Here is a 267,296-nt window from a genome sequence, read left to right on the forward strand (position 1 = left end):
AAATTAATAAGAATCTATTTTCTCTCCATCCTATTCTCTCCCAAATTGAAAAAAGGAAAAAAATAAAGACGTATTCCTTGCTACAAGTTTGCTTAATCAAGCAAAACAAAATCCATCATTGGCTGTATATAAAAAATATGTATGTCTCATTCTGACCCTAAATCCATCACCCGTCTTATTGATGGTCAATGGATTGATCATAGTTCTTACAGCTTTCAAAGTTATCTCACAGTGTAATTGCTATCAAATTATTTTCCTGGTTCCATTAATTTCATTCTTCATCAGTTTGTAAAAATTCTCAAAATTATCATTTTTATAATATTTATGTAACAGTATTCATTTTTGGTTCTGTTTATTTTCCTCTGCATCATTTCATATAAGTCTTTTTAACGTCTCTTTGAAATCAGCTATTTCCTCATTTCTTATAGCACAAAGTAGAGCATTTTTTTTCATGGGGCCATAGGAAGTCTGGGTTTTTTCCATTGAGAACTTCCTGTTCATATCTTTAGACCATTTATCAATTGGGGAATGGCGCATATTCTTATAAATTTGAGTAGTGCCTTATATAACTTGAAAATGAGAAACTTGCTGCAAAGATTTTTTCCCAGTTAATTGTTTCCCTCTTCATCATAGCTTCAGTGGATTTGTTTATTTGAAAACCTTTTAGTTTTATGTAATCAAATGACACACTTTACCTTTAGTAATTCTCTCTATCCTTTGTTTTCATCATGAACTTTTCTCCTAGCCATAGATCTGATAGGTAATTTTGTTCCCCATGTTTCTCTAATTTGTTTATAATATAACCTTTATATCTAGCTTATGTATCCATTTGGAGCTTATCTTGATATAAGACATGAGGTGTTGATGTAAATCTAATTTCTTTCATACTGTTATCCAATTTTCCAAATGATTTTTGTCATATGGTGAATCCTTATCCCAGTCTCTGGGGTAGGGCATTAGCTACATTTGCTTCATTGCATGTATCTGATCTGTTCCAGATCAGATGTGTGTATATGTATATATGTACATATATATGTTGCATATGTCATTTGTTGTGTGTCATGATCTATTTTTATAACCAGTATCAAGTTGTTTTGAGAATTGTTGCTTTGCAGTATAATTTGGGGACGGACACTTCCAGGCTCACTTTATGCCCACTTTTTTCATTATTTCCCTTGAGATTCTTGACCTTTTTTTGTCTTCATATGAATTTCATTATTATTCTTTCCTAATTCTGTAAAGTAACCTTTAACAGTTTGGTTGGTATGGTATTGAATATGTCAATTAACTTAAGTAGCACTGGCATTTTTTTTTAATGTTGGCTTGTCCTACCTATGGACAATTAATGTTTTCCACTCATTTAGGTCTGTATTTCTATAAGTGATTACTAGTTTTTGCATTTATATAGTTTTATGTGTGTGTGCGTGTGTGTGTGTGTGTGTGTGTGTCTTGGTAGGCATTCTCCCTAGTATTCTCAAGTTATTTTAAAGGGGATTTCTCTTTCTGTCTCTTCTTACAGAGTTTTATTTGGTATACAGAAGTGCTGATGATTTCTGTGGATCTATTTTGTATCCTGCAAGTTTGGTGAAGTTATTGTTTTAGTTAATATTTAGGTGACTTTTTAGGGTTCTTTACTACATCTTATCGTTTGCCAATAGTGTTAATTTTCTTTCTTTCTTTCTTTTTTTAGTGATGCTTATTCCCTTAACTTTTTCTTCTCATCTTATTGCTATAGCCAGCATTGTTACTGCTATGTTCAATAGAAGTAGAGACAAAGATTTCAGCACTGATTTTAATGGAAAGTATTCTAGTTTATCTCCGTTACAAATACTGGTAGCTCTTGGTTTTATATACATGTTATTTATAATTTTAAGGAAAGATGCACTTATTCCTATGTTTTCTAGTGTTTTTAACCAAAATAAGTGTTATATTTTGTAAAAAGCTTTTTTTGGGGCATCTATTGACATCATGATTTTTGTTGATTTTATTATGGATATCATTAAGTTTATAGTTTTTCTAATATAAATCAATTCCTGATATAAATCCAACCTAGCCATGATGTATAATCTTTGTGATATATTGTTTTCTCCCCTTTCTAATATTTTGTTTATATTTCTTTGCATTAGTGTTCATTAAGGTTATTGGTCTATATTCTTCTTTTTCTGCTTTGATTCCCCCTGGTTTTTATGTATCAAGACTGTGCCACTGAAGGGCTTTGGTGAGATCCTTTCTTATGCTATTTTTGCAAACAATGTAGATAATGTTGGAATTAATTTTTCTTTGAATGTTTGATACAGTTTACTTGTGAATCTATCTGGTCATATGTTTCCCCCCCCCCGGAAGTTCATTTATAGATTGTTCAGTTTCTACCTCAGAATTTGGGCTGTTTAAATTCTCTATTTCTTGTTCTGTTAATTTGCTCATTTTGTATTTTTGTAAATATTCATTAATTTTACCAAAACTGTAAGTTTTATTGGGATAGAGTTGGACAAAATGGTTTCTAATACTATCCTTTATTTCTTTATTTGTTTTGAATTCTCCTTTTTTGTTTTTAATAGTGGTAATTTGATTTTCTTCTTTCTTCCCTTTATTCAAATTACCTAAAGGCTGTAGTATTTTATTATTTTTTAAAGCTTTTAATTTTATTTGTTAATTCAGTTTTTTGCTTTCAACTTTGTTAATCCTTTCTTTAATTTTCAGGATTTAAACTTTGGTGTTTAATTGGGGTTTTAAAATGTATTTGTTTCTAGTATTTTTTACTTCATTCCGAATTCATTGATCTGTTCTTTCTCCTTTTTGTTAATGAAAGTGGTAGGAGATACAAGTTTTCCCCTAAGGACTGCTTTCATTGCATTCAAAAAGTATTAGTATCTTGTGTCATTGTTGTCAGTATCTTTAATGAAATTGCCTCTTCTTTCTGTGGTTGTTCTTTGAACTACTAATATTTAGAATTAAGTTCTTTAGTTTCCAGTTGTTTTAAATACCTTTTAAAACCATCCTTTATTTATTATACTTTTATTGTATTAAAGGATATGTAAAAGGTATTTTTACTTTCCTACATTTGTTTGTTAGATTTTTGTGTCCTTGAGACATGATGTTTTTGGAAAAGTGCCATACATAGCTAGAAATATCTATGTTCTTTTCTATTAACATTCAGTAATCACCAGGTCTATAATATCTTATTTTTCTAAATTCTATTCAGGTTATTCACTTCCTTCTTTTTTATTTTTGGTTAGATTTGTTTGGGCTAAATTTCTCCTTGTAATTAATTTAGTGTTTCCTTTAAGTATTTGGAAGCTATGGCATTCAGTACATATATTGTAGGTATTGAAGTCAATTCATTTTCCGTTTAACCTTTTAGCAAACTGTGGTTTTCCATTATATCTCTTTTAAGTTGGTCTGTTTTTGCTGTTGCCTCGTCTGAAATCATAATTTCGGTCCCCATTTTTTTTATGTTCAGCTTCTGCATGATAGATTTTGCTCCTATTTTTGATTTTAACTCCATGTCTTTATGTTTCAGATGTGTTTCCTCTGAACAACAATAGTTAATCAACCATCATTTATTCAGCATCTCTATGTACTAGGCACTCTGCTTAGTGCTGGATTTTCTCCCTACTTGATTCTGCTATCCTCTTTCATTTTATAGGTGAGTTCATTCCATTCACATGTACAATTATAATAATTAATTGTTTATTTCCCTCCATCTTATTCACATGCATTTTCTTCTCTATACTCCTCTTTTCCTTTTTTCAAGTTGTTTTCCTTTTAATTTTTCCTCTTTTAATCTTCCCTTCACTATGACCTCCCTGAATCTCTCCTCCCTCTTATATTTTCTTTACCCCTTACCCTGTTCATGTCTGTATTTCTGTTTATTTGAATGTATTCCCATGTGAAATTCTTTATGTGTTCTGCCTTCTTTTGACTAGTTTAGATGAAAGTGAAGTTCAAGTAATGCCTGCCTCTTCCCAATCTTTCCTTGTTCATAAATAGTTCCACTTGCACAACCTGACTATGTGTTAACAGGTTCCCCCATATTTCCTTCCATTATTCCTTTATGTAGCCTGCTTAGGTATGGATTAGATGACCTTTGAGGCCCTTTCCAGTGCCAAGATTCTGTGAAATATGTGATCACCACTCTCCTTGGACACCATAGAGTACTTTTTGTAGCCCTGTTATGCATTATTTTATACCAGTTGGGCATGTGACATTTCTTCAACTAGACCCACAAGGGTAGGTGCCATATCTCATTTAATCTTTGTATCACCAGGGCCCATCACATATAAACAAAATAAATGTTTTTAGTTTTTGAAGTCATAGGCATCTTCTTGGACAATGTCTCAGTTTCCTCATTCAGCAAATAAGGACAGCAGTACCTGTGCTGAATCCCTTAAAGAGTTTATGACCTTTGCAGTCATAAAGTGCTATCTAAATGTTTGCTGTTACTACTGAGACCTGGAAACTTAGAAATGAATATTCTCAGGTCATCTGGGAGAAAATGTAAACTATTGAGAAGATAACCTACTGGTACAGAAAATTAGTTTACCTTCAATAGCCCAGGACTTCCTCATGATTAAGCACTTGGTGCTAAGAGGTCATTATCCTGGGTTCTGTTCCCACTGAGGCTAGTTTAGATTGTTTTATTGCAGTGATCCCAAGTTGCCACACTTTCCTCACTGCCTCCTACCTTCCAAGTAGTCCTAGTCAGCCATCTTGCAAGTGTGTGGTCTTGGTCATAAAGTGGGTCAGCTGAGGGATATGACAGATGATATTTAGGGGTTAAGACTCTTGTTCATTTTGGTATAACTCCATACAGTTACTAAAAGCTTTATGTTTTGCTCTAAAGAAGGATTAGAGAATTTATCTCCCTCCCTTCTTTGCATATGCTTCAGGATTTGGTTGAAGTATTGGAAGAGATTTATGGAACTGATTTCTTTTCTCTTTTTTTATTCTTTGTTACAAGAGTGGACAAGGAGAGAGATATGTTGAGAAATGAAAGTGATGTAAAAACTAGGTAGCAAAGCTATATATTAACTATTTTTATTTTGCAAATCAAATCATATCTTTTTAAAAATCTTGCTATTTAAAGGACTAGTAGCTTGGATCATTTTAATGTCTTTTCAACATCTTCCGTGCTTCTCTATTGTAGAAATCTAAATTTTTACAGACATCACATGAAACACATTTAAAATCTGTGGAACTATCTTCTTTCTTTGGCTGATAATGTCATATTCTATTATTTAAAAAAATAAAAATGGCTTCTTCCATGGGTGTAGGCAGTAAGATAGGATAGCGCAGTCTAATTGATGAACCCCACTGTTAGCACAGTGTGACTCTTCTTTGAGTTTTGCATTCTGTCTTCATGCACATCTGTAGAATTAGAAATAGCTAAACACAGAGGGAAAAAGTGAACCTTTAGACCAGATCAATGTAACATTGATATTTAACGTGGAGAGTGGCTTTCTATTGGGTGTGTCAAGTTATGTTTCCCACACTTTTAAGAATGTCATTTCTAGGTTCATGATTGCATAGCTATGAGTATAACTGTGGGACGATATAGCTAGAGCAAGGGCTCAGGTACTTTGCATCAGTTTTTATGGGTTTTACAGTAGTAGGAGGAGACCAGTTAACAGATTTCTTTTGGTGTTTTTTTTTTCCCTAATGAAGATGTCACTGGAGAACTAGATTTCACTGAAAGAATGATAGACAAATCACTGGAAGAGTGATAGATAAATTGACAGCATTTCCCTAGATGCTAGAAGACTTTTAAAGCACTTTTTCCTTTTCCTTTCTTTGTCTTTAGTTTTTAAAGAGTGATGCTAAATTATAAATATAGGCATCTCTACATTATAGTTTTCTACAAAAAGAGTCTTTCATGTTTCATTCTTTCCTGAAAATAAACCTTTATCTTAATGAGTGTTTTTTGCTTTATACTGGGAATAGAGTTGTTGACTTAGTTTCTAAAATTCTTAACCACCACAGTCTTTTTATTCCCTAAATTCTTCTGCTGTGGAAAAAGAAATCCTGATTCTAAACAACTCTAATGACTACGTCCTTTAGCAAATGTTCTAAGTGCCTAATTTCGAACAACACCTTGTCCTGGGAATTTGGCTATTAACCTTTCACCCTTTACCCTGCCATGTGGGAGTGATCCTCTTAAAACTCTCCCTTTACAAGGCCCACAATATATGACATTCAAGTCTGTTTAACCTGGGGATTTGGGAAGGTGGCTTTTTCACATCCCATTGTCCATTGCTCTAATTTGTTTTCCATAGTTTCTGCTAATTAGTAAGCAGAGTTTTGAAGACCCATATTTTTAAATCCTAGCAAACTTTTATTATAATTTAATGGAGAGAAACAAAATCAGGCTAATAGCTTACACACAATTTGATCTTAATCTTTTATTCGGATGCATTCTATTAAGAAGAGAAGTGTTCTGGACTAATTTACACAGCCATGGAAAAAAATTATGTATTTATTGTAGAGAAAGATAGCTTATAGTCCTTTGCCTTTTTTCTTATCCCCAAAATATTCATATTGAGTTAGAAGGCAGCAACTTTACAACTGCTCAAACAAGATTCTTTTTTAATATATATGCTTGTTTAATTAAGTCATGGAATTCACTATAGACGCATGTTCTCGAGTGAATCAGGAACGTTCCATCTCCCAGGAGGATTCAGGATCAGTCCATCCCAATTCCCATAATAGTATCATGAAAGAACGGTAGGTGACCAACTCCTAAGTTTCAGTAGAGACAGTGATCATTGACAGGAAGAAAACCAGAATGAATGCTTTTTTTAAAGTATTTTTTTCTTTAAAATTTTTAAATAGTTTTATATCACCTCGTGAATATATCCTTTCTTCCCTCTCTCCTACCCAGAATGCCATGCTTGGTAACAGAGTCAAAATGAGGAGAAAAAGTAGTTCTGAAAAACCAATTCACGCATCAAGAGTCTGATAGTCTGTGAAATGTTCCATACCCATGGTCTCTGCAAAGAAGAGGAAAAGGTATATTTTTTTAATATGTATTTCAAGCTTTGGAGATAATAGATCAGATGTGACCTATATATGAAAAATACTTTGAAACTTTAAAGTTAACTATCATGGATTAGAATTGCATGCATTCAGTTTCTATTTTTTTATATTCCATTTACATTGTTATAACAGTTGTGTATATTGTTTTCCTGGTTATGCTTCCTTAACTGCATCAGTTCACAGCAATTTTCCCATGCTTCTCTGAATTCTTTAAATTCATTGATTCTTATGGGGCATCAGCATTCTGGTATATAAATGTACTACCGTTTGTTTAGCCATTCCCCCGTGGATGGACAATCAATCAAGCAACAGACATTAATTAAGCCCCTACTATGTGCCAGGAACTGTGCTAAGTGCTGGGGATACAGGTATGAAAAATGAAAGACTGCCAGTGCCCTCAAGGAGCTTACAATCTAATGGGGGAAGACAGCACACTGAAAAAGGAGAGAGGAGGGAAAAGAGGAGGAGAAAGTGCCTGATGTAAGGGCATGGTGGAAAAGCCTATCAGAGAAGTCCCAAAGTAGTACAGCAAGGTGAGAAATGAAGAGATGTGTGAGCTGAGCTCTCTCTTTAAACGGAGGTTTCATGGCCCCACCTTCCAATCAGAGAGGCATATGGTAGTAATGAGGTGGATTACCAAGGTAGATGAGATCTTACAGGATGAGTTTATCTCTGATAATGGGCTTCCTGGAACACGAGGGAGAAGTCCCAAAGTGGTGAGTACAACCAGGTGAGAAATAAAGAGATGTCTGAGATGAGTTCTCTTCATAAATGGAGATTGGGAGTACATGGCTCCACTCTCCAATCAAAGCGTCAAAATGTTCTTTTATGTAATTGCATGGTGGGGTTCAATGTTTCCTTCCAGAGTACAAGCCTTATCCACTGGAGTAGATAGACTAGATTCTTAAGGGTATGAAGAAGTTGTTCCTTTGTATCCAATGAAATTCTAAGAATCAAAATATCACAGATGGGAGGTGCTTTAAAGATCACGTAATCCAACCTTCTCACTGCATGGCCTAGTGGATAGAAGACTGGACTTTGAATAATGACCTGTGTTGTCTATCACTTACATGACCATGGCTAAGTCATTTCATCTTTCTGTGCCTCAGTGTCCTCCATTATAAAGTGGACATAATAATATTTGTAGTAACTGCCTTATAGAGTGGCTATGTAATTTAAATGAAATAATGTATATAAAGTGATATGCAAATTTTAAAGTATCATTTAAATGAGAAGCAGGGTAGTATAATGGATACAGGGCCAACCTTGGAGTCAGGAAGACTTGGGTTCAAGTCTTACCATCAACACATATTAGCCGTGTGTACCAACCCATTTACCTCTCAGTGCCCTAAGACAATCTTCTAAGTGTGTGAGTCACAAAACACTTGCCAGCCTACATCAGTAGTTTTCTTTACTGAGAATTCCCTACATGGGTGAAACCATAGGTAGGGCTGCAGGGGGGAAAAAAGGCAGTTTTAAATTTATAGATGAGGACACTAAGATCTAGAAAAGTGACCTGTCCAAGGTAATGCAGTCCATTAGTGTCAGAACCAAGCCTAGAAACCAGGTCAGTGAATGTGAAAGAGCATCGTGATATCATTCCATTAAGTCACTTTCTGTGCCTGAACAAGTAACATATTTACATTGGGATTTGCATTTTCCTGAGAGAAAGAGCAGCTTTTAATCCTCAGCACAGCAGAAAGATTTCTCTGGGGGTTCAGGGATTCAGCCTTTGTGTGGTGGTAAAATCATTGAATGCGATGAAAAATGCAGTTTTCTATGAATATGTTGGCTTCCAAGAACCAGATTAGTGGCAACGGATCCTGTTTAACAGCCACCAGCTGGATATAGGTCCTGACATGGGAAGCTTTCATTAAAAAAAAAAAAATCCCTTTAAGAAACATGCTCTGACTCATGAAAAATCTATGTGCCTTTAGCTCCACGGATTCCCTTTCCTTTCCTTCGACTTTGTGCTTTGTAGGGTCTTTGCTGTTAGTTTGTTTGGATTTTGGTTTTTGGTTTAGAAAAATTAACAACATCAATAATACATATGTATAAACAGTTTTGCCAGTTTACAAACATCTTTGAATACATTCTCATTAATCCTCACAGTGTTCCTAGGAGGGCAGCCAGCATACTCTCTTTTCCAACAGAAACAACTCATGTTAGTCAATGAATTTCTTTTGTTTCCCTCCAGGCCGCAAGCCAAACCTCAAGGGCATATAAAGTCAAGATATTTTGGAAATGTAAGCATGAGGACAATTTTTTTTTGTAGGAATTATATCTATCATCTACGTAGAGTATCTGTATATATATTATATATAGATACATAGATATTCTGAAAAGATAGATATGGGGAAAAAGAAAGAAAAGAGGGAGAAATATTTCTCAGTGGCCAATAGAAATTAGACTGTTTTCCAAATGCATTCCTCTTGTATCATGAACTTCTGAGTAATTGTTAATCAGTTTTTCAGTCCTATAACTACTGCTCTAGGTGCTGGCCTTACAAAAACCAAGAAAGAAACCATCCTTACTCACTGTCAAGGAGCTTACATTCTAATGGAAGAGACAACAAGTATATACACACACACACATATATGTAGGTGTGTGTGTATATATATGTATACACACACACATACACACATACACACACATATATGTAGATATATTTATATATACACACATATATGTAGGTGTATATACACACATACATACATACACACATATATGTAGGTACATATATATAATATATGTGTGTATGTATATGTATGTTGTTGTTCAGTTGTTTCAGACTCTTCGTGACCCCATATGGGTTTTTCCTGGCAAAGATACTGGAGAGGTTTGCCATTTCCTTCTCCAGCTCATTTTACAGTTGAGGAAATTGAGGTAAAGAGGGGTAAGTGACTTGTCCTGGGTCAATAATGAGTGTCTGAGGCTGTATTTGAACTGAGGTGCTCTGACTCTAGGCCCAGCACTGCACCACCTAGCTGCCCCATATAAGTAAGTACAGGTTGTAAAGAGAATAAATACAGAGAAGTTAATTACAAGATAATTTGGGAAGGAGGGCAAACCCTGAGAAGTGTGGGAATGCCCCTCATAGCACATTTCATAAATCTTGTGCTAACATCAGTTCTAATCAACTTATGTGATGTTTTTTTAAAAAATGCAGTCTGCAAATTGTTCAAGTATAGGTGAAATTTTCTTCAAAACAAAATAAAATCAAAACTCTCAGACAGTGAATTAAATTGGTTCGTTTTGGCAAAAGACATCATTTTCAAATTCTCCAGAAGCATTTTTCTCTGCCCTGACCACACTGGTACCTAATGATAATGATGACTCACATGTAAATGGTGCTTTGAAATTCTCATGCAACTTTTCCTGGGGAGCTTCAGTGTAGACCAAAGATAAGGGGATAGTATCCTATTATGCAATGGCATGTTCTCCAGCTTAGAGAATATTTTGAAAACGGTTTGGAAATGCTTACTTAAAATATGTTCAACATGCCAGTGGCTTCAAGCTTTACATTGCTGAGAAAAGCATGTGGTGTCACAGAAGTTTTAAAAGTGTTTTCTTTGAATTTTGAGACGCTTGAAACCACGTGAGAGTATCCAGTACTTACAGATTGCTTCTCATTTGAACACTTTGACAATCTTTCGAGATAACTTGGGTGGAGAGAAAGTTTAAAAAAAATCTGAAGCCTTGTTCTGCCATCCCAAAAACAACAACAATAACAACCCACAAAGAGGTGTTTTCATTCATGTGGTTTTCATCCATATGGTTTGAAATCAATGGGGAAATTGCCTGAGCTATCAAAAAATGGTTTTTCCAGGTTGTTTGGAGCTTGAAACAAGCAAAGGGACCCCTGAGTTTTGCTTTGTTTTGTTTTGTTTTTGCATTAAGGCCATTTTGAATCCACTTTTATATTTTTTTTTGCAGATTTCATTTGATCTCCAGATAAGGTGTTTTGCTGCCATATTCTTCAATTTCTCTAGCTATTCATTTCCCATTACTGGTTAAAATTAATAAACTTCAAATTGCGCAGCATCCCTTGAGTCTTTCTAGAGCACCATCAGCAGGATGAGAAAAGAAAATGGTGTCCTTGATCCTGGATGGTGAGATGTGATGGAGCCATCGTGAGTCAGTATTCTGTAGGAACTATATGTTTTGTTCCACAAAGTGGAGATTCCTGCTGAACCCCAACACCATTAATTATTATCCATGAAAAACATCGAAGCCATGCTTTTGTCAGCCTGGACTTTCACTCCTGCCTTTCTGTCTGTCCAGACCAGAAGATATGGAGAGATTGGCGTGGGGAGTCTTCTGTTTGTCAGCTCAAAGCTGCCACCTGCCCTCTTGTCCTGTCACTACAAAGATTAAAGGGGAACAAAGAATTGGAATGGAACTTGCAAGAGGTGAGAAAAGGGCAAGAAGAGGGAGCATAGTAGGGCCATATAGTAGTGTGTATGTGATAAGGTTATCACCAAACTCAGGCAGTCCCTTTCTGGCTCCTGACTTCCCGGCTGCAGAAAGGCAAAGTGATCAAATGGAAAACATGATGGATTTGGACGAAGAGGATCTAGGGCTTGAGTCCTGAAACTCCTTAAGGTGTCAGCCAGTTGGTAGAGGATGACTCTGTTGACATTGGTGGCGGTAAGCTGGTGGTTTTGCTCATTTTCTTAGATATCTTCTCTGCTCTCTACCTTAGGGGCCATTAAGACATCAAGGAGTTTATAATCTAGGTGGAAGATTTTAGGATCACAGATGTATATCTGGAAAGAGATCCTGAAATACAACTTTGTCATCTTATAGATAAGAAGAAAACCAAGGCCAAGGGAGGTCACAGAGGAAAAGCTAAATTTTGAACTCGGCTTCTCTAATTCTAAGCTCTGTGTGTTTTATTTGTTGAGCTTGTGAAAAATGGGCCAAATTTTCTTCTTTGTTTCTAATGCCAATTGTTATTGGTGGATTCTTTTGAAGAAGAGAGTGCTGAAGGGTGGGCAGTAACATCTCTTTTAAGGTCGTTTGGAAATGATCTTTGTAGATCCAAGACAATTCTGAAGGACCTATGATGAACAATGCTGTCCATCTCCAGAGACAGACCTGACGAACTCGGAATGTAGATTTAAGTATACTTTTATTGCTTTCTTTACTTTTCTTGCTTTTATTTTGCAACATGACTAATTTGGAAATGACTTCACATGTATAACGGGTATCATATTGCTTGCCTTCTCAGTGGATAGGGGAGGGGCTGGGGGAGGGAGAGAATTTAGAACTCAAAATATTTTTAAATATTAAAATTAAATAGTTATAAGAAAGGGAAATGATCATTATAACAACCACTGTGATACCTTTTCGCACTTGTCTTTTCTCCCTGAAATATTTCTCCCCTCTCCTTTTTTCCTGTCTAGTTTTGATGAGGAAAGATAGGATTTTCTCTCCCATAATTTACCCTCATTAGCCTGCAGTTCTCATCAGTAATAGCAATCCTAAACCTAGGAAGCCTTCAAAACAGCAATTAAAGAGTGCAGTTATTTTGCAGAAAATAAAATGGAAACATCAATCATTGTCCAAACCTTTTCATCTTCTCTGGTCAAGCCCTCAGAGGCTCCATTCTGAAGCCCACCAGAGGGGAAATGAAATCTAAGTTGAACCAGCAAGTATTTATTAATCACCCACTGCATGCCAGGCTCTGTGCTAAGCAATGGGCTTGAATGGATAGAACTCTACGCTCTCACGCTGCCACGATTTGCCTAGCATACCTAGCAAAGATGTCACATTCATTCTCAAATGGCTGCACTCGTTTTACATTTTTGGTCATTTCTATCATGCATATATGTGTGTGTAAGTATAATTTATGTATATACATATTTGCAGACCCACAAATACACACAACATATATATGTATACACACACACATGTACACACACCTTACATGGCACCCATGACAGGATCCTATACATGGTATGGCTTTGTTAAATATTAGCTGGTTAGATGCATAGTCTAGGACAAAAACAATTAACAAGCATTTATTAAGTACTAGCCAGGCACTCTGCTAGGCACTGATAATACAAAAAAGCAAATGACAGTGCCTGTCCTTAAAGATCTCACATTGTAATAGAGGAAACACCACGCAAACAACTGTGTACATAGGATATGATATGCGTACGGTGTTAATAGAACACAATAAGAAGACTTCCCAATATAGTTTCCTTTTCCTTCCTTTCTATCCAAAATCAACAATCTCAACTCAGGTCTAGAACTAACATGGTCTCCCTGTACCCCGACCCCAAACTGTTCCTGGCCCTTCTCCCTGTGTTTGATTGTCTTCTGGGATGACAGCCCAGTGACCCACAAAGGCTCAGGTAGCAATTAGCCACTATTCTTGATTAATAAAGAGCATGATAATGACAAATAAAAAGATTGAGTCTTTGGATGTGAGCATCACTTTAATTAATTTAATCCTGGCTGAAAGATCAGCTGTGCACGGGCCTGCTCACCAGCCGGGCCCATTTATCCCAGTCTGCCCTGCCACCTAAAGCTGGTGAGTGAGCTCAGTAGCCAGCACTTAGGGGACAATAAGAAACAGATTGTACTGTCAGGCTTCATTAAAGATCATCATTAGTATTCCAATTTGGAAATAGTCAGTCTATCCCAACCTTTTACCAATTCTTCCCTGGTGCTTTGTGAAGTTTGGTTCAGCTGCTCAATGTAAAAATTCTCTCCAGGCTCCCTGGCGGTGGAAGACGGGCATCATTTGGTGCCTGTCGCTCCACAGCTTAAGGAGAAAGCCCAAGGGGAATAAATGTCATGCGACTCCATTTGAAAATAATGTCATGTGCAGCTGCTGATGATTCGGACATTTGAAGGGAAGGGGACTTTCCGGGACATGCCCATAACAAATAGAGACAGGGAATGGTTTTGTAGGCTCTCCTCTGGAAACAGGTTGAATGATTTTTTTTTCCAGTCCTGAAAGCTGGAGAACGTTTCTTACTGGGGCAGATGCTAATAAAGAAGGAATTGCTGCCAACCCTGAAGATTGCTTTGGGTAAATGCCCCAAACAGGTGTACCAAACTACAGGTAAAGAGCCAATAGTCATTGACTGGTGGTCCCTGTGAGCCCTAATAACCAATTTTGTTGTTTTTTGTTGTTGTTTATTCTGACTTTTCATGACCTCATTTGGGGTTTTCTTGGCAGAGATACTGCAGTGGTTTGCCATTTTCTTCTCTAGCTCATTTTACAGATGACGAAACTGAGGCAGACAGGATGAAGTGACTTGCCCAGGGTCACACAAGCAGTAAGTGTCTAAGGCTGGATTTGAACTCACAAAGATGAATTTTCTTGACTCCAGGCCTGGCACTCTATCCATTGCACCACCTATTTAGCTTATTGTTTAATGAATTGACTCAGTGTTTTAGAGTTATATTCAATCAGCCTCTCCATCACCATTTCTCTGTCTCTATCCCTTTCTGTGTATCTCTCTCTCTCTCTCTCTCTCTCTCTCTCTCTCTCTCTCTCTCTCTCTCTCTCTCAGTATCAGTACCACCACTTGAGAACACAGCTCTGGTTGCAGAGTTCTTGATCTTTTTTATTTTATATTTTAGGCAGTTCAGACTAAGTGACTTGCCCAGGGTCACACAGCTAGTAAGTGTCAAGTGTTTGGTCTGAGGCTGGATTTGAACTCAGATCCTCCTGACTTCAGGGCTGCTGCTGTATCCACTGCGCCACCTAGCTGCCGCAAGAGTTCTTAATCTTGTGGTGTGTATCCCTTTGGCAGTCTGATGAAGCCTATGGACCCCTTCTCAAACTAATGTTTTCAAATGTGTGAAATAAAATACATCAGATTACAAAGGAAGCCAATTATATTGAAATACAGTTATAAAAATATTTTTTAAAAAAACAAACAAATCTATGGACACCAGGTTAAGGACTCTTGGTAGAGAAAAATATTTCAACCTTTATCATTATCTGCTCTGTCTTCATCATAAAATTATACAGTTGATGCTTTTACTTAGAAAAAGAGCTAACACTCCTCTTTTCCTTCCCCCAGTAGTGTGAGTTTATGTAGTCTCCTTATTTTTAGAGAAACCAACAATATCTCTGTTGGCACAACATAAGAAATTTCTTTTTCATCAGGCAAGATCCTGTCTGTATATGTGTTCCCCTAAGCTGATTTTCCTGATCTGGGCTACTTTTAGGTGTTTCCGCCTGCTGATGAAAACTTCGGTACCTTGCTGATACCAGTGGTGCCATTGTCATTTCCATTCAACAAGTCTTTATTAAGTGTCTACTGTGTGCAAGCTACTGTGCTAGGCTTTCAGAATACAAAGTCTAAACTGTGCTACGGCCCCTGCTGTCAAATGTTCTGTGACTATGGCTGTGTGATGCTGAATGCCAGAGGAGTTGGATTGTACACGCATTTGAACTGTCGATCCTCAGGAAGCCAGGCAAGGGACTGTTTTCTGAATTAGGTCATCTGTACTCAGTGGTACTGCTCTAGCTTTTTCTTTGTTCTTTCTTTTTCTTGCATTGTACCGCACTGGTTTGGGTCATTCTTCTTTTGACTCTTTAACAAGTTTGTATCACATCCCGTTTGGTGTCAGATTTTGCTATTCTTTTTGAGATCTGGTGTCTCTTTTCCTTCAGGCCCTAAACTCCAAATAAATGTGTCCCTTGAATCTCTCTCTCTGTCTGTCTTTCCTTCTCTGTCTCTCTGTCTCTCTCTCCTTCTCTCTCTCTCTCTGTCTCTCTCACCCTCCCTTCTTCCCTCCCTCCCCCCCATCTCTTTCCTTCCTTCTTTCTCTCTCTCTCCCTGGCTTTTAAATTATTGTTTGGAATGTAGGGTCATTCCTATGAATGGTCATTAAGACTGAATGAAATAGTGTATAACGTCTGTAAGACATACTTGTTGTAGAGTTCCAGATGAAAAGCTCTGAATGAGGCTGTTTTAACAAAATAGGAAAAAATACTTTTAACTGTTATTATGACTTAGCCAAATTAGTCCTAAATCTACTTTATTTTTTCCATCTTTTGAGTGTTCTATATTTTATAGGGAGGGTGAAGTTTCAGTAAAGCATGAAGAGAATCAGTGTGCCATGGTGGAAAGAGAACTGATTTTGAAGAAAGAGGACCTGGGTTTGAATTCCATGTCTGTGGTTCACTACCAGTATGACCTTGGGTAAGTCATTTAATCTCCATGGACCTCCAAAGTTTGCTCATCTGTAAAATTACAGGGTTGAACTATATGGCCTCGGAGGTCCCCTCCAATTCTTGCTCTATGATTCTTCGAGAATTGAATTCTGGCACTACTATGTTCTAAGGAAAGAAACTGAACCTCATCTCTAAAATGAGGGCTATGGCCTCACTGACCTGTAAGGTCCTTCTAACTCTGAGTCTTGTGAAGCTAAGGAGTAAGAAGTTCTTTGGGTTGGGGATTGGGAGGTCCAGACTTGAACCCCAACTCTACCAGTAACTCACTGTGTCTTCTTGAACAAGCCACTTGAGTTCATTTGGGCCCCAGTCTCTTTATCTGTAGAACAAGGGATCTGCATTCAGTCTCCAATAGTTTGAGAGCCTGTAAGAAAGTATGTAGCTATATTTCCCAGATGGAGGAAGTTGCAGAGGGGCAAGGCAAGTGTTGATGATTCCTTAGTGTGGATTTGATTAAAGGACTTGTGGGATTATATTGTCCAGGACACATGGCCCTGTGTGTATTTTACATGAAAAAGACACTTGCAGGTATGTAATGACATTTGGGGTGATGCTTGCTCCCCTGCTACTGCTATGTTGGCATTCAATACGTGATAGGTGATGACATATTATGTCAGCAGTGGTGGGCTGGTAAATGTTGAACAGCTGCCTTTCTAGGGGGAAAATGTATGGATGGCACACTTTTACGTTTAATATGTATTATTAGCATTTTCTCCATCACTTTCTTAAGTCTAGACAATCAGCAAAGCAGTAAATGAAGCCCTGATTGGTAATGTTTGTCAATTTTTAAGGTGTAAATGCTCACACTGAAAATTTAACAGTTGGATCCAGCACAATGCTAGATGTTGGCCTCTGGGAGCCCCTGAGCTATGCCCCCACACTGGTTACCAGTCTGTCGAGAGGTGTCTTCCTGAGATTCCACATAAATGGTGAAGTTTGCCAGATGTTCTCAATTAGGTATGTTCCTGTGCTGATTTCATGAAGTCCCATGATACCGCAGATACTCCCTAATGAGATCCCCAGCAACTTAAAAAGTCATTGTTCTAGTAATACATATAGCAAAAACCTAATGGATGAAGAATGCTTATTAGATTATAACGTTGAGTTAGTTGGACAGGCAACCTGTTGAGTTAGTTGTAGCTATAGGGTACTGCAGAAGGACGATGGACTCACCCCAGCATTAAATAGGAGGAAGATTATCAATCATGAAGATTATATATGCCCAGGAAGGGGCATGTGTTTGTACATCCAGTCAGGGCGAGATAGGGAAAGCTTGTCTTAAAAAGAAAAAAAAAAGAGTGGAAAAGAAACTGAATAAAAAGAATTCAGAGAAGCATGGGAAGACCTATATGAGTTGATAGAGTACAAAGAAAGCGGAAACATGGAAACAGTATACATGATGTCTACCATGGTGGTTTCCTTCATTCTTGAAGAAGACCAGAATCACATCACTATGTTGAAATCAAGGTACAGTGTGTCCAGACCAGTGTGAGCTCAGAAGGCTCTACCACAGGTCGGGCACAAATAGTCCATCCATATGAACATTTAGAGTGGAGATTTCTCTAACTTCGGATATCTCATGTTTCTTTTGAGTTACTGCAATTCTGCGTAGCTCATAGAGAATGGTGCCCTCTTTGACATGGGCACACGATGCTAGGCAGTCTTGTGCCAATGTCTCCCATGTCTCACGATCGATTCCAAAGTTCTTCAGAGAGACCTTGAGAGTGTCCTTGTATCACTTCTTCTGACCTCCATGTGAGTGCTTACCTTATGTGAGTTCTCCTTAAAATAATCTTTTCGGCAAACTTACATTTGGCGTTCAAACAACGTGGCGGGCCCATTGGAGTTGCGCTCTCTGCAGTAGAATTTGAATGCTTGGCAGTTCAATACCTACAATAATGTAAATGGGAAGGCAGCAACAACAAGAAATCCTAAACTGAACAACATGTTATCATAATGAGTAAGCATGGCTCCAGAAAAGAGATGAGAAGATGCCCCTACCTCCATTTTTTTTTTTGAGAAGTAAGGTTTGGAACTAGGGGTATGGAACATTGCACATAGTGCCAGAATGTTCATTTGTTGCTTATTTTTGCTTCCATGCTTTTTCTCTTTGTCACAAGGGAGGGCCTGCTGAATAGGGTGGGAGAAGGAATATATTTGGAAATGAAGATGATACTATAAGCAATTGATCAATAAAATTTTTTAAAAGATTAATATTTTTAATGTTGTTTTTCATCAAGGAACACCTTGGGATCCTTGAAAGTGCTTTGCAATTTCTCCAAAGTGACCATTCCCTACTCTAGTCTTTCTCTTAAAATTATAGGCCCAACTTATTGTTCATGTGCATCAAAATATATATGCTAATGGACAGACTGTCCAACCAGCTGCTTATCATGGTGATATGTTACTTTTTGGTGTTCATCTATATGGATTTTTGGGCCAAATTCTTTTTTATTGATTGTAGACCAATGTCATTTGGGAGACTAGTGTTTAGTGGCCTGATTGCTGATACGAATGGGCCCAAAACTATGATATCCTGTTTGCTTTTCTTGAATAATCCTTTGTTGGGAGTATGTTGCATCCTACTCACATTTGTCATGAATCTCTCCACCTTGCTTTGGGTAATCCTCAACTTTTGTTCTTCAGAAACTGTGATGCTACCTAATTCTCAACCATATAGCATTACCAGAAGAATACTGTTATTGACATGTGGGTTTTTCCTCTTGTGGAGCATGAATTCAATAGAATATTTTCATTCCATAAGACACAATGAATAGCCGACCTTGGTGGTACATGCTTGTAATCCTAGCTCCCTGGGAGGCTGAGATTGGCAGATCACTTAAATTCAGGAGTTCTGAGCTGCAGTCAGCTAAGCCTGCTTCAATTCATGTCAAACAAGAACTTGTAGAATACTGTATTACATACAGGGAATCCCTCTTCCATTAGATTCTTCAATGAATATCCTTCATGGTAGTGGTAAATACCTTTAGCCAACATACATCTCTCTATTTTATGCTTTGCTTGTTAATGGTTATCAAAGAATAATCACACCAAATTATTTCTTTTCTTGTATCTATCAAGAAATCCCCAAAAGATCTTAGCATAAGCATGGGATGCACCTTGTTAAGGGCAAACCGTTAAGGCTGTATTTTGTTCTACCAGAGGAAATTTTTTTCCTAATTAAAAAAAAAATCCAATGAGATCTGTTGTACCGTTCAGCCAATTATGTGACTGTGAAGCTGTTGGTATTTGTAGAATACTGTTTGTGAAAATTTGCCCAAATCTGACATGTTTTTTTTTTAAATCAAGAATGCCCTTGACATATATGTAGATGATTCTCATAAAGATTTCATAGAGAGGAGAAAGAAGGTATATGGATCAGTAGTTGTATCGATATGGGGGAGAATGAGATCTGTATCTTAAAAAAATAAAATTGCCTAGCAATATACTCAGGAAAAACCAAGAGTATAAAGAGTGTTTATTTCCCAGTTGATGCCATACTGTTTGGTAGGCAGCCTATTTGGTCCATCAAAATAAAGATATAAATGTAGTTATAGATGGAGTTATAGCTATAGCTATGGCAGATATAGCAGCTAGGTTTGGAAATGGCTGGAAAGTGATGTGGAGGCCTGGTTCCAAGCAAAGTTAAGACTCACCTATCAGAACCCAGGGTCTAATTTTTTAAGCCAATAACAAAACATTTTCTGTATGGTGTCATCTGTTTTCATCTAATGACTCAAGTACTTCAGTCTTCCCAAATTGATGAATGACTTGTTTATACCCTTGATCAATTGATATAAAACCCCATCCTTAGAAAAGAACTATGATACCAGTTGGGGTTAGAACTTTATCTGACCATGAAGAAGATTACTTTGGCAATGGACTAAAGAGACCTAGAGGACAGTTAAGAGTCTATTATAGTAGTGAATACCAGACAAAATGAGGGCCAGAATTAAGATGGTGGCAGTTTAAGTGGAATAGAGAGGCCCAATTTGAGAGATCTTTTAGAGGAACAAATGATAGGGTTTGACAAGGGATTGGAGAGCAAAACAGAGGAAAGAGTCAAGGGACGCTCTGAGGTTATAACCTTGGGTGGCTAGAAGAATGAAAGTGCTATCAATAGAAATAGGTAAGTTTGGGAACAGTCATTTATCCCTCCTTAAAACTGATGCCACCATGTTATGCCATTCCTATATGCTTAATAACATTCTGCCTTGTATTGCTATTATTTATATATTGTGTAGCTCACTCGGCTACAGTATTGTAAACTCCCCGAGGGCAGGGGCTGTGTATATTGTTCATCTTGTATCTCCGGTGCCTAACACAATGCTGTGCACATTTTTTTTATTGGACTTCTGATTTCATCAGTGTAGAGAGTTCAATAAGGAAATTACTGTTCCAGTGCGATTGGCACCTTCTCTGCAATTTACAATCTTAGTCCTTTATGGAACTTAGAAATAAAATGGCTTGTCCTGGGTCAGATAGCCATTAGGTAGCAGGGTAGGAGTAAAGCTCAGGGTTTCCTGATTCTGAGGCCAGCTCTCTATCTCTCTACGACTCGGTGTTGTGGACTTGTCCAATTAAAAAAAATTCCAGAATGATTTTTAGCAATTTGTTTTCTCTCGGTGGATCTCAATTTCCTCCTCTGTAAAATAAAGAGGCTGGATTAAATCACCATCAAGGCTCCTGCCCGCTTAAAAATCCATGATTCCAACAATATACACATGTAGTGGAACCAAACGCCACTAGAAGAGACCTTTAGGCGGTGGAGTGTATAGAGCTCAGGGCCTGGAGTCGGGGGACCTGAGTTCAAATTTGACTCCAGTTACTAGTTGTGTGAGCTTGGGCAAATTGTTAACCTCTGTTTGCCTCAGTTTCCTCAGTTGTAAAATGCGTACTTATCTGTGTGGATGTTATCCTCCCCTACCTCCAATACTCCTTAAAGGCAAGAATTATTTAATTTTACCTCTGCATTCCCCAGTACCTAATAGCGCCTGGAACAAAGTAGGTGCTTAATACCTTTTTTTTTTTTTACAATACTTAGATAGGTGTTGAATTGAATTATTTAAATGACCATTCCTGAAGGCAACATTTAATCAAGTTTTCCCATAAATAATCTAATTGTTTGATATAATCTTAATGTACATTTCTCACAACTCAGAGATAGATATAAGTTCTGGGTAATCATCCTTCTTCTGTCCTATGGGGCAAACATAAGAATCACCCTTCACTGAGACAACCCTTCAGATATCTGAAGAGCACTAGCACATCTCCTCTAAATTTTCTTCTTACTAAATCTTCTCTCTTCTCACTGACTGTTCCAATTCCCCATGTGATGTAGTTTTTAATCTCATGCTGATCACTCTTCTGTAGACATGCCCCAGTATGTCAGTGTTCTTTCTAAACAGCTTTCTAATAACCATGTTTCCCTTATCTAGAACTTGAGTACTTGATTCTTTTTTTAACCAAAAGGCAGAATCTTATTTTTGTTGTTGTTGTTCAGTTGTTTTCAGTTGTATCCAATTCTTTGTGGCCCCATTTGGGGTTTTCTTGGCTAAGATACTGCGGTGGTTTGCTATTTCCTTCTCCAGCTCATTTTACAGATGAGGAAACTGAGGCTTGCCCAGGGTCACACAGCTAGTAAGTGTCTGAGGTCGGATTTTAACTCAGGAAGATGAGTTTTCTGACTCTAGGCCTGAGGCTCTATCCATTTTGCTACCCAGCTACCCAATTTTATTTTTATTCCTATTAAATTTCAGCTCACTAGCTTCAGTCCACTATTCCTGCCTTTGGAGACTTCTTTGGGTCCTCATTCTTTTACCCAATATATTTGGGTAATTCTCTTCCCAGCTCTGTGTTGCTGACAGACTTGATAAGCATGCCATCAATGTTCTTTAAAGTCATTGATAAGAATATTGAACAGAATGGGTCAAAACTCAGTAGCAACCCTACTGCTACCTCCCCTTCAGGGTAATTCTAATATATCACTAGTTTAACAATTCATTTCAATTCAGCAGGTACCTATCTAGTATCTGCTTTGTGTCGGGCACTATGCTAGGCACTGAGGATATAAAAACAAAAAACGTCAGCTCCCCAGCCCTCAAGAAGCTTATATTCTACTGAGGAAAAACAATATGTACATAGAACATGTGCATATGTTCCATATGTATGTACGTATACATATATGTGTGTGTGTGTGTTCTATATATAAACAATGTGTACATAGAACACTGGACTTGGAGTCAGGAAGACCTGTGTTTGAATCTTATCTCGGGCATTTACCGTGTGACCCTGGCAAATTTACTCGAACTTAGTTCCCTCATCTATAAAATGGGTATGATAATAGCTTCTAAGAGGGTTGCTGTGAAGATCAAATGAGATACCATATGTAAAGCGCTTTTCATATCTTAAAGCTCTATAAATACTATTACTGTTATATGAAATATAAGCAAATACATAGTAATTTCAGGGTGGAGTGGGGCTAAAAACTGGAATGATCAGCAAAGGTCTCTTACTTTAATTTAGAAAGGCCAATGTCATCTACTGCATCCTGGGCTATCGCCAGTCCTCTTGACTTACGTCTTGCCACTGGACTTTGATGACTGTGGAGGAGAGAGTGAGGCTGATAGCTTTTTCCAACCTGCCTCACTTAAATCCAGTTCATGCACAAGTCAAGACATCATTCTTGTGATGTCATTGGTCCTCTTGGGAAATGAAGGATGGAACAATAATTTTTGTAGGAGGTGGTACCTCAGGTGTGCTTTGTTGAGATGGGGTACCTTATCTATATTGTCCCTCAGTCTATATCTCTGTCTTGGTCTCATAAATATTGTGAGATTTGGGATATCACAAGAAACTTAAAAACTGACTTACTAAGTGATGAATCTAGGAATGACTGTCAATCCACTGTTGTAACTTACTTTACATAATCATTAGGTATTTCATCAATGGCTTGTTCTTTGCCCTGAAATCAACTTGAGTTGATATTGTGAAGGGATGATTGCCTAATGCCCAGGTCATAGTCAGTTCTCCAAAATTAAAGATAGACCTTAGTTCTGCTGAAGTTTGAGATTATTAATAAGAAAATGAGCTAGAAAGAACCTAGTCATCTAAATAAAACTTTCCTGTTGGGTTTACTTAAATATATTGTCTCAGCTATAGAAATTATTGTCCTTAATCTATAAATGTTTGCTTAATAATATCTTTGAGTTTCTCAGCTGGACAAACTGATATCTTGACAAGTTGAAACATTTATTCTATGTAAAACTATTTCTTATGTTTATTTTTACAGAAACAAACGTTTAAACAAATGTTAACAAAACAAACAATCTTATTTTAATTTTTAAATCCAACTTAAAATTAATTTTGTTTTTAAACAACCCACCCTGATTGGTTAAACATCAATACTACCATTTAGTGAAAGTCACCAGAGTTCTTATGGGCTCTCAGTTTAGAGTTAAGTTCTGTACTGCCCTCTTGTGGTTTTGATCTCAAAATTCAGAGTCAAACAGAATCCTTTAAAAAACTGTTGCTTTCCCTCTGGGTCAAAAGCACAGCTTGTAGGTTTAAGAGTTGTAAAGGACCTTAGATAACATTCTAGTCCAACCCCTTTATTTTCTATATGGGAAAACTATGGCTCAGAAATATAAAGTAGTTCGATTCTACCTTCCTTTTAAAAAATAAAGTATAAATGGAGGTTTTAGGGGCCTTTTCACAAATGATATTTTTGTTTTGTTTTGTTCAAATGATGCTCCTGAGTCATTCCTGAGTTTCTTCATTTGTAGGTGTGAATGGAAGCCTCTGATTTAGTCTTAATAGAAGGTATTATAGCAAGAGAGAAACTGCAGGTACCTCCAGATTTGAAAGGGAATACTTTCAATATTTATATTTCAAAGGGGCCTTACCTTCTGAGAAGCTGACCATATCCTAGTAATTCTTTTCCACAATTATTCATAACTTCCTAATTATAATTCTATGATGCCATGAGGACTTGACATTATTTGTATGGTGGGGGTGGGGTGGAGATATGGGTTCAGACCTGTAATTTCACTGATTTAGGAACTCTTGGTAAGGAAACTCCCTCCACTAATGCTGATTGACAACTGTGTGATAAATTACAGCCCTTACAGAGTTGGCTGAGAGGGGCCCCAAAAGGTAAGTGACTTACCCAGGGTCACACAGCTAGTATTTATCAAAGGCAGGACTTGAACTCAGCTCTTCTTGACTCTGAATCTCTTGACTCTCAATCTATTCCAGGTTTCCTTATTATGAATAATTAATCCATACAAATTTGTTCTCCCGTTGTTCTTAAGAAAACCACTGAAACTGTTTGATCAATGGGAAGATCTGCTGTGATTGGACATACATAGTTAGTCAATATAAATAAGTTAATAAATATCAAGCTAGATTTGAAGCCCCCTGGATCTCTCCAGAGCATTCCTAAATTTTCAAATGCCTACTGGACAGATAGGGCAGCTAGGTGGCACCATGGTGCATAAAATGCCAGGCCTGGCATTAGGAAAACTCATCTTCCTGAGTTCAAATAAGGCCTCAGATGCTTATTAACTGTGTGAGCCTGGACAAGTCACTTAACCCTGTTTGCCTCAGTTTCCTCATCTGTAAAATGATTTGGAGAAGGAAATGGCAAACCACTCCAGTATCTTTGCCAAGAAAACCCCAAATGGGGTCACAAGAGTCTGAAGAGTCAGACATGACTGAAAAAAACTAGAGGACCACAACAAACTGAACAGACCTACTTGGATGAAACCCTTATTCCTCAAAGTCAGCATACCTAAAACTGAACTTATCTCTGCTAAAACCTAACCACTGCCCTAGCTTTCCCACTTCTATGGATGGTACCAAAATTTTTCCAGCTACCAAGCCTCAAAACTTTATAACTCAGTGTGGTTTAGTGGATTGAATATAGCACATGGAGCCAAAATGTCATGGGTTCTCATCTGGCCTCTGACACTTACTATGACCTTGAGCAAATCTCTGAACTTCCCTAGGCCTAAGTTTCACCATTTGTCACATGAGAGAATTTGACTTCCTGATCTCTCGGTTCTAAATCTGTGATCCCATAACCTCCCCTTTCCCCCACATTCCAGTGGTTGTTAAGTCCTATCAGTCCCGCCTCTGTTTCCTCAGAAGGAAGAGCTTCCATCCTCTTCCCACCACCATCATTGCAGTTCAGGCCTTTATTATGTGCATCATCTCCTCTGAGGCTGCTTGACTAACTACCAGTCACACTGGCAGGGTGAGTTAACAGTGGGCAGCTAACTGCTATTCCCTGAAAGGTCCTAGGGGTAACCCTGAAGGGCTGGGGGTTTCTGGTACAATTCCTCACAAGCCCGGGCCAGTATTGCTCCCTATTGATTGCTAACTTCAATTAATATAATGGTATAAAACATTCCCTTCCCCCCCAGCACAATAAGATCCCTGGAGAAAGTAGACCCAACCTTTAAATATAAATTTAAAGTCCGTGAGACACACTTCTAGGGAACACACATGAAGTACTTTCCTCCCTTCACAAAGTTCTCATAAAGTTCTTAAATGTAGCTCTCTGTTGGGCTCTGGAGTTCGGTGCTGTGCAAGAGGTCCTGTTCGCTGAAGCTGATTCCTCCTTGGGATGGCTGCCTTCCTGAAATTCATGTGTCTGTCTTGTCGTTAGGGCAGCCTCCTCTACTCCCAGTTTGAGGCAGAATCTCCTCCTGGCTGCTTCTTTCTGATGACGTGGTCAAAGGAAGGGATAGGGGAGAAGCGAGAATGAATGTCTCTCCTCCTTCCAAGAGCAGGACCCTGTGAGAGGCTTAGCTCAAACAGGAATCCTCAGCTCCAGAACTGGTATCTTCCACCACTGGGCTATCATGGACTGGGATTATTGAACTTCTGTTAATTCTCCCCGATTTGGTTAGCTTGTTTAGTTAACCAATCATGCTTTTTCCCTTCTGAACCCAATAAGGGAAGCTCACACCTTAATGTTTAGATACTCTTATTTTTAATTTTGTAACCTAATCAAAGACCCTTTCCTGCCTGATAAAGGTATCATGGCATAGAACATATTGCTAATTGAGGGTTAGGGAAGGAGTAGAACTCCACACTTTACATGTGTCTCACCAAAGCTCTTGTAATAACCTCCTAACTGGCCTTCTTGCCTTCAGTCTCTCCCTCTATCAGTCCATCACATCACATAGCAAGTTTGGTTTGGTTTTTTTTAAACTCTTGTTGAGTTGAGTCAAGGTCAATGGATTTCCTCAATTTAGAGGAAATTCTTCCAAAGGTATGGGGTGAACTTGATAATTTCTGAGGTCCCTTTTAAATCTAAGATTCTAGGATCTGAGGGGTGGGGGCTAGGGGTGAGAGTTGTTAGTGGATTGCAAGCTTAATATGAGTCAAAGTTAATGTAATTGTAGCTTATGTTCACAGGCATATCATGTCCAGAACCGGGAAAATGTTATTCCCATGGTACTTTGCCTTGGTCAGGCCACATTTGGAATACTGTGCTCAATTCTGGATGTTACACTTTAGGAAAGACTTTGTCTTAAACCATTGTATAACTGATATAAAGGAATCTTGAAGAGAAACAGGATATCTAGCATGTAATTATGTTAACACATGCAGCCCCCCCATAAAGGAGAAGGGTTGACTTAGACAGTCAGCTTGTAGATGCTTTTTTGTATCCTGCCTGTCAATCCTTCTCTGACCTCCTCAAATTGTCGTACCTGGCTTCTTACTTATTTCAGTCTTTCAGCAGTCAAGGTCAGAGGTGTCAAACTTGCACATCGCAAAGCTTTGGAGTGAGGCTGCAACCAGACTAAAATGTAATTGAGAAATAAAGAATTATAAAATTATTATAATTTTATATTTATTATAATAGATTATATATTGAATTTCTAAATAAATATTATAACAAAATAACAAATAAATAATAAATCAAAATTGGGGAAAAATAAACAAAAATAGAAAGGGATTCATTTCTATCTGAGTTTGACACCACTGTTCTACACAAACCTAGTGCCCCAACCAGGACTGGCCTCTTTGCCTAGGAAGGGTTTCCCCTCTCTGATTCCTATGATTCCTATTCCCCTTTGCCCCCAATTGCTAGCATGTATTAGTGATATCCAGAACGAGACAGACAAGGTAGAGAGGGTCCTCAAGACCCATGTGAAGATCATTGGAAGGACTGGTATGTTTCACCTGATGAAAGGGATTTAAGGGAGGCACATTTGCCTTCATATATCTAAAGGATTAAAGAAGAATTAATCATGTTTTGACTGATCCTAAAGGACAAAATAGAGGTTAGAAGCAGTTTTTAAATCACTAGAAGGAAGGAACTTTCTATTGATTAGAGCTGCCAAAAAGTAAAATGTTCTGTCTCATCAGGTGGTGAGTTCCCTGTTGTCGGAGATATTCAAATAGAGGTTGAAAGACCTCTTATTTAGGATGTTATAGAGGGGTTTATATTTCAGGTATAGTTTGGGCTGAGATATCTCCCAGCTCTGAGGTTCTATGATTTATGCTTCTAAAACTCAGTAAAATATAGCTAAGGGGTGATGCTTCCCAGGTAATTAAAATGAATCTCATCATTATCTGTGCTCAGAATTAGAAAGAAAATTTCTCCTGCTTGAGCGCCCTCTGCTGCTTCATGGCTGCCAGGGAGTGAAGAATTCACGGAGATTGTGTTGGTGAAAGACGTGGAGGTGGGCTTTGTGTGGAATGGCTCAGTGTAGCTGTCTAAAACCAAAGGACAAAACTCAAAGTCAAGAATTGTGTTTTCTCTTTCTTCTATTCCAAGCCCCCTTCTCTCCTCAGATACTGCCATGACCCCCATGTAGCCCTTGTCACTTCATGTCTGGACTATTTAGGTAGCCTGCTGATTGGTCTTCGGGCCAAAAGGCTTTTCCCACTTCAGTCTATTCAAATTACTTTTTATTTTATTTTTCTTTTAATTCATGAAATAATACAAACATATCTATAATGTAGAATTTTAAAATGACGATTACACATGAAACTGCAAATCTATTATGTATAATTTGCTCTTCCTTTTAAATATGTAATGAATTCATCATGTAACTTTCTATCTTTTATTCCTTTTTTCCCCTTCCCTTCTCCTCTCCCCACTCCAGCCATGTAGATGGTTCCATTCAAATTGATCTTACTAAAGCCCCAGGCTACCCATGTCACCCTCCCCACCCTGATCCTGGATCAAATATAAAACCCTCTGGGGTTCAGAGACCTTCATAACTTAGCTGACTTTTCCAGTCTTCTTAAACCTTACCCCGAGCACTGGGAGATCCAGTGACCCTGGCTTCCCTGAAGTTTCTTACCTGTGACATTCCATCTTCCAGTTCCTGGTATTTTCCCTGGCTGTCCCCCAGCCCTGGGGCTCCCCCCTCCTCATTTTGGCCTCTCAGCTTCCCTGGCTTTCTTTAAGTCTCAGCTGAAGCCCCACTTTCTGGAAGAAACCTTTCTTGATTCTATTTAACATGAGTGCCGTCCCTTTCTGGGATCACCTCCAGTTTATCCTGTAGATAGCTTGTTTATACACGGATGGTTCCCCCATAAAGCTGTGAACTCCTTGAGAGCAGACTGTCTTTGGCCTTTCTTGACACTACCGGTGCTTAGCACCACATATTGTTGTGGATCAGTCATTTTTCAGTTGTGTCTGACTCTTCATGACCCCATTTGGGGTTTTCTTGACAGAGATACTGCAGCGGTTTGCCATTTCCTTCTCCAGCTCATTTTACAGATGAGGAGACTGAGGCAAACAGGGTTAAGTGACTTGGCCAGGGTCACACAACCAGTAAGTGTCTGAGGCTGGATTTGAACTCTTGAAGATGAGTCTTCCTGACTCCAGACCCAGCACTCTATCCAATATGCCACCTAGCTGCCTATCACAGCACATAGTAGGTGCTTAATAAATGCTGATTGACTTGAATTGCTGAAAAGTGTTTGTGTCAAAGATTATAAACTGCTTTCACCTTGTTGTGGCAGATATAACTAACATATGTAAAAATGAAATCATGCAAGATTATTCACAAAATTCACCAAATACTAATTTTTGTGAAACATACTGTGTGATACAGGACTTCAGAGAAGGAAGATATTGGTCAAAGTTAAAGTAGTCAAAAAAGGCTTTGTAGTGGAGGTAGGCCTTAAGCTGGATCTTGAGGGTGGGAGGGGAGGCAGCTCAGTGGATAGAGCTCTGGTCCTCCTAGAGTCAGGAGGACCTGAGTTCAAATCCAGCCTCAGACACTTACTAGCTCTGTGAACCTGGACAAGTCACTTAATCCCAATTGCCTCAAAAAAACACCATGAAGGGTAGTAAGAACAAAATTTCAGCAGAGTATTCCAGACAGAGAGGACAACCCAAGTAAAAAGAATGGATCTGGGAAGAAGTGTGACATTTTCAAGAGACCATGAGAAGACCATACCATCGTGACTAGACCTATAGGTAGAAGAAGGTAAGGTTAACTGGGTAGTTGTTAATTTTGTGATCTCAGTGGGGTAATGTCTCGGAACAAACTCCGTATTACATATGTGGCTGGAGTTGTTTCTAAAAATATTTCCCATCACAGACTTGGTTCCTACTGGAACATTGACATCTTGCCACAATTGGAATTGGCCTTAAACTATCACCAAACACCAGACACCTGGGAAAAGTCACTTACGCAAACACACCGTCCCCTCGCTGCCTCCTTGAAAGTAAATACACCAGGCAAGAGACCAAACAACATTCATGTCAGGGAAACTTCATGGGAAGGACAGAAAACATCACAGCCTCATTCTCCAGGCCTAACTAGATTGGTACTCTTTCTAGTCTGGGACCGTTGATTCTATTTCTTTTCTATTCCCCTTGATGCCTAGCACATTGCTGGAAAGATAATAGTAATTGCTGTAGATAAATATTTTCTGGCTGATTGATTTCATTTGTATAGTGTAAAAAGCCATTTTTGAACTTTCTTTTCAATATCTGCCAATTAGATTTTATCCCTTGTTTTGTACAAAGTAATGAACTGTTGGTTTCTTATTGAATAAGGGCAGAGGGCCATGTCTTATTCATCTTTGTGGCTTTCTGCACTCTAGCATTGGGCCTTGGACAAAGCAGATGCACAATATTTCTCTGCTGAAAGAATGAATAAATGAGGGTAGCTAGGTGGTGCAGTGGATAGAGCACGGGTGCTGAAGTCAGGGAGACCTGAGTTCGAATCCAGCCTTAGACCAAACACTTGACACTTACTAGCTGTGTGACCCTGGGCAAGTCACTTAACCCCAATTGCCTAAAAAAAATTTTTAAAGAAAATGAATGAATGACATAATATAAATTATTCTAGTTTTTGTTGGATAAATTTTGCAAGATTAGGTAAACCAGCCTGGGAGGGGCAGAACAGAAAACAAAAATGCTAAATAAAAATAGAGGAAGTAGTAGATATAGTTTTATAGAATGAGACTCCATAAAGGAACATGACTGGAGAGATAGAAAGTCCTTAAAAATAAAATTAATAGATGGAGGTAATGTTGGGTTCCCAAAGGCTGTATCCACAGAATACAAGCTCTGGCTGCTTCTACCATGATGGAAAGGCTTCATCTCTATGAAGTTAGCTACTTGGTGATAAAGTCAGTATCTGTGGCATCCCATGAAACAAAACAGCAAAACAGCCCTAAGCCCTGTGCCATCCCTTCCACATCTATACTGTTGGTGGTGTGATGTGGAAAAGGGAGAAGAAGGTCCTGAGAATTGCTTAGTTTCTAACTTATTTATGGAAGCCCATGAATAAGAACTACATAAGAGGAAAGGTCAGAATGGGTTGATATGTACTATTGGAAGAAATACCACAATAAGGAGACCATAAGATCCATTTAAGTCAGGAGTTCTTAACCTCGGGTCCACGAAGTTGTTTTACAGATATTTTGATAAATCTATTTAAGTTGGTTTCCTCTGCAAACTTTTGTATTTTACATTATGCAGTAAAAACATTTTTCTGAGAAGGGGTACCTAGGCTTTACTAGATTACCATTAGAGTCCACCACACACACACAGACACACACACAAAGATTAGAAACCTGTGATCTAAATTAAAAGCAGAATTAAGGGGGGTGGGATAGGATTAAGGGAAATATACTTAGTTTTTTACAACATGACTACTATGGAAGTGTTTTGCATGACCACACATGTTAACCTGTAACCAGTTGCTTGCCTTCTCAATGAGGGTGGGTGGGGAGGGAGAATGGGAGAAAATTTGGAACTCAAAGTTTTAAAAACAAATGTTAAAAAAGTTATTTTCACATGCAACTGAGAAATAAGATATACAGGAAATGGGGTATAGAAATCTATCCTGCCCTACAGGGAAATTGAAGGGGAAAGGGATTAGAGAAGGGCGGGGGAAGAGATAGAAGGAAGGGCAGATTAGGGGAAGGGGTATTCAGAATACATGCCATCTTGGGGTAGGGGTAGGGGATGAGATGGGGAGAAAATTTGGAACTCAAAATCTTGTGGAAGTGAATGTTGAAAACTAAAAATAAATAAATTAATTTTTAAAAAAGCAGAATTAACTACAAATGACAGCTAAGAGGAAAAACATCTGAGAAGGCTGAGATGGCTCCATTAAGAACTCTTCTAACGAACTCAGATTTTAAAAGTAAATGTAGAAAAGATAGACACTGAGGAAGAATACCAAAGAGTAGCAAAGATTTGTAAGGAAAGTGTCTATAGGTGCCATTTAACTACCAGATAACCTGGTCTGTTCATTAAAAAGGATTAGAGGGCAGCTAGATGGCCTAGTGGATAGAGCACTGGCCCTGAAGTCAGGAGGACCTGAGTTCAAATGTGCCTCAGACACATGATACTCACTAGCTGTGCGACCCTGAGCAAGTCACTTAACCTCGACTGCTTTGTGCAAAAAAAAAAAAAAAGATTAAGCACTGGGAAAGTCCTGCTCTCACCTTGGCTGTTATGGACTCCATCCATTGCTTGGTCTCAGGAGCAAGATCTATAACCAATGAATGGAAGTGACAAAGAGGCCATTTGACCCTATGTAAAGAAAAGCTTCCCAACAATTAAAGATAATAAAACTAATAATAGTTAATGTATAGAGAATGCTATAAGGTTTGCATAATCCTGTAATCCTTTCAACAACCCTTCGAAGGGCGGCTGGGCTCGGCAGAATTAGGAAGATTCATCTTCCCGTGTTCAAATCTGGCCTCAGACACTTACTAGATGTGTGACCCTGGACAAGTCACTTGACCCTGTTGGCCTCAGTTTCCTCATCTGTGAAATGAGCTAGAGAAGGATGACAAACCACTCCAGTATCTTTGCCAAGAAAACCCCAGATGGAGTCACAAAAAGTCAGACACAACTGAAATGAATGAACAACAATATGAGGTAAATTATCTCTATTTTGCCAAAAAGGAAACTGAGGATCAGACCTTCATTGAGGTCCTGAATTCCTTCGTTTCTACTGAAAAGCCTTTCTTTCTACTCTTAGGATAACCCAGTTCTTCCTGTCAGGCCCAGTTCAACACCCATCTCTTCAATAATGCTTTTCTTGATTGTTCTAATATATGCAAGAATGTGCTGATAAACATTTAACAACCAGCTCTTAAAAAATGTAGGCAGGACACATTTTAAAGTTTAGGCTGTATTATTAATATTTTCTCCTTCACTTAAGTGTAGATAAGAAACAAAACAAGAATTCAAGCCTTGATATGTAGCTCCTAGCACACCCTGAATATGTCACCTGCTCTGAACTCCCACACTTACCATTTGTCCTACAGAATTGAGCACTGGGTTACATACTGTTTTGCATAATGTGCCCATTTTACCCCATTGTGTTAGTTTGGGGACATAATACCATATGCTGCATTTTTCATTCCTATTGTTTTTATACCATTATCACCTCACTAAGTGCCAGGCAAATTGTGAACCCATGATCTTAAGAACAATAAAACTTAAATAATAATGCTTTAAATAAAATGCTTTAAGGTCTACAGGGTAGTTTCCTGGCAAGCACCCTGTGAGTCAGATAGTGCAAATATTACCCTCTCCATTTCCTCTGTGAAGATGGTCATCTCTCTCTGGCTTTGCCCTCATTTTCTTTTTTCTTTTTTTTGGGGTAGGCAATGGGGTTAAGTGACTTGCCCAGGGTCACACAGCTAGTAAGTGTCATGTGTCTGAGGCAGCATTTGAACTCAGGTCCTCCTGAATCCAGGGCTGGTCCTCTATCCACTGCACCACCTAGCTGCCCCGCCCTCATTTTCCAAAGCTGCTCCCCCTATTCATAAACTAGGTTTTTTTAACTTAAATTAAATTTATTTTAAGTTCCAAGCACTCTATTCCTTCTCTCTCTCCCTCCCTCCCTCCTTCTACCACTGCCTCTCCTTCTTTTCCCCTCCTACTCTCCCCCCCCACTTTTCTCCCTCTCCCTCCTCTTCCCCTTCGCCTTCCTCCTTTCTCTCTTTCCCTCTATCTCTCCCCCCTCCCCCACCTCTCTTATGTAAAACCATACTATGAATACTTCTATTAATCAGTCCTTTCTCTGGAGGTGAATTGCATTTTCCTTCATACTTTTCCTGAACTTTGGCATGGAAACAGCAAAGCCCAAGGCTGGCACAGCTGAAGGGAGTTAATCATTGACCCTCTACGCCCTGATTTTGGAGTCCAAGGATTTGGAATTCAAATCCCACTTCTGGAGCTTTCTACTTATGTGACCTTTAGCAAGTTAGTTAACTCTCCTGGGCCTCAGTTTCCTCATCTGTAAGAGGAAGAAGTTGGACAAGCTGGACTCTGGAGGGCCCTTCCAACTCTTGAGCTAGCATTCTGTGGCTCAAGGCTGTACTGCACAGCATAGAATGCTGGATTTAGAATTTGGAGGAACTGAGGTCAAATCCTGTCTCAGACACTGACTCCAGATTGTGTGACAGTGCGAATCACTTCACCACTCCCAGACTCAGTTGCGAATCACTTCACTACTCCCAGACTCAGTTTCTTGTTCTTTACAATGCGGATAATTACAGCATCTACCTCACTCAGTTGTTATAAAGGATTAAATGGAATGGAGCACGTATGAAGAGCAGTATTGCTGCATTGCGTCTGTGAACTCGGGGATTTTCAAGGAAACTGGCCAGAATGGGTACTCCTTTCTCTCCTGGAGATGTGGTCACCTTGGGGTGGTGGTGCCTGACTTGTCCCTGCTCAGGCCCCGAAAGCCCTGCCACCCGGGACAGAGGCCGCGTAGTCCCTTTCCCGGGAACTTGTAACTGACACCACTGGTAAGCCCCGGGTGCATCTCTGGTCCAGATGCCGCAGAGTCCCGCCCACCTCTGGACTGACGCTAGCCGGGGGAGGCGGTGACTTGAGTCATCTACCCGGAAGATTCGGAGGCCTGCAAGAGCCCTGGTCTCAGGTTGGGGAACAGACTGGGGGGCGGCCGAGCAGGGGGCCGCGGGGAGGGCCGAGGGGGATGCCTCAGGGCACGGGGCTGGGGGTGGGCGCGGCCGTGCTGCTGCTGCTCTCCGCGCTGCTTCTGCCGAACCTGAACCTGGAAGGCCCGGAGGAGGAGCCGCCCGGCTCCAGGTAGCGCCCCCCTGCTCTGCCCACGAGCAGGGAGCTGTCTGCTCCCCACTGTCGCCCCCACGGGCTGGGCAGAAGGGCGGCTGTGCCTCCCGCTGCTGGCCACGGGAGCCCTTCCCTGCGGCCGCCTCGCCTGCCTTCCTCTTGGGTTGTTTGTACTTTACTCGAGATTGGGAGTGGTTCCTACTTCTGTAGGAGAGAGAAGAGCCCCCACGGAGGCCCTTGCCCGGGTGCCCTTTGGGGTGGGACATTCAGACTCCCTGTATTCCTTATTCTAGATTCCAGGTTTGTATTTTTGGAGAATAAGTAGAGGAAGGCTCCTTTCCGGGGGCTCAGGTGAGCATGGATTCCCATGCTACCTGACTCATCGGTTTCTCCACCCTTCCTTCCTCCATCCCTCCATTATGGATAAGACAAAAAGATGAGAAAACACCTCTTGTCTTCTCACCAATCCCAGATTCTCCCTGTAAACAGCCCCCCACCTCCACCCCACCAAAAACAAGATTTAGAGCAAAATCCAGAGTCCAAGATGAGGTCAGGCAGGACAGCTAGGTGGCTCGGTGGGTAGAGTGCTGTGCCTAGAATCAGGAAAACTTGAGTTCAACTCTGGCCTCAGACCTTACTAGCTCTGTGACCCTGTGCAAGTCACTTAACTTCTCCCTTAATCTGCTGGAGAAGGAAATGGCAAGCCATTCCAGTATCTTATCCATAGACAATATAGTCCACAGGGTTATGAAGAGTCAGACTGCATAACAATAACAGGACAAGCTTGAAAATAATAAGATGTGGGCTTTTTACCAGCTCACTGGGCCTTTCACCAGACTACTGTAAGTGAGGATACCTATGTTCAAGTCCTTGCTTTGGGTTCCATTCTCTTAGGAACATAGACTTAAAGCGGGAGGGACCTAGGAGGTCATTTAATCCAGTGGCATCATCTTGCAGATGTGGTAACCAAAGTACAGTGGCCCATGGGACTTGCCCAAGGTTCCACAGGTAGCTAAGTGTTAGAGCTGAGACTTTAACCTAGACTCTCTGGCTCCTGATCTTTTCCTATGATTCTTCTACTTCTCATCCTTGGGCTAGTGATCTAATCCCTTCTCTGAGCCTCAGTTCTTGATCAGCAAAATGCATTATAAGGGGAATTTTAAAAAACAACCTTACAAATTCTTGCAAGCCTCCAACATTTGATATGTCTCTTGCACACAGCATGGTGGATACAGAAACCCTGCCAAAGTGTCGGGAAGACTTCAGGATGCAGAATAAATCAGTGTTCATTCTGGGGGCCTCAGGAGAAACTGGCCAAGTGCTTCTCAGAGAAATCCTGAAAGAGAACCTGTTTTCTAATGTCACCCTCATTGGGCGAAGGAAAATAGAGTTTGAAGAGGAAGCTTATAAACATGTGGTAACGTATAGGGTGTTGTGGGTTGGCAGCGATTGCAGAACACTCAGAATTTACCCCATAGGAACTTTTTATGATTAGTATATTTGAGAACTACAGCACCATCTTGGCCCCAGGGTTGGCTTCCAGAATTTGGTAAAGGTTGGCCTTTCTGGTTATTTCCTTTTTACTCTGGGCCTTCTTTATGCATCTCACTTGATTGGAGAGGTTGTGTGTGTGTGTGTGTGTGTGTGTGTGAATTCATCATGTGTAAAGCACCATAAACCCAAGATTTAGGGGATTGCACATAGGAGTCAAGCACGCCCAGTCCCAATTAGTGTTGGAGGCATGGAGGTGTTTGTGGAAGGAAACTCAGCAAATCACTCAGCCTTTTTGTGTCTTGGTTTCCTTACCTCTAAAATGGGCGCAATCTTATTTTGCCCATAAACTTTATAGGATTGTTGGGAGGATCAAATGCTAGGAATGTATGTTAAAATGGTTTGAAAAGCTTAGAGAGTTAGAAAAATGCAGAGTGTTAGGCCCTGGGGATACAAATTGATCAGAAGCAAACATTTGTTAAGTGCCTACTGTGTGTCAGGCATTGTGCTAGGCTGGAGGTTCAAAAATAGTTCCTACCCTCAAGGAGCTTAAAATTTAACTCTTGGGGGAGATGCAAAGATACAAACCCTGTATGGGTTGATCGTCTTGTCCATTTGAGGCTGTTTGCTGGATGCTCTTCTGACAAAAACTCCTTCATTGCACATCAGAGTACCTAGACATTGATGTTGTGATATCCGTTAAAGCTGTGGAAGTACAATTATTCTGGTAGCTTAGCACTAGGCAAAATTTTCACTTCTGCAGTTGGGGAGAATAGGGTCAAGTCAACAAGCATTTATTAAGTACCTACTGCATGTCAAGCACTGAGCTAAGCCCTGGGGTAGGCAATAATAACTGAATGAGCAAAATATTTACATTTTCATCGTTGTAGGGATCTCTTTCTACCAGATCCGCAGCCCACCTGTGACTTAATACATAAGTCTTTGGGGAGCTGCATAGAAATTTTCATTTTGGCAGGGATGTTAACTGATGAATTATTTTATACTTCTCCTTTGTGTCCCTTAGGGATGTTAAGATTTAGTTTTCAGCCCTTCAGAGAGAACATGCTTCATGTGCGGGAGAATTTGTAGATGTAGATGTTTGATAGACAGACTCTTGCAGTGTCTTCCATTTCATTCTTTAAAGCTGTCTAACAACACGAAGTAATTTTTATCTGTGTGCTTATTACTTAGCGTCAAGAAGTGGTGGATTTTGAAAAGCTTGATGAATATTCCTCAGCTTTCCAAGGCCATGATGTTGGATTTTGTTGTCTGGGGACTACCAGAAGCAAAGCTGGTGCGGTAAGAAAGGAGAAAACCCTCTGGACCTTCATGTTAGAGGGAAATCTCCAAGATCTCTTTTCTTCTCATCCTTTCTTCTTCCATTCCACCTACTCAAGTACTGTTGGCCACGCTGAGAAAGACTTTGTGTGATCTCCCAAGAGAGAATCATCATTCAGGATTCTATGCTACTCCATTCTATGTTGTATTCTGGAACGTACGGAATAGTCATCCTTGGTTTTTCCCCTCCTAATTTATGTTCCTTTCTCTTTCTTCCTTTCTTCTTCACTCTTTTCCTCTCTCCCTTTCTTCCTTCCTTCCTTCTTTCTTTCCTTCCTCCCTCTGTTTGTTCATTCACTTATTCATTTGTTCATTTATTCATTCATTCATATCAATTAAGAAAAAACTCAACAAAGACCAGTTGACAATAGACAATATAACCGTGCCTCATAATATATGCAGTATTTGACATGCATTTTCTCCCAACCTGTCTCTTGAGAGGAGGAAGATAGGTTTCCTCTTTTCACTGGTAATTTCAATTAACTTGAGCTTGACAGCATTTTAGGGTTGTTTTCATGAACATTGTCTCATTGTATATAGTATTTTCCATGCTGTCTGTCAGTTCATACAAGTCTCCTATTTTTCTGAATTCTTTATGTTAATTCACATGGAGCAATAATAATATTCCATTATATGTATTGTAATAAGTGAGTACCAGACTTAGCCAAATATTTGAGAAGTTGCTAGATATTTCCTTGATACTCCTATTTATAAATTGTGCTGAAGTCAGAACCTTGAGGACAGACAAGGTTGCCTGGGGACAGCTGCCAGGACTGGCCTGCCGCTGGGCCTGCTGCCTGCAGCTTTAGTGTAAGGAGCTGCCCAAGAGGATGAGAAAACCTACCGTCCATAGTCACATATCAGATATTGGGAAGTTCAGTCATTCAGTCAAGGAACATTTAATTAAGCTCTTATTATGTGTAAGACATTGTACTAAGTGCTGGGGAGACAAAGAAAGACAAAAACTTGGTCCCTTCAAGGAGTTCACATTGTAATAGAGAAAGCAACATGCAAACAACTCTGTACAAATACATAGTCAAAATGCAGATATATGTGCAAAAATATGTACAGGAGAAATGGGAGGTAAGTGCAGAGGGAGGGCACTGGTAGTGGGGGACATGGGAAGGCCTCCTCCAGAAGGTGAGATTAGAGCTGAGTCTTCTAGAAAGCCTGGAAAACCAAGAGGTGGAAGGAATGAGAGGAAGTATTCCGGGTGTGGGGGAGAGCCAGTGAAAAGAAATGAAGTTGGGAAATGAATTTTCATATGTGGCAACGGCAAGAAAGACCAGTGTGGCTGGGTTTGTAGAATCTCTACAGGGGTGTGGGGTTTGGAAGTGTCAGATGACTGGAAAGGTAGGAAGGGGCCGGGTGCCAAAGCCCATTAAAAGCCAGACAGAGACTTTGACATTTGATCTTGCAGATCAGAGGTATCAAACTTGCATCTTTCAGCCCACAAACAGAACTCTGAGTGTAGCCTGAACCGGATTTTTAACAAAATAAACAAAAGTGCAGCACAACATAGAGCCTATTAATTTGTGGTTTCTAAGGTGATATGCAGCTGGCAAGAGTCTTTTTCTATGAGTTTGACGCCAGTGCTGTAGGGAGTAGAGAGCCACTGAAGTCTATTGAGTAGGTGAGTGACCTGGTCAGATGTGCACGTTAGGAAGGTTTTGCCAGCAACTGAGTGGAGGATGGGGCAAGACCTACCAGTAGGCTATAGTCCTATTGTAAAGTGATGAGCGCCTGCCCCAGGGTGGCAGGTATGTGAGCAGAGAGAAGAGGACTTATAAGAGTGATGGAAAAATGACAGGGCTTTGGCAACAGATCGGATATAGGTGTAGGGGTGAGTTGAAGCAGTGAGTCAAAAAATTGGGTCATAGAGTAGTGGAGACAGGGTGAATTGACTAAGCGTAGGATCCAAAAGCCAGATGAGTCAGAGGCCAATGGGGTTGGTAAATGTGGATGAACATCTTCCTAGCCACACAGGGAATTACTTACTGATGGGGAGACCTTGCCATAGCCCTTTGGCATGCTCATGGAGCCCTGCCACCATGTTCCCTATAAGGTTCTTTTTTTTTTTTTGGTGAGGCAATTGAGGTTAAGTGACTTGCCCAGGGTCACCCAGCTAGTAAGTGTTATGTGTCCGAAGCCAGATTTGAACTCAGGTCCTCCTGACTCCAGGGCTGGTGCTTTATCCACTTCGCCACCTAGCTGCCCCCACAACCCATGACCCTCGGACCTGACAGTGGTGCTCTCTCCTTGTCATTGTGAGTCATTAGGTCTGATTAATTGTAACTGGCCATTGTTTTTGTCAGTTAATTCTATACCTGTCTCCCTCCTCCTTCCCCTTCAGCCTCTTTTCATGCTAGACTTTACACATCAGTGATAAAGCATCAGAACATCTAGACACGACTTAGCCCCTAGTGATAACTGAGCCTTCATTAATGATTCAGCCTCAGATGATGATTCAGAGTTGTTTAGCATGATTTCTACTTTTCCATCTTCTCATTACTAATACCTTAGCTCAGCTCTTGTTCGGAAAGATACTCTCTTACGTTTTCGCTGCAGTCTGAGAGGCCTGTTTGTTTGTTGACATGAGGGCATCATGTGGCACACTGCAGTAGAAAGGTGCTTTGGGGTCCCTGTCTCTTCTGCAGGAGTTAATTTACTGCCTCTAATTTCTATCCGGAGCATTGTTTGTTTCCCTTGGCAAAATTTATTTGCTGAGGATAAAGAGCATGTGTAATGAGTAAGAAAAATGTGATTCCTTCCCTTAAGGCTTATTGTCAAATATAGGTAAAGGAGGCTCACGTAAAATACACTCACATAGTCTTCCTCACCAATTGTGGGTGATCCCAGGTCACTGGCAACTAGTGCATAAAGCTGAGATGCCGGTATATATCTTCCGATTTTCAAAATAGACACCATTTGGAAAGTTAGACTTTAAACTCGGTCTTGGAAAGAAGGAAGAGGTGATTAGGCCTGAGAGAGAAATGTGCAGTGGAGAGCACTCATGGACATCCATTACTACCTGTGTGACTTTGGGCCAGTCACTTTACCTCTCTGGGCCTAATTTGCCTTATCTGTGAAATGGAACTTGGTCTAAATGACTTCTCACATCCATGAGCTCATGAGGATAAGTAAAAGCAGGCAGCGATCAAGAAAATATTTTTGTGTTTCAGTCTTTTAAATGTTGCTTTAGTTTCTGGAGTAGGGAGTGGCACATCCTTAAAGGAAGCATTTGATTGATTGATTCATCTAAACTACATTTATGTGGAATTTTCCACTGTTCCACATGGGACCTTGCTGATTTTCATGATGGTTCACTAAAATCCAAGACTGTTTTTAAGCCCAGAACCATCTGTTTTCATGCTAGAAAACAAATCTTTCTACAGGTAACTGTAAAGCACTGTCTGGTAGACTTTGTTGTATTCAGATTTTGTAGAACTATGTGGTCCATCAGTAGGAAGCAGGCTTCTTTTTTTCTACTTCTAGCAGCTTTTTTTGTTTTTGTTTTTGTTTGGAATTTGATCTAGTCTTTTATCTATTGAAATGAGATTTTTTTTCTTGCCCACCCAGACATTATTTGTTCTGGCTGTCCTATTTCAAAAACATGACATGAAGGTGGAAATTTTTAGTAAGTTTAAAGGTGAAAGAGAATCACATTTTGTTCAGTTGTTTTGCAGTCCTGTCTGACTGTTCCTGACCCCATTTGGAGTTTTCGTGGCAAAGATACTGGAGTCGTTTACTATTTCCTTCTCTGGTTCATTTTACAGATGAGGAAACTGAAAAAAGCAGGGTTAAGTGACTTGTCCAGGGTTACACAGCTAGTAAGTGTCTGAGGCCAGATTTGAACTCACGAAGATGAGGCCCACCTAGCTGCCCTAGAATCACATTACTTCTGTTCTTTAGAGGAAAATGGTATGTGCAGTTGAATGTGCCCTAAATTTGGGGCACTTTGCAAGTGACTTAGAAGTATGGCCTTGGGCAAAACCTTTACTTATTAGACCCTCAGTTTCCTCATCTGTAAAATGGAGATACTTCCTGCCTCTTTATCTCTTGAAGTTGATGTGATTACCATTGTGACCTTGAGAATGTTGCTTTGATTTTCTGTGGGTTTCCATATCTGCAAAATGACATGAGGTTTTGAAATGGCCCTTCTGGCTCCAGATCCTATGAAGTCTGCATATGAAATAATGTATGTCATGATTTTTAACCATACATAAAAGATTTTAGTAGTAATACCATCTAATGAATATTAAGTGTTTGCTGTGTGCAGGGGCAGATGCCATGTTTAGATAAGACAAGACACCTGTCCTCAAGGAGCTTATAGCCAGCTAGGGGCATATGGAGTATACTCTTTTTTTTTTTACTTTAATGGGCATTTGTGCAGAGCTTTGATGAAAACTAGGGACTTTGAAACTTGGAGGTAAGGAGTAAGTTCCTTCTGTACATGGGGGACAGCTTATGCAAAGGTACAGAGAAGGCAGATGAGCAGATGTATGGGAAGAACAGCAAACAGGCCAAGTTGACCAGTTACGTGAAGGTTAGTAATATATCCTAAGGCTGGAGAGGTAGGTCAGAACCGGATTGAGATGGGCATTAAATCCTAAACAGAAGAGTTTGTATTTGATCACAGAAAAGAGGTAAGGCTCACATCATTCCTCTTTTATGCTTCATGTTAATTTCCATTAGATCGGGCCTGGCACATAGTAGGCATTTACTGAATGCTATTGTATCTTTACACAAGTAAAGGACAAACTAGAACAAACTCCCTTCTCAACTCCACCTTTAAGAATCCTAGGGGGCCTCTAGGTGGCGCAGTGGATAGGGCACCGGCCCTGAAGTCAGGAGGACCTGAGTTCAAATGTGGCCTCAGATCAAACACTTGACACTTACTAGCTGTGTGACCCTGGGCAAATCACTTAACCCCAATTACTTAACTAAAAAAAAAAGATCCTAGTTCCTTTAAAGGCTCAACTCAGGTGACATTTCTTCTGTGAAATCTTTCCTGAACTTTCCAGATGCTAGCAATTCTACCTTCCTGTCATTACTTTTCCATTACTTATCTGTGTATGTGTTTTACCAGGACTAAGGAGAACGTGAGTTTCAATGGGGCAACAAAGGAGTAGGGAGCGCCATCTTTTTGTGTCTTTATATCCCTAGTGTCTATAGTTGTACAGTGACCTTGCGTATGGTAAGTGGTTAATAAATGTGTGTTGAATTGGAAAAAGAAAATGATAGGGGGTCAGTGGAGTTTATTGATCAAGAGAGTAACGTGGTTGTTCACCCCTGTACTTTTGGATTAAAAATGTGGAGGCTTTGTGAAGGATAGATTGGAGAGTCAGTGAATTGGTTAGTAAAAAAAAAAAAATTGAGCACCTACTGTGTGCTAGGCATGGTGCTAAGCACTGTAGTTACAAAGAAGGGCAAAAGACTGTCCCTATTTGAAAGAAGCACGCGCAGTCTAATGGGGGAGACAGTACGCAAAAGTGCATACAAACAAGCTTTATGTAAGATAAATTGGAAATAATCAATAAGGGGGGGGACTAGAATTTAAAAGGACTGGCGCTTAGCAGTCGAGGGAGGTGCTATTGAGATGAAATATTTGTGCCAGGTTGTCGCTTTTAGTTACCTAGCTTAGAAGCTGGCTGTTGATTTAATACTTTAGAACATAGGGATCAGAGCCGGGAGGGATTTTAGAAATAGTTAGTGGGGAAACGGAGGCAGATTCCTCAGCTACTAAGTGGTAGAACTGGGATTGAATTCCCAATCCAGGGCACTTTTTACTATCCCAGCCAATCAGTCAACAAGAATGCATTCAGTGCGTACCATCTGCCAACACTGTGTTCCTTGTTAGGAACACAAAGATAAAAAATGAAATAATCCCTCTACAACAGCAGCTCGCGTTCTGTCATATCCTATTCGAGAGGCAGGTGGCAGTGCGTGGAGTTAGGGAGACCTGAGTTTTGAATCAGATCTCAGAGGCTTACTAGCTGGGTGTGACCCTGGCCAAATCACATCAGTTTCCTCATCTGTGAAGTGGGGATAATAATAGCTTTTACTTCACTGGGCTGTTGTAAAGAACCAAATGTGATAATATTTGTAAAGCTCGGTGCCTGGCTCACAGTAAGCACTTAATAAATGATCCGTTTCCATTCTTCTTTTCTGTTGATGAAGATGATGCCTCTTAAGAAACTCTGTTACTTCTAGAAGATGTAGAAAAAATGTTGGGACAGTTAGGTGGTACAGTAAATAGAGTGCCTGGAGTCAAGAAGTCTCATCAAATGTGGCCTCAGACACTTACTAGCTGGATGACCCTGGGCAAGTCATTTAACTTTGCCTCAGTTTCCTCATCTGTAAAATGAGCTGGAGAAGGAAATGGCACACCACTCCAGTATCTTTGCCAAGAAGATCCCAAATGGGGTCATGAAGAGTTGGACACGACTGAAATGACTGAACAAAAATAAAGAAAGAAAGAAAAAGAAAAAAATTGTCAAGGGAGGTAATGTAGACAAGCCCTAGATTGGAAGCCAGAAGATTGTAGATTTGAATATTGGCTTTTCCATTTGTCTTGTGAATGAGCTAAGGGAAGCCGTTCAGCTTTGTTTTCCTCATCTGTAAAATGAGGAGATCAGATTATATGATCACCAGAATACCTTCCAACTCTAAAATCCTATATGTAGTATCCCTGGTGCCATAGAAATAGAGTGCCTTTGTTAGGATTTTTCCTTTTAAGAGGGTTTTCATTTGAGGAAAGAAAGAGGAATAGTGGCTGGACTTTGGGTGATGTTAAATCCTTTGCCAAATGTGTCCCTGCTTCACTTATTATGGCTTAGAAACTGCTCTCTCCCATATCGAATAGTTTGTGTTCTTTATTTCAAACAAACAAACAAAATGGAGTTTAAGGCCTTAATTTTTTACAGAAGTGTCTTGGAGTGTGGCCTATTAAATTAAAATTTGAGGGTTTGTGTCTTTTATGTATGTGTTATTGTTGGTCATTGGGAGGGCATAGATGTTTAGTAAGGTCCTTTCAAGTCAGCTGCCTTTCTTTGAACAAATAGAATCTTCCGCCTTCCAAAGGGTTGTGGGAGTTAGGCTGAAGCTTGCACACAAAGGCACCTGTGAGGCGTCTCATGGCTCACATTTAAGTGTGAGTTCTGTCTTTGGGAGCTGGCCACATTAAAGAACCCTTGCCCGATTTGGCTTTGAGATTTGTTCTCCAGCTAAAAGGCCATGCGTCAGGGTGAGGGAAATGAAATTCAAAAATTGAGTGGGCATAGTGGGGGAAGAAACCCAGCGGTGTTTCTAATCTGCTTGGGAGCTCAGTGGATTTGTAGAATTGTGGATTATCAGGCCATTGATTGCTAATAAAACAATATTTAGCTTTGTCCCCAGGACCAGCAATGGAGAAAGGTATGGGCACCTTGTCAAACAGGCCCCATTGAGCGGGGATGATGGGTTAAGTGTGGGGCTCCAAGTGGCAGCGTGGGTGCTCGTCCCCCTAGGAACGGTTGTCAGTTGTTAGCGAGGCGGGTGAAAGGAAGGACGCCAGCGTCTGATGGCTGGGGTAGCATTGATGTGAGGTAGCGGACTAACCAGATTGAAAGAGTCCCATGGTATTTATGTCACTTTAATTTTCCTCCAACAATCGGAGACGACAGCACTCTATTAACAAGAGGCTGATCCAGAACTAAAGCTAAATAAATTAGGGTCTCCGTTTAATCAAAGTGTCCCTTTACTGGCCTTGGATTAACAGAGACAGCGTCGGTTTAGGGGCTTTTGATTGGCTGAGCCCTTCCCTTTTTGAGAAGTGGATAAAAGACAGGGAGTCTTACCACAGACACTGACAATAATCCTTCCAAATAGTGCTCCTTAAAAAAAAAAAGTAGGAATTAATATTTCACCCACCAATTTTGGCAGTTTGGTGCATAAAGTATCTGATTCTGAAAATTAGAATTCTGCTAGTGGGAGAGAGAGTGGGTAAAGAAGAAAAGCAGAAACAAAATGAATCTTCGTGTTACCAAGCAAAAACTAATGGGAAAAACTTTTAAATTGAAGAAACCCTTTTAACTGAGCTTGTAACTTAGGTCCCTGCCTAGGGAAGCCACTTTCCTGACAAGGGCTGTTTGGATCTCAGGCTGGTTTACACAACACTGATTCCAAAAAGAATTGGAGTCCATCTAAGGCAGGCCGGGAAGTGTTTAAGATATAAATAGTTTAACCTTCCTGAAAGCAAAGGATATACTGTAAGTACAAAGTGCACATGGATTGAACTGAGGCTTGGAACATCTGAATGCCAGTCCTGGCTCTCATTTAATCTTGGGGGAAGTTCTATCCCTAAATCTGGGAATCAGTTTCCTTATCTGCAAATTTAGAGGGATGAGCTAGATCATAATATCTTAGATTTGGTGCTGGAAAGGACTTCAGAGGTCACATGTATCATTCTTTGAATTTGTCCCTACTGCCCCCAATGGTTCCTTTTTTGGACTAGACTTATGATTTCATTGGCAAGGGTTCTCAAAAGTGTGGTCCACTCACCCATAGGGTTCCCTGAGACCCTTTCAGGAGGTCCACAAATCAAAACGATTTTCATGATAATACAAGATATTATTTGCCTAAAATCTTCTCCTCTCTTTTCCGTATGAAGCAGAATTTTCTTCATGTATTTCAACTAAAACTACACATCACCACAGATTGAATGCAGAAGCAGATATGAGAATCCAGCCATCTTCTATTAACCTAGATACTTAGAGAATTTTCAGAAATCTGTAAAATAATGCCATTTTTAATCACTAATTTTTTTTGGTTTGTTTTGGAAAATATAGTTACTTTTCACCAAACAAATTACTATATAATGGGTTTATTATCATAAATGAAGTAATTAATATTTTTTAAATGTACCCATTTTCATTTCTAATATGGTAAATATAGATAGATATTACTCACATAAACAGAAGATTTGGGGAGTCCTCAATAATTTTCGAAAGTGTAACTTAGTCCTGGGACCAAAGACTTTTAAGAACTGCTAATGTAGGGAACTCTTGGGTCAGAAAATTCTTTCCTCCAAGGCAAATCAGCACCTTCTGTGCAACTTAGAGAGCTGCCTCAGTCAGCAAGCAGTTAAGTGTCGTGCCCAGAGTCCTGTAGCCAGTATAGGTCAGAGAATGGACTTAAATCCGTCCTAGGGAGGAAGACCTAATTAGTCTTCTTGTTTCCTCCTGCTGTATAACAGGTCCATGATAGACACCGAATAAATGTTTGTTATTGAGTTAGTCTAATCCAGCTCATTCACTTTACAGATGAGGAAAATGAGACCCAGATTGTCTAAATGACCTTCCCAAGGTCAAAGGCGATAAATGGTAAAGTCTAAGATTTGAACCCAGGCCCTTTGACTCCAAAGGGCACAAACACCTAAACTTAATTTTTGGTCATAAGTATTATCTATGTAGAAACAAAGAGGTTGACTTTCAAAATAGTATAGTAGTAACTTGTCCAGCATTTAAAAATATTATTTAATATTAATAATAGTAAATTAAGTAATATTAATTAATTAATAATATTAATTAGTTAGAATCAGAATTGACATCTCCCAGCTGTAAGGATTCAAAGCCATCATAATAAACGGGGTTGGCTAATTTAAGAAGGTACATGAAAATTGACATTTGAGCTTTATTTTTATCTATCTCTTATTTATGGGATATTGTTTGTGGGATACCAGGCTATTGTGATAACAATGCTCATTCTAAAGAACCAAGGGCCATCCAGTTACTTTTCTGGCTAATTTTTTTTTTCAATTGTCCTTTCTTTGCTTGGCATCTTGGCAATGAAGTTGTATTCGATTGGTGGGTTATTTTATTTGTTGCCACATGAGACTTAGAGGGTTGAACTAGGTGATCCTAAGATTCCTTCCAGCCCTAAATCTATGGTTCTTTGATCTTCCTTCCCCGTTGGCACTTGGCTAGTTTGCTTTCTCAGTCTGCTTCAGACTTTTTTTTTTTCCCTACAATGGTGGTCTTCCATGTGTATCAAGATCATGCCATTCTGGTTACTTTGCCCTGGGTAATGTCAGAGGCTTCCAGGTAGCTGAAGATAGCTGTCTTTCCTAAATCTTCTGTCTGGACTATACTTACCCAGTTCTTTTCAACTGTTTCCCACAGGTTATGGTTTGTAGAACCCTCCTCATTCTAGTTTCCTGCCTCTGGGCAAGTTCTCTTTGTTAATGTCCTTCTTTAAAATGTGGTGCCCTTGCTAGCACAGGGTAGGATTATTTGAGAAGATGGTCTTGGTTCATCAAGTCAGTCAAATTGTTATTAAGCATTTATTAAGTGCCTACTACATGCCAGGCACTATGCTAAGCAGTAGGGATACAAAGAAAGGGACACATACACACACACACACACACACACACACACACACACACTTGTACACACACACACACACACAGTCCCTGTGCTCATGGAGCTCAAAGTCTAAAGAAGGAGAAAATATGTAACCGTACAAAATAAGATATGTTCAGGGTAAATTGGACATGATCTCTGAGGGAAGGCAGTGACATTAAGGATGAGGAAAGGTGTCTTGTAGAAAGTAGAACTTTAGCAGTCTTGAAAGACGCTAGGAGCAGAGGGGAGGAGAGAGACAGCTCCAGTTATGGAGGACAACCATTAAACATTGATTTGAGTCAGGAGATGGGGTGCTGTTTGTGGGGAACCGAAAAGAGGATCATATCCCTAGTTCTCAGAGTTTGGGGATAAGAGTGTAAGGTATAAGAAGACTGTGAAAAGCTTATCATTTAACACACACAGTAAGCTTAGAGAGGTCAACAAAATACAAGAGAGATGGAGGTGGTAGAAAAAAAATGATCAAGACGAAAGAAGTGGCAAGTGTCCTAACCTTCAGTTCCTTTTCCTGGGCCTCTTGTGTTTGTCTCTGTCATCTTTCTTTGTTTTTCCCCTTGCAGCTGTTCTTTTTCTTCTTTCTGCTTGTCTATACTTGGATCCTTTCTTCTTTTGAATTTCAGCACTGCCTTTGGATGTAGCTTGGGTGCAAGCCAGAAACAAAGACTAATCTTTAAAATGAACCGAGAGACACGATCCCAACTCACAGCCACTTGGAAATCACCGTTACATCTTTTATTCCTCCTGCAGGATGGATTTGTTCGTGTTGACCGGGATTACGTGTTGAAGTCTGCAGAGCTGGCAAAAGCTGGAGGTTGCAAACATTTCAACTTACTTTCATCTAAAGGAGCCGATAAGTCGAGCAGTTTTTTATATTTACAAATTAAGGTTTGTGTATGTTCCTATTTTTATAAACTGTTAAGAGACTTGGCTGTTCTAAATGATGACTTGATGAGCACATCTGGTCAGTGTGAATTATGATGACCTTGAATTTTTACACTTATGAAGAGTATTTTACTGAGGGAAAGGGGCGTCTTCAGCTTTGGAAATAATTTTAGGTTACCTTACATTAGAAAATATCTCTCCATACTGATCTCTAGTGTTTATTTAGATTAGTCATTGAGAATTCTCATTTATCAAGTGCAGCAGCTTAAAATTGCATTAACTTTTCTAATAATTTCATCACACCGTTGGCATATGGTGAGCTTGTGATCAACTAAGTCCTCTTATTTTCAATAACTCCTCCTGTCTTCCTCATCCTGTACATATGTAATTGACTTATTAGACCTAAATCCAGTTCAGGTCAGTAAAAGATCATCTGACCAAGAGGTTTTTACTAAAGATTCCACTCAGCCCAGCCCTATTAGGTAGTTGGTAGCATTCAGGAAGGGGCAGCTAGGTGACTCAGTGGATAGAGCACTGGGTCTGGAGTCAGGCAGATCTGAGTTCAAATCCAGTCTCAGACACTTACTAGCTGTGTGATCCTGGGCAAGTCAGTTATTCCCTGTTTGCCTCATTTCCTTATCTGTAAAAAGGGAACGTACTAGAGAAAGGAATGGCAAACCACTCCAGTGTCTTTGCCAAGAAGATCTCATGGACTTTGGACATGGGGTCACGTAGAGTTGGACACAACTGAACAACAAAGCATTCAGGAGCCATGGTCCTTCACCCTGGAAGAGCTGCATGGTATTGTTTCTTTAATTGACATCTGTCCTATTGTCAATGAAAAGTTTAAGATAAAATTTTAAATCCAAAGCTGAGTGCATTCTCAAAAGGAAAACTATACAGTCCAAATAATTTATAGGTATGAATTCTAAGAAGCAAACAGATTATTTTTTTTATTGTTGGCATAAAACAATTCAATGGATAATTTAGGGGGAAAAAAGGAAAAAAAACATTCAGAGCTAAATGCATTAAGATGAAAAGAATTCTGTATTTTCTCAAGTTTATGTAGTGTTGCTTCCTTGGTACCATTCACAGATTTAAACATTCATAGAATTTCTTGTCTTGGAACGAAAGTGGCTATAATCAGTGGTGCCTGAAGCAACATCTTTTCTGCTAGATTGTTTTGATTGAAAAATTTTTTTCCTGAAGAATCTTATAAATCACTTTGCCTAACATAGAGAACTGGAGTTTCATAGTTTCATAAAATTCAGCTCTCGAAAGGACCTTAAGGATCATGTAGGCTCCCACCTAAATTTTATGGATGGGGATGTTAAGGTTCTTCAAGGTGAATGGGTAGAGTCAAGGTCATACAGCAAGTCAAATGACAGAGCCTGAGTTAAGACCTGTGTCTACTGACCCCCAGGGAGACAAAAACCTCAAGGGCAATCCCCTCAAAAGATGGCACATTGGAACAAATAAAGCAGCAGATGAGGAGTCATTACTAGCTGTATAACCCTAGACAGGTCGCTAACAGCTTAACATCTCTGGGCCAAAGTTTCTTCTTCTGTAAAATGGGAATAATAATATGCTTCCCCCGGGTCAGGTTTGTTGAGGAATGGTATGATGAATATGTGGGTGGAGGAATGGACCTACTGAAGTGGTTCATCGGCGGAAACCCTGTGAGAGCCACTGGTCTGGAATATTAGTTTAAGACTAAAGAGACATTTTTATTTGTGTTATCCTGCACTTTTCTTCTTGTTTTTGCACAATCTCTGTGATTTCCTCAATGCTGGGAGCTCCCATTTAAGAACTTTCTATCCCAATGCAGATCAGAACTCTCTCTGTAACTTATAGTCTTACACCCTTGCCTAGGGCTATACTTACCTTAGCTCATACATGGCCCAGAGGTTATCACAGTAAGAACTTGAACCTAGGTCTTCCTAACTTTGAAGTCAACTATAAGTCCACTACATCACACTGCTTCAATGTGATATTAGCCTCCAACTACTGACCCCTTGGCTTCCTTTAAGTCCCAGCTGAAATCCCACCTTCTACAGCAGCTTTCCCCAACCTTTTTTTTTTTTTGGTGAGGCAATGGGTGTTAAGTGACTTGCCCAGGGTCGCTCAACTAGTAAGTATCTGAGGCCAGATTTGAACTCAGGCTCAAATGACTGCAAGGCCAGAGCTCTATCTACTACTGTGCCACTTAGCTGGCCCTGCACAGCACCCTCCCTCTCCAACTTTTCTCAATGCCAGCGCCTTCCTCAGTAAATTCTTTCCTATTTATCCTGGATATAGCTTACTTTGTATGTGTTTCCATATTGTCTCCTCCATTAGATTATAAGCCCCTTGAGGGCAAGCATGGTTTTTTTGTGTTTTTTAAATATCACCAGTGCTTAGCACAGAGCCTGACATAGGTTAATAAATGTTTATTGATTGATCAGAAATTTATCAGAGAATTTAAGAACTGGAAGGGGCCCTCAAAGAAAACTTTGTCCGACTCTTTAGAATTGAACTTTTAGGAGGTTAGTTAATCTCTTTGAGCTTCCATTTTACTATTAGGGATTTGGATGTGGTAGTCTTTTCCAGATTTAAAATTCTCTAATTTTATAATATTCATGAATCTGATCAAAGTCCTGTTTGTACCAGTGCTCCATCACGACACGGAGGAGACCCTGGGTTCTTACACATAATACTGGTGGGACCAAAGATTGGGTAGGACCTCTCCATCTGATTTGCCAGGATGACTTTGTTTTGAATCTAAACTTTAAAACTACTGGTTTTTGAGTCATCTTTGCTGTAGACTTTGCTTCTTGTCCAAGAACTAGCTTGACTAAATGAGGAGCAGGTGATGAATTTCTCAGGTCACTTACTAGGGCACAGAGAGGCTGTAATCTGTGTTTGTGGGTGGTGTGCCCACAGTGCTGTAGTCATGAATCCTTGGAATATTGAAGGAAATGAATCATAGGGATAACTCAGACTTTTGGAGCTTGGCTACTCTGCAGAGGGTGAAGTCACTCTATCTTGAGCTCATCAGAGTAGAGCAGGGAGCAGTGAGTTGGCTTTGAGTAAATACTGATGATTTATATTTTTAGGGTGAAGTAGAAGCCAAAATTGAAGAATTCAACTTTGATCGGTACACAATTTTTAGGCCTGCGTAAGTATTACAGTGCTCCATAGACTTGCCTTCAGGAGTAAATTAGGCTTTGGGGGAAGCTGATACTAGCTCACGTATTTTAAGGTCCACTAAAAAGCAGGTAGCTAATCTTACATTTTGGGAATGTCATATTTTCTTGTACTGTATAATGCGAAGCTAAGGAACATCCTCAAGTCCTAGATAAAGCCAGGGATAGGTCATTTTGATAGTGTCAGGAACTTTGGGCTTGTACATTACACTTGACTTAAAAGATTATGGTTTTCAATCCTTGTCCCTTCAGGCATTCCCCTGGCTTTTATTCTGACCTGTCTGTCTGGTCCAGAAATGGACAACAAGCTGGCCAAGACAGTTTATTCCTTCAACCCCCTACAGCAAGGGTTCTCTGTGTGTGTGTGTGTGTGTGTGTGTGTGTGTGTGTGTGTGTGTGTGTGTGTGTGTGTATGTGTGTGTGTCTTGGACTCTTTTGGTAGTCTGGTAAAGTCTATGGACTCCTTTGAATAATGCTTTTAAATGCATACAATAAAATACATAGGGTTACAAAGGAAACCAATGAAATTGTTATACAGTTATCACTATTTTTTTAAAAAAAGAATTCACAGCCCTCAGGTTAAAAACCCCTCATTTAAAGAAAGCAGGGTTAAGGAGAACTATTCCTTCCTTTCTGTCTTTGGGCAGGGTGGTGTGAGTTTGTCTTGCTGATGTCCCCTCCCTTTGCTCTTGGGAGAAATTGGCATAAAGATGCTTTTAGAGTAGTTAGGAAATACTTATTGGGCATTATTAATTGTCTCCTTAATTTTTTTTTTCTGAAGCATCAGGTGAAATCTTATACTCAAATTCTCTCTAATTATGCATTTTATCCTAATATCTTTGTTTTTCGCCTTGTATATTTTAGAGTCCTATTATGTGACAGAAAAGAATCTCGCCCAGGTGAGTGGTTGGCCAGAAAATTCCTTGGTTCACTACCAACCTCTTGGGCCAAAGGTCATTCTGTACCTGTTACAACTGTTGTTAGAGCAATGCTTAATAACCTAATAATGCCAAGTGAGAAGAAGATGGAGTTGCTGGACAACCAGGCTATCCATAACCTTGGGAAAGCAGAAGACCTTAACAAGCTATGACTACACTGGGAAAAATGCCTTTGACTCTCATGTCATAACCAGATTGATGTTGTAGAGCTATATTGTTTACATATAATATAATGTAATGATTTGAGGCCTCTTGGTGGAACAGTTGATAGAATACTGAATTTGGAGGCCAGAAACTTGGGTTCAAATCCTGCTCTAGACACTAGCTATGTCACCCTGGGCAAATCACTTAAATATCTCTCAGCCCTAGATTCTTCATCTGTAAATGATTATTATAAATAATAACACCTACCTAACAGGGTTGTTGTAAAAATCAAATGAAATAATGTATGTAAAGCTCTTTGCAAATCTGAAAACACTAGCTATATTATTTATCTGAAAATAGTAATTCTCAACCTTTTGTTTTTTTTGAGGCAATTTCACTTAAGTGACTTGTCCAGGGTCACATAGTGAGTAAGTTCCAAGTGTCTGAGGTTGAATTTGAACTCAGATCCTCCTGACTCCAGGGCTGGTGCTCTATCTACTGCACTACCTAATTTGTACCCCCTCCCCACTCCTTTCTTGGAGGAAATCGGGGTTACCCAACTTCTTTAAATGTCAGATTTCATGGATCTGACCCACATATCATACTTGTGGTATCAGCTATTGAGAAAATATCCAATCAAAAAATCTGCTATGGGACAGCTAGGTAGCAAAGTGGATAAGTTCTGGCCTTGGAGTCATCAGGACCCGAGTTCAACTTCAGCTTCCGACACTTGACACTTACTAGCTGTGTGACCCTGAGCAAGTCACCTAACCCCAATTGCCTCACCAAAAAGCAAAAATAAAAAATCTACTATGAATTCAGTGATACTTTAAAATGATTTAATATTTTTATTAATAACAACATCTTTATATTTTTTTAAAAATAGCAATTTATATGCCTATAAAACATTTGATCTATGGAAGGTAGGTTTATTTATTTACAATTTTGCCTGTTAATTCCTTTATCCTTTGCAATGAGCCTGTGGTCCTCTGGAGGCCTGCAGTTGAGAATCAGTGGTCTAGTCAAAACTTTGTGGTCTTTTCCTCAATCCATTAGAACCCCAAATAGTTCTATTGCATGTTAGTTCTGGTCCATTTTCCTAATAAATTGTAAATCCTGCTTGTCCTATACAAAGTTCTCCTTCATTAATTACAAAATTGTTTTAGAAAAAGGAGATAACTTTGGGGGCTTTTTTCTCAAAAAATGGAAGCATGGTTATAGTGATCCAATTGTTACAAATTATAGAGGTTATGCCATACTCTATGGACATGGTGGTTTAAATGAGTCCTGTGCCTTTACTAATTATTTGTAATGTACAATAAAAGGAATTTCTCTAATAATATTGTGGTTCTTGAATTAAGCAGAAAAGCAACAAAGCTTACATAGAACCTTTGTTAACTTTTTTTGTGTCCTGGACCCCTTTGGAAGGCCTAGCGAAGCCTATGGATCCCTTCTCAGAATAATATTTTAAAATTCGTTAAATAAAATACAGAGGAATACAGAGGAAACCAGTTATTTTGGAATGTAATAATCAGAATGACTACAAAGCAGGTTCATGTACTCCATGTTAAGCACTCCAGAGGAAGGCAGTGCCTTGGCTCTAGGTACCAGTGCTAGAAGAAGACCCAAAAGTTACTAGCTGGGGGCTTCCTGCTGTTCTGTTAGTGCGGGAGGGTGGAGCACAGCACCTGACACAAAGTAGGTGCTTAATAAAAGCTGGTTGACTTGACTGTCCACTGGAATTTACCCAGAACTCCTTAGTGGTTAGTGGGCTATCTCATTCAGATTCATGACAGCTGAAGTTAAGGTCTTTGATCTTTCACGTGGCTGGGTGGCTGGGCTCAGAGCTGAACCAGGAGAGATTAGGGAATCTCTGCAAATCTCTGACATTACACCCAAGGCCCTGACCAGCTCTGATTCCCCACTCTAACATCCAGCCTCTGCTTGGGCACCAGTGGTGGCAATCTATTCCAAACTAAGTCCTCGGGCATTTATTAAGCACTTACTGTATGCCAGGCACGATGCTAAGCACTGGGAATATAAAATACAAGCCCTCAGGTAGCTAACATTCTAATGAAAGAGATGATGCTGTTGTTTTGTCCTTGGAAGAGGACCAATGACATCATGAGGGTGATGGATTGACTTCCCAGTGAATTGGATGTGAGCTTTGTGTAGATGTCAGCCTCACTCTCCTTCAGTGAAAGAAGACAACCCATGAAAGGCAGCAGAAATGGGCAGAGGAGAAGATACCCACACTGGGGCTTGGGAATGAAGCCTGGAGGGAGCAGAGCCAGGAGAAGAGTGGTGAATTGCTGGGTGGAACAGTGCCTCAAAATGGAGGGAGTTACAGGGGCAGAAGGATCATCCAGGGTGAGAAGGGAGCTGGGACAAGGTAGAGAATTTTGGAAGTGAAGCTGGGAGAGGAGTCAAGATGCTTTATTGTAATCTAATTCCTACCTTTTTCAGTTCTCCCCTCCAGAGACTGAATATTCATTCTCCATTTCATAAGATAAACAACTTTTCAAATATTTGAAGACAGCTGTCATTTTCCTTCTCTTATACCCCCAACTTGTTCTCTATTCTAGGCTAACCACTTCCAGTTTTTCAATTGATTTTCATGTAACGGCCCCTACACAATCTTGACTCTTTTTTTTTTAAAACATGCTCTAGTTTATCAGTGTGCCTCCTAAAATGTGGTACCTACTACTGAAGACAGCCTAAGTAACAGTACAAATAGATTTTTATTTTGTGTGTATCTGTGATTTCAGGGCAGCTAGGTGGCACAGTGGCTAGATGGAGGACCTGTTGTCAGGAATATCTGAGTTCAAATCCAGTTCCAGACACTTACTGGCTATGTGACCCTGGGCTTAAGCCATTTAACTCTATTTGCCTCAGTTTCTTCATCTGTAAAATGAGCTGGGGAAGGAAACGGCAAACCACTCCAGTAGCCCTCCCAAGAAAACCCCAAATGAAGTCAGAAATGGCTAACCGAAACAAAGCTGTGATTTTGTTGGTATATCTAACTCCTGGTAAGGAAAATCCTCCTACCACGTTAATTATTTTTCAACGTACAGCACAGAGATTAAGAGCTTCGCTGATGGTCACACAGCTAGTATGTGAGAAGTGGGAACTCTAGATAATATTTGTGCTGCTTAAGATCACATTAACCTTTGGGGCAGCCCACATTCCACTGATACTGAGCTTCCATTTCAGTATTAAAGGGCTGAGACAGGATCTCATCTAAGTTTTGTATTAATTTCCAGTGCCTTAGTACACTGCTTATTAAACTATAATTACTTAATAAGTATTGGTTGAATGAATGAATGAATTCAACTAATATTTAAGTGATAGTATGTACAAGATAGTTCATGAGAAACACAGAAGGACATGAAGAAATGTAAAGTATTGTTCCTGCTTTCCAAGAGTCTAACAAGTAATCTAATTGAATTGGGGCTTGGGGTGGCATGGGAAACGGAATTCAGTTTCAGTACCATCGACTGTGGGATCAGTAGGTGATTGTGGATTGAGTAAATGAGCAGCCAGCCAGCTGTTAACTCCTTGACTGATGTCCTCCTTAACTTCAGAAAAAGGGTAATAGTCACACAGTGAAAGTCATAGTCACTTTTAGTTGAAATATACTTGGACCCAGAAAATCCAAATGTCACCATCCTTGAACCTTATACAGCATGATTCTATTTCTATATATATATATATTTTGGTATCAGACTTGTGATTTCATCCCTACAGGGAATTCCCTGAACTACTTCAAACAGTAGTTATTTTACAATTTATAGTCTGGGGTTATCAGGAGGACCTGAAAGGTCAATTAGCTTCTCTAAGGTTACTCAGCTAGTATGAGGCAAAGGTGGGGCATAAATTCAGGTCTTCCTGGTTGAGGGCAGCTTTCTATTCCAGGAAGCCACTGATGCTTCTCATGTCCACATTATGAAAATTAATAGTTAAAAATTAAAACTTTTTTAAAAAAATTGGTTACTAAAGACAATTCAATCCCCTAATAGGACTGCAAAGCCATATAACCTTGCAGCTAAGATTAGCGTTAAGCACCCATTTGGGTGATTTGGACAGTGGTGCAATAGATATCCTGAGAAAGGGGATATCAGTGTGATCTGGGTTTTTAAAACTGGAAAGAACCTTGTGGCTCATTTAACGCAATTCCCTCATTGTACAGGTAAGGAAACTGGCCCTCACTAACTGTGACTTAACTGAGGTCATATAGGGAAATCGGAGATAGAGCTCAGATTTAAACTCAAAACCAGGATGCTTTTTCATCACACTGCAAATCTCTCTGATTTAAGATACGGATAGGAGGGGAAAGACATTCTAGCTTTAAAATTAGCGTGGCTTGTCTCCATGGTAAAGGCTCGGAGAATGCGGCATCTGCATAGACCTGGGTGTCTGCAGTGCACGTGGGCAGGGTTTTTTTTTTTTTAAGAGGACATCCTCTGTGCCCTGGCCCATTGCAGATCCTCTTCCCCCTCCTCCATCGGAGGGCTCTCAGTCTGCTTGCAGCGCTGCAGCATCTGGGAGGGGGGGATGCAGAGGGGAAGCCATGTAGCTTTGTTTCCCTTCCTCCAAGCATGGGGGGAAAGGGGGAAGGAAGCTGCAGATAGGATCTCAGAGGCCGCTTAGTCCACACCCCTCCTTTTGCAGGGGAGGAAATTTACGCCCAGGGAGGCTGAGTCACCTTCCCAAGGTCATAGAGAGTAAGCTCCGTAAGCGGGATTTGAACCCCGATGCTTCAGCTGCCGAGCCAGGGATCTGGCAATTGAACCAAAGAGAGAAGCGACGGCAAAGCCCCCCCCTCTTTGGAAAGGAACAGCCGTGCGGGGAGGGGGGGGAGGGGGGGAGGAGGAGGAGGAGGAGGAGGAGTCGTGACCACGTGATACCCTTTCCCCAGCTGCCGGCATGCGGAGCCGGAAGCAGGAGCGCCAGCTCGCGCGCGCGCAGACCGTCCTTCCCTTCCCCCACCCCCTTCCTGCCCTTCTCTCTTGCCCCGGCGCCCCTCGCTCGAGACCGCGTGCGTCCTCGCGCGCGTGCGTGCGTGCGTGAGTGCGTGCCGGCTGTCCCCAGGCCCTGGCCCAGGGGCTCCCACGCGCCAGCCCACCCCCCACGTCTCCCCTCCGTCTTCCCCTTCAGGGATCGCGCTCCTCCCCGCTTGCAGGCGGCCGCCATGTGCTCCCTAGTAACGGGCGTCATTGGTGGGTATCCCCTTCCCCTTAGCAACTGGGGCCAGCAGCGGCCTAGGCCTGGCCGGTGGGGCTTGGGTTCGAGGCCTCAGACCTTGTCTTGTGCTTGTGTCAGGCGCCAGGCGCCGGCTACAGGAGGCTGAGGAGGAGGAGGAGGCGGCGCCCGCGTCGTCGGACAGCGGAGATGAGGCCTGGGAGGAGGACGAGGAGGAGGAGGAGGCGGACCCCCGCCGCGAGAAGCAGCAGACCCCCTGCCTGTTCTGTGACAGGTTCGTTGGCTGGCTCCGCAGGAGGGGCCGGGTGAGGGCCCCGGGCTTCCAGGCCTCGCCGGTGCAAGGCCGAGCCTCAGTTTCCTCACCTGTAAAATCCTCGTGTGGAATCGTAGCACCTGCCTCCCAGCTCGTGGTGAGGCTTTGTAGCCTCAGAGCCCTGCAAGACCTGGGTTCAAATCCCATGTCAGAGACTAGGATGTGACCCGAGCAAGCCTCACTTAACTCATCTGTAAGATGAGGGGGTTGGACTCCACGTGTATTATCTACTTGATCTCTGTCCTTTCTCCCTTGAGCCCCGTAAGTTCCAAGTCGAGTCATCAAGAACAAGCACCTACTATGTGCTATAGACCTGGGGATACAAAGAAACGAAAAAGACTGCCCCTGCTGTCCAGGAGCTCCCAGCCTAACGAGGGAGACAACCTCTAAACAACTATGTACAAACACCCTATCAACAGGATAAACTAGGGATACTCTGAGGAACAGGAAGCACTGAAGTTAGGGAGCACCAAGAAAGGCTTTGTGCGGAAAGTGGGGCTTAAGCTGAGACTTTGAAGGAAGCCAAGAGGCAGAGATGAGGAGGAGGAGAGCCCCAGGGCTGGGGGACAGTCAGGGAAAATACCTGGAAGATGGAATGGCACATGTAAGAAACATCAGGGAAGCCAGGGTCACTGGATCTCCTAGTGCTTGGGGTAAGGTTTAGGAAGACAGGAAAAGTCAGAGCGAGCTAGGATTATAAAGGGCTTTGAACCTTAGAGGATTTTATGTTTGATCCTGGAGGTAATAGGTAGCCACTAGAGTTTCTTGAATGGAGAGTGAGGGGAGGTTACAAGGTTACACCTGTGCCTTATGAGATCTAGATCCAAGTGGGGAGAGAGGCTTGTGGCAGGCAGACTAACCAGGTTTAGCTATAGACAGGAGTAAGGAGATCAGGCCCTGTACCAAGGCCGGGTTATGAAGGGCTTTAAAAGAAAGGATTTTAGATTTAGATTACCTGAGGGTAATAGGGACACAATGCAGTTTATTGCATGGGAGATAGGATACATCAGACCTGTGCTGTAGGACCATCATGTGGATAGCTGAAATGGGGGGAGACTTGTGTTCCCTTCCAGCTCTAATATTGCCCTGCCGTCTAAATGCTAACCGTAGGTGTCTGCTGAGAGGTCTTTCTGTGATCAGCATTGGTCTCAGGAGACAATTGTGTGACCTCAAGTAAGTCATGTAGCTTATCTCAAGGGAGGCAACTTGGTGTAGTGGAAAGACTGCTAGATTTGAAGAGGACCTGGCTTCCAGTATTAGCTCTGCCACTTATTAGTTATGTGACTTTGTGCTTAATAAATGTTTTCTCCCTATTTAAATATTTTGGGCTAGTCAATTTATCTCTCTAGGGCTGTTTCCTTAATTGTAAATGAGGAGGTGAGCCAGATGACCTCAGAAGTTCCTTCTAGTTCTGATCCTAAGTCACTCTGCCTCTTTGGGCCTCAGTTTCCTACACTGTTAAATGGAGAGGTTGGATAGATAATCTTTAAGACTCTGTCTAGCCCTAAAAATGTCATATTTGAGTTCTGAAGATCGAATTGAGAGATAGTAAGTAATGATATCTTAATTCTGAGAGTTAGACTTGTCCTAAATAAGTTGTTATGTCTATTGGTGCTTTAGTGTTGTCATGTTCTTTGTGCAAGAGGACACCTTTGTATCATTGTGTTATACTTTCCTCTAAAGCGTTTTCTGAAGTAGGTATACAGCTCAGTAGTCAGATCCTCCATTTCACAGATGAAGAAACAGATTGAAGGAGTTCTAGTCAGTGTTTTTACCAGTGACTTGGGTGGAGACATAAAGAGCATGTTCCTCGAGTCTGAAGATGGGCGATAAAATTGAGATTTTAAAAGTTTTTGGCTGGCTAGAGTGAAGGCTTGAATCAAATCAGATGAAATTTAATTGGGTTAATATAAATTTCTGCAGTAGGGTTCAGAAATTAAGATAGTACAAGTATTGATTAGGAAATGTGTAGTTCCATAATGTGAATTCTGCCCTAGTTAACACTTTTGTAGTATTTTGTTCAGTTCTGGTTGCCTCATTTTTAGGAATGATGTTGACAGAATGGACTGACTGTGTTGAAGCTAGGACAATTAGGACGATGAAGTTACTTGAAACTACCCTAGAAGAATCATTTGAAAGAACAAGTTATGTTTAACCTGGAAAAGAGAAGACTTGGGAACATACGTTTTCAAATATTTGGAGTGTTATCATGTAGCAAAGAGACTGGACTTGTTTTTGCTGGGTCCCAGGGAATAGAGCTAGGAGCAGCGGGTAGAAGTTGCACAGAGACAGGGTTTAGATTGATATGTGAAGAAAGAGCTGTCCAAGGTGAGAGGTCATGTCTCTGAAGGTGGTATCTCACCATCCCTGGAGGCTTTCAAGTAGGTACTGGTTGACTGCTTTTAGGGACATTGTAGAGGGAGTTCTGTTTCAGGTATGAGGAGCCTTCATTGGCTGGGAATTATGGCAATTAGAAATTCTAAGAGAAAATTCCTCCTGGAATAAAAAAAATGGGGCCTAAGCCATGATTTCAATGAGAAAAGAAGCCAGGTCATATCAGAAATTGGAATTTTCCAGAAAAATCCAGCCATTGAGCTGAAAGACTTAAGGGTAGGAGATAAGGGGGGGAGGGGAAGGAGAGGGGAATAAGCATTTATATCATGCCTACTACATACAAAGCACTATGCTAAAGAACTTTACAAATATCTCCTTTGGTTCTCACAGCAACCCTGTGAGGTAGGTGCTGTTATCCCAATTTTACATTTGAGGAAACTGAGGCAAATGAGTTTTTTTTTAAGTGATTTGCCTAATGTCGCATAGCTAAGTAGGTGTCTTAAGGATTTGAACTCAGGTCTTCCAACTCTAGGCCCACCCCTCCGTCTATTCCTGTGCCCCCATAAGGGTATGGATACACACACACACACACACACACACACACACACACACACACACACACGCACTCTCGAGTGTGCACGCCGTGCATGCAAAAATGTGTATATGTGTTTCTTTTATATATATATATGTATATATTAGCTATCAGGGAATATTGGCAAAACAGAATTATTCTTTTGATAGTGTACATCCCCTCCTTGCCCTGTTATGTAATGCTATGGGGATGAATACCTTCCATCACTAAGATTCTGTGATTTTGTGACTTGTCCAAGTTTACACGACTTGTAAATGTCCGTGCTCCTGCTCAAAATGTGGTCTTTTGGTTCCCATTCTGGTGCTTTTTTGTTTTCCTTATGCAGCCCCTCTGTGAATAGTGCTGCCTTGTTACTCATTAGGATAATAGGACTCAGAACTCAAAGTGGTCTTCAAAGTTATCAAGCACCTCATAGAAGTCAAATGATTTCTCAAGGTCACACAGTATATTGAAAAGCCAGTGTCAAACATGTATCCTCTGACTCCCAGTCCTGTGTGCTTTGCACTATATCACACTCGGATGCACAGATACTGCTTTGGGGTAGGTCTAATGAGTGCGACAAATCCTTAATTGGTGAAAAACTTTACCCAAACTGTGATTGATGCACATGTACTAAGCGTATATGAGACATTTAATCAGTTGTTCTCAGTAATGCTGTTCAGCATAGTTTACTTTCTGCAACGTCCTAGTTTTTGTGTCCTTCACTTTTGCAAATCACATAGTAAAGAACTTTGGACCTCACGATGTCTACGTACGTTTGGAATGCCAAGTAGGTTTGGAACACTGTAAGATCATTTTGGAAGCATTAAAGCCCTGTGGGAATGTGCCAGATTAATAAATTGTGCTTTATACTTTTTTTCTCTAAAAGCATTTTGTGCCAGCTCAGAGCCTTTAAAAGTACAATTTGCACTTTGAAGAGAAGGGAAGAATTTCAAGTAGAAAATATTTTTGAGCACTGGTACTAGAGAGAGAGAGGAAAAAAAGCTTTATGTGTCCAAGATATTTTGTAACAAACAACCTTATGAAATACAAATTATTATCATTTTGAAGACAAATGAACTTTGGTAGTAAAAGGGCAAATATTTATATGAGTACCAAATAAAACTCACAACCTGGTAATACGGTGTAGTGAATGATAAGAATCCTGGACCATGATTCAAGAGTCCTGGATTCTTATGTAGGTTGTGCTGCTAACTAGCTTGAGTGATGGTGGGCAAGTTGCAACTAAAATTGTGTGTTACCTTACCTCTAGATTAGATGATCTCTAAAGTTCCAGCTCTTAAATTTTGTGATTCTAAGGACTAATTTTGAGTTGTAGTAAATTAAGATACTTCTACAAAAGTCCTACTTTGATGCCTTGTGTATTGGAGGTGACCCTGTGTTCTTGAAGCCAGTGCAAGTGAAAAGCAAGCCCTGGCAGGTTCCAGCTAAACTGAAAAGGCTTCAAATATTATTCCAGCTATAGATTATTTTTGTTGTCTGAGAACCAGGCTAAACGTGGAGATGTTAATCACTAGAAAGTTAGAGAACTTTTGGCAGCAGTAACCTATGAAAGAAAAAAAGCAGCAAAAAATTCCTCTCTGTCAGATGCCAACTCCTTTCCAGTGATAGTGGCATGACAGAAAAGGGGATAGAGAGGTACTTAAGAATGGCATGGTTCTTAAGATTGTTTGTAAACATTAATGTAACTGCTTGTATTGTAAATGAATGATCTTTGTCCAACAACCAAGAATTGGTTACTTTACAGTAGGAACTGAATTTCATCCCTGTTATCAGAACAAAGTTGCAGCTAGATGGAAGGAAAGGTCAAGATCATCCTAAATTAAAAAAAAAAACAAGCAAATTAAATTAACTAATAAATTTAAAAAGTTGGCAGACTTGGTTTGTATGGTGATACACTCAAAGGCCACAGTAAGCACCATCCTTTGATGGGATGCTTGGTCATCTTGTTTTTTCCTGCCCACAGGGAACACAACCTCCTGGTTGGCACTGATTCCCCTTGTCCCCCATCCCTCCTGGTGGAGGGAACCTGGTTTCCCTTCTCCATTCGGTTACTTAGATTCACTGCCGTAGGTGGTAGGCCTCTTCTTTTTGGTAGACATGTATACTACAAACTCTTGGGCTTTGCCATCGATCCTGCACCCTCGGGGCCTTTGGGGTTTCCGTCCACTCCGAAGCTGAACTCCTCTATTGTATAAGTTGGCTTTCCTGATTATAATGTTAGGTCCTTGAGATCAGGGACTTTTTCTACTTTATGTCCTCAATACCTGGCACATAGTAAAGTTTTTTTTTAATTTATTCAGAGACTGAACAAAGTGAGAATTCTGTTTAGTATACACTTGATGTGTATCCTCCCCATTAAGTAAATTTCTAGAGGTCAGGGCTATTTTGTTTTGGTCTGTGTTCCAAGTGCATAGCACGTAGTACACTTTTTTTTTTTATGAGGCAGTGGGGTGAAATGACTTGCCCAGGGTTACACCCCTAGTAAGTGTCAGTTGTCTGAGGGCAGATTTGAACTCAGGTCTTTCTGAATCCAGGGCCAGTGCTCTATCCACTGCACCATCTAGCTGCCCCCCTCACATAGTACACTCTTAATCAGGCCTGCACAACCTGCCGAGGCCGCACAGCAAAGGATTTTGGGCAGCCCTCGAAAATGTAGAGGATACATTTAAATGGATAATTATGGGTCTATACATATGGATACAATTTAAATAGATACATTCTCAGCATCTTTCTAGGGCCCTCCACCCCACCCCAAATCCTTTGGCCTGCCAGAGGGCTGTAAGTGGCCACTGCAGCTTGTGCAGGCCTGCTCTTACTAAGTGTTTGTTGCATTGAAGAGCCTGCAAACTAATTGAACGTTTACTTTGATACTTGATGACTTCCACACAATTGGGGAAGAAGGTGGAAATTTAACTAAATTTGTGATCTTTTCAGCCAGGAAAGGAAAATGTGTTTTGAGATAAAGAAATACAAGTTCCCTTAAGCTTATAGAAGAATCAGAATCCTTACATCATATTTAACAAACTTTCTTCGAGTACCAAAAGGAAATTAATTGTATTTTGATAACATTGAAACAATTGGTTATAGATGTGAGAGTCATTCCACAATCAGCTGACTGGAAGATAAAATGGATTGGTCAAAACAGAAGTCAAAACCAGAACCAAATGAGAAGACAGGGTAAAGATTTAAATAAAACAATGGCATGCCACACTCTCCGACGAATTACAATTCCAGGTGACTTCAAAAACAGTAACAGTCATGTGAATATAAGCAGGAAGCTATTAGCAATGGTGCTTTGCAGGTGACAAAAGATACCAGTAAGAATATTTAGAGTAAGAAATAGCAGATGCTCAGCCTGATTGTTGCACTGATATATATATTAAAATGTTAAAAGAACTACAGTATGGCCTTTAGCACAGGAGATGGATCCTTTGTGGAATATTAATGGAAAGACAGGGACAATAATTGCACAATATGGGAGGGATTCTTGACGATTGTAAACTTCTTGTCGGTGGAGGTGGTACCTATTTTGAAGATTCATTGAAATATAAGATGATTTAATATTTAGAGCAATCAGGTGACTCAGTGAGTAGAGTGTTGGATTTAGAGTCAGGAAGACCTGAATTCAAATCCAGCCTTAAAGACATATACTGTCTGTGACTCTGAGCAAGTCACTTCACCTCTTCCTCTCTTTCCTTATCTGTAAAATGGGAATAATAATAGCACCTGCATCCTAAGGTGTTTGAGAGGATTAAATGAGATAATATTTGTGGGAGTTTTGGAAACAAAATGCTGTATATAAATACTTGTTGTTGTTATTCCTTGGGCTGTATCCCCTTGAAGACTCTGCTTGCATTTCAGGTTATTCACTTCCGCTGAAGAAACATTTTCTCACTGTAAGACTGAACATCAATTTGATATTGATAACATGGTCCATAAACATGGTAAGTGTGTTTTTTTAGAAAGATTTATTTTTGTTTTGAGATTGAGGTTAAACATCGATTTTTTCACCTCTTTATAGAATTTCTCCGAAGTGAAACTTTAAGAGTGACCACCTGTTGTTTCATAGAATTAAAGTATTTTTGACAGTTGGACAGAGATTATAGATTGATAATAGTTTATGGTCTAAAATCCATACTGGAAGTCAGTTCACCTTTTAGTCAGTTATACAGGTGTTCTTCCAGAAAAATGGGTCTTTCATATGTTTCAGTGCTTATTTTTTGTGTTACTGTTTAATAAAAAAGAAAATTGTAAAGATAGATTTTATCATGTGTGAATTAGGGTATGAAAGAGCATGGGCAACAGTGAGGATTGGGATTTTTGAAGTATGAGCTAGTCTTTAGAATGAAAACCTTGGGAACTAATTCGAAGCATAGATTACATTGATATTCAGGTCATGATTTGAACTTTGAGAAATATTTTGTTTTCTGCATTGAAATGATCACCAAGGGACTAAGGAATACACAGTAGACATATGTGAAGAGAAGTCAGTAGAGAAATAAAGTAATTGCTGGAAAGTAGGGAAAGTAAAGTGTTTTACATACACAGACACATGCACGCGCGCGCATGTGTGTGTATGTATGCATGCATGCATACATATATATATATACACATACATACATGTGTATATACACACATATAGGATTACATAATTTTGAAAAGGATATTTGTAGTTCGTGTATTTAGAGCATGCCAAAGGGCCAGCCTCACCACTTGCGCTCATGATTCTACTTCTCTCCTGGGAACTCACTTCCTCATTTATTCCCTTTCTTTCTCATATCTTCCAGCTCTCCCTATCAGCTGGCTCTTTTCCTGTTGCCTACAAACATGTCCACATGTCTGACATGCTTTAAAAACTCTTACTTGACCCTGCCATCCCTTCATGCTGTCATTGTATATCTTTTTTTCTTAAATTAATTTGTTATCTTTTATATTTACATCACCTTATTTTACTCCTTTATCCTTCCCCCTTCTCCCTTCCAGAGAACCATTCTTTGTTACCAGGAGTGTTTTCTGAAAAAAAAAAAAGGGAAGAGGAAAAGAAATCAGATTCTGCTAATACATTGGAAAAAAAATCTGACAGTATATCCAGTTTTTCACACCTGTGAACTGTCTGCCTCTGTAAAAGTGTGGGGAGAGTGGTCTTATATCTCTTCTTTCATTTTTGTATTCTTGCAACATTCATTTTCATCGTTTTGTGGTCATCGTTCTTCCCATTTGCATCTTTGTAGTCATCACATTTCATACATGTATCATACATCTTGGCTTTCTTTACGTTTCTTTATATCAGTTCATTTAAGTTTTTCCTTGCATCTCTATATTCATCGTTTCTTACCATGTAGTAGTATTCCATTGCATTCATATACCACAGTTCATTTAACCATCCCCAGTGGATGGAACATCTACTTAGATTCCTAGTTCTTTTCTACCACAAAAAGTGCTGATATCAGTATTTGGCTGTATGTATATGGAGCCTTTGTTGTTTTCATTTTTTCATTCTGGACTTAAACATTGAAAAATGAACTTTTCTGTATACAAAGTAAAACATGAAAAGATTACTTATAAATCCTCTAATCTCTATTACATACAGCTTGCTTTAAAAATATGCATACACACATATGTGTATGTGTGTGTGGCTGTACATGTATGTGTGTGTGTATGTATATATATATATGTGTGTGTATGTATATATATATATATATATATATATATATATATGTGTATGTATATATATGCACATAAAATAAATTCAACATCTTTCAAAGCTGTCCTGCTCATCTGGCTCCCCCTCCCCTTTTAAAAAAAATTAATTGTTTTCAATTAACAAACTTTTATTTCTCTCCCATCCCTACCACAACTGAAAGCAAACTCTTCTAACCTTTCTACCTACTGGCCCCTTTTCATGTTAGTGGCTTACTGCCAGGGCATCCATTTTGGGAAGGATCATAGGTTAGTCAACTTTCATTCTTTTCCTTACTCTCTAACTTTCTGACCTTCAACCATCCCCACCCTCCCTTTTTTTGTCTTCCTTTTATGTGTTGTCTTTTGGGCCAGGCCTCTCCCCGGTGTCTCAGACCTTTTAAGTTTTCTTGGGCTTGAAAAATTTCTCGCACTCAACGTTTTGTTGGCCGAGCTTGAATTTTATGAATTTTATATATAAGCTAATAAATTTCATTAGACTTAAAGTAAGTGAATGACCTAATTAATTTATAAATTCCTGGGCGGAAGTGTGAGGGTGTGGCCAATACACATATAAAGATAAGGAAACCTTTTATATTTCATATTCCTCATATTGGGGAAATCACAGCCATTGGGGAAGTGGTTATCCTAAGGATCAATGTAATATGAAGTATTTTGCAAGTACCTTAATACCAACAACATTCCTTTGAAAAAAATTGGCATTATTTGCAAGAGGAGTATAATACTAGATCTTTTTATTTACTTTATTGGAGCTGGGAAAACATGACTTACCAAATTACTGCTCCAAAATTAGATTTGAGGTATTATTTAAAGTTGTTTGGAGGGGAATATTGAGAGAGCCTATCTGTAGTATTTTTTCTATTCCACCATTTTGGCTGAAACCCTGGATATCAGAGATATTTAAAGCGAAGATTTTTTGTCCCAGTTGCCTGGTTTATCTGTTAGCCTAGCTGGTTTGACTTTGTAAAAAAAAAAAAGTGATTCATTTTCATGTAATCATAAGTTCCTATTTAATCTATTATAATTGTTTCTGTCCCTTATTTGGTCAAGAACCCCCCCCCCCCCCCAGCTATGAAAGCTACTAGATGTAGTCTCTTCTGATTTTTTTCTGCTTTTACCATCTGCTTTTTTTCTCAGTCTTGTCTAATCTGACTTCTAATCCTACCTACCTCTGGACTGAAACTGCTCTCTCCAAGGTTCCAACAGTCTCTTTATTGCTAATTCCAATGGTCTTTCCTTGCTCTTCATTCTGTTACATATCCCTGCTGCTTTTGATACTGTTAACCACTTCTCTTCCTGGCTACTCCTTCTTTGGGTTTCATAACTTTTTTCATAACTCTCCTCTTGGCCATTCCTTCTTAGCCATATTTACTGGATCTTCAACTTCTTGCCCTTTGTTTGGGTATTCTCACAGTTCTGAACTTTTTCTCTTCTTACTTAAGGGAACCACTAAAGCTCATAACCTTGAAATATCCTTGACATTTTTCTCTTTACCTTCTGTCTCTTCTCCCCAGCCCCCCACCTCACCATCAGTTGCCAAGTCTTATTGCTTCTACCTTCATAATATCACATTTATCTGCCCCCTTTCTTCCATTTGTATAGCCTCACCCCCAGTTCAGGGTCTCATTATCTGATTTCATTGCTTCCTATCTCTTCCATCCAAACATCAAGCTAAGAATAATAACAAAACACAGATCTGACCATGTGCTCCAATTCGTCCCCCCCCCCAAAAAAAATCTTCAGTGGTAGATTGTATAAGGCCTTAAATTCCAGGTCAAGAAGTTTGTTTTATCCTGAGACAACTTACGTATTCTAGTTAAGCTGGAATACAGTTAAGGTGCAATGAGGGTTGGAAAATTAGTATCACTTCTAATGTCAAATGACTGAATTTTATGTAGATCATGTGTGTTTTAATAAATAAGCAGAATGTTAGAACATCAAGGATCTATGATATCCCTGGAATTCAAACATCCTTCACCAAGTCAAATTGGAGATGTCTTTGATTTCAGTTGATAAGTCTTAGTTGACTGAGGACCAGAGGTTAAGTAACTTATTTAAAGTGAAGCATCAGAAGTGGAATTTGAACCTAAGTCTTCTGATTCCAAGCCCAGACATCTATCTTCTTTGCCATAGTCTTCTCAAGTGAACAATAGCATTCTAAAATTGTTTTACTCTAATATTATATTTATGATACTCACATTTTTTTAGATCTTGCAACTTGTAGATTTTACTAAGTATTAAAATTACTATTTCCTATTTTTTAAATTTAAAATAATTTGAATGGCAGAAATATGTGAGTATAGAAATAGTATTGATTAATGTTACAAATCTCTACAGAAGAACAGTTCATTTAAATAAGGCATTATGGTAATCTGTATTTTCTGTATTGTAAGATTTAGTGTTATCATTAGTTTGTTTTTTTCTGCAGGACTTGAATTTTATGGATACATTAAGCTAATAAATTTCATTAGACTTAAGGTAAGTGTATGACCTAATTTGCAATATTTATAAACTCCTTAGCAGAAGTGTGAGGCAGATAAAGAGCAAACAAAAGAACAAAACCTTTTAGATTTTCTGTTCCTTATATTGGGGAAATCACAGCCTTTGAAGAAGTGCTTATACCAAGGATCAATGTATGTATGAAATATTTTCTAAGTATCTTTAAATATCTTAACATTTCTTTGAAAAAAAATTGGTATTTGCAAAAGGAATGTAATATTAGATCTTTTTATTTACTTTGTTTGAGCTGTGGAAACAGATGTCTTATCAAATTCAGAATGTGAGACCAGGATTATAGTGACTTTTAGGAACCTGTTAAGCTTGATGAATTTTAAGTAAAAATTCATTTGTTCAAATGACTTGTATTAAGTCTTTTCTATGTGTACTGTGCCTGGTGGTAGGGCTGTTACATAATGCATAAGATAAGGTCCTCAAGTAGAGCTAAACCAGAAATTAATTTCATTAGTAGTTTAGGGATTTTGGTTACAATTTCTTTATTGCATGTAGATGATACCAGGTTTACACTGGTATCTCTTTTGGTCCCCACTCCTACAGGGAAGAAAATTAAACATTGGTTGTTTATTAGATAGCAGGAAAGTATCATCTGCCGTTCAGAAGGTAGTTATCCTTACAGCTTTCAGAAGTGGGAAATAGTAATTTTGAACTCACTACTGTACTGAAAGACAATATAGGTTTCTTTTTCTTAACATTTTGGTTTTTTAAGTAGGATTTCATGATTAAAAGCATTTTAAAATAACATATAATTGTTTTTCTCTCTAGAATCCAACTTCAGAGTATTTGAATTCCTTATGCAACCCAGTGCCTTGGGAGAAAGAGGAGTATTTGAAACCAGTGTTAGAAGATGACCTTTTACTTCAGTTTGGTAAGATTATGGAATTTAATGACACAAATTTATATGGCATCATTCATCCTTACTTTTCTATTTGTTGTAGCAGTAATTACAATTTTGTGTGTGAGAAATTTGAACAAAGCATACTGAGAAAATATATCACAGAGTGTGGGGCCCCAGTGGTTAACGTAGTTGATTGCTAATTTGTGCTCTGAATGGATTCACATAGGTAAATCACTTGTGATTTTAGGGTACCAGTGTAATAGAGTGGAAAAAGTACAAAAGTCAGAGTCAAAAGACCTGACTTCAAGTCCTATTTACCATTTGCTAACTCTGTAACTTTGGGCATTATACCCTCTTGAGTCTCAGTTTTGCCTTTACCTTATTAACCTTTAATATGTGTGACCAGGGACAAGTCACTTAATTACCTTAGAGTCTCTTGTAGCTCTTGATCTAGGATCTTGCAAAGATCCTCACATTTGCAGCTGACACAAAACTAGGAGGAATAGCTAGCTAACACATTGGACAACAGAGTCAGGACCCCAGAAGACCTGCGTGCACTAAAATGGTGGTCCGAATAAAGTTGGATGAAATTAATAGAGAAATATGAAGTTCATTATTTGGGTTAAAAAGTTCAAAATTGGAGAATTGTGGCTAGACAACCTTTCCTGAGGCTAGACAACCTTTCCTGTGGAAAAAGATCTGGGACTAGTCTATAGTAGACTGCAGTTGCTCTCAAGGTATGAATAAACAATGTTAGATAACTAAAAAAGCTATTACTTTCTCAAGCTACATTAAGAAAGGCATAATCTACAGCACATGGGAGGTCAGTATCCCAGTGTACTTTGCCCCAGTTAGAACACATTTGCATTATTGTCCTCAGTGCTGGATCTTGAATTTTAGGATGGACATTGAATAGCGTAGCTAGAGAGTTCCCCAGAAGAGTGGCTGGGGGAGGGGCCGTGAGACCAGGCCATGCAATGAACAGTGAAAGGAATTGGACATTTTATCTTGGAGCAGAGATGACTTAAGGAAGACATATTAATTGTCTTCAAATATTTGAAAGGCTCTCAGATGGAAGAGGAATTAGACTTACTTGTTGTGCTTGACTGAAAAGGTTAGAACTTGGAGGAATGGGAAGAAGTTGCAGAGAAGGACATTGAGGGTTAAAGTAAAGACATATGTGTGTGTATGTGTGTGTGTGTGTGTGTATGTGTGTAAAAATATGCATAAATACATACACACACATAAGTAAACAATTAGTGCTGTCCAAAAATGTCAGGTGCTGCTTGGAATGGCAGTGAGTATCCCTTCACTCGTGTCTTCTGTCAAAGGCTGGATGACCCTTTGTTGGAGAATGTTCTGCAGAGGCTTCTTGGTTAGTTACAGTTTGGACTTTTTGACCTCTGGTGTCTGTTTAAATTGCCCCTGTTGATAAGCTGGATTGCCCACTCCCAATCCTATTGCCATTGCCATTTTTCCTTTTCCCCTCCTGTGCAAACACTGACCCTGTATCCACACCCATGCCAGAAAGAAGCAGATTCCTTCTGTACTCCAACACTTAGTTCCACTCCACCCTTCCCAGGGACGGTGGGCCTCACCTTTGTAGGGGAGTCATATTCTAAACATTCCTAGTCTTTGCCAACCACCCTGCAGATGCATTTCCCTGCAAGTGTTGTCTTCTTCCATTATGGTGTGAGCTCCTTGAGAACAGAAGCTATCTTTTCTTTTTGTATCCTTAGTACTTAGCACAGTTTTTAGTATGTAGTAAGTGCTTGTTAGATGTTTTCATTCATTCAAATAACTGATAGTATCACCAAAAATAGTTATTCACTGTACATAAAGGGCAGTATAGATATAGAGTGGTATAAGATGTGGCCTTTGCCCTCAAAGGATCTTAACTGTGTAGCTGGGGAGTCCTTTCCATACATGAAAAATATAGGGGCAGCTAGGTGACACTTACTAGCTGTGTGACCCTAGGCAGGTCACTTAACCCCAATTGCCTCAGCAAAAGAGAAAAAAAAGGCATTATAAAATATGTATATATGTAAAACAAAGTAATATGTGCTATGTGCCATAAGAGTCAGGACCCATTGGCTCATACATTAGTGCCTATGACCTAGGCACACCTTGAGAGACTAGGGAAAGAGGCAGAAGATGTGTGGGGTGTGACTTTTGCTGAACTTGTATATAAGCAGTCATCACTGCTTGACCCTTTGCTTGAGAATTTGGTCAGAGAGCATACTTTGTGATAGCATATTCCAGGACACAAGGAACTCTAGAGAGGTAATCAGTCTTCTCAGAACCAAACTGCCCTGCCACAAAGAGTTATCACTCTGTTCCCTTACTCATCTTCTTTCTGTAGCACACAGCTCAACTCCCACAATGTAGCCACCCACTGAAACATTCAGTTATATCTGTTTTCATGCTGTCATGGTGTGTGTTAGGGAAATTGGTATCCTGCTTAGAAATATTGGCAATATTATTGTCATTCTACTCTCCAGTTAAACTGTCCTGTCTTTCTAATTATATTAACAAAATAGATATTTAAGTATTAAGAGGAGTTAAGATGAGGGAATGATCACTCAAGGCTGGGGTGATGAGGAGGAAGGCCTTACAGGTGATTAAGAACTTGAGTTGTATCTTGAGTGGAAGACCATTTAACATAGCAGAGTAGGGGTGAAAAAAGTAATTCTAGTAATAGAAGATAAGCGAGTCTGGAGAGGTAGGCAAAAGTCAGATTGTTTAATATCTTCAATACTAGTGAATTTAGATGTGATTTTTCTGAGTGCAGTGGCCAGGCCAACATAAAAATGCTGAATTTGTAGTGATGGTAGGACCCTCTTATATGATACTAAAAATAGTCATTCTTTAATATGTAGGATACTGTTGTTCTTTGACTCTTCTTTAAAGATACATCTTGTTAGGGTATGCTTTGGTGCTGAAGCTTTCGTTCTTCTAACTCTGCTAGCTATATCCTGGTCATTGGTGAGACTAACAGAACCTGATTTTTCTTTTTTTTTTTAGGTTGTAAGGTGGTCCTTTTGGCCCTACCACCTGGGCATTGGGACAGATAGGCCACTTATTGCTTAGCTGCCCTAGTTAAGACCTTGGGCATGGTGAAACAGGGAGCTGAGGTTCTTACTCTCTTCCATTGCTTCTCTGAAATCTGACATAAGGTTTTCACTATCATCAAATTGATAGTTTCAGGGAACAAAGAATGTCTACAAGCCTGGGTCTTTAGGTGAAAGTTCATTGTTAAATTTTCTTTGTTAAATTTTAAAATCTGAATTTTCTTATGTTATTTCTGTCACTAATATTGCCGTTACTTAAGTGTAATTATCTTAATTGTAGCTTGAAGTTTTTGTTTAGCTATAGTGTATTTAAACTAGGGGTGTGAAACCTTTGGCCTTGAGGCCACATTTGGCCTTCTAGGTTCTCTGGTACAGTCTTTTGACTGAGTCCAGATTTTATAAAACAAGAACTTTTATTAAGGAGATTTGTTCTTTGAGGTTTGGATTCAGTCGAAGGGCCCCACTTGAAGACCTAGAGGGCCACGTATGGCCTTGAGGCCATGGCTTCTCCACCCCTGATTTAAACCTTGCAGCTGATTTGCATAATCTTGAAAAAAATTGAAAGCAGAATGTAAAATGAACAATGTAACGAATTGAATATGTGAAAGGTGTCAAGTACTTTTCTAAGCAGTGGAAATACAGACATAAAAACAAGTTGATGTCCTCAAGGAGCTTATCTTTTAATGAGAGAGACAGACAACACATATAAGCAAGTGAAGACCAGAAAAGCAGATTATAGTCTTGCAAGTTACATAGATTGTGGGTGGTGATTTGATTACAGTTCTGAGAGAAAGGGAGTGGAGGGGGCAGAGAGAGTGGCACTAAGAGGGTACTCCTTTGATGGAAAAGTGAAAAAAAAACTAGAGTGAAGACTAGGATGTATTGTCCCAGGGAGCATAGAGCTAAGTGACTTAGCTTCTCCTAGGCATGACCTTTTGTGATCCAGTTAGGAGGGTGGAGCAGCAGCAGAACATAGTTAAAAATTGAACAATATTCAGTGACCAATGTTCCTATATTGACCCTAGTTATAAAAGATATCTGGAAGCATCACACTGGTTTATATTGAATTTTAGACAAAAAAAAAGAGAAAGAGAGAGAAGAAAATGTGGTATACATATTCTTTTACTTGCCTGAACTTTTTTTTTTCAACATTAGATGAGAAATTAATGATGCAAATTGGGTAGAACTTTCCAGTTTTGTTAAATGATGTTTGGAGAATTGCTGGTTCTGTAATAGTGAAAAATTTTTGCATGAGTAAAGAAAGAATCAGATTTTATGGAGTTATGTTTTGAGAGTTGAAGAACCATCAAAGAATCCTGGAATCCTATAATTTTAGAGCTGGAACAGACTTTTTGATTGTGGTCTAATCCTCCTTAAGCTTCAAATGAAGGAATTGGTGCTCAAAGAGATGAGAATGACATAAGACATGTCTTAGCTGGCCTCAGAACTGAGGCTGAAACCTGCCTCCTGACTTCCTAGTCCAGCCTTGCTATCACTATGTCAATTTCATAGAAAAGTCATTGTTTCTAGAATTAGTGGCCAGATATAATAAAGCTGCATGTGTAATTATTTTAGCTGCAGTAGTGAGCAAGTAAAGTATGAAAATGCCAGTCTGCTACTGGTATAGAGTTTAATGAACAGAATTAGAACAATTTATACAATGATACCATTATAGAGAAAACAACTTTGAAAGACTCTAGAATTCTCATCAATGTAATAATAAAACATGAGTCCAGAAGGATAAAGGTGAAACACTGTTCATTTCCTGACAGATAATGAATTTAAAATTCAGAAAGAAACCTACATTTTTAAACGTGGCTAATGTGGGAAATTTGTTTTGCCAGACTATATAGATATGTATTGAGAGATTTGGTTTTTTGTTTTTTAAATTTTCTCAATTGGGATAGAGGAGGTAGTGGGAAGGACAGACTAATTAAAAAAAACGTATTTAAAAATTTTAAATAGAGTTTGAAATAGAGTTTTGTCATTGATATATACACTATTTAGATACTTTATTAATTATCCGTGGTTATATCAGTCTCTTTAATAAGGTCATTGTTGGGGTCGTAGTAGACACTCTCTAAATGCTTGTTAGTTGATAACCAGTTTGGATGAGATGATCTAAAATTGTCCGTGTATTTCTTTAGATGTAGAAGATCTTTATGAACCGGTGACAGTCCCATTCTCCTACCCTAATGGGCTCAGTGACAACACGTCTGTTCTTGAGCGGTTGAAGCACATGGAAGCCAGAGCACAGGCTGCTGAAGCAGCATTAGCTAGAACCCGGGAAGACCTCCAGAGAATGAAGTAATTTAATTTATAATGGGAAACTCTTCTTAGGCATTTATAATGGAAGCATAACACTTTAGATCTACAAGGTATTTTAGAGATCAGTTGTTCTTAGCCCTCAGTCCCCCCACTCTACAGTGAGGACTTGTTGAATTGAATCAGTAGCTTGAATGGCCAAGTGACACCATAGGCCTCAGATCAATGATTGCTGGAATTTGGCAGGCCCATCAATTTATAATTGTTAAATACAGAGTCACCTATATATCCTTATTCAGGAGAAAAGTTTCTCTGCCCTCTTTGGGGGCTAAGTGGGAAGGACCCATGTATCTAGTTTTTAAAATTGAGGCTGGTTCCAGCAAGTTTGAAGAGACAGCATGTGAACATGGATTTGAGTTTTTTTCCGTGTTTCAAAATGAAATCTTCTCTAACTCACCTTGCACAGAGAATTTATTTTAAAAAAAAAAGGAGAAGCAGGAACTGGGGGACACTGCATATACCTGCTTTATCTCTGATGGGAAGGCGCAGAGGAAACGTGAGCAGAAAAGCAAAATCCAAGGTGTGGAAGCATGACTGTTATTCAGGTAGTGGGGTTAAACTAGAATTGGGGACTTTTAAGTTAATTTACAGGCCAAGTATTCAACTGTTTTGTATCATAACAAGATAATACATATTGAAGTATACTTTCAGCTCTAATTCCCACCGTCTATAAAATTATTATGCATAGCTTTTTTTCATTTTACAAAAAAAAAATTAAGTGATGGCAAAATGAATAATTAGATAATTTAATTATCTAGGTAAGTTCCTTTTTTTTTTCTTTCAAGTGGATATTATTCAGTGTTTTTCAACATTTCTGCCTGACTAGATCTTAGGTACTTTTTAATCTCATATTTTACAGATAGTACCTTTGTCTCTGTGATAAGGAAACTGAATTTTTGCATTTGGGGGTTGTGGTCTTGTGTTAGTGTATATACATATAAAAATAGCTGTTTATTTAGTCTCATCTTGTGCCCAACATTCCCTATTTTAGCCCTACTTCCTCTTTAAAAAATGTTGTCCAGGAAAATAACTTGATTTGACTGAATTTTAGAATGCTGCTATTTAATGTCTAGGCATAAGAGAAATAAATCACATTTAATTATTCAAGTGTAGAAAAGTAGAAAGGATGAGTTACTTAAGTTGAAAAGTCGGTTAAGAGCCTGTAGACTGCAGTTGTACTTTTTAACTTCATTATTTAGAGAAGAAATGTGTACACTGCTGCACACAATGGCAGTTGAATGTGTTACTACTTCTGAGCCAGTAAGGGTGGGGTGGGGGGATTTCAAATGTTTATGACTGTGATTTTTGCTGTTGTCAAGGCTTAGTGCACTCCTCACTCCTCCTCTGCTCCCAGCCCTTTCCCTTGTTCATGGTCCTGTAAACCTGTCTCAAGCGTATGTTTCAAATTGATTACAGACAGTTTGCACAGGATTTCGTGATGAACACAGATGTCAGAACCAGCTCGTCATCCACCACTACCATTTCAGACCTTAACGAGGATGAGGATGGTGTTTATTTCAGCTCGTATGGGCATTATGGGATACACGAAGAGATGCTGAAGGTTAGAAAAGGAGCAAAACTGCACCAAATCTGTGTTGGTGAAAGAATGGAATGATGCAGGCTCATTCTCTTTAAATATGTTTTAGGATAGCTGCATTTTTAACCCCTAAGATACTCAATAGCTTGTCTTGGGATAAAAAGAATACCAGAGAATAAAAGCAGTTTGTGAATTTTGCAGTGATGATGTCCTTAAAATTTTTTGGAATTAGTTTTTTTTTGAAAAGTGAATATTAGGGAGAAAAGGTGTTAATATTAGCTTTCCTGAAAATAAGTTAGTTTATGTGGTTTGCCTTATATTTAAGAAAGAAAAAAAATTCTAGTAGTCATACTAGTTTATTTTAATTGATTAAAAATAGTTCTTTTGTACCAAATTTTTATTTTTCAACATTTCTGCAAAATTTTAGAAATCTACAACATTCTTTCACCCTTTGTAGATTTCAGTCACATAGTGCTGCAGAGTTGTATAAATTTGCCAGTCAGTTATTTGAAATCTGTATCATCTTCAGTTTTGTACTGCATTAATTAGTGTTGTTAATTTTAATGTCTGAATTTCTGAACATATCTCCTGTTGTATGTGTGTTTTGTCAAAATGTGATACTATGGCTTTTTTAAAATGAAATAAACCTTGATTTTAATTTGATGAAACTGAAAATTCCCAACAAACATAATACAAAGAAATTTTAATGCAAAGAATGTTAATATTTTTAGATCTTTCCCTACATGAAATTTAGATGTTACCATTAATTTTTTTTTTGGTTAAACTACTTCTATTTCAAGTCCTTCTTTAAAGGATATTTTATTTTAATTAATCAATTAATTAATTAATTTTGGTGAGGCAATTGGGGTTAAGTGACTTGCCCAGGGTCACATAGCTAGTAAGTGTCAAGTGGCTGGTATGAGATGGATTTGAACTCAGGTCCTTCTGACTCTAGGACCAGTGCTCTATCTACTGCGCCACCTCACTGTCCCCTAAAGGATTATTTTATTTGGATGCCCCAAGTCAGAAGACTCAGGTTTCAAAAGTTTAGGGTTTTAGAATCAATAAATCGTTTTAGTGAGTTCTATATAATTTTTATGAATTAATTGTTTATCATTACAATGTGGGAACTGGTAATTCAGGAAAAGTTGTGATTATTTTATTTGTGTTAGGGGTTTTTTACATCTGGCAAGCATTTTTACTGTCATGTCAAAGTGGGTTGTGTTAGGGATAAAATAGTTTCACCATGATTAACAGGGTCCCCCCACGCACACACAAAAAAAGAATCCCCTAAGCATTTATTTTCAATCAAGAATTTACTAAAGCTCAGTACATTGTGTTTGGAACTGGTGATACAAATACTAAAGTGAGACAGTACTACCCTCAAGGAATTTACATTCTGCTGGGGGAGAATTATGTCCACAACCAAGTTAAATTCAAGATATGTTTGAAATCAGTGCAGCATACCTGGTAGATGGGAGTGCATTAACAACGTCAGGGATCAGGAAGTGGCCACTGAGCTGAGCTTTAGAGAATGAGGGGTTCTGAGAGGTACAGTGAGGAGAGAAGGTGCTTTAGGCTTGGGTGCAGCAGGTGGAGATGCAGGCAGTCACCAAGTAGGCTCATTTGACTGGAGCATCGGTTTCCAGGAGTAATGTTTCATTATCCTGAAAGTAGGCTGGAGCCATATTGTGAAGGACTTTATCTAACAATTACTCAGCAAACATTTATTAAGTGCCTATTATTATCCAGGTACTAGACCAGGCCCTGGGCACACAAACAAAATAAACATTCCCTACTTGCAGGCCAAACAGAGTAGCTTATATTTTATCCTAGAGGTAATGGGGAGTCACTGAAGCTTCTTGAACAGAAGAATGACCTGGTTAGGCCTGTGATTTCACATATCACTTTGGCAGCTGAATACAGGGAGAGCAATGAAGAGATTAGTGCCCTAGTCCAGGCAGTGGGTGGTGCTATGGATCTGGAGTAGGTGGTGACTGTGGGAGCTGAAGAAAGGGTAGAGTAGATGTTGTGAAAGTATAATTGACAAGAGTTGGCAGCCGATAGGATGTGGGAGTTGAGGAAACGTGAAAAGTCAGGGATGACTCCTACGTTGCAAACTTGGGTGACTGGAAGAATGATGGTGTCCTTGACATAGATTGGAAAGTTGGAAAGAGCAGAAGGTTTGAGGGGAAAGTTGAAGTTGAGTTTGAAATGCCTGTGAGATATCCTGATGGAAATAATATTCAGCAGGTGTTTGGAGATCTGGGACTGGGGCTTAGAAGAGAGATGAAGGTTAGATAAGTGGATTTGGGAATCATTAGCACCAAGAGCGATGAGATCAGATCAGATGAGGCAGGGAGGAGCAAAGGGAGGCCATGACAGAACCTCGGGCACACCTGTGCATAGGAGACAGGATGTGGTGATGATTCTGCAGAAGAAACTGAGGCACAATGAAGGCCTGTTCCAACACATTGAACTCTCCTTTAGAATTCAGTTAAATATTTATCAAATTCCTACTGTGTACAAGGTACTGTGTTAGGTGTAGGGAATGCACAGATAAAACTTAGCCTAGTCCTTGACTTCAGGGAGCTTGTGCTTAAGGAGTCCTGGAGTTGGAAGAGCCCAGGGGTCATCTAGGTTTGAAATATTGCCTGAAGAAAAAAATAGCATTACACACCATGCCTTACAAATGATCATCCAGCCTCTGCTTGCATACCTCCAGGGACAGAAAGCATGCTCCCCCCCAAAGCAGTTAAGGACGCTTCATTGTTAGGAACAGGAAGATTTTCCTTGCATCAAGCTGTTTCTGCCCTTTTGTGACCTCCACTCAGTATTTCCACTCTGTCCAGTACTACTTCTATAGATTCCTGTCGTTTGTCTTTCCCTGCTTCCTCCTCCCCTTCTCTAGTTTCTTTAACCTGTCCTCACATGGTGTTATCTTCAGCACCTTTACCATTCTTCTTATCCACCTTTGGATAATGCTGCATTGCTAGTAGACTTCCCAAATGTGTCACCCAGAACGGCAACAACAGTTCCATTCTAGTTTGATCAGAGCAGAGTACGTTGGAACTATTATTTTTCTTATTCTGTGTTCTTTGCCTCTTTTTGGGTAGCCTCTGATCATATTAACTTTTCAGCTGCTATGGCACACTTGATTCCTGTTAAGCTTGGTCCAGACATGTGTCTGTCTCCTCCTACTACCCCAATCCCCTTGCCCATATTGTACTTTTGAGGTAGATTTTTTTTAACCCAGTTATAAGATTTTATGTTCATCCTGTTCATTTTGATCTTAGACATAGTTCATTATTCTAATCTGTTCAGAGGTCTTTTTAGAACATGGCTCTGTAACCCTACATGTAACCCCTCTTAGCTTGTGGCATTTACATATATATATATTCATAACAGCTATGTTTTCATCCAGATCATTTAAAAATTGCTAAACAGTATAGAATGACAAAGAGCTACCATTACAGACCTCTTTCCAAACTGACATTGACTCTCATCATTCACCTAGCTCTAACTCCATTTGTAGTGGCATCTAATCCAGTGGCATCAAACTCATATAAAAGCAAGGCCACTAAAACCATCCATGAGGACCTCTGCAGGCTACATATTGACTTAGAAAACCACATGTTAATATCTGTGTTGCACTGTATTGTTATTTATTTCATTAAATATTTTCCAATTACATTTTAATTTGGTAGCATGGGCTGTATATTTTACATTTCTGATCTAATTCACATCTCTTCATCTTGTCCACATGGATAGCATGAAACAATCTGTTGGATGCATTTTGGAGATCTAGTTATACTATATAGCCATCTGCCAGTCTTACATCCCTGTCAAAAAGTAAGTAAGGCTAGTCTGGTATGATCTGTTATTGATTTGGATATGCTAGCTAGACTAATTACACCTTTCTTTTCTAAATGTTCTTTAAAAAACCCCATAGCTTTTAAATAATGCATTATATAATTTTGTCATCAATTAGAGTCAAATTCACAGTTAATGGTTTGAAAACCACTTCTCATTTTCCTGTTTTGAAAATTGGTGCAACATTCACCAGTCCTCTGGTATGGTTTTTCTTATGTCCTTTGCAGTCCAGAGATCATTCTTAGAATGCTTAGCTTTCTTCAAGGCTCAAGGAGCCCCTTTTACATTAACTCTGTTCTGATCCCCTTCCCCTCAGTTGCTATTGTGCTCCTGTCGCCAAAATCACTTTGTATTTACTTTCTGTGTGTTTTGTGTGGATTTATCTCTGTATATGTTGTTTCTCTTAATAGAATGTAAACTCTCTGAGGGCAGGAACTATTTCATTTTTAACTTTGTATCTTCAGAACCTAGCAGGTACCTAGTAGATATTTAATAAATGCCTATTGAATGATAAGTGAATGTAGAGAATACTTAGATACTCTTATAGATCTGTGATCTCATAAATGCGAACATTGCCCTCTACTGATGTAGATCAGTGCCTCTCCATGCCTGACCATTCTGTGTATGCTTAACCAAATAATATGTGACCTTGCTTTTTGTCTCTGTCTATAAATTAGCTATTAAAACATCTGACTCTGTCTTTTAGTAATAAATTACTGCTTCAAAGATCCATTATTTTTTCAATGTGAAACTTTTTGCATTCACTCCATGCCATGATACAGGAGTGTTTGAACTTTTTAGGGGGCAGATAGGTGGCTTGGTAGATAGAGTGCTGGTCCTGGAGTTAGGAATACTCATCTTTGTGAGTTCAAATCTGGCCTCAGACTCTTACTAGCTGGGTGACTCTGAGCAAATCACTTTACCCTGTTTGCCTCAGTTTCTCATCTGTAAAATGAGCTGGAGAAGGAAGTAGCAAACCACTCTAGTATCTTTGCCAAGAGAACCCCAAATGGGGTCACAAAGAGTTGTCAGAGACACCTGAAATGACTCAACCACCACTACCACTACCACTACCTTTTTTGTGTTGTAGACCTTTGTGACAGTCTGATTTAGTCTGTAGACTCTTCCTCATAATAATGTTTTAAAATTTATAAATAAAAATACATAGGATTACAAAGGAAACCAATTATATTGAATTCCAGTTATTAAAATACCTTTTGAGAACTCAAGAATAGCTCCATACATGACCAGGCATTAATTAGGATTTTAGCGAAGGAAAGAAAAGTTAATGAATAATATTTAGCAATTATGTTTCTTTCAAAAAGAGAAGGGTATACACTAAACTTGTTGATCAAAGATACAATGAATGAGCATTCAATTCAATTCAGCAAGCATTTTATTAAGCACCTACTATGTACAAGGCCCTGCACTAGGCCCTGGGGATAAAAGCAAAATAAAAACCAGTATGCTCTTGATTGCCCTTACATTCAGATGGGAGACATGACCTGGAAATATGCATGGCCATATGGAAGGAAGGAGGAAGCACTGGCCATCAGGAGGGTCACTAATGGCTTCCTCTGGTTGGTGGTAGTTGAGCTGAGCCTAGAAAGTAGCTCGGGATTCTGACAGGTACAACAGAGGAGGAGATGCTTTTCAGTCATTGGGGAAAGCCTTGGAGCAGGCACAGAGGCAGCACTGGAAGCCCCGGTTCTGGGAACACCATATAGAGCAGTTTGGCTGAAAGGTAGGGTGTCTAAAGGAAAGTAATGAAATGAGACAATGAACATGGGTTGGGACCAAATACTGCAGAACTTTAAATGCTGAGCTGAGGAATTTTTATTTTGTTGTAGAATCACTCAGGGAGCTGTTGAAGATTCTCCAACAGAGAAATGATATGGTTAGAGTTGTACTTTAGGAAGTACAGATTTTGGGGTCAGTTTTATGGCATATGGATTGAAGAGAAAGAGGTTGGAAGAAGGGTGATAAAATCAGGAGGCTACATTAGACCAAGCAAGAGGTTTGAAGAACCCAAATTGGGCTGTTGGCTGTGGGTCGGTGGAGAAGTGTGCAAGATGAAAGAAATGTTGTGGATATAGAATCAGTGAGACTTAGTAACTGATTGGTCTATATGGGGTTTGTGGGAGAATGAAGAAGTGAGCGTGACTACAGGCTTGTGAATTTGAGTGACTGGAAGAATGGTCTTATCCTCAACAGGTGGGAAAGTTTGGAGGAGAGCTTGGTTTTGGAGAGGAATTGATCAATTCTATTTTTTTTAATGTATTGATTTTGAGATGCTCAAATAGGGGAAGATGACATACAAATATTTGATGATGCTGGACTGAAACGTAGAAGAGAGATTTTTCTGTTTTTGGCCCAGACCTTGGATTTCATTGGTGTAGAGAATTTCTAGTGAGGAGACTTTTCTACTAGTCCAACTATTTTGCAATTTATGGTCTTAAAGAGTTGCTGGGGGTTAGGTTTGAATGTAAAATTTTTGGAGTTGACCTGCACAGAAATGGTTATTTAATCAATGGGAGCTGATGAAATTGACCGGGTAGTGTATGTAAAAGAGAGAAGGCGGCCTGGAACAGGCCTAGGAACAGCTGTGGTTAGGGGCAGTAGATGGATGATCTAGCAGAGGTAACTGTCAAATACTACTCAGGAAATGGAGGAGAAATAGAAGAGCACAGTGTCACAAAAAACCAAGAGAGGAAAGAGTATCTAAGAGGAGGAGGTGGTTTGAGTGTCGGTAAACAGCAGAGAGACTAGTAAGGATCATCTGAGAATAAGGCCTTTAGATTACCAGTCAAGAAATAATTGTAACGTTGGAAAGAGCAGTTTCAGTTGAGTGGTATTTAGAAACCAGATATTAAGGGGTTGAAAGGTTGAGTGGGTGATAAGGATGTGGAGACAATGGATATAGACAGCTTTTTCCTAGGACTTAGATGAGGATACATAGGGCAGTAGATTGAGAGGATGGTAGGATCAGTTGAAAGAGGTTTTTTTGTTTGTTTTTAAGATTGAGATCATGTTTGTAGGCAGCAGAGAAGGAAACAGGAGATAACAAAAAATGGAAGGTTAGAAAGAGTGAGTGAGCTGCTTTAGGAGATTGGAGGAGATGGAATCAAGGGCATGAGGGGAGGCATTAGTCTTGGCAAAGAGGAAGTTCATCTTTTTGTCAAAGACTAGGGCAAAGGAAGTGAGAATGGAGTACAACAAAGAGGCTATTTGAGGTGTAGAATCGGAGAGAAAAGAAGAGGTCATGACAAATGACCTTATTTTCTCAGAAATGTCAAAGATGTTGGTACTCACTAGAAATATGTGTGGTGGTATAACTACAATTTAATTTATTTGCTGCTTTTGCCTTTTAAGTCTGCTTTTATCTCATTATTTATCTTAAGAAGAATCTCATGCCACCTTAATTAATACTGCAGTAGCATTGCTTGCCCCTTTTTAATAGAGCCATAATTTTTACCATTTTGTAGTATTTCATAATTTCTGAGTGGTGAGCGTGATATGTACATATTGTTTTCTGTTTGCTGCTTTGGTATTTTCTACTTAATTAATGTTCCTGATCTTTTGCTACAAGTTTCAGAAATGGGATGTAAAAACTAATTTTTAGTGTTTTCTCTTTTTAAAAACAAAACAAAAATCACTTGCTTTTGTAAATTTATTTTATAAGTATGCATATATGAGGCATGTATATATACATATTTATATATCTTCTTCAGCTTCTCATTGCACAAGAGTGAATTCATGTGACAGAAAACTGATAAATTGAGAAAGCCAAAATAGATGACTAGTTCAGCTGAGCAGCAACACATACAGCTAGGCTAGTAGTTGGGGTTCTATTGATTAAGTTGGAGCAATGCTGAGGCAGTATGATTGGTGAGTGGTTTCCAAGTGACTGCTTTCCTGATGGATGCTGGTCTTTTTTGAGCTTGCTTGTTTCAGCACATTCAGTGGTTAGATGGTAAGAGAAGCAAAAGAAAGCTAAAATATTTCAAATTATATGTTTTTTACAGAACTGGAAGGTTTTGTGTTATATAACTGATATTTAGATATCAAGTTTTTTGTTTAGCTTTGTTTTTTGAGAAAATGTGGTTATAGTAGTCTGGAAAAATCATTATACATTCTTATAGAAATAACTTTTGGATACAGATTTAACTGGTGTCATCACTAGGAAGTCATTAACACTCAAATCCAGACTTTTTGCCAGTAATTAAATAAACAGATTTATCTTTAAGTTAACTTTTCCTATATCTACTGCCACAATTCAGTAGCAATTTAAAAGTGTTTATTCTTTGAATCTTAGTGATACTGCATGTTGACACCACAATACGTGAAAGGTTTCGTCTTCATTCCTCTGCAGTGAGGAGAAATGTAGCATCATGGGGAGAGGACCAGCCTCTGGGTTAGAAAGATTTGCCTTCAACACATACTGGCTGTGTGACCCTGGACAAGTCACTTCGCTTTTTAGTGCTCTAGGCAATTCTTAAGACTATAAATTGTAGAAGAGTTGCTAACCTGAATTGGTAGAAGGCAGTCTTTCCTTTCAGGAGTGTTTCTTATACCATTGAAATCATAGATGCATTCCCCATCCCATTCTTCCCCGAGGATAAATATGTGAAGTAAACAAGAAAACCCTTTTCTTTTATGTGATTTTTATCACATATTTTTCTTCCTTGGCAATAGAAGCAAAAGTTGTCCATTTTGTTGTCAGTCTGGGTTTTCACTTGGACAGTTTTTAAAAGGGAGTGTATATGCTAATACTCCAAGAAGTTAAAACTGCCAGTCATGTACTAACATTCATCTATTAGAGTTGAATGACTGCTACCATCATGTGAATTTCATAGTGGGGAGCTTCATAATGTAGGGTTATACAGTTCCAGTGGTTTAATTACTGTGTTGGTAGGTTTCTCAACATCATTTCTTAGCGGAGAAGATCTAGAAATGAAACAAGGATATAAATCAGAAGAAATTTGATCAATGGTAATGGTTTATGTGGGAAAGCAGTGTAGCATCATTTTTTACTTTTTATCTCAGTTACTTCATTTATGGATTTTCCGCGCCGGCCCCTTCTACCTCTGGAATTTTAAGGCATTTGTACATTATTGCTATAGAAACCAAACCCTATTTGAGGAATTACTAAGTAGAGTCTTGAAGTAGATGGATGGAGGAGAATATATATTTTAAGGCACAAAAATATTTTAATCACATAGAACTTATTTGATTGCTAATGACTTTTCCTCAGGATAAAAATGCTATATGTACTATGGATAGTTCTATTATATGTTATTTTTAGAAACCATTATACTTAGTTTTTTATACAAGCATATGTATCTATTGAAATTCTTCATGATTTTCTTTTAATCTTCACTTCAGCCAACAAAGAGTGATAAAGTTGTAACTATTTCTTGGATAAAATTTTTTTAAAGATTATTTTGTAAATATACCTTTTTGTCTTCCATATCTAGGATAAAGTACGAACAGAAAGCTATCGAGATTTTATATACCAAAATCCACATATTTTTAAAAACAAGGTGAGTAGCTCAAGCCACAGAATGTTATCTGCTTTTATTATATTTAAGATTTTATTATATCTGTTGCTCTGGAGTGCAAAATTTTGATAACAGAAAAATGATCAGTACTGTCATTATTCAATATATTATCTTATATCAAGTTCATTAATTACATAAACATGTCTTATTGAAAAATATGTTTTAAGCAAAGACTTTTTTATTTAGAGTAAGTGAATTTTTAATTTATATTTGAAAAGTTTTAATATTAGATAATATAATAAGATTTAGACTAGATATTTTGCGTTGTGAATAGGGAAATAGTTCCCTTGCTTTCTAGCTAGACAGTTTCAACTAAACACCATCAAGTCATCTGGAAAAAGATGGATTTTTAAGGAGTTGCTGTCTTGTAGTAAATTTTAGGTAACTAATTGTCCATTTACTTGAGATAAATTCACTAGCACTAAAATTAGAATTTTTTCTGTGGAATTTAGTATTGCCTCTTAAATTCTGATTCTGCTGTCTAGGGTAGTAAGAAAGGTAATTTAGTGAATTAACTTAATGCACTGAATATCAGGTGTTTCAATAGTAGACACCTATCATGTTAGCTGCTTTATTGATTTATGCAGCAGTGTGGTTTAGTATAGTTGTTTAGTATGTGCTAGTAATAAAGTTCCTAAGTACTAAAATTTATTTTCACTGAATTCTTCCTATAGAGTTTATCATTCCCTTTTTCCAAAAATTTAATTTTTTCGGGTTACATTTTAAGTACCAAGCTGTTTCCTTCCCACCCTCCCCACCTTGCATTAGGGAAGGACACTGTTTGACACAGATTTCCATGTTTATATGTAAAACCATACAATACATACCTCTGTTTATCAGTTCTTTCTCTGGAGGTGGATAGCATCTTCCTTCATAGGTCCTTTATAGTTGATTTGGGTATTTATAGCACTCAGAATAACTTGGTTGTTCAAATTATTCTTCGAATGATGTTGCTGTTGCTGTATATGTTTTCCTGATTTGGCTTACTTCACTTTTCATCATTTCATACAAGTCTTTCCATGTTTTTCTAAAATCAGCCAGCGCATCAGCACAGTAGTAGTATTCCATTACAGTCATATGCCACACCTTGTTTAGCCATTCCCCAGTTGTTGGGCATCCCCTCAATTTCCAATTCTTTGCCACCATAAAGAGAGCTGCTATAAATATTTTAGAACATATAGGTCCTTTTCCTTTTACCCTGATCACCTTGAGAAACAGACCTAATAGTGGGTATTGCTGGGTCAAAAGGTAGACACAGTCTTATAACTTTGTGGGCATAATTCAAAATTGTTCTCCAAAATGGGCAGATCAGTTCGTAGTTCCACCAACAGTGTACTAATGTCACGTTTTTTTCATATCCCTCCAACATTTGTCATTTTCCTTTTCTGTTATTTTAGCCAGTATGATAGGTGTGAGATGGTATCTCAAGGTTGTTTTAATTTGTGTTTTTCTAACCAGTAGTGATTTAGAGCTTTTTTTCATGTGACTGTATGTAATTTTGATTTCTTCATCAAAAAACTGCCTGTACATGTCCTGTGAGCATTTATCAGTTGGGGAATGATTCGTATTCTTATAAATTTGACAAAGTTCTCTATATATTTGAGATAACGAGACCTTCATTTGACAAACTGTCTACAAAATTTCCCCCCAATTTTCTGCTTTCATTTCAATCTTGACTACATTGTTTTATTTGTATTTAATTTTTTAATTTAATGTAATCAAAATTATCCATTGTGTATCTCACAGTGCTCTCTATCTCTTATTTATTCATAAATTCTTCTCCTATCCATAAGTCTGATGGGTAATGTGTTCCATATTCTTCTAGTTTTCTTATATCTTCCTTTATATCTAGATCATGTTTAATTAAAGTAATTAAGATTACCTCTTAAAGTAAATTACCTCAGAAGTTCATTTTAAGAACCAAAACTTGGAATATAGAACTGAGTCTTTAGTTGGTGAAGCAGCATCCTTGAGAGATAAATATCCATCCTATGGATATCTTGGAATTTTCTAGCTTTGTTAAACTGCCTCAGTACAAACTCTTAAATCCCACTAATTTAGGGTAGGATGTTGGGTAGATTTAGAAAAAGAACCTTAAACAGAAACATTTTTTTAAAAGCAAAATTAGTTTGACTAACTATAACTGCAGGGCCAAGATAGTCATTATTTAAGGAAGTGTTTAGGTTTGAGTATTCTTTTTCTTAATATTATTGATTTGTAAAGAGCTAATCTAAACCAATCTATAACAGTATTTTCCCTTAGAATAAATTATAATCAGATTCCCACTTTGATTGGTAAATTTTTTGTTTTAATCATTCTGTGTCATAAAATTTTTTATATTGAAATAGGCATTAGAACATAAGAGATACTAATATGTACTTCTGTTATTCCAGGTAGTTCTGGATGTTGGTTGTGGAACTGGAATTCTCTCTATGTTTGCAGCTAAAGCTGGTGCAAAAAGAGTCATTGGAGTTGATCAATCAGAAATACTTTATCAGGCAATGGATATCATAAGGTAGATGAAGTTTTTTGCCTCATTTTTAAGGTGAATGATAATTTAAAAAAAATTCAGCATTACTTCTTTTATTTGTTATAAATTATGTTAATAACAACAGAATACAACTGTTTGTGTGCAGTTGATAGAATTCTACCAATCTTGGGGATTCAAATACAATTTTTCTCTCTCCAGATCCGAAGGAGTACAGTCAGGTTAGTGTGGGACCTCTAGTTCTTGTTGTGTGAGGATTAGATGAAGGACTTGGAGATGTTTTGCAGGGAGAAAGAAGACAGGAATATAATAACTGGTATTTGAAAAGCTGTCACCCAGGAGAATTAAACTATTCTACCTGGTTCTAAATGGCAGAACCCAGAGCAATAAATACATGTTGGTTGCAGAGACAAATTTAGTCTTTAATATGAGGCAAAACTTCCTAACAAACAGAGCTATCTAAAAGTGGCATGGGCTTGCTTTGGAGGCAAGTCTCACTTTATTAGAGGTCTTAAGCATAGGTGGAAGGATAACTCATCAGGTATATGGAAAGTATTGGACTCATTTTTAGGCATGGGTTGGACTATGTGACCACTTTCAACTCTGAAAATCTGTGATTCTCTTTATTTGAAGACACAAAGACAGAGTTTATACATTTGTTTACTTTGTAACAAGTTTTTCTACCCTTGGTCACTCTGTGAAATTGTATGTTGTAAGTTGACTGTCTGACAGTATATTTATCTCCTTAAGAAGCAGCACTTAACTTTTTAAGTGTTTCCACTTCCTACCAAAAAAACCTGTTGTCCCTAAAGTCACCTTAACTAAAGTCTTACTCTGATATTTTGTCATGATGTGAAGGGAACCCTGGTTTCTTGAAGGATATGCCAGTGTATCCTTATTGCATGTTTTGGTAGCTTCTGGAAAGGGTTCAAGTATTGATCTGGTAGCAGGTTTTACACTGTCTGAAGCCAACCTAAATATGTAGAGGCCGAACATGGAAAAATTTGACCCTTAGATAATCAGAGAGGGGAAAGGAAGAAGCATTTTCTAAGGACCTACTATCTGCCAGGCAGTTTGCTGGGTGCTTTACAAATATTACCTCATTTGATCCTCATAGCACCACTGGGGCAGAGATGCTGTTTTGATCCTATTTTGCAGTTTAACCTGAGGCAAACAGGTTAAAATGACTTGCCCACAGTCATACAGCTAATAGGTGTCTGAGGCTCAGGTCTTCCCGACTTCAGGCCCATCATTCTATCCACTGTGCCACCTAGTTGCCTCTAAAAATATGAAACAGCCTTGAGCTCTGAGTGACCCCATTCTTCTTCCACAGTAACTATCATTGCCAAAAAGAAGAGGTAGGTGGGAAGGCAAGAGTGGAGCAGTGTGATTACTTTCTAATAGTTCTCAGACTATTTACAAACATCAACTTGTCTTAATGTGAAATCTTGTCCAATTACCAACAATTGGATACATTACTGGAGAAACTGAGCCACACCCATATTGACATTTTTGTTTTAAATTACTCTGAAAGACAAAATAAAAAAATCATACCTGAAAAGATGAGTAATTCCCAGGTTCTCAGAGCTGAATAAAAGGGTTGGTAGAGTTATTTTTGTGTAAGAACAGTATTTTGTGAGACACTTGGTTATCTAACCTTGGCAAAATTCATTATAAATATACAGTTTATGAGCAATACTCTGGTACAGAAAATGGAGAAGTGGAAAATTTCTATGAGTGACTTGACAAGAACTTTTGATTAAATCAGCATAAACCTATAAACTCATGCACTTCATTGCTAAGGTAGATGTAGAGGGAGGGCAGTGAAGGCTATTGGAAAATGTGTTTAGGAATGTAGAATAAAAGTAGCCAAAGGCTGTAAACTACTGAGACTCATAAGATTCTGTACATGGTGATCACCAAACACTACTACTCCCCCCCCTCCAAAAAATTGATTATTTTGTAACAGACAGGAAGTGACTTTATCTGTGAGAGTCACTTCAAAAATAGTTGTCTCTGCAGTCAGGCTATTGACTAGTTAGAGCAGAGGTCAGACTAAAACACTGGAATGGGTCTGTGCTCTCACCAAGTTTGTAGTTCTCACCTATCAAGCAGATCACAGCTCATCCATGATTACCTGTCTTGTGCTAGTTTACAAAGCTATCCATAATTAACTGGCATTATAAATAACTTTTCAAAGATGACATAACATTAGACTGAGATATAAAGGGATGCAAACCCAAGTATGATCAGGTGCATTACTAATCCTTAACTGTCATCAGTTATCATTTGATCTAATACCATTTTGATGGAATCTTAAGTAGAATGTGTCGCTGAACTCACACAGAATACAACTTTTTAGGCTTGCAGGTGGCATAAGTATTTCAAGTTTCTCAGGTCTGTTTGAAATCAGTTTCTTACAGAGGTTCATCCCACTAATAAAAGGAAGAACCACTTCATACCACTGATTTAAAGGTCAGGTGTTAATTTGCCTTTATCTACATTCCCTATATTTGCCTTGCTGTCTAACCCAGCATTTGGACATAGAGGCAGAAAGAGAATGTTAAAAATTACATATCTTTCTATATATAGAAACATGAAGCCACATCACTTTTCTTATTCTTATCAAAAGAGAATATTTTTTTTTCATATACTTAAAGTGAATGCTTCCTCCTCTTAAATTTAAGATCATTGATCATTTAAGTCAGCCATTTCATTTGCCATTTTTCTGGAGTGATACCATCACACAAATTGAGTAAAATGTAAAAGTGTCTCTCTGATAAAGCTGAGTGTTCAAAAAAAAAATCGCATGTGAAAATAGCTCCTCGAAACACAATTTAAAATAACGTGACAAGGTTTTTTTTCCCCCAAAGAAATAGGAAGCAGTTTCATTATAGCAGTGCCCTATAATGTTTCATTTTATTTTGAAAAACAAAAGCCTCAGCTAAAAATTAGGCCTCAGCATCTAAATGTTAAGTTTAATACACAAGCACTCTGAAATAGGTGTGTAAGCTAGTCCTAGGTTATTTACTGTGCTATGAATATCCTGGTTCCAATCTGTGAAAATAAACAGTAAATAAAATCACCTCCTGTCTTTAACAGTTGCTCATGAAGATTTTAATAATCAATTAGATTTTGACAAATCATTTTGGAACATTTAGAAAACATCAGAAATCATTTGCAGTGGGGAATAAAATTTTTCAAATAGCTTTTTATCTTTACCATTTTTTTTATATTTTCTCCATTATTTCTCATAAGTACTGTTTTAATAAAATTATTTTCTTGTCTAGAAATCAGTCATTGCAGAAGTTTATAGATAATGGGAAAGGAAGAGAAAAGATAAGGATTTTCTTATAATAAATTTCACTGTCCTTTCTTAACGTTTGCTGTCATGGTAATGGTGTGTGTCCATTAAAAATTGTTACTTAATAGAAGACAAAGAAATCACTAAACTCAGATTGTGTAGTCATATTGCTATGTTTTTTTTTTTATAAAATTCAAAGAACTGCATTGATTTAATCAAATAAGCACTGTGTGTGTATATGTGTGTATGCATGTGCATGCACATTGTGTAAAAACATGTCTTTCTTTGAAATGAATTTTGTTAAAATAAACTTTTGTTACTGAAGCTATTACAATTATAGATTATGTTAGTTGCCTGGAAGATTAATAGGAGCTTCTTGAGGACAAAGACTGTTTTTTGCATTTTCTTTGTATTCTCATTGTTTAGCACAGTGTCTGGAACATCATAAGTACTTCATAAATTTTTATTGACTTAACTTGGGAGAAATAATTGTACGATATCTCTGGTATTGAGCCAGAAGGAACAGTTTTACTTTTTGACATCATTTCACCTTATTTACCCACAGGGATGTTTACACTTTAGGTTTTACTGTAACCATACAGCTCTGTGATGTTGAACTCTGAAATCCCTTCTGTGATCATAATCCTTCCATCTCTCCCCTGCCACATCCATTCTTTATTCTCATTGCAGCTTCCATTTCTCTCCATTTTCCTTATTTATTTCCCTACTCTGAGCTCACTTTCTTCCCTTCGGAGGTTGCATTGATCCCTTGACTTACAATCCCTGCAAACTATTGTACTATCTCTCCTTCCTTTTACTACCAAATTCCTAGAGTTATCTCCATCCAGTTTGATGCTTTCATTTCCTTACCACCCTCTCATTTCTTAGCATCTTTTTTTGGGGGGGACTAGGCAGTGGGGTTAAGTGACTTGCCCAGGATCACACAGCTAGTTAAGTGTTATGTGTCTGAGGCCAGATTTGAACTCAGGTCCTCCTGACTTCAGGGCCAGTACTCTATCCATTATGCCACCTAGCTGCCCCATTTCTTAGCATTTTCTGATCTGATTTGTGACCCCACAGAACCCTGAGATTTACATGCTAATCCCCATGACTTTTTCTTAGTTTTCATCTCTCCTTTCTTTACTTTTGTTAACACTGTTCTCTCCTTGTTCTTTTCTTTTCTGTCCTTTACTGTGCTATTTCATATTCGTCTCTGGCACCTTATCGTAGTTGACCCTTGGGGCTCTGTACTGGGTCTTCTTCTCTCTATTTTTTTCTTTGATTATCTTAGAATTTAAGTACATTCTATATGTGAATGACTCCCAGATCTGTATATTCTGCCCTGATTGTTTTCTGAAGTATGGTGCTACATCATTAACTGCCTGCTGAACCTCTGCATGTCCTTTAAGCCTCTCAAACTCATTTTGTCCAAAACAGAAGTTGTTATCATCCCCATAAACCTTCCCCTCCTTCGAATGTTTTTTTTTAATTTCTTTTGGAGGGACAGCTAGGTGGTGCAGTGGATAGAGCTCCGGCCTTGAAGTCAGGAGGACATGAGTTCAAATCCAATCTCAGATGCGTAACACTTACTAGCTGTGTGACTCCGGGCAAGTCACTTAACCCTCATTGCCTCACCAAAAAGCAAAAAAAAAAAAATAGATTTCTTTTGGCGATACTGACATAGAACCTACGTTTACAGTCTTGAAATCATCCTTGACTCTTCTTTCTTTACTTCTATGCCCCTACTACATCTAGTCAGTTGCCAAGTCATATTGATTATATCTCCACTAGATTTCTTATCATTGTTTATTCTTCTTGGGTTTCTCATCATTTCCTACAACACAATACTATTCCATCACATTCACCTATCGTAATTTGTTTAGCCCCCTCCCCAGTTGATGGATACTCCTTCAGTTTCCAATTCTTTGCCACCCCAGAAAAGAGCTGCTATGAATACTTTTGTGCCTGTGGGTCCTTTTCCTCTGTCTTTGATCCCTGTGGCATTTTTGTTGTTGTTTGTCCTTCCTTTTTGAAGAGGACCAGTGACATCACAGGATGATATTTTGACTTGTGGGTGAATTGGATGTTAAGTTGTCAGCCTCGCAATCTCTTCCGGAATGGTTGAAGTCCAGTGTCAAGACAAAAGTCAGGAGGACTGCAAATGGCTCGGGAGGCAGTCAATGACCAAGCGCTCCATAGCACCTGCTTCACGGCTGTGGGAATAATTGTTCTCATCTGCCCGTTCTGCCAGGAGAAGTCTTTAGATGTGGCCTGTTGTCAACCCTCCACCTGGTTTAGCCCATCTGCCCAGATGGTTTACCGGGTGTGGCTGCTGCATCTACTGCAGCTTCTTGGAACCATAGGTGACAGTTGGGTGAAGGTGAACACCAAAGGTAGATGATCAGCCCTAAAAAGGGCTTGGCAAGCCCTCATACCAGAGCTGCTATGCCACCTCTTTCTTTGGAGTATATACCTTGTAGTGGTATTGCTGTGTCAAAATATACGCGCAGTATAATAGCTTTAATTGATTTCCACAATGCTTAGACCAGTAAACAGCTTTATCAATAGTGCATTGATGTGCTTGTTTTCTTGCAGCCCTTCCAACTTTTGTCACTTTTCCTTTTTGTCCACTTTGCCAGCCTGATGGGTATAAGCTGGAACCTCAGTGTTTTTTTAATTTGCAGTTCACTAATTATTAGTGATTTGGATAATTTTTTAAATATAGCTATTGATAGCTTGGATTTCTTTCTTAGAAAACTTCCTGTTCATATCCTTTGATGGTTTATCAATTGAAGGATGGATCTTAATTTTATAATTTTCTATCAGTTCCCTATGGATTTTAAAACTAAGACCTTTATCAGAGAAACTTGCTACAAAGATTCCCCCCCCCATTTACCTGCTTCTCTTCCTTTTTTTTTTTTGTGGCTAGGCAGTGGGGTTAAGTGACTTGCCCAGGGTCACACAGCTAGTGTGTTATGTGTCTGAGGCCAAATTTGAACTCAGGTCCTCCTGAATCCAGGGCCGGTGCTCTCTCCACTGTGCCACCTAGCTGGCCCCTTTTCATATTTTTTCTAACAGTTCAGATAATATTGATCATTTTTCTCTAAATGTTTGATAGAATTCACTTAAAAATTTATCTGATGGTTTATGGTTTATTCAATTTCTTTTTCTGAGATTGTTTTGAGTCCTTTATTTCTTGTTCTTTTAATCTGGGCGTTTTATGTTTTTGTGAATACTAATTCATTTCCTTTAGATTGTCACTCTTATTGGTATACAATTGGGTGAAATAGTTCCTAATAGTTTCTTTTTTCTCCCTTCAGTGGTTGTGAATTCACTTTTTCATTTTTGATTTTATATTGTAGGAAATTTAGTTATTATGTACATTAATCAAGTTAAAGAAACATTAACTCCCTTCTGACTACAAGTCTTTGAATTCTTATCAGTGCCTACCATACCACCTCTTGTTTAGAAAGAACCACTGAACTTGGAGTCACAATGTATATAGTACTAATGTTTTGAGGAAAGAGAGGCTCAAAGATTTATTTTCCATAGATTTGTTACTGGTGTATCCAGAACTGGGATCCAGGTCTTTTGTCTTCCAGACCAGTATTCTTTTCATGATGTTTCGTCTTCAGCCCTCTCATATGCTGAGATCCATAAAGTCAATTATCTCTCTCAGCCTACTAGACATTTCTGCTTATGTGTCTTGGTGTCACCTCAAACAACAACTTTTAGAAATGGAACACTGGAACTCAGGTGAGAGGGCAGGGCTCCAGAAAGTTGAATCCTGTGGTAGTGAGTAGTCTGTATTCTTCACCCATTTACAGCCTCATGATCCATTATTTTAGAAATAACATTGACAAGTTGGAGTACCTCGGAACAGATTTACCAAAATAGAAGGAGATTGGAGACCAAGCCATATTTGATTGAAAAAAAAAAAGGAAATATTTGTCCTAGAGAACAGTTCTTCAAATAGTTGAAAGGGTTTCATGTTTAAGAAGTGTTAAATTTTTTCTAGCCTCAAAAGTGTAAAAGCTGGCTTCAAGCTTAACATAAACAAACAAACTAAAATCTTGGCAACTTTGGAAGCAATGTCAGATTTCATATTCTTGGACTCAAAGATCATTGCAGACAGCAATTGCAGACAGCAACTGCAGCCATGAAATTAAAAGGCACTTGCTCCTTGGAAGGAAAGCTGTGGCAAATCTGCTCAGCACATTAAAAAAGCGGAGACATCACCTTGCTGTAAAAAGTCCATATAATCAAAGCTGTAGTTTTTCCAGTAGCAATGTATGACTGTGAGAGTTGGACTGTAAGGAAAGCTGAATGCTGCAGAATCAACACTTTGGAATTGTGGTGCTGGAGAAAACTTTGAGAGTCCTTTGGACAACAAGGAGATCAAAACAGTATGAAAAGAAATTAACTCAGACTATTCACTGGAAGGTCAAATACTGAAGCTGAAACTTAAATACTTTGCATAATGAGAAGATGGAACTCATTGGAAAAGCTGTTGGGAAAAATTGAAGAAAAAAGGAAAAAGAGAGCAGAGGATGAGATGGATAGTGTCATGGAAGGAAAGAATATGAGCTTGGACAGACTTCTGGAGAGAGTGGAGCATAGAAGGGCCTGGCGTGCTATGGTCGATGGGGGTCATGAAGAACCAGACAGCACTGAACAACTGAACAACAACAATAAGCCTGAAAAAGCCGAGTTAGGAGCAAAGAGTCGAAGTCACAGAAGGGCTGACTTAGGCTGTAGAGAAAACAACGTACAGTGGAAGGAAGAATTTTCTAATGGAGTTATACAAAAGTTTAAGTGGCTTCTGTAGGAAGACTTAGATTTAGAATAAAAGGAACGCAGTGGACATTTAACCCATTTTCTTCATTTTTCAGGAGAGGAAATGGGCCTGGCAAAACTAAATGAGTTGTTCAGAGTTCAACAGGTGGTAAATGGCAGAGCTGAGATTTGAATCCAAGGCTTCTGACTTCAAACTAAGCTCAGTTTTCAGTACTCTATCCTGTCAGTGGCTTTGCCTTCGTTGTAAGGCAGGAATGCTTCGTTTTCAAAGAGGATCAAATTGCCGTCAGGTTTTAGTGTGTACAGCTGTGGCTGATCAGATATTAAAGAGTGGAAGCTTATTTGAGGATCCAGTTAGACTAGAGCTGTAAGGTTCTTTACAGTTCTGAGATTCTATGATTCTCTGATCTAAGCTTTGCCACTAGTTACGTAACTATGAGAAAGTCATCTAACCCCTTCAAGGCATTGTTTCCAAAACTGTAAAATGGGGATATGAATATTTGTGCTATCTACATCACAGAAGTTTATTGTGAGGCTCAAATGAGCAAATATAATAGTAAATATGATTTAAATTAGCATAACACTTGAATGTTTAACATACTGATTTTGTCAAAGCTCTGTGTAATAACACTGTGGGAAAAATGGATTTGGAGTCAGAGAACCTGGGTTCAGTTCCCCATTCTCCTTCTTATAATCTGTGTAACTTTGTGCAACTCACTTAACCTCTTATCCTCAGTTCTTCATCTGTAAAATAAGGAATTTGGTTTAGTTGACCTCTGGGTTCCCTTCCAGTTTCAAATTTATGTACCTGTTATTATTTCCATTTTACAGATGCAGCCTGGGGCTTAGTGAAGTAAATGATTATGAAGTTAGTAAATGTTGGAGCCAGGACTTGAACTTAGGTCTTCTGAGTCAAAGTCCAGTTTAATTCTTTTACTACTATGTCATAACACCTCTCTCTTTACACATATATAAAGTGCTTTCTAAATCTTGAAGATCTATATAAATTAAAGCTGTTATTTATTATATAACTTAATCCAGTCAAAGAAATGTTAAAGCTTTAAAAAACGCAGTTTTACATTACAGTATATCTATACATAGGCTCAAAAAATAACTGGTTATAACTTTATTACAAAATATATCCTAGATATAATTCTGTTCCTTGGCTGAAATTTTTTTATATTGATCTCATATTATGACAAGTGTTAGTTCAGTGAAACAAGCTAAATAAAGTTATTATGTCTTTTGAAATTTCATAAATGTGTTTAACATTTTTTCAATTATTAATAATAAGTTATCATTTATAGGCTAAATAAACTTGAAGGTACTATTACTCTAGTCAAAGGAAGAATTGAAGAAGTTGATCTACCTGTTGAAAAAGTAGATGTTATCATATCAGAGTGGATGGTAAGTTATCTTTTTTAAAAAATGGTTTATCTTATTTATATGACTTAAAAAATTAAAAGAATTTAAAAAATTATTGTAGTTTACAAATGGAAGACTAAAATGTCTTTGTTTTTATTTGCTATGTTGTAACTTCATGTTTATTCTGTTTGCCTTTTTAAAAATATTTTAATGTATTTCGTGTATGCAAAAAAAAGTGAGGTTTTGTTTTCTTGTCCTTTCTCTGCCTCCCCCTCTGCCCCCTCACTTTGTTGGTAAATTTACTCCGTTCACATTCAGGGTTACAGTTGCTAGTTGCGTGTTTTTATCCATTTAATTCATTTGTATTGAATCTTACCCACCTTGACACCCTTTTGAAGTCAGCACTCAGTCTCTGAGGTTAGTTTGACTAATTTTATCCCGTTCTCTTCCTACAGGCTAATTCCTCTGTTTCCTTGCCCAATCCTTAATTTCTTTTATTTCCTCTCCTGCTTCCCTTACTTTCTTCCTTTTTATTCATTTAGTTTTTTTCTTTTTACCCCATCCTCCCAGCCCAGAAGAGTACCATTTAGAATTCACCCATCTACTCCAACCTGCCCAGCCTATACTTCTTGAGTTGCATGCATTTACAGTTTCCTTTCATAAGACTTGTTAATTTATTCAGTCTCCTTCTTTATTTCTTTACTCTTCTAGTCAGTTCTGAAAGAGAGTCTCCCATTTATGGCATATACATTTACGTGTTCTTCGTTCTGTCTGTGTACTTCGTACAAAGTAGGGCTTCTGGAAGACAAAGCTTCTTTCCCTTCTGGGTTTATTCATCAAAATGGTGCCAGATCTTACTCACTATTCCTTCTGTCTTTCTTGCTTGTTTAACGTTTTTGAGGTTTCTCCTTAGCTTCACTTCCAGAAATATTAATTTTTGACAGAGGTAGTGTGGTGTGGTAAAAGTTTCTCTGTTTTCCAAGTCAGTCCCAACCCTTCTCCATGTCTTTGCATTCAATCATTTACCCATCCTAAAGTCTTACTTTCTTCTCACCTTCTCACTTGGGGTGGGATGTGGTTCTGAAAACATTTACTTTACTCAGAAAAAAATCACTCCCTAACTGCCCAGGCCCCATGAATGAAACTTGTTGTTCCTTCTGATTCATGTGTGCTCACTTTAGCATTCCCCATGTAGACCAGTCTCTTCATTCCTCTACCACCTTACTTTCTCAAATTTTATAGATTACTAGCAGATATAAAGAGATTTCTTCTTCTCTCCTCTAACCCAGCTTAGCTGTGAATGCGTCTGTTTAAGGCCTCTCCATCTCCGGCTTCCTCTCTCCCCACTCTAGTGACTTCCCACTGTATACTCCCTTTTGCCTCTTCCCCCAGTTAAAACATTACCTACGTACACACAGACACACACACAGACATACACACACACAAAGACCTCTATACACACACACACACACACACACACACACACACACACACACAGTCATTTAAGAGGAAAACTGGGTTTTACTACATGGAATATTAATTTAATTCTATTTCTTTTTTCCTGATTTCCTTTAACTGTCTCTTTAATCTTTAGCCCCTCAGTTCAGTTTGTGTCACATATCCTCCTTATTTTCTCTTTGGTCTTCAGCAATCTAAGAATTACTTTTTAAACAACAACCTGTGGGGATTAACATTGTCCATCCTACAATAAAAGAGACTGAGGCAAAGCTCTGAGCCAATGGCACTTTAGTAAAAGGTCTGTGGTCTGTTCTAATGAAGTGAACCTCAGATCTTCATCACAATCTGAGATTCCTCTTTCTTCGAGGACCTTGTATTTATAGAGTTTGATACCCAAATATGCAAAAGAGGCATGGTGAGATATAGAATCTCATTGGTTGCTAGACCTTGCTCTTGAGGGCCAAAAATGACATATCAGCAAGAGGGTTATAGGTTGGGTGAAGCAGGGGGCGTCTCCATTGACTGAGTGGTCATAAGATGGTCACCTGCTTGTGTTGGACAGGAGAGAATGGTCTGGAGGTACAAAAATAAATTGGAGTTCTTTCCATGTAGTTGAGTCACTTCTGCCACACTGGGCTTAGTCACCATGACAAGGGAAAACAAGGGTGGAGGTCCCCTAGTTAGCTTCCTGTGATTAAGCAAGTGAACTTACAGTCTGTAGCTCACAGTTCTGGGGCCAAATATACAGAACTTACAATCACTACTTCTGTAGCATCATATCAAATTGATACTGATTGGAATAGAGTAGGGTCCTCAATGCATCAGCTTTCTCAACCCTGTCTAGACCCTATCTATTTAATAATGAGTTGATTTATATATTTAGTCTTTTTTTTTTATTAGCTGTACTTCCTTGTGTTACCCCTATTGCATGAGTTTGCATGTTGAATAGACTCCTTAACCTCTGCTTTTTTTGGAAGGAATAGCTCAAATGTCTTGTTTAAAATTGATTATTTCAGTGATCAGCATCAGAGGATGTATTATAGTGCCTAGGGTTGGGGGTGGATATGGGGTGAAACAACTCTTAGTCCTTTTTAGGAGGGGCATAATTCCAACTTTTATCTGAATTCTCATAGGTAATTAGTAGTCCTGGGTTATTCAGATTGATTTTCATTGATAATTAAAGACTTTTCTTTTGACTACCTTCAGTATTTGTTGTTTGACATTAAATTTCAGGAGTTTAACCAACACATTCCTTGGTGACGGAATCTTGGGGTTTCTCTCTGTTCAGTCTGTCAAGCATAAGATTGTAGTATCATGGATTTAGAGGTAGATTTGTTTTTAGTAGAAGTAGAATCTAACTCCATTTTATAGATAAGAAATTGAGAATTTGCCTTCTATTTCTACTATTTCTTAGTAAATTTCATATATTTTTCTTGCAGTGTGACAGTCAGGCTTTGGTTTTATATAATAAATATAAATGAATATAATATAGAATATAGTAAATATAAATAAAAATATATGCATAATGAAACTTTCACAAATAATTATGTTTAAAAGTGAGTGATAGAACTTTAAAAATATACTTCAGGGGGTTGTATTTCTAATTGGAATGCTGTATTTTAATTCATCCTTTTCTTCATCATATTATTATATTACAGAATTGCATGGCATGGATCTTACAAGATATTCTTTCAGACTCATAGATCTTAATGAGAGAGTTGGCATGATACCCAATATTGCCATCATATTGATGGTGTCATTGCCCATGTTTGTTTTGTATTGGTTATGCCCCTGGGTCCAGCCTTCTAGGTGATTACATTAGTGAGCTTTGTTCTGCCTGTAATTTAGTATTATGATGTCAATCCATATTTTAAAGTTTGTATTGAAATCACAGGAATGTAAAAGGAAAATATTTATGTTATAGAGTTGATTAAAATAGAATTTATGTTGATATATGGGAGGGAATCGTATGAGATAGAAAGCAGTAACTCTGTATGGCTACAATATTTCATTACATTTGTTTTGAATTTTTGAACAGTTTTTAACATGTGGAGGGGTTTTTTTCTTTTCAATTTTGCATGTTCTCTAATTAAAAGCATTAATAATTCCTGGATTTAGTCAGGAGCTTTTAAAGATTCTAGCTTTAACATAGAAGTAAATCCCAGGCCTGAAGCCAGTATCAGTGAGTCAGTGATCCTAATAATTATTCTTTTGTTTCTAAGGAGATATTTTCATTTCTTTACCAAGGTACTCACTTTAGTGAAATCTTAATTGCAGCACATTTCTTTTCTTAGATGTATTTCAACTCTATTGCCAAACTCCAGGGCCAAAAGGTCTGAATCATTTTTCTGATCAATTTTGAACTAAGCAAAGAGATGTGAATTAAATTAATAACAGCTACCATAAAATGCAAAATAATGTTAATTCAGTAATTATGTTCAACTCTACTACCTCTCCGTAACTAATCCTAAGCCAGCTTACCCTGACTCCTATCATACTTCTACTTTACAATGATTTATTCAGTATCCTTTTTGTGCTTTAGCACTTTGCTAAGTTTTGTGTGGCACAGAAGAATACTGGTGGAAATAAAACTATTTCAAATGAAAACATTTTGCTCCCTCTCCCCCTCCTCCAAATCAGTCAGTGAGCATTTATTAAATGCCTGTTTATTAAATGCCAAGCAGTGGGCTAACTGGGGATATGTATAACGTTTCTAAGCCATGTTGCCATTCTTTTAACATCGATGCAGGGAAATGGGGTCAGGGCAAGCACTTATTAAGCACCTTCTGTGTGCCAGACAGCGTACTAAGTGTTTACGAATAGTATCGCATATGATCTTCACCACAGCCCTGTGAAGTAGGTGCTATTATTATTTCTGTTTTACAGTTGGGGAAGCAGACAGACAGAAGTGCCTTATGGTCACGCCATTAGTAAGTGTTTCAGGCCAGGTTTGAACTCAGGGCTTCCTGATTCTACGTTCCTTGCTCCCTCTGCTTTGCCGCCTAGCTGCCTCTCTGACCCAGGAGCACTGTGTGATCCAGCTTTCTGCTGTTGTTCTTCACACGTGACATCCTTATTCCATGCATTTGCACTGACTGCCTCTCAAGACTACAATGCACTCCCTCCACTTCTGGCTTTTAATTCCTGTTTCCTTTAAGACTAATTCAAGTATCAGTAACTTTTCTGGACACCACCAGCTATGAGTGTCCTCTCTGTCCAAACCAGCATGTCTTTTTTTTTTAATGTATTTTACATATGTATGTGTTGTCTCAGCAGTAAAATATAAACTTTTAGAGGACAGGGAATGTTTCATTTTAGTCTTTGTATCCCTAGCTCCTAGCACAGTGTCTGGTACGTTATTGTTGTCGTTTGTTGTTCGTCCTTTGTTCTCAAAGAGGACCATGACATCAGGGAGGGGATGCCGTGACATGCAAGTGAATTGGGTTTAAGTGAGGCAGGCCTGTGCAAAGTCACCAGCCTCGCTTTCTCCTCCAGAGCCATCTGGGTCCAATGGCAAGATACAGATCAGGATGACTGGAGATGGGCCCTGGATGCAGTGGGAAATGTTGACCTTTTTTAATCTAAGATCTTTAGTAGATCTCTGTTTGGCTGAGGCAATGCCCATTCAGTGATTAAGGCTAGGTAAGAAATGAGTCAGAGAATGGCTTCTTTTACCTAGTTAAAAAAAAAAAAGATCGGTCTGGAAGGGGAAGACCCTCAGAGTAGGATGATTGTGGGGGCAGTATACTGAAGAATATGGTTTAGGCCACTGTCATTGTTTGCTAAGGTGTTTAGCTTTGTATTTGCTCTTCACGTAAAATGATATTAAGGGTGCGTTTGTGGGAATTTTGACACTAATTTGAGCATTATCTTGGCCAAATGCCAAATTGTGTTATCTGGGCAGATGGGGAAATATCATTCATAGCATAGTATATAAACCCTTGGCACCACCAGTAGGACACTTTAGCTGAGCTGATTCTCTAAGCAGCAGCTGGTGCAAACTGGTGCAAATCTATTTAGAGCAGGAACCAAGTGTACTTTCCAAAATACATGTAGTCTTTTTAAGTTGCTCTCTTAGATTGATTTGAGTAGTGGTCAGCTGGTGAATGCCTTTTTCATGTCCAGAACATTCTACAAACCAGCACTTAAAAAACATAGAAGTATCCTTTTTCTTTGAAAGTATGAAAATTGTAGTGAAATAGGGTAATTTAGAGTGAATGCTTCTTAGACACACTGATTTTCATTTTTCCTTTGTTGGATGGTACTTTAAATTAGAAAGAAAAAAGCATACTTTAGTATTGGACACAGATGTTTAATGGATGTGTAATTCATTGTAGCAGTGATAGACATTATATCTTGCCATGATACATATCCTTTTTATACTGCCATGGTCCACTAATTATACCATAGCTTGCTGCAGATAAATGCTTTGTCTACAGCTGTTTATGAACTTTGCTTATTGTTTTTGAGAGTATTTTATTTCAGTAAGAATTAGATTTCATAAGCAAATCATGATGTATGGTAGCTTCTTATTTAGTAGTTTATTATTTGGATTTCAGTCTTTTAAGAGTATCTGGCCTCATCAACACCTTTCATATTAGTTTTTTTTTTTGTTTATAATAGCAGCTCTCATTTTTTTTAAAAAAAATGTTTTTACTTGATGGATATATATTTTTCAAATCACAGTTTCCCTCAGTACCCTTCTCCTCCCTCTACTTGAGAGCTAACCCATATAACAAATAGCGTTTTTAAAGGCAAAAAAGAAAAAAGAAAAGGAAAAAAGTCAGCATAACTGATCAATACCTCAAAAAAGTCTGAAAATATATGCAGTGTATCACACTTGTGGATCTCCCACCTCTGCAAAGGGTGAGGGGGGGAGTTTTCTCATATCTTTTCTTTTCAAAACCAGGATTACAGTTTGTAATTTTGCATCATTCACTTTTGATTTTTTGGGGGGTGAGGTTCTTTGTATTTATCTTTTATGTATTGTTTTCTTGTCTCTACTTCACTCTACATCAGTTTAGTAAATCTTCCCATGCTTTTCAGTGTTCTTCGCAGTTGTCCTTGCTTACAGCACAGTAATGTTACATTCACACGCCACAGTTTCTTAAGCCATTCCCAATTGATGGGCATCTACTTTGTTTTCAATTCTTTGCCAACTCAAAAAGTATGACAACCCCCATTTATATGCATTTTATTACCAAAGACCTTTCCTCACGATAATCATGTGAGGTAGTTGTTGAATTAGTGATTGTCTCTATTCTGTAGATGAGAAAATTGGTGTTAAATTTTCAAATGCTATTTGCACGTATTCCACTGAGTACCACAGAAAGCTTCAAGAAAATGTCAGTAATTCCAAAGAGGTTGTTCTGACTGTTCACACTGGAGAAAAGAGGGGAAGCAGTGCAGACAGTGCTCTAGAAATATTTGAGGGGGAGCAAATCCTTTTGTCTGAAGGGAGGAACAGGCAGGCCTTCTCTGAGGAAGAGTCTCCTGAGTGAGCTCCAAAAGGGAGTTCGGATTCTGAGAGGTGCAGGTGGAATATCAGGCTCTGAGGACAGCTGAGTCTAGTTTGGCTTCAGTGTAGATTGTATAGAAGGAAGTAATGGGGAGTAAGGCTGAAAAGGGAGCTAAAGTGAGCTGGGGAGGCCTAGTTGTGGAGTTCAGAGTTTGTCCTGAAGAGAACAGAGTCGTTGAACCTTTTTGAACAAGAGAGTGATGTGGTCGGATCTTTGCCTTAGGAATGTTTTTAGCAAGTGTGTGAAGGATGGGTTGAAGAAGAGGAAGACCAGTAACGAAGACCATTAAAATAACCGATGGAGGAGGTACTGGAGGTCTAATCTGAAATAGGGTGGAGAGAAAGGGGACGTGTAAGGTTGTGGAGGAAAAGTCAGTAGATCTTTACGATTGATCCCTGTAGTTATTAGTGCTTTCTCTCTCCTTCAATTTTATATTTATTGTTCTTTAGTCGTTTCAATTATGTCCAACTCTTTGTGACCCCATTTTGGGTTTTCATGGCAAAGATACTGACTGGAGTGGTTCACCATTTCCTTCTTGAGCTCATTTTACAGATGAGGAAACTACAGCAAACAGGCTTAAGTGACTTGCCCAGAGTCACACAGCTAGTATGTGTCGGAGGCTAGATTTGAATTCAGGAAGACGAATCTTCCTGACTCCAAGCCCAGCACTCTGTCTTCTGCTCCAAATAGAATGTAACCTAATGAGTGCAGGGACTGTTTTTTGTTTCTTATCCCCCATGTTTACTGCAGTGCATTTAACTTACTAAGCCCTTAAGAATGTTTTTTCCAATTGAATTTAAGTGTTGGAGACAAAGGAGTGATAAAAATATAAAATGAAGAAAGATCAAGATTGAGAATGGGGAGAGGAGGACATTAGATCTGTCAATTAGTAAGTAATTAGCATCTTTTGAGAAAACAGTTTTGGTAGAATGGTGAAGATAGAAACCAGAATTCTAGGGTCTGAGTAGTTATTGAGTGGTGAGATAGAGACAGTTCATGTAGAGTATACTTTCTAGGTGTTTGGTAATGAAAGAGAAGAAAAAAAGGACAGTGTAGGAAATTGAAGAGTTTCTGGTAGTAAAAGTGTCTTCATTTGTATAAATTCGTTAGGGGAGGGTTTAGATAAGTAGTTACTCTAGTTTCTTCCAACTATAAATGCTGATGTTTTAATATTATTAAAAAAAAATTTATCTGCATCTCTAAATTATTCACCATTTTCTCCCCTGTTCTACTTTAAAGTTTAGATAAATTAGATTTTTACTTTACTGAACACCAAATTTTAGTATTGTTTCTTCTTTTGGTTAGCAAGAATTCTATAGTAAAGAATTGACTTACACCACAAAAATTTGATCAGTCCATGGTGGTAACTACTGAGTCTGTATATCGTAAGATTAGATTTAAGGATGATCCACACTTTACTGGTCTGCCTCATTCAGTGCTGCAGAAATGGAACTGTATTTTGATTTTTGCATCAGAGGCCTTCGTGTCTTATCAACTAATGGCCTGTCTCAGAAAAATTGAACCCTTTACTCCAAGTGAATCCTGGTGATATGAGACTGCCATCTAGTGGCAACAAGGGCAACTGTAGACTAGCTAATCAGGATTTTTGTTTTGTTTTGTTTTGTTTTTTCCTGACAGTTGCAGAGATTGAGAATATCTTTTTTTTTTCATTCTGCTTTCCAGCTTAATTTCTGGGAACATATTGCTGGAAAAAAATAAGACTATTCACATATTTCTTTGAATTTGAAATAAATGTTTTCTTGAAAAATGTTTTTATTCCAATATTCAATGGCCTTATTATTTGGAAATAAAAATCATAACTCACAATAGTATAATTGGTCTTGACATTTTAGATATATGTTATTTTGTTGTATGTAATCATTCAAAACTCCATAAATAATTGTGGACAATGAAAAGGTTTGTTTTTATTTTTTGTACATGCTTATGTACATATCTATTATATATATTCTAGTTTTGGAACTGAAATGAGCCTCAGGCCATCTAGTCCAACTCATATGAAAAGTGATTCTCCCTACAAAATAACCTGAAATTTATGATGCATTACTTCCCTTTCTATAGTCTACAGTTCAGTTAAACTGACATTCTCACTGTTTGTCAGATAGGATTTTCCTTCTATTACCTCTATTATACATTTGTACTAGCTGCCTTGTGTGTCTGGAATATATTCCTTCCTCACCTCTGCCTCTTAAAATCCCTAGTTACCTTCAAAATTTAACTCAGTGCCACCTTTTACATAAAGTTTTCCTGATGTTCTTAGCTGCTACCATCTGTCCTTTCCCCCTCTGCTTTGGGACTCCTAACCCTGTTTTGTTTTGTTTTTTTCTCATCATGACCTCCAAAGCCTGAACCCTTCAGTTCTTTTCTGCACAATACCCTGTACTAGCAGTGCCCTTCTCTCTTTTCCATTTTGACTCCTTAATGAACCAATTCAATTCTAGACTGTTCTTAACACCTAAGTGCCTTTCCTCATCCTGTTACCAATCATACCCTGCTAGTCTTCAGCTTTTGTTTCTATTAACATACTGCTAAGTGAAGGTGTAGAAAATCATGAAACTGTGCTGACTGTATCCATTACAAATTTAACGTTATTCCAAGTGAGCCCTCACTGTAGGAAGGCAATTCTTTTAAACCTTCTTTATCAATTCACTCTCCCACTCACCACAGCAGCTTTTCCAAACCCTTTAAAACTTCCCACAGCTCATCTTCCCCTTATACTCTCAGCTGACCCTGAATGTGAAGAGGCTGTCCAAGGAGCTGGCCACCCCAGGTATCACCACTATATATGCTTGCATCTGATGACAAAGAGAAGAAATGTAGAGAACCTCAGCTCTCCCACACATTGCAGCAAAGAACAAAAGATGAACCCAAATGAAACTGAACTAGAATGGAAGTAAACACCCCAATCCAGAACTGCAAAATAAGAAGATGTGCAGAAGTTAGCAATGGCCAAGAAAAGCTAGCCCATACCCTGGTAAATAGATTTAAAGCCTTTGAGCTTAGGGAGAGATAGGGGTTCTGCATCAGAACTTAGGGAGGGGGGGATGCATCAGAGTAAACTGTAAATGAAGAGATACTGTGGATAAAGAGAAATAGAAGAGACAAATTCATACAAAAATATTGAAAACAGCTGGAAAGAGTTCACATACAAAGGAACTAGAGTCGGAATTACACAGGACTATGCTGCAGCTGCATTAAAGGAGAGAGAAGGTTGGAATATATTCCAAAAGGTTTGGGATAAAAACCTGACAACCAAAAGCAGCCTACCCTGCAAAATTGAACATAAAACTTCAAGGTAAAAAATGTACCTCTAAATGGATTTTTCAAATTAAAGTTTTAATTTTAAAAATGGAACTTTTAAGAATCCCTGGTGAGAAGACCAGAGTTCATAGTCAAAAGAAGGAAAAATACATATTCATGTACACATAGGTACAGAAATCCATTTCTTTTGATAGGAAAATAGTAGGAAAAGGAGAGAAGGGGACAGGGGCAAGGCGACAGAGGGTAAATTAAGGGATCAGTTCTAAGTCTAAGGATATAAAAAATATTTGTGTATCCTTTTGAGTTGGAAAAGGTTGTGAGGTACCCATAAATTAGAGAATGAACAAGTTATTGTATATAAATTTGATGTAATACTGTTGTGCAGAACTCTTACTGGCGTAATGACCAACCAAGATTCCAGAGGACTAATGATGAAATATGTTGCCCATTTCATGATAGAGACTCCGGACAGAGAATGAGACAAATTTTTTTTTGGTCTAGGCTAATGTGGTTATTTATTTTGGTTGATTATACATGGTCACAATGGGGTTTGTTTTTCTTGTGTTATCAGTGGCAAGATGAAGGTGAGCAGGTGGATCTTGGCTGATTAAAACATATAAAACATTTAAAAAGTGAAGACCAGAGTACTGTGCAACCTTTAAAATGCAAACACAGTAGACGAGAGAAACTTAGAAAAGTAAATAAATATAATCAATTGGAAAGGACTAAACAGTGATAAGCTGCTTATTTTTAAAATGTTTTAATATTCTTTAGTCATTAATAAAAATCTTTTTCTTCTGTACCATTTTTTCCCATTGGAAAAAACCAAAACAAAACACAACTCTTGTAGCAAATATGTATAGTTAAACCAAACAAATCCCTACATTGGCCATGTCTAAAAAAACCTCTCTCATTCTGCACCCTAAGTCCATTGCTTCTGTGTCAGGAGGTGGGCAGCATACTTCTTAAATGGTCCTCTGGAATCATGGTCATTAATTACTTATATTCTAATGGGGGAAAAAGAGGGTGCTTTAATTTTACAAGTTGGCCTGCCCATACTTGTTTAGTGGTAGAGGATTGGGGATCCATAGCTACAACTTAACATTCCTCAGTTGGAGGCAGAATCTGATTGCTGTTGATGAAAAGTGGTAATGGGAGTGGGATTGAGACATAAATGTAGTTCACCAAACCTGGACATTTCACTCTCTTGTTGACTCCAGTTGGAAAACCAACTGCAGAAGAAATTCATCTTTATGGAGCTAGCTGTAGTGAACTCTGCATCTTAACCATGTGAAAAGAGACAAAGAGCAGTTCCCCTGCCGACTGTCTCACTGTCATGGCAAAATGAAATCTGTGAATTCTCCCAAACAGTGGAACTCTGCATTTTTGACCATTCCCTCACTAACCATTATCAGTGGATCAGTCAAGAAGCATTTCTTAAGAGCTTACTATGTGACAGCCACTGCATACAGAAGGGCACAACACATTTCCTGCCTATGAGAAGTTCTCCTTGTAATGGGAAAGTATGTAAATAACCAGGTGTGTACAAGATATGGAAGGGGTAGACTAAGTTAATCTATAAGGGAAAGGCATTAGTAGGGCAAGGATTGTGAATGTGTGGGGGAAAGCACGCGTGCGCACACACACACACACACACACACACACACACACACACACACACACACACGCAGCCTGCATAAGGTTGGATTTGAATTGAGCCTTGAAAGAAGTCAGAGAAACTGAGGCAGACATGAGGAGGCAGCACGCTCCAAGCGTGGGGGACAGCTAGTGCAAAAGTACAGAGATATGAGATGGCTTCTCATGTTGAAAGCCAGCATCTTTGGATCACAGAATGTGCAGGAAAGGGAATAAGAAGCAAGGAGGTTGGAAGGGTAGGAAGGGGGCAAGATTAAGAGCTTTAAATGCCTAATAGAGAACTTTGTATTATATTTTGGAGGTAATTGAGTCTAATGATTTGGTCACTGGAGCTCTTTCAACAGGGGTTGACACAGACTTGTGATTTAGAAAAGTCACATTGGCATCAGAAGAGAGGATGGATGGAAATGGGGAGGGACTTAAAACAGACGAGTTAGAAAGCTGTTGCGGTAATCCAGGCAAGAAGTGTTGAGGGTTTTGACTAGGATGGTATCTCTGTGAGGGAAGAGAAGGGGACATATGAGAGAAATGTTGTAAAAGTAGAAACAACATTTGGCAACATTTTTGATATGTAAAGTTATTAAGAGTGAGGAGTTTACTGAGTAGATGAGGGACATGGTCATCCTGACTGGAGGATAGATTGAATTAAGGAGACATGAATCAGGGAGACCAAACACCCAGCTGTTGCCATGGTCCAGGTGTAAGGTGATGAGGACTTGCGCCATGGTTACAGCAGTGCCAGAGGAGAGAAGGAGGCTTATAAAAGAGATATTGTTAAGGTAGAATCAATAGGACATGGCAACATCATGTATGTTGAGGATGACACCTAGTTTGTGTAAGTCTGGGTGACCAGAAGGATAGTGGTTCAGTGGACAATAATAGGAAAGTTCAGAAGAGGGGAGGGTTTTTGGGGGAAATTATTGGAATGGATCAAAAAGAGAAGAGATTCCAGGACAGATCCTTGTGGGACAACCTTGAACCTTTAGGAGCTGATGAGATGACCAAGTGAGACAGTGTAGAAGGAAGAAGAACGGAACACCCATGTTAAGAGGATGCAACATGGATGGAGAATTAACAGAGGAAGCTGAGAAACAGAGTCTAGAGAAATAGGAGGAGAACCAGTAGAGAAGTGTCATGAAAACCTATGGAGGAGAGAGTATGTAGAAGATGACTTCTAATAAATCATAGGGTTGCTGTTTAAACTTCTGTAGTCTCCTAATTTCCTTGGTTGTGGAAACCTCACCCTCCAACTCCCCATGGAAGCAGTTACCTTCTAGGGAACAGTAATAGGATAAACCCAAAGCTGTCTTACTCCCAAGCAACACTTCCCAAATATCCTCAGACCCACTCTGTTTTTTATCCCTCGAAACCCTAATCATGTCAGAATTCAACACATTCTCCAGTGGGAGCTTTTGGTCAGCAGAGTACTTCCCATTGGTAGTCTATTGGTCCAAAGAGGAATTTTTCTCTTTCTCCAATAGTCACTGTGCAAACACATTTTACTTTCATTTTCTTCATACTTTTGATCCAGGTTTTCTAAAGCCAGTAGTAAGAGACTGGGGATACTGATTCTTGAAACAGTCTGTTCTGCTGTAATGTGACATAGGGGTGCCTTTGCAAGTTTTATAGGAAAAAATTGTGTTGGGGATCAACATTCCAAAACTTAGTGACACATTAAAAAAAAGGTAGGAACCTAATAAAAATGGTAACATAGTTTTATATATGTTGAATGGTTAATAAATAGTGGTGGCAGTTGAGGCTGTGGGCAAGAGGATGGCTTTCTCTGCTTGCACTGCAGTTTGGAGGCTCAGGGGAAGGAGGGAGAAAAAGTATGTGGATCAGCCCCCCTCTGCAGACCGCAGCTCTGAGTGTACTGTAAATATGGAACTTTACCTTGGAAAAGACCTGAATGACATTGCTTGTGAAAGAGGGCATTCGAAGGATTGCAGCTTGTGAGTTATTGTAAAGTGGTTCAGTTCCCTCCATTCTCTCTTTCTCGTGGATGAAATATTACATAAACATAAGCAAACTTGAAATTCACATTATGCTCAAATTGTTCTCCAATATGTCATTTTGCATTTTCACATTTGCAAATTCATACTTTCAAAACAAGTTTTACAGCGCAACTAACTGTACATTTTCTTTCCCTGTCAAGCTCCTTAAGCACATTGGACTACTTCTACAAGTCAGTCAGGGGCTCTTCCTTATCTCATTGACAGGGCTTTCCATATGAATCTAACATTATTGTAGCTACTCCTGTATCTGGCCTTCTAGTTCTAAAGCTCCCCTTTTTTCATATCTCCCTCCCCGTTTCAACCATGAAAACTACTAAGTCATTGTGCTCCAAACTTGCCAAATATCCCAGGCCAGGTCTTACTTCATGTCAGTCTGGTGATTCAGGCTCAGCATTTGAATGCTTCAAAACCCTCGTGGGCCATAAAATGCAACAGAAATAACTTCATGTGTAATAAAGAATTAGAAGGCTACGATTACTTGAAGCAGTTATTGCTCATTCTGCCTGTGCAATCTTCAGGGGTGCAAGACCAGATCAAAAAGATGTCCCAGATGACTGCCTATCTTTCTTCAAAGGAAACCATCTCAGCCTATGTAAAACAAAAATCCTCCTGCTGTACCCAAGGTTCTCTGACTCCAAACATGTTGTTTCACACCAAACTAGTTATTAGGGTGGCTTTCATTGTGTGTCTATGTTTGTGTTTTTCTGTATTGTGCACTTTTCTGGGGAAAGTCTCTGTGTACTGAGGTGTACTATAAGCTTTTTGAGATCTTGGGCACAGAATGGACCCAAGTGCTATACGTAGTGACTCTTGAGTTACAGGATAAATGAAAATTTCATTCCTGATAACACTTTCTAAATCCTTTTCTATTCTTGTAGGCATGCCTTTGTAGGGGTTTAGGAACTCTTGACAACAGTTTTGTCCTCTGCAGCCAAATTGAACAAGATTGTTTAAGAATACTTCAGACATTTAAAACCATTACCATATCTCTAGTGATTCTTCTCTTCTAAGCTAAATATTCCCATTTCTTTAAACTCATTCCCTCACTATTTTGGTTTCTCTGAGAATGCTCCTGTTATCAATGTTCTTTGTAAAGTGTAGTACATAAAACTAGAAGAAAATAGAATGCAGCTGATCTGAATTTACACATCAAGGGGCTGTCACCTCTCTTTGTGGACACTGTGCTCCTTAACAAAGTTTAAGACTTCATTACTTTTTTTGCTGCTGTAACACACTGTTGATTCAGTCACCTTGCGGTTAGTGGCTATAACTCCCACATCCTTTCCCTATATTTAGCTATTTCTCCCCCATTCTGTATGTTTAGTTGATTTTTTTAGCCCAAATATAAGAAATTGTACTTAGCCATTTTGAACTTCATCATATTAACTTTGTCCTACCATTTTAACCTTTCAGGACTTTCATGGATACCAATTTTGTAATCCAGTATGTTAGAGATGCTTCTCAACTTTGTATCATCTGGGAATTTAATATAGTCATATAGAGAAGGCAGCTAAGACAAGCAGAGGTGACTTGTCTAGTCACCTAGCTAATAAGTGTCTGAGGTCAAATTTGAACTGTGGTCTTCCTGACTCAGGTCCAACATGCTTAGCAACTATATTACCTGTCTAAATCCAGCTAAACACAGACTGCACTATAGTGCCTCCCTCATCTTGTTCTTTGTTTCAGTTATATCCAACTCCATCTGGGGTTTTCTTGGCAGAGATACTGCTGTGGTTTGCTATTGCCTACTCCAGCTTATTTTACAGATGAGGAACTGGGGCAAAAACGTTAAGTGACTTTCCCAGGGTCACACAGCTAGTAAGTGTCTGAGGCCAGATTTGAACTTAACTCCAGGCAGTGCTCTATCCACTGTGCCACCTCGCTGCTCCTTCTTGTTCTAAAGAATCATAAACCATCCCTTTTAAAGTCATTTCTAAAATTTACTAGGAATTAAATTGTCGAGCCCATGTATTTAATTTAAAATGTCCATCTTTTCTGAAAATTTGGGCAGTATTCCTCATCTACAATCCTGTGTCTTCTCACTGGTTTTTAGATTTCCCAGAGAACTAGAGCATCTGTTCAGTGATCGTATCTAAATCACCTTTCAGTGGTTTGTAATGGAAACTTGAAGTCATTGAGGGAGGGCGACTCTTACTATTTCCTTTCTTTCATTTTACTCCCTTGTTAACAGTTACTATACCATCCTTACCCATCTGGAGATCATTCTCCTTTGTAGAGAGAACAGAAGTATTTAACAGAGGAATTTCTTGCTATCACCTGCAACTTATATCTCTCTACCTATTGCCAGGAGTAAATTGAGTGTATGGAGGGGTTGGTGTTTGCATATAGAATCTCAGAGGGAAGAAAGGTGAGTGTTGTCACTGGTGTTTGAATGTGTAAGTAGAGAGATTATCAAAGTGAATTTTGTGTTTGATAAGTTCTGAATTTTTACTGCAAAAACTTCTAGCTCTCTTTTGAAGTGATGGTATAATCACCCTCTAAACTCAGAGTCCAGTGAATATGTCTGGATGTATTTGATTTGTGTTTTTAATAGCTCATATCACATTTCAGCTATTAAACTTACTTTTAGCTTTACTCCCCATCTATTTACTTAAGTTCACAGTAGGGTATGAATACAAATACAATCAGTTTCTTTTTTTAAGGTATTTGAGCTTGAAATGTATATAATAAATTGTTTCCTTTATGTGTTTTTGAATTAATTCTAACATAATAGAGTCTCTAAGTCAAGTAACATGACATCCAGCTTTAGTCGTGCATTCCAAAATGTGAGATGTAGCAGATTATATTGGAAGTTTCCTTAACTCTGTAATTGAAACAATTTTCTTCATAGCATGAACTTGTCATAACTCTGCTTTTCATTTTCTTTTTCTAAATTTTATATTGTATATTAAAGCAGGAAGATAAGGGACTTCCATCTTAGCCAAAAACTACTTGGTGCCATAACCAATTATTGGTGTTTTTCCCTCTCTTCCCCTTTTTTCCAACATTTGTTTTTCATGATTCCCTTCTGCTAAACCATTCTAATCAGACACTGTGGCACAAAGAAATATATGATATAGTCCTTTACTTCCAGGAGCTTAAAATCTATGGAGACAAAAGCACACATATAACTATAGTGTCAGGCAGTACACAAATGATACAACTGATAATGGGTAGAAGAGAAAGCCCAGATCAATTCTAGATGGAGATATTATAGAAAAAGTCGAATTTGAGTTGAGCTTTGATTGGATAAAATAATTATTGTGGGCTGGAATAGGTCTTTCAAGCAAGAGAAATGGCAGGAATAAGGGCATAGAGGCAAGAAAGTACAACATTTGTTTCCAAAAGTGTAAGTTGAGGCTAACCAGTTAGGAGGTTAGAAGTTGTTTTTGTATATTTGTTTTTAATGATCAGTGGTAAAGCTATAATTCAGTTTCAAAAAATAGTAAGTACCTGTTAGGTACAGAGGACTGTGTTAGGCATTAGGAGAGATATAGATAACAAAGAGTTTATAAGACATAGCCCCTAACCTCACGAAACTCATAATGTAGTAATTTTTGAGCCAAGAAATGACAAAGTAAAGTTTCAGAAAGTTTAATATAAATGGCATTTTTAAAGTGAAATGGAAGAGGCACATACTAGAGCAGAGGTTTTTTTAAGTGGGGTCCATGAACTTTTTTTCTAATATTTTGAGAATGGTATTTCTGTGTAATTGGTTTCCTTTGTAATTCTTTGCATTTTATTTTATGTATTTAGAAACATTATTCTGTGAAGGGGTCTGTGGGCTTCTCCAGACTTACAAAAAGGTCCATGACACAGAAAATGGTTAAGAACGCCTGTACTGGAGGAAAGGATATGAGAAATGGGAGGTTGTTGCCGAAGTGTAGGAATGAAGTGATTAGATCTTCTGTGCAGGTATTACCAATGAGAACATGAAAGAAGAATAGATCAGGACTTAGTAATAGATTAGATATTTGGCTCAGGGAAAAGAAAGAATGAACTAATTCTTTCAGTTCCTCTCCTGGTTGGAGTCAGCCAGGGGTATAAGATTTAAAATGCTTTCCAATCCCCTGCTATACTTTTTATTTTTTTCTCTATTTCACAATTTACTTTTTTTGAGAAACTGTGTAATATATATAGTCATATGGAAAAAAATATTCTAAATCATTATTGATTAGAGACATGCGAATTAGAACAATTTGAGATATCACCTAGCAGATTGGCTAAAATGATAGAAGAAGAAGATGACAGATGTTGCAGAGAATATGGAAAAATTAGGATATTAATACACTGTTAGTGGATCTGTGAACTGATCTGCCCGCTTTGGAAGACAATCTGGAATTATGCTCAGAGAGTTATATAGTTGTGTATACCCTTTGACCCAGCAATACCACTATTAGGTGTGTTACCCAAGATGATCAAAGTAAAAGGAAAAGAAGCTATATGTTCTAAAATATTTATAGCAAATCTCTTTGTGGTGCCAAAGAACTGGAAATTGAGGGGATGTCTATTGATTGGGGAATGGCTAAACAAGTTGTGGTATGATTGTGATGGAATATTACTGTGCTATAAGAAATGACGAACTGTTTGATTTTAGAAAAACCTGGAAAGACTTGCATGAAATAATGAAAAGTGAAGTGAGCAGAACCAAGCGAATGTTGTATGCAGCACCATCAGCATCAGTTGAAGAATAATTTGAACAACCAAGTTATTCTGAGTATTATCAATAGTCAAATCAACTATAAAGGACCTATGAAGGAAGATGCTATCCACCTCCAGAGAAAGAACTGATTAATTAAAGTATGCATAGTATGGTTTTACTTATATTTATAAATCTGCATCAGATGGTGGCCTTCTCATACAGGGTGAGGAGGGAAGAAGAGAGACAGTTTGGAACCTAAAATGTAATCAAAAAATTTTTTAAAATAAAAATTTAGAACAGAAAAAAACCTATGTAATAAATACTATGCATCATTTTCAAAGCTGTTTTGCTTTTCTTTGCCTCCTTCTGAGTTTTCTTTTGTTCTCTGTTGTGCATTAAAAAGGCCATCATTAGACACTAATAAGTATGTATATGTAAAACCATACTATACATACTTCTGTTAATCTGTTCTTTCTCTGAAGGTAAATAACATCATCCTTCATAGGTTCTTTGTAGTTGATTTGAATATTTGTGATACTCAAAATGACTTAGTCATTCACAGTTGTTCTTAGAACAGTATTGCTATTACTGTATACAATGTTCTCTTGGTTCTACTCGTTCACTCTTCAGTATTTCATATGAGTCTTTCTATATTTTTCTAAAGTCATCCAGCTCATTATTTCTTATAGCATGGTAGTGTTCCATTACAGTTGTATGCCACAACTTGTTCAGCCATTACCTAATTGATGGGCATCCCGTCCCTCAACTTCTAGTTCTTTGCCACCATAAAGAGAGTTAGTATAAATATTTTAGAACATTTAGGTTTTTTTCCCCCTTATTCCCTATTCACCTTGAGAAACAGACCTAATAGTGGTATTGCTAGATCAAAGGGTATACACAGTTTTATAACTCTTGGGACATAATTCCAGATTGTTCTCCAAAATGGTTGGATTAGTTCATAGTTCCACCAGCAGTGAATTAGTGTCCCAATTTTTCTACTTCCTCTCCAACGTTTGTTGCCCTTCCCTTCAATTATTTTAGCCAGTCTGATAGGTGTAAAATGATATCTCAAGATTGTTTTAATTTATGCATTTCTCTAATCAATAATGATTTATTGCCTCTCCATATCCTTTGACCATTTACCAATTGGGGAATGACTCATATTCTTATAAATTTGACAAAGTTCTTTATGTATTTGAGATATGAGACTTTTATCTGAAAAACTATCTAAAATCCCCCCCAATTTCTGCTTTCCTTCTAATCTTGGCTGTTTTGATTTTATTTGTACAAAAACTTTTAAATTTAATATAATCAAAATCATCCATTTTGCGTTTCACAATGCTTTGTCTCTTGCTTATTTGTAAGTTCTTCTCCTATCCATAAGTCTAATAGGTAATATGTTTCACACTCTTCTAATTTTCATATGATTTCTCCCTTTATATGTAGGTCATATATCCATTTTAATATTGTCTTGGCAAATTGTAGAAGATATTGGCCTATGCCTAGTTTTTGCCAGATTATTTCATAGTTTTCCCAACAATTTTTACCAAATAGTGAATTCTTATCCAAAAAGTTTAAATCTTTACATTAGTCAAATACGAGATTACTGTAATCATTTACTATTGTGTATTGTATGTCTGTGTTCCACTGATCCACCTTTCTAGTTCTTAGCCAGTACCAGATAGTTTAGATAATTATTGCCGTATAACATAGTTTAATATGTGGTACTGCTAAACCTCCTTCCTTTTCATTTTTTCTTCATTAATTCCTTTGATATTCTTTATCTTTTGTTCTTCCAAATGAATTTTGTTGTTATTTTTTCTAGTCAGTAAAATAATTTTTTGGTAATTTAATTGCAATGGCATTGAATAAGTAGATTAGGTTAGGTAGGATTGTCAGTTTTATTGTACTGTCTCTGCCCACCTACAAACAATGAATATTTCTCCAGTTATTTAAATCTGACTTTATTTGCATAAAAAGTATTTTGTAATTATGTTCATGTACTTCCAGGGGTTGGCTTGGCAGATATATTCTCTGGTATTTTATGCTGTCTACAGTTATTTTAAACAAAGTAGTTCTTAATGATCTCTTTTTGCAGGGTTTTGCTGGTGATACATAGAAATCCTGGTGATTTATATGGGTTTATAGTCTGCTTCTCTGCTAGAAATCATTAATTGTTTCAGCTAACTTTTTTAGTTGACTCTCCAGGATTTTCCAAGTATATCGTCGTGTCATCTGCGAAAAGAGATGGTTTTATTACCTCATTTGCCCATTCTGATTTCCTCCAGTTTCTTTTTCTTTTATTGCTGTTGCTAGCATCTCTGATACAGTATTGAATAATATTGATGATAATGGGCATCCCTGTTTCACTCTTCATCTTACTGGGAAGGCTCTAGCTTATCCTCATTACAAATAACACTTGCTGATGGTTTTAGGTATTGCTTCTTATCATTTAAAAAAATCCATCGATAGCTATGCTTTCAAGTGTTTTTAATAGGAATCAACGTTGTGTCTTATGAAAACCTTTTTCTGCATCTATTGATAAAACCATATGATTTTTTAAGCTTTTTTTTTATCAATATAATCAGTTATGTTAATAGTTTTCCTTATGTTAAACTGTCCCTACATTCCTGGTATAATTCCCCTAATTCCTTGTAATCCCCCTGTTAATTCTTTCCTGTTTATACTGTAGATCTCTTGCTTTTGCGTATTTATTTGCTTGGTGTCTCCCCCATTAGGTTGTGAACTCCACAAGATGGAGACTACCTTTTGCCTTTTTTTGTATTTCCAGTGCTTAGTACAGGGCCTGGCATGGTAGGTGGTTAATAAATGCTTGTTGAATGACTTATAACCAAACAACAAAGAGTTCCAAAGAACAAAAGTAAAAAAGTGTCATGAAGAAGCTGTGTAATAGGAAGAGAAGACGGGCTGTTTACCTGGCAAAACGAGGGATCTCCGGTGTGCAGCTGACTCCTAACATGCTGTGTTGACCCCGTATGGTGAACTCCTGTGTATATGTAGATGAGAGTCCTCCGTGATGGGAAGGTGTAGATGGATTGCATTTCTTATTTGAAGGTACCAGAAGCAGGACCTGGTTATTTGTAAGTGGAGGGAATAGGATGAGTTCACATTTCTCATAGATAGATAGATAGATAGATAGATAGATAGATAGATAGATAGATAGATAGATAGATAGATAGATAGATAGATAGATTTGATACTGGAACATTTAGGTAGAAATTCCTGCAGGCAATTAGAAATCATATAATAGCTTATTTATAAAGTGTTTGAAGGTTTGGAAAGTGCTTTAGTCATGTCGTCTCATTTATTTTTCAGTCCTCTCCTGGTAGGTGTTATTATCATCCCCATTTTACAAATGAGGAAGCTGAAGAGCTGTAACTCAAAGAGAAGTTTGGGCTAGAAATAAAGGTTTGAGTCATGCAGGTGAATAAAAGGAAAAACTCATAAAGTGCTCACTATATTCCAGGCCCTGAGCTAAGCTTTGGGAATACAGTGATAAGTAAATAAGACAGATCCTGTCCTCAAGGATCTTACAGTATAGTAAAGAGAAAACAATATATAGAGGGCAGTAGTGGGCAGGGAGGAGAGTTTTTTGACAGAAAAGTCAGAGTATATGGTGATTAGTGTCATGGGACAGTTGATTGTCATGTCCTTCCCAGGAACGGTAGTGTTCTTAGAGATAGAGTTGGGAAAGGGTAGAGAAAGTGATTAGTGGTGGGCCTGACATTAGGCAAGATAAAATGAAGTTTACCAGTCAGAGCCTCCACAGTCTCAGAGTTGGTACCTTCATTTTAATCAGAGCCTATAATATGGAGATAGATGACTTGAAGTATCACAGTGGATCTGAGACTAGGCAGGATAAAGTGACCAGCACCAGTCAAGCTGAAGGTCATAGAGGGGGATCTTCAGTTCTGGAATGAGGTAGAGACTGGAAGGCAGGCAGTGTGGTATAGAAATGAAAGCTGAAAGGGGCAACTAAGTAGTGCAACGGATAGAGCACCGGCCCTGCAGTCAGGACCACGTAACACTCGCTAGCTGTATGACTCTGGGCAAGTCACTTTAACCCCAGTTGCCTCACCAGAAAACAAACAAAAAAACCAAATAAAAACGGAAATGAAAGCTGAAGTTTTAAAAATGGATGAGAGATAAAGTGGACAATTTCAGAGGAAACTAGAAAGACTACTTACAGGTTGATGTGAGAAAGGTGGGCAAAACAAGGAGAACAATTTATACAGTGAAAATTTTATAGAGCAAAAAAACTTTGAAGGACTTTAGAACTCTGATCAATGCAGTGATAAAGCACAAGACCGAAGAATGAAACATGCCACTCAGTACCTGACAGAGAGGTAATGAATTTAAAAATGAACAGACACGTATATTTTTGGATATGGCTAATGTGAGAATTTGTTTTGCCAGACTATGCAGCTATATGATGAAGGCTTTGGGTTTTTTTTTTTAACTTAATACTCTCAATGTGGATTAGAGGTGGGGGATAGTAAAAGAGAGAGAGTGATTCTTTTTAATGCTTGCTGATTTAAAAAAGAAAAAAAAGCGGATGAGTTATGGCCAGAAGTGAAACGGGCTGCGTTTGGATGTAATGGGTTTTAGTTTCTGTTGTTGGAGAGCTTCAGGAAAAGACTGAATATTGAAGTGGGCATTCTTTTTCAGGTAAGACTTGCACTAGATGACCATAGAGGTCCCTTCTGACTCTGTACTTCTGTGATTTCTGAATTATATTGTAGTGTGAATAATGAGCTCCTTGTTTTTAAAAAAAATTATTGTTAAATATTATTTAACTACTGTGTTAAATAACAGTTTGTTAAATCTGTTAAATATTATTTTGTTAAATATTTGTTAAATATGTGTAGAAAAAAATTTTTAACAATAATTTTTAAAAAATTTTGAGTTCCAAATTCTCTCTCTCCCAACCCTCCTGCTTCCTTGAGAAGGCAAGCAATTTGATATCTATTATACATATGGAGACACGCAAAACATTTCCATATTAGCCGTATTGTGAAAGAAAACACCAGCAAAATAAAACAATAAAAATAATTTTTTTAAAGTATACTTCAGTTTGCATTTAGAGTTTCCCTCTAGAAGTACATGGCATTTTTCATCATGGGTCCTTTGGAATTGTCTTAGATCATTGTAATGCTTAGAGTAGCTAAGTCTTTCATACTTGATTGTCCTTACAATGTTTTTGTTACTGTGTACAGTGTTCTGCTTCTGTTCGCTTCACTTTGCTTCAGTTTGTATAAGCCTTCCCAGGTTTTTCTGAAAACATCCTGTTTGTCAAATAATGAGCTCCTAATTATTTCTGTTTTATGAATAGTATTTTTGCTCCTCAGCTTTTTTAAAAGCAAGTCCCACCTATATTTTTAAAATTCACACTATTTTTTCATGAATGTTTCTTTATGGAGGAAAGTGTTTTTGGCAGATTGCAGAAGTGTACTGCAGTGAAGGATCTCTTTGCTCACCTGTGAGGTTCAAATCACTCAGCCTTGGTGAATTATATCACAAGTTACGGAGAGAAATTTGCAATTATGATTGTTTAGTAACTCTTACTGATAATTTGCAGATGGCAGAGAATGAGAAATGTGTGACAGTCTTGGAGATGGACAAATGTTATTCTGGTTTTCCAAAAAAGTAGTATCTGTAAACTAAAGACCAGTTATCTCTCTCCTTGATTCCTTGACAGTATTCTAGATTGAATTTTCAAAATGTATATTTGTGGGTACTTGGAAAATGATTACTAGACTAAGGCCTGTATTTGCTAAGAACAAGAAGTCATACCAAACTTTATGTAGTCTTCTTCTTTGTAAGGGTTTATTGGATTGATAAGTTAGAGGAATGCTATAGACATAATGTTAAAATTTTAACTAGGCACTTGACAAAAACTCAATATATTTTTGTGGAAACAGTGTAGTATATGTTGCATAGTATGCAAAAATTAACCAGTTGTGGGGTCTCAGAGGAAAATGGAATGTTGAGGTGACTAGAAAGCTATTGTTATTTGAGAAATAGTTGAATGAACTGGGAATGTTTAGGTTAGAGAATAGAAGACTTAGGAAGAGAAGGTTATGGCTGTCTTCAAAGGTTTGAAGTCTTGTAATGAAGAAGAAAGATTAAATTTATTCTGAGTGGCTCCATGAGGGGGAACAAGGTACTCAACATAAGAAAAAAAAATTCTAACAATTAGAACTTTGGCAAATAGATTAGTCGGCTTTGTACAGTAGTGAGCTTCCTTTCACTAATAATATTTAAACTGTCCTCAAAAACCACTTTGGGGGATGTAGAAGTTTGAGAATTTATACAGTATATTCAGCGTTCCTAGGCTTCTTGCCACGAAAGCTCTTCTTTTCAAAACTAGTGTTCTGCTTGTAATTTCCTGTGGCCGTGAATTGTAGAGTCCATAGTTTCAGAAGAAATAGACTTTTAAGTTACTGAAAAGGCACTGAAAATGTGAATGATTGTTATAAATATTTTCCACTTTATGTATACAAATGATAACTCACAAAAAGGATACCATTAAGAACATATATGAGAGGAAAGGGGCTAATTTACTCATGTAAAGAAAGTAAGGGATAACAAATGAGAAGCCCAGATGTTAGACTGGTATCTATTAACTATTAAAAAGATCAGAGGAAGAGCAGTTTCTCTCACCCTAATCTCATTGGGCAGCTCCTTTATGGAGAATTTGTAGGAATGTTTGGAAAAGAGTCTTTAAAAGATAGGACAGAGAAAAATCATTATTCAATGAACTTTCTGATCATAAGTATCAGACAAAGCATAAATCAGAGATGTATGCTCATTTAAAGTGTTTGCCACTGTGATGAAAGAGGTCTGGTGTAGAGTCCAAGTTGATTCCCCATGAAGGGCAAGGTTCTTCAGATACTGCTGATTGCACATGACATTTTATTGTTTGCACCAAACCCTGTAACATTGCAGAGCTTTTCGAAAGAGCTCCATAAGCACTGTAGCATCTGACTTGACCATCTGGAAGAGAAAGAAAAGTGTATGGAGAGTACCTTGAACCCAGATTATAATATGTGATTGGATAAACAACTTATAGAACTCGACCATCAGTATGTCTGTCTGGGACAGACAGTACAAATAGATAACAAGTTGAGACCAGAGTTAAATAGAAATGTGGGTTGGGTTGTCTTCAGGAAAATTTGCAGTGTACCTTTAAGGACCCTAAATTTCCCATGGAAAGAAAGTCCCATCTTCTATAATGCCAGTATTCTACCAGTGTTGTTATATAGCTGCAAAATATGGAAAAATTGGGGAAATTTTGGGAAAAATTCAAAAGGAATATGACATAGAGGGCAGTGGAGAGGCGCATGGTGAGTATGAGCAGCACGACATATGTTAGACAAGGAGTGTCAAGACTGTCATCAGGTATGACAGAAAAAGAAAATGGATTGGTTATGTGGCATAGCAGAAAAAGACCAGAGGAAAAGGAAACCTCCAGCATATTAATAAGCCCTCAGTGGTGAACTTATTGTCAAACATGGACAAAAAGTTGCACAGGATTGACAGGCAGAGAGGTAGGTTGCAATCCGCATTATTGGAGGAAACATCCAAACTGCTGAGATCAGAGATACATATTAGTATTAAGTATCTATAAGCATCACACAGAATAAAAATTCATGAGTGGGTTGTTATCAGCACCACTAGGGGAAAATGCTCACTTTGGTAAGATCATAGATCCATCACATTTTTTATACGTGTGATGATCATTACTTTTTAACTGTGTGATTGTTTTATCTACGTAAGATCTATAAATTGAGCTTCAGATATGATTAATGTTATTTATAATTGGTAAATACATAGTTTTCCTAAACTAGGCCTTTGCCCTAGAGATCTTAACAATTCAAGCAACATTGGAATTGTGTATATAGCTCATTACCTTTAGGAAGAACATATTTTAGAATTTTAAAAAACTTAAAATCCCTCACCCCCACCCTCTGTCATATTTTCCCTTGCCCTTGCATTAGAAAATAAAGTTATTATTCATAATTAACTTGCTTTCTTGCTCATTTTTTATCAAATAGCACTGCAAAAGATATTTCAAAAGGAAATCCGTTGAGTGGTTAAACATTGTCAATTATCTCAGATCTAATTCTTGAATTTCTTAATTATTTGGCTTAAAGAATATCTGAGTGAATGTACAGAGAAATTATAAGATAAAATATAACCCAGTAAATTAGAGGAGTGAATAGAAACTAAATTTTGAGTAAAAATGTGAAATAGTCATATAGGGAGATCAGACTATAAAATGCCTACTTTGTAATTTTAAGTTATGTAATTTTTATGTTTATCGCTTGTGAGTTTGACAACACGTGATATGATTTGCCTGGGGCCACAGACCTGCTATGTATCAGAAGCAGGACTTAAACTCATGTATCCTTGACTCGAAGGCTGCCTCTCAATGAACTGCATGGTTCTACCTCTCACAAATTAGTATTGGGTTTGTAGGCTTTTTCTTTCCCCAATTAATTATTGTAAGTAACATTTATTTCCTGATCATGGAATATTGATCCAAGTACCAGTTAGAATTTGAAATATTAGTCTTATGTGTGAACCATTTTTGGGTCAAGTCAATATTTGTCTGTTGGAAATAATCTCAGTAAATCACTTATTTAAATATAAAAAGAAATAAGTAGAGTAAATCATGATGCAAAAAGAAGCAACTTATTCCATAGGCATGAAAGTTTTCCACATCATATGTCTCAGAGAACAGTACTTGGGCAAGATGGACATCCATCCTTCCTTTGCCACCTTCCTTTTCTTTCCTTTCTTTCTTTTTCTCTCATTTCAACCAGTAATAAGACTGCTGGACATGTATAATCTACTCCCAGATTTAGTGCAATATGTTCCTTTCCCAGTAATTAATTCTGAAGATGTAAATCCAAGATTTTTCTAAAAATGTAAAGGTTGCTTATTTGGAAGGAAGAATACCCCTAGAGCGTTGTGGGGGGAAATGTCAGGTATAATTCTCTTTCCAGATGGCACCCCTACAGGTGAAGCAGCAGCCTGTGAAATTACATTCTAAATTACACTACAGATGAGCATGGCACACAGAGCAAAGCTTTCTGATATCAGTAATAAATGAGTTGATTCAGAACCAAGGACATTTCCTAGTAACTTAAAGGATGTTATAGCATGTGGGGAGAATATAGTACTATGATAAAATCAAGTGTAGCAAAGTGGAAAGTTGAGAGAGAGGACAGTGCCCTTTAGCACAGCCTGTAAGAGGCCTTTGGCCTCTTCATATCTTTTTATTAGGTATATTAATTTATCTTCCAATAACATCATTTAGACTGGTTCTGTATGTATTGTAGTATGTGTGTTAATTTTTAAATCTAGCCTTACACAGGAGAAATTCTCTATACAATTAAACCAAAAGCAAATTATCAACTAAGCCGTGTCTTTCTCAATCTTATGTGAAAAAAATTTACCTTTCATATCATTGTAAATCCAAACCTTATTATATTCTTTAGAAAAATGTTAATTTATGGACATTTGTAGTTTTAGTTGCAAATGTTTTAGTTTTCAGTAGAATCTAATTTCAGTTTTGTGCATGCTTATAAAGTATACACAAAGATAAATATTGATGTTAATGAAAACAAATTACATAAAAACCCAAATGTAGATAAAATATGTATTAAAGTTGATGTAGGTATATATTAAAGTTGATAGTCCATCAGCTCTGGAGCCATAGGAAAGAAAACGTCCCCAAGATTTTTCTTGGTGGGTAAACTGTTTAAATTAGAAACATGCTGGGCAAAATATTTGACTCACTTTAAAGGAAGTCATTACTTTGATAAAACTATTTTGTTTAGTCCTTTAAAATGCTTTCTTATTCATGAAAGGATATGCAGGGGTTTAAGTTTTTTGGGAACGTGTGTAAAAGGGTTTTTTGTTGTGTTTTGTTTTTGCTCCTGACCTGGGAAAATAATTCAGGAGAAGTTCCTAACGTATAGGGCACTGGACCTGGAGTCTGGAAGATGGGCTGAGCCTCTGACACATGCTAGATGTATGACTGTATTCAATTTACTTAACTTCTCAGTGCCCTCAGGCAATTTTCTAAGACTCTTAGTTAGTCTTAAGTTTCTGGTCTGGATCATTGTAGGGAGATATCACACAGCTAATTCTGTATGCAAATAAAAATCACATATCTAGACCAAATTTGTAAAAAATGAAAACACCTATTAAATTGATATATTTTAAAAATTGTTCATAAGGGATTTGGATTAATAGCAAATAACCTATAATTCTAATTTTAAACATTAATTATTGGCTAATTAATGACTTTGCTTTAAATGTTTGCATATGTTGATATGGGAAGCTACTTTTACATATTTGTCCCAAAGATATGTGTGATTTTTTGCATGCACATAATATTCAGTAAATGTAGTTTAACTAATTTGGAAGAGCAAAGCTATAAGACCTTTTTCTGATTAGTGTAAAGTCTACAGTGAAGTTGACTATAATAGTAAACCTTTGAAATTATTCTTATTTAAAACTTGTCTTCCAGTGATAGCTTGTAGAACATTTTATCCTTTTTCTATTGTTTTAGCACAAAACAAGCTAGGAAAAAAATTTTTTTCTAGCCTTTTCAGGTGTTTTACTAGCCTACAATACTAAGAGGAATAGCGTTTGTAGCTCTGTCAGCATAAATTAGTGCCCACTCCAAGCAGATGGGTAGATGTTTTTTTTTATTTGTAAGCCATTTTGTATAGGAAGCTGTGCAACAATTATAGTAAGTAAGCTAAATCACTTGAATGACAAGAGACTAATGATAATTGCATGCACAAATGACATTAATGAGAATCAAAGGAATTTTGTAAAGTTAGTAAAATGTTCTAGTCAGAGAAGCAAAAGAGTAAAGGGGAAAAGATAGTCAAACTTTTTTAGTATTTATAAATATATAAAAGATTCTTGTTAGAGTCCATTTCTTTTAAAGTTGTGTGATTATTATCTTAACTTTTAAATAAGCATTGATGGCAATAAGTTTTGTATATAACTTCATTAAGAAAGCTGTATTTTTTGTCAATTTCGATTTCATTTATCTTTAGTCTTTTATGAAGCATGTGTATTCTCAGTATAAGTTTAAATACTTGTTTCCGTGCTTTTAGCAAATAACTTTCTTGTCTTGTAAGATAATGGTTTCTAGCACAAAACAAATACCTTGCATGAAGCAAATAATGTTTTTGTTTGTGCAAAGAAAGGGCTAAGATGTCCCTTACTCTAGAATAGTTAAATTTCGATAAAATTCTTAGCAATTTAAAGAGGTCCAATTAACAGCTACAATTCACATAACTACAAGATTTCTAAGACATTGGTGCACTTTTATAATGTATTTGAGTCATGTGGTGGTGATGCATTTTTTCTTTACATGTGCTGTCATTTGTTATTCTTTGTAGTGTAGAACTTATCAGTCTGAAATATGGTTTACCCAGAAGTGGTATAGTCTTGGAAACATTCTTAGCTGTATAACAGAAGTTATTCAGTATTTATTGATTATTTTTTAGAGAAAATACTGTGTTAGTCTGGGATGATATGTAATGAGGTTTTTCATGGTCTGATGACATAACCCAATTGTCTTGCTTTCGTGGAACTTATAGTCTAGTAGGTGTGTAATAGCTAACCAAATTACTTACTTTATTAGAATACCAGGCTTGGAATCAGGAAGACCTGAGTTCAAATCCAGCTTCAGTGACCCTGGGCAAGTCTGTTGGCCTCAGTTTCCTCATCTGTAAAGTGGGGGATAATAATAACAGCCACCTCCCAGAGTTTTTGTGAGGATCAAATGAGGTGATAATTGTAAAGTGCTTGCATAGTGTCTGACACATAGTAAGTACTTCTGTTGTTGTTTAGTCATTTACCGTCATGTCCAACTCTTCGCGACCCCTTTTTGGGGTGTTTTCTTGGTAAAAATACTGGAGTGGTTTGCTATTTCCTTCTGTAGCTCATTTGACATTTAAGCTTATTTAAAGTCAGTAAGTATTTGAAGTCATATTTGAACTCAGGTCTTCTTGACTCTTGGCCCAGCACCCTAGCCACTGTGCCATCTAGCTGACCCATAGTAAGTATTATATTTTAGCTATTATTATTATTATCATTAGCTATTTTGCAAATTATAACCCATCCAAACCCTAGTAAATCTTTGAATTGTTATGGCCAAAGAACTCTATCTGCCATTAGCCACCCTCATGATAATGAGTTTCTTTAAATGTAGTTGGACCAATCCTTTGATGACATACAGTCTATCATTGGGCCTTTATTCAAAGCATTTCCAGTTTGTTAGAGCCTGCTAGAGTTTGCAATACACTAGAACAGTCTTAAAGAACCTAATGTTACCTCCATGCCATAATGAGACATTGGCATAGAGCTATAGATAGATACAGAAATAAATAGAATAGAAAATAATATAGAGGTAGTTAAGAAAGGTGCAAACAGAATTCCAGGAAAGGTCTTGGTAAATCTGAGAAGTCTTTGTGAAGAGTGGCATTTCAGTTAGGACTTTGATGGAAAGGCAGGAATTTAAGTATGGAAAAGGAGGCAGGGTGGTCCATCTTGAGCATAGTCAACAGATTGAGCAAAGGAACAGAGACGAAAAGAACAAGATGTATTTAAGAACAAAAGAGTGCTACATGGCTGCAGTATGGACTGTGACAGAAATAACCTGATGTGACATTGGAAAAGATGCTAGATTGTGGAGGCCCTCTATGGGCTGGAGGAATAGGATCTTTGAAAGGTTTTGAGCAAAGAATGACCTTAGCTATTAATAAAGAAGATTAATTGACAGCAGTATGGGGGATAGGGAGAGAGCCAAGGGAAGACCTACAAGGGAGTATTATAATAGTTCAGGGAAGTGTAAATGAAGGCATGCACTAGGGAGATTATTGTGAGAGTAGAAGAGAGGGAGAAGGGATCGATAATAGAGAGATTATAGGAAAAAAAAATCAGTAGCACTTGGAGGCTGGTTGACTATAAGAGGGAATAGTCAAGGATAACACCAAAGTTCAGAAAAGTGAGGGATTGGGTGACTAGTGGTGCCATTGAAAGAAATTGTAAAAATCAGAAGAATAAGGAGGTATTAATATAAAGATTGTGTAATGGGTGGAGCCAAGATGGCAGAAGAGAAGGAAGAAATGCAGCTCCCATCCACCACTCCTCCAGATAGGTCTGTAAAATGCACCAGACTGAATCCTAATGGCGAAATCCATAAAAAGTGGATCTTTTGCACAGCCCAGGTTGGCATAGGGAGACACTAGGAACAGTGTTGGGGCATGTGCGCGGCATGTGGAGCACTCCAGCTCTCGAGTAGAGGCTACACAGCAGCACAAAAGGGGGTTCTAGACCCACACTGGAGCCCACAGCACAGTACTACAATGGGGACAGGTGCCAACTGGGCCCATTGTCACCCGCTACCCAGTGCCAGCTTACAGATTCAGGGCAGTGTGAGAAGGAGACCTGCATGCACAATGTAGGGAGGCCTTGGATGGTCTAAAGAAAGGAGGAAGTTCAAAAGCTAGCAGAAGCAGGAGCAGACCTGAAATTTGTTGCAGGGTCTCCCTTCTTGCATCTAGCTCAGCCTGCAAAGGAATAATGAGGGCAGGAAATTCAAGCCTACAATTCTGCTGCTCTGAACCAACAGAGCTTTCCAGCTGACTTGATAGGTGCTGAGTCCAGCAGTAGTGCATTCTTGCACAGATCCAAATGCAGATTAGATATGACATCAAACTTGCAGAGCTCACTTTGGGTGGAGGGGAGGGCAGTAATTAGACTTTGCCCTGGATCAGACCACCCTGGGAAGCATTGAAAGCTTGCAAGTCCCCAGCCTGTGTCTGCAATACTAGAATAACACAGCACTCAGCTTTCTAAGAAAGCAACAAAAGGACCAGCCCAGACTATCCCTCTAGAAATGCCTCAGGAACCAGCCTTTAACCTCAAGGCTGAAATCAGAAGGAAGGCTAGAAGAATTAACAAATAAAGAAACTGTACCATAATGAGTTGTTATGGTGTCAGGGATACAGATACATAAGAGAATGATTCCAAAACTTGGGCACAAACTCATCTAAAATTCCTAGAAAAGATCAAGCAAGACCTCTAAAGTGTTTTTATAAATGAAAGTGCTTGAGGAAAAAAATTGGAAAAAAAAATGAGAGTTATGGATCAGGGAAAGGAATATTCAGGATGCGTGGGCAGGAGAGAGATGGGGAGAAAATTTAAAACTCAAAATCTTGTGGAAATGAATGTTGAAAACTAGAAATAAATTTTTTTAAAAAGAGAGAGAAAATTCAAAAGTGAATTAACAGCTTGACATAGCTTGGACAAGCTACAAACTTCCTGGAAACTTGAATGGACCAAATACTAGTCATTTACTTCATGAGACGTAAAGAACTATTAAAATCAAAAGGCTGAAAAAATGGAAAAAACATAAAGTATTTCACAGTAAAACCAACTGACTTGGAAAACAGATCAAAGAGAAAACATTTAAAAATTATTGGACTGTCTGAACACCATGACTGAAAAAAGACATCATGTCTCAAGAAATCTTAAAAGAAAACTACCCACATTTCTTAGAACCAGGGGGCAAAGTAGAAATAGGAAGAATCTACTGATTACCTCCTGAAAGGAAGTCCCAAAATGAAAACTCCCAGGAACATCACAGCCAAAAGCCAGAGCTTCCAGGTTAAAAAAAAAATACAGCAGGTAGCCAGAAAAAAAGAATTCAAGAATGGATAAGGCACAGTCAGGATCCATGATTTAGTAGATGCCATTCCACATGGTGAAGGGTCTGGGCTCATAGCCAAGAATAACTTTCCCAGCAAAACTGAGTATAATGCTGTGGGGGAAAAATGGATTTTTAATGAAATGGAAGGATTCTAAGCATTGCTGATGAAAAGGCTAGAGCTGTGGAGAAGCTGTGAAGTTCAAACTCAGGAGTGAAGAGAAACATAAAAAGGTGAATGTGAATGAGCAGTGATAAAGGACTAAACAAAATAAACTGCTTGCATTCTGCTTTATTTGGTCTGTCATGGCTCGAGTTCAAGTAAATACCTGGGCTTAGGGTTTCTAGAAATTGGTACCCAGCAGATGATATAGTCATAAGCTTTTTTGTTACGTGACACAGCAAAGCATATACACACACTGTGGCATTATACGGACCGATGTTTGTCTCCCCATGTGCAAGAAACTTACCAGGTAGAGGCTGAGAGAGATGCACTGGGGAGGGAGCGTTCACCAAGTTTGTATTTAGGTGGCAAGATTGTATACCCTAATAATGGACATGCTTGAAAGCAAGTAATTGGTGCCAGATGCAGGAGGGGGCATTCCTAATAAAACTTAGATGTGGTAGAAAAGTTTTTGGGATCCCTTATCAGTACTTAGCTTGGGTAGGGGGAGTTTATCGGGAGCCCTGCACTAGGTCCAGAGTTCATCTGGTCAAAAAGCTGCAAACCTTATCCACCTGACACAGAGTTTACAGTGGAAAAGTCTAAATGCCCGTTTGCTTTTGTACTTCCCTAGGTATTAGGATCACTTAGCCCAAGGTACTCCATATTGGAGTCCTGTCTTTATAATATGACATTAAACAATAATCATAACATGAAAAATTGAAAGTTTAAAATTATCACACATTCAAATATGGGGACATGATACATGTGTCTCTTCTGAACCCTACCATTATCAGGGTCCATAAAAGGTCTAATTAGGGAAGGCTTGGGAGTGGCTCTGTTATGTTTTGAAGATCTTAAGAAGGGAAAGAGAGGGGAAGAGGAGTAAACGGGATGTGGAGGGAAAGGGGAAAGGAAGGTTAGGGAAAATTATCTCACATAATTAGGATGCACAAGTAAATATCTATACAAATAAGGAAGAAGAGGGAGGGGGGAACAGCTGATATCTAAACCTCACTCTCATCTGAACTGGTGAAAAAGAGGAAGAAAGCCTAGATGCAAACACATAGTTGAGCACAAAAATCCATTTCACTCAAGATTAAAAAAGGAATCAAAGGGGAGAAGCGGGGAAGGAGAATTAGAGGAAGGGAAAATTAAGGGAAGGATTAGTTGCAAGCAAACAAACTCTAAGGATGTACAAAAATATTTATAATTCTTTTTGAGGTGGCAGAGAGTCTGAGGGATGCTCATAACTTGGGGAAGGAACAAATTATTGTGTATAAATTTGATAGAATACTGAGCTCTTATCAGTGTAATGACCAATCAGGATTTCAGAGACTAATGTTAAAACATGGTGCCCACCTCCTCCTAGAGAAATGAAGGACTCCGAATTCCAAAGGGGACAATTTTTTTTGACCCAGTGTGGAAATTTGTTTTGATTGGACTAGAAACAATAATGGCTAACATTTATCTGACACTTACTGTGCACTAGTCACTGTGCTTTACCGTGATGATTTCGTTTGAACCTAATAACAGCCCTGGAATGTAGGTGCTATTGTTATCCCCGTTTTATAGATGAGGAACCTGATCCAAACAGAAGATATGTAATCTGTCCGGGGTCACACAGCTAGTAAGTGTTTAAGGTTGGATTTGAACACAGATCTTCTTAACTCCAGGCCTATCCACTGAGCCTATACCTGTTTGTAATGAGTTTTGTTTTTCTCATATTCTTGGGTGAGGAGGTTGGAGTGGGGGGGTGAGAAGGCAGATCTTGCTGATTAAAACAAATAGAACATTTTGCGTGTGTACATTTTTTATTCATTTTAAACTTAAATAGAAAATGAGAAAAGGAAAAAAAAAGAACATTTCCATGAATACCTCAAAACATGAGAGGATTCAATATGAAACAATAAATTTCCATTTCAAGAAAACCCACGTAATAAATACTACACATTTTCAAAGCTACCCAGCTTTTCTTTGCTTCCTTCTAGGTTTTCTTTTGTTTTCTGCTGTGCACTTTTTACTTTACTTTTTTTTCTCCCTTCCCTCTTCCCCCCACTCCCAAAAGAAGGCTATAATTAAACACAGGTATCTATCTATCTATCTATCTGTCTATCTATCTATCTATCTATCTATCTATCTATCTATCTGTCTGTCTGTCTGTCTGTCTATCTATCTATCTATCTATCTATCTATCTGTCTATCTATCTATCTATCTATCTATGTGTGTATATATACACACATATATACATAATATGTCTTTTTGTATATATATGTCTATATAGACATATAGACATATATATCTATATGCATATCTATATATCTATATACACACAGATAGGTATATATAAACATACACACATACAGATATATGCATATACACAAATATACAGATATGTAAGAGTGTATTTCTAGTAGTCATTTCTTTCTCCAGAAGTGGATAGCATCTTCCTTCTTAGGTCCAAATCTTTCTATGTTTTTTTAAATCAATGAGTTCATCATTTCTTATATCACAGCACTGTTCTGTAACAGTCATATACTGTGAGAGATTGTCTGTGAAAGTTTTTTCTCCAATTTTCTGATTTCCTTCTAATCTTGGCTACATTGGTTTTATTTATACAAGAAAATTTTAATTTAAAATAAAACTGAATTATCCATTTTACACTTTAACAATTCTCTCACTTTAAAATATATTTTAAGGTCTGGTACTGCTGAATCTTCCTTTACATTTTTTACCCTTAGTTTCTTTGAAGTTCTTGACCTTTTGTTCTTCCAATTGAATTTTGTTACTATTTTTCCTAACTCAGTAAAATAAATTTTTTTAGTAATTTAATTGGGATGAGTACGTAAATTAAATAAATTAGTTAGGTAAACTTGTTATTTTTTATTATATTGGCTTTACCTACCCATGAACAATAAATATTACTCCTCTTATTTAAATCTGACCTTACTTGTGTGAAAAGTGTTTTATATATATGTTCAAGTAGTTCCTGTGTCTGTTTTGGTAGGTATGCTCTTAGATATTTCATACTGTGTAGTTATTTTAAATGGTCTAAAACCATTGCTCTATTCAGTATTGAATAATATTGGTAGCACATAGTGTCGTTTCCCTGTTTTTCTCTCTTAACTGAACTTATTTTTAGCTTTAATTTTGAGATCATGATTACTATACCTGCTTTTTTTAACATTATAAATTCTATTCCTGCCCTTTATTTTCTCTTTGTGTGTATCTCTCTCATTTTTATTGTGTTTTCTGAAAGCAATATATTGTTGAGTTCAAATTTTTAATCTGCTGTCCATTTCCATTTTATATTATTTCATCCCATTCACATTTTAGGCTATAATTATTGTGTATTTCCCTCCTTCCTATTTTTCCTCACTATCCTTCTTTTCCTATTTGCTGTATCCCTCCTCACTCCTCTAATTTACTTTTACCTGCTACCTTGCCCCACTATTTCTTAATCTAGCCCCCGCTTTAAGAGTCTGTCCCTTATCCTCTACCCCACCCTCCACCTTAATCTACCTATCTTTCTAAGAGTACATACCCTTCTAAAAATCTGTCTCTTGTTTTACCCCCAGCCCTTTTATTTCTTTCTAAATTTAGAAGACTTTTATTACCCTTCTAAATGTATATGTTGTTCCCTCTTTAGCCCATTTCTGATGAGATAATATATATGTGTATGTGTGTATGTGTGTGTGTGTGTGTGTGTGTGTGTGTGTGTGTATCACATAGTGAGTGTTAGACAACTTGAGTTTAAGGTGTTAGTGATACTGAGGAGGCCTTTTTGGAGGCAACTGGGAATGAAGAATATCATGTGAGGTCAAGGTTAAAAATAGGGATTTGGGACTTAACTGTATTGGAGTGGTTTATTGGGGGTAAATGAGATTCACAAATGAGGTAGTATATGGAAGAGACCTACAGGCAGACTTTGGACAACACACATTTTAAGAGACAGAGAAGAGGGTGAAGAGCCAGTGAAGGAAATAAGAAATGAGCAGGTTGAAAGTTAGGAGGGAGAACCTAGGAGAAAGTATCCAGAAAGATGGTGGTGCTCCAGCGTGTTAAATCCTTTAGAGAATTAAAGAAGAATTAGGCCATGTGTAATTAGAAAGTCATAGTGATGGAAACTACATATGAGAAAGGGGATAATATTTGAGCAGATTTCTTGGTGTTGGAATCAAAGTGACAGATGGATGCCTTTCCAAGGAATAATACCTCAAGCTGGGACAAGAGGAAAGTAGGAGAGAATGGGTGGTGGTAGTGAAAAATTTTGAGGAAATTATTATAGTCTCAGTCATTTTAGTGAGACAGAATGCTAATTGATTTCCTAGAACTGTGGAGAGAATTGAGGAGAGAGGAAAAGGTTTTTTTAGATGGATTGTAGAGTAGCAGAAAAGAACTAGTTGAGGTTATGATGCCATCTTACTGAAATTTAAATAAAAACCTTTTGATTAGAACCATGACAAAAGAACTATTCTGGAAGGTGGGATGAAAAAACTTGTCCATGATCATATCTTGACCTGACTTGACTGTCACGCTGACAGATTTAAGCTATATAGAATACTGGATATAATGAGATATTACTGCATATTTAATTGCATATTATAATACAAAATATCACAATCCAAACTAACTTGATCACAGAATACTTACGTGTTTCTAAAATCCATTTTTTTCTTTTGCTATGCAGGGCTATTTTCTCCTCTTTGAGTCTATGTTGGATTCTGTCATTTATGCGAAGGACAAATACCTGGCAAAGGGAGGATCAGGTTTGTATAGAATTCTCATTTAAATAATTTGTTTTTTGTCAGAATAACCCTTGGACTTCAGATAAACTAAGCATGACTGAGAAAATTGATACCAGATATGAAAGATGCTTCCATTAGCAAAATCTTTAAGTCATTTACTTGTCGGATTAGTAGTAGAGCATTCTGTAAGGTAGTTAGGTCTCCCAAGTCATTGGTTTCCTCAAAATCACTTTGTGTAAAATATTTAAAAATAGACTTTGGAATCTTTTAGATATTCCTCACTTAATATCAAGACCAAATCAAACAGAAGCTATTTTCTTTTTTAAAATGTATGTCATTTAGTTCCTTTCCAACATCATATTTTACAGTAAGGTGGATATTACTTACTTTAATGGCAAATTTTTCATGACCACTGAAAATATAAGCTTAGTTTCACAGTTTCTTGTGATTTAAATGGGAACATTTAAAGTGTTTCATTATTATATTTTTTAGTCATTTAAAAAGCTTAATAATTTCAATGATTGGATTTTTAAAATAATCTTTCTGTTTTTGAGAAGGCCTCCTTTCATGCCCCTCAAAAGTTTCCTTTAGGATAATGCTTTAGAGTATAACATTAACTTACCATAAATCTTTTGTTAAAACGAAGATGGACATATATAAAGTATGCTAATTAAGTTGAATAATTCTTCTGCCTTTCTCCCTTCCTATCCCATACACCTCTCTAAGGTACTGACAATAATGTGGACATTGTTGTTTTTATTTCAAAGTGAACTAGTACATTAAAAATATGGATTGGGTGTGATTGAAAGGGACTCACTTTAACATGTATCATAAAATATATGTACTTCTTACCAGCTGACACCTAATGAAGTTATGCTATTACACCTTGAATCAGTGCTTTTAGAAGTCCAAGGAGATGAAGAAATATGCTTCATTATATGATAATAACATTTTAAAACATTGGGATGTGGAAGGAGTAGATATGAGGCAGTACTTTATCTCTTTGTTCCATTTAATCCAGTGTGAGGAAAGCATATAATTTCTCTTCGGCGATATTGTCAGTTATATGCTTCTATAGGAATAGTGTCACTTTTTTTTTTATTATAATGCAGTATAGTGGTCATGATCCATGCATATTGAGAACAAATGCAGGAAACCATATCAAGACCTTTGCATAGTATTCATCGATCTTAAAAATTCAGTGACTGGCAGCTACTTAATAAGTTTGTATTGAATTCTCAAGAAGTTCATTAGAATCCTTAGGCTATATATGATATGACTGGTCAGTTTAAGTTGATGAAGCAGTATCCAAACTATTTCCCATTACTAGAGGAATGAAGCATTACTATCTAATAGGTCTATTTCTATGCATTTTATTTTTTATCTTTTATTTTTTTTCAAAAACTGTGAACTTAAATAAAATGTGTTTTTGTATTCATACTGGAACAGAAAGAAAGAATTGTACATGGCACTGCAAATCCCTGTATTTTAGAGCTTATGATGGACAGTTTATGCTTTTTAAGTATGTAATAAATTCAGGATATAACTTGTAACTTTCTGTGATTCTTTTGGACCACCTTTTTTCTGTTTTCTTCTGTGCATTTAATAATATTCTTCGATGAGATTTTTTTTTTGCAGTCCTATCCCATATCTCCCTACTCCCTCCATTTAAAAAACAAAAAAACCAAACCCTATAACATATGCATAATTAATGGAAACAGATTGCAACGTTAGCTGTGACTGAAAATGTTTGTCTTATTCAGCATCTCAATTCTGTTAATTCTCTGTCAGAAGCGGGATAAATGTGTTTCAACCACAATTCTCCACAACTGTGATTGGTGACGGTATTGAACAGAGGTATAAAGTCTTTCAAAATTGTCTTTTCGGTCCTTGTTTTTTACTTTAAATCTATTTTTATTTTAATTAATAAAAATTTACCTTTTTTCCCCTCCCCCTGTTAAAAAAAGAAAAACAAGACCCTTCTAACAATTGTGTGTAGTCAAGTCTGTGTCCAAAAATACATGTCTCAGTTCTGCATTTTTAGTGCATCACCTCTCTGTTGTGAGATGGGTAACATACTTCATTATTAGTCCTGTGGAATCATGGTTGGTCAATTTTTGTTTATCTTTACAATGTTTAAATTGTTCTCTTGGTTCTGTTCACTTCACTTGGTATTAGTTCATACATGTCTTCCCAGATTCCTCTGAAAATGTTTCTTTTCTCATTTCCTGTGGTGCAATAATATTCTATCACATTCATATATCATAATTTGTTCAGTTATTGATCAATAGCCCCTTCATTTTCGGTTCTGCCACCATAAAAAGAACTGCTGTAAATATTGTTGTGTATGTATAGGTCCTTTTCTTATTTATTTAATTGCTTTATTTAATTTTCTTTATAGACCTAGTAATGGTATCATTTGATCAAAAGGTATACATAATTTAATGACTTTTAGAGCATTTGTTTCCTGGCTAGCTAGACCAATTCATAGCTCCACAAATAGTGCATTAGGGTCCCTATTATCCTGCAGCCTAACACCTGTAATTCCCTTTTTTTTTGCCAGTCTGATGAGTGTGTGTTAGAACCTCAAGAGTTGTGTTGATTTGCGTTTCTGTAATTGTGAATTATGTGGAGCATTTTTCATCTGGTTGTTGATGACCAGGATTTTTTCCTATGAATAATGCCCAGTTATATCCTTTGACCAGTTATCTGTTGGGGAATGGCTGTTGCTTTTTTATATTTTAATAAGATGTGTATACACACACACACACACACACACACACACACACACACATTATATATGTATATATAAGCTAAGTTGCATTTGTGAAAACTTGCTGCAAAGATTTTCTTTAGTTAGTTGATTTCCTTCTAATTTCAACTATTGGTTTTGTTTGTACAAAAACTTTTAAATTTTATGTAATTTTAATTCTTCTTTTTGTCTTTATTGATTGTCTCTATTCTCTAGTCATGAAATCTTCCCCTATGCATAATTATAAAAGGTATCTCCTCCATTAATTCTCTGTTTAGGACATGATCATTTTTAACTGAGAAATATGTATTTGAAGCTTCTCTGTGATGTGAAATGTTGATTTATACCTAATATTTCTCAAGCTGTCTTCAAAAAAATTTTTTTTCACTTTTTAGTAAATAATTAGTCTTTACCCCTAGAATTGAGGTTCATAGGTATTTGGCATTGGGAAAAACTTAGATATAATCTAGTTCAATCTCTCTCTCTCTCTCTCTCTCTCTCTCTCTCTCTCTCTCTCTCTCTCTATCTCTCTCTCTCTTTCTCCCACTTTCTCTCATTTTTGGTTTGTTTGTATTTGGTGAGGCAGTCAGGGTTAAGAGATTTTCCCAGGGTCACACAGCTAGTTAAGTGTCAAATGTCTGAGGCTGGATTTGAACTCAGGTCCTTCTGACTTCAAGGCCGGAGCTCTGTCTACTCCGCCACCTAGCTGCCCTCGCAACCTCTATCTTTTTAAATGAGGAAACTGAGGCAAGTGTAGCAAGTAGCAAAGCTGGGATTTGAGCCTTGGTGTTGTGATTCCTACTGTGATACTCTTTCTAATATAGACTAGAAAAAGAGAATTGAGAGAGACAAACGAGAAAGAGGACAGTTTTGGAACAACTTTGAACAGCATGAGGTTTTTCCTAACTGGAGGGTCTTGGTGATTTGTGATTGCTTCCCACTTTTCACTTAATATACATTTCTTTAAAAAGCTATAGAGGGAATCATGTGGGCATGAGGGGCCATTATTTTGCTTCTGGGCATAAAACGAGCTAATTCCTATAGCAGGGTGAGGCTGACTACATCTCCAGAGACAAGAGGGAGGAAAGGGCTGGTGACTGTGGTTTGGGTTCCTCTGGGGTTACATTGAGCATGGTCTGAAGGATTCTGCTGAAGCATCAATGAGGAATAGGTTACTAGACCAGTAGTACCTGTAATAGCAGATGTGCTGACATAGGAGAAAGTACAGGATTTGTAGTACAAACCCAGCTTTGAACCCTGGGATGGCACCAAATAGCTGAGTGACAATGAACAAGTCACCTAGGCTTTCTGAGCTTCAGTTTCTTCCGTTCTGAAATAAAGATAATACTAGCACAGCCTATATAGCATAGGGTTATTTTAAGGAAAATTATCAATTTAAAAAGACTGTGTAATTGTGTTACTGTTATTTTGTCATCCATTTCGGTTGAATTCATTAAATGAGTTATTATGTGCCCTTTTGTGACAGGGACACTGTACTGGGTGCCAAGAATAAATTGACAAAAACAAAATAGTACCTGAAAGGGGCTTATAGCTTCATAAATTAAAAATCTAATAAAATCAGGGCAGCTGATAAGTGCTTCTTATATCTGCCATCATCAACGAATTCTAGTATGCTTTAGAAACGCATATTTGTAAACCATTTATATATATATACATACATACATACATACATACATACATACATACATATATTTATATTTATATATTCATCACAGTTGGTCTTTTAATGACCTTCATCAGGTACTTGTTTGTCTCATTTTTTCCCAAATTGATGTTATTGAATCAATGTGAGTATTCTCTTCAGTAATACAAATTATAGATATTTGCCCATCTTCTGTCTCTTGTCCATGTTCTCCTATATTTTAATATCTGCTGGGTTCAGTCCAGTAAAATGGAATTTGTTTGTGGTAAATGTCAAGTCTTACACTTCATTTAAAAAAATCAGGCTGACAAGTACTAGATTTTGTCTAAAAAAGATCTTGGGGTTCTAATGTACCACAAGCTAAATATGAATCAGCAGTCTAATGTGACAACCAAAAAAATTAATATAGATTTCGACTACTTTAAGAGAGGAGTAGCTTCCATGAATTAGGAGGTGATAGCCCTTTTTAATTTTGCTTTGACCAGACTACATCTGCAGTATTGTGTTCAGTTCTGCATGCCACAGTTTAGGTAATATGTTGATAAGATGAGAGCATCCAGAAAAAAAGCAACTGGAAAAGTAAAAGAGCTTTGAGTCCATGTTGTATGATGATTATCCTAGAGGAAAAAAAGAAAAAGAAAAAACTTTAGGGGTGGGAAGGACCACACGATAGTTGTCTGTCATGTGGGAGAGGCATTAGATTTATTCTGTTTGGCTTCAGAAGGTAGAGCCAGTTACAAAATGTGAAATATGCAAAGAGGCAAATTTAGGCTTCATATCAAGGAAAGTTTGTAAAAAATTCCCAAGTGGAATGGACTGTCTTAGGAGGTAGTGAGTTGCCCCTCATTGGAGGACTTCAAGAAGATATTAGATGAATACTTATCTGGTGTGTTATGGTTGTGATTCCTTCTCTGATCTAGAATGAACTAGCTGGCTACAGAGATCCCTTCCAACTCTAAAGTTCTGTGATCTTTAGAATGATAGCAGTAAAACAGTAGAATGGTATACACATTAATGTGATCTACTTGAGGCAATGTCATCTCCTGCTAAAAACACTAATATTAATGTCACAAAAGCTGGATGTGAATGCCAGCTCTAACAGTTGATAGCTATGAACCTGGGCAGATCACCTGACCTCTCTGAGCTACAGTTTTCCTCATCTATAAATTGAAGAAAATAATACTTGCACTATCTACCTCTCTGTGTTACTGCTCTCAGGACATTGCTTGTAAGTGTGAAGTGTTAAGTAATGTTGGTATTTTTGCTGTGTTTTTTTCCCCCCAAATTAAGTTTTCTCAGATATTTTAGAAGGATGCCCTTTGATTTTTATTTTTGTTTTGTTTTTGGTGAGGCAGTTGGTTAAGTGACTTGCCCAGGGTCACACAGCTAGTAAGTGTCAAGTGTCTGGTCTGAGGCCGGATTTGAACTCAAGTCCTCCTGACTCCAGGCCCAGTGCTCTATCCACTGTGCCACCTACCTGTCCCGTAACTGTGTGTTTGTTTGTTTTTTAACACAACTTTATAGCTTATTACAATTGGGAAGACCGATGGTGATAATAATTGGGAACTTTCTCTTTAATTTTTATATCCTCCACATTGTCTGATATAGTACTTTTGCATATACATTCATTAGATATTTAGAGTCTAATTTCTTAACATGCAAGTGAGTATTGTCCTTCAGCATAATCATTTTGGGAGTCAGTATACTTATTCCAGTGATGCTGCCATTATTCAGAACATGTTTGGGGAATTCCTTAAGGAATTGCCTTCAGATCCTGTTTGGTTAAATTTGTTTCATAGTCACCCTTTGGTTTTGGTCAAAAAACTGTTATTTCACTTGATTCACCAGGCTTAGTCCTGAATGACTTTTAACTGTTTTCAGAAATCATTTCTGTCTTTAAAAGGCAAAATGTTGCTGCTACTGAGGAGATTCAAAAGATTATTTTGTATGAAATGAAGACAGTTTTGAAAAGAGTCCTCCAAAGGTTTTTAGCCATGGCAATATCATTAGAATAAATGTGGTCTTCTGAAGTGAATCCTTTCAAGAGGGATAATAACATTCATTCTGATATATAAATTCTTGTATTTATGATAGAGGTTTTTTGTTTTTTTAAAAAAATATTTTATTTATTGTAAACAGCCAGAATCTGCCTTGTTACCCTTCTATCCCAACCCTCCGCCTCAGTTGAGAAAATAAGAAAAACAAAACCTAATATAAATATAGTATAGTCAATCAAAACAAATTTCCATTTTGGTTATGTCCAAAAAATTCTGTCTCATTCTTTATTCTGAGTCCTATATCAGGAGGTGAGTAGCATGTTTCATCATTAGTCCTCTGGAATAATAGTTATTACACTGATAAGAGATCAGCATAGTTGTATTCCATCACACTTATATGACTTATATATACCGTAACTGGTTTGTTTTACTTAGGACTGGTCCCTCCCTTAAAATGCCTTCCCTTTAATTCTTCTTCATCTGTCTTCCTCTTATTTTCCTGTTGAGTGAGATGGATTTTATATTCTCGTGTGTGTGTGTGTGTGTGTGTGTGTGTGTGTGTGTGTGTGTGTGTGTGTGTGTTTGTGTGTATGTGTGTTCTTCCTTCTTTTGACCAGTTCAGAAGGATGAGTTTCAAATGTCGGCTGTTCCTCCAACCTTCTCCTCTTTGTATAGCGAGCTACTTGTGCATCCCAGTTATGTGAGATAATTTCCCCTTATCTTCCTTTCATTACCCCGCCTCCACCACAGTATACTCCTTTCCCCTTCTCTTTTCTTTCTTTCTTTCTCTCTTTTCTTTCTTTCTTTCTTTCTTTCTTTCTTTCTTTCTTTCTTTCTTTCTTTCTTTCTTTCTTTCTTTCTTTCTTTCTTTCTTTCTTTCTTTCTCTCTCTCTCTCTCTCTCTGTCTCTCTCTCTCTTTCTTTCTTTCTTTTGCTTTTGGGTGAGGCAATGAGGGTTAAGTGACTTGCCTAGGGTCACATAGCTAGTAAGTGTTAAGTGTCTGAGGCTGGATTTGAACTCAGGTCCTCCTGACTCCAAGACCAGAGTTCTATTCACTGCACCATCTAGCTGCCCCTCTCTCTTTTCGTTCTTAAGATCATCAAGATATAACAGAACCATTCCCAAGCATTTTCTCCTTGGACCCTCTCTATTTTCTCTTCCTTAGCAGAGATAGCAGACTATGGGTGTTCAGCATTGCATATACTCTCAGACTCAATTGCTGTGTTGGTTAATTTTGCTGAAGTGTGTGGTTGTTTTTTTGTTTTTTAATTTTTTGCTGTAAGGTAAATATAAGAGCTCTCTGGAGAGGGTTGAAGAGAGGGATATATTTGAAAAGCACAATGATAGAAAATTAAATTTGGCAGCTGTCTGGACAAACCCATATGTGAAGGAATGAATCCCCACTATGTCATACAGCCTCTGCCTGCCAACCTCTAAAGGGAAGGGACCCACAACCTTTCAAGGCATCCTATTCATTCTTCTCTTGGACATCTCTAATTAGGAATTTCTCCTGAGATTAAACTGAAATTGGTCCTTTGCAACTTCCCTTCTTTGTTTCTAGTTCTGACCTTTAAGGCCAAATATAACAAGTCTTCCACATGGCAGATCTTCACGTAGTTGAACATAACTATCTTCTTTAGCCTTCTTTTCTTGAATATTCTTTCCCAGTTCCTTCAGCTAGTCCCCAAATAATACGAACTCAATTCTAGCCCCTTTACTACACAATTTCACTCCTTTAGATGCCCTCTGGTGTAGTAATGTTTTTCTTAAACTGTGGAAACTAAACTCACTACTCAAGTGATTGAATGAAGGTGGTACAAAAAACAAAGCTATAGATAATTTTAAAAAAGAAAGAAAAGTTTACATAACTTTGTAAGTCTACCTCCTATTTGTTAGTAGGTTGACTGGCTTATTGATCTTCTCAATTGAGATGTCTGTTGGATCTATAATTTCATTGGTTTAGGGAACTCCAGGGGAGAAGCTTTCTATCCTAAGACTGCGAAAAATCCTTCTCTGTAACTTGTGGTCTTAGAGACTTCCCTAAAGTTCTGTGCGATTAAGTGACTTACCCCAAGGTCCCATAGCCAAGTGTTGTCACAGGTATTGTCACAACCCAGAGCTGAGACCAGCTCTCTAACTACTACCCTACATTGTCTCTCAATAGGTATGAAATTTCTTTGAAAACTCCAAAGTGATATAGAAAAATAAGTTGTTTTATGTTATTATTCATGGCTATTGTGGGAAGTCATTTAACCATATTTTTAAAGGAGATGGCTAAAAGAAAACGGTTACCAGCTATGGCACTCTTCTGAGAGGTGCTATTTCTGAGGCTTCTAACTGTATCAGTCCATAAATCAGCCAGCAGGAGAGGGTTAGGCAACATAAGACATAATTCTCAGTAACTCAAGTAGGTCACCTATTTAGAAAATATGTTGGTTTTAAGTTTTGTCAACATCTACTTTGTAACTCTCAAAGGTTTAATGAATATTTATTAAAGTAAATAATTTTCTTTCTTAACAGACCAAACTTTTTTTGTTTGTTTTTAAATCACAATTTCAAATTATCCATTTCATTAAAAATTCTTTGGTAATTGATTTTTAAACATTGTCTGAAGAAATTATTAGTTTTAAAAACGTAATTCCTTCAAGAAAGGATTTAGACATCCCTAAAGATGAATTTTCATCCATTTTACCAGCTTCCTTCCTTTCAGTCACCAAGTATGTATTAGGCACTCACTGTGTGCCAGGCACTGAGCTGGGCACTAGGGATATGAATACAATGAATGAAACAAGCCTTACTTGGAAGGAGCTTACATTCTAATGGGAAAATACAGCAAGTACATATGTGAGCGTATTCAGAATAAACATAAAGAGAATACATGCAAATAAATACTCTCAAATATTCAAATAAATTCGTGATCTTAGCCATTCTGGAGCTACCTCCAGCAGTGCCAGTCGCAGCTTATCCGTGTCTGCCCATCTTCTTGTCCCTGTTGTCGCCATGATTCTCCCCTGGGAATCTACCTGATGTTCTGGAGGCCTTCTTTTTCTCCTAACACTGTCAGGATGCCAGAGGAGTGTTCTGGATTTCTGTCAGTCATTGCTCATTCTTCCGCATCTTTCCTTCCTGTCTCACAATGTCTTGATTATGTCTTTTACTCCTCTTCCTCAGCATTCCTTATTGGTTATATGTTGCAGGCTGCACACTCTAACCATGTATCTCTCCGTTACTTTCTGTGTTGTTATCATCTTTAGTTCTTCAGAACCAGTAATGTTCCATTTCTTACTGCCATATAGCAGTACTGGTAAGAGGTTAGTTTGGGATCAATGCAAGAGCTTTATAATTTCCTGGAAAAAATCTAGGCCACTCTCCTTTTCATTCCTCTCTGGCCTGTTTTCCTGATTCTCAAACTTTCTCTACCATGTCACAGAAGCCTCCTTAACCTGGAATTTTGCTGTTCCTCACCTTCTCACAATGGAATGACCTTCTTCCTCTGTACTTTTAGTTGTCTGGTTCCTTCTAGAATCTCCATTTTAAGGCTAAAGCCCAGGCTAACCATGTTTTCTTTCCTCTCCAGGGCTCCACTTCTGAGTCTTTGTACTTTCTCTACCATGCTGCAACTCTACACTATGGCAGATATTCTTGGGAAGTACACATGTCACAGTTTTATATCTAGCCTGATGTTTATTGTCATAAGATAATTGAACGGGGTTACTTTTGTAGTTATATCTTCCAAGAAATCCTGAATGGTGTTGATCTATGGATGGGAAGTCTTCTTATCATAAAAATCTGTAATGCTGCATTTGGTATACCAAATGAGTTTTTGTAGTTTAAAAAACTATATATATTCTATTCTGTTCATCTTTGAAATGATAAAAATATCTATTTTAAGGCTGAATATTATTTGTGAAAGCCTACTTACTCCAGGAAGATTTTGTAAGGGTGGGAGAATAGGTATAGTAGTCATTAGTAGTTAAGGTTCTCTCAGTCATCATTTCTTGGTTCCGGTATAGCCCTAGCATTGGGTGTGAGAATATTCTGTATCTACTTGGGCAGTGCTTTTTATGTGACATAGCTTCACTAAGTTAACATTTCAGAACCACTAAGGTTTTTTTTCATACTTGCAACCAGTTTTTCTTTGTTTCATGTCCATAGTCAAAGAATTCATAACCAAGTGACCAGTGTAGTGATAACTAACTTCTGTATTTAACTAGAGGGAAAGCAGACTCAGTATGTAGCAATAATTGCATTTCCAGAATGATAGAATCTGCTTGTATTCCACAGACATACTTCTGGAGAACCTAGGTCCACATCCACATGATGAAACATCCAAATAAGATACCATGGTAGCAGAGGATGGTAATGAGAAAGTTGCATCACGTAATAAATAAAGAGCTACCACAAAACCATATACAATGTCATAAGAGAAGAATATGACTTTTTAAAAATGAACTAGTCATTTGGTGAGAGCAAGAGATAAGTAAGTAATGGACAAGACTGTGTTCTCTAATATTATGGTCAAGATATCAGGAGAAAGGGAAGACCCCTTTCCCCACCATCACCCAGTATATTGAGTGGGCCCTTGTGTCAAACTATGGAAGATATGGACAGGAATAATATAGCATAGGGAGAAATGGATGGGTTACTGGATTATTGGAAGGAAATTCGCATCAGTGCTCTCTGATCTATTTGGGTACTTGCCATCAATTAGAATGTTATAAACAAAATATTAAGGGATAAAAGACTGATATGTAAAAGATCTAGAGAGTAAAGTTCAATTAAATTATTCCACATAATGTAATAATGCAACTAAGAATTAACATTTCATTCTATATTCACTGATATAGCTAGGTAGAAGCAAAATTGTGAAGTCAGAGAACTTGTCTTCTATGAGTCCCCCACCCCAACGCTGATGGTTTCTTCTCTGTCCTCACCTTTCAGGTGCTCGTTTGAGCTTTCTTTTTTCCATCTCTGCCATCTGTGACAATCTTCTCTTAGGAGGGCTCTAATAAATTCATTCACACCAAGGCATATACTATGTCTTTTTTTTCTCTTCTCTTGTCTTTTCTCTTCAAAGCATGTGTGAAATGTCTATAAAAGCTACATGTTTTTTTGTTGTCTAACACTCTGTCAGGACTAAGTGCCGGTTCAATGTACTAATTGCTAATCAAAGGCAAGATAAAGCATCTTGGGAGAAAAGAGAGGAAGCCTCCAGCTAGACAGGTAGGGTCAAGAGCTGGCACAAGAGCTACAAATAAAAATAGTCTTTCACTTCTAGCAAATACGAAGGGCAAAGAGACAAGTCCAGATAACTACTGTGTATGTTCAAGGTTCAGGCTAATTTCCGTTTTAGAAAAGAAGGTTAAAGGGCTCAAGGAGCTCTATCCCATTTCCAGGTATTAGAAAGGATGAAATATTCCTTTGGGAGTTGAGGGGAAACAAGAAAGACTTAAAGGTAAACCCAGAAAGAAGGGATCTTAAAAGGCAGACAGGAATCACAGCTGGCAGAATGTGGCATAGGAAAGGGAAGGAAGAAGGACCACTGAACAGACTATTTGAAACTAAGTGGTATAAGCTGAGGCTTTTCCTGGAGAAGAAAGACCTGGACAGCTTAAGGAAGAAGCAGCTCGTTTTATTTCAAGGAATGAAGATTCAGACGCACAAATACTGCCAGCGAGCAAGCGCGCCAAGTGCTGTGCTGAGAGCTGGGGAAGCAAAGAAAGGCGGAAACAAACCCACAGCCGGTCCCTGCCCTCCAGGAGCTCCTGGTCTAAAGGAGGCAATGTGCAAACAGCTGTGCACAAACAGTGTATATCCAGGATCAGTGGGAGGTGATCGTCTCAGAATGGAGGCACTAAGATCAAGAAGGACCAGGAAAAGCTTCCTGCAGAAGGCGAGGGTTTAACTCAGAGGTGAAGGAATCCAAGAAATAAAGATTGAGAGGAAAGAGTATTCCCGGCATAAGAGAGAGTCGGTGAAAATGCCCAGACTAGGAGGAGGGAGGGGCTTGTGCAAGGAGCAAGAGAGAGGGCAGTGTCTGTCGCTGATGACAGACGTGCAGGGAGGTGTAAGGAGTCTGAAAAGTTTGGGGATGGCGGCGGGAAGGTTATGAAGGGCTTTCAGAGGGAAGGGGAAGATTTTGTATTTTGATTTGGAGGCAATAGGGAGCCAATCTTAGTGGATGTGTGAGGAGGGGGTCAGCAAGGAAGCAGGAGTCTAGAGATAAAGCAAAAAAGTTTTATCCAGCACTGGCTAAGTACAGGTTCAGCAGATATTTTGAGGGGAAAAGAGGCCTTCTTGCCATCCCTAGAAATATGCCATGTCTCCTTGCAAGAAGAACCTTGCTTTGCAACTCTTATTTGCTATTGATGCAGCTGTAATGTTTTTTAAAAGTGAAGAAATTCTAAAAATCTGATTTAATTGTACTGCTAATAATTTGGCATGTTGTCATTAATTTTTTTCTGTGAAAACTTGGTGTTAGGCAAAGCAAAGTTGTGGGGACCAGTGAACTTAAAATGCCATGAACCTTCTTCCAATTTTCATCTCGGACAATTGGCAAAATGACATCAAAGCAATATTTACAAAGTTGTGTTAAAGGGAACTTTATTTTGAGGTTTTGTTGCCACGTTATAATGATAATTATTTTTAAATGATAGTTGGGTCAACATTATACAGAGAATATCTCCTCTTCAATTGGCAGTATACTTTTCGTACTTTTTTTTCCCCTCCTTACCCAGAGACCACTGTGCTTTGCCCCTTTTCCACTTCATCTGGAAGACAAGGTAGTTGATATATTGGGCACAAAGTCAGTAGCTGTTGGGAAGAGCTGTAACAAAGTCACCAGCTTTTCTTTCACTGTGAAGCTGCTTGTGGATAAAAGAGAGAGGAGCCTGGACCTTAGGTCTGGTGTTTATTGAGACTGACCTGTTGAACTCTGATGACTCTACCTTTGGAGGCTCAGTGTTTACCTGTTTGGCGTTCTTTGTGTGTTTGTTTGTTTGTTTCCCCCTGTTGTGCATGTCCCTCCAAAAGTTTTGTGCACTGGAAAATGGTGCCTTTGTTTCTAAAGGTTAGTGACCACAATAGCCTTAAAATATACCATCTGGTACTTCATTTGTTTTAAGTTGAACTTTATTGTCAGCACCACTGAAAATTAATTTTAAAAATATAACAGAGGATGGACTTATTTTGGAAACTTTCATTTCCTTATTACTTGAGAGTGACCGTTACCCCTTCCAAGACAGCAGCAAAACTATCCTACACTAGTCTGGCTAGTACAAGAAACTCTATAACCCTGTTTTTTCTTACTCGCCACGTCATTGATTTCTCTTCCAAGAGACTGATTATATTTTGTATTCTATACTCCTGCTTTCTCATTCTTAAAGTAATAATGATGATGATGATGATGATGATAACTAGCATACGCATATATTGCTTTAAAGCTGGCAAAGTGCTAACAGTTAATTCTAGCTTGGATATTTTTCTCATGCATACATCACATCTTTTTACCACCTTCACTTTCTGAATAACCCCAAGAAAATTTTCTGTCTGTCTCTTTACTTCCTTCTTCCATCATTAATCAAAAAGTGGCCATAATGGTAAGCATAAAAGTAGCATTTATGACATAGGTAAAATGCTTGGGATTCTGGACTTGGATGAGACCTTAGAAGTCACATGGCCGAATTTTTTCTTTCTCAGGAAAAAAAATAAACTTTTGGAATATATGTCATATGATAGAATGAATTATCACTATCTTCAGACTCTGAAGCCTTCGAATGTACTTAAATGTTCCTTTTAGAATTCTTATCCAGATCTCCAGCATGTAATTAAATCTACTTTCCTCCAAGTAGCTTCAAATATAGCATTCTTAGTTTTCATACCGTGTTTCAGCGATATTATGGGTTAACTGTTATTTTTGTGATCTAGCCCCAGAATTTAGCCACAATTTATAACATTGTTTCTATGGAATAAAAGTAGTGTGGTGAATAGATAGTGGATAGTGTGCTGGGATTGGAGCCAGGCAAACCTGGGTTCAGATCTCACTGCAGGCTCTAGACAAGCTGCTTTACCACTGAATACTTAGGTCAGCTCCCTGGAATTTATTTACTTGGTCATAAAGAGGATGCCATCTGTCTTAGTGATGATGTTCCAACACAAGGACTTCCACATGTTGATGAAATCACAGATTCTTTGCTTACTCTATGGAAAACATATATCCTCTAATACATATAACAATAGATAAAAAGTATCATTTTTAATACAAACTATTTGTAAGTTGGAACCTCCTTGTATGATATTTTGAATTTGTTAATATGTAATAGTTTTTATCTTCATTTGTTATAAAATACCATGAAATCTAGTCATGTATGAATTTCATTTTTTTATTCCCTATTTCAAATACATATACATATATGTGTGTACACATACACGTATGGCTATGTCTTACTTTATTGTGCTTCACTGATGCTGCCTTTTTTTTCCTTAAAAATTGAAGGTTTGTGGCAACCCTGCATTGAGCAAGTTGATCAGCACCATTTTTGTAAAAGCATGTGCTTATGTCATGTGTCTCTTTGTCACATTTTGGTAATTCTTGCAACATTTCAGACTTTTTCCTTATTATTGTATCTGTTACGGTGATCTATGATGAGTGATCTTCAATGTTACTATTGTAATTGTTCTGGGGCACCAAGAACCACACCCATGTAAGATGACAAACTTCATTGATAAGTGTCCTGTATGTTCTGACTGCTCCACTGACTGGGCCATCCCTTGTCTCATTCCCTCTCCAAGAAATTGCCACAGCTACCCCTAGCCTTCAACAACCACCACCTTGATCAATCAGCAGCCATCGGTATTGAGGCTAGACTCTCCACCAGCAAAAAGATTATGTTTTGCTGAAGGCTCCGATGATGGTTAGCATTTTTAAGCAATAAAGTATTTTTTAATGAAGGAACGTATTTTTTTAAAGACATAGTGCTGTTGCACACTTAATTGACTACAGTATAGTGTAAACCTAACTTCTTTAAATGTACTGGGAAACCAAAATAATTTGTGACTTACTTTATTAAGATATTCACTTTATTGCAGTGGTCTGGAACCAAAGCCACAACACCTCTGAGGCATGCCTGTGCATACACATTGTGTATGTGAGTATGGATTTGAATGTTGTCTCCATCTCCATTTTTCTCTCTAGTGGGCTTCAGTGACGGACTTCCGTTTTCCCATGTTTTTGGGATCCTATCTAATGAAAAACAGTTTAACTTCGCTTCCATAACTGCAAATAATGCTCATTTAGTTTCCCTTCTTTTTCTTGTCCCTTGCATCTTCTGGTTGTTTTTCCATAACCAGGTGATGTTGGTATTCACTTGAAATTATTTCTACATGCTTGCAATATTATAATCATTTCCTTTAATATTCCAAAGTTTGTGAGCCATCTCTGAGGAATAAAGGATTTCCCATCTTAATCTGTTCACCACGTGAGATGTTCTGGTGACAAATGAATTCTGGGCAGTGAGTCGAGAAGGACACAGATGTCAAAGCCATGAATTTGTAAACGGGCTGCTAACAGTGTGCTTTGTCCAATCAGCACTTTGTTAATTTCACCTGTGAGAAGGAATAATTATTCAATTATAGCTTCTATCAGACCAAAATCAAATGACAAATGTGTCAGAATCAGAAGCTGAAAGGAGTGGCAAATGGCCTAAATTTTTTTTAGCTAGCTGTGAGAGATTTGGAAATAGAGGGAATCTGATCAGTACTTAGGAATTAATTTAAATATTTTAAAACCTGTTTCAAGACAGAAAAATGTAAAATCTATTAGAAAAGGTAGAATCACATTCATTACATTTGATCTGTTTATGAAAGTACGATATTGACATTTGTAAATTAAACTACTTTCATAGAATTGACTAGTAGAAACCAAAAATGAACTTTCTTTTTTATGAGAAAATAAATCATTTTCATAGTAGTGAGTCTACTCCACAAGAATATTTAGATGTAGAATTCAGTAGCATTTGTAAAAGCTCCTCAGAGTTTTTAAATGAAATTACAAAATTCAAGAATTTTCTAAACATTTTGCAGGAATTTGACTTCAGCTTTTATTAGCACACTTAAGATTTAAAGCCGTTTATGTGTGTTGTGTGTGTGTGTCCCACATAGTTATCACTAAAGAATTTCTTTAGACAAAATTGCTTTCAGCTTTCATTCACTGAGAGGAAGGTACTTGTGATTCACAAAAACAGCCCAAAATTCAGAGCATGAAAGTTAGTGGTACAATACAGTTGATATACCTTCCTGATGAAGCAAATGGAGATATATCAGAAAATATTTAGCCATATCAGTTAACACTAGATATTCTTTCTAGGTGATTATTGTTAAGTATAGAAAAATAAACTGCTTTATCGTCGACACATTAATATCACTCTTCTTATTGGTCTTTATAGAGTTATAACTTAATGAGAAGCTTATCTCACTTCTATATCCTTAGACTCTAAAGAAACAGGAACTTGTATTTTTCTTTTGCAGGAAAATATCTTTACTTTCAAAGTACACTAGTTAATTAGATCTATGGTATAAATTACTTTTCCAATTTTATGGAACATGTGACTGATAGAGGCAGGCCTTGAAGTAAGAAGGACTTGACTTCAAGTTGTGCTTCTGACACAAGAAATTTAACCTGTTAATGTTCAAGACAATCAAGATCTTACTTTAGCTTTGAGTTGCTGAGGATCTTGGTGGAGTGGAATGCTTTTTTGTACTGAGACTGACTTCAAAAGTCTGACACCCAGCCATCTAAAAGAAATTTGCTTTTAATGTCTGTGATTATGTTTCTCTTTGTTTTTATTTCTTGACGTGGGAGGAAATGATTTGTATTTCAAATTTTCTTTTACTTTGTGACATTCTAATAAGCTTCTCTTTCAAATCCTTAAGAAAACTCAAACTTATTGTTTGTTTTTACTTAGGAGAAAAGAGGAAACTTAATTTAGACTTCCTTATGCAGAAAAAAAAATTAAAACCCTAGTTTCTAATATTTGAACATTGAAATGAAATATTTGGTAGTTACTTCTTTAGTGGCAAACAGCTAAAGGCAAATGCACTGTTGGTGTAAAATTATTCATTTTCATTACTTTTAAAAATTAATATATTTTTCCTTAATTGTTTAAGGAATTTATAGAGTAAACTTGAATATTTAATAAGTGGCACTTACGAAACTTTCTTCTGACTTTATTGGATGATTCCAGTTACCTAATCCTGTTTTATCTGATACTATGTCATCTGCTTTCAGAGGTAACTAGGATGATGACTGCTGGCGTTACGAATGGCTGTGTTCTAAAGAAGCTAACTCAGAGCTTATTTGAGGGCTTTTTTCTGAGCACTTCAAAACTACAACAAAATTTGAAGACCATTCTCACTAGCTATGTGACCTTAGGCAAATCACTTAACTCCACTGAGCCTCAGTTTCTTCATCTGAAAAATAAGGGCATTGGACTGTATCATCTCTAGGGTCCTTCCATTTGTGACATTTTGATCATTTTTATCATTCAAGGTCAGGCCCTACCAATTAGCATTACATATTTGTTTAATTTTAGAAAAACAACACCATCCCTTCTTAAATGGAAGTGATGCTAAATTACTGACATGGTATATATTCTTTTCTTACAGTCTATCCTGACATTTGTACAATCAGCCTCGTGGCAGTGGGAGATCCAAACAGACATGCGGATAGGATTGCTTTCTGGGATGATGTGTATGGGTTCAACATGTCATGCATGAAGAAAGCAGTTATTCCAGAAGCTGTTGTGGAAGTTTTGGATGCAAAGACGATTATTTCAGAACCCTGTGAAATTAAGGTACTATCCCAAACATGTATACTATATTTACTTATTTACAATAATAACTCTAGTATTTTTGTTTGTTTTCATCTGCTAAATGATTCAATATTTGCATTGAATCCACTCTCTTTTTCCTTTTGTCACCAAACCACTGAACTGTTTCCCAGTGTCTACTCAAAACACTGCCTTTGGGTTTATCATCCTTATGTGCTAGTTTGACTGTGGCATGCCTTCTTGATTACTTCATAGTCTACAAAACTCAAACTACCCATACCCAGCTTCACAGCCCTCCAGGGTCAGACTCTGCATGTATTGCTTTGTTTTTCTCTACTTTCTAGCTCTCTTATTTTGGGTGAGGCAAGGCAAAAAGTTTTCTTCTGTTTCTTCTATAATTCTTCTGCTTCCACCTTCTGGTCTAAATGATAACTTAGCTGTAGAGTATCCTGCCACATCAGAGCTCCCTTATAATCCTAGTTTTCCCTTGTTCACTACCATTTCAGAGTCTGCTTTCCTGAGCTTTTCTTTGACCAAGTGGTGCCAAGGAACTTATTCACAGAATTTAAGTTCTATGACAATATTCTTATTTTGCAGCTGTATCTTTACCTTAAGATTATCCCCTTTGCCATGTTGATTTCTTTATGTTAATCAGTCAAACTACATTCTATAACTGTGTGTTACAACAAGACAGTGTAGTAACTGAAGAGTGGAAATTAACCTGACTTTCCTTGACCACATCCTAAATGTTTCTTCTTTTCCTCCTCCCTATAGGTTAATCAAATAACAGTTGTTTGAGGAAATTAGGGCCAAAATTATATCCTCTGTTTCTTGTGTCCACACCCCAACCCTAAAGCACTTAATACATTGATGTGTACAAAATAGGTAGGTGTTCATCAAATGTTGTTTACTCAGCATCGTGTAACAGAAATTAAGCTTTTTAACAAAAGCTCAAAGCAAAATTGTGGCCAGTCTGGTGATCATAGAATAGTTTGATACACTACTTTGTAGATGCCTTCTTAGGTATTCAGAGATTTATCTTCATCTCTTTCTCCCTGGGGAGGAGTGCCATAGAGGTAGTCAATTCAGCCCCAAGGCTGGAAAGGGGAAACTAATTTCGCTCTCTAGTGATCCCTTTGCTTACTGCCAAGAACTGCAAAGAATAAATAGTAGAAGAGAATTTTAAGACCAAAAGAATTGAAAATGGCTGATTACGACACAAGCCTTCTCATACTTAATGTTAAACTTATTTCTTTAGTAATTTCTTAAATATAGATGTGATTTTCCATTTGACTACTTCTAAACTTCTAACAGATTTCTCCTCCTCATGAAAAAAAGAATTAAGAGAAGGCTTAATTACCAAAAGCTTTTTGAATTTGAATATACATGATATGTATATCACGTTTGCAGAGTATATTTTAATATGTTGGTTTTGAATTGGGGTGAAAACGTTAAAATCCTTTTAAGTATTTTCAGTCATTTACATTCTTAAAGGATTTGTGATTCTGGTCAGTATGGGTACTTCTCTCCCTAGCACAAATTGTAGTTCTTCTCAATCTTAGGAGCTTAACCCTGGAGAATTCCATGGCTAAAAAAGTCCATCATCTGTGAACAGGCTGGCAGCCAGCCTCTACATGTAGGTAGGCCAGTTTTCTCCTGCCCGATATGCTGTCCAGTTGTCTTTGAACCCATACTAAGAGATTTGAGATTTGTAGGACTTTTAAAAACTTAAACTCTATTGTCTGTGGTCTTTGATAATTCAGCATCACCTCCATGATGCAATGAGATATCAGCTTTTAGTCGAGGTTTTTAAGTATCAGAGGTATGACATTTCAGCTAAGAACATTTGCAATATTTATATGCATGGTATTTGCTGAGTTCTGATCTACTCAGCTGAAGTTATCAATGATACCAGAATGTAGTGGCTTATGTCAGTCAAAGAAAGAAAAAGTACAACTAAAGATGGTTTAGTGGCAACCAACCATACTTCCCCTGAGCCTACAGATAATTGTTCTTAAGCATAAACTGTAAGATTAACATCTGTATGTGCATGCTATAATTTGGTGAAGTGTGTCTTTTAAAGTTACCTTGCAATATACTAACCAAGGCTCAAGTTACTTTGGAATTCTTTCTGAACTGGAATCATAAACCTTCTCTTCTCTTTTTTGAGAAAATACTAAACAAACAGACAGGTTTAGAAGAGAGGTACCCAAAACAGCACTTGGACTATTGTGAAATGGGGAGTAGGAAGAGTCATGTAATGGGACAGAAAGGAAAAACTAGGCAGTTTGCCAGTTTTTCTAGAGTTGGGTTTTACAGTGCCATATTTAGTTTGCTTTGTTATAAATTCCCATAATAACAAAACCATATTCAAATGCAAGTACAGAAATGAATTCCACAAATGTACTGCTTTTCATTACTAGCCCATTTATTTAGAAATTAACTATAACTGCAAACATATTTCCAACTGGCATTCATAGTTTATAATAACCCCTTTTATGTAATACAAGACATCCTGCCTTTCATGTGGCATATGATAGTATTTTTTACAAAGCCTTTTTTCTTTTTTTTTTTTCTGGGTAGCATATAGATTGTCATACTGCATGTGTCCCTGATCTCGAGTTTTCTTCAGATTTCACCCTGAAAATCACAAAACTGTCCATGTGTACGGTAAGCCATCTAATTCTACCCTCATTGTTTCACTCGAATTGTGGTTGATTGTGTGGTGGGATAGTACATTAATTATACGGTTGTGATAAATGAAGAAAACAATTGCCTTCGACAGTCCACATTTGCCTGTACAAGGCTGTGAAACAGATCTGTTCTAACAGATTGGTAAACCTCAGAAAAGTTAGTTTAGATCAGTGTGAAAAATGATAATGTTTATGTAGTGATTTTCCCTTTGTATATTCCATTCCCTTCTCCCCCCATTTCATTGTTATTGTTCCTTTGGAGCACGTGTTTTCATCCCAAAAGGCAAAATGGTGTATTTTCCCCTAATAAATACTATTAGCATCCAATCCCCTTTTTAGGTGGTTTAAAAGAGTATACATTAGTATTTCTTATTATTTGTCCTCTGAAGCCTAGTCTTTTTTAAAAATTTTTTAAAATTTATTTTGATTTATCAACAATCACTTCCATAAGCTTTTGAGTTTTAAATTTTTCTCCCCCTCCCTCCCCAAGACTATGCGTAATCTGATATAGGCTATATGTGTACATTCCCATTAAACATATTTTCACATTAGTGTTGTTGTAAGGAAGAATTAGAAGCAATAGAAGAAACCACCAGAAAGAGGAAACAAAACAAAACAGAAGAAAAAAAACTAACAAATAGTATGCTTCGATCTGCATTCAAACTCTGTAGTTCTTTCTTTGGATGTGGATAGCATTTTCATCATGAGACCTTTGGAGATGTCTTAGATCCTTGCATTGCTGAGAAGAGCTAAATCTATCAACATTAGTCATCACACAACATGGCTGTTACTGTGTACAACGTTCTCTTGGTTCTGCTCCTTTCACTCAGCATCAGTCCATACAAGTCTTTCCACTTTTTTCTTAAATCTGCCTGCTCATCATTTCTTATAGCACAATAGTATAGACATTACATTCATATACCACAACTTGTTCAGCCATTCTCCAGTTGATGGGCATTCCCTCAATTTCCAATTCTTTGCCACCACAATAAGAGCTGCTATAAATACTTTTGTACATGTGGGTCCTTTTCCTATTTTTATGATCTCTTTGGGATACAGCCCTAGAGGTGCTATTGTTAGGTCAAAGGGTTAAAGCCTAGTCTTAGGGATGATTTTATTCTTTAAGTGATTTTGATTTATCCCAGAAAATTCCCACATGTAGCTTTTTTTTTTCTTCATAGAACAGTCTTTACCTTTATTAGGTAACTTGGAGTATTATAATCAAGAAAATGTGATATATGTTCACCTGAGTTTAACTGATGTACTTATCGGTGAATATTTGTAATACAGAAAGATTCATTGCTGAGTTCTTTGGGCAGAGTATTTTCTTTGAGTTGTGAGTTACTTTTTTATAGTGAGTACCTCTACTAAATTTAAAAAATTTATCAAAATCTGATTCATAACTTTAAGGGAACACATAATTATATAGTATAAGGTATACCCATAAAAGTTAATGTTGATTCAAAGTGATGTTTTTGAATGACTTAAATAAGTATCTTTGTTAATTTTTTTTTAAATTTTGATTTGCCATTTATGTATATTTAGCATAGGACATTTAAGTAGTTCAAGAGGAGCAGGACATCTTTGCTGACTTATCATTTCAGTAAATATTTTGTTTTTGTTTTTGTTGGCTAGGCAATGGGGTTAAGTTACTTGCCCAGAGTCACACAGCTACTAAGTGTCAAGTGTCTGAGGTCAGATTTGAACTCACGTCCTCCTGACTCCAGAGCCAGTACTCTATCCACTGAAAACCTAGCCACCCCTCAGTAAATATTTTGTAAAGAAGTTGTTTGAGGGGCAGCTAGGTGGCACAGTGGATAGAGCTCTGACCTTGGAGTAAGGAAGAGCTGAGTTCAAATCTGGCCTCAGACACTTGACATTTAGTAGCTGTGTGACTCTGGGCAAGTCACTTAACCCTGATTGCCTCACCAAAAAGCAAAAAAAAAAAAAAAGAAGTTTTTTGATTTGGTTTCCTAACATCTTTTTGTCAAAGCTAGTCCTATAATTTTGAAAACTACCCAACGTTTATGTCACTACCAATTTTATGTACTTGATTAGTCAAAAGAAAAGTCTTAAAATCTGATCCTCCCCCCCTCCATTCCTCAAGATTTTATACTCTTTGGTATTTATGATTGAAGTATTTTAGCTGTCAAAAATTGCAGGCTAAATTCTGTAAATCCTAGACTACTTCAGAGGGATGGAAAGAACACAATATTGACTGAAGATTTGTGAAAAATAACAGCATTTCTCCTAGTAAAAATGAATGCTGAGTTGTCAGTACTTCTCTATAATATCTGTACTCTTTGCATAAATTAAAATACAATACATACAAATTCATAGGCTTCCAAATTAAAGACCTTAAAGGCAAAAAGCTTTCCTCTTTTAATTTCAGTTTTACACATGATGTTTATTGAATTTTGTTGGAATTTTATATCTGTGCTTTTGTGTGTGTTAATATGCATGGTAAACCGTTATACGTGTTCTCTAATATGTAATAATACAATTGGTTTCTATGTGTTTTGAAGTAAAATATCTTTTATATTGACATGTACAAAATCACTCTTTATATGTTTTCATTTCTCTTAGAGTAATTACTAGAATAGAGGGGCATAAATGAAATAGTTTCAGTCAATTAGCTGAACTTCAGAGGAAGTTCTGGTGTTGAAGTAGAATGAATTTCCAAAAGGCAGTTTATTTTCTGCATTTGATCATGTGCTAAGTAAAAAGTACCAAGGGAAAATGTGAATTATTTTTCCTTGCAAAGAGCAAGCAGAAATAATGTTATAATATCGCACTTGTTTAATATTGCCACCTTAAGTTTTTATTCCAAATTTGATTTCACATTAGACATATATTTTTATTGGTTATTGTCCTATTAAGTGGTACGTGCCATAAGTGGCCTAGAGAGGAAAAGTATATAGAAAAAAAGGTAAATGGATAATTGTACAATCTAAGTTTGGTCATTGATGTGTAAAAACTTTTACATTATTAAAAGGACCTTCAGAAACATCTACAGAATAAATGCGTTTAAAGAGTCAAGATTTTGAATATTCTGCAAGAGCCTTGACCACCCGTTATTGGTCTTAGCAACCTATCTCTTCTTCCCACATTTATCACTACAGGCCTGACACACATGTCTACAGATATATTTTCCCAAACTGTATCTCGGGCTGCTCCTGTTAGCAAAACCTGAAACATACCTTCCTTATTAAAAGAGAGATTAGCAGCTGTACTTTGTTGGAAAAAATCTGAAGCTACAAGGCATTAAAGAGAGGTTAAAGGCAATGAGTACTTGACTGAGGCTGTCTCTTTAATGTAATCAGAGAAACTGGGAGAGCATTGAAAAGGTGAGAGTTTTGAGAGAATTTCAGCATATGCCCAAAGCATGTTAGAAATAAATATCCTTAGACTTCTTTTTTTGTAATCATCCCTAGAACCTAGTATCTGAAAATGGAGTAGGTATTCTTTATTTTCATGTAATGGCAAAAATAGTCCGTAATGCATATAAGCCTGCAATTTTCTCTACATATCTTAAAGCAAATTTAAATTTGGATTTTATTGCCTTTTGTTATGCTTGGAAATTTTGTGAATAGCTACAAGGTATAAAAATATCCAAATTCTCTGAGCACTTAAGCCCCCTTTTAATGTATGCATAGCCATTTCTTGCCAAATGAGATTCTGAATCTGTGGCCTAATTAAAAAAATTAAGGAGTAAATTAGTTTTTTTTTTGAAGCACCAAAATGCTAAGAGCATCTCATGTTTTATTTCCAGTAGTGTGTATGTGCTAGACTGATATTAGTTTAGTTGGCTTTCTCAAGATTAAGAATCTTTCAATATGAGAAAAAATCTTTTTGCCCACAATTAAAGAGAAACTAAAATAATACGGCTTTGTTTATTTAAGGTTTTGTGTTATAGAAATCCATTTGCATTTTATTTTGGGGGGATAACATCGTTACCATATATTTTTGTCCTCATTAGAGGATGCTGTCCTAACAAATTTTCTTATGAATGACAGTAAAAAATATATACATTTCAGATTTTTTTTACTTTATCATGTAGTCTTATCAACAGTTTGAATAAAATTACCTTTCATTTTATGATAGAGTGTAAACTTTTAGTTAGTACCTGACAGTTCATTCATCATATCAACCTACCTAACTTCCAGGTAATGAACATTTAAATCCTTTCTCTTATTGACAATTTTTAATGTGTTGAAAAGCTGAAACTTGAAACCTATAGAAGTATAATATAGTACTTCTTTGTGAGTTTTTAAATCTTAATGCTAATTATACAGTTGTACAGTATTGCTTTATTCTGCATCTCTGCTCAATCAACAGGCGCTTACTATGTGCTAGACGTTGTGCCAAGCTCTGGGGCTACAAAGAAAGACAAACACCATCGCTGCCCTTAAGGATAGCACAGTCTAATGACAGAGAAAACATGCGAACAAGCTGTATCAGAACAAATTGGAGGTGCTCTCACAGAAAAGGCGCTAGAGTTAAGGGGTATCAGGAAAGGCTTCTCAAAGAAAGTGGGGTTCTAGCCGAGACTTGAACGAAGCCAGGAGGCCCAGATAAGGATGCAAAGTGTTCCAGGCATGGGACATAGCTAGTAAAAAGTCACAGAGTAGGGAGATGGAATTTCTTGTGTGAGGAACAGCAAGAAGGCCCGTGTTGTAGGAGGGGAGCAAATAAGAAAACTAGAAAGTGGAAGGGGCCAGGTTATGGGAAGTTTTAAAATCCAAATAGAGGATTTTCTGTTTAATCCTAGAGGTAAGAGAACCCCTGGAGTTTGGAGGGGGTGGGGATGAGCTTTAGGAAGATAAGTTTGACAGCTGAGTAGAAGTTGGACTGGAATGGGGAGAGACTTGCAGTAGATGCCTTGATTAGAGATAGCTTTCTCAAGGACTTTAGTCACAAAAGAGAGAAGAATTAGAGGATGATAGCTATCAGAAACATACAGATCAAGTGAAAGTTTTTAAGAATAGGGTTGACATTGCATGTTTGTAGGCAGTAAGGAAGCGTTGTCAATAGACAGAAAAATTTAATATTAAGTGAAAAATTGGGGATGATCAAGTGGACATTATGTTGAAGAAGATGAGGTGGATTGGAGTCACATCTGCAGGGAGAAGGATTTACCTTGGCAAGGAAAAAGGCCACCTCTTCATGTGTGAAAAGGCAAAGGAGGAGACACTGGAGGAAAGGCATTTTTGGGGTAGGAGGTGAGATGGGGACAAGATGCACCTGGAACTGCCTCATGTTTTTCCTGTTTAACATGAGACCAAGTTCTCAGGTGTGAGGGTGGGGACAGGGCAGCTTTGGGGCATTTGAGGAGAAAGAGGAGAGTTCAGAAAATTGCTGTGGTTGAGAGGACTAGTGAGTCAAATAGGGAGGCTCAAAAGGACTGCCTTATTACAGTGAGAGTGCAGCTGAGATTACATAACATAAATTTGTAGTGGACTTAATCAGCACAGAAAAGACAGTGGATGACTTAATCCAAGGCTGAGGTTTGCTTGGGTAAGATCAGTGATAAGGTAAAGGGTCAATGGACTCAAGAGAAGATGACAGTGTACAGTTGAACTAATTCATTCACCAAATGGGGATCAAAATGAGAAAGGGAGCAGACTATAGCCATTACAGGAGTGATAACCAGAGTGATATTCAGCACTTATATTCACTTTCTAGCTACTTTTCTAAACTCGATGATGGCAGATACTTTTCTACCTCAACAACCACCTCCTCTATGCTCCCCTCTCCCCATCCATCCCTACTACAATGCAAAGTACCTAGTAAGGCTCATCATAGTGCTTGTTGAATAAATGAGTCAACTAAATTTTGAACTAATTTTTTTTTATTAGATGTTGTATAGGCATATATAACCTGTATACCTATATTTTGTTATCATGGTGCGTGTAGTACATGGATTGAACCCAAATTTCTACCCACTCCAAAACCCCACAGTGGTCAGAAATATTTTTCCAAGCATTTTTTTTCAGCTAAATATTACTAAAATAAAGATGATTCTTGTACTTAAAATTAAAATCAACTCTCTTGTTGTTTTTATGCAAACCTCTTATACAGGAATGATGTTGTTTTGGGTGACAAGTCTACGTAAAACCTAAATTCAAGTAGCTATGTTGACATTTGCAAATTATTGTCCACTCCCCCCCCCTTTTTTTAAGGCAGTTAGGGTTATGTGACTTGCCCAGGGTCACACAGCTACTAAGTGACAAGTGTTTGGTCTGAGGCTGGATTTGAACTCAGATCCTCCTGACTTCAGGGCCAGTGCTATATCCGGTGCACCACCTAGCTGCCCCGAATTATTGTCCCTTTTAAGAGAAATCTGGATCTATGTAGAGAACTAATGATAGATTAATGAGTATACATGGACAGAGATGACAATAGCAGTGTGCAATGTCTTAGTGACAGCTTCATGAATAAAAACAAAGATGATTAGAGGAAGAGTTCTAAAAGGAACCAGAATATCCAAATTTCTCAGGGGAGAGTCTGAAGTAAGTTAATACTGAAGTTAGTGAAGTGAATTAAAAACCACTAGAAACAAAGCGTTCATTCATTCAATGATATTAATTTGATGAATATAAATAAAGGGAAACAAAATTCATTCAACAAACTTTTTAATGAGCACTTAGCAGTAATGGTAGGGGATAGAAGTTTAGGAGATATAAAAAGATGAATAAAATACAACCCCTGTCCTCTAGGACATTGCAGTCTAATTAGGATAAGAAAGGAATAAGACGTATACAAATATATATAATAAAAATAGAGAGTGGTGAATGTATAGGTAAGGTATAGAAAAAGTGTTTTGAAAATTGAGAGGTAGAAAAGGATCCTTTTGGCTGAAGGTAGATGGAAGTCTTCTTAAGGGGGAGCTAAGCCTCAGAAAGTGAACAGCATTTCAAATGACAGAAAAGTAAAAACATTCTCACAGTAGGCCATGTTTTGAGCAAAGGCATAAAATGTGTTTAGGGAATAATAAATAAACCATTTTTCCTTGATCATAAGACATGTGAGTAGGTAAAGTGTCAAATAAAGCTTGAAAAGTAGAATAGAGACTGATTTTAGAGGGTCCCTGAATGTCAGGCGGAAGAGTTTGACTGTGATTCAGGAGCTAGAGATTCCGTTTCATGCAATGCAAGTAGTAGTAGTAGTAGTAGTATACTAAATGGAGTAGTAGAAAAGGAAGTCTGATTTTGGAGTTGTAGATAAAACTTTTGACCTAAATCTTGAAATTTTCAGGTGGCTACAGTGCTATGCATATAGTTCTTAATAAATGGTTGTTGAATGAACGAATCTGTCTTTCTTTCTCTACATATGTTAACAATGAAACATACATGATACACATAAACCTTAATCCCAATGGAAATCAGAAAGGTTATAATGAAAATCAGGCAATGGGTTAAAAAATAAAGGAAATATTTTGGTTTTTATTGTTTTTATTGCTCTTTTTGATGGAACTAGAACAAATCTTTAAACATTTAACTCAATTTTTTTAGGCTGTGTTGGTTAAAGAATTAATCTTTTAAGTGTTTTTTTGTTTATTTTTCCTAGCGAGGTAATTATGAAGACTAGAACTATTCCCATTTGAAACTTTAGTAATCTGTTGCTAAGTCTTGGCCTTTGTTTTCATTTTGTTTTGTAATCAAGCTTCAGATTTTTCTGTTAGTTTGAGAAAATGGCAAGATTAGTACATTTCTTTGCAATTATAGTACTTAAACCCCCTTTAGGACTTTTGAGATTCTTCTGACAGTCTAAACCTGCCATCTCCAAGCTCATTACTGAGTATTAAATCAGTTCTAAGTAATTTTGGTGCAAGTTGACCTAATTTTGACCTTACGAAGCTAATAAGCTAAAGAAACTAGTTAGGAAAGCACATCTGTGCTGCTTAGAAAAAAGTAAAATTTGTCCTAAACTTGTATCATAGATTTTAGTAGGGCATCTGGTAAGTATTTTTTTTAATTTAATTTAAATGTTTTAATAGACTTCTTTAGTGGGATTTTCTGTCTTTTTCCACTACCATTCTCCTAATTATACAATGCATAACAAATAATTAGTGCCATTATCTTGATATGTGAAGGAAAATTAATTCTCTCTCTCTCTCTCTCTCTCTCTCTCTCTCTCTCTCTCTCTCTCTCTCTCTCTCTCTCTCTCATATTAGAAGTATATTGGGGGGAGGGAGTGGCATTTGCAAGTGGCATTTGCCAGTGGCAAAGTAAGGGTTCTTTCTGTCTAGTAACAGGAACATAACATTTTGGATTCAATCTGATCCATCTTGTAGTGTGTTTCTAGTATCAGGGTGCTTATCATTACATCAACCTAAACTTTAGCATCTTTGCCACCCAAAGTGCCTCGCTTTCCTTAATCCATTTTAGTTATTGATTCCTGATTTATTCGTACTTTTCTGGCCCTCTTTTGATTTGGGAGCTATTGTTCTTAAATTAAGAACTAGCATAGTGAAGTGGCTAGAGGGGTGGTTGGTCTTGGAATCCAAAGGGTCTGGACTTAAGTTTTGTTGTTCAGTTATATCTGATCTTTGTGACCCTGTTTGGAGTTTTAGTAGCAGAGATACTGGAGTGGTTCGCCATTTCCTTCTCCAGCTCATTTTACAGATGAGGAAACTGAGGCAAACAGGGTAAAGTGACTTGCCGAGGGTCACGCACTATCAAGTGTCTGAGGCCAGATTTGAACTCAGGAAGATGAATGCCTTCCTGATTCCAGGCCCAGCACTCTGTGTACTATGGCGCCCCCTAGCTCCCCCTTCATCACCTCTCTCATGGACTTAAGTCTAGCGTCTGGCAGATACTGACTCTGTGACTCTAGGCAATCATTTCCATTTCTGTGGGAAAAGGTCATGAAACTCTGAAAGAGTATGGGAAAATTTGCTGGAGGACCTGGCATTAGAATTCACTTTGGAAGGGTAGCTAGGAATCCACCTTTCAATCTTCCTACCTCAACACAGCATGGAGCTGAACCTAATTCCTAAAAGGCAATGCCAGTAAACCCTTTGAGTATAACCTAGTGAGGGTTTGTATCTGTTATCTGAGGGCCAACCCTGCTAAGTGCAGAGAGGATCCATGACCAGTAGACTTGCCCGTATGATGAACTCACAGAGTGTCTATGAAAAAAAGAAAAATAAAAGAGGACCATGACCGTACTTACGTGATGAGCAAAGAGGTGGGCAAAAGGTGCTAAGAATCACAGTTTTTAAACTGTTTTTAAATATTTACTTAACTGTAGGTACTATACATGATCTTTGTCTAGAAATCACCAGATTGACATGCCATGGAGAACTGAAGGATTTTGCTGTTTTTGTGGTAAATGAAACCAGAAGGCACAAGAAAGTTGGTGCTAGAGGGAAAGCTCACAAATTCTTAGGACCAGCAAAGGAGAGAGCTGACAGTTGGTCTAGTTGGTTTCAGAAGATGCCATCCCTTGGATACTTGGTCCTCTCCTCTTGCAGTGCTCACAGTGAGCATGAGAATAAAGACAATGTGAGATAATTAGGGAGTATGCGACAGCGTCTTTCCCCTCCAAACCTATCACTGTTCCAGACTTTTCCTATTTCTGGGTAGGGCCCCCTCATCTTTCCTCACTTTTCACAACCTCTCTTTTACCTCAGCTAACCAGTCGTTGGTCATATCTTGTTTCTTTCTCCACATCTCTTAATCTGTGTGTTCTTCTTTCCATACACACACACACACACACACACACACACATACACACACACACACACACTCTCTCACGCACTCTTCCCCCCCCCATCCCCACACACGTGCGTGTACACATCCACCCAACTCTCTAAAGGCCTTCATCCCCTCTCTCCTGAAGTACTGTAATAGCCTTCTAATTGGTCTCCATGCTTCAAGTCTCTCCCTGTTCCAGTCTATCCTGCACAAAGTTGGCAAAGTGATATTCCTCAAGTGTAGATCTTGATCGTATTCTTCCTATTCGGTGAACTGTAGTGTCTCCCTGTTAACTCCAGGATCAAATGTAGAGTTCTGTGTTTAGCCTTTAAAGCTCTTCACTGCTTGGCTTCCTCCTATCTTTCCCTTCTTCTGGCGCGTTAGTCCCTTCTTACTCACTCTACCCACCATATCGACCTACTGGTTGTTCTTGGCCCATGATAATCCATCTGCTGCTCCCATGCCTAGTATCTACTCTGTCTCTACTTCTTAGAATCCCTGTTTTTCTTCAAACTTCAGCTTCGCACCACTTCTGGAGGAGGCCTTTTATGGGCTCTCAGCCTGTTAGTACCTTCTCTCTAAAGTTATCCTGCATCCCTTTTATATATACCGTGTGTGTGTGTGTGTGTGTGTGTGTGTGTGTGTGTGTGTGTGTGTGTGTGTGTGTGGTTTCCTTAAGTAGTAGGTAAACTCCTTGAGGGCAGCGACTATTCACTTTTTCTTTGTATTCCAAGCTATGAGTTGGTGCTTAAGAAACATTTACAAAATTCATTTATTCATTCATGATGTCAAAGAGAGGAGATTCTGTATAACAACTACAACAATAGTAACATCTTTAGGAGGCTAGGTGGTGCAGTGAATAGAGTCCTGGGCCTGAAGCCAGGAAGACCTGAGATCAAATCTGGCCTGAGACACTTCTTTTCTCCAAATTTTTTTTTAATTGTGTGTAAAAAAATTTTAACATTCTCTTTTTTTTTAAATTTTGAGTTCTAAATTTTCTCCCTCCGTTGTGATTGAGAAGGCAAGCGATTTGATAAAAGGTTACATGTATAATCTTGAAAACACATTTCCATATTAGTCATGTTGTGAAAGAAAACACAGACAAAAACCCAAGAAAAATAAAGTTAAAAAAAGTACGCTTTGATCTTTCAGACTCCATCAGTTCTTTCTGTGGAGGTAGATAGTATTCTCCATCATGAGTCCTTCAGAATTGTCTTAGATCGTTGTGTTGCTGAGAATAGATAAGTCTGTCACAGGTGATCATTCTGCAGCACTGCTGTTCGTGTGTACAGTGTTCTCCTGGTTCTGCTCACTTCACTTTGCATCAGTTCATGTAAGTCTTTCCAGCTTTTTCTGAAAGCATCCTGCTCATTTTCTTATAGCATAGTGGTGCCATAAGTATTCCGTCACAAACATACACCACAACTTGTTCAGCCATTCCCCAAATGATGGATATTCCCTCAATTTCCAATTCTTTGCTACCACAAAAAGAGATGCTATAAATATTTGTGTACATATAAGTACTTTCCTTTTTTTTTTTCTTTTAAATCTGTTTGTGATACAGACCTAGTAGTGCTGTTGCTGGATCAAAGGGTATATATGCATAGTTCTATAGCCTTCTGGACATAGTTGGTTGGATCAGTTCACAACTCCACCAACAATGCATTTAGTGTCTCAGCTTTCCCACTCCCTCATCTAACATTTGTCATTTTCCTTTTCTGTCATATGAGCCCATCTGGTAGGTGTGAGGGGATACTCAGAATCATTTCAACTTCCATTTCTCTCTCAATGGTGATTTAGAGCATTTGTTCATATGATTATAGCTACCTTTGATTTCTTTGTCTGAAAACTGCCTGTTCATATCCCATGATTATATCTCAACTGGGGAATGACTTGTATTCTTAGAAATTTGACTCATTTCTTTTGGACAATTCATTTCACCTCTTCTCTGCTTCAGTTTCCTCACCTGAAAAATGGAGATAATAGTGGTACCTACCTCTCAGGGTTGTTGTGAAGGTCGAATGAGATAACAATTATAAAGCGCTTAGCCCAGTGCCTGGCATACAACACGCCCGTAATAAATGCTTGTTTCCTTCCTTCCTGTCATGCATCTCATGCTTCAGCATTTGCAAGGACTTTGATCCTCACAACAGCCCTTTGAGGCATTCCATTTTTATTCCTATTTTACAGATGAGGAAACTGAAGCTGGGAGAAATTAATTGACTTGCCCAGAGTCACACTGTTAGTAAGTGTCTGATTTGAATTCAGACCTTGACTCTTAAGTCCAAAGCTAGTCTATATGTAAAGAGCAAGGAGCGTTCTGATTCCTGGTCTAGTGTTTCTGGGGCATTTGTAAAGGAGCTCCTAGTACTGAGGAGGGTAGAAAAGATGGAAAGACAAAGAAGAGGGTAGACAAGATGTATTTCATATTATAAAAACTAGCCTTTACACACTCATTTGGTGTTTGAGCCTTGCATGTCTGTAACCTGTTGAAGAAAGGAATTAGAGAATAATTTTGTCACTGTTGCCAATCTGGAAGAGTCAGAATACATCTTTTCTCCTCCCCCAAAAGCAAGGATCATGTGATAGTCTTCAGACAAGTCCTCAGGATGATGTTTCCAATGCCTGTATGTCTCTAGATAGGTCACTGCCTCCTATAATCAGTAGGAAGTATGATAGAGGAGGTAATTTGAAATAAGGTTGTACTAAATGTCATGTAGGTCAGAGAGGCATCTCTATTTCTAAGAATTTCTTTTGAAATTATAAGAGAAAAAGATTGGCTAAATTAGAAAAGCTTTCTAGTTATATTCTTATAATCATATAATTAGATTTAATCAGAATTAGAGTATTCAGTCTCTTTCCAATAAAGTTTACTGCTGTTATCTTTTTAATGGAGACTTTGTGCTTCTTGCTCTTTGCTGCTTGGTCTATTGCTGAGCCCTAATCAGTAATGACAGTATCCCTAGGGAAGTATTTGGCACCTACTGTTTATTGCTCCCAGAAGGAATTAACAGAAGAAGATAAGGGTACAAATTTTCTCTTGGGATAAAATAGAAAATTAATAGAAGAAAGAACAGTGTCCAGAACTTTAGGATTTAATTAATATTAGGAGAAAATAAATGCTTTGTAATCTTAATGCCTTTGATTATTCCTTCTTAGTTTAAATACCAATTACCAGTAACAGTATTCAGCATATAATTATTTATGAAGTTTTGAAAAATGTTAGATTAGATGGTTTTTAATGTAATAATATAATTATTTTATGTAATTAACATGTAAACTTTTTCTTTACTTTTAAGTGCATCAGTTGATATATCATATTTTGATTTTGTATTAAGGTTTTTTAAAGAAATATTCCATCACAAAATAGCAGTTGTCTTTTTGTTACACTATAGTGACTTTGCTGCATGGATTACAAGCACTCTATCTCCATGCTTGGATAAACTCCATCAAAAGCACATTATCCTCCTACTTTTGTGGCCAGCTGCCTAATTGTATCTGCTGTAGCTGCACGCTGTTGGAACATGATACCAGTGAGGAACAGAAATGATAAATTGCTCCCTGCAGGTGATAGTGGTGATGATAATTTTTAATTTCCTTCTTTCTCACTGAATTAGTATGATTGTCTTCACTGGTTCTCATAAGGACTAGTCTGATCTTATTTTGTTAGCTGCAGTATGGTTAAATATGTTTGTTGTGATTCCTGTTATAAGCAGTATTCATTGTACCAATGTGCTTATTAAAGCAATTCTTTTTTAATTCAGATCATTATTTTAAAAGCAAAATTCTATAAATGAACTACATACTTTCACCTTTATATGCATAGGAATATGTGTCGGGGTAACTGATAAATAAGGAAATGGTAGGTTTTTAATAATTAATTTTACCTTGTAAATAGGTAAAATTTTAGATGAAAAAATGTTCATGTTAAAATTTAAGATTATGAAACCTGACTCTCATTTCCACCCAGAATCTTGGTAATTTATTTAGTTGTATCTTTGAAATACATATTACAAATTTGAATGCCTCATTTTGAAACTCTCTTCTTTTTATGCTTAAAGATATATTAAAGCGTTTGGTGTTTTTTTTTGTTTGTTTGTTTGTTTTTGGTCAGACCCTACAATTTCATCCTTGTAGGGAGCTCCCTTTCAGATCTGCAGATCTGCAGCCATGATGCCGACTATAAGCTTTTTGGTACAGGTTATTTTCAGGATTTAGAGTATGGTACCTGGTAGGTGATGCAGAAGCATTGCCCCTGGGTGATTTGTTTCACTGTCAACTCTGTTCTCTTCTTAAACATTCAAGTTCAGTTTTTAGATCAATTGCATGATTACAGTTAGACTTTCTCCTTCTTTCACTGCAAATAGCTACATGACTGAAATTTTGCTGACAGCTATGGCATGCTGTACTTCTCTGTACAAAAGTTCATTCATTTTCATCGTGACTTTGCCTCTACAGATTAACCCAGTTGCTTGCAGATACTAGATTTTAATGTATTTAATTTTTTCCAGCAGTTCTGTTTGCCCCTGACAGTATATTTATGGAGAAAGAAAGGCAAAATTATTTTGTTGCTAAGGCTTCTTCTAACCCAATCTCATATTTTTAATAACTGCATTTGTCAGGTTACAGCTTCAGTAATTTATTACCATAGTCTACTAGTCATCATTTTCAATTTCCTAGTGTTCATTCTTTAGTCTAATGTTTGAATGACTCTTAGAGAGAATGTGAGAGTAAAGTTCATTGAGATTAGTCCTCAGGGGACCTATAGATGGCCTGTCAAAGAAATAACAATGAGATGGTGAAATTGTAATGGAGGAAATAAGTGGTGTGTTTATGGTTTGAAGGATGGCAAAAGAGCTCATTTCCAGATATATGTTTGATTTGTTTTTACATATTCAATTTCAAATTACCTAGGAAGTAGTCAGATTTAAATTGGTTTATTAATATTTTTTGAGCTCTTGGATCACAAGTCAGTTATCCTGTGGAAAGGAGGTGCTTCCTCTTAGATCCTCCTAGAGGTGTCCTACCCTTTAGAGTTCTAATTATTGTTTGAGTTTATAGGGTCAACGCCTCTTTATCATAGGATCATAAATTTGGAGCTGGAAGGGACCTTCATGGTCAAGTGCAGTTCCCTCATTTTGCAGATGGTGAAACTGAGGCACAGAGCAGTTTAGTTATTTGCCCAGTGTCACAAAGCCAGTTTGTGTCAGAGACAGTATTTGAACTTAAAATGTTCGTAATTCCAAGTCCCTTGCTTTATTCATTGTATCTTCTAGCTACGTAGAAGTAATGAGTACTGTTGCTAACATGTCAAATGATGCTACTATAATCAATTTTCTATTATCTGCATGCTGTCAAGGTAATTTGTGGATTGTCTTCCTCCCTTTGCCCAGTATACTTTTGTGCCCCACTCTAGTTTTTATCTGGTAGATGACCAGGAAATAAACAAATTTTGGATCATAGATCACAGATTTGGAGCTGGAAGGGATTTCAGGAATTATTTAATCAAACCTCTTCGTTTTGCAGATTAGGAAACTATGACCTAGAAGATGACTTTTCCATGTCACTCTTTGGATAAGGTAGTAAGTAGCAGAGAATGACTTACCCCAAATTTAACTCTTAGGATACTAAGTAGCTGAGTTAAGTTTTGAATACAGGTTCTCTTACTCAAATTAAGCATTTACTCCATGAGACTACACTACCAACGTTACCTTATCTGGAATACTTATTTTTAATTAATTTAATTAATACTATAGATATATCTCTAGAGGATAAAAAGGCCATATGACAAATTTCAAAGCTTGATATAAAGGATCTGTTATTTCAGTTGGTCTTTTTTCATTAGTTTCCCCCGTTGATGGCATGAACAATCAAAAAGATTATTTTTAATTTTTATTTAATATTCTAGTTTTCCTTTCATTGTTTAGAAACCACATACTCTGCAGTTACCCAAAGGCACAGTATTAATGTGTGTCATTCTTTGCTCTTGCATCTTTTCTGTTTGGCAATTTTATTCTTTTATGCTTTGAAGTTTAAAAAAAAAATTCCAATTTTAGAGCCGAAAGCAGTGAAGTATTTTACTTTAAAGTGATCTTTGTTCCTTGAGAAATATCCTGATTCTTATGTGTTCTTTTCATATATGAAACCTTTCCCATTGAAAACCTATCATCCATGAATCTTTTCAATATCTTAATGGTATAAATTATACTCATCTGATCCGACTTATAATGTCTGTGTAAGGTATTCTCCTTGGCAATTTTCCTACATTTTATATCTAGACAATTTCAACATTCTCTACAACTAGGACTTTGTTGTTTTTTTGAGGATTTTCCTGACTAAAAGCTTGAGAGAAAATTTAAATCTTTTCAGAGGAATTTAAGATTCCTTGTACTCTAACCATCTTAGCATTATAATGCCTTTGTTCCTCAGATTTTTTTAATCTTTTATAATTAAATCTTCAGTGATTACACTTTTATTGTTTTCCCATTTTCTTTTGCTATTCTCTTAGATACTTAGGGATTAACAAAAATATCTGTCCTTAAGCAATAAAAACGGTATAGAAATTGATTGTAATGATATACCTGGCCCTCTTATCATGTCTTAGCTGACAGTTTATTATACCTCCCTGCTCTCTGACCATCATGTTCATCTCCTTCCCACAGGAAACTCGGATTGCATACCTGAACCCCCTAGCACTGATAAGTGAGCTTCCACCTTATCTTGCTGTGGCCCAGGTATCCATACTGCTTCTAGAGTTTCCTCGCCCTGCTACTTAGCCACATTCTCTGTGCTATTCCCATCCTCTCCAGTATGATTCCCATTTCATTTACTCTTCTTCCTTATGTCTTTTGAAATTATAGGCCTTTTCTCCTTCAAATACATTTTGTTATTTTGTCCACTTCCAAAAAGTGTCTCCTTTGTGGTTTGTTTTTATGCCCCTAAATTTGTATGTTAAAGTTAGTGTTGTCATTTTTGTTTTATCGGCATGACCCGTCCATGAGGAGCGATTGTTCTCTTTAGTTATTTGTAATTCTTTACTTCTTTAAAGAGTGATTTGCAGTTATCTGTATGGATCTTGAGTGTACCTTGGCTGACTGAATCCCAGATATTTTATGCATTTTGTAAAATTAATTTTATTGGTATTTTCCTTTTTTTTAATTACTCCTGGATTTTTTTATTGCCCTATGCTGTTGATGTTTGTGGCTTTATTTTATATCATGTTACTTTATTCAAGCTATTAATTGTTTCATGTAGTTTATTTGCCGATTCTCTGAAGTCTTCTAAGTAAGCCATCCTGTCAATCAGCAAATAGAGATAATTTGTCTCCTATTTGCTGATGCTTTCTTTGCCTTTGATTTCTTTATTTTGTTTTATTGTTGTCATAAACATGTCTAGAATTGTGTCAAATAATTATGAGAAGGGAGTATTCTTGCTTTAATGCTGTATTTATTGGGAAAGCTAGTTTTTAATGTTTCCACAATATAAATAATACTAATTTTTTGATTTTAGATCTATACTTTTCATCATATTAAATAGTGGCCCTTCTGGACTATGTTTTCTAGGTTTTTAGCATTCATGAATACAGCTAGGTGGCTTAGTGGATAAAGCATCAGGCTTTGGAGTCTGGAAGATCTGAGTTAAATGCAACCTCAAACACTTACTAGCTGTTTGACTCTGGATAAGTCACTTAATCCTTGTTGCCTACATTTTCTCATCACTAAAATGGGGGTAAAGCTAGCATGTACCTCCCAGGATTGTTGTGAGGATCAAATGCGATAGCGTTGTAAAGCACTAGCACAGTGCCAGGCACATAGTAAATGCTATATCAATGTTTGGCATTATTATCCTGTCTCCTGCAGATCTTCCTCATCCTTTAAAAAACAAAACAGATCTTCACTTGACCCCTCCATACCTTCAAGCCAACATTTGATAATGCTCTTTTTCCTCACAGTCAACTCCTAGGCAATGATTGTTTCCACTTTCTTAAACCCCACTGATTCCTCAGTGTTTTACAGCCCAGGTTAACAAATGTTCTCATAATTTCTAAAATCCAGTGGCTTTTTCTCATTCCTTTTCCTTCATCTTTCTAGGGATGTTGGGACGAAGGGATGTCGATCATCCTTTCCTCATGATTACTTTTCTATCCCTGAGTGTTCGTGGCTCTGCTGTCTCCTGCCTGTCTGATCATTCACTCACATCTTCCTTTGATGGATTGTCATCCATGTCCCACAGCTTTTGCATGGTTGTGCCCAGGGTTCTGTCCTGTATATTCTCTCTCTTCTTTCACTCCCTACCCTATTCCTCCCAACACACATACTTCTTGTACAAATATCATTTCTATGGAGAGAGCTCCTTAGTCCACTTATATACAGTTCTTTTCCATGCTGTAGTCCTATCTGCTTCCTGAGCTACTCCCCCTGGGATATCCCAGAATTGTACCCTTCTTTCTACCTGCCCAGTTTCTGTTGAGGGAACTACCATCCTGCTATTTACCCAGGTTTACAACCTTGAAATTATCCTTCATCCTTCATTGTTCCTTATCCCCCACATCCAGTCATTTGCCAACCTTGTTATTTCCACCTCCACAACATCTCTTGTGTGTGTCTTCTTCTCTTCACTCACATGGCCACTGTCTTAACTCAGGTCCTTATCATCTTTCACCGGAACTATTTCAGTAGCCTCCTCATTAACCTCTCTGCCTCAAGTCACTCTCTTCTCCCATCTGCCCTCCGCACAACTACATAAGCACAAGTCTGACCACATCATTTCACCTTGAGGTGGTGGAGTGGGGAAAGGGAAGGACCTGACTTTGAGTCTAGCCTCAGAAATTTGCCAGCTTGTGACCCTCGGCAACCACACAACCTTTCTGTGCCTTAGTTTCTTCATCTGTATAATAAGGGAGCTGGACTCAGTGACCTATAAAGTCCCTTTTAGCTCTAAGTCTGAATGATCCCTACTTAGAAAGCTTCAATGGTTGCCAGTTATCTCTATTACAAAAATAAAATTCTTCTGTTTGGCATTTAAAGCCAACACCATTCCACCTTTACAGGCTGTTTACATAATACCCATTTCTATATTCCAGCCGAATTGTCCTCCTTGCTGTTCCTCAACCATGACATTCTACCTCCTGTCTCTCTGCCTCTACTCAGGCTGTGCAGCCCCCCTGCCAAGGCACTCCCTCCTCACTTTTGCATTTTAAAATCCCTACCTAGCTCCATTCAAAGTTCAGCTAAATAGGAGTAGTTGTAGTAGCAGCAGTAGCTAGCATTTATATAGGTTTTTTCAAAGCATTTCACAAATGTGGGGTGGTGCTCTTATTATCTGCATTTCACAGATGAGGAAATTGAGGCAGACAGAGATGAAGTGACTTGCTCAGGGTCATATAAATAATGTCTGAGGCAGAATTTGAAATCGTCTCTTCCTGACTCTGGGTCCAGCACTCTTGTCTACCATACTACCTACTTTCATGAGTTCAAGTACAGCCCATGCTTGTGACTTTCATGATAACCCCAATGGTTAGTGCCTCCTCCCCCCAGTTACTTTGTTTTTCCTTTGCATGACTTACTTGTCTGTGTTTAGGGTATCTCCTCTTTTTCCTCATTTAATCTCCTACCACAGTGCCTAGAATTTGGATGGTACGTAACAAATTGTTTATTGAATTGAATTGAACTCTAGACCCATCAGCCAGGATTCACTAATCCCCAGGACTCAGATCTTCCTCCTCTGCTTATTGATGATCACTTTCCTCACACCTGTGCATCTGCATCACCATTTCTTGCAAGATACTCTCTGCTTTCTCCCTCTGAACACCCAACTTCCTCTTCTCTTGAAGAACCACAATATCTGTTATTTAGCTCCCAGCCTTTCCTCCTCTGTGATACTTACCAGAGAAGAGAAGTAAGATAAGACCTACTTATTTGACCACTGGCTGGTCAGTTCATGTCTTGAGCTTCAGTTTCCTCATCTACACATTGAGACGATTTGACTAAAATAAATTTCCGATGTCCCTTCAAGCCGTTAAATTCAATGATGCTAGAAGAGTGAAACACATAGTCACCTTCTACATGCAGGGCATAGAGATGAATGATCAGGGCATGGTAGTGCTTTGTGAACCATTAGGGACTTTTACAATTTGTTTGAATTTGAAAACTTTATATGGGTTACATCACAAGATTCAGCAAGTTTTTGGGGGGTACAGTAATGAGTTATTGATTGTGCAGAAAACATTTTCCTTTTTCCATTACCCTATAAGCCAGCAATTTTCATTTAAAGTAACTTCTCTTTATGTTTTCAGTGTCTTGGAAAAATGATCTCAAGGTTTATTCCTTCTGGGTATTCATTTTCAATTTGTCTCATAATTTCAAATATTATTTATGGTTATGTATATTGTTTTAGTTCTCTGACTTTTCATCTTATTTCTGTCATGTTTATTTTATTAATACATTCTATTTTTGCATTTCTCAGGTCTCTGCATTGACCCTACATTCATGTTCCTCTGTCTTAAGATAAAATTTATTTTAAAATTGTATCTCCAGGGGTAGCTAGGTGGTGCAGTGGACAGAGCAATGGCCCTGGAGTCAGGAGGACCTGAGTTCAAATGTGGTCTCAGACCAGACACTTGACACTTAGTAGCTGTGTGACCCTGGGCAAGTCACTTAACCTCAATTGCCTGAAAAGAAAGATGGGATAAATGGGAAAGATACTTCAGAAATACAATTCACAATAATCAGGTGAACTAAAACTAAAGAGCTAAATTATGGAATTTCTGTAATAGGGCATCTTCAAATTCTGTAGAGTCAATAAAATCAAAGGATATTTTCATGCATAAACAGATGAGACTGGAGTAAGTGAAAAAATAAGCTGGACAATAAAAATGACAGTCTTTCTATGTTTAATAAAATATCTAAAATAAATCAACTTTTGCCATAAAAGACCAACAAAAAATTATCATTTAAATTTTTCACTGTTCTTGTTTCAAATGTAGAAAATGGGTGCTAACAATATAATGGGTTTGTCTGTAGAGGACATAAGAAACTCAAAATTAGAATATACTTTTTGATGTGTGTGTGTGTGTTTAATTTTATAAATATTGTTTTGACACAGAAGACAATGAAAACAAAATATTAGCAAAACATTATGGAAAATAAAAGAGTGCCTATGTCTGGAGATACGATTTTTTTTTTTTTTGGTGAGGCAGTTGAGTTAAGTAACTTGCCCAGGGTCACACAGCTACTAAGCGTCTGAGGCCACATTTGAACTCAGGTACTCTTGACTCCAGGGCCAGTGCTCTATCTACTGTGTCACCTAGCTGCTCCTCACTTAAGTAATTTTCCCAGGGCAGAATTTGAAGATGCCCTATTACAGAAATTCCATAATTTAGCTCTTTAGTTCACCTGATTATTTTGAATTGTATTTCTGAAGTATCTTTCCCATTTATCCCATCTTCTCTTTTCCCATTGAGACTACCTCAGTAGAAGCCACCATTGTCAGATGGTTTAACTATTGCAGTAGCCTCACAAATGGTTTTTTCACCCCATTCTCTCACCTTTCCAACCCATCCTTTTTGTTGCTTCAAGACTAATCTGTTTTTACTAGTTGTTTCAGAACTAATCTTTTTTGCTTATTGTTTCTCTCCTTGAAACCCTTCAGTTCCTCTCTTTTCCCTAATGAATGAGGTTCTAATTCTTTAACCTGGCATTTATGATCCTCCATAATTTTATACTACTTTATCTTTCCAGCCATATTTCACTCTGTTTTCTACATATACTGTAAATTCCAGCAAAAAGTGAACTATCTCCCACCTCCTTTGTATGTCGCTCTTAATTCCCTTCCTTCATCTGTTGAATTTCTGTCTATCCTTTAAAACTGCAACCCAAATACCATTTTTTCAATGAAACCTTCCCAGTTCATTCCAGTTGGCAAAAGTCTCCTTGCCCTAAAATAAAAAGTCTTACATAGTACTTTTCATTTTTCTTTTGTACGTATAATATTGTATCATAGTTATTTAAGAGTGTGTCATATGAGGCTGTAAGCCTCGTGAGAGCAGAGATTGTGTTTTTTCCTAATCTTTAAATCCTGCCTAGTCCAGTATTCTACACACAGTAGATGCTTAATACATTTTTAATATAATTTAATTGGTGTGTTATTTACTAATACTTCTCTCACCCATTGCCTTAGCCATTTGAGTATCAAAACAATGAACTGTTTATAACAGTCTTAATGGTGACTGGAATCCTGAGCAGCTCTTTTCCCAATTGTATAATTTCCCCCTGGTCTTTGTTGTGCTATTTGCCTATTCATTTAAAACTAAATGGAAAACTTTTCCATCTGCTTTTATAATTGCTACTAAGTAGGCATCTTTGATGCTTGCTGTTAGCGTTTAACAAATATTTGTTTATTTTTCTCATTGTGGACACCATATGCTATAGGCTTCATATCCTTTTGTTTATTGTTACTCTTAAAATTACTGATGATGGAAAACGAATGATTTCAAATTGGGCAAAACTAGTGGAAGAGATCAACAAAATGTAGCACCTCCTTGAGGTAGTCAAGAGGGAGCATGTCTTGATCACTTTTTGCTGTGGTGGCAGAAGGATTCATGTCATCACTTTCAGTGCCTTCAACCACTATAAGCAACCAGAATAGGGCAGGAGATAATGGTCCTAGGAGGAGGAAACCTGCAGAGGGAGAGCAAGAGGAAAAGGCATATTTATTACCAAATTGTCTATGGATTAGTAGGTAGAGACCATCTTTGATATATTTAATGAACCCTATAAATATGAAAGTTGTTGCTCTAAAAGAAATCAGAAGACACAAAGATGTTACATTTAAATAAGAGGGTAACCCACAAGTGGTTCTTGGAGAAGCAAATAAAGAAGATTGAAGAGTGATTTCATCTTGCATTAAAATGCGACACTCCGTCTCTCACCTCTGCTTTTTAAATCTCCTTCAGATTCCTTCAGAGCTCAGCTCCAGTGCTGCTCCCTGCATTGGACTCTTCGTGATCTTCTCAGTTTTTAGTTCCCCCCAAATTCGTTTGCATTTTATATATAAATATTTAAATATACATACTAATTTATGTACCTGTTAGCCCTTCCCATTGACCCAAGTGAATGTAAGTTCCTTGAGAGCAAGGACTACTTCATTTTTGTCTTTGCATCCTCAGCATCTAGAACAGTGTTCAACAATAATAGGCAATTAATAGTTGCTTCTTGATCGGCTGACTAAACAAGGAGGTTTTCCTAGCATGTTGAATTTATTAGAAAACATTAAAGAATTACATTTCACTAGAGGTGTGGAGAGAACTGGAATCTGTGTCAATAGAGAAGTCAATCAAAATCACGTTCCCTTCCAAGCGTGCTTTTAGAATGACCAGTTATTATGACTCAAGGAAAGTGAGGTCCAGTGATAAAAACTACTCAAGGTCACACAGCATGCATACAAGTGATACATAGCTAGAACTGAAAACTAAGCTTCTGATGCCTACATCAGTGTATTCGCCATATGCTATACTAAGCATCATAAAATCATAGCTTTAAACCTGGAATAGTCCTTAGCGGCCATCTAGTCTAATTGCCTCATTTTACAGATGAGGAAATTGAAGGCCAAAATGGTTAAATGACTTGCCTAAGATCACATGGGTGGTGTAACAAGTGGGATTTGAACAAAGATTTTCTGACTCCAAAGTAATTGCTGTTTCTGTTATAACATACTGGCTCCACTGTCTATACTTGGCCTATAGCAGTTTTCTAGATTTATTGCCTAATATGTATACGGACTATAAGGGAACAATTTGCCCCTCCGTAAAAATACTTAGCAAAGAATTAAGGAGGATGGTTTAATGAAGATGCCCAAAGAGTTAGAACACAAGGGTCCTAGTTTCAACTCAGCAATAATTCTCTATGTAACCTTGAGCAAGTTACTTTACCATTGTATGGCTCAGTTTCTTCATCTGTTAAATGAAGATGTTTTTTAAGGTCCCTTCCAGCCCAAAAATTTTATTATTATAATTTGAAGTACCATTTTCATTTCCTTAGAGTTACTATGTTGAATATTTTTAATATCCAGTGACAATTTTAGTACATGACCATACTCTTTCAGTATTGAAAGTAATTAATTCTACCCAGTGAGTTTAGTAAAAACAATAATTTAGTAAGCTTTACTGGATAAGTAATAGAAAAAGACACACTTTTGAAATGAACTGAATATTGTAAAAGAGATTTAGAAAAAATAGTAAATCTGTGCATTTGAAAAAAAAAATCTCAATGTGCCAAATGTTTTAGTCATCTACTTAGTCTTCTCTGGTAATCTAGCAACTAAAACTAGATAATGCTGTTGCTTTCTATTGCTGCCTAATAAACGTTGCAGAAGATGTTGATTTTTCTGCTGGTGTGTTAAGATTTAATAACCCCAGAGGCCAGGCATTGAGTTTTGTCTGGATTCTATATTAACGTACAAAATGCAATAAATGTTAACATTCTCAACAAAAGAACCATAGAACACAAATTAGCTTTATAATGATTTTCAATAATCAGTGTACTTTTAACATATTTTATAAGCTTTAATTAATTCCTCTTTTAAAAATGCATTATTTTCCCATTAACCAAAATGATGACAGCATAATTAATAGTTTTTTCTTCTTAGAACCACAGAAGTCAGAATAAGTGTGTGAACTAAAAATGTTGAATTTTGTTAATAAGTCTTTTTTGTACTACCACATGAACTCTTTAGTTGCCGTTTTACCATTGGTTTTTCCCCTTTAGCTTGAGATTTTAATTGTGTGAAAGTTTTAACTACTTTGGTCAATGGTGGTTCTACTTTAATTTAGAAATTACATTTTTATATCCTTCCCTAACAGTGAAAATATTTTGAATCCAGACTTTGAATCATAGATTTAGAGCTAAAAGGGACCTTATAGGCTCTCTATTTCTACCTCCTTATTTTACATCTGAGGAAACTGAGCCTCATAGAAATTAATTTGCACAAAGTCACCCCAGTAGTAAGTGGCAGAGTGAGAACTTGACTTCAGGTCCTTTATTGCCCAGCCCAGTGCTCTTTCCACCCCTCCATATGGTGCTGCCTCCAGGAGAATATAAAGAAACGAATAAGGCTGTGCTGAGAATAAGCCATGCTGGGGGTTTCAGGAGGAGAAAGCAGCAGGTCTCTCCTCTTTCCCTTCCAAACAGTCTTGCCATTTCTTCATAGGCACTGGCTCACTACATTTATTCACCACACATACTAATTAGTTAGCACAGATGTACTAGATAAATAGGATTTGTTTTCCTACCTTTTAACAAGAAACATAAAATGGCAGATATACTGTGACTCCAGATCAACTGGAGAGTTGTCTCCTTTTCAGTAAAAGTCTGTTCTTGTTACAGAAGAGGGAAGGTATTTTCAGACATGAAGAATGAGTTGATTTGTTTGTCTTATTTATTATTTGATTTGCCTGATGAACAGTGAAGAGGGAAGGAATCATTGGGAAGAGGTGACAGCAGTCTAAAAAAAGATATCAGTAAGTTTTTTTTAAAATTGTAGTCAGTAAGGCAGTACATCAAAAACATGTCAAAGTTCAAACTCCAGAGCATCTAGATGTGGTTTCGTTTTTATAGAAGAGGTTTTTGTGTTGCCAAGAAAATTTTGACTTGGAAAAATAGCTTTTAGATAAGCAAAGAGATTATAGCTTTTCATAATGACATTCTCCAGTTTTGAGTCATTGAATAACGTATGAGAAGATTGTCAACAGAACTCATATTTTAGTTGTCTTTGTCTTGACTAGAGTGTACCATTTTCTGCCTTCCAAAAGATATTCTGTTATTGTAATTACAACCTGGAGGGCCAAATTAATGTTAATACTTATCTGTTAATGGCTTATCTGTCATTGAGAGGTAGCATGACAGAGGGAATTAAGAGATATCCAGGAGTCCTGTCTTGGTCATACATTTGCTGGATGACCTGGGCAAGTCACTTAACCTGTTAGTGCTGCCAGGCAGTTCTTCAATGGATATATGACTTAGAAAAGGTCACAACATAAAGTATTTAGAGAATCAAGGAAGGAAATCACCTCTTTGTACCTGTGTATAGAGAGGGAGAGTCAATGGCCAAATTAATTATAGAGGGGATCACAGAAGATAAACTGGACAATTTTGATTATAAAATTGAAATGCTTTTGTACAAACAAATTTAAAATTAGAGACATTTGGGGAAAAATCTATGCAGCAAATTTCTCTGATAATGATCTTGTTGCTAAGATATTCAAAAAACTGAAATATGTAGGAGCAAGAGCTAGTCCCCAGTAGATAAATGATCAAAGACTGTAAAGAGGCAGTTCTCAAAGGAAGGAATCTGAGCTATTAATAGCCATATGAAAAAATGCTCCAAGCCACTAATGATTAGAAAAATACAAATTAAACATCTCTGAAACTCTGCCTTTCACCCTATAGATTGACCAAGATATCAAAAAAGGAAAATGACAATTGGGAAGTCTTTAGGAAACTGGCGCACTAAGGCACTATTGGTAGACCTATGAATTGGTCTAAACATTCTAGAAAGCAATGTGAAACTATTACAAACAAGATGTTACTAAAGTATTTATTGTCTCACCCACCTACTACCACCCCCCATTGGAAAAAATAGACAAACAAAATCCTTGCAACAAAAATGCATGGGTGAGCAAAATAAATTCCCCTATTGACTGTGTCCAGCTCTCATTCTGCATCTTGAATCCATATCCTCTCCATCAGAAGATGAGTAGCATAATTCATCATCAGTCCTCTGGAATAATGTCTTTCAAATTTGTTTCAATTTGTTTGTCTTTATAGTAGTTTTGTTATTGTATAAATAGTTCTCTTGGTTCTGTTCACTTTACTCTGCATCATTTCGTGTATGTCTTTTTAGGTTTCTCAGAAATGCTGTACCTTTCATGATTTCTTATAGCACAATAATATTCCATTACATTTACATGCCATAATTTATTAAGCTGTTTCCCATTTGATGCTCCCCCTCCCCCAGTTTCCAGTTCTTTTCCACTACAAAAAGAGCTGATACAAGTAAATATTTTTGTACAAATAGGTCCTTTTTCTCTTTCATCTCTTTGGGGCACACCTTATAGCTGAATCAAAGGGTATACAATGTTAAGTGACTTTTTACATACGGTTAAAATTTCTTTCTAGAATAGTTAGATCAATTCAAAGTTACACCAATAATGCATTAATGTGTTTGTTTTCCTGCAGTTCTTCTAACATTTGTCATTTTCCTTTTTTGTCATCTTGGCCAATCTGATGGATGTAAAAGCAGAACATCAGAGATGCTTTAATTTGGATTTCTTTGACTATTAGTTGGAACATTTTTTCATATGGCTATTGATAGCTTGGATTTCTTTCTTTAAGAATTGCCTATTCATGTGCTTTGGCCATTTATCAGTTGGAGAATGATTCTCTTAGTCTTACAGATTTGATCAGTTTCTTAAATGTCTGAGAAAAAACACCTATCAAAGAAAGCTTGCTGCAAAGAATTTATTTCCCAGTTAATTGTTTCCTTCTAATTTTAACTGTATTGGTTTTGTTTGTGCAAAAGCTTTTTAGTTACAATTTATAAAATAAATATTGTCCATTTTATCTTCTAGGATCCTCTTTCTCTTGTTTGATAATAAACTCTTCCCTTCCATGGATTTGAAAGAAAGTCTCTCCCTTATTTATCTAATTTGTTTATGATGTGTATCCAAATCATATGTCCATTTTAAGCTCATAATGGTATGTGAGTGTGAAGCGTTCATCTAAACCGGGTGGGGGTACCTGCGGCCGTGAGGCCACATGTGGCCCTCTGGGTCCTCAAGTGCAGTCCTTTGACTGAATCCAAACTTCACAGAGCAAATCCTTTTGCCACTGGCTCCCCACCCCTGATCTCAACCTGATTTTTATCAGACTGCTTTCAAGTTTTGCCAGCAGTAGTTATTCTGAATGAAATTTCTCTTTCTGTTTCTTCCTGCTGGATTTTGTTGGTAATATGCAGGAATGCTGATGACTTCTGTGGATTTATTTTACATCCTTCAACTTTGCTGAATTTATTGTCAATTTTTTAATATTTATTTGACTCCCGTGGTTCAGGTGTAAGTAAGCTATCATATCATCGGCAAAAAGGATATCATCTGCAAAAAGTAACAGTTTTGTTTCCTTTTTGCCTGTGTTTATTTGCTCAATTTCTTTTTTTTCTCACTGTAGCTATGTCAAATAGTACTAGTAATGATGGTTGTCCTTGCTTTACCTCTAATCTTATTGAGAAGGCCTCTAGTTTATCCCCCTTATACATAATGCTAGCTCTGGGTTTTAGATCAATAATACTTGCCGTATGAAGAAAAGGACCATTTATTTCAATGTTTAGACTGTATTTGACAGAAATGGGTGTTATAGTTTCCAAAAACTTTTTCTGCATCTGTAGATGTAATCATTATTTTTGTTGTTATTTTTGTTATTAATGTGGTCTGTTATGTTTCTAGTCTTCCTGATAGTGAATCAATCCTAATTCCTGGTATACGTAGCCATAGAATTTGTTCTTTTTGACATAATTGCTGTAGCTTCTTTGCTAATACATTGTTTAAAATTTTGGTGTCGATGTTCATTAGGGATATTGGTCTATCTTTTGGTTTTGATTGTCTCCAGTTTAAGTATCAAGACCATATTTGTATCATAGAAAGAATTTGGTAAAAATCCTTCTTTTCCTATCTTTACAAATATTTATGTAACATTGAATTATTTGTTCTTTGAATGTTTGATAGAATTTGCTTGTGAATTCATCTATTTTTTGTTTGGGAGTTCCTTTTTTGCTTGTTGAACTTTTTAAAAGTAAGATGGGTTAAATATCTGTTGTTTTAATCTGAACATTTTATATTTTTTCACATTTATTTAAAATTATCAACTTTATTGGTACATAGTTGAACAGTATAGTTTCTCATCCTTTACTTCTTCACTTGTGAATGCACCTTTTTCATTTTTGATACTAGTAATTTGGTTTTCTTTTTAGCTAATTTTTCTCCAAAAAAAACCTAGTTCATATCTTTGTTAATTTAATGCGAGCTTTTTGCCTACAGATTTGTTAATATCTTCAATTTGGTACCTTATTTTTAAAAATTTATTTTCTGGGGGGGGTTTATGCCCAGTATATGCATTCCCTTTCTTGATAATGAAAGTGTTTAAAGAGATAAAATTTCCCCTAAAGTCTGCTTTGGCTACATCCCACCAATTTTTTTTATATTGTCATATTGCTGTCATTTTGTTTGATGAAATTATCTGTTGCTTCTATGATTTGTTCTTTTAATTACCAATTTCTTTAGAATTAAGTTATTTAGCCTCCAGTTATTTTTAATTCTTTCTTCAATAGTCCTTTATTGAGTGTAACTTATTGCATTGTCTGTAAAGAATATATTTGATATTTCTACTTTCTGCATTTTTCTGGGAGTTTTATGATCTAATACATGCTGCAAAATAGATTTGCTCCTTCCTATTCTCATTTGGTGATATCTAGGAATCTATCACATCTAACTTTTTGTTTAATTTTTCCTTTAAGTAGATTCTGTTCCATTCAATACCTAGGCTAAATACTGATATTAATTCGTTGTCTGTGGTTCCTTTCAGCATAATGTAGTTTCCCTTTTTTTAAAAAAAAATCTCTTTATCAAGTCTATTTTTGCTGTTAGCTTGTCTAAAATCTTGATTGCTACCCATGCTTTTGGGACTTCAGTAGAAGAATAATAGGTTTTGCTCTATTCTTTTTTTTTTAATTCTCTGTAAATCTTCATGTTTTGCATATGGTTTTTGTAAAAAGTATATTGTTGGATTCTGCTTTCTAATCCATTCTGCTAACCACTTCTATTTTATGAGTGAGTTCATCCTACTCACATTTATAGGCATGATTATTGTGTATTTTCTTCCACCTTATTCTCTTATTCTTCTTTCTTTCTTCTCTGCCCCCTCACCCTTTACAAAGTAGACCAGGGGGAAAGAAAGAAAGGGTGAGCTTGGCACTTCACGCAGTTCTCCCCAGCCCCTCTGTCCCTCATTTCCACTCACCTACACCTGTCCCAGGTTTTTACCTTTTTTTTTTTAAAACTTCTCCTGATATTAGAATTTATTTTGCATATGACTAATCCCTCTCTGAATTTACCATCCCTCTTGTTCATTCTTTACTTAATTCCTTGTTTCCTAATTTCCCTCTTCAGGTAAATGTATTTCTATACCAAACTCTTGTGTATGTTCTTTAACCTGTTCAGATAAAAATATGGTTGAAGTATTCCCTATTCCACCCACGTTTTCCACCTTTTTTGTATAGTATAGTCTTTTGCTTTCTCACCTATATCTTGTGTAGACTAATTTTTAGGTGAGGTCACTCTCCCTAGATCTTAGTTGGAGTAGTTGTGGGAGAGACATTAACTGTACTGCTTCTTCCTCCATCTTTGCCAGTCAAGTCACTAAACTGTGCATACCTTTTGACCAAGCAATACTACTATTAGGCCTATACTCCATTGATGTCAAAGAAAGAGGGAAAGAAGGATCATACATGCAAAATATTGAATAGTAAAGTTGACATTAGTAGTATTATGGAACTAAAAGTACCATTTCGCCTGTACTGGATTGAATAAACTTTTATGAGCTAGCATGGGAAAGTATATTGTGATATGGAAATGCAATGAAAAGGGTAGCTCCTTTGCCTGTAGAAGGAATACCAGGTTGTAAAAAGGGAATATAACTTGAGAAATAGAACTTTGTTCAGTGATCTGGGAAGAGATTCTCTATCAGAAAAAGGAATAAATAATCATTTATAGTTTAATATGATGATCTGGTCATTATTGATGCTTTCTTTTTCTTTTTTTAATAGGCAGTTGCTGGCTACTTTGATATCTTTTTTGAGAAGAACTGCCACAAAAAAGTAAGCCTGACAAGTTATATAATGAGTTCATTTTATTAAATGTACCTTTTTTGGTCTGGAGTTTGTCTCCTTGTTGATACATGTTTAAGCATATGCGAGCGTTTGCTCTGTATTTGGTATTGATTAATGTAGCATGACATTAAAAGCCTCGTCCTGCCTCTGTAGGTCTTATTCTCCACGGGTCCCCACGCTACCCAGACTCACTGGAAGCAAACACTATTTCTACTGGAGAAGCCATTTTCTGTTAAAGCAGGTAAGAGGAAAAGTAGAGTGGGAAATGTTTTAATTTGGATGCAAGTTAGTATTCCATTCCACACACTCTTATTTAGTACCCACTATGTTCAAGGCATTGTGATCCTATGATGTGATAACTCTAGTTGTCATTGTCTACAAATCTTATTTGAGAAAACCTGGTTTTTGAAGGTGTTTCAGTAAAATGAAGTGATTAAAGATGGGAACGTCTCAAGGGAAAAAAATAAACATTCTTCCTTGCTTAATAATTAAGTATTTCAGTGGATAGAGCACTGGCCCTGAAGCCAGGAGGACCTGAATTCAAATCCAACCTCTGACCAAACACTTGACACTTACTAGCTGTGTGACCCTGGGCAAGTCACTTAACCCCAATTGCCTTAAAAAAAAATTAAGTATTTCATAGTATCACACATTGATGAATAGCATTTTGTTCTGTTCTAATAAATGAAGTAGAAACGTTGCGTTATTTAACCAATACAAGAGGAATGTGAAGTTAAAATTGCCCAACTTCTGTCATCTTTTTATAAAGTAGAAATATTAAGAACCTGCTTCGATTAGATACTTTAGGCCATTTCTTTTTCCAACACAAATGTGTTTAACACAATGCATATTTGTTATTGGTAAAACTCTTTAAAATAATCCACATTATATATAGATTATATCTTCTTTATATGTCTGGCACAATGTAAAAATCCTTTTCCTAAGGTCAAGTCCCAGGTCTGCCACTTACCATCTGTGCATGAGGTAGCAATGGGAAGTTAGTGCGGAGAGGAAATTGGAACCAGATTGTGAAAGGCTTTAAGTGGCAGAGAAGTTTCTGTTTTATTTGAGAAGTAGGAAGGAGCCAGTAAAGCATTTTATGTTGAAGAGTGGCCTAGTCAGATCTGTGACTTGGGAAACTTGCTCTCCCAAAATCTCAGGGACAGGTCAGCCTCTTCTCAGCCTCCCTTTCCTCTTCTATCTGAAATGCTAAAGTGTTTTCCATTTCTGCCTCAAAAAAATCAGATCCAGGACGGAATTTCCGTATCAGTTCTTACATCTTTTTATTTAACAAAGTCCACAAAATTTTGGCTGTTCTCCCTTTAGCACTGAGAAAGCTACAGTAGATTTGCAGGAAATTGAACTGCTCTGTCATGCCTCTGTTTCCCAGACTCCTTCAGGGAGGAGAGAGTGCTGGGCCTGGAGTCAAGACTTTTGTTAAAATCTTACTTCAATTATTTGCTTGCTTTATGACCCTGGGCAAGTCACATAACCTCTTTCTACCTCAATTTCTTCAACTGTAAAATGAGGATAATAATAGCACCTTCCTCTCAGAGTTATTGTGAGGATTGAATGAGATAATGTTTATAAAGCACTTAGCACAGTGCCTGGCAACAAGTAAACACTATATAAACACTTGTTCCCTTCCCCTACTTTCCCTCCCTGAGCCAGAGAATTTAGAGAAAAATGTGCTGGTTCCAGGACTGACCAAATGGATTGAGTCTGGTCTTGATCAAGATAGGCAACCTGATTTGAACAGACTTGGTCTTCCTTTAAGTCTTCTGGCTATCTTCTATCAATCCATCAACAAGCATTTATTAAATGATTACTACATACCAGATGTAGGAACTCTTATTCCACATAATTAAATTTCTCATAACTGAAGCTTATTTCTTTTAAGTGTCATCTTTTTTTGAGTTTGTCTAAAATAACAAGCCAGGGTGGAATCTGGCATTTTATTTTTCTTAATGAATTTTATTTTTTTCCAATTACAGGTAAAGATAATTTTTAACATTCATTTTTGTAAAATTTTAGTTCCAAATTTTCCTCTCTTCCCTTCCCCCTCCCCAAGATAGCAAGCAATCTTATATAGGTTATACATGTACAATCATGTTAAACATATTTGCACATTGGTCGTGTTGTGAAAAAAGAAATGGAACAAAAGGGAAAAAAATATGAGAAAGAAAAAACAAAAAAAGTGAAAATAGTAGGCCTCAATCTGCATCCATAGTTCTTTATCTGAATGTGGTTATCATTTTCCATCAGGAGTCTTCCATTACATTTATATATCACACTTGTTCAGCCATTCTCCAGTTAATGAGTATCCCCTCAATTTCCAACTCTTTACCACCACAAAAAAAGCTGCTATAAATATTTTTGTCCGTGTGGGTCATTTTCACTTTTTATAATCTCTCTGGGGTACAGACCTGGAAGTGGTATTGCTGGGTCAAAGGGTATGCCCAGTTTGATAGCCCTTTGGGCATAGTTCCAAATTGCTCTCCAAAGTGGTTGGATCAGTTCACAACTCCACCAGTAATGCATTAGTGTGGAATCTGGCATTTTAATAGCAAAGTAGCCTAGTTACAAAATGGCTCCAGTCAAGACTGATAGGGAATTGTTTAGGGGAGGGGAGAAAGAGAAGGGGATCTTTGTCTTCACCATATTCATTTGATGGGAGGAAAATTTTGTGAAGTGTCATTTCTATTAAGCAGTTTTAATGCATACTTTTTACCTCCTTAAATATGGTAGTGAGCATAATCAAGGTCATCATGTAGTATATAGGACACCATTAATACTGTTTTAATTTAATTCAATTGTACTTGGCCATAATACAGTTATTCTCCTACAAATGCCTGAGATTTGTGTGGCTGTTTCTTCCTATATCAAGTACTCTGGAGTGCTCTGTTGCCTGAGTTGTCTGCTTTCCATTATTATAGTCACCAAAAGTCTTTAACACTTCATTTCCTAGTTGTTGTTTAGTTATTTTTTAGTTGTGTCCAACTCTTTTTTTACCCCATTTGGGTTTTCTTGGCATAGGTACTGGAGTGCTTTGCCATTTCCTTCTCCAGCTCATTTTACCGATGAAGAAACTGAGACAAATAGGGTTAAGTGACTTGCCCAGGGTCACACAGCTAGTAAGTGTCTGAGGCTGTTTTTGAACTCAGGAAGATGAGTCTTCCTCACTCCAGCCCCTTAATCTATCAGCTGTGCCACCTATCTGCCCCCATTTCCTAGTACTAGTATAATTCTTCCTACCCACTTTTAATTTGCTGTTTTTAATATGCTGAAACTATGAAGCTTGATAAAAAGTATACTGTCAGTGACAAAGTCTTTAGACTCTAGTAAATGTTAGTGAATGTTTAATAAGGTGGGGGTGAGGGGAGAGGGAAGATAGAATGTGCTGCAAGATATACTTTTTAAAAATTTTTTATTAATTTATTTTGATTCATCAACAATCACTTCCACATGCTTTTGAGTTGAAAATTTTTCTCCCACTTCCTCCCCCCCCCTCCCCAGGATGGCACACAATCTGACATAGGCTTTACATTTACATTCCTATTAAACATATTTTCACATTAGTGAAGTTGTAAGTAAAAATTAAAACCAATAGGAGGAACCATCAGAAAGATGAAACAAAACTCAACAGAAGGTAAAAATAAGTGATAGCGATTCGACTTCCATAGTTCTTTCTTTGGATGTGGACAGCATTTTCCATCCAGAGGCCTCTGGAGATGTTGCAAGACATACTTTTAAGTTTAATCTGCATTATAACATTTTCTCCATGATTTTCTCATGTCTAGAAAGTGTAAAAAAAGAAAACACATAAAGCCTTTATTTGTAATATTTGTCAGTTTCTGAGATGAAAATTTAAGAACTGGTTAACCTTGTATGAGCTAGCTCCAGCACACCTCTGTCTCTGAATAAATTCTAAACACCCCTGTAATGTGGTAAACATTATAACTTGCTTTATAACAGATTTTATAAGGCTTCCCAGTAGCCCTTTCATGGGTGCCAATTATAGGTATGGTTTTCAGTGTTTTTAGTTACAGGAAAGATAGAAGATCATCATACTTTTGGTGTACTTTGCATTTTAACATTTGCTGTCTGATTCCATTCTTTTTCAGACAATTAGACAAACTCAGCCCATGTTCTCACAAGTCAGAGCTGCTTAGTTTAACTTGGATTTGTCTCCTAATTAGTAATGTACTTTGTAGATGTATAAATTCAGGGCATTTTCTAGTGTACCAATGTGGAATCATTTCTTTCCTATTTAGTTTGCTCTGATAAATTTTTTAAATTAAAGATAAGCAAAAGATTAGCAAAACATTAATTACCTGCTCTTTAAAAAAAAGGGGGGATTCGTCTATAGTTATTAGCAGGTTACAGTTTTTCTGAAGTAGGTAATTTGGAGATGAACATAAAATTAAACATTGTTCTTTTAGAATATCAAGAACTTGGATTGTTTCTTTGTAAACAAGTAGCTATTTTTATTGTTATAATTTGACCATTTGATGGTTTACAGAGAATTGTTGCAGCCTTAGTTGCACAGCTTCAGATAGTGATGGTGGCTAATAGGAAGGGGTTCAAAGAACTTTGCCTCATGTGTCTGGTATGTCACTATATGGGGAGAGGTCTACTTTGTGTTATAGTAGAATGATTTGTCTCTGCAGGAAATGAGCTGGTTAAATTCTCAAAATCTGCCTCTTGTCTTGGAATAGAAAGATAGCTGTAGGGGCAGCTAGATTGTGCAGTAGATAGACCACCAGCCTTGGATTCAGGAAGACCTGAGTTCAAAAATGGCCTCAGACACTTGACACTTACTAGCTGTTATGACCTGGGCAAGTCACTTCATGTTGCCTCCTTTAAAAAGAAGGAAGGAAGGAAGGAAGGAAGGAAGGAAGGAAGGAAGGAAGGAAGGAAGGAAGGAAGGAAGGAAGGAGAAAGAAAGAAAAAGAAAGATGGCTGTACTGTAGTAATAAATATTTCTTATTTACATTTGAAGTGAGTTGTTTTTTGGTTTGTTTTTTTTACTTCTGCTCTGGGAACGTGAATTGCCATAATATTATGAAAAAGAAAGGAAATTTGACAAAAAGAACAAGATGCAAACTTTTGTTTGGGGCAGGGCAAAATAGACTAATAAAAAAGGAAGCTAAGGGAAAGGGTCTATTGAAATAGAGTTTTTGAAACAGAATGGAGATGAGATGTCACCATTACTCAGGAAGATACATTTTGCATATGTCTGTCTGGGACAGAAATTATAGTTTTTTTTATCAATAGAAAATGAAATGTATTTTAAAGCTCTGTGTGTGTGTGTGGCAATTCCTCTGAAGTTCATAATGCTCAGCATACAGAAAGTACTTTTAGTAACTAAAGTGACACTTTTTTCTTTATTCCTTTTGATCACAAAATGACCTCTCAAGGACTCATCCATCCCAATGACCCTGGGATTCATTATTATACATAGAAAGCTTAAAAAATATAATTTCAACTTCAAGGGGCTTTTGGCTATAATTGAGCTGTATTACTAAATTAAAGATGAGCATGAAACTAATGCAGTTGGTAATGATTCTGGTAAAGAGAATTTAATTTTGAAAGATGTCAAAGCTTCTTTGGTTAGAATTTTTATATCTTTACCTTTAAAAGAAAATAATGTTTAGTAGAAACAGAAATGAAATGTTTTTTTAAAGCAATCCAAAAATATGTACCCATCTCCTGTTTATTTCATACGGAACCTTTTTACATTAACGTTTAACAAATACCAGCTATGTGGATTGTGATTAGTTTACGAACCATCTAGATGCTTGATAACCAAAACCTCTAAAAATAGCCTTGAAAACCTTTTGAGTTTGGTTTCGCCATCTTTACAGAAATTGACTTTTTTACATGTGGGCAGACAAACTCCATTAGCAATAAAACAGCACACGGTACTCATTTCCTCACTTTGTGATTGCCTGGAAGTGGACATAAAACCTTGATGGTGGTTTTTTTTTTGTTTCCAAAAAGGTTGAGCACAGCAAAACCGAAATGGAGCGAATGCAACTAAATTCCTGTAAATTCTGTGGTTCTTTTTTCTTTCTGATAATTGAGTTGAGGGTTAGAATCTTGAAATGTACATTTCTTCTCCAGGATAGCTATTGTTGTCTTAGTATTTTCTTTTTAAACAAAGAGCTTAGTAATTCAGATTTTTGTCTTGAGTAGACATTAAATAGGACTTTATTAAATAGTGAGTTAATAAACATTTGTTGAATTGGATTTAGGATGTTAATTTGAAATTAAGATTTTTCTAAGATAATACTCCTACTGTTCCTGACAAAATGAATGCTTAAATCCTAATTGTTCCTAGCTCAGGTGTTCTTGTAACCAGCACTTTTTTGGGGGGATATCTTGTTACTGTAAGCTTTTTGAACATAGTATAATGGGGCTTTAAGAAGCCAATACCTGTCCTGACTTCACTTATGTCTTCCATACTGTATTTCCCTGCTTACTATTGATTTAAATGGTTGGGCCAATACATAGGGAGCCAGCAGAATACATTGAAGCATCACAGCCGGAGGGAAATGTTACCTCATTTTGAAGAAAATTTAAAAATAAAATTAGTACCATCTCTCTGTGATAGTAATGTTGTACAGGGATAGGCTAAATAATCATAATCCCCTTTATTGTTCCTGACCAGCCTCTGGTTATAGTGCTAATGAACAGGGAAATTGCCAAAAGGCAGACAATGGGAGAGAAGGGAAACAAAGGACCTGAATGATCACAAAGTAGGTAATTACTGCTTTGCAGCCTGTTCCATTTTCACATGCAGTGTTAAATGGCTACCGTGTAAAAATGAATGCTGCTTCTCTGCTTTTCTCTTCCAAAAGATTTTCTATATTAGGCTCAAGTTAACCTTCTGTTTTCTGTCCTGTAACCCACTCAAATCCTGATTGAATGTGACTAGATCCAAATAAATATAATCAGTTAATGTCTCTGTTGAAACATGTATGTTCTTCAGGCTACATTTCCCTTCCTGTTCAATATAGGTTGTGACAAAAGCTGTCCAATATCATAATTGCCACTCAAGATTGACACAAGTGGGCAAGGGTGGGGAGAATCATCTTATAAATATTGGGACATTGAACTTTTTAAAAAAGAATCTAATACATTATTGTAAATGTTTAAGGTTAAATTTTTTTTCTATTAAAAAAAAGCCTTTTCAAGATCATCTGAGTCTCTTCTGAGTTCAGTGAGTAATCTTAATCTTTTAGCAGATGAGTCACATTGAATTTGTGGTACTAATCTAAATCTGTCTGCATTTGTGACATGCTTTATATGTGATCTCTGATTATTATTGATCTCTCATAGAAATGTTTAGTGCTTTCATTTGCATTGTCAGAGTAAGATCATTTATTCATTTTCTCAAATCCAAAACATCCTAGCCTCTAAGTACATTGTAACAAAGGAATTCAACCCATTTCTCTTTTGAATCCACCAATATGGTAAAACCGTGTTAACCTCTGAAACAAAATATGCTCCTTAATTTTAATTAGTCATTCATGAGAAGTTTGGTTTTAACTAGATGGATATATTTTTACCTTATATCTAGAGATGTTTTACCCATACCTAAAGATGTTTAAATTATCTGTGTGTGTGTGTGTGTGTGTGTATACACATACATTTTTACCTAGTATTCTTTAAAAAAAAAAAAAAAGAAACTTTAAAACCAAAATAAAATAACTAACTTAAAAAGCATAACTGTTGTACTTTGAAGTTTAATAGAGAACTGTATGAAGCTTAATAATGAATTATGGATTGTTGTTTTTTTAAACATACTGTAACCTGTAGAGTAAATCATCAGCTTTCCAGCTGTGTCATCCATCTAGAAGATAGCTGAAAGCAACAAAATCAAGAAAGTCTTTGAAACAGTCAAAAAAAAAGTTCATGTACTAAAGATTATATTTTAGCTGTTCACTCAGAATGTCTTACATTTTTACTTTTTACTTATTTAGTTTTGCTTAGCTCATAATTCTATTTTTTAAAAAATTATCAAGCATTTCTCTCCCTCTCCCCAGCTTGAAAGGAAAAAGAAAAAAAATTACAACAAATCAGCATTGTCAAGCAAAACAAATTCCTGTTTTGGCCATGCCCAGAATGAGCGTATCATGCTGCTAGTCTGTCATCTCTGTTAACAGCTAGTTAGAATGCTTCATTATCAGCCCACCTTATTATGTTGATCATAGTTATTAAGTTTTTCAAAATTGTTTAGTTTTCAGATATGGACCTTATACTATAGATTTTTCTCCCTTCAATCTGCATCAGTTTGTAAAAGATACTAGTATTCATATCATTCAGCTACTAGAAATTCTTTAGCTATTTTCCAATTGTTGAGCAGTCCTTAGTTTCCAGTTCTTTTTCCCTACACACACACACACCTGCCATAATTATTTTTTTTTATACATAGGTAAATGTAGAGAGGTCTGCCTTAGCAAGAAGAAGGGCCACCTCTTCAAGGGTGGAAGTGGTGAAGGGGGAAATGGTGGGGAAAGATACATGACTGATATGTGAGAAGTCAGGAGGGGAGAAGAGGAAGTGCAGGTAGAATAGCTGTAGGGTTTTTTTGGTTACCTGTGAGGCAGGGTGCCCAGCTGAGAGGATGCAGGAGGGATGCCTTAGAAGGCCTGAGGAAGGATAAGAAGGGTTGGGGTCACTACTGTGATGAGTGGGAAAGCTAATTGGGGATTTGGTCAAGCAGTGTCTGTGGTCCTACCATCATAGGATATTTGCTGGTTGAGGAGCTTTCTATGTTTTTTCAGCCACCTTGTGGTGACATTTGCATGCACTAAACTTCTTTAAGAAATGATGATAGAGTCAATGTTATTACTTTTACTTATTTCTCATTTTTTAGACTTCAGTGCTTGTTTTAACAGATTGGATTAGAGGTGCAGTAATTACATGTGCTGTCTTCTTTAATCTTTATCCTTTCATCTGATTAGGTATTGATTTTAACTTTTGCCCTAACTAGTCAATGATCTGATCTGACTGCAACCACGCACCTGATTCTGAAATGACTCTCACATCTGTAACTAGTTATTGTCCTGTCTGTTTAGCTACTCTCTGTTTCATTTTTCATGATGACATTTGGTGTTCAACACAAGTGCTATATAGTACCTTCTACCTCCCTTCTTGTGGGGAAAAAAAAGCATCTGTGATCATAGGCTTGAACCTTCTGAATTATCTTACAATCCTTTGTTCTCTGACATAATTTCTGCCTTTCTGTCCTCTGTGCCTACCTTTGCATTAAAACAGTAGGATATCATGTAGACATTTACTTGTTTGGAAGATCTTGATGTAGTCTGAAGAGAATTTATCTACTTTTTTAGTCTTCTGCAGTAGTTATTGGTGTATAAGCTGCAATTGTGAGTACTACAAGGTAAAATAACCAATTGTATCTTGAAACAATGTTATTTTTGCCTTTGAGATAATAAGGAAATCAAACCCACAATCTCCTGTATTTCCCTTTCTGAAGAAGACCTGTGAGCCATCTGTATCAAAAATGTCAGTGTTGATATGATTCATTTCCTTCTTCCTTAATATTAATCAACTCATATGCTGATATTTCAATTCAGCCAACATTTTTTAAGCCCCTACTATTTTCAAGACACTGTGCTAGTCCCCCTTGCCCAGTACTTTAGACCTTACAGGATGAAAAAAAAGATAAACAGAAAGATAATTTGATTAGGGGTGGGGGGGGAGAAACATTAATAAGTAGGGGTATCAAGAACGGAGGAGATGGCACCTGAACTGAGCCTTAAAGGAGGTGAAGAATTCCAAGAAACTGAGGAGAGAGTCAATAACCGGTGTAGCAGACAGCTTGTACAAAGGCACAAGAGGGAGATAAGTCTGGTCATCCATTTTGTCTGGAGCAGGTGATGTGTGTAGGAGGATGATGTAAAAGAAATCTGGAAAGGTAGAGGAGACCCAGATTGTGGGGGACTTTATGTCTCAGATTAAGAAGTTTGTGTTTTTCAGCATGACTAATATGGAAATATGTTTTGCATGATTGCACATGTATAACCTATATAAAATTGCTTAAGGTCTTAGGGAGGAGGGAAGGGTGGGAGGGAGGAAAAATTTGGAACACAAATTTTTTTTTTAAATGTTGAAAATTGTTTTTATGTACAATTAGGAAAAAATTATTATTTTTTAAAAAAAAGAAATTTATGTTTTATCCTTTATCTGCAACTGCAGATTTTTGAACAGGAGATGAATGTGTTTTTGTTTGTTTTGTTTTTTGGGGGGTTTTTTCTGAGGTTATAAACTCAAATAAATAGGGAAGGATGGTGGTTCCCTCGATAGGAACAGAAATGTTTTGAGGATGCTCAGGTTTAGGGGGGAGTAATGAGTTTCATTTGGGGCATTTTGATTTTGAAAATGCAACCAGGATATTAGTATAGAGAAGCCTCCTGGCATTTGGCAGTGTGGGTCTGAACTTTAGCAGTGCTTCATTTTAGGACAAACTGAAACATATCCAAAGGATAAGGATGGTGAGAAGATTGACAACTATGCCGTAATAGGTTCGATTGAAGGACGACTATGCCGTAATAGGTTCGATTGAAGGATATGGCAAAATTTATGCTGGAGAAAAGATTTAGGCAAAAGATGACACCTGGCCTTAAGTACTTGAAGGGTTATTAATATGTGTTCAGATCTAGGTTGGACTAAATCAGTGGTGCCATTGACTTAGAAAACCACAAATTAACATTATGTTTTATTTTTATTTTGTTCAGTATTTCCCAGTTAAACTTTAATCTAGTCCTAGCAGCACTCAAGAGGGGCTGGTGTTTGACACCTTTGGATTAGATGACCTCTGAGTTCCTTTCTTATCTTAAGATCAAAACAAGTTTAAATTGTTCCCAAGCCTACCTTGTTTTGATGATTCAGGGTCACCTATATGAATATCAGTTATCAGACCCACAGAAGTTTTAGTGTTATCTGGTTGGTCAGATATATATATAACCAAAAGATGACCGAACCTTTAGGTGGCTCTACACTTATTTCAATAATGCTTCCACTTACTTCTCAAAATATATTTAGAAAGTTTCTTCAGGAATGACCTTCAGAACCATTTGTAAATATATGGTACTTCTCAACGAGTTGTTAAGATCCATGAGGCCAAAAAATGTGTGTTGCCCAAATCTAATCTTTGCATCTATCACTGTTCAATATGGAACAGGTTCTCAACACACACCTGTTTAATTGAATTCTTTTGACTATCCACAGTGCTGGCAAACTTTTGTCCTATTTTGATTTTGGAACATAGCCAAAATGAGTTCAAAACAGAATTTGATAAAAATAAGATGGCAGATCAAGTAATACCCTTTTAGGTCCAAAATCATGTATATCTATAAAGTGATCATAGTAGTTTTCTTTGGTAACTCATAAACTAGTCCTAGAGACAGTTCTTGAGGAGGAATTGCAAAAATATTTTAAGCCACAGAGATCTTCATTTTAATGAATGTATCTCCTCCCAAAGTAACAGCTTTGAAGGGGATCATGTATATTTAGAAGTAAAAGAGGTAGTATGTTTTTCAAATAGTCCTATTATTTATAGTCAAACTTTGTATGACAATGTTTACATAAAACTACTGATACACTAATATATGTTACATAATGCTATTGTTTTAATCTGGCTGAAAACAAATTAATGATTTCTCCTTCCCCATGCTAGAGGAAACCATGTCTTTGATCTTTATTGTGAATACTGTTTATATCTTCTCTAGGGATAGGATTCTTTGTTTTTAAAGGGATATATTAAAATGCTATAATAAATATATGGATTCAGTTTTTTTTTTAAATTGAACTGCAAGACTGGATTCTGTTGTGCTTGAGGCAGTCTGCCTGTGATAAGGGCAAGGTGATGCAGCACAGCTCCAGAGAGAGCATCCTCCAGCAGAACTGCTTAAAGACATCAGTCATTTTACATCTATGTGACACTGATTAATTACTCTGATCTGCTTTGGTGTTATAGCCATTGCCTTTGCACCCTAGACAGTCTGTGAGGATGGGAGAGTGTGTTTGCCAACCACCGATTACATATTTATTGTGGTATTTCCTGATACTCGTTTGTTTGAAATGAATACATAAATGCCTTCACTGCTTAAATCATCCTTTGGTGTACTTTTAAGATAGAGCTTTTCCTACTGTGTCATTTCACTTTTAAAACCAATTTATACCATGTTTTACATCATGTGATTCGAGTTAGACATGACCTAGGAGATTGTTTAGTCCAATAAGAGGAGGAAACCGAGACAGAAAGAGATCAAATTTGTCCATAGTCACAGAACTTATAGGTGCTACTTAAAAAGCAAAACCAAACCCAAAAAAGACCCACTACGGCAAAATAGACTCCAACTTCAACTTGATCGATGGATGTATTACAAAATCGGTTAATCTGATTCAGGTTCAGGGTAATATTCGGGTTAATGCAGACCAGCTGTGGAGCACATTACACTTGATTTGGTTTAAGGTAGGCAAAATAAACAGCCATCATAACAACGTGGTGTGGCCACAGAACTATGGGTAAAGAATTCTCCTCCTGAATAACTAGAAGTACAAAGGACTCTGATACTGGTTTAGCCTGAAGTAGAGAGTTGGATAGAATGTTATATGAAAGGCAAAGTATTATTCCAGTTTCAACAATCAGGCTGTGTTGGAATAAAACGTTTATGAAAACCTGTATTTTAAAAATTTTGAATAGCATTTACTTTATCATAATGAGACATGTTACCTAGGATGAGAGAGAAAATCTGATAAACCACTTAAGTAATAGCAATTCACAATTACTCATTTCAATGTTGATTTCATGTCAGTAACTTAAAACTAGATAGATAATAAACATTTATTAAGGCATTCTGCTCAGCCCACTATAAATATTATATCATTTGATCCCCACATCAACCCTGTGAAATAGGTGATGTTGTTACCCCAATTTACAGATAAGGAAACTGAGGGAGATGAGTTAAACTGCCCAGGTTCATGCAATTAGTAAGTACCTGAGGTCAGATTGGAACTCAGGTCTTCCTGACTCCTGGATAACTAGCTGGCTGATAGAGAGCTGATACAGAGCCCTGTTTACCTAGGTTTCCTCATCTGTAAAATGAACTGGAGAAGGAAATGCAAACCATTCTGCTATCTATGTCAAGAAAACTCCAAATGGGATCACGAAGAGTCAAACATGACTGAAAAACAACTGAATGACAACTTCCTGATTCCAAGTCCTTAATAATTGATCAAACTAGTGGTTACTTATTTATCTATACTTGTACAGAAGCAAACAAGATTGCTTCTCATCGTAAACTGTCTAAATGATGCGTAACATTTCCTGTTTGATTAAACTTCCTGTTTGGGAAACAGGAAGTGTCTCATTTGAATCTTGGTCTCCACATGACCCTGGTCAAGTCACTTAAATAATGCATTAGTAATTAATTGGAACTTGGAGTACCTCAGAGATCATCTGGTTCATTCAACCTTTCATTTTACAGCCATGGAACCTGGGGCTCAGAAAAGTTACATGAATTTGTCATCCAGTGATTCGGAGGAATAGCTGAGCCTCAAGTCGAGGTCTCATGATTGCTATTCTACTGCTCTGTCTACTCTATCACACTGCCCTCTGCACACCATTTACATTTAACTTGTTAAAATAAGGTCTCTTCACTTTTTTTGTGTCATGGACCCCTTTGATAGACTGGATGAGCCTAAGGACCCCTTCTCAGAATAATGTATTTGTCTTAAAGACTGGGCCTCCTTCACTCACCCAGGCTAGAAGTTCAGGGTAATCCACAGTTCTGATTCCACTGTTAATCAGCACAGGAACTTTGACCTGGTCCGGCTTCTGCCTCCCTAGGCAACTGCATGATTCCTCACTCAATGGGGGGCTCACGATATAAATGTCAGCTTAGTAAAGGCACCAGATCAGCTTAGATTTTGCAGCTGACAACTCCCAAGCTTCAAAGACTCACCATTCTCTCCCTCTGCAGTAGCTTCAGATTATAGCCATGGGCCACCATGCCCAGCAGAATGTTTTTAAATACATAAAATTAATAGGATTACAAAGGAAACTATGCATTGAAATAAAAATGTGATTTTTTTCCCATCCATTTTTATAAACTCTGGAAATATGTCCACAGACCACTTAGAGATCTGTCAGACCCCCAGATTAAGAACCCCTGTTTTCTTATAAGGTTGGGGTAGTTGATCTCTAAGGTCCTTTCCAGCTCTAAACCATATGATCATTTGATTGGGGGGGGGGGTGAGTGGGAGGTAGTTGGGGTTAAGTGATTTGCCCAGGGTCACACAGCTAGTGAATGTCTCAAACCAGATTTGAACTCCTGACTCCAAGATCAGTGCTTTATCCACTGTGTCACTTAGCTGCCCCTGATTCTAAGTTTAAGCACTGTGGTAGCCAGCATAAAAAACCAAAAGCTAAAATAATGTACATTTTCAGAAATAATTAAAATAATTATTAACTTGAACTTTATCAGAAATCTAAAATTTGTACTGTTGCTATGAGCACTGTGTCCCTGTAACCTAACAAAGGGTGGTTAGGATGGGATGTCATTGCTTTATTTTTTAAAAAAATATTGAGGAATATGTCAGAATTGTAATTAGAAATCCTAGCTATAATCAATGAACAAGAATAACTACTTTTGTCTTAATTGTAAATATAATGTTAGATTTCATCCAGATTCTTCCATTAATACAGACTCTCCCCACCCCAAGATCTTATATTAAAGTACATGAATTTAGAAATTATGAGTTTTGTGGAAGACTGTATGTTACCACACTTCCTAACCATTTCTCTGCGAGGTCTCCACATGCTCCCATTAGAATGTAAGCTCTTTGAGGGCAAAGGGACTCTTTGTATTTGTATCTACAATTATTGGAACAATGCCTGACACATAGTAAACAATAAATACTTTTTCCACCTGTGACTTTTTTTTTTAATGACTTTACATATTACCTAGCTGGAGATTAAGTATTGCTATTTGAAACTACCACATTGAAAAATTTAGTAATTAGGTTTACAAATTTGAGGAAATTTGTTTTTTAACATTATAATTCTAATATTATACCACATTTTTTTCATAATTGTTTTTGAAGCATTTTGTGAGGGGTCCTGTTGTGTCAGCACAGATTGCTAAGCCTGAGGATATATCTGAGAAACTGTAAAATGCCTTTTGGTTTGGTCTCATGCTCTTGCTTTTAACCAAGAAATATTGATCTGTTATTTTTGCTTCCTTATTAAAAAATACTTCTTGCCACATCATTGAAAAAAATTCTGAAATGAACATGCAGTATAATTACTTATTTGTTCAGAATGTCTTGAATTTTAATTAGATTGCTTTCCACCTCTGGTGTAGTATCATATGTGTATTTTAAAATCTATAATCTTATTAAAACAAATCCAGTTCATCTTTCTAGCAATGAATTATATCGACATCCTATGGCTAGTTTATTTAAAGCAATGTGTTTGTGTTAAGAGGTGCATTTTCCTTACTTTATAGTTAATAAAGCTTTCTTTTGGATTCTGCTCACATAGAAATGGAGAATGATATTTTCAAAGATAATGGCTTTTCTTTACCTCATCTATTGCCAGTGCCACTATTGAAATTTTACTGCGTACTGAAAGTTATAAACACCCTGTACGTTTCTGTGTTATAAACATATATAGCACTTCTATTTTTTGAATTGCCACCATTAAGTACTAGTGCCCGATTTCTCCCATGAAGCTAGAGCTGGATACCCTGACCCTGTATGACCGCTATACATTGCTTTGCCATCAGAGTGCTAGTGTTTAGCATCTGTAGTGAATGATTACTTTTTTTGAGTGACTTAATGCCATTAATGTGTTATGCATATCACATTTAAAGTATGAGTAGTACATTAATTATTTTCTTGAAAATTCAAATTTCCTTTTTTTTTTTTAGGTGAGGCCTTAAAAGGAAAGATAACCATTCAAAAGAACAGGAAGGACCCACGTTCTCTCATCGTTACTCTTAAATTGAATAACTTAACTCAGACCTATAGCCTTCAGTGAAAGTTATTCTGTGTATACAAAACTAAGTGAAGACACACTGGGTAAAGAAACACGAGGGGGAGTTATTCCTTCACCTGGGTGATGGGTGCTTCACTAGTGAGTCTCCTGAATAAGAGAAAGGGGTGAGAGATGTTTCACACAGGCACCAACTGATTAATTTCTAAAATGGCATCTCTATAATCATGTACTCTAAATCTGAGACAGACTAGCAGACTGTAGCCAGATATGTTTCCTGTGCTGTGAAAATAATGAAAATCAAAATTGACTTAAATTTTGAACAAATGTAGCTGGGAAAAACACGTCAGTTTTCATTATATAAATTACAATTGAAAACAATTTAGGGGAAATATTGTAGTTGCCCAACTTAGCTGATCCTGTCGTGGATGGCCCATAGGATCATCATCTTGTGTCTTCATACTGGGAGTGCTCTACTTGGTATCCTTTCAATATTACCTAGTATATGTAAAGTCAGAAGCTGTACCTGAAGGTCCAAACTCTTTTCAAAGATCTAGAAGTTCCTGTATTATCATTTGCTGACCTGATGACTTTTTCAAATTAAATTATGTACTGATAACAGCTATAAAGTTTGATTAAGCATACAACAGTTAATGGTAATACTATGTAATATTTCCTTGTCTAAAATTGTGCAATTTACAATTATTGCCTCAGGTTGAACAAAAAAAGTGGCAAGCATTCAATAAAATATATATAGCTCTACAATCAGTACTTTAAGATGGGTCCTACAAAGTAGCCCCTTAAACAGAATAAATTTTAAAGTCATGTGCCATGCCTTGCAGATCAAAAGATGGGTTTTTCTCAGAATTAAGTATGCAGGAAGTATTATTATAACATGGTTCTACCAAAGAAAATCCCTTTCTTTTAGCTGAAATTTGGGAACCCCAGCTCCAACCATCTACAACCCCTATCTACTGTGTGCTATCCCAATAATATAAATGGAAATCAGTATGTTTGTGAGATAAAGAGAAATTGCATTCTCTCCCTTAGACTTAGATAGAAAAAAACAATTCATCACCATAGTTTTTAATCCAAGAGCAATTGAGAATCAAAGCCTCCCCTCAGCCATCACTGCTACCAAATATTACAGATTTCAGTGTCAAAAGAGAAGGTATATCCTTTCAAATGGTAAGGTTAAGATGATAATCACCAGATACTCGTACCTACATTCCTTCAAATTTATTGGTGCTAAATTTAACCAGTTTCCTCATATCAGAATTCCCAACTCATTCAGTTTCCAAGATATAGCAATAAATTTTAGTGTAAGAATTGAAAAGAGACCTAAAATGATGATGATGGCAGCTACCTGAAATACTTCAGAATTTCTCTTCAGTTGCCTCACTGGGCTGAACATAATGGGCTGATAGAGTCCAACAGGATCCCACAAGAAAATACTAGCTGTGCAGGATTCTTTTCTAGGAGGCAAAGGCCAAATTAGTCCAAAACTGTGACATCAGTTCTTTCCAAAGAAGAATACTTCCTTATTGAATTAGTAACTAAGAAATATTGCACCCCTCCCAGAGTGTTGAAATGACTTGCTACCTTTTAAAAGGATACACTCAAGAAATATGAATTTGTTATTAACCCTAAACACAACATCAATACGTGGCTAAGTTTCAGAATGGACAGTATTAGAAAGCCATGTGTGACAATAAGTGAAACTATTTAAAGAAGAATTGTGCTTTGTTTATTTTATTTCCCTCAGCTCTATTTGCATGGCTTATTGACTTGATAGGCCAATCAGAGTTCCTTCTGTTGGTCTTATTTTGCTAGAAGTAGTAATTATTAGACAACAGTTCTTTTCATGCTTGTCAAAAATACCCATCCCAGGAAAGAAATTCATGTATCTCTCCCTAACCAAGCTGCAGCTAGGTTAGGGTTACTTGCACTGATAGCTCTTGTCAGGTAAGTAAGAATGCCTTACAAGCTAAATGGGTGCCAATATCCAGGACCTATACTTTCCTCCCTTCCAGTCCTCCAGACTTCCCTCTCAGGATAAAAGCTCCCCACAGCAGCAACACAACAAGATTCCTGGCATGAGCCCTAGACCTCCAACCCTAAGGGTCTCATTATTTTCATGCCCCTGCCCCAAAGCTGGTCTTCTCCCACTATGCCTACAGTCCACCACTTTTCCCTCATTCCTATCCGTCTTTGTTTAGAGTTTGTGGAATCTGGTTTTGTCAACCGTACCTTAGGGGTGTTGGCAGTACTTTTTGAAAGAGGGGGTACCCTTAGACTCTCCCTTTAATTGAATTTGCTCTGGATGCTTGAATGGCTAGTTTCTTGCTTTGTTCTCTAAACCTGTGGTGTCAAACTCAAGTGGAAATGGGAGCCACCAAACTGTACCCAAGGAGCCCTGCAGACCACAGATTGACTTAGAAAACCACATGTTTATATATTTCTTTTTTTATTAATACATCAACACATTAAAATCGAATGGGAACTACATTTTAATCTGGTTCTGGTTACCCTCAAGAGTGTTGTGGGCTATGGGTTTGATACTCTATTCGAAAGCTCTTTAGTCATATGTTAGTCTTAAATGCCAGGTCTTGGAATAAAATGTCTTTCCTTAAAATTCTCTGTGATAAATAAACACAAACATACTTTGACAAATATACAGTGTCCTTTTCATTCGATGATAGATAGGGATTTACAGTTATCTCATAGGTTTTTTTTTTCCTCGAGTAGCAAAATAGCACAGTTTTGTAAAAAATTCATTTTCTAAAATTTGTGACGGTTGTGAATTTTATTGCTCTAAACCCATGGTTTATCAGAGTAGGGAATTCCTTCTACCAATGCAAATCAGCAACCTATCTGTTATTGTATAACCTTAGGGAAGTTCCAGAGGGCAGTGAAAGATTCAGTGTGCAGAGTCACACAGCTTGTATTTGTCAGGGGCAGGAAGTGAACCCAGAGCTTTATCACTCTAAGACCAGCCTTCTATCCACTATACTATATTTCTCTGTAATTGTAATGCCACAAATAAATCCCGAAACTATAATAAAGGTGGAAGACAAGTTTTCAAATAGAAATAGAACTATGTGCATCTACATGTCCATAGGCCTAGTTTGTATATAAATAGGGTATGGTTTCTTAATTACCTAGTCCATTGCTTTTCCCTCCCCACACTATGAAACAAGCCTCTGGTTTCCTCTTCTGAGGAATGAAAGGGTTGAACTAGATGATCTCTAATGTGTCTTCTAACTAAGATATGTTTATAGTTAGCATTGAAGTTTAAAACTTTTTATAATTAATATCCTTTAATCTTCATTCAACCTATTCTCTACATGTCCTTTATCCCCAGTGCAATAGAACTCTTTACCAGACTGTTTTGTTTGACTATGTATATTTATTATTTGGGTTTTATTTTTCTCTTAAATTGAGAAGAGGGAGAAAAAATAAATGTTAATTGAAAATGAAATAAAATGGGGAAAAAAAGCACCTCGTCAATATGCAAAGCACTGTGCTGGACATTAGAGGATACTAAACCCCCCTTTTTTTTTGGCTGGGCAATCAGGTTAAGTGACTTGCCCAGGGTCACACAGCTAGTAAGTGTCATGTGTCTGAGGCCGAATTTGAGCTCAGGTCCTCCTGAATCCAGGGCCGGTCCTCTATCCACTGTGCCACCTAGCTGCCCCAATACTAAACCCTTTAATGCCAAGGGTGATTTGGGAACTTTCATTTTCTTACAAGATCAGAATCCACACAAAAGAGGTAGGAAACAAACTCTGAAAGATACTTAAAGGTTACTTCTCTGTCTCCTTTCTTTTAAGCTCATATGGAGTCTAAAGACCCACCGAGAGTGACACCAGGCTGCTCAGGGGTGCATCTGCTTTGTGGGTTTTATGTGTGCCTGCATTCTAGAAATTTCATAAAAGTTGATACATTCCAAAATGGTTCATTGCCATAATCTACCTATGGGAAAAGTAGAGGAAAATAGACTCCTGCCCTGTTCTCTCAAATCAAGGAGAAAGGAGGTATTAGCCTCAAATGTCTCACACCAAATTTTGGCAGGTGTGTTGCCGTGCTTCTGGCATACCAGCCCTGATACTGTAGGAGAAGTGTACTTGATGGGATCTCTGCAAATTTCTATCTTGAGAAGAACACTATTTAATTTGGACTGCCCTAAGCTATGCAGGCATTTAGGGACTTAGAATTTTACTGCTTGCTTAGAGCTACCTGAGGATCTGTCTAGTTTCATGCTCTTTAACACTTTTGCCAGTGACTTTGTTGAAGATACGTAATATAAACATGCAGTTGGCAGATAACACAAAGCTGAGCAGGATAACCAACATGTTGAATAATGACCAGGATCCAAAAAGATCTTGACTGGCTAAAACAATGGGCCAAATTTAAAATTATTACATTTACAGAGATAGACCTAAAAATCCTACACTTAGATTTAGAAAATCAGTGTCACAAGTACAATATGGGAAGATATGTCTAGCGGTAAATCTGAAAAAGATATACCTGGGGCTTTAGTGGACTGCAAGATCAATTTGAGTCAGCAATGTGATGATATAGGAGCCAAGAAAAGCTAAATTATGTCAGGCTGCATTAAATAGAGCAAGATGGCATCCCGAGTACGAAAGGTGGTGATTCGGCTTTACTCTGGCTGGGCCACGTCTAGAGTATAGAGGACTGGGGGCCATATCTTAGGAAAGATGTTGGCAAGACGGACAGTATTCAAGATAGTAATCAAAGAGACTCAAGACCATGCTATATAAGAGTTGGTTAAAAGATCCCCAGATGCTAAGACTGAAAAGAAAAGATTTTAGAGCATGGGAGAAGAACTGATAGTTGTCTTCAAGTGTATGAATGGCTGTCGTACAGAAGGGCGTTAGAAATGTTCTGCCAGTGGCCAGAGGAAAGAACTAGGAGCATTGAGTAAAATTACGGAGAGGTGTATTTGGGACATAAAGGTACAAACTTTCTAACAAGTCTTTAGAAAGGTGATCTAGACTACCTGGGGAAGTAGTGAGTTTCCTCACGCTGGAAATCCTCCAGCAAATACTAGATGACCACTTGTTGGGGATATTATAAAGAGGGGTCTTGTTCAGAAAGTTGAACTAGGTAACCTTTAGCCCAGGGACTTGAATTAATCTCTCAGCCTTCTGTCTTCCACTTACCATTTCCCACTATGACACATTTATGATGTTTTAGATAGGAGTAAAAATGTCATATTTCTTACTGTTTATTATCCTCTTTCCTCCCTCCAGCAGCTGGAGGAGGAAGAGCCATCCAGTTATTAAGGAAGAGATCATTGCTTGTAAAAGAGAGATAGTCAAAGTTTTACAGGAGCTTCAAATGAGCAATTAAAGTTTCAGGGCCCGTCTCAAATATGGCCCCATAGACTTAATGGTCCAGGGGGAAGTACCAGAGCATGGAAGAGCTTACTGAGCCTGCTTCCGACACCAGGTTAAATGAAGTTTGATTACTTTGGGTAGAGATTAAAGAATTTTGTTATGTGAAAAAAGAAACCGGAGACCTGGATTTTCATGTAGGTTGTAATATTTGCTAGCTATGTGACCTTGGGAGAATCATTTCATTCCAAATATTTCACTAGTGTTTTCCTGGAACCATAGAATCTCAGCTAGTTTAGCCTGTACTGGAACATTTAGTATTTCCAGTTAGGTATGTGGGTGGGTGGAGGTATCCAAAGTGGGGTAGACAATCAGGCAATGGTAGTACATACAGTGGTAAGAGCACTGAGAGGTCCTCGTTTGAATTCTACCACTTACTGTGTGACCTTGAGCAAGTTTGAGAGAGCAGTCTTAGGTGAGCAGAGAAGGAAGAAGGAAAATTTTAGCTTATTGAAGAGAAGGTAAGTAGGAAATGGAGGCATTGAATATAAAGAGCTTTTTCAAATAGTTTGTCATTGAAATTGAAGGGAGTAATGGGCCAGTAACTAGATGAGATAGAAGATTCAAGAGAACATTGTATTTCAGCAAGGGACGTAGGTCTCCCCTGGTGTCCTACAAGTTTGTAGACTTATAGGAAGGAAAAAAAAAATTAACTCATTCTGTATGAGACCTTATGTGCAGGAGTCTCTACTCTGGCTTTTGTACCAGTTTTCACTGGCAGAATAGAAAGCAACAGCTTCCTTTGGTACCTAAAGTGTTACCTCTCTGTGACCAGGTCCACAAGCTTTCTAGGGAAAGATCGGGTGACTTTAATAGGGCAGCCCTCTAGCCACATTTCCACCTGTTTTAATGCTCTTTGGGGGCTAAATGCCATGCCATAGCATCATAGATCTAGAACTGAAAGGGACTTTAGAAGCCAACCCTTCGTTTCACAGATAAGGAAACAGACTAAGAGCTTAAATGCCTTTCCCAGTGTTATGCAGTGACCAGGTGTCTGAGGCAGGCTGAGAATTCAGGTCTTCCAGACCCCAAGTCCAGTATGCTATCCATTGTGCCACCCAACCTCCCGACTTTCTTTTTTCCCCTTTATAATGACTTCTTTTTTGAAGTTTTCTCTGAGCCATCCTTTAGCACTGTGGTGAGTAAGATACAACACAGGCAAATAACCACATGCAGACCCCAGTAAATTCCAGTGACTCCCTATCACCTCCAGGATCAAATAATATAAAATCCTTTGTTTGGTGTTCAAAGCCCTTCATAACCTACCCATCCCTTACACATTTCCAGCCTTCTCATACCTTACACCTTCCCATGTACTCTTCAGTCCAGTGACATTGGCCTTTTTGGCTGTTCCTTGAACAAAACACTCCATCTCCGACCTCTAGGCATTTCCCTGTCTCTTGTGCCTGGAGTGTTCTCTTTCCTCATCTCCATCTTCTGACTTCTCTGGCTTCCTTCCAGTCCCAGCTAAATTCCTACCATCTACAGGAAGCTTTTCCTGGTCCCTCTCAATTCTAGTGCCTTCCCTCCATGATTATTTCCTATTTACATTATATACAACTCCCATTAGATTGGGAGCTCCTACATGAGCAACAAGATGGCAGATTAGTTAGTTTTCTACAGTCCCCACAACCTCTCCAAAACAGAAATTGTTCTTCAAAGATAAAGCAACTTCAGTTATTTCCATGGTCTAGGACAAGGGTGGGAACCCTGCGGCCTTGAGTAAGGCCACATGTGGCCCTCTACATCCTCAAGTGCAGCCCTTTGATTGAATCCAAACTTCACAGAACAGGCCTGCTATAAAGTAAATCCTCAAAAATCAACAGCATTTTGGGGCAGCTAGGTGGCACAGTGGATAGAGCACCAGCCCTGCAGTCAGAAGGATTTGAGTTCAAATGTGACTTCAGACGCTTAACTAGCTGTGTGACACTAGGCAAGTCACCTAACCCTAATTGCCTCCCTCTCCCTTCCCCGTTCCCCACAAAAAGCAACATCATTTCTATATGATAAAACACAAGAAGCAATAATAGAAAGGGAAATTCCAAATAACTTTAAAATATCCAGGCATCAACTTCCCCAAACGCATGAAAGACTTGAATAGATTTAAAGGTCGCCTTAAAGAAATAAAGAACAACCTAGATAGCTGGAAGAACATTCAGTGCTCGTGGCTAGACTATGCCAATAAAATAAAAATGACAATACTACCAAAATTAATTTGCTCTTTTTATGTTATACCAATCAAATTACCAAGGAGATATTTTACAGAGCTCGATAAAATAGTAACAAAATTCATTTGGAAAAACAAAAAAATATATAGAATACCAAGAGAAATGATGAAAAGAAGTAAAGATGAAGGGGGAATAGCACTTCCAGACCCCAAACTGTATTATATAGCAGCAGTCATCAAAAATATCAAAACATCAAAAACAGAGATGGTGATGGAGCTGTGGAATGGTACAACCATTTTGGAAACCACTTTGGAATTATGCAAATAAAGTGAATAAAATATCCCTATCCTTTGAACTAGAGACTACATTACTAGGCTTATACTTCAAGAAAGCCATGGATGATTTTTTTTTTAAAAGTCCCCATATACTCCAAAATATTTGTAGGAGCACTTTTGGTGATATCTAAGAATTGGAAACAAAGTAGATGCCCATCAATTGGGAATGGCTAATGACCTTGCGGCACATGAATGAAATGGAATACTGTGCTGTAAGAAATGATGTGTATGATGAAGACAGAGAAGCATGAAAATATCCTAATGAACTGGTGCAGAATGAAGTAAGCAGAGCAAACAATGTCTTCACTGAGTGAAACAACGTAAATGGAAAGAACGACACACCAAAAATTAAAAGTAAATGTAACAAAATTATAAAGATCGATATCTGAGAAGACGTCCCCAGCCTACCACTTTGTAGAGGTAAGAGGTCCACAGGTGTTACACATTGCACATGTTTTTTGCACCTTTTCAAGTTATTAATGTTACACTGACTTTTTTCCCCTCTCAAAATAAAATACTATTTGTCATCTGGGATGGCTCTTAGAGAGGGGGAGGGATACATGGGATACTATGGCGATGTAAGAAACTGAAAATACCAATAAAAACTTACCAAAAAAATTAAAGGTTACAAGCTCCTCATGGGGAGGGGCTGTCTTTTGCCCTATTTGTATGCTCGGTGTTTAGCACAGAGCTTGGCTTAGTAAAAGTCTATTGACTAACTGACTAGGTTCAAATCCTATCACTGACTACTTCAATGGCCTTAAGAAAGCCACTTTATCTTCCTAGCACTGTTTCCTCATAGGTAAAATGAGAGAATTAGACTCAATGATTTCAGATATTCCTTCCAACTCTTCAGACATTCCTTCCTTCAAATGACATGATAATTATAAGAATGCATACACAAAAGATTAGCAGATTGGGCTGCATCCAATGCATTTTGGAGGTGGTGCCCACATTGGTGAAATTACAAATCAGTTGAAGTCACATCAGTAGAGTGAATAAGAAGTCGTTATAAGCCATAGTTCTCAACAAAATTTTACTGTGCTATGCTTTGGCACCTTCTGTTGTACTGATAAAGCAGGAGCCTTGGAGAGAGTCATAAAATCCCTGGCTAGGAGTCCAGTCATAAAGAGGCCTTGTTGACTTACAAACAAAGCACACCTGTTCTTTGAGTCACTTTTACATCTTTGTGTGTCTATTACCTTACCTACAAAGCTGGGCTAAAAACTTCCAGCAGAAATGATTCAACAAAGACCTTTTTAAAATATTTGGGGGGGGGGGAGAAGAGGAAGAAGTGACCTAAATTTTCTAGGAAGTTTTGGACAAACTTGTGAAAGAAGCAGTTTTTGTATTCTTAATGCTTCAATCACTCTCCAGGGGGTGAACATTTCTCAAACTTGAAAGTGTAACTGATTTGCTTTGGAGTAATCTTACTATTGAACAGGAGGCCCTCTGGATCATTAACTAAGCTTAGAAAAGAGTTTCTTAACAGTGAGTGGAACATATCAGACTACTAGTGGTTAACTATGGTTCTCCACTGATTTTGTGGCAATTATTTCTGTTTTATCAAGGAATCTTTAATTTGTTTTGTCATTCTCCTGATGTAAGAGCTTACTTCAGTCCTTCGTGGACTGATTTTATCTGTATGGGTTCCTCCTCCACCTGCATGCTTCATAGCCCTGCAGCACCTTAGTAGATGATGTCATGAATCACTTGCTCAAAAACAATTCATATCTACAGGCCAATTTTTGGCCTGGTACTCCCTGCAAGGCTCAGCTCAGGTACTACCATTATACCATTAGACCTTTCCTATTTATTCCTCCCGGAAATTATGAAACTACTTTGTATTTACTTTGTATATATTTTGAATTCATATGTGTATATATTGTATTCCACTACCAGTATCTCCACCATACCCCTCTTCCCAGGAGAACCTAAACTTGTTGAGGAAAAGGATACTTCATTTTTGTCTCCATATCCATTGCCTAGTACAGTCCCTTGAGCATGATAGACAATGAATGCTTGTTAACTAAATGGGTGAACAAATGGCCTAAAACTTATCAAATGGATGAATGCCTTACTCTCAGGTCCCTGGGTTCTTCTTCTGATGAGGTTATCCATTTTTAGCTAGGCTGGATAATGACAGACATAGTTGGCAACCAGGCCCGACACTTAAAGTCTTTTCAGTTTGGCAAAACTTGCCAGGGCTTATACTCCACTGGCATCACTTGGGCCATCTCCAAACTGCAATAGGATGTTGGAATAAGACTGGGGAAAGAAACATTAGCTTGTATTTAAATGATTGTTTAGAAACTGCTGTGATGTTTATGAGTAACAGAGACTATAGTCATTAGAAGATGTACTCCGATCACACATATGGACAAATCACATTTTTTGGTCACCAAATACACATTCCATTGACTTAAAGCTTAAGACTTCTTCCATGTGTAGGAAGCTAGGGACCGGGATCCCTGGGCTCTTATTCTAGCCCTGCTCCCTACTAGCTATCTGAGCTTGCATAGGTCAATTCTCCTGGTCCGGTCTCAGTTTCCTTATGTATAAAATGAAAGACTGGACTTTCATTTCATTCACTTATTTCATTTATTCATTTGTGGTAGTGTATGTTCTATAAAGTCAGTGTGAACAGTGAATTAGTGAATACTGAACCATAGCTCTTAGGGGAACTATAAGGCTAGGTTCCTGTGAGAATCTGGTCACAATGTTTGCTTTAGCACTTTCAAAAGCAGCCTCATGTTCAAATCAGTGAATTTCCTCATCCTTTTTCTGGATGCACCATATTGTTGATTCACTGACATTGAACTCACAGCCAACTCTAATTCATGCCTGAACAAAGCTTAGCTAACACACTTTTTCCATAAGGCACACTACAGCCTTCTTGTGCTTAGGAAACACTAGACAGTACTATGTTTGGAGGCCCTTCTAAACAGCATAATCACCAGCAAAATGCACAAAATGCAACAAATGTGCCACTAAATAAACCATGAAAAGGACCTTGTTTACAGCAGGACAGCTGGAACAGAAATGCAGAGCATCGGCTTTTTTGATGTGGGACCTTGCACAAAAGGTAACTCAAATCTTCACTGCTCTATGCATGTCCAGAAGTGGCCGTGGAAGTGTAAAGTATTGATTTTGGAGTTACAGATAAATTTTAGTGAATATGCAAATTTTCAAATGCAGAAGCTGTGAATAGTGAGGATCCATTGTAATTCTGGTTTCTTTAGAAGAAGGTGGGAAAAAAATATACTAGAGGTGAGAAAAGGTCTTGAGCTGAATAGGAAAAAGAAAATCACATAGGTGACTTGGAGGGACTTGCACAAATGAAATAGGTCAGAGGTTGAATTTGGGGGGGTGGGATTAATTTGGTAGAATTTGAGGAAATTTTTGAAATAGAGCACTCTCCAACCCCAGACTCTACTGCCCAGTTTAAAGAAGCACAAAACCAAGGGCAAAGAATCTACATCCTAACCCTATGGGCTAAGCTAGATAACTACTGAGGGCAGCTAGGTGGCGCCATAGTGCACAGAGCACTGGGTTTGGAATCAGACTCATCCTCATGAGTTCAAATGTGTGCCCCAGGGCAAGTTACTTACCTCTGTTTACCTCAGTTTCCTCATCTGTAAAATGAGCTGGAGAAGGAAATGGCAAACCACTCCAGTATCTCTGCCAAGAAAACCCCAAATGAAGCTACAAAGAGTTGGATGTGATCGCAAAGACTCGTCAAAGCTAAAGGTAATTACTGAGGACCCTTCCAACACTCAGATTGTGCAACCAGATGATCTTTCAATTCCTCCCAGCTCTGACGTGCTATTGATAGTACCATTGAATCAACAGCAGTATTTTGAACAGTCTTGACTTGAAAGAAAAACAGCCACAGAATTATCAATAGCTAAGGAAGCACAAATTATTTCTATTTCATTTCCTTTTTTTAAAAGTTATTTTTTAAAGTTTTTTTAAGATTATTTTTTAAGGTTATTTTTAAAGTAAGCTTTAGAATGGTCTAAGGAGTACTTTTAAAAGATATTTTATGATCTTTGTGGAAACAAACTGCAAAACTTAATTCTACCTTGCTTCACTTCCCTTGCCTCTTACCCAGGTTGACATTGGAACTGAAAGACCACATTAACATGAATGGAGCTTCAGGTCTCTCATTAGTGTGTGTGTCTTCAATGAACCTCCTGCTGGGCACCCTAATAGGATTTCTTCCCCATGTACTTTCCTTTACCCTTGCTCTTTAGTGTGTTCTTCGGTGCTTGGTTTAATGAGCCAATTCCTAAGATCCAGAGGAGAGAAAAAAAAGACTCTCTTCTCCTGAAATAGACAGAGAGGCTACTGAGGGAATTCAAAACTCTCAGCAGACTATCTCCTGCCATTTTATGTGATAGATATTTGATGACAATCCCAAACGTGCCCAGTCAGCAGGATCACTATGCCCACTTCACCTCAGAAAACTTAGCTCTTGGTAGTCAAATAGCATCTTGCAAGAGCCCATTAAGGCAAGGTAAAGCCAATGAACTGCTCCAGGAAGCAGAGTTCATTGCAACTGCTATTCCAACCATGATACCAATGCTCAGCTTGGTGTCCAAAGGGGGAGCGGGGGAGAGGGGAGCACAATGAGAAGAAATGGGTGCAATACCTGTTTTTCTGCCTGTGCCTTCAACATCTGGGCTGGTCCTGGGTCCAATAAAAAAAATAGCTGTCATTTTTATAGCAGTTTCAGGTTTGCAAAGTGATTTCTATACATCACACAAGCAACACTGACGATTCAGGATAGATGGCAAAGTAGACATTTGCCTGAGTTGAAATGAATGAGACTTGGAGATGGGCAAGAAGAATTACTTTAAGTGTTGCTTTTTGTAAATATGCATATTCAGATACCAGGAAATGCCACTCTTTGTACTGAAGGGATAGGGGTAAGATTGTATTTCATGATGTCACATATTTCGTTGTAAAGACTCAAAGTCTCAGAGAGCAGTACAGTGGGAAAGGGGGGCATATTTTCAAATCTTGCCTCTGATCCAAGGTTCCCCCACTAAAATCTTACTGTCCTGCCTCATTGTGGCATAGAAAGACCCTGTGATCTTGACAGTTATTCCAGGAGACTACAAACTACTGGATTCTACCAAGCTGGAGACACTTCTAACCCGGTGAGGTCTCTCTTCTACTCTGGCTATTGCTGGGACACCTGACAATCTACGTTCAAAGAAGAGACTTTTCACCAGTGACCACAAGTCAATGAGTTTCTTTCCATAGCAACTTTGCAAAGGACATCTTACAGAAGGGTTGCTACCTGCAACTACAAAGGAAGGATCCACGTGATAAAGTCACAGATCCTTAAAGTATTAAAATAAGCTTAAGATGCAAAAATCCTTCAGCTGTTCCAAAGCACTGAACTCAGGAAAAGAGGATTGTTTCAGAATTTTCACTTTCCCTCATCATATTTCTTACCCTCAGGGACTTGAATTGTTCTCTGAAATTTTGGTGGTCACAAGTCATACCTCAGAAAATTCTGGCCACCCTAGCATGATCCTAAATTTCAGAATTTCTGTACACAAGGGTGTGTTAGAGTGAGTATATTATCAGCTTACCAAGTTAAATTTTCATTGTGAGCATTTTCACTTCGGAAATGGGTACATGTTACAAATCAGGGCTTGATTTGTCATTTTGTTGATTGCCTAGACTTAAGGAAATAATAGATAAAAAGTTAATAATATAAATTGAATTTAAAAGTATATCATGAATACATATTCCACTCTTCCCAAGCCAGTTGTTAAATATGTGCTAGCACACACTGACAATTAGTATTACAAAGACAAAAATGAAATAGTACCTGCCCTCAAGGAGCTTACAGTTGGAACCTTGTCTGGCTCACTGACCTGTTTAAGGAGTGGTCTCCTTGGACAGAATTTACTACTGTGTGGAGACTTAGTGAATTTATTCCCCACATCCACTTTCTCCCTTTCCCCACTGCTCCCTGGCAAACTGACATAGCTTATAGTCAGGAGTTTCTGGTTCTCTTTACATCTTTCTTGTTTGATGTTTATACTTTTACAGCTGGTTTTATTTCCTGATAAAGGTATGATTGTTTTCATTCAATTCTGAATTAATATTTTCAATAAATGTGTAGACTACCCTATGAAAAAGAAAAAGGGAAGTCCCTAGACAAATAGCCTTAGACTTAACTGGAAAGCAATATTGAAGTGCTCTCTTGACACAAAGAAGGGCTTTAATAATATGTGGGAAAATTATTTTAAATAATTTTTTTCATTTAGCCTTTTTTAAAATGTTAAATAAATAAGCATTTATTTTCTCTCTCCTTCTTCACCTCCCCCCCCAAAAAAAGAAAACCAAAGCCATTGTAACAAATATAAAGTCAAGCTAAACAAAGTCCCACATTGGCCATGTCCAATGTGTGTCTCATTCTACACACTCAGTCCATTACCTCTCTGACAGGAAGTGGATAGGATTCTTCATTATTGGACTACTGGAATCCTGGTTGATCAGAGTTCTTAAGTCCTTTTAAAGTTATTCATCTTTACAATGTAAAGGGCTAACAACTAGGAAAATCAGGGGAGGCTACGGAACCCATGTGGTACCTTAGCTGAGCCGTGAAGGAAGGAAAGGATTCTGAAAGGTGGAAATGAGAAAGAAACAGATTCCAAGAATAGGGATTATTTGCATGCTTCTGTGAATGCATGAAATTAGGGAAGATAATCTAGTTAGAATACAGAAATCATGAAGGAAGCATTAAGAAATAAGCCTGTACAGGTAGGTGGGAACTAGATTTTGGAGGAAATTAAGGAGGTTGTATTTTATCTCTGTGGAGAATCACTGAAAGTTTTTGAGTAGGGAGGGAAATGATATGCCAAGATCTGCAATATGCTGCCAGGGTATGCTAAGTCTTTCTATAGCAATTGAGAATAGGGGCCTGTGTGTGTAATATGTATATACATACGCACACATATTCCAAAGAATTAATATATGTGTGTGTATATGTACATGTGTGGATATACATACATGTATATCTTTATAAACATATACACATACATTATACATATATTCCACATACACATATGTATACACATATAATTACATGTTTATAAAATATATGTATGTATGCATACGCATAATGTATACATATATTTATTCTAAAAGAATGTGCTTAGCACATGCATGTATATGCTTGTGAAATATGCAATATGAACTACATGTGTATTTACATGCACATATAATAGACATATACACATATACATATATTCCAAAGAAAGACTATATGTCATGTATACATATATGTATGTATTTTTATAAAATATATGTGAATATAGGTGTATATATACACATACATATATATTTTTTATTTATTCTAAAAAAAGAATATTGTACTCGTGCCTTTATTGATTTCACTGACTCTAATGTTTGATTTTTATTTTTCAGCAGTCACAGCAAAGGAAAGAAGGAAATAAACATTTATTAAGCATCTGTCATGTGCCTGGAACTGTGCTAAGCAATTTCATAAATATTCTCCTATTTGATCCTCACAACAACCCTAGGAGGTAGGTGCTATTATTATCCCCATTTTATGATTCAGAAAACTGAGGCCAAAAGAGGTTAAGCAACATGCCTAGGGTCACACAGAGCTAGCAAGTATCTAAGGCTATATTTGAACTCAAGTCGTCCCGACTCCAGGCCCAGTACTCTATTCAGTGCTCTAGTCATTGTCTTTTAATTTTTAGTTAATGCTTTCCTTATTCTAATACCCCCAAACTTGCCCCTAGAGTATATAATGACTTGAAAGAAGATTTTGGTGGGGAAAGGGAGGTAGATGTTATACATAGCCATGAAGTGCCTTATTGATCCCTAGTCCTCATTTGGGGAAATCTTAGCCCGGTAATTTCTTTTCATAAGTTTCAGCAATTAATGAATTTTCATTTGGTTTCTTTGATAGTACTTTGTATTAAAGACTGTAAAGTTCTAATGATATATATTTTGATCTCCCTATCACTTAATATTACTCCTGTGCCAATACCCTCGTACCCTCAACTCCACAACAACCCTCCATGACCACAGTGTCCTACCCTTCTACATCACTCTTCCTGTAGCTGACATTTGTGATCTTTGATCCTTTAGTTCCTCCCTGTGTTTCCAATATGTCAAAACTGTTCTGTCTTCGCCTTCCTCCCCACTCAGTTTTGACATTGTGGTCAACTGCTTCAATACTATTCTTCCTTCCATCTTTAAATCCCTTAATTTTCTACTGTTTCTGCACTGTTCACTATCAAACATGTGTTTGATGGCCCAACTCCGTTCCATGCTCACCATATCCATGGGACAGCAAGGTTAGAGGACCCAAATGGGAATGGCAGCTAGTGCCATCTGATAGGTTATTGTTTTTAGGGAATTAATGATCACTTCTAGATTTGAATGTGTCTGGAGCACTGGGGAGTTTAAATGAGCTGGGTAACAGTAGATTCATCTGGACAATAGATTGCAGTCAGCTGGTGTAGTGGAAGCTTCAAGGACCGCCTAGTGGCATGGACAAGTATAGCACCCTGTAGCACCTTACCTAAGCCACATCCCCTAGTGGGGAAACATAGTAATCCATGTACATAGATGATACAAGTGTTCCTATTAGAATATCCACTGGACCCTCACTGCTGCGCAACAATTCTTTTATTCTGTTCTTATTGATTCGCTCTGAAGTTCACCACAGTGGCCACTCCAAACCTCCTCTTCTTTCCTCAAGCACATCTAACTCTAGCCCCATTCTAGCCCATCTCAGAAGAGAGCTTCAACTCATACTTTGATGAGAAAAATGAAATTCTTTGATGTGAGAATTTAATTCCATTCTTCTACTTCTCTAGACCTCTCACTATCCTCACCCATTTTTTTTCTTGCCTCTGGTGTCACAAGAAGAGGTGGTGGTCCTCTTTGTTAAAGCTCACTTTTCCACTTATATCCTTGATCTCATCACCTCCCATCTCCTCTATGACCTTATTTCACCAATAATCTTCTGTGCACATTCATTTTCACCTTCTCTACTGGTTCCTTCACAGCCTACAAACATCCTTAAGTCTTCACTATGCTAAAACACTGAATAATCTCCCCTTGTCCTTGCTACTCCTTAAGCTACCATTTTATTTCTAACCCTTCACTACCAAACTCCTACAGATATTAGTCTATATTTCCTGCCTCTGTTTCTTTACTATCTACCCTTCAATTCCTTGAAATCTGATTTCCATTGCAATGAAAGCGTTCTCTCCAAGGTCACTGATGGCATGCTCATTGCCAAATCCAGTGGTCTTATTCTTAATTATTCCTCACCTCTGAAGATCTGATACTGTGGACCATTCCTTCCTCCTGGTACCCTCTGTGTTCCAATCCTATAATTTGCAGTCATATCATCATCACTCACATTCTGTGCTTTAGGATCCTCTATATCTCTTCCTCATCCAGGTACCTTTTTCTCCCAGCAAAACTTGAAGAGCTAAAAAAGATGCTAAATTCAGTGGTTAGAGACTAAATATGACAAACAATCCCTCATTTCTACTCTTCATTGCTGTTAAATGTACTGAGTGGGGACACCAAGTCCCAGATTCCCACAAAGTTCTAAGACTCTCAGCTCACTCCTACTCTCTTTCCCTCACACCTCCCATTTCAGACTTACTCAAACCGCCAGGCACTTGACACAAATTCTCCCCGAGACACTCTTCACTTACTCAAGCATACTCCACTGGAGTATGTGCTTGAGTCTTGAGCCTTTTTAGAGGCCTGTTTAAAGGCATACCTCAGTAGCTTTAGAGCTGGCAATAAACATCAGTCCCTCATCAATAAACATTTAAGCACCTACTATGTATGGGCAGCTTGGTGGTGCAGTGGATAGAACACTGGGCCTAGAGTCAGAATTGAAGTGCAACCTCAGATACTTACTATCTGTGTGACCCTGAGCAAGTCACTTAACCTCTGTTTGCCTCAGTTTTCTCATCTATAAAATGGGAATAACAATGACACCTCTCCTAGGGTTGATGTGAGGTTAGAATCTTTGTAAAAGTGCTTAGGACAGCACCTGGAACATAGTAGGTGCTTAATAAATGCTTTCTTCCATGTGCTAAGCACTGGGAATACAAAGAAAGGCAAAAAACCCCCGAACTCCCTGTTCTTAAGGAGCTCCCAGGCTAGTGTTGGAGACAGCATTCAAACAATTGTATATAGACAAGAGATACACAGGTTAAATTAGAGATAATCAACAAAAACATTAAGGGGGATCAATAAAAGCTTCTTGCAGAGGGTAGGATTTTAGCTGATTATCTGGGACTTGGAGGAAGCTAGGGAAACATCTGGAAATACCTTCTTTTCAGAGATAGCTTTCCCACCTTCAAGACCACAAATGCCAGCTCTAAAGCTACTGAGGTATGCCTTTAACTAGGCCTCTAAAAAGGCTCAAGACTCAAGCACATCACTGTTCTCTTTTTGCTAACCGTAACACCATCTTCTCATTATTTCTCCTTTCTCCTTGAGAGAGAATTCCAGTTGAGAGTGACCCAAAGCACATTGAAGAGGCATGAACAGCAGGCTGTGGCTGAGCTCTTTGTAATTTTCGTATTCCACAACTTCCCTTCCCCTTCCCCATCTCAGACATCCCAACAAATTGAAAAAGAAGGAATCTCAAGTTGAATCCACCCACTGAAATAACATGTAATGCTATCATCTGAGTTGAGAAAAGGAAAAGGGATGAAGGCTGAGAGTGGAGAGCCTTGACACTTGCTTCCTGAGTTTAAGTCATGTCTTTTATTGTGTTCTTTCACTACAAGGACCTTGGGATAAGCTCAGTTTCATATGCATATTCTGTGCCCAGGAAGGTGAATTCTAGCAGTGAACTCATTTTTATAAAAGTCTATTATTACCAAAAAGCCATTTCAGTGTCCAGTGGAGGTGGTTATGTAAGATTTACCTTTGCCATATTAATAATTTGGGAAGAAGACAGTCTTTCTTCCGAGTCAGCACCCCACATGGCCTTGCAAGAGTTATACTCTAGAGGAGACCAAATAAAAGTTCTGACCTTCCCCAGCACTCTTAATTTCATGGTGTTTGATGGTAGTTAGCTTGGGGTGTCAAGGAGGGTAGTGTAAGCTTGAGGGAATTATTCCCTTCAGTGGCTTGGCAGGTTTCCAAGTTTGCTAATTACGTTCTGGTTTAGTAAAAGGGGTTTATGTGAAAGCCACAGCACAGTTAGAATCTAGTATGACTTTTTTCAGAGTAGCTTTGATGAAACTAATTCTGTGCAAATTTTGCTGTATTTGGAAATTGATAAATGGGAGATGTTATCATGGGATCAGAGACTTTGGAGGTCATTTAATCACAGACTCATAGAGCTAGAGAGGGCCTGGACCTGAGAGGTTATCTAGTCCAACTTTCATTTTACAGATGAAGAAACTCAGGTCTAGGCACATGAATAATTAGTTGGGGAGGTGGGATTCTCACCTAGGCTCTTCATTTCAAATTTCCATGGTAGGGTGTTACCTACAAGTTATAATCTGTAAGTCCCTTAACTTTAGGTTAGATCTCATTTTACTCTTTTGCAAAAGGAGAGGGTTAAAGTAGGTGGTCTCCGGGATAATTTCCATCTCTTACATTTTTTTTAAATTTGAGGTAGTGGTGTGCTGGTATATATTTAACAACTGGTTTGGGGTGGGGTGGAGAATGGACACACAACACATTTTAAAGTTTAATCTTCATTATTAGATGTTTTTTTCATCACTTTCTTAAGTATAGACAATTGGCAAAACAATAAATCAAGACCTGATTTCCAAGGTATAAATGCTCACACTGAAAATTTAGCAGTGGGCTCTAGGAAGCCCATGTGAGCTAGCTCCAGTGCCCTATTGATTCCAGGCATAAACTATGTGATGGGGCACCTCAGCTTAATGGATATAGAGGTGGCATTGGAGTCAGGAAGACTTTGGTTTTAGTCTTCTGACTCATATAGACTGTGTGATCTTACATAAGTCACTTAACTTTTCATTACTCCTAGGCACCCCTCTAAGACAGTTATATTGATGGTAAGATTTTTCTGCATCAGGAGCTCCATACACAGGTGAAATCATAGGTCTAGACAAAAGTAAAATAAAAATAAATAAATAAAATAAAAATGAGAAAACCAAAAAATTGCAAAAACCAAAAAATTAAAATAAAACAAAAAATCATAAGAATAAGCTACGTAGTATCCAGTTATAGGCTTTTAAGGTTCCAAACACCTGTATGTTGTGTCACAAGTAGGAGGGCGATGGAACGAGACACATTTTGAAAGGGGTCTATGAGAAAAATTTCAGGAAGAACAGCAGAAAACAGACAAGTTGGGACTGGAGATTGTAACCGAAAGATGACTGTTCTTGCCTAGTTGAGATAATATAACATTAAAAGGCCATAAGTCAAAAAGAAATCAAAGTGTCAAATTCAGTTACTGAAGTACAATAGATAAAGCCCAGCTTACTCCTGCAGGGCTATGTTGGCTACATCTCTCCCCATGATTTTAGCAGTACCCTGGGGGGTGGTTGGGGTATCGTTTCTCTAATGCTACCAGTTAAGTTCCCCTCACTGTCAGACAGTACTGACTAGTACCCTACTTCCATTTAACCACTTAACATCAATGAGCTGTTACAAAGAGATATTTACTTCAAGGATATAGCAATGGCAAAAGTGCAGACATTTCCCCCCAACCACCCAGGGTGGGGCCACACTGTCCCCTGATCCCACCTTGGTCTCTGGGAGGGAACAGGCTCAAACTTAGTTCCTACGCAGCATCGGTTCCTCCAGGTTCACATCCAAATGCAGCATTGCAGCTTGCTGACTCACTGTCTCAGTCATCTCTGGGTCTGGGTCCTGATGACTGCTCCCAGAAGTCACTGCTTGTTCCATGGGGTGTCAATGCTGACGTGGCTGTAAAACCTGTCACTAGGACTTCGGGACACGACTACCCAGTGACTCACTCTTGTAATCTTTGGAGACGCATAAGATTAGAGCCTCCAGATTAATTTCCTCACCTAAAATGGAGCCACAAATGCTCATTGCAAGGACTAAGGCTCATTTCATGGAGGCACACGTCAGACTGATTGAGGAGGGCCCCAAGACATTTCCCCTTATAACATTGTCTCTCACTGGATGCTGTCAGTAAACAAGTCGTCCCCTCTAAGCATCCCTGGTTCCAATTCAAAACTTCGACCACTCGAAGGGGCAGACTAAAACTAGTTACTAATTAGTTGCTAACTGATTAGCAGACTGTAACTAGTTACAGAATGTCTTTGTGTGCTCCAAGTCTCTCCAATGCATTTCCATTATATATTATCATGCTGATCTCAGAAAAGCAAGCTCTCCAGCCTTTTTTTATTTGGGGAGTAGCATCAGGGGCACTCTGAACATGTACAGTTCCTGTTACAATATCCTCCTATCTGAACAATTTGCCATCCTCGGCAAGTCAACAAGGGTGCATTTTTAACTATTTGTCCGTGACCCTGATTCAGAACAATCCCCTGGGTTCTCAGGAAGGGATAAGAACTGTGTTCCCCCAGTCCCAATTACAGGCATATAATGAATGAAGAAGAGAAGTTTAAAAAAAAAGTCTCCACCTCTATCTTTAACCACTAAAATAATGTTACTGTTGTTGAGTCATGCCTGATTCTTCATGACCCCATTTGGGGTTTTCTTGGCAAAGTAACTGGAGTAGCTTACCATTTCCTTCTCCAGCTTATTTTAGAGATGAGGAAACTGAGGCAAACAGGATCAAGTAACTATCCCAGGGTCACATAGCCAGTAAGTGTCTGTAGCCTGATTTGAATTCAGGAAGAGGAGTTCTCCTGACTTCAGGCCCAGTGCTCTATCCACTGCACCACCTTGCTGTTCAATGATGTTACCAACCAACCAGATAGGGAAGGCATGGTTAAAAGGTGGCTTTTTAACTGTAGGATGGTGGTAGTAGTTCATGGATTGCAAGCTTAATTTGAGTCAACAGAAGCAAAAAGTAAAAAACTCCAAAACCAAAACCCTAATGTGATCTTGTGCTGCCTTAAGAAAGGAATAGTTTCCAGGACTAGGAAGATCTGCCCTAGTTATAGATGGAATTTTGTGTGCAGTGTAGAGTAACGCAATTTAGAAAAGATGTTAATAAGCTGAAAAACTTCCAGAGGAGAGCAATCAGAATGATGATGGACCTCCAGTCCATGCCATACAAGGATCAGTCGAAGAGATTAGAAATGTTTAGCACGGAGAAGAGAAGATTCGGACTTATGATAACTGTCATCAAGGGCTTCAGGTCTTCAAACAAAGGCTGGATGGCCATTTGTCAGGTATGTCAGCTATGTGGGGGTTCTTTTTGGGGGGGTATGGGTTGGTCTAGATAGTCACAGAGACTTCCAACTCTAAAATCCTATGATTCTGTAGAGGATTTTGCTTTTGAATCAAGCAATGATCAACTGAGTTAGCACTTACTGTCTAGTCAGCCCTGTACTAGGTATCAAAGAAGTTCAAGGTGATGTGTCTGTTCCCACAGAGTTTACAGACTAGTTGGGAAGACACGTCTAATATATCCAGCAATTAGAGAAAAAGAATTGAGGGCTAGATTGTGCAGCACAGACTCTAAGTAGCAATAACTACTTCATTTGGGTAATTTGTATTACACCTTTAGGTTTGCAAAGGGCTTTACAAATATTTTCTTATTTTATCCTCACAATTAACCCTGGGAGATAGGTGCTTCACTAAGGATCTTTTGGAATCATGGAGGGTCATCGTGTTGATCATAGTTCTTATGGATTTCAAAACTGTTTGTCTTTGGAATGTTGTTATTATAGAAATTGTTCTCCCGGTTCTGCTCATTTCATTCATCGTCAGTTTATGAAAGTTTTCAGAACTGTTCATTTTTATAAAATTGGTGTATGTTATATAATTGAAATCTGGTGGCTGGCTCTGCAAATAGAATAGAAATATATGTATATATACACATATGTGTATATGTATGTCATATATGTGCATATACATAAATGTGTGTATATACACATATATGTATCCTATAGCCTGTTTTTAAAAATTATTTAATTTATTTTAGTTTTCAACATTCACTTTTATAAGATTTTTGAGTTCTAAATTCCCCCCCCATTCCTCCTCACCCCCTTCCTCTAGATGGTATGTAATCTGATATAGGCTATACATGTACAGTCATATTAAACATATTTCCACTTTAGTCCTGTTATGAAAGAAGGATCAGAACAAAAGAGGAAAATCATGAGAAAGAAAAAACAACAAAAAGAAAGAATAGTATGCTTTGGTCTGTATTCAGACTCTGTAGTTCTTTCTCTGGATGTGGATAGCATTTTCCATTGTGAGTCTTTTGGAATTGTCTTAGATCAATGTATTGCTCAGAAAAGCTAAGTCTAACAAAGTTGATCATCACACAGTGTTGCTGTTACTGTGTACAATGTTCTCCTGGTTCTGTTCATTTCACTCAGTTCATGCAAGTCTTTTCAGGTTTTTCTGAAATCCATCTGCTCATCATTTCTTATGGAACAATAGTATTCCATTACATTTCATATGCCACAACTTGTTCAGCCATTCCCAGATTGGTGGGCATCCCCTGAATTTCCAATTCTTTGCCACCACAAAAAGAGCTGCCATAAATATTTTTGTGTGTGCGGGTCTTTCTCCTTTCTTTATGATCTCTTTGGGATACAGACCTAGTAGTGGTATTTGTGGATCAAAGGGTACTATAGCCTGTTTTTGAAGTTTATGTTGTTGGAAAATCTAGATCTGGAGAAGGAACTGCTTTACAACTCCCTTAATTATTTGTAATCAACAAAATTAAATCAGTAAAATGTTAACTCTGTCATTTACCACAAAATCGTTTTCTCATATCTTTACATCCAAGTGTTTTTACACCAGGTTTTGTGTTAACATTACATGTTCAAGCTTTCTTTTTCATGTGGGGGACAAACACCCACCAGTAACACATAGTAATGGTGGAATTACACTGCAGGCACCTTTAGGTATATAAATGCCAAGACATGGGAAATAACTGCAACAGAAATTCAGAAAGTAGGAGATGACCATCTGGACTCCAAAGGTGTGATTAAATGAGGAGGACTTGTTCAGAACATGAGGCTAAACGCTATTTGGGCACAAAACAGCTTGATATAGGAGAACTCAAAAATAATTGATTTTGAGAAATACAAACAAACCTGTCATTATAATACTTTTGAATACTCCTATGATCTAAGAACTCTATGAATTCAATCACAGAATATCAAAGCTAGAAGGGACCTCATAGATAATGATATATTGGAAACTGGATTTGGAGTTGGAGTACATCACTTAACTATAGGTGTAACCTTGGAAGTTGGAAGTGTCATTTCACCAATTTGGGCTTGAGTTTCTTCATCTGTAAAATGAAAATGTTGGACATATACTACTTACTTCCTGAAAGAGAGGTGATGGACTAAATATGCAGAATGAGATAACACATTTTTTTGTATGGCCAATGTTGGAAGTTATTTGACTTTACTCTGCATAATTATTACAAAGGATTTGTTTTTATTTTTCTTTATCAAATGGGGTAAGGGTAGGGGGTTGGAGAAAAGAGGTAAATGAAAATAGCTGCTTATTAATTTTTTAAAAAAAAGATTTAATTAAAAATAAAGTGATGGGATTAGACTAGATAATTTTGCAATCCCTTACAGTTCCAAATTTATTATTCTATGACCTTGCAGTTTACAGAGGAAACCCACAGAGGAAAAGTAACTTGCTCAAAGTAACACAGCTAGTTAGTGGCAGAATTGAGCCTGGAACCCACATCTCCTGACTTCCCAATATGTGCTCTTCCTTCTATTCTGTGATAAAGGGATGATGGATGTATAACCATACTGCAGGTTTTTTTTTTAAATTATGCCGAGATATTCATCACAAAGCATCTCTTTAGAGAAACCTAGATATTAGCTTTATCCACAATGCCAGTACTGTCTAAAATCTCCCCATGGAGCCATTGAAAGGTCAGTCACTAATGGAGAGAATTTAGATTTCCACCAACAGCTATGTTAATAATGTAAAATAGGTGTTATCACAGGCTGGCTCAGGTCACCTCCAGATTTAACCTGGGATAGATAATGAGGGAGTTACTATTTGAAGGAAATAAAATGAATTATGTCCCTGTTACAATAGATGGCTTGTGAGGTTGAGAATTTGATGATGGGTTTTAAAAATAAAGAATGTGAAGACAAACAGATGATACTAATAGACAACTTCTTGTAGCAGAGAGGAAGTAACTGTCACAATCAATGGAAGCAGAGGGCTGGCAACTTAAGAAATGTTAAGTTACCTCTCTACACTGAGTTTTAGAACTCCAAACTAATGCAAAATTTCAGAAGATGCCACTTGCTTGCTTGACTTTACTGCATCCAGTTATGTCCTCTTTTCTCAATGTCATTCATCACTCCCCATGTACCTCAGTTTTAACCCCATCATCAGATTTGCATCTTCAGGTGCTATCCATTTGGGGAGAGTGGGGAGTGCTGTTCCAATTCTTAATGAAATGATTCACCTTTCCTTTGAAGCTAATTGGCACCATAGGGAGAATTCTCAGCACAGAAGTAACAAAGCTTTCTTCTGGACACAGGGAAAACAAAACAAAACAATGTTAAAAACCACTTTCTCCAAAGGATCATAAAGAGTTGGAAGGAAACTTCAAAGTTATTCCATTTCTCAGGGCAGCTAGGTGGTGTAGTGGATAGAGCACCAGCCCTAGATTCAGGAGTACCTGAGTTCAAATCTGGCCTCAGACATATAACAGTTACTGGCTGTGTGACCCTGGCCGAGTCACTCAACCCCATTGCCTAACCAAAAAGCAAAGAAAAAAAAAGTTATTCCATTTCTCTCCAAAACAACAAACAGTAGTAACAGCAATGTCTCAGAGAGATGAATGACTTGCTATAGAGATAGCTAGCTGACCAGTGGATAGAACGCTGGGCCTGGAGTCGGAAAGACCTGAGTTTGAATCCAACCTCAGACATTTACTGACTGTGTGACCCTGGGCAAGTCACATCACCTCTGTCTACCTTAGTTTCTTCATATCTATAAAAAAGGAGATAATAATAGCAGCTACCTCACAGAGTTGGTGTAAAGCTCAAGTAAGGTAATATGCATAAAGCACCTAGTACAGTGACTGGTACATAGTAGGAGCTTAATAAATGCTTGTCTCCCCTTATTACCCTCCAAAGGTCACAAAGGTAGTACAAGATAAAGCCAGTAGTTGAACTGAGGTCCTCAGGCTCTAGATTGAGCTCTCTTTCCACTTTACTGTAGTCACCAAGCCTTTCATTCAGGTATGTAAAAGGAGCCTCTCTGTGTTATCTTATGAATTAAATACTTACGAAGCACTTACTGAGTGTGAAGCACTTTTCTAGGTACTGGGAATATAAATACATGTAGGTGACTAGCACAGCAGCCAGTTGGTACAGTGGATAGACAGCTTAGCCTGGAATCAGGAAGACCCAAGTTTGAGTCTAGCCTCAGACACATACTAGATGTGCAATTCTAGGCAAGTCACATAATTTCTGTCTACCTCAGTTTTATCAACTGTAAAACACAGGTAATAATAGCACCCACCTCCCAAAGTTGTTGTGAGGATTAAACAATACCTAGCATGTAGTAGGCATTATATAAATGCAACGATAATAATTATTATCAGCCTCTAAATGGATCAAAACTGTGGGTTGAAAATTGTTGAAATTCTCTTTGAAACCTAAGATCAAAGAAAAAGAAGCCACATGTACAAATCCCTGTATAACATCTCTTTTCGTAGTGTCAAAGAACTGAAAACCAGGTGCAGTCATTGAAGGACAGATAAATAAACAGTGGCATGGGAGTGTGACAGCACTATTGTGCTACATGGAGGAAACTATGACAGAAACAGTTGCAGTGAAACCTGTGTGAACTGATGCAGAGTCAAGTGAGCAGAAATGGGATCAATTTACACAGTCATAACAATTTTGTAAAGACAAACAACTCTGAAAGGGTTAAGATTTATTAGCAGTGGGACAGCTTGGTGGTGCAGTGGTTAGAGCACTGGTCCTGGAGCCAGGAGGACCTGAGTTCAAATCTGGCCTCAGGCACATAACACCCACTAGCTGTGTGACTCTGGGTAAGTGACTTAACCCCAATTGCCTCACCAAAAAAAAAAAAATTATGAGCAGTGGAATAACCAGACATAATTTCAAAGGTCTGATTAGGGAACATGCTACTCTTCTCCAGACAGAGATAGACACATATGCATGTGTGTGTGTGTGTGTGTGTGTGTGTGTGTGTGTGTGTGTGGCACAGTGGATAGAGTGCTGGACTTTGGAAGATCTGAGTTCAAATTCAGCCTTAGACACTAGCTTTGTGACCCTGGGCAAGTCACTTAACCTCTGTTTGCTTCAGTTTACTCATCTGTAAGGGGCTGATAATAGCACCTATCTCCCAGGGTAGTTGTGATGATCTAATGAGATAGTGCCTGGTACATCATAGATACCATAAAAATATTGTTATTGTTGCTGCTATTATTATAATTATTATTATATTCGGACTTGACCAATACAGGAATTTATTTTGCTTGACTACATATACTGTTACAAGTGTTTAGTTTTTCCTTTTTTCAATGAGGAGGGAAGAAGTGGAAGGGAGAGATAAGAAAAGCTTGTTAATTGAAAAAAAATTGAAGAAAAAAAATGAAAGGCTCTCTCTGACCAATTGTGGTTTCCATTAAGGTGCAGAGAATTCTTCATATTTTTAGGATTCAGAGTTAGCACTAAATAATGCATACCAATCAAGTCAATCAATCCAATTAACAACATCATTCATTCAATAAATGTTTATTAAGTATCTACTGTGTGCCAGACATGGTGCTATTAAACATCTATTATGTGCCAGGCTTTGCACTAGGAACTGGGGGTAGAAAGACAAAAATGAAACCTCAAGGAGCTTGCCTCCTATTGGGGAAGACACTATAATATGTTAATAAATAAATACATATAAAATCAATACAAGATAATTTTGCAAGGGAGGGCACTAGCAACTGCTGAGATCCGGAAAGACTTCCTGTAGAAGGTAGAACCTGAACAAAGTTTTAAAGGAAACATGGTATTTTATAGGCAGGTAATGATTGTGAGGGAGTGCACACTCAAATTGTTAAGACCCCCCCCCCCAAAAGGTGAATGAAGATCGTTGCTAAATAAATGATAGAAGTGAGCATCTTCTCTGCTTGGCTGCCATGATCACTGCCCCATGTTCCAGCATTGTGGTCAGAATGATTAAGAAAATAATTGTAATAACAGCAAAGGTAAATTAAACAGAAATAAAAGAGCCCAACATACTAATTCCATTTCCCACTTGGGTACCACTTTGAAGTTGTGTTCTCGAGCTTTCTCCAGGGACTTTCCACCTAAATGTAAATACACATATCCAACTGAAACAGTATTTTGGGGCTTCCTCACATAGCCAAAAAAAAAAGTGTAGCCTTAGACTGACTTCCCTTTGATTTGTGAGCACTTCCCAGGACAAATGTCAATGAAGATGGATTTTTCACCCCTGAAATGTTCTGATGAATTATGTAAAGAAAGTCAAACACCTTCTAGCACTGACCTCTGTCATGGCACTTGACACCTTATTGCCCCAGCCAAACCAACTGGAAAATTGGATTTAAAGGGAAAAATCAGGAGTTCCTGCAAACCATCATGATCATGTTGGACCTGGATACTCTCGCTCATGAATAAATTAACCCTTCTCCTCCCTCCCCCCATAATCAAATGGATGGGAGAATAACGGGTGTATTAATAGTGTTTCCATTTCATAGCATTATCATATTATCCTTTGTCAACAATACTTCACTGGGTCTCCTGGACGCCATCTCTAGAGATTTTAGCAAGACACTAAGTCCTCTGAGGAGCAGTACAGCTCCTCAAATAAGTATCCTCATTGAAGGACACATCACTTACAGGAAGCCAGGTAAGGTCTAAAGTTAGACATTATTCTAACTGATTTCAGGGAGTGGGAGTTGGAGAAGACAGTCTTCTTACCTTGCCTAGGCTATTTGTTCACCCAATCCCACTGTTCATCTGCAAGTTTTGACCAGGGTCAGTTCACTCCTCCTTGGGTAGCTTTGTGGCTCTTCTCTCCTGGGGGCTCACCATATTGGTACCAGACTTAGTGGACACTTGACCACAGTTAGCCTCACTGCAGGCCAGAATTCCCAAACTCAAGCAATCCATCAGCCTCAGCTTCCTCAATAGCAGGGACTTCAAGTGTGAATTGCCATGCCTGGCATTATAACTGATTTTAAATTTAAAACTGAAGCCCTTTTTGATTCTTTCATTATGTAATTTCAGGTACTTCATGACTTAAGTCAGACTTAAGTAAGTAAGTAGTAAGTAGTAAGGTGATGAGGGCCTGCGCAAGAGTGGTGGCCGTGTCAGGGGAGAGAAGGGAGTGTATTCAAGAGATGTTACAAAAGTGAAATTAACAGACCTTGGTAACAGATTGGTAATGAGGGTGGATAGGATATAGTGTGAATGACAGCGATAGATAGAATGACTCCCAGATTGTGAACCTGAGGGGCTGGGAGGATGGTGTTAACCTTGACAGTAATTAGAGAGGGTAGGAGGATGATGGGCTTATGGGGAAAGATAATGAGTTTAGTTTTGGACATGTTACGTTTAAGATGGCTACTGGACATCCAGTTCAAGATGTCTGAAAGACAATTGGAGATGAGAGATTGGAGGTCAGCTGAGAGGTTAGGGCAGAAGAGGTAGATTTGAGAAGCATCAGCATGGAGAGGGTAATTAAATCCATGGGAACTGGTGAGATCACCAAATGTAGTATAGAAATAGAAGAGAAGAGGATTCAGGACAGAATCTTATGGGACACTTAAGGTTAGAGGGAATGATTTGGATGAGGACAGGTCAGACGGGTAACAGGAGAACTAGGAAAGAGTGATGTCCCAAAAACCTAGAGAGAAGAGAATGTTAAGGAGGAGTGGGTGATCAGTCGTGTCCAAGGTTCCATAAAGGCTGAAGAGAATGAGGACTATAAAGTGCTCTGCCAGCTTTAAAGCACTATATATTTTTATGACTTTATGTTGTTATTATTACTATTAGTAGCTATTTTTGTCATTTTTCTACAAAAAGCACATTTTTGGTCACTTCTGTTTACAGATTGAGTTCCTCAGGGCCCTGTGTGCAGTGAATATTACAGTCCAAAAACAGGCTACTTCACAAATGAGTTGACATCTGCAGATTGCTAAATTAGATGCACACAGAAGAAACAATAACAACAACAACTGGGCTTAGACCTTAAAAAAGAATGAAAGTCACAAAAATAAAATGTAAGTTAAAAAACAAAAAGTCAAACTATTTCATTATTTTACCTAAAAAGGTTTTTTTAAAATTACATATTATTTTTTAAAGCTTTGAATCCAGTTTTGCTTTATGTCTGCAAAGTCCCATATGTAGGCTCCTGGTTATTTTTTTACATGTGGGTCATCATGAATGCAATTTATTTGGTGAAAAGGGAAAAGAGCTAGACTAATCTTTTGACCACAGGAAAGGCATTTACTTCTCTGGCCCTCAGATTCTCCATCTGTAAATAATTATTAATTGATTTTAATCTCAACTAATGATTTCATCAGTAGGAAGAACTCAATGTAGAATCTCCCATACTCCACCAAGGTGAGTAGCTCACCCGCAACTTAGGATCTTTGAAAAAAATTACTGATATCTTATGTCTTTATATTATCTTTATTTCCAAACATAGACCTCTTTTCCTCAAAGAGCCATTCCTTGTGTGTGTGTGTGTGTGTGTGTGTGTGTGTGTGTATGTGAGAGAGACAGAGACAGAGACAGAGACAGAGACACAGACACAGACACACAGAGAAAGACAGAGAGAAACAGTTCCATGAAACTAACCAGCATATTAACCAAGTTGGACAGCATATATGACATGTGAACTTATATAGCCTTAGATCAGGGGTTATTAACCTGGGTCTATACACTCATTTTAAATACATACATACATAAATATGTATATGTGCATTTTGATATAATGTGTTTCTTTTGACATCTTTGTATTTTATTTTTATGGATTTTAAACCATGACACAACAAAGGTTAAGAAAGGGCTTAGATTATGGCCTGAGGTGATGAGAGAAGGAGCTGGCCGAGCTCTTGACGAGAGGCAGAGTCAGTGGGTGAAGTTGGAGTTTTCTGATTCCAAGATCAAGCCTCTACCTGCTCTGCCAGGCTGACATCTCCACAATGCGGATAATAATCACTGCAATGTTTGCCTCACAGGGTTGCTATGGGGGTCAAATGAGATGACATATGTTAAGCAAACCTTAGAGTACTGTACAAATGTCAGTTGTTGTAATTCTCTTTCTTGAATATCCAAGAGCTGGATTCATTGCTTTCGACTAAAGCATCATAACATTTTTCCCCTTCATTTCTTTTGTCAGAGTCTGTCATCCAGAGACACTACAGCAGGCACTCCGTGCCTTTGCATGCCTGGCACCTGGGAAAACAACTCTCCTGAAGCACAGCGGGCCCCTGCTGTTCTCTTTTACTATCACCTCCAGCAGTCATGCTTTGTCTGCAACATGGTAATCATTTCTACTGCCAACACTTCCTCTGTCTTAAACAGGAGATTATGGCTTTGAGAATGTTGTAAACAGTTGGAGTCAACAAACTGTTAAGAACACTCTCTCTTCCCCACAATCTTTTCTCCCCTCATGTCTAATTGCTAAGGTATTTGCTGTCTGGCATCCCTCATCTACCTTCTGAGCATCTTCTCTCCCTTCCCTGATGCCTACGGTGATGTTACAGTTCATTACCACCCTGGCTTTTGTGAGAGAGCTGTCACTGGCTCATGATATCCACTAGGGAAAGAGGCTGGTCCAATGAAGAGGAGGGCTATAAAGGCCAGAGTGTGTTAGATAATGATATTCCTGCTTATGGCGATCATTTGGTTTCCCAGCAGTTAGGACTAGGCAATGGGCTAGAAAATGTCAGTGTATAACCCTGGCTGTGGGAGCTCCATCCATCAAGGGCACACCAGGGCCTTAATGCAAGCACCCAGCTTTCCCACTCTGAACTAGGCTCTCTTGGATTCCCAGCAACAATAAAGGAAGGAATATGGGGATAAATCTAAACTGTACCAAAGTGGGATTTTGAAAGACATGCACTTTTTAATGTGACAGAGACAATGTAGAACAGTAGAAAGATCTTTGGATTCAACCATAATTCCTGAGTTGGTCAAAACCCTGCTGTTTCAGTTGTGCCACACCGTTAATAACAACAACAATAATAACAATAAAGACTTAAATACTTAAAAAAACAGTGTAAAGATCTTTGGATCTTTAACCATAAGACCTGAGTTCAAATTCTGGCTCTGTCACTAATGACCTCTGTGACCATTGGGCAAGTTAGTTAACCTCCATAGGTCTAGGTCTTCCCATCTGTAAAATGAGCAGGTTCAGTTCAATGACTTGAAAGCTCTCTTCCACCTCTATATTTGTGATGCTATCCATTTTAAATATTAATACAAAGCGTGGCCAAGATTTTTCCAACCCTTGCCTTCCTGATTCATGGCTTCTATAGAGCTGGCTAATACCTTTATTTGTAAAAAAAGCTGCCACATAGTGCTTTATATTTCTTCGTGCGCATGCCTTCTGTCTGTGCTCCTTGAGCACTGGAATTAGGACTGTCTTACTTCATTTTGGATCCTTAGTGCCTTACCCAGTGAGTAAATATTTGTCAAATTGATTTAAATATTTGATACTCACAACAGCTCTGGGTTTAAATGGGAACAATATTTTACAATAATTTAAAATCATAGATAGAAAGTTGGAACAGACTTTAGGGGGCCAACTAGTCTACCACCCTCATTTTATGAAGAAACTGAGTCTTGAGTTAAGTGACTTGGCCAAGGTCACACAGATTGTAAGCATCAGAGGGCTGATTTAGTCATCTTTAGAACCAGGGCTCTTCCCATCATACCATGCACTTGAGATTTTCCAGATGAAGAAGCTGACACTCAGAGAAGGCCTTGTCCCAGCTAATAAGTTGTAGCACAGGGCCCCTTGATCTTCTAACTCCAAATCTGGCCCTGTCTCCTCTATCTGCCCAGCTGCCTCTTGTCCTTTCCATCCCTCTGCTGTCCCGAATTCTGGCTAGTCACTCTCTGTGCTGGCACAATGAGCAAAAAGCAAAACCACAGTACCTTGCTAGGTCAGGTGTTACATTTGACCCCCACTGCTGAGGGTTTAACTTCCCTCGGGGGCTTCTGAGCTGAGCAGCACTTTTTTCTCCCACAAAAGGCCGAGAGCAGGCGGGGGCCCATGTGGAGCATCGTGAGTGCTTCTGCGGGGACACTGGCCCGGGTCTCAGGAGAGGCCAGCTGTGGAACATTGCAGCTGCCACGTACTCTCCTCTGCCGCAGCCTGCTCTCTTCTCTCCTCGGGCCATAGACTGCCGCTGTTTGCCATGCCTCAGTGGAAGACTATGAATACCAACGTCCATTTTCAAATGAACGTCTGCATTTTAGAGGTGGTGGGGGCTGGGAGGCAGTGTGCTTGATGCCTTGCGTCTTTAGAGACTGAGCTAATTGCATTCATGTTGGTGGGAGAAGAAGAAATCCAAATTCAGATGATTAAAAACCAAGGTGAATTCCATTGCTTTAATTAGCAAAGCAAACAGCAGATTCAGAAATGACAAGTTATTCAGAGTAGATATATAGGGGAACACAAAAGAATAAGGAACAGAGCCTTCTGAATTGCCTTGCTATAATTTGTGCATATATGTAAAGATTCTCAAAATAATGCTTTTTCTTTTACTGTGCATTACAATCTGCCTAGAGCAGAACTGTAGCTCCAGAACCTTGATCATCTGGATTTTAATGTGGACCTTTCTGCAGTTGTGGTATGGGAATGGCAATTTTAGAACGTCATTGTAAGGAGGTAGACTGCAGTGGGCAGAGAGCTGGATTTGCAAATATTCTCCCATTTGATAAGGACTTCTATGATTCCTCCCTTCTATGTCCTTTCTTTTTTTTTAAGCTAGCATAGCACTCTAAAGTTTACATATGTGAACTCATTTCATCCTCACAACAAGTAGACACTATTCTTATCCCTATTTTACAAATGAGGAAACTGAGGCACAGAGGCTAAGTGACTTGCCCAAGATCAGACAGGTAGTGAGGAAGAATTTGAATTCAGGTCTTCCTACTTCTAAGTCTTGCATTATATCCACTGTGCCACCTAACTGCTCTATAACACATCTATAATTTATAAGCTAAGCTGGTTATTTAGTGTAACTCTGCATCCAGTTGAGGAATCTCCTGTACAACATAGAATCACTGAATCTGAGTTGTAAAGGACCTCAGAGGTCATCCTGTCTAATCTAGATGCAGATCAGAAGCTGCTACAAACTTGCTCCCCTTCCTGAGTGCCCATAAGAAGTCCCTATAATAATGCCTCCTAGAATTTTTCCAGGAATCTATTTCCAGGTCACTGGTCTGTAGTTTAAAGAGTCTAGTTTATCCTCCTTTTTTGAAACTTGGGATTTTATCTAGTTCTGTTGCATCTCTCCCATCTGCCAAGATTTTTCAAAGATAACTATGGCTCAGAAATCACATCTAAACTTCCTTCAGTAACCTTTAATCTAGACTGGGTGAGTTGACTTCATTGAGGCCAGTAAGGTCCCTGTTAACTTTTTATTGTTGTTCTGCCTGGAGAAAATTCTTCTTAGGAAAGAAAGCAGAAACAAAATAAGACAACTATGCCTCCTCTTCGTTGCCTTTCAACATAGCTTCATCCACTCCAATCAGGGATTCTACTCTTTCCTATTTGGGATCTACAGGTGAAGAAGATTTGTAGAACTGGGAATGGAAATAGGGTCGCCTTCTAAAAGTAGTTCATAGATTATGAGAATGGTGAGTTTACTAATTAGTCCACCAATCCCACTACCTTTCACCTTGAAACCTGCTGTGATTCTAGCATTTATATGATGTTTGCATTGTGCGCATGTTATCCTCAGTTCATCCTCACAATAACCCTGAGAGGTAGGTGTTATTGTTACCTCCATTTTACACATGAGGAGACTGAGGCTTGGAGAGGTTAAGTGAATTACCAAGAGCCACACAGCTAGGAAGGGTGTAAGGCAGGATTTGAATTCAGGTCTTCCTATCTCCAAGTCTAGCACTGTCTCTACTTACTGCCCTCTATACCAAATCTTGCTTTCTTAATCCATGGTGCTGTTTCCATTTCCAGGATCTCCCACTTTGCTCCTCTATTTTACCCCCTTCTTATTTCTACTGTGACTGATTCCTTTATGTCTGGATTCCATGATTCCTATTCACCACTATATTTAATCTTTTACTGACATCCTTCCCCCATTAGAGCCTAGCATTATGCTTTGTGTATAGTAGGTGCTTAATAATTGTTAAATGAATTAACAAATGATGTTTCTAACCTCCTCAGCCCGATCACACTACTCTGGAAAGGTTCCTGTTTGTCATTGCCCCCACCCATAATGTTATTATTGAATAAAATATTTCAGATTAGATGTTGAACATTGTGAAGACTTTCCTTCTTCTGGATACTGTGCTTCTATTATTGGTATTTCAGATTGTTAGAGATAGAACTTAAGCTCCTTTAGGGCAGGGACTATTTTTCCCCCCCAAATTTTGTAGCCCTGGTGCCTAATAAAATACCTAGCTCGTAAATGCTTGTAGATTGATTTTGATTGGCAAGACATCTGAGCGGTGAGAACAGAGAGGCCACAGCTGCTGCTGATAGCTTTAATGAGAGCATCAACCTGGCCCCTATTTTAGGGGTGTCTGTAGGCAACAGACAAAAGGACCGAATTCAGGCTTCTCATGTGACTTTTCTTTTATGGCTGTAACAGAGGAGGGAGAGGAAGAGAATCAAGTAAGACCTCTTTGAGGCAGAGTATTGCGGTGCTGAGGAGTCTGGGTAATTGGATAGTTTTCCCTAGAACTGAGTGTGTGTTTGTTCTTGGGTACTATGTGGGTCTCAGACAAAACCTCAGACACAGAGCTAATCTGTGAGCTGCCTGAGATCTCAGGAACATGGAAAACCAGAGGACTCATCAGGGATAGCTGTGTCACCAGCTTAGAGACTGTTTGGCCATACCTGAACCCTCCTTTCTAGAGCTTTGGGCTTCCTTGTATCAATAGCTGTGGAAGCCTGTGGCAGTCAGTAGCCATGAGACCCTGAAAAGAACACCATCTTTTCTTTATCTTCCCTTCCATTACTCCTAAAATGTCTGATGGAGGTTTATCAACACATTAGCCTGATATAGCAGCTTTGGAGCCAAATACCACAGGCTAGAACCCAGGTTCTGCCACTTTTTTATAAGTATGATCATAGGCAAGTCATCTGAACTTTCAGGGCTTCAGTTTCCTCATTTATAAAATAACAGAGTTGGACTAGATGACCTCTGAGGTCCCTTCTAGCTCAAAAATTATGATCCTATGATTATACACATATATATGTGGCAAAGTGGAAAAAAAATACAAGACTTGGAATCTGGGTTTGAACCTAGCACTAATAATAGCTGTGTGACTCTGAGCAAGTCTCAAAGCCTCAGTTTGCAATTTGGAGGCAATAAATACTTGCAGCACCTCCTTCACAGGGTTCTGAGGAAAGGCTTGAAAACCTTAAAGAAACATCAGTACCCTTATCTCAGTCATATACAAGTATGTATGTTGCAAGGACCAATGATGTCCAGTGCAGTGGTAGATTCTCTAGTGGTTTAACTACAGAAATCAGTTCATGAGTTATGGGAAGGTTTTGTTACACTCAAAATATACAAGTCATTGAAATGAAACTCTATGAAGGCCATGGGCCTGATAGGTAAAATGAGGGAAGTATTGGGTTTAGGATGTGATCATTTCCAAGTTTAAAATCATGGCTCCCCAGGTTCAATTCATCAAGCGTTTATTGAGTACTTGCTGGATGCTAGGCACTAGAAACACAAAAGCAAAAATGAAACCATTTCCATCTTTCAGGAGTTTATGATTTATTGGGGAGATAATATGTACACATAAGGATATGTGTATATGTATACATACCAATATGCACATATATGTATGTGTATATAGCCATGTACATAGGTATATATTTGTATGTGTGTAGACATGTATCTATCTCTTTCTCTCCATACACACACATATATGCATACACATATATCTATATCTGTATCTATCTTCTCCATAGAGATAATTGTACCTGACATTACTAGTCCTGTGCCTTAGGTATATCAATTCCACAGATGAATGGAGGATACACTGGAAAGGGAAGAGATTGGCAGCTGAGTTTAGATGATATAGAATGAAATTATCCATTTAAAAGCCCTTCATGGTTCGGCTCCAGCTGACTTTTCTAGACATATTTCATATTACCACCCCCTTCCTTTATTCTACATTCCAGTCAAACTAGCTAATTTGGTGTTGTTTAAACTTGACCATGCACCTCCTACTTCCATACCTTTGAACCAACTGTCCACCATACTTGGACTACACTCTTTTCTTGGACTCTTGGAAATGTATTTCTTTTCAAAGTGCTTTTGGGGTGCCACTTCTGATAGAACATCTTTCCTGAGTCCTTCTTCAAATTATCTATATTTTACCTCCCATTAGAAGATACTCTCATTGGAGACAGAGAATAGTTTTTTGTTTTGTCTTTGAAACCCTATTAAGTAATTAAATGCTTGTTGAGTAAAATCTGCTTCCCAACTCTCCAGCCTCTAATTTATCTATGAACTGCTTGATTTGCAGAATCTGACCTGAGCAGCATCCGTAGTTCCCAAATGACCAAGTCAGGGAAGAGTGCCCCCTCCCCTGCCCTTGCTGAGGATTTCTTTATTTTTAACAGGCAGGACATAGAGAAATTCTTCTCTCAGGAGCTACTTGTCTATTGTTCTTTTAAAATATACTGTTCCCAATCCAGGTTGCCTTTTTCCTTCTCCTGGGCACCTCAGGTAATGAGCCCCATTCAGGGCTGGATGGATTAGCAATAGGAATGGAAGCAGTTTTCTCTCTTTTCTGCAACTTCCCTGGCAAGTTGCTGATTTTCTCTTTCTCCATCTTTGATGAAAGTGATTACCAAAAAACCTGCCTTCTAAATCAGTGAGGGTCCACCTTTTTCCTGAGAGAAAAGGAGAACATGGAGGTGGGGCATGCCAAGTAGATTTAAATTGGGCACAGTTTTTGGCAAAGACAATTGTCCTTGCATAATCTGCAAGAGACGGTTAAGGGAGTATTTCTTAAGTGGTGTCTGGAATTTTAACCACTTGATACCCATTAGTGATAATGAGAATTGCACCTCTGGATTGCTTTATGAAGCTAGTGTTATCAACAGCAATATTCCAAGAGCATCAGTTACCAATCTTCCCCAAGTAGCAACTACCCTGCCTTTATATTACATTGTCTACTGGATGTCAAAATGCCTGAGTCCTAGCTGTTAATAGGAGAAGGGGGACTAATCACTTTTCAGAATAGACTGGTATTCTACTCCATTTGTCTCTGCTGTGTTATGATCACTAATAGAGGACTAACTGCTTAGTTCCTGAGACATAATTCAGCAGGAATTTCTTTCTAGAATGTGTTTGCCTACTATGGAAAAAACAAAACAACTCATTAGGAGTTCTTAACTCCAATGGAGCCCTTGCTTAGCATTTCATATTGTATGTATAAGGACATAAGATAATTGATTTAGAGCTGGAAGAGACCTCAGAGGACATCAAACAGATGAGGGAATTAGGGGTGAAAGAAGCTAACTGGCTTGTTCTGGGCCACACACTAGAAAGTGTCTTAAGCATGCTTTCAACACATCTTCTGATCCCAGCTCCAGTCTGCAGGTACCCAGTACTCAGAGTATAGATATCAGATGCAAAGAGGACCATTACTACCATAAGCAATTCAAATATCAACCAATCAAATTTATTGCTCAACCCTCAAGTCATTGGGGTGGTACAGTCATTAGTTTCCTTGGTACTTTGAGAGGTCAGCGTGCTCTTAATGTGGATACTCCCTTGAGTGGTGTAGAGAGCAACCCATTGATTCCCTCTCACCCTGTGTGACTTTTGTCCATCATCCATGAGAAATTGACTCCGCATGCCTGGAAAAGACTAAAGTCCTTCTTCCAGTTCTCCTGACTTTGTATCAGTACCAATGTAGCATGTGGGCCATGTATTGGTTTGTCCCTCAGTCTCACCATATGACATGCCTTTTTTGTAGAGGAAGGGTATCATAAATATGATTTACTTCAGGTCATTTGTCTTGACCAATCACTGGTTGGCTATGTGTTACAACCCACTCATGACAACTACTTCTCCACTGAGCCTTTGGTGACCTTCAACGTTGCATCTTCACTGCCTTTGGAATTCCGTGATAGATCCCCATAATAGATCATCACCAGGAGAATATCTTTGTTAAAAACCATGAGGCTTTGTTTCAAAGAGAGTTTGGGGTCATTAAAAGCATCATGAAGTATCAAAAAAAAAAAGCAATCCAGGGTTCTCTCCAACTAGTGTTCAATTCTAGATCCAACTTGTTATTCCAAAGCACATGTGGGTTTAAAAGGCTTATTTGCCTCTTGGGTGATTATCTGCCCTAAATCTTAAACAACATAACTAGTTGGGTTCATTAACAAAGCCAGCATCTGACCCTTTGAATATATCAGTCTTTGAGAAATAATGTATAGGCACGTCACCTTTTCATTTTGCTCAGTTGTGGGAGCCACTAATAAAAGCTAGAATAGGGGAAATAGCCATGAATCAGAGCTTAACCATAGGAGATAACCATCTTCTGATAGCTCCATAGTATTCAACCCTTCCAATTCTAACTTGGTGGCCTGTGTAACTCATCCTTTCCCTTTACACTCATCTCTCGGCAGATAACAGTTTTTATCTGGGGAGTTCAGGGGAGTGAAGTCTGGGAAGTATTGGAAAATCTAGAAAAATGTGTGCATGGTACTTTTGGATTACTTGTTTCGGACACAGTATATAGCTTTGTTTCCCATATGTCTGACAGGTGAAATTTCACTCAATCTTTGGAAAGTTTTCTACCATTGATCTCTGTGACATTCCACCTTTTCTGTTCCTATCCTTTCTGTTTATAGATAATGGCATTTTAAAAAATCAATCACTTAGCCACTGTGGAAGACTGACTTCTGAGTCTGAGAGTTTTTTTTTTTCCCCTGAGAAATCAGAAGAAAGAATAAATGTTTATTATATACATTGCATTTCTGATCTAGAAACATGGAAGTTTGTAGAAACATGGTCTTGTAGAAAAATGTAGTGAGACAGAATGGCACAAGTGGATAGATAGATGGTTTTGGAGTCAGAAAGACCTGGCCCTGTCATATACTGCCTATGCATAACTTTAGGTAAGTTATTCAACCTTCCAGTCCCCCCAGGCAACTTTTAGGACTGAAAAAAGGTTGCCTGACAGTTGCTGATGTACATTGCTAAAGGATCCCCCTCATTAAGAATTCTCTGTATCAGGGGCAGCTAAGTGGATAGAGCACCAGCCCTGGAGTCAGGAGGACCTGAGTTCAAATCTGGTCTCAGACACATAACACTCACTAGCTGTGTGACTCTGGGCAAGTCACCTAACCCCGATTGCCTCCCCCCCCATAAAAAAAGCTCTGTATCAATGAAATCATAGGTCAGGAAAAAATGTAGGATTAGATCCACTTAGATTTGTTTTCATAAAGTTTCCAGTTGTATCACCTCTGGATGCTTGCTCCCAAATGGTTTGCCTTACCCCTCTGGAGGAGAAAATGGCAAACCACTCAAGTATTTTTGCCAAGAAAACCCTATGAACAGTATGGCTCACAGGGTCATGAAGAGTCAGACACAATTAAATGACTGCACAATGACAACGACAAAATGGTTGCATTAAGCTAGTCACATTAGCTTCAGTGGCATGGAGATATTTTACCTTAATTCTGAAACAGAATAAGTTCCAGCATACTTGACCTTTGCCTTCAGAGACCAAAGAAATATTTAGAGACATTGATATTCTGAATCAGGAAAATAGATGCAGCCTAATTCTCCCCATTGCTAAGGAGGAGGGTCAAGGTGGAATTATTGAAGCCACATTTCTCCACCTATATCACAGTTGGACTGAAGAGTCTCACAAATGGGGTTTCTCCTGGCAGCTGGATATCCCTGAGGGCCACGTGTTAATTGTTCAAATGATTGCTATTGCTGAACAGCTAAAAGATGGGATAAGAGGTCCAGAAGCATAGATTGCCACATGGGAATGAAAAACTAAACATAGCCCACCTGACCATAGCTCATATTTACTGTGTAAAGTGCTTTAAGGTTTGTAAAGTACTTTCATAATTCATTTTAGCCTGTAAAGGCTCTCCAGGAAAGCCAATGCTTTGTTACAATTATTAGTGCTTGTAATAACCAATCATATCTCCAAAGGACCTATATTATGACAGAGAGGTAGTGGACACAAGGTGCAGAGATACATTTTTTGGATATGGTCAGTGGTGGATTCATTTTATTTGGCTTGTGTATTTGTTTCAAGGTTCCCCCCCCCTTTCTATTGGCTAATTGAGGAGTGGTGGTTAGCCAAAGGGACAGCCTCTAAGAGAGGATCATTGTAACATTTGTAAAAATGCACAGAAGAAAATGGAAGGAAATTCAGAAGGAAACAGATAAGCTGGACAGTTTTGAAAGTAATGTAAAGAATTCATTATATACTTCTTTTAAAGCAAGCAATGAGAAATGGAGATCATAGTTTCATATAGAATCCTCATTTTTCTCTTCTGTTCTATGTATGGAAATGCTTGGTTTTTGATGTTTAAGTTCAGAATTAAACAACAACAACAATAAACCCAGCACCTTTTGCTTCACTCTGACAGAATTTTAGACTTGGAAGTACAACAGAAACTATCTAACCCAATCCCTCCCCTAAAGGAAACCCTATTATAACATATACACCAAATAGTAGCTGGGCAGATTTAATACCGATTGAATGGCCAGATGTAAAGAATAGTCATTAATGGGTTGATATGAAATTAGAAGGAGATACTTAGTGAAGTATCCCTATGGATCTGTCCTTGCCTCTATCATACTGAAATTCCCTATGGAAGACTTAGAAAAAGGCTTTTGTTCTTGTTCAGTCATTTCAGTCATGTCTGACTTTTCATGACCCCATTGGGGTTTTCCCGGCAGAGAGATACTGGAGCAGTTGCCATTTTCTTCTCCAGCTCATTTTATAGATGAGGAAACTGAGACAAACAGGGTGAAGTGACTTGCCCAGGGTCATTCAGCTAGTGAGTGCCTGAAGTCAGATTTGAATTCAGGAAGATGAGTCTTTCTGACTGCAAACCTGGCACTCTGTCCACTTCACCACCTAACATATAGCACCTAGCCATTGCTGACATATTTATCAGAGCTCTAGGTCACACAAAGCTGGGATGGATGGATAACATTTTGGATGATAGCTGGGATCCCAAAAGATCCTGACAGGCCAAAACAATAAGAAATCTACATTTCTACTCATGAAATCTCATCTTGAAGTCCCATATTTGAATTCATAAAAATCAATCATGTGGATAGAAGATGGGGAAAGCATGACTTGACAGAAGTTTGTTTGAAATGACATGGACTACAAGAAAAATAGGTTAGCGCTAAGATAGTAAAAGAAGCTCATGTGATGTTCGTATGTATGAAGACATATCACACGTAGAGTGAAATGATAATCTTGTTGCGCTTCTAAATAGATCACATCTGGGGCATTGTAAAAGTTCCGCGTACCATGTTTTAGGAAGGATATTGACAACCTTGGGCATTCACTGAGGAAGAGGGTCAAGGAGGGGTGAGAAAATTAAAGACCATACTGTATTAAGATCAAATAAAAGTAAGGTGCATATTTAGCCTGGAGTTGATTTGGTTTTGGCAGTGGGGAGAGAAAGTACGATAGCTACCTCTAAATATTTGGGATGCCGCCATATGGTAGAATGACAAGACTTGTCCTACTTGACTCTATAACGAGAGGGAGGGGCACAGAACTTGGCATGGAGAATAGAAGCCCTGATTAATCTAAACCATGGTTATTCATCTTCTCCCTGAGACTATCCTCTTTACAGCATTCTTCTTATTAGTCACCTACACTATCAGAAAAGGACGTGAGATGAGTTTGGCATGACCTATTTTTGATGAAGCCATGCCGGCTCTTAGTTAACTATTTCTTCTAAATACTCACTAACTGTTCCATTAACACATTCTAGAATTTTGCCAGAAATCCAAGTCAAACTTGTTTTTCTAAATATCTCAGGCTCTACTCTCTTCTTTCTTTCTTTTTTAAAACTGCAAACTTGGTGAAGTATTTGCCCATCACCAGTCTTGTGGAACCTCTCCCATTTCTCCCCAATTTTTCAAAGATCACTGACAGCAGTTATCAATCACATTCACCAACTCTTTCACCAACCAGCAAGGTAGCTCAGCTGGGCTGAGTGACTTAAATTCATGGAGGACAGCTAGATATTCTTACTATCTCTTCACTTGCCTTGGATCTCAACTCAGTTAATCATTTTGATTCTATTCTTACCACTCAGAAAGTCATTCTCCCTGGCAAAGAAAATGGAAGGAAAATGAGATTTGAGCAGTTCCATTTTCTCTATCAACAGTGTCATGCTAATTTGCACAGTGATATTATCCCTTCTGTGATCATACTCTTCTCAACTAAATTAAAAATGCCCTTTCTCCTCATCATTACCTACTAAACTCAGTTCATTCTGAGCTTTGTGATTGTGTTCCACTTTTGTATTCATCCTCGCTTTCCTGTCCTTGTTTTAATTTTCTATACCATAAACAAAACAAACCCAAGTTGATCAACAAGTTCATAGATCATAGATTTAGAGTGGGGATCTATTGAATCTGACCTCCTTATTTTACACGTGAGAAAACAGAGCCACTGAGGGGATAAGTGACTTGTCCAGCATCACACAGCTAATAAGCATAAGATATGAGTTGAAACCAGGTCTTTATAACTCCAATTCTGTGCCTCATCCGCCACCCCACAGTTTACAGTGTAGCCATATCAATATCTAATTTTAAAATTTCAAACTTCAGAGCCAACTAATTTTAAAAAGTCTAAATATACAAAAACTGATCACATATTCATGAATTCAACAAACATTTATTAAGCATCTGCTCTGATGCATCTGAGCCAAGTGCTGAAATTTCCATGATTTACAGTGTTTAAAAATCATATATGTTAGCAAGGTAGTAATACATGCATTGGTTTCTTTAGACAGCTTCCTTTTTCTTCATTGAGATCACTTCTTAAAAGCCTACTCCAGGAATGTTATTGTAACCAATTTTATGTAAAGGACAGATGTTACTATCCTATTATCATCAAGAGTTAAACCCTTATTTCACTGCTGTATTGATTAGATCATGAGTCTTACTTTATGAGACTCCTTTTCCTTTTTCCTATTGTAAGCTGTGGTCCCTTTTTGTATATTTTTGCTTGGATGGACGACTGAAACAGCTGAAAAGACAGAAAAGGGAGCTTTGGTCTAGGCTAGGTATTATGAATGAGATTATGAATGGAGCCATAAGACAGCAGATTGCTATGTCCTTCCCAGTAGACATGGTAAAATTAGTTTAATTCTTTTTCCCTGAGCAAAAGGTAGAAGGTGAGGAATATGTTAAGTCAGCATTTCCATTATATTTCATCATGCTGCTCTCAGAAAGCAGGCTCTCCAATCTTTCTTATTTAGGGAGTAGGATCAGAGGCACGCTAAACACATACCAATTCCTGTTACAATATCCTCTTCTCTGAACAATTTCCAACCCTTGGCAAGTCAACAGGGGTGCATTTTTTTTTTTTAACAATTTGTCCCTGTCTCCAATTCAGAACAGTCCTGTTGGGTCTCAGGAAGGGATAAGAACTGTGCTTTCACTTGCTTCCCCCCGTCCCAATTAAAGACACATAATGGATGAAAAAGAAAAGTTTAAAAAAAGTCCCCACCTCTATCTTTAACCACTAATGTTATTGCTGTTGCTAAGTTGTGTTCAATTCTTCATGACCCCATTTGGGGTTTTCTTGGCAAAAAATGCTGGAGTGGTTTGCTATTCCTTCTCCAGCTTATTTTATAGAGAAGGAAACTGAGGCAAACAAAGTTAAGCAACTTGCCCAGGGTTACACAGCTAGTGAGTATCTGAGGCCATATTTAAACTCAGGAAGATGAGTTTTCCTAATTTCAGGCCTGACATTCTGTCCACTGGGCCAGCTACTTTCCCCTGTGGTTATATACACTTAATCTACAGATAAGCAAGCCTCCTGCCTTTCACCCTGTAGCCAACTTCCTTTGTTCTTAGCATGACTTCCCCCTCAACTCAAGGTGAGACAGGACCACTACAAAATCTCCATCACCACTTGATAATGACCCCATAACATGGATTATTCTAGTGCCACTGGGAACTGCCTCCTGTACCATGGACACAAATAAGAACAAAGTGTCTCAGCTGTCACTAATATAACAATAGGAAAGCAGAGGCATGCAAGGGACCTAAGCTATGGTCAGTAAAAACTTGATAGCAGCAGATGCAAGGAATGGGGTTTGAGCTCAAGCAAAGATCTCACGATCTATTATGGAGCTCATTATCTTTTACCTTAAATACCCTCCCCACCCCTTACCTATTACTAGGGAGGGCAACAGCATCCTCCCAGTCTCTCACGTTCATAGCCTCATATCATCTTGACTCCACAGTATCTCTTATCCCCTATATCCACTCTGTTGCCATTGCCTGTTTGACCTTTGTAACATCTCTTGAATATGCCCCCTTCTCTCTTTTGACATTGCCACCACTCAGGTGCAGGCTGTCATCACCTCTTGTCTGTACTTTTGCAACAGTCTGCTGGTGGGTCTGCCTGCCTCAAGTCTCTCGCCACTCCAGTCTGTCCTTCGCTCAGCCACTATATTGATTTTAATAACTGACTATGTCACCACCTGCCCCCAGTAAACTTTATTGGCTCCCTATTACTTCCAGAATCAAATACAAAATCCTCTATTTGACATTCAAAACTCTTCATTACCCCACCCCCTCTTCCCTTTCCCTTACTCTCCACTATGTGTTCTGATCCAATGGCGCTAGCTTTCTTGCTATTCCATGAACAAGATACTCCATATCTTGGCTTAGGCATTTTATCTGGCTGATTCCCATGCCTGCAATGATTTCCTTCCTCCTCTTCACCTGCTTGCTTCCCTGGCTTCATTTAAGTCTCAACTAAAATCCCAACTTCTATTATAGGAAACCTTTTAATACTAGTGCCTTCCTTCTATTATTTCCTATTTATCCTGCATATAACTTGCTTGTAAATATTTGTTTGTTGTCTCCCCCATTAAAGTGTAAGCTCCTTGAAGGTAAGGATGTCTTTTGCCTCTTTTTCTATCCCGTGCTTAGCAAAGTGCCCGGCACTGAGTAGGTTTTTTAATAAATGTTTAGTGGTGGTTTGATTGATGATTACATTTATGAGCTGAGTACACCCGCATAATTTTAAGCCAAGGTATACTTACTCTTTTGTTCTCCTACATCAAAGGCTGTTATCCTATAGTCCATGGCTAGATTTCAGAGCAGCTAGAAACTTGGATGGGAAAAAATGATGTCTTTATTTTCATTAACCTGTAACTGAAAATTAGCATTTCTTTCAATTATTTAAAAATATCCTGACAATGAGTCCTTAAACTTCAACAGCCTGACCAAAGGGTGTCTCTCTCTCTCTCTCTCTCTCTCTCACACACACACACACACACACACACACACACACACACACACACACACACACACACTTGAGAACTTCTTCCTAGATTAATTTTTGCTATTAGCAGCTCCCACCTACCATCTCTTTCTTCTGAATGGAAGGTACCTATATTAGGTTATCAATAGACTTAAATAATTCTAAGGGTATTTAGTAACATCAAAGGCTTGAATGAATCTCTAAAGTTTTTGTGTTTTTTTTTAAGTAAGGAAAATTTAGGTGCAGAGTTATCTAGACAGTTAGACTGCTACCCCTTGATTAAAGGGTATGCATAGAAGCCAGGCTGGATAGAAAAAGGAAATGAGAGCAGAATGAAGACTATGCTTTGTTTTCTCACTTGTATCTTTTCCTCTTTCTTGTAAGTGATCTCCATGTACAGGACCGACAGAAGAAATGATTCCCTAGAAAAATACTTCCTCAGTTTTGAAGTAAATCAGGTTGACATGCAATCCCCCAGCTTGCTGACATGGAAACTGCCTGAGATTTGTTAAGACCTTTTTGTTGTTGTTGTTGTTCTCTTTAAGAACAGTTCTAGATAAGTAAGGAAGACCACTTTTTCAACTGAGTTTATTGGGGAGAAGTTGCAGACCAGATTCTCCTCTTTGTCCTGCTATTGAATTTCAGCAAGCCATGGCCTTATCATTGTTAATGAAAGGAGGACTAGACTTACTTTTCTTCTAGAACAAGGACCACTGGGTTGACATTGCAGGGATGTAGATTTTGGCTCAATATCGGGAAAAACTTATGTCCTGTAGGTACTGATACCGTAATGTTTCTTCTGTCTTTGAGGATGTCTGAAAAGCATGCCTGTGCCTGCCACTTTTGCAATTCCTGTAGCTAATAAGCTTCCCTACCTCTGGAACTCATTGATGGGTTGATTGGGCATGAAGTGGGTCATCAAAGGTGCCTTGGAATGCTCCCATGAACCCTCCAAATTTAAGGACAGTAGAGTACTTCCTCATTTCCTATCAGTTTGAATAGTCCCCCTACCAGTTTGGAGATTAAAGAAAACTCCCTGGATGAGATTAGTGTGAAACTCCTGGCATAGAGGATGGAGCTTGGGGAGGTAACGTCTGGGAAGTTTCAGCTGTGGAGTGAAGCCTTCGAAGGCAATGACTCAGTTGGCAAAACTCACTAAGCATTTTCCTGAGCTGCTAGTTACTGCCAAAGATAAGTGCAGTTGGCCTTAGAGCCAAGCAGTCTCCTTTTACAAGGTGGCAACCCTGCCCCCTAGGATTTCCCATTTGGTTCTTGCCTGTCTCAGACGCTGCTGGTGTACAGCATCCAGGAGCTGGCCCGTCCCTGTGCTGCCCTCAGGGATCTTTTCCGCTTCCCTAAACTAGGGCACATGGATTTGCCTGGAGCACGATAGGCCTGCCCATCAGCTGGGTGAGAGAGAAATGAGCAATGAAAAGACCAAAAGACACAGACAGCAAGAGGGGGTAATGAGGCTTGCAAGGTAAAAGGCCTTATGTGCTTCCTAGGCTGGGTAGTCATATTGGAACCCTGGGAACTGACTACATCATTTTGAAAAATGGGGAAATACACACCCTCCAGCATTTGATGCCATTAAAATTTTGTGGTTTTTTTTCTTCTAGTTTTCTATTTTCATTGTATTAACTGGCTTCATGCTTGGGAAGATGTTGAGATTCCCAGGACCTTCTATAACTAAATTCTTTGGTCTTCAGTTTCCGCTTTTGTAAAATAAAAGTTTTAGATGAGATTATCTCAAGTTTTTTCCAGCTCTGACCTATTATGGGAATGACTGAATGGCTTTTAATGGCGTCTACTTTGCCCTGTCATATCACCAGTGTCAAAATTCTCTTTTCATTAAAGGAGCCTTTTCCAACCTTATTTTTCTTCCCCTGAATAATAATTACTTCTTTCAGGTGCTCTCCTTCCATCCTTTCTGATGTCCTGATCCCCCCAGGTGGGGGTGATGTCTGCCATACCCAGTGATGGAAAAGATTGAAGGACAGAGAAGAGACTGAGGCTTTGTTTCAGGGTGCTGGATTTAGAGGGCTATAACAGCAATTACAGTTCTTGAGCAGCATAGAACCTAGGATTAAGCTCTTATCAAGAAGAAATTGTTAAAATAGGAGGCTATAAAATGGTAACCTGGGATGAGTTCCATGTCCAGTTTACCTGGCTCTCAGCAACAGCCCAACTCTAATATTCCTAGGTCCTTCTCCTTTCCCCTAAAACTTTCTGCTCATTCAGCTGAGTGCTCATAGTTTTCTGCTTATCCCAGGTATAGTCTATTTGCCTTGGGCCTCAAGTATTCCTACTTACGGCTCTTATCTTATCCCTGTGGAAACCTGTTCTCAATTACCTTTCAGTGTGGATAAACCTTTTGCTACAATGCTGCCTTACATTTACCACTTACTATTTCCTGTAATTTAAAAGACAGTCTTCTATGCAGAAACTGGGATCGTGGGGTTCGGTGAGGGGCAAAAGGAAGAAAAATTCAAGTCCAGTCAACAAGCATTGATTAAGCACCTACTATTTCCCAGGCTGGTTTGAAGTCTTAGGGAGCACTGAAGTACAATTAAAGCTAATGATAGCTTCTATTCTCAAAAAGTTCACAGTCCAGTGGCGGGAGACAACATGTAAACAACTATGTGCAAACAAAAGGAAGGCACTAGCATTAAAGGAGAACAGGAAATGCTTCTTGTGGAAGGTGGAATTAACTGGGGCTTGGATGAAGCCAGATAATCCAGGAAGCAGAGATGAGAGAGTTCTGGGAATGGTGGACAGCCAATGTAAATGTTCAGAATTGTGAGATGGAGTGTCTTGTTTGAGGAACAGTAAGGAGGCCAGCCTTAATGAACCATAGAATGTGTGTGTGTGTGTGTGTGTGTGTGTGTGTGTGTGTGTGTGTAAAAAGCTTAGGAAGAATAGAAAAGAAGAGACCAGATTAGGAAGGGCTTTCAAAGCTAGAGAAATTCCAATTGATCCTGGAGGTAATAGGGAACCTCTAGAGTTTATTGAGTAGTGGGTGACATTGTCAGAGCTGAGCTACAGGAAAATCACTTTGTCAGCTGAGTGGAGGATGGGCTGAAGTGGGGAGAAGAGTGAAAACAGGATACAAACCAAAAGGCTATTGTAGCAGTCCAGGTATAAGGTGATGAAGACCTGCATCAGGATAGTGGCAGTGTCAGGGGAGGGAAGAGAGGAAATATGTGAGAAAATTTTCAAAGGTAAAATTGACATGACTTGGCAACAGATTTGATGGAATTGGAGGTGAGAAAGAGTGGAGATAGGAGAAGAGTGGGGGGATAGTAGGCACCTAAGTGATGAAATGGATAGAGCCCTGGATCTGGAAGCAGAAAGATGAGTTCAAATAAGGCCTTAGGCATTTACTAGCTGTATGACCTTGGGTGATTCACTTAACCTATTTCTGCTTCAATCTCCTCATCCCTAAAATGGGGCTAACAATAGCACCTAACTACCAAAATGGTGGAGGATAAAATTAGATGTTTGCAAAGTGCTTTGCATACCTTAAAGCTCAATATAAATGCTAGTTATTACTGTTATAAAAGGCTAGAGAGAAGAAAACATCAAAGAAAAGACAGTGATCAACTGTATAAAAGGGTACAGAGAGGTCAAGAAGAATGAGGACTGAGAAAAGGCCAGTGGACTTGGTGACTAAGAGATAATTGGTAACTTTGGAGAGAGCAATTTCAGTGGAATGATGAGGTCACAAATCATCCTTCCGAGAGTTAAGAAGAGAGTGAGAAGAAATGAATCAGAAGAACCAATTGTAGATAACCTTCTCAAGATTAGCCACAAAAGGGAGGAGAAACCAGAAAAAAAGGCTCCAGAAGAAACATCACTCAGAGAATCTCCAGAGAGGAATACAAGTAGTCAGATAGTTTCTTGCCTATTGACCAATCCAGCCTTGGATTCTGTCTAATTTGGTCTATAGAATAGCCAGTTTCATTTATTTGTGCTAATAAGAGCAATTGGTAGCTATAGACTGCTAGGTGGTACAGTGGATAGAGCTCTGAGCCTGGACTCAGGGAACACCTGAGTTCAAATCCAGCCACAGATACTTCTGAGCTATGTAACCCTAGGAAAATCACTTAACCTCTCCCTCAGTTTCCTCATATGCAAAGTGAGAATGATCATAGAACTTACCTCCTTGGATTATTGTGAGGAACAAATGAAATGGTATTTGTAAAGTTCTTTGCAAACCTTAAAGCTCTATATAAATGCTACCTACCACCACCACCACCAATAATATAATTCTTTCAAGGAGAACTCAAGTTTTCTCGTTTCCTGCAAAACTGGAAAGGCTTTGAGGATAGTCTAGTGATGTACGTGGGGTTGGCTGTAGGGAGCTGAGCATTTCAGCCACAGAAGCTCTGGAAAACTATCCACAAAACAGCAGACGAGTTGGTAGAGTAATTACCTGCACTGAAGAAATCACCCAAGTTTGAAGTATCCATGCAGAGACTATAACGGACCCATAAGTTTTGTTCCTGGTATTAAATACTAAGGGCAGCTAGGTAGTGCGGTAGATAGGGTGCTGGGTCTGGAGTCGGGAAGACTCCTCTTCCTGAATTCAAAACAGGCTATAGACACTAGCCACGTGACCCTAGGCTAGTCACTTAATGCCTCAGTTTCCTCATCTGTAAAATGAGCTGGAGAAGGAAATGGCAAACTGCTCCAGTGTCTTTGCTGACAAAACCCCAAAAGAGATCATGAAGAATTGGGCACAGGGGCAGCTAGGTGGCGCAGTGGATAGAGCACTAGCCCTGAAGGCAGGAGGACCTGAGTTCAAATCCGGATTCAGTTATATAACACTTAGTAGCTGTGTGACCCTGGGCAAGTCACTTAACCCCAATTGCCTCACCCCCCCAAAAAAAAGAATTGGACACAACTGAAAAAAAAAACACAACTGAACAACAACAATTAAATACTATCTCACACTGTACTAGGAAGGCCAGTATTTCCTGAGATAGGGGAAAGCAGTTTATAGACTTGGGAAGTAGCAATGGTGCTCCAGGCAGGGATACTGGTAGAGTTGTAACAATTCCTGCTCCAAATGTACCATAAACTGAACAACTCTCCCTATACATTTTTTGCTCCTGGTCAACCGGCATCATCATCGTATTCTCAAGAAGAAGAGACTGAGAGATATGCAGTAGAGTCCTTTGCGTTGACATTACTGTTAGGATCCTATCACCTCTGAAATAGGCCTGCCTGAGAGAATAGAAATGTTGTCAAGGATGCTGCTGTCACTGACCTTGTGACAGGAGTCATTGTGGCCAGCTCTTGGGTCAACCTTTTTCCCCTAAGACTTCAAAGACAGCCCAGTGCAAGAGGCCTTTCCTACTTTCACACGTGGTAGAGAGGGATAAAAACCCAAACAAAAATCCTTGGGGAAGGCCAACCCTTGTAACCAGACTCTCCAGAACCATGCCATGGTCTCTCACACGGTTCTCTTATTCTTGCTCTTTCCAATGAATGAATGAATGAATGAATGAATGAATGAATGAATGAATGAATGAATGAAACGTTTATTAAGCTCTTACTGTATACAAGCACAACACTAAACACTGGGCATCCAAATAGAAAAGCAAGACAGAGCTAATCTCGAGGAGCTCACATTCTAATGGGGGAGACAACACGTGTGGAAGGTTTCAGCTTCAAGTTGGATGAAATGATCCTGTGGTCTTTTGGTACAGTGGCAATGCCATTTAGTGTCATTTCCACTAACAAATTTGTATCAGTTTCTGATGTTGAACCATTTGATGGTTCCAGACACATTGGTGGCAGGAACTTTCTTTTCTGGGTCTTCAGTAGCTGTGGCTGTAGTTCTAGCAAGATCAGTTGCCAGGATACATCTCCAGAGTTCCTTCCCAGGATGATGGCTGAGGACACCGGGCTAAAAGCATTGATATTGCCAAGGCTCTTGGGCTCGGGGTCCTGGGCTGTCTTCATCAGGGTCTGAAGGGAACTGGTGGTCCAGGTGGTGTTGGTCATACTTTGATTTGCCTGGCACATGCTGCCTCCTGTCTCTGCCTCAGGCTGTTGAGCTGCTGCTCCAGATAAGCTGGCTTATTTGCCCTGTGGGTGATAGTTGTCTGGTTGGGGATAGCTGGCCCCTTCTCCACAGGAGTGCTTCTCCTCTTGATGACTATGAGGGCTGGACAGGCAGGAGGACTGGTGGTCTGGAGGGTGCTCCTTTGCTTCCTTGGTGGCAGTTGGCCAGCAATTATTGCTAGCAGTGATGAAGAAGGTGGGCTCCTTCTCCACAATGATCTCTCCCCTCAATGATGGTAACAGAAGCTGCTCTGGAAGCAGGTTTAGTGGTTTGTGGGGCAATGCTATTCCCAAAGCTCTTAGGCTCGGGATCCTGGACTATCCTCTGCAGATTCTGAGTGGAAATAGTGATCAAGGTGGTGTTGGTGGTGGTGGTTTTGACTTGTCTGGCAATGCTTTCAATACAAACATCTTTATAGTCCTAGTATAAGGGCTAATTTGAGGGCAGCTTGGTGGCACAGTGGGTAGAGCTCCAAGCCTGGAGTCAGGAAGGCTTATTTTCCTGAGTTCAAATTTGGCCTCAGACACTCACTAGTGGTGTGACCCTGGTCAAGTCACTTAATCTGATTTGCCTCAGTTTCCTCATCTGTAAAATGAGCTGGACAGGTAAACATAAGTATTTCTGCCAAGAAAATTCCAAACAAGGTCATGAAGAGTCAGACATGACCGAAATGACTGAACAACAAATAAGGGCTCACTTAGAGAGCAAAAACTGAGAGTTCTGGACTCTCTGCTTCTATCCACAGCCTCTAGCCAGCATTGAAGGAAGAGAAAGGCGGATGCCCTCATTAAGGCAGCTGCTGCCTTCCTGCTCTCTCAGCTCCACAGCTCTGACTCGTCAATTGCGGTAACAACTCACTGCACCCAACACGCTGTAACTGTTCCTCAGGGGAGATCTCCTAATTACAAAACCTCCTTTCACAGACCATGTCAGAATGGGGCCCTGAATTTGTGCCTCATTTTTGTTCTGCCTTGTTCACTAACTTTCAGGTTAAAATTCATTTCTCTATTGCCTATCTTCAGTAATCTGATGATGGCTAGCTGCCAAGAACTAACCAAATATTGTCATTCTCTCACTGCTGTGGCACATTCTGTCATGAAGGAGACTGCCTGTGGTCACATTTAGCTATGATAAAGCTATGTGTTCCTCTTTGTTGGACAAGCTTTATATGAAAACTACATTTTTATCCCAACTCTTTAAATGTACTCACACTCCTAACCACTGTACCAATGATAAATGACTACCTGGAAGAACTGGAAATGGCCAAGGCAGAGCTACAGGGGATATCACAAGCTGTCAATGTCTCATGGAAACAGAAGGTTGACAACCATAGAAGCCTGTGGGAGGCCCTACGCAGAGCATATCAGGTATGGCTGAACATGCAGAACCCATACATAGGCCCTTGAGGATGCTGGAAGACTGAATCATAGGTCATTTTCCTACGGTCCAGATGGTAAGTCCCCATGGTCTGTTGACCAGAACTTCTAGTCTCACTGCAAAGGCATCTGGTCTTCTACCCAGTTATTGATAGATCTAGATGACTCCTCCTCCTCCTCCTCCTCCTCCTCCTCCTCCTCTTCTTCTTCTTCTTCTTCTTCTTCTTCTTCTTCTCTCTGGAAGAATTTCTTATCAAAGTAATTTTAAACTTGCAAGGCACTGGAGCCATCTTCCAATATTCATTGTAGGATTTATTGGAAAGTACCTGGAAGTTGACATACTAGTTTCATGCCTCCCATTGGAGTGCTAAGTGTCTGTGACCTGTCCAGAGCTGAAACTCCTTGAGAGAAACATGAAGAGCAGGAATAGTGCCATACATTAAGATAAGAGAAGGGAGGTAAAATTGTAAACAATTGAATTGATTTCTTGTTAGTATCTCTTTTAGAGATACTAACTAAAATCTAGTGCTGAATGTAGGTAAAATTGTGAAGTTTGTCTTTATTTTGGATGTTCCTGCCTTACTACCTGCCGTACTCTCTTATCACTTTGTGTCTTCTTGTAACCTGTGTTCCCATAGTGTTTTCTGAAAGACAAACACTACTCCTACTGTTACCATAGTCAATCTTCTGTGAAAATTTTTTTTTAATTTAACCACAATGTTTTGAATATTGGGAAATTGTAATATCATACCTTTCTGGAGTTCAGTGGATATAACATTCCTGTTTCTTTTCTTTGGTAGGGGAGCAGGCAACATATCTTGGAGAATTACTGATTGCCATGTGTGCGTGTGTGTGTGTGTGTGTGTGTGTGTGTGTGTGTGTGTGTGAGAGAGAGAGAGAGAGAGAGAGAGAGAGAGAGAGAGAGAGGAAAAGGGAGAAGAAAAGAGAGATCTACCAAGTCTGGGGGCTTCCTGATTGGCTGAGGTTTGGCCTGTGATTTTAAAACAGATCAATGAGCTTCATCCATTGATCAATTCCATGCCCAGTAAGATGTTCTGAGTGTAAGGAACTATTTTTGGTTCAGATGTGGCAATTTTCTTGAGTGGTTAGCCATCCATTCTCTGTTTATAGATACCCTTATATGCGCTTGACAAACGCCTGTAACTCTGTAGTCATATTTTATTATTATTATTCTTTCCTCAGAAATTGAATTCTAGAAAGAGCACAGTTAGCTTGGATAGCTGAGAGGGTAGAGGCAAGAGTCAGGAGTTAATGTATCACAAAAGGGATTAAAAAACAAAAAGGAAAAAGATCTATATGTGCAAAAACCTTTATAGCACCTCTTTTCTGGTGGATGCCCATCAACTGGGGAATGGCTGAACAAACTGTGGTATATGATTATGATGGAATTCTATTGTGCTATAAGAAATGATGAGCAGTATGCTCTCAGAAAACATGGAAAGGCTTACATTAGCTGATGCAAAGTGAAATGTACTGTGTATAAAGTTACAGCAATATTGTAAGATGATAAGCTGTGAACGACTTAGCTATTCTCAGCAATACAATGATCCAAGACCATTCTGAAGGACTTATGATGAAAAATGCTATCCATCCCCAGAAAAAGAACTGATGGTGTCTGAATACAGATTGAAGCATACTTTTTTACTTATTTTCTTTATGTTTCTTGAGGGTTTCTTTGGTCTATATTTTCTTTTACAATATGACTATTATGGAAATGTTTTGCATGACTATACATTTATAACCTATATTCAATTGCTTGCCTTCTCAATGAAGGGAAGTGGGGAGGGAAGAAGGGAGACAATTTGGAATTCAGAGTTTTAAAAATGAACATTAAAATTGTTTTTACATACAACTAGGGAAAAATAAAATACTAAACAAATAAAAAGATTACACATGAAACTGAAAAAAGGAGTCATAAATTCAGACATGGTAGCAGTAGTGTTAGGTGATTCAAAAGCCCGAGCAACAATAGTGTTCTCCCCTAGAGCCAATGCTCAGGGCAGCAAGTCTTGTGGAAATTTGACCTGGCAACTGCCTCTTAAGATGCTATAGCCCCTGCCTCCATAGCAGCTACTGAAGACCTAGAAAAGAAAGCTCTCCTTGTCAAAGTCTTAGGGACCATCAAATGGTTTGACACCTTATGGTTTTATTAACTGAAGTAACAATAAAGAAGATGCATTATCATCTGCTTTTTCACTGCACATTGGGCCTTTCTATTTGACTTGCGGCCGAAAAGCTACTACCTAGGCTGTTTCTCTCTTTGAAATGTGAGCTCCTTGATAGAAACAATTGTCACTTTTCTCTTTGTATGCCCAGTGCTTAGCACAGTAATTGTTTAATAAATGCCTTTTCATCAATACTTCAGAGCCAGAGCTTAAAATGTAGGCATAATTTTGAGCTTGCTCCTGCTTGGAGGTTAAGTGAGCAGATGATTTGGAATCCTGAGCTAGGGCTAGACACAATCTGAACCTTAACAAGTTCAGAACCTCCTGTCTCAAGCCCAATTTCTTATTTTAAATCTGTAAGTAACTGACTCTTCAGCTCTAGAGCATTCTTTACATCTGGCCTTTCCCACTTACAAAGTGGAGGAGGGGAGCAGAACTATAGTTTCATCATTATAGGAAATTCCTGGTGTGGAAGCTGACATAGATCAGCAGTAACTTGTCTGTAACTTACAGTCTGGGCTATTGAGATGTTAAGTGACTTTCCAATGATTCAATAACTAGTATATGTGAGAGGCAAAACTTGAATTTGGGGCTTATTAAAGTCAAGGCTTGGAACATTATCTACTATAGTCTGCAAGGTTTCCATAGCCTCTCCTGTTCTTTCTTAGCCAAAACTACCTCAAGGTGGAAAATTTTAGCTGTGTTAAGGGAAAAGCCAGCCAAATAAATAATTCACATAAAGGTGTGAATGATGGCCAACTCTTCTTTTGGTTGTATGCCTAATGAATCTGTATCTGTATGTTTGTATTTGGAAAACAGATAACTCCTTAAGTTGTACAGGTAGCCGCTTATTCCACCTGCTAGTAAACTTGGTCTACTAATGGCTAGCATGAGCCCTGGAGGTGTTCTGTATTTATTTTCCTGTCACATTTGGGGATATGAGATCATGGAATCATAGTTCTGGAGCCAAAAGTTCCATCTGAGGTCATCTATAATAATCTTCTATTTTACAGATGAGTAAACCAAGACCCAGGGAAGTTAAATGACTTGCCCAAGGTCACACAAGCAGTCACTGTCAGAGGTCAGATTCTAACCTAGGTCCTCTGAACTCCAGTGACTGTGATTTTCCATTGTGCTGTACTATCACTCTTTCTCTCAGACAAGATAATTAAATCACTGAAATGAGCATGGTCAGTGACAATTACTCATTGAATTATCCCAATGCAAGGGCCAACAGGAACCTTCCTTTATGGTCAGGCAATCCTCATCCCACTCCCTGTAATCCTTGTGACAATTTGAAAATAGCTTCTCATTTTAGTCATAAATGGCTGCCAAATTAGTGATGTGCCTATAGGAGAGGAGGCAGGGATATCATTGTGTGCTTAACAGACAAAGACCAGTGTGGACCCTAAATTGTTCTTCCCCACTCCATCATAATTAATTGATCATAAGTACAGATCATTTCAACAGCATTTGCATTAATTTTCTCTGACTGATTAGTTGAATCCTATATAAACAGAAGAGTTGATTTGTTTGATCTCGGTTGTCATATCATTTAGGAATTTTATTTTTATTTTGTTAAACATTTCTTGATTACATTTTATTCTGGTTGGGGCACTTACTGAAGTTGTGGTTTTTTTTTTCCTTTTGGTGAGGCAATCGGGATTAAGTGACTTGCCCAGGGTCACACAGCTAGCAAGTGTCAAGTATCTGAGGTAGAATTTGAACTCAGGTCCTCCTGACTCCAAGGCCAGAGCTCTATCCACTGCACCATCTAGCTTCCCCTAATTTGGGAACTTTATATGTTCGTCATTTTAAACATTTGGATTAACCCAATGATATCTTCTTCATTATTAAAAAAAAACCTTCCTCTATTTTTCTAAGGATAAAGTTATTCTATTCTTTAATAAAGATCAGGACCCTAGTCTTAATAATTAACTAGCTCTGGGACCTGAATTATTCTGACCACTAGTTTTCTCATCTGGAAAATAAGAGTTGGACTGGATAATCTCTAAGGTACTGTCTAGTTCTAAAATGTTATGTTCTTATTATTTCTTCTATAAAGAATACCCCCCCCCCAGATATGCTAATCATCATGCCAATCTCAAAGCCCTCAGTGCCCAGAAAGGAGGAAAGCAAAGCAGCATTATGCCATGAGTTATATGGCTAAGTAGGCACTGCTAAACCTTTCTGGAAATATTTTAACTATGTATGAATTCAACAACTTTTCTTTATGTGCCCCATGCTTTGCTGGATATTTTAGTGAACATCTAAGGAAAGCAATCAGAGATCCCAATGAGCCATCAACAAAAGAGCATTATTTCAAATAAAGTAATAATAATAAAAATTAGCTCGTACATAATAATGCTTTAGTTTTAGTTTACAAATATATTGTCCTGTTTAATCCTCAACATCCTTGGAGGTAGGTTCTATTATTACCCCCATTTTATGAAGAAACTGAGATAAAGAACATGAAAGTGTCATATACAGGGTCATACAGCTGTAAGTGTTTGAGGCAAAATTTAAACTCAGGTCTTCCTGACTCCAATGTAGACTTCAAACTTCAAGTATGCACTGTTCCACATTGCCCATACTTTTTGATTCAGAGATTCCACTACTAGGCATATACCACAGGGAGGTCATTGAGAAGGAGGCCTCTAAATACCAAAATAACAATTAGAATTGTCCCGAAGTAGAATGGTCTCTCCTGGGAGACAGCAGTACCTGAACTTTGGAAGTGTTCAAATGATAACTAGATGACCTTTTGTTGACATTATTATAGATTGAATTCCAGACCAGGTTCAGGTTGGTCTAGATGACTTCTAAAGTTCCTTTACCACACTATTTTCTGGCCACCATTGCTAGTGACCCTCTGATCTCACAACCAACTGAGGGGTTTCATCTGAAGCCAAGTACTTTTTGCGAAGTGAATGATAATATCAGTGGAAGCTGAAGGGATGGTAAATGATTACCACAGACAGACCCTATTGTCACTTCCCTTTGTGCTGCAATTACTGATAAGGCTCAGGCCTTAGCACAGCCCTGGTCTCCCACAAGGCATATTCAGGAAAGGATTGGAAAGATGAAGGGGCCATCTCTGCTGGGCGCTGCCTTGGGTTTTAGGCTTCCTTGTCCAAATAGCCTTCTAAATCATCATTACTCTAGACCCTTCTGAACCCCATTTTAGCCCTTAATGGGGATATTACTGGAAGACACCATTGGCAAAGGCACCTTCACATTTTTCACATTCTAACTAGAACCTTGGTACTTATGTCTTTATTCTCTCCCCTTAGTACACCCTCTTGTCTTCGAGCTTTCAAATTTCTGTGATTCAAAGTTGATCTCTTTAGACAAATACTCCCTTCACCTATTAGTACTCCCTGCTTTCTCATCCTGTCTCCTCAGTTCCTATTTTACCTGTCCTTTCCATCATACCCATCTGAAACCCTTGGCTTATTGTTAAACACTGCTTCATCCAACATCTCTTCCTCTCACAATCTTTCCATCTTCAGACACTCATAAAAATCTCATTCTTTCTTGAAGCCATCTTATCTCTCATTACCCTCTCCAGGGCTAACCTTTTTTTTTTCATATTCCTTGACACATTAGACAAGGAATAGTTGGCATAATCTCTGCTCCTAATTGTCACTTACAGACATATCCTCTGCCACAATAATTCATTTACCTCAGCCTTGAAATATACACCACCCAATTATATCACCCTATCTAGATCCTTGTTGCTGTCATCTATCAACCTCTAGATCACTCTCCCTCCTTTTCTAAGGAGTTCAGTACCTGGTTTGTAGTCTTCCTCTTCACATCCCCTTCATTTCTTTCTGTTCTCCCAATGCCACCCCTTATCTGGCCTTACTTTCTTCCTTTCATAGTCTTGAACGTAAAGTTAACAAGGGACTGTTTTCTACTTTGAATCCCTTGCCCTTCTTCTGTCATCTATACCCTCTCAACCTTCAGCACTGAAGCACTCCCACTGTTCTCCTTCTCTGCTATTTTCAGTAGATAAAAAAGGTTATATCATAAACAAATTAGGGGGGAATGGAAGGAGATTCTTTTCATGACAATAGCTATGGAAAGAGTTCTTGACCAAAAAAATGGGATAGAAAGGATTACAGGAGAAAAATGGGCACTTTTGATTACACAAAATGTAAAAGGTTTTTTTTTTGCACAAATAAAAGTAATGCAGTTAGAATTCAAAGAGAAACAAATAGTTAAGTGGGGAAAAGATTTGATATCCAAGTTAGTTAGAAAATAAATACAAATGTTTAAGAACAAGAATTAGTCCACAACAGATAGATGATTAAGGAACAGCCATATTGAAAAAATGTTCCAAATCATTAATGAAAGCAATTAGATGAAAACAACTCTGAAGTTTTATCTCACATTCATCAGATGGACAAAAGGAATGACAAGGAAAATGACAATTGTAGAACAGACATGCTAATGCATTGCTGGTGGAGCTGTGAATTGGTCCAGCAATTTCAGAAAGCAATTTGGAACTACAGTTAAAGTCACTAAATTGAGCATATGCTTTGACCCAGAGATACCACTACTAGGCATGTACCCTAAAGAGATCAAAGAGAAGGAAAGAACTTAAAGGTTCAGGAATATTTCCCAAAATCCTTTTGTGTTGTAAAGAATTGGAAACAAAGTGACTGTCTATCCATTGCAGAATGGATGGATAAATCATGGTTATGTTACTGTAATGGAATATGTTCTGCAGCTTAAGAAATGTTGATAAACATGGCAAGAATTGTATGAATTGATACAGAGTGAAGTGAGCAGAACCATTTATACAATGACTATGAGATAATAGGAAAGCAACTTTGAAAGACTTATAAATTCTTATCAATGCAATGAACAATCACTAGTCCAGAAAACTTCTGAGGAAGCATTATGCCTCCTAGTTGTTGCCAGAGAAATGTCAGACTGTAGGTGCAGAATGAGACCAACATTTCTATACATCTCCCATTAATTTATTTTGCTTGACTATATATTTGTTACAAGAGAGGTCATTTATGGGAAGGGAGTAGTTTTAGTGATACTGATTTTAAAAACAGGGAAGAGAGGAAAGGAAAGAGTATTAGTGAAACATTCACAAGCTACAAGGAAGAGACCAGGGGTTGATTGGTGGGAGACAGAGACAAGCAGGGCAATATTGCTGCTACCGTGTTAAATGTAATGTACAGTAAAAGGAATGAGCTTTTCATAGTAAATTCATAATTTCATGTATGATTACCATTTTCAGCCTTTGTGTGTAGAAATGTTTCTTGGTGATTTTCTAGTTTATAATACAAAAAAAGAATGAAAATAATCAAAGTCTGCCTCCCTCTGACTTCTATTGGTTTTAGTTTTGGCCTCTGAGATCAAGCAGTTCAAATTTAATCCATCTTCTACATGCCAACCCTCATGCATGACAGACAATTAAATTCATATTTGAAAACAAGTAGCCCATCCTTACCTAAGTTTTTCTTCTCTTCTGAGTAGAGTAATATAGTAGAAAGGATACTGGAGAAATTGAGGTTTGAATCTTGGCTTTGATACTTCAGAGCTATGTTATCATGGGAATTAACCTCACTGAGTCTGTTTCCTCATCTGTAAAATAGGGATAATTCTTTTTATATAAGGAAAATGCCTTGTAAATCTTAAATTGCTGTGTAAATATTAATAATTATTATGATATGCTAAAATAGAGTAGTATATAGGGCACTGTATGTAGAGTCAGGAAGGCCCAGGTTCAAATCTAGCCTTAGACCTTTATTAGCTTTGTGATCTTGGGCAAGTCACTTAGTTTTCCTGTACCTCTGTTTCTTCATCTGTAAAATGAGGGAGTCAGAATAAATGGACACTTAAGGACATTTAAAACTTTAAATCTCTGATTCAGTGATTACTAGATCCTTCAAATCATCTTAATATGGTCTAATTTCCAGCCATCTTCATCTTGAGTTCTCTCTTTGGACAGGTCAAAGCCCTTTTACTCAACTATGTAGAAATCTCTAGTGACATCCTCCCTGTAACAGCATATTTG

General features: G+C 38.0%; 2 protein-coding genes across 3 annotated transcripts; both read left to right on the top strand.

Annotated features, from left to right (window-relative positions):
* Positions 1-34,558: 34,558 nt before the first annotated feature.
* Positions 34,559-54,511, top strand: HTATIP2 (HIV-1 Tat interactive protein 2). 2 transcript variants are annotated; one of them, XM_021001991.2, is made up of 6 exons: positions 34,559-34,641; positions 36,015-36,210; positions 37,476-37,583; positions 48,770-48,907; positions 52,000-52,061; positions 52,954-54,511. In XM_021001991.2, exons 2-6 carry the CDS (start codon positions 36,016-36,018, stop codon positions 53,177-53,179), a joined length of 729 nt encoding a protein of 242 aa, XP_020857650.1. In that variant the 5' UTR covers positions 34,559-34,641; position 36,015; the 3' UTR covers positions 53,180-54,511. The 2 variants fall into 2 exon arrangements, with proteins under 2 accessions (XP_020857650.1, XP_020857649.1); XM_021001990.2 differs by lacking the exon at positions 34,559-34,641 and adding an exon at positions 34,703-34,811.
* A 3,584-nt stretch (positions 54,512-58,095) lies between these two features.
* Positions 58,096-207,503, top strand: PRMT3 (protein arginine methyltransferase 3). The gene is made up of 16 exons (XM_021001936.2): positions 58,096-58,390; positions 58,494-58,647; positions 65,477-65,559; positions 69,744-69,793; positions 70,595-70,697; positions 75,886-76,045; positions 77,480-77,624; positions 86,951-87,016; positions 89,428-89,549; positions 98,931-99,030; positions 137,179-137,257; positions 155,310-155,497; positions 158,057-158,143; positions 188,736-188,786; positions 188,952-189,039; positions 204,764-207,503. The coding sequence occupies exons 1-16, from the start codon at positions 58,363-58,365 to the stop codon at positions 204,871-204,873; spliced, it is 1,614 nt and encodes a 537-aa protein (XP_020857595.1). The 5' UTR covers positions 58,096-58,362; the 3' UTR covers positions 204,874-207,503.
* Positions 207,504-267,296: the final 59,793 nt, after the last annotated feature.

This window comes from Phascolarctos cinereus, unplaced genomic scaffold (assembly GCF_003287225.1).
Source record: "Phascolarctos cinereus isolate Bilbo 61053 unplaced genomic scaffold, phaCin_HiC Scaffold_9;HRSCAF=440, whole genome shotgun sequence".
NCBI lineage: Eukaryota > Metazoa > Chordata > Mammalia > Diprotodontia > Phascolarctidae > Phascolarctos > Phascolarctos cinereus.

Excerpts from the sequence above, each read along its gene's own strand:
- PRMT3 (XM_021001936.2), top strand. The coding sequence starts at position 58,363 with ATGTGCTCCCTAGTAACGGGCGTCATTG. Across the intron at positions 65,560-69,743 it reads TAACATGGTCCATAAACATG|GACTTGAATTTTATGGATAC; the intron begins GTAAGTGTGTTT and ends TTTTTTCTGCAG. Across the intron at positions 76,046-77,479 it reads GAAGACCTCCAGAGAATGAA|ACAGTTTGCACAGGATTTCG; the intron begins GTAATTTAATTT and ends AATTGATTACAG.
- HTATIP2 (XM_021001991.2), top strand. The coding sequence starts at position 36,016 with ATGGTGGATACAGAAACCCTGCCAAAGTGTCGGGAAGACTTCAGGATG. Across the intron at positions 37,584-48,769 it reads CCAGAAGCAAAGCTGGTGCG|GATGGATTTGTTCGTGTTGA; the intron begins GTAAGAAAGGAG and ends TTCCTCCTGCAG. Across the intron at positions 48,908-51,999 it reads TTTTATATTTACAAATTAAG|GGTGAAGTAGAAGCCAAAAT; the intron begins GTTTGTGTATGT and ends TTATATTTTTAG.